This window comes from Triturus cristatus, chromosome 5_2 (assembly GCF_964204655.1).
Source record: "Triturus cristatus chromosome 5_2, aTriCri1.1, whole genome shotgun sequence".
Taxonomy (NCBI): Eukaryota; Metazoa; Chordata; class Amphibia; order Caudata; family Salamandridae; genus Triturus; species Triturus cristatus.
In genome coordinates, this window is record NC_140588.1 from 618,249,340 (window position 1) to 618,467,921 (window position 218,582).

A 218,582-nucleotide genomic window follows, 5' to 3' on the forward strand; every position below is an offset into this window, starting at 1 on the left:
CTGATTCCCCAAGGGTACGAGTCGTACAGGCCCCCCACCCCCCGTATGTATGCACCGTACCCCCACCACCCATATGTATGTACCGTACCCCCTGTATGTACGCACCGTACCCCCGTATGTACGCACCGTACCCCCAGCGCGTACGTGCTGGGGGTATCGTGCGTACATACGGGGGTGGGGGTATGGTGCGTACATACGGGGGTGGTGGGGGTACGGTGCGTACATACGGGGGGGTGGGGGTACGGTGCGTACATACGGGGGGTGGAGGTACGGTGCGTACATACGGGGGGTGGGGGTACGGTGCGTACATACAGGGGGGCCTGTACGACTCGTACCCCAGGAACAACTGTTCCCAGGCTACAAGTCGTACAAACTTCGCTTCGTAGCAGATAGTCATTCCCCGTGTACGGGCCGTTTTCCGTACGATTCGTAAATCGGATAGCCGGTCCGGATCGTACTGTCTTTTTACGAATCGTATGGAAAAGTGTCCGGGTACGTCTCGTACAACTTTTCCCGCAATGATTCGTACGGAGCGGGCCGATCCGTATGTACTTTTTCATGTACGAATCGTACTTCACGGGTCGGACGTGACTTGAATGATTCGTACGGAAAAAATACGGATACGAGTCGTACGGAAATATTTTTTAACGGATCGGAATCGGCACCATAATGTAAAAATCAATTAAACACATATATCTAAAAAATATAATATATATACTAAGGGGCCGATTTCGATCCGGGTCGGAAGGGCACCGAACGTGATCCGGCTGGAAAAACTACGAGCCTTCCGCGTGTTTTCCGCCCGACTCGTACAGCTGTACAAGCGAGCAAGTACGATGCGAGCTACGTGAAATTCACGACTGAGTCCTTTCAAGGTCCGAACCGCTCAGTACGTCTCAGCCGTAAGCTAACTGTGGCGTGCAATGGATGCGATTTACGACAGAGCCAGTACGATGCACGCGTCGGACAGCCGGTGCGAGCTGGAGTGTCCGGCTCGCAAAACGTCCGAGAAGTTGCCTTTGGGGGTTTGCGTCGGACCCCCTGACACCTGTAGCCCTACGACTCGGACACAGGGGGAGACCCAAGGGTCCCCCCAACACTGGCATGTACGGTGCGGATGGCACCGACGCGTACCCACTGTAGGGGGCGCCCTTGTGCGAGGTGTACCCATTCAGTCAATGGGAGCCCATGTATGCGTCGTACGACCGGCTCCCATTGACTTCTATGGGAGTCCGACCGAAACGTGTCCGGCAGCATACGGCCGCATCGTACTCGCTCGGTCAGACTGCAGGACTCCAGCTCGGTCGGAAAACACTCTGGATCCGGCTCGGTCGGAGAGCTTTCCGACCCGGATCGGAATCGGCCCCTTAATAATATTTATTAATAATTATTTTAATAACTTATAAATTGTTTAAACACATATTAAAAATTATAAATACATTTATATATATATATATATATATATATATATATACACACATACACAAATATTATAAATTAAAATATATATATATATATACATAACTCATTAAATTATTACAATATTTATAATCTTTTTAAAATACATATTACACTACATTAACTAAAACAGTAGAGAAAATATTTGATAGCGGAGAGGATAAAATTACTGTTCCTACTCCAGAGAGTGTAACAGTAGGGAAAATGATGGATAGCGTAAGGGTAAAAATTACTATTCCCACTCTAGTGAGTGCAACAGTAGGGAAAGTGTTGGATAGCGTAGGGGTAAACATTACTATTCCTACTCCAGAGAGTGGAACACTAGGGAAAGTGTTGGATAGCGGAGGGGTAAGAATTACTATTCCCAATCCAGAGAGTGCAATAGTTAGGAAAGTTTTGTATAGCGAAGGGGTAAAAATTACTATTCCCACTTCAGTGAGTGCAACAGTAGGGAAAGTGTTGGATAGCGGAGGGGTAAAAATAACTATTCCTACTCCAGTGAGTGCAACAGTAGGTAAAGTTTTGCATTGCAGATGGGTACATATTACTATTCCTACTCCAGAGAGTGCAACAGTAGGGAAAGTATTGGATAGCGGAGATGTACAAATTACTATTCCCACTTCAGAGAGTGCAAGAATAAGGAAAGAGTTGGATAGCGTAAGGGTAAAATTTACTATTGCCACTCCAAAGAGTGCAACAGTAGGGAAAATGTTGGATAGCGTAGGGGTACGAATTACTATTCCCACTCCAGTGAGTACAACAGTAGGGAAAGTATTGGATAGTGTAGGGGTAAAAATTACTATTCCCTCTCCATTGAGTGCAACAGTAGGGAAAGTATTGGATAGCATAGGGGTAAAAATTACTATTCCCACTCCAGTGAGTGCAACAGTAGGGAAAGTGTTGGATAGCGTAGGGGTAAAAATTACTATTCCCACTCCAGTGAGTGCAACAGTAGGGAAAGTGTTGGATAGCAGAGGGTTACAATTTACATACTTATCAATTAAATAATTATTAACAATAAATATCCCATTAATAATTATTTATAAATTAATTCTAAATACTAATAAATAAATAGTGATAATTACTTTTTTTATAATTAAATTACTTCCCACCCTATTCCCCTACAAACCCACAATCTGCTCATAAAAAACACAATTAATATAATTATCAATAAATTAATTAATACTAATTAATAACCACATTTTAATTAATAATAAATTATTTATAAATACTAATAAATATTAATAATTGCTTTATTCAAATGTAATTACTTCCCACCCTACTCCCCTATAAACCCACAACCCACTCCTAAAAAAATAACAAAATTAGTACAATTATCTATTATTTAATTAATATTAATGAATAACCAATTAATAATTAATTATAAATTAATTATAAATATGAAATAAATAATTATTAATAATTACTTTATTATGATTAAATTACTTCCCACCCTATTCCCCTATAAACCCAAAACCCACTCCTAAAACAATTACACAATTTACATAATTATCTATTAATTAATTAATATTGATTAATAACCAATTAATAATAAATTAATTTTAAATACTAATAAATAAACATTAATAATTACTTAATTATCATTAAAATACTTCCCTCCCTATTCCCCTATAAACCCACAACCCGCTCCTAAAAAAGTTACCCAATTTATATAATTATCTATTAATAAGCAATTAATAATTAATTAATTATACATACTAATAAATAAACATGAATAATGACCTTATTAAAATTAAATTACTCCCCCCCCCCCCATTCCCCTGTAAACCCACAACCCGCTACAGAACTAAATTGCGCAAAAATTAATTTACATAAACATATTTACTGCTAAAGATTTAACACATACATTTTTTTTAAAAAATACACTTATACCAAAAAATGACTTCACATACTTTTAACACACATACTAAAATACAGAACACTAATATAAACATTGATATTATTAACAACGATATTTTTACAAACGATATTACTTTCGTCGATATTAAAAAAAAAAATGATATTTCCTACCTTACTGTCGATATTCTATACCACAATATTCTTGCTGTCGATATTCTTGACCTACGATTTTTAAAACTCGATATTATGGTAGGTCCAACTCGACATTCTGTCTGCTCACTGTGGCTTTTAAAGTCTCTGATCGAAATAAATTATTTGAATTAAAAAAATTAAATTGAGAGGGGAAGATTGTTTTGGAGTTGGGAAGACTGGAGTGAGGCAGATTGGTTTGGAGTGAGGAAGATTGGAGTGGGATCAGATTGGTTTGGAGTGGGGAAGATTGGAGTGGGATCAGATTGTTTTGGAGTGGGGAAGATTGGAGTGGGGCAGATTGTTTTGGATTGGAGTGGGGCGGATTGAAGAGGGCAGAATGTTCTGGAGTGGGGCGGATTGGAGTGGGGCGGATTGGAGTGGGGCGGATTGGAGTGGGGCGGATTGGAGTGGGGCGGATTGGAGTGGGGCGGATTGGAGTGGGGCGGATTGGAGTGGGGCGGATTGGAGTGGGGCGGATTGGAGTGGGGCAGATTGGAGTGGGGCAGATTGGAGTGGGGCAGATTGGAGTGGGGCAGATTGGAGTGGGGCAGATTGGAGTGGGGCAGATTGGAGTGGGGCAGATTGGAGTGGGCAGATTATTTTGGATTGCAGTGTGGCATATTGGTGGGGCGGATTAGAGTGGGGCAAATTGTTTTGGATTAGATTGGAGCATATTAGAGTGGGACAGATTAGAGTGAGGCAGATTGTTTTGAATTGGAGTGGGGCACATTGATGTGGATTGGATTGGGGAACATTGCTTTGGATTGGAGTGGGGAAGATTTTGGGGATTGAGTAGTGCAGATTGTTTAGGATAGGAGTGGGGAAAATTGGAGTGGGGTTCATTGGATTGGAGTGGGGTGGGTTTGGGAGGGAGTGGCGTGTATTGTATTGGGGTGAGGTGGATTGGATTGGCGTTGGGTGGATTGGAGTGGGCTGGATTGTGGTGGATTGTAGTGGTGTGAATTGGGATGGAGTGGGTGGATTGTAATGGGGTGAATTGGATTGGAGTGGGGCAGATTATTTTGGGTTGGAGTGGGCCGATTGGAGTGGGGCTGGCTGTTTTGGATTGGAGTTGGGCAGATTGGAGTGGGGCAGGTTGGACTGGGGCAGATTGTTTTGGATTGGAGTGGGCAGATTGTTTTGGTTTAGAGCGCGCAGATTGTTTTGGATTTGAGAGAGGCAGACTGGAGTGGGTCAGATTGTTTTGGATTGGAGTGGGGCAGATTGTTTTGGATTGGATTGGAGCACATTGTTTTGCATTGGAGTGGGGTAGATTGTTTTGGATTGGAGTGGGGCAGATTATTTTGGATTGAAGTGGGGCAGCATATTTTGAATTTGAATAGGGAAGATTGGATTTAGGCAGATTTTTTGGGATTGGAGTGGGGTAGGCTGGAGTGGGATGGATTGGAGTGGGGTAGATTGTTCTGGATTGAAGAGGGGCAGATTATTTTGGATTGGAGTCGGGCAAATTGTTGTGGATTGAGTAGGGCAGATTGTTTTGGATTGGGGTGGGCCAGATTGTTTTGGATTGGAGTGGAGAAGATTGAAGTGGAGCAAATTGTTTTGGATTGGAGGGGGCAGACTGGAGTGAATTTGAGTGGGCATATTCTTTTGGATTGAAGTGGGGCAGATTGTTTTGGAGTGAGGCAGATTGTTGTGGATTGAGTGGGGCAGATAGTTTTAGATTGAGTTGGGCCAGATTGTATTGGATTGGAGTGGAGCAGATTGACGTGGGGCAGATTGTTTTGGATTGGAGGGGGGCAGATTGGAGTGGGGCAGACTGTTTTGGGTTGCAGTTGGGCAGATTGAAGTGGGGCAGATTGGAGGGGGGCTGATTGAAGTGGGGCAGGTTGTTTTAGTTGGGGTGGGGCGGATTATTTTGGATTGTAGTGGAGAGGGCTGGAGTGGGGCAGATTGTTGGGATTGAAGAGGGGCATATTATTTTGGATTGGAGTGGGGCACATTGTTGTGGATTGAGTGGGGCAAATTGTTGTGGATTGAGTGGGGCAAATTGGTGTGGATTGAGTGGGGCAAATTGTTGTGGATTGAGTGGGGCAGATTGTTTTGGATTGGAGTGGGCCAAATTGTTTTGGATTGGAGTGGAGCAGACTGAAGTGGGCAGATTGTTTTGAATTGGAGGAGGGCAGATTGGACTGGGCAGACTGTTTTGGGTTGAAGTAGGGCAGACTGTTTTAGATTGGAGTTTGGCAGATTGGAGTGGGGCAGATTGTTTTGAATTGGAGTGGGGCTGATTTTGAGTTGGGCAGATTGCTTTGGATTGGAGTGGGTCGGGCTGGAGTGGGGGATATTGGAGTGGGGTAGATTGTTTTGGATTGGAGTGGTATCTATCAACAAAGGCCTAGGGCTTAGAAGGTAAGGTAATTTCTTATTAGCTGTGGATCAAATCCTATTACTTTAGGTATATGATACTCCCCGTTTTTTGGGAAAAGGGTAGTCACCCACTACGCTAGCCACCTTCAATTTTAAAATGAGAGTTTTACCTGTGGCAATCCCCTTGATAAACCTCAAGGTGCATGAATACACATAGACTACACCGGGTGTTTTTTCAAATACAAATAGTAAAGGAAATATGAAAAAAATGTGAAAGGGACGAGATGGCACCTCACGTGCGCACCACCAATTGAGCCTGCTGATTGGTACTCATCAGCTCTGCCCACTTTTATCATCATTGGTTGCCATCACGCTCCAAAAAGTAATGAAGAAAGTGTCCAAAAATAAACCAAAGTTGTTAAGGTACGTGGTGAAGAAATCACATACCAAAAACGACTGAATAGTGAAGGTAAAAGGTTGAGGAGGATGCAACCTCAATAGGTTCAAACTTTATTCTTCCTTTGATGTGCACCCAAATCAACAATTAAAAAGGTTGCTTAATATGCATACCGTTATATAGTGCCAACATGTTTCATCGCCCAATCTTTTTATGGCGATTTCGTCAGGGCAGCTCCAGTCGCTTGGCACAGACACAGGACACTGTTAGAGTTTTTTCTTCGGGGACTGCCAAAGGTAAAAAGGTAAAAAAGCACACAACACTCAGCTCATTCCACTGCCCCTGCTACATATACAAATATATGTCTTTCGTTTGAATGTATCAATTACCCTTAGTGAGCCATGGCCTCGCGTACCAGCTCGCTCAAATAGGTCTTACGCGGGCTCCTTAAGTGAGTCCTCGCAGTGATTACGCACTCAGCTGTAATGCGAATCTACAAAAAGAGTATTTTTGATGTATTCAAATTCCTCTTCTTCACATAATCTTGTATTGGATATAAAAACACACTCTTGTATTCGATGTAAAAACCAAGTAAATATCAAGACCCCCTTATTTATTGGAACTTCTCTTTTTGAGGAGACCTAGCCACATACTCCTCTTTTTTTTTTTTTTTTTGTATTCCTCATATACCAAGGTGGGCATTCCAGATGGGGAAACCCGCCCCCTCTCCTCTTGCCGCGTTCATTCCAATCTCGATGTTTAGGGGTCTGAGGAGAGATGGGAAGGAAATACCCCTCTAGTAGCAACTGTTTTCTTATTCCACTCCATTCCATTCAGGCCATTTGACCCAATGTTTTGAAGGCAAAGAACCAACAGTGCCCAGGTGAAAATCATTGGAATATGCTCATCTGTTCCGCCATGCCACAAGGGCCGCCCAGATCTTATCTTGGCTGGTACTATCACAGGCCATATCAAATTCACTTATATATATAAGGTACTTCAGACAGTCTGCAAAGTTTGGGGCATTTTCACTCTTCCAGGCTTTACATATTTCTCGTCGTGCTAGGATGATAACATAAAAGATAAATTTAGAAGCCATATCATTCTGTTCAGCGTGCGATGTTACTCCAAACATGATCATCCTAGTGGTCACTACTAATTGTCTGCCTAGAACCTCAGCCAGGAACCCTTGTACTTTAAGCCAGTAATTTGTTAACATTGGGCACTCTACAAACATGTGCAAATCGTCTGCGGCTAACAGTTTACATCTCGGGCAATAGTAATCCAAACTAGTTATTTTGACTAATTTTTTAGGTGAGATGTATACTCTATACAATGTAAAAAGGTGATTTCTTTTTAAGGGGGCAGACTTAACCACCGTATAAAGCATTGCAAAAGAGTCCACCCACAGATCTCGCAGATTAACGCCTGTACCAATAACATTGCCCCACAGCTTTTGGAGTTCAGGCTCGGTTACATCCTCCACCTCTATCAAGGCCCAATACCAGTAAGAAAGTTCTTTTGGCCATCTGCCCTTTTTATTGACCAGATCAGACTTTGGGTTTGGGATGTTAATTTTCCATGGAATGGTGGCCCACCACCCCGAGAGCTGATAATATTTAAATCTGGTAAGTGTTCCCCCGGTCAAACTCGACAGAGAATTCCAGTCCAGGAGCTCCGAATCTCTCTGTAAATCCCTCCAGAATACTAATCCTGCTGTTTTAAGTGGGGATGAAAGGGTGTCTTTAAGGCAGTCCGGCGTCCCTGGTGAGTCCCATATCGGGGCATTAGGGGCATAATAGGGGATGCCCAATCTTTTCCTAATGAACATCCAATTTTTTAAAGCCGTATTTAGAATTTTTAGTCTCACCCTCTTGTAGTATTTTGGATCTCCAAATTTGAACAGAAAATATTCCTGTCCTTTTGGGATACCATGGAGAAGTGCCTGAAACAGAAGGCCCAAAGAGGAGGCATCTATCTTATCAGCCAGGAGTCTGAAGTTTTTAAAATGAAAGGAGTGGCAATATATAAGTAAATCAGGTAAAGCTAACCCACCCATTTTCAGGGTTCTCCTCATTTTCTTCCAAGAAATTCTTGAAGTCTTTGTATTCCAAATGAAGGAGCCTATTTTCCCCTGAAGTTTGGCTAAATCTGATGAGTTAAACATTAGTGGAATGGAATTGAATAGGAAAGTGATTTTGGGTAGTATAATAATTTTAATTAAATTTACTCTCCCAAATATGTTCAGCTGGAGGCCTGACCACCGTAATAGAAGGTTACACACCTCCTTATGGACTCTACTAAGATTTACTTTCGATATCTCCATAATATCTTTAGCTAAATGAATGCCAAGATATCTCATGCGGAGTTTTACATCAGGAGCTGCCACCTCCTGATTCCATTGCATGATCTCGGTCTTTTCCCTATTGATCTTATATCCCGAGATCTTCCCAAAAGACTCTGCCTGAGTGAATAGCCTAGGAATGGCTTCTGCCGGATTAGATGTGAACAATAAAAGATCATCAGCATATAAGGCCAATTTTAACGTATAGTCTGCTATATTGAAAGGTTTAATTGCCTGGTCGCCTCTCAGCTGACAAGCAAAAGGCTCGATATAGAGATTGAACAACAGGGGAGAGAGGGGGCACCCCTGTCTTGTTCCATGTAAAATATGAACCCAATCCGTAAGTGACCCATTTATCAGAATTTTTGCCCTGGGAGAAAGATAAAGTGATCTAACTGCTGTTACATAATTTTCCGGGATTCCAAACCTGGACAGAGCCAACCATAAGTATGACCAATTCACTTGGTCAAAGGCCTTGGCAGCATCGATCGCCACAATAGTCAGGGGAGATTTTTTATCTGTAGCTACATCTATAGCAGCGATGGCCTGAAATGTTAGTTCGTTTAGCTGCCTACCGGGGATAAAACCTCTCTGGTCTCCATGTACTATAGATTTTATAACTTTAGCCATTCTAGCCGCCAGGACCCCTGCAAAAATCTTATAGTCTACGTTCAATAATGAGATTGGCCTATATGACTCAACCCTTGCAGGGTCCTTATCGGGTTTTAAGATCAGCGTGACTGTTGCCTCTGACCAGGTTTGTAGAATTGCCTCACCCGATATCAGTATCTTATTAAACAGTGTAGTGAGGATCGGGGCAACCTTATCCAATCCCAGATGGTAGATCTCTACAGGGAGTCCATCCGGACCCGCTGCTTTCCCTTTTTTCATTTTTTTAATCTGAGTACAGACTTCGCCCTCTTGTATTTCAGAGCTCAGATATCTTCTGTCAGCCTCTGATAGTTGTGGTAGTTCGAGCTGATTTAACCATTGCTCGGCATCGTATATTGGGGAGCCGCTCTCTTCAGTATATAGGTCCTGCATAAACCGTTTTGCCTCCCCGGAGATTATATCATTGTCATGAGAGATGGCCCCAGTGTCACCTATGGTTAACCCCTTAATCACATTCCTAGCCCGATCTGATCTAGCCTTCCAGGCGAGTAATCGGCCACATCTCTCCCCATACGAAAAGTTTTGTAAGTTGCTAGCGTCCCATCTGTCTTTAACTATTTTGTCCATCCTAGCCTGATATTCAGCTTTCAGAGCATCAAGTTCATTCTGTATAGTGGCTAGATTAGGCTGGAGGTCTAGTGAAGCCTTCTGCAGCTGTTGTTCTTTTAGTTTAATTTTTGTGAGGTGATCTTCTTCCTCTCTTCTTCGTAGCTTATTTCTCCTAATCATAAAGGAGGTTAAATACCCTCTCAACCACGCCTTAAAGGTTTCCCAGACCAATTGATCTGTTGCAGTACCACTATTTGCCTTAAAAAACTCAGCGACTTCGGCCACCAACTCCATTCTCATTTCCTCTTTTGAAAGTATTGACCTGTCTAAGGTCCACCTCCTCACTTGGTCTTCTTGCCCAAGCTTAACCTTTAGCTCAACCATGGAATGGTCTGAAAGTATGGCAGGAATATAGGATACGGTGACGACCCCCGATATTAATGTTTGATCTAACAAAAAGAAATCTATTCTAGAGTGATATCTATATCTATGACTATAGAACGAGTACTCTCTACTGCTGCCATTTCTGACCCTCCAAATATCATGTAAATTCAAATCCTTCATAATATTTTTAAGCTCTGTTTGTGTTTTACGTGGGGGGGTGAATTTAACTCTTGAGGTACACATACTCCTCCATGCTACAAGTTCACGTTAGAGGCAAGATATATATTCTATATTCAGACTCGCTGTATTGTCACCCGTGGTACACACCAGCACATACACACCAGGACTCAGGGAGACTCTACTTTTAACAGTGTCTGGGCTACTTATGAATATCCCTGTTGGTCTCATGTATATATCGGAGAGAAATCACTTGAGAAAGTGTACCGCAGTTAACACAGCAGATTCTGTTACCATAATTGCGATGTTGAATTCCGTATCCCCTTCACCTTCCATATATGGAAGAGCTCTAGTCAAAATCTATACACAGAATCCTCTACACCACGGGGTCATAACAAAATTGGGTACTCAGCCTCACATCGATGTCCCCACTCCCTCTCAATAGCACCTCCTTACCACCCAAAGCCTCACGGAGCTCCTTCTCTCCGCTGGTCACTCGTGCACTGATCCCCTCGCTCTTTATATACAGCCAGCACCTACTCTCTTGCGCGACAATAATACGCGCCATCTTAGAATGGGGAGGTTTTTTATTTAGGGAGGTTTTTTATTATTAACACTCTAGATGTAGCTGGTTCACAGACAGGTGTCCATTCGAAATTTGTTATGTCATGGACATCCTTTTTTTGAAAATAATGTGTGGGGGACCTCACGGGAGGACTCATAGGGGATAGTTATTGTGTTTATATATATAAACACCTACGCTGTAGCGCATAGCTTTGGGCGCCATCTTGGATAGGGGTATTTTTCATTCGTGATGATACTCAAAGTAATAATATTGCCCTCCTGCCAGTATCTATGCGGACTTTCTTATATCATAGATATCCGTTTAGGGAAAAACTCTATGGGCACGGAAGTGGTTCATACTGGGTCCAAGTCCCTGCAGATCTCAATCCCAGTCTAATGTTACTAGGAGCGCCATCTTTGAGTGGATATCGGGAAGATAGTACTTTCTAGAAAACTAAGGGCTTATAGATACCTAGTACTAATTCCCAATGTGGTTCTATCTGTTGGTGTTAGGTTGACGCAATGTAGTCTGTAATTATAACTTGTTTCTTATATCATCTACTCCTGGCCTATGTATTAGGATGATGTTATAATCTACATATGTCCCCTCATTGCCAGGTGGAAATCTTGTTCCTATGTTGCACTTAGGTTCATAAATAGAGCTAGTTAGAGGGGGTATTGTATACGACCCAATATAACTGACCAAAGTAGGCAAACATCGAGCCAAAATGTTCTTCGAATGAAGTATGTCATCAACCACTCAGTATCTTGCCCTTCCCCACTCAATTTGGTCATTAAGCCCAAATTGGTCAGATTTCTCCTGGAAAATCCATCTGGCTTCTTTTGAGGCCAGTATGTCCTCAATATTTTGGGATGTGTCCATTATTCTCTCAAGGACCACCCATGTGAAGGCATGTTTGGTTTCGTGACATAAACGGATATCTATGATATAAGAAAGTCCGCATAGATACTGGCAGGAGGGCAATATTATTACTTTGAGTATCATCACGAATGAAAAATACCCCTATCCAAGATGGCGCCCAAAGCTATGCGCTACAGCGTAGGTGTTTATATATATAAACACGATAACTATCCCCTATGAGTCCTCCCATGAGGTCCCCCACACATTATTTTCAAAAAAAGGATGTCCATGACATAACAAATTTCGAATGGACACCTGTCTGTGAACCAGCTACATCTAGAGTGTTCATAATAAAAAACCTCCCTAAATAAAAAACCTCCCCATTCTAAGATGGCGCGTATTATTGTCGCGCAAGAGAGTAGGTGCTGGCTGTATATAAAGAGCGAGGGGATCAGTGCACGAGTGACCGGTGGAGAGAAGGAGCTCCGTGAGGCTTTGGGTGGTAAGGAGGTGCTATTGAGAGGGAGTGGGGACATAGATGTGAGGCTGAGTACCCAATTTTGTTATGACCCCGTGTAGGATTCTGTGTATAGATTTTGACTAGAGCTCTTCTATATATGAAAAATAGGAAGGTGAAGGCGATACGGAATTCAACATCGCAATTATGGTAACAGAATCTGCTGTGTTAACTGCGGTACACTTTCTCAAGTGATTTCTCTCCGATATATACATGAGACCAACAGGGATATTCATAAGTAGCCCAGACACTGTTAAAAGTAGAGTCTCCCTGAGTCCTGGTGTGTATGTGCTGGTGTGTACCACGGGTGACAATACAGCGAGTCTGAATATAGAATATATATCTTGCCTCTAACGTGAACTTGTAGCATGGAGGAGTATGTGGCTAGGTCTCCTCAAAAAGAGAAGTTCCAATAAATAAGGGGGTCTTGATATTTACTTGGTTTTTACATCGAATACAAGAGTGTGTTTTTATATCCAATACAAGATTATGTGAAGAAGAGGAATTTGAATACATCAAAAATACTCTTTTTGTAGATTCGCATTACAGCTGAGTGCGGAATCACTGCGAGGACTCACTTAAGGAGCCCGCGTAAGACCTATTTGAGCGAGCTGGTACGCGAGGCCATGGCTCACTAAGGGTAATTGATACATTCAAACGAAAGACATATATTTGTATATGTAGCAGGGGCAGTGGAATGAGCTGAGTGTTGTGTGCTTTTTTACCTTTTTACCTTTGGCAGTCCCCGAAGAAAAAACTCTAACAGTGTCCTGTGTCTGTGCCAAGCGACTGGAGCTGCCCTGACGAAATCGCCATAAAAAGATTGGGCGATGAAACATGTTGGCACTATATAACGGTATGCATATTAAGCAACCTTTTTAATTGTTGATTTGGGTGCACATCAAAGGAAGAATAAAGTTTGAACCTATTGAGGTTGCATCCTCCTCAACCTTTTACCTTCACTATTCAGTCGTTTTTGGTATGTGATTTCTTCACCACGTACCTTAACAACTTTGGTTTATTTTTGGACACTTTCTTCATTACTTTTTGGAGTGTGATGGCAACCAATGATGATAAAAGTGGGCAGAGCTGATGAGTACCAATCAGCAGGCTCAATTGGTGGTGCGCACGTGAGGTGCCATCTCGTCCCTTTCACATTTTTTTCATATTTCCTTTACTATTTGTATTTGAAAAAACACCCGGTGTAGTCTATGTGTATTCATGCACCTTGAGGTTTATCAAGGGGATTGCCACAGGTAAAACTCTCATTTTAAAATTGAAGGTGGCTAGCGTAGTGGGTGACTACCCTTTTCCCAAAAAACGGGGAGTATCATATACCTAAAGTAATAGGATTTGATCCACAGCTAATAAGAAATTACCTTACCTTCTAAGCCCTAGGCCTTTGTTGATAGATATTGATTGAGAGGAGGGCGGCCTAGGTTATTTTTCCCTCTGTAGCTCCTTATTGCGTATATATTTGGATTGGAGTGGGCCAGGCTGGAGAGGGGCAGATTGTTTTGGATTGCAGGGTGCAGATTAGAGTGGGGCAGACTGTTTTGGGTTGGAGTGGGGATGATTGAAGTGGGGCATATTGGAGTGGGCTGATTGAAGTGGGGCAGGTTGTTTTAGTTGGGGTGCGGCCGATTTTTTAGATTGGAGTCCGCTCCTGGACGCTTCTCTGCCTGTATAAGGTGTGGGGGTGTACCCAAAAAATCACAGATCGGACTTCTAAAATTTCAGAGTAACTTGAAGAACCTCTTCTGTCACAGTTGCTCTAAGGCAGATGTACACCGCTGAGCTGCGCTTTCCAAACAGCACTTATGAATTATACAATAATAGATTTTGGTTGTACAAATTGTGGTCTCTATAGCGCATGTGATGTTTTATGAGCAACAACCACATCATTGTTTGGATATCTCCAGTGTTGTGCCGCTGACTTGATGTTGCTTCTTGATATTACATTATATTATTGAGACCATAAGGAGCTGGTCGGATAAGGAGACAATTAGGAAGGAAGGTTGTAAATACTTTAGAGTCCAAAATAACAGTAGGTTACTCATTAGAAAAACACTAGCGCATGCATTAGAAGCTATTATTGGGGGGTGGCGTGTCATACATATGCACAATAGTTTCTTGATATTTTGTGACACTGCACCAGCCAGACCAACGCGAAATACATGGAAGGTGTTGTTTAATTGAACGGACATTGCCGGTGACTTGGTAGATCTGTGTGTGAGTCTGAGGTACAGCAATGGTGCAGCCTGGCATTCTGCTCCTGTCTGAAGTTTTACTGACTGGAGTGGATTAGACCCAAGTAAATCCGGTGTTAGAAGAACAGATGGAGAGGATTGAGGATTAGAAAGGCAATCACATCCTTCAGCTGTCAAAGAGCATCAGGCATTCATCATGAAGGAAGAAAACAGGCGCGGGGCCCTGGGCAGGAGTAGAATAAAAAGAGTAAAACTAGCATTAAACAATTAAGTCACAAAGGGGGTGATTATATACTATGAGGTGAGGCGCGAGGTGGAGATTTGTGCACTCTGGGCCTTTGTGTCACTGTCTAATTAGCAGACGGCCTGCCATCTGGAGCGCGTGCTGATTTGAAACACGTCAGCACGAGACAGGATATGGTCCTTGTGTATCTATATCCCGATGAGGGGGAAAGATAACTGATCTCTACCATAAACACCTGGAGGCTGTGAGGGGGAGGGGGGGGGGCAGAGGGGAGGGAGAAGCGTCGCCTAGATTCTTCCAGAAACAGATATATGTCGTTTGTCCTTGGGTGCAAAAAGAAGGAATATAGAGAGAGCGCCCAAGGGAACCGTACCCTGCAGAAGAGGAGCCCGACTGAAGACGAGACAATGGAGGACATGTTTCTGCTTAACACGGAGGGAGTCCGGAAGAAGATTTTGCATGGAGGCCATGGGGACCTACCGGACTTTCAAGATGGCAGCAAGGTAATCTGATAATCTTGGGGCTCCTCTGGGGTGCACATGAGACCTCCACTTTTGTTCATATTTGCTAGCGGCTAGTGACCTGAAACCAAGCAGCACCTGAATTAACAATTTGAAGGCACAATTGTGGCCGCACGCCATACTCTATATGTTGTGATTGCTCTATGTTTCTCCCGGCAAACCGATCACCTTATTGGCTGCGTGCAGCAAGCTGGTAAAAAGCGCGGTTTCAATCACAAATGCAACCAGTGACTTGTCTGAGTATATTCAGGCTTTGTGCCAGCAGCCGGGTGTGCACAGCGCCGATATACCGATTTCTTTTGATGTTGCATTCCAGAAGGCAAAGTTATGGATTTTCCAAATGTACACTGGGTCACCGCTTTTCTCCTTATCACAGTTAATAATGTAGTCCAAATAAGATGGAAAAAATAAAAACACGTCACTATAATGTGAACATGCACAAGTCTTTGCCGGTATTCTTTTGTAAACATAAGTGTGAATTTGTGTGTAATTTGTAATCAATTACATCTTTCCATGGAACTGTATTATGAATGGTTAATGAGTGTTCGTTGTATTAACATAATGGGGTTATTTGTTTCAAGGTAAAATTGGTCCTTGTTTTTTTATCCAGTAGTGTCGTGATTCTGAATTTTAATATTTAAGAGGGAGAGATAAATCCATTCGACCCTTGACATAGTATCAGGAGTGTTGCATGACACAATCAAATGGTATTTTATCCACACTGCAGTAATTTGTGCGACTAGAGATGCAGAACTGTTGTTTGGGGAATGCATGCTACTGAGTCCTGGCTAGTACATATCAAAAGGGTGTACTCGAAGTCCTGACTGGTGCAAAGTGGAACTAAGCAAGAAGGAATGCTTAGTTTCCAATGGCTGACTTCCCTTATGGTGACACTTTTAACACTGGGCTCCTGGCTAGTGGCAGCTAGGATATTGTCTCTGGAATCTTGACCAGCGCTAACCTGCGCTAACCAGGCTCTGCCGTGCCTATGCAATCACGCTTGCGCTGACAGTTTAATCGACAGCAACATGGTTTTGAAAGATGCAGCTGGTTTCTTTTCCCTCAGATCCTTGCACCATGGAGGGGAGCAGGCAACAATTCAATTTCTTTCTTAACAGGGATTTTCAAAGCCAATAGATCATGCCTTTGTGATCTGTTGTCTTTGCCAAAGGTTTTTAGCTATGCTGCACAGCATCCGTAATGGCTTTGTCGCAGCTGTCTGTGGCATTTTGTAGGCGCACGCACCACGCATGCACACGCCTACAAAATGACACTGGCACTTTTTTTTAGGTCGAGCTTGGGCAGCGCACGCAAGTGCTGCTCTGCGAGGCATGCTGTACTTGAGTATGGACTTGAAGCTCCGCCCACTCTCCGTCCACAGTTTTCACTGGCTTGTGCCATTGCCCTTTGTAAATGCTGGCTTCTGATTCGTTAATAGGCTTGTTAGTCCCTCCTTAGTTCCGCCTTGTCTTCATTTGTAACTTCCCATGAGGACTGGCCCTTTTACTTCTGTTGTTACAAGGTATGTCTTATTTAGTCTGTAAGCACTATTTTCTTTAATGATTTTCTCCTACTGCAGGCACCACATACTTTCCTGCAACATGCAGAGCACCAGGGGCACTTTCACTTTCTTAGCAGCCCATGACAATGGCAGCCACTTCTTTGAAGTGAAATAGGTCTCTCATTTACCAGAGTTTCAGCTATTGGCATTGTAAATGACAATGCCTTTTATTTATGTGCTAATTATCAAAATAAATAAAATAAAGGCATTGTCATTTACAATGCCAATAGCTGAAACTTTTGCAAATGCGAAACCTATTGCATTGCAAATGCTAGTTCTCTTTCGTTACTGAACCGAGTTGTATCGGTAAGTGAAAGGAAAAAATGTGCAACTCCCCTCCCCTTTTTTTTAAAGCAGGCTGGGGGGCGTGGGGGTGGAAGCAACACAGGTGAAATGGGGGAACGACGAGACAACATTCTAACACTAATGTAACATGGGAGGGCATACAAAAGCAACAGGGGGCATAGTGGGAGCGAAAGCAAAAAGTGGCTTGGGGAAAGCAACACAGAGGGTGGGGCGAAGCACAAAAGCGAGTGCAAGATGGGTGGGGAGAAGCAGTCGGACAACAGAGTGCAACGGGAGAGACATACACAACTGAAATGGCTCGAAAACACACACCCTCTAATAGAGTGCTTCACTCAGAAGAAAAAGTGGTGCTTGGAAACCAAGCAGTAGAAGCTGCGATGCCAGCCAAACAGATTGTAAATATGAAATGGTCCATGGGAGGGACAAACACAAGATTGTCAAGCTGGGGCACGAAAAAGAAGCAGCCAGCGGGCAAATGATAGTGACACACAAAGCCAATCAATTGTAAGCAATTGGTGGACTCCGAGACCCTTTATGTTCTTGGTAAGGCACAATATGCCTCGCAACAGGCACCTCATTTGCTGTATAGTAGGCTCCACAACTTCTCTGAGACTAGTGGAGACAGTGTGGGTCATTGGTGTACAGTTAAAATCATAGTTATATGTACACATTCGGTTACCATGAAGGTTGCGCATATATATATTAAACGAAGTAGAGGAAAGAGAAGAATCTTGTGTGTCCCTGTACCCCACATCAGAAAATCTTGCAGAATAGCATGTTTGAGCCACTTAACCCCTTCGACGCGCATGACGGAGCGGTTCCATCATGCACGTCAGTTGCGCTGTGCGCATGACGGAACCGCTCCATCATGGCCCCGCCCGCGCTCAGAATCTTCAGCGTGGCGCGGAAATCCGCGCCGCGCTGAAGGGGTTAATGTGGTTGAACTCACAGATATGGGCAGAGAAAATAGTGTATAATAGGCATCCATAACACTCAGAGGTAGCCCCTGCCCATTCCATAAGCCCATTCCATAAAGGGTAGCGGAGCTGAGTGGTGGTGTATGCTCATGGCTTTCTTCCACTGGTGGATGAAACTGCTCATCTGAGCTTGTTAAATGGTATTCATGTTAATGGTTGTACAGTAGCATTCGTGCCCTCTTCCTCTACTGGCCTGGAATACCAATTTTGAATTATTGAGACAGTGATGGTGGGACGCACTGCAAATCCTATACCATCAAATTGTTTTTCTAGTTTCTAAACAGTGGTTCTCTGCAAAACCTGCTGCAATGTACTGTGGTCACATAGGACACTCACAGTGTTCATGGAGGAATCCAAATTGGCCACTCTCCCAGGGGACACTGCACCACCACATGTGCTTGATGCTTCACTGACTAGAGAGTGGAAATTAGTCAAGGAGTCAATTGTGGACCTAGTGAACAGGCAAAAAGCGAGGGACATGACAGTTCTGAGATTGTTGAGGTGTTGTCTGCTGAAGCGTGGCAGCTGAACATTGTTTTAAAGTTATTCATGTGCCTGGAGTGAGCAATAATTACAGCCGATGCTTTGTCTCATTCGCAGTGGCAGAGATTTTGCGTGTTGTCCCCGGGAGCAGAAGAGAAGATTGAGTTACCATTGACCATCTGGGATTAGGGGTAATGAGAAAAGTGGATCTAGTTAAAAAATTGTTTACAGCATCCACCAAAAGGACTAATTTGCAACCATGGTGGGAGTTCATACAATTTTCATGTACTAGACACAATGGTGCGGGTCTGGTAGAAGGAGAACAAGACAGAGGCTTGATATGTTTTGTGATGAGTCTAATAAAAAAAAAGGTTTATCACAATGTATCATTGTGGGAACACTTTTTATGGGAAGTTATGGTAGGGGTATGACTGCTGAAAAAGAACTGGTGAGGCGAGTTCTGTGCCATTGGGGAAGGAGAAAAGGGTTAGGGGTAGATTACAGGTACTTGTGATGGTGGATGTTTGGAAGAGTTAGTGGTAAGTTTGCCTTTGTGTTGTTATGATGCTTTTCAAGTGCAACCTTTTAATTGGGTCATGATATGGATGTTCTATGGGGCTTTTAGATTATCTGAGTTGTTCGGGTCAAAAGAGAAACCTGGGATAGGGCATAGTGAGGTTTTTCTGGAGGGCCAAAGATTGAGAATATCAAAAACCGATCAGACTTCGAAATGTAGAAAGATTTGGTTGAAGAAGGGAGAGGAGGCAGTGATCTGTCTGGTAAGAGACTGGGACTTTTTTTGGAATGGGCAGCTAAACAAGGCAAAGAGATATTTAGCCATGCAGACGGGTCTAGGATTATGGCGTCTAATTTGGTGACAGTGATAAGGATGGCGTTGGAGTGCCTGGGTTTGGACAAAGGACAAAATGGTACACACTCTTTTAGAATAGGTGCAGCATCTGAAGCAGCCAGGTTGGGTTTAACATGGCAGGAAATACAAAGGATTTGGGAGATGGTGTTTTAAGAGTTCTGAGTATCTCAAAAAATGAAGTTGAGTTTGTCATTATAGAAGTTCCAACGTTTGTGTTGATTGATGCTTATTATTAGGACCCACCATGGATAAAATGGTGACATAGATAATAGGACGTTCTCTTGTGTGATGGACAGTACATTTTGCGGATCAACAGATTTATGGCAGATCTCTTGGACTCTAGAGCAGCAGGACTAAAGTATGCAATGGGGTAGTTTATTGCTAGCAGAACAATTTATGACTAGGGTATGCCTGGACATGATTATTATTCATTTAGGGGAACATGATTTTGTCAAATTATCCGAATTGAAATTGATTAAACAAATGAAGAATGATTTAAAGTCGATTAAGAGTATGTGGTCAGACACAAGTATTGTGTGGCTGGAGTGGTACTGAGGAGACATTGGAGAGGTGCAATGAAGCATACGTCCATTGACGAAGCCAAGCTTAAGCTAAATAGGGCCATTTGGGGTTTTTGTTACTCTGCTGGAGTTATGGTTCTAGCTGACAAATTTTTTAAAAAAAGGATGATGAGTACCTGCGTTGGACGGTTGGGGTCCATCTGTCAAAATTGGGAATTACTTTTATATGTTGGAGGTGAGACAGTGATTGGCAGCAATGTGGCATGAATAATTATGGTGTAAACGGGAGTATTAAGAGGAGCACAATGTAAGAGCAGACAGGTGGGTCAGGAAAATGCCATGCCAGAGTTTTCCTTGGTGATGGCATTTTGGGGGGATGGAGAGTCAGATGCTGCCATATCCATCCTTAGGGGCTTTGGGGTTACCCAGAGAAGGGCAAGAGTATGTTTGAGGATGTGGGGCGAGAGAAAGGGCAGTTTGTTTGGAGGTGATTGTTAGAATTTGTGAGAGATAGAGATTGGTAGTGCATGGGAAGGACTGTAAATGGAAGATGAACGAATGATGTTGTGGTGTAAGGGGAGTTGTTTTGGGAATGTTGCAAATGTTGGGATTTTAAGGGATGGGGGATGTCAGGAGTTACTATATATTAGCAAGGAAGATTTTGAATGTATTTGTAAATAATGCATTTTTTTTATAACTACAAACATACCCTAAAGAGGCCTTTTATGCTATGCAGGTTTGTGGTGGAGTCTTATTGTATAATTAAGATAGTAAAGTTCTAAATCTGACCAATAGATAAAGGGAACTTATGTATCTGGTGCCAAATAGTATGTACATTTAACGCAAGGCTTTGGAGGAAAGAGGCCAGGCCTTCTTTGGTAGAGACTGACCCAGAGAAATTATGTGCTCCTGTTATATGCCCAAGTTAGGCCCATGTAGCGAAGCAGCTTATTTCTTACACTGTCCTCACATCGCAACTGGTGGACAGTCTGCACCGGAAACTTATGGTCCGTATCAACCAAATTGACTTCATGCTTACCAGATTGCCAGCTATTACAAACCAGCCATCCGTCAGATCCTGCCATCCTATCTCCTCGTTAATTCTGTCCCCTGCTAACAACGTGACATGGTATCACCACTTTATAGAAGTGCTTCCTTAACTGCATAATCAATGCATTGATTTTCATATCTCTGGCAAATTGTCTAAATCTATGCTATCCCTACATTGTAAAACTAGTGAACGCATTACAGCTTCTATACTAAAGCTGGATCCCCAGCAGCATCTGGTCCCTATAACTAGCTTCAGTTTCCCAGGAAAGATATTGGTGTGACTGCTTCCAGATGAAGGCACTATTGCCAAAACACGCATAGTCTATCTCCAAGCCTTCCACAACATGATTTATGTATTTGCCGAAATTTGGAACATGTAATGAATGAATGAGCTACATATCATAAAATGTATTGTACTTTGGAGATAAAGTCCTTGTTGTTCCAACCTTATAAATCTGTCATCATGTGCTATATTATTCTTTTGTATCAATCTAGCATTTAATGACACAACAAAGTTTCTATACTGTTGTTCAACAAAACTTTTACCATCTCTCATTTTAGTGTTTTTTCATATATTGTATAAATAATAAATATCATAGATGTTATTTTCTGTAAAATAGCATTTGTGGTTTATTGTTTACCTTTAATCAGTACATAATGTGACATGAATTTTGCATATCTACATGCCCTCAGACTTTCATGAAATATATCTTGCTCAAGAATATTTTCGAATTGACAATTGTTTTTCACTGCTCTTGGCAAGCAGTTATATGCAGGGGGCCCCTTTTCTTAAAATAATTGTCCTCACAAATAAAATTTGCACATATTTGCGTGCACGACAATGTTGGATTAGTTTCCCTGAAACTAATTTTGTTTACACATCTAGCTTCGCACAACATTATCACAATGCCCTGAACATCATGTACAAGGTCTCGTTTCACACTATGTGCAAATGTCATCACTATCTTCATCCACGGGGCGACAGGGCTATCTACATATCCATAACATCACTGATGTAGAGGCACATCGGAAGGGTGCTTTCTATTATAAAAGATGAGTATCGCATTAGATTAGCAGAGGAGGCACTTCCGCTGACACCGATTGTCCTTGCATGATAAGAAATCACCACACAGCGGTCTGACATTTCATGAGGGGTGTCAAGCTTGTGACCAAGATGGGATCCTTCACTCAACCCAGTCAGGTTATGGGGTTTGATTGTCCCTTGGGGGGTTTCTTGGCTTTACACCTACACACACTTAAAATGGGGTTTGCATAATAGGAGTATGCTCGATTGCTGCCTGGTTTTATATTCCTGCATACATACATTGTTTTAGCACCATGGTAGAACTATATCTACTATTTATGCTTTTGGTGCTTCAAATCATGTTTATCTGCTTCTGTCTACTAATCATTGCAACACATGTATTTTATGAAAGAATAACATTGGTTCAAAAATTTTTTTTGTTAAGTGTCCCACTATGTATTCTCTTTATATTTCTCTGAGAATAAGTGAGCACAAGTGACTGAGCGAAAGGTTCTGTGCTGCTTCCATGATCCCTGAGGGGTCAGGGTTGTCATCGTCAGTGGTTGCCAGAAAACCATTCGCTCCCTGATAGGTTAGGGGGGCTTTCAGTGGCACTGTGAGCTAGCTGGTCTATAGACCAACATATCCTGTGGGGGTGTCCGTAATCAGTCTTGACACGAACCCCCTAATTTGTCCATGGGGCATGCAATGCTTCAGTACCGAGCTTGTCTTGTTATCTGAAGGGTTCCCCAGCTGCCGTGATTCATCCTGTATTCAGGCTGATCTCGAAGAAGAGCTATTTGATACTGAATGCTCAAGGTTGCTGCAGAATGGAACCGGGCATCGCTCATCTAGTGATGATTAATTCCATAGTCACTTGTTGTACACAAGTACTGTTTCCACCTGTCCACACCATTAGGGAGGCAGCGCTATGGCCTTCAATAAATGTTTCCAACAAAAAATTAGATTCCTTAAGCAAACCTAAAGCCATGCTCTTGCAAAAGATGTGCCCTTAACTTTAGCCAACAAGACGTTTGATCTCCAGGTTGCAAGGTCCTCATCTGAGATACAGACACTACTCCACACTAACTTCCCACTTCATTTTGGGGAGCTGGTCCATCATATCTTTAACATGCCTGATACGAAAGGAATAGTGCACTTTTTAAAATGTATTGGATCTCGTGTGATTAGCCCCTTTCAGACAATTATCAGAGTTATACCATCTTTCATATACTCCGTGTTGGGAAGCGTTTTTGGAGGGTTCCCGCTTGTTCTTCTACTTGTGGCGGGAATCCTGATTTTATTTGATCTGCTCCGCAATAGACGTCCCAGTTCAACTTGGAATGGAGACAGCACTGCTAGTGCTGCGATGGCGGGAGTGCATGATACACTTTAGGGGCACTTTAGCAGAGATCTTCTATCCAACTGCCGTATGGTGAAGTGCGGGTGTGGGGCCTGGATAATGTAGATGTGTGTTGGTGGGTTAAAATAAGGTCAGGAGTGCCTAGTGGAAATTGATTTTATTCTGGGGGCCTCAAAGTGTCACGTATTTAGAAAAAAATGGGTCAACATGTTTCTCTCTTTGAGTAAATATACTCGCGATTCGTCAGGACCTATAGAAAAAAAACTATCTACATTTGACAAACTAATTATGTTAAGGTGTCAACCTAAGTGTTGTATTCAAACAAAATACCTGTTTGCGTCAGGAACTACCTGGAATGAAAAAAGGTATGTTAAAACATATACATGGGTATGTATTGTACAGAACGGTTGGTAAGAAAGCCTTCAGTGTGACTCATAGTCTTAACTTGGTTAAAAGTAGTGATAACTGATGCGTCGCAAGACACATCAGAACTTAAAAACAAATAGTGGTGAATCCCCACGGTGAGCTAACGTGACTACTCACCACTGTGGAAATCCTGTTAAAAGCAGCAAAAAATACACACAGGTGTGACTCACCCTATTCAGTCATTGTCCAGACATCAACAGTACTCGGTGGGCTGTACATGAGTGTTAATTCCTCAATGATTAGGACTGCATCAAAAGAGGGTAACATGATTCAAAAGTTCAATCTGGTCTAAAGATTCATGTAAAACAATGGAAAGGGCAGTTGAACAAACAAAATGGTCTCTAGAGTAAGGATGAACCGGAAGATATCAGAGTATTCCTTGCCACAATAGACACACCCATCCCTATCTGAATGAGGTTGCCAGAGAAGTGATCGAGGTGAAAAAAGACAGCGATGTAGCTTATCGTAACCGTTAACTAATGTCTTTTGGAGTCACCATATAATATAATATAGTCACTAATTTGGGATACCTTATGGTCACTAGGAATCATCAAAATTATTAGTTTATATGCTGATTTACAGTGCCATGAGGTCGAGAAATGAGAGGTAAGGTTTCTATGCTACATGAATGTGTGTAGTCTTGTGAACCTCGTAATGTGTAATCATATTCCCCGCTTGATCTCATATAGGATCGCTGGTACAGATTAAATTCTAATTGTGCTTCACGTGGGTTGCTCAACAAGCACCACGTAGCTGGTCCGTCAGAGGAGAGTCCAAGAATGATTCCCAACTACTGTTCGGGCGGGGAACTTTTTTTTATAAAACAAAACTTTATCGTTGCGTTACTCTTAAAGTGGCGGTATCTGTTAATTTGCTGTATATGCCCTCGCAAGGATGGAACTACCCTTTTGCCGTGTACCAAATGTATTACACAAGAAGTTAACTAGGTTTTGTCCATTACTCACATTTTTCCTCCTCACACAGCTTGCTGTGACCTACCCTCTCCAACGAGTCCGGGAGGTAGTGTAGTGAAGAGTGACGAAGGACTTATGCAAAAGGTTGTGTCATGTGACTAAAGGTGAAGTTGGTGGCCACACCCTTTGCCAATGCGAACTTATATGGCAGACATTTTGAAATGGGGTTTGTAATACATTGGTCCATGGAGAAAGTTATGAATATAACGTTTTACCAAATACCAAATCACCGTTCTTCTGGGATGTCAGCTTTAAAAATTGAATTACCCTCTACTTTGATGACATTCCTCTCTTTCTGTGCCACCCGAAAGTCTCCGACCCCCAAATCCTTAAAATACTGTGCCTCTGGAATTCGAGTCAACTGAGCCAAGTCACTCTTGGTCCCCCTCAAAGGTGACAACTCAATAGTTAACTGGCACTCCCACCTCCTGATCCATTGTGTCAGCTTCACATATTTGGGGATCCACATTGCCCTAGAACCAGGACTGACCTGGAGCCTCAACCTCAGCCCATTAATAACCTGAGCCCAATGCAGCATAACCAGGTGGGAAAGCCTGCATCTTAATATGCTTGGGCACACAGCCCTCTTTAAAATGATGATCCTGCACTGGCTACTCTACAGTTTGCAGAACTTCTCACTCATCTTTCCACAAAATTGATTCAAAAGTATCACACCAAAAATACAAGCCTTCCTCTGGAGAAATAAAACTACCAAGATTGCATTTCACAAATGCATGCAGTCCGCATACGAAAGAGGAATGTCAATGGCTGACCCAAGACTATACTTCTGGGCGTCCCACATCTTTTGGCTTGTGGACCCTGATCGGCAGACACTGCTTAGAAGATCAGCTATACGGAGACCCTCTTCATGGGTCACTGCCCGAGTTAACACGTCTGCCCGTCGTGTGTTGATGAGCAGCCCTGCACTGGGACCGTAGACCCTCAAAGAAGACTCCACTATGGCACGGCACCTGGCTACTGCAAACAGTTCGCTTGGAGGGCTTTGATCTCTGGAACCTTATTGGTATCTCTAAGCTAGGTGACATCTGAAATGGCTCCTGTTAGACCTGTTAGCTCTTGGCTTAGTTTTCCTTATCTTTTTGCTTCTGCCTGTTTTTGATCCTGTGCTGAACATCGTTTTTGCTGGAGTTAGGACCCTGTGCACTTCAACACTGCTGATCATGGCTAATGTGCAAGTGCTTTCTGTTTAAAACATGATGTTAATTGGTTTCTCCATGGCTGGCATATTTGATATACCAGTAAGTTCCTAGAACATTGCACCAGGGGTGCCAAGGGCCTGTAAATCAAATGCTATTAGTGGGCCTCCATCACTGATTGTGCCACCCACTCAGTAGCCCTTTGAACAAGTATCAGCCATGCCATTGCAGTGTCTGTGAGTGCAGGTTTAAATTGCCAATTCGACCTGTCAAGTGTACCCACTTGCCAGGCCCAAACCTTCCCTTTTGTTACATGTAAGTCAACCCTAAGGAAGGGCCAATGCAGCTCCATTTTCTTGCTTAACCATTCTGTGCCTCTGCTTGTCTGTAGAATACAAGTCTAGGTCAGGATGACAGTTGGGCTGTTTGTTCATTCACTCTAGACAGTCACACAAAGGAGGCTGAGGTATGCCCTGCATATTCTGATAGCCCATCCACATGCGGATCGGTTTCCTGAGCTAGAGTGATGGGAGGAGTTGTCACTGACGCTTGAATAGGGCTGTGCCTGACCTCACACAAAGCAGTCTCTACCCCCTGTAGTGTGTCTGGAGCCAGGGCAGGGAAAGGCAGGGTCTTGTGCACTACAAAGACTTTCCTTTGATGTTTGTCTACTTCAAAGGCAAAATAGGTATACGCTCTGGACCTCTGAACCCTAAAGTCAGAACACTTCTGGATTGAGGAGGATCTGCCAGAAAGAAGATCTGGAGGCTGTCAGGAGGGACTGCCACTCTGCTGTTTGATTTGCTGTGCTGGCCTACTGCTTGTTCCTTCTGTCCTGGGAGTGAAATGACTTGACTTTGCTTTCTATGTTCTGCTTTCTGAGTTTCTCCAAGGGCTGAGTTGAGCTTGTCTATTGTTAAGAAGTCTCAGGACCTTCAAAAGACTTTACTTACTATTACCTGGGCTCTCGTGCTGATATTCCTGTCTTGCCAAGTGGTGCCAAAACCAGTTCCTGGGCCCTTGGAAGTGAGTTCTGGGAATTTCAAGAAGAAAATCAAAGCATCGGCTTACATTGTCATTTGGAATCGGCACATACTTGCAAAACTCACTGCATCACCACCAATGTTCCCTCTAATTTTTTTCCTCTGTGTGCGGCAGTGTATGGTCTCTGTGCGCCGCAGCCAAGACTATGTGCGCCAAGTATGTGACCATGCGTGCGAGTGCAGCGACAAATATCAGTGCAAATACTACTCCAAACTTTTACTTAACGTGAAAAGAAGGTGCATCTCCACACATACAGTACCATGTGAGGGGTCTTAAGACAGATTTTCAATTTAGATATGCATGCCATGGTCTTGATGGACAGTCCATCTAAGAAATGGCAAGCCATGAATGCCCCACAAAAAGCACTGGTTGAAGTGAGCCGACCCAAAGCCCCCCTCTGTATTAATTCTGGTAAATCACAGAAACTGCCTAATAGTGCTTATTCACCTGGATAGAGCTCATGTTATTGGCCTCACACCATCACTCTCTGTGGTTTGTGGAGAGGCCAAAGTTTGGAGGTGCATGTAGTCTTGACACCTCTAGGACCCATTGACAGGCACTATGCGAAATCAGCACTGCATTCTGCCTCAACTCCAGATCTCTCAATCAAGTCCCGCCATAAAAATGCACCCACAACTTCTTTTCAAGACACCTGAATGCAACTCAGTTCAGAGTATACACTGTACAAACCATATGCTGGATAAAAAAAATACCTATTCACATCATCTGGAAAAGCCAATCGTCTTAGGAAACTCATGATGAAATACAATGTGAAGCATCCATATACCTCAATGTATTTAGTTTTAAATGGACTTTTAATGGGGTGACAGAAGCCATGAAGCAGTGCACAAACCTGACAGTGTTGCCCATAACAAAAGCTAAAGTCAAGGGGCAATAAGTCCTCTTTTTGTTGGAGTATCCTGGCTGGGAGCCTCACACCTAGATGCAATGGAGGGGAAACAATGGCTCACATCTCATCACTTCACAGGTGCTTAAGGGAGAAATGCTTTTTACTTTGTTCAGTCCCTGATGAGGCGTCAAAGCACTTTCCGGAGAGTAGCACGCTACTCCTGAACCCAAAAAGGATTAGTGGTGGGTTAGTATAAGAACATTGGGAAATATATGTTCATTTGAGTGGTGGACATGTGAGTCTGTTAGTTGGATTGAATAGTATAATGGAGGGATGGAAGAGGGAAGAGTCTAGAAAGTGTTATTTAGGAGATCATAGCAGTAAGATGAGGATTGTGAGGTGTAAAAGGAAAGATGGAGGTGGGACGAGTCTCTAGAAAGGGATTAGGGAAATCACAGTAGTAAAATGAGGTTTGGGATACATGAGGGATGGATTCAGAAAGAGTTGTTTGAGAGATCATAGGAGTAAAATAAGGTTTCCTTAAAGTGAATATATTGAAAACAACACCAAAACATACTGCAACTAATTACGCTTTTAAAGTCTCTGCCCGTCCGAAACCCATAAGTTGTTTTAAAAATAAACTCAATGAAAGAAATTCAACACTGAAATTTACCTGCTTTTACGCTGTGAACAGAATAAAATGTACCCCATGTTAAACCGACCCATGTGCATAAACCAATTGTGACAGCTTAATCTGACAACCGTTGAACCAACTCAATTGTGCACAAAATAAACTGGTCATTGATTACCAATTTTAAACACCGCAAGTGACGCTAATTCATTCAAACCATGTAGTTTAAATTAAACACGTGACTCTAAAGGCTATACAAAACATAAAAAAAGACCAATCCAAATCATGAAAAAAGGAAAGAAACATTCAGACACGCCCTGCACATCATACACATTAATGAATCAAACCTGTGCTGTGATAATGTGATGTTAGCATAAAACTCCACTAATAACAATTGTAGGAACTAAAATACTGAATAAATCTGATGAGAAGTAATGATAATAGGCAATAAGAAATATTTATCAACCAAATTTGGTTTAAATGTTGACCTTGACATGAACAAAGACAGTACTCTGTAAATCACTGTTCAAAGCTTTGATGTAAAGATAACTCCTGCTGATGGACTAAGTGCAACCCAGTATTTCCAAGAGGCCTCCGAGATGGCATTTCCCTTGTTTATTCCGTCTTCTCTTCCAAAGAATGTAAGGATGTCAATGGGATGTCAGATGTTTTGGTCTCCCTAGTATTTACAAAAATTACAATTTAAATACCACTATTTTGTTTTATTTCTATTATAGCGCTTTACAACTTCAGTAGTGGTAAAGTGCTATAAAAGAAAAAGCAAAATAGTGGTTTTTAAAATATTTGTGTACGTGTGATGTAAAGTGCTCTGACATCCAGCATTGGGATGGAAAGTGCCAATACTCATCCCAATGCAGGGTATCAGAACGCCTTACATCACACGACAACCTTTTCATGAACATTTGCAGAGTGATCTTTACCTTGCCAGGAGCAGTGAGTGGAACAACGGAAGGCCACTCGTAAATCACGCCAGGAGTCGAAACCATTTTTTTTTTTAAACAGACGTGCTCGGCAAATGAAACGTGGGGCAATGCAGATTGTGTGGCCTTGTTATTATATTTATTTAGTGATTGTGAAAGTGTGTCATGCTTCGAGACAGCGGTGCTATTTTGTGACTTTTTAAATATATCAGTGTTTATGAAAGTGAGACAGCAGCGCTGTCTCAAAGCATGGCGCGCACTTTCATGATCACTAAGGTATTTACAAGGCCATGCAATAATTTGTTTCACAAGCCCCGCAGCCACGCTCCACTTGCTAAACAGAATGCAGCAAGTGGCATGCCAGAGCCACTTGCTGTTGAACTTGTTGTGACCCTCTGCCCTGATCGCTGCCACTACTACTTAGTCATATCCCTACTAAAAAAGGAAGCAACCGTTTTTTTCGCGCTGCCCGCATTTTTAGTGCGGCAGCGCAGGACGGTCTCTGTGTGATGGATTGCACAGTGAAGTGTGCGCGCTTCACAGGAGACACTGCGCGCTTGTTATAACACTGGTGGGCGCGCGCACAGGCGCGCAGCCTCGTGGGAACACTGATCACCACTACCTGCACTAAAGCATGGTTCCTGCTCAATGCACTAACCACTGCTTACAGCGCAGGTCCCGAGCTTTCTGTCGCAGTGCCTCAGAGGAATCAGTACTGCATGAGTTTCAAGCTCTGCATCACTGAAGTCTGTGATGCACCGCTCTCACTCCGACACAGCACCTGCTTCGATCCTGTGAAACTGACGCAGTGCGACTTGACTTCAACGCATTATCGACGCCCCACCCCTGAGTGCCGTTTTTGTCATCAACACTGCACCAGAGTACGGAACCAATGCATTGTACTGAGAAAGACACATGACATACCTTGTGGCATTAAGGAACCGACGCTTCACCTTCGATGCCTAGCAGTAAGGATCTGACGCTCACTGGTTTTTCCAGCTCTTCACCTCCCCTGCACCTTTCATCATCTTTGACTTTGAATGCATCTAAGGTACTTTGGCCTAGTCAAGCGCACCCATTGATTTTAAGGAACTACAATTGCATTTTACCATTTAAAAGGGATATATATTGACTTAAGTATGTTGGATTTTTGTCGTTTTGGTCTTGTTTTATTCAGAGAAATATTGTCTATTTTTGTTCACGGTTGTGGTGTCCTTTTGTAGTGTTTTCATTGTATTACTGTGTGTGTGCGTACAAATACTTTACTCATTGCCTTTGAAAAAAGCCTGACTACTCTGTGCCAAGCTACGAAAGGATGAGCAGGGGTTGTCCTAGCTGTGTGACTCTCTTAACCTGACTAGAGTCGCTTCTTGGACAGCGTGCAAACCACTGTTTAATAGAGAGCCTATTTATGACAGTTCCAGTATGACTTCTTTTGTGGTGCTGCAGACAGGCTTTCTGCTACATAACTTGCAATTCTATAAATACTTACAATTACTTCATGCTCTGATGACCTACCACCACACACTGACTGATCTGCTGGAATACAAGCCCCTGAATCCCCAAATCACTTAAGGCCGGCTGGGACAGGGGGCCGTCTCAATAATATGCAAATCACTAATCTCAATGCTCCAGACCATCTCACGGCACTGAGGGAACGCTGGGAGGGCTTGGTGGTCCAGCTGGACGAGAGTGATTAGCATAATGCAAAGAGGACCCCGAAAGAATTAGTTATTTCATCCTTCCTACGCCTCATCATGCTGAAATATCTCCACGTAGCTTACCCCAGCCCTAGGCAGCTTGGGAAGATGGGGGTGCTCACCAGTGCTACGTGCCCTAGATGCATCATTGACGGCTGCGGGTACTTCCATATGGTCAGGGACTGTCCTTTCATTGTCTGCTAATGATCTAAGATTTTCTCTATACTTTTCCAACCAATAGACTGGCCGATTGCTCTCCCTGTCTAGCCCTTTTGAGGATCCTGGAAGATGTAGGAGGCCCCAGGGGAAACGTGCACTGGTGGAATTAGCCTCACTATTATGAAGTGGGGTATAGCATGCAACTGAAAATCAGCCCAGGCGGCGCCCCAAGGTGCATGGGAGGCAGCAATGGACTGGTGCACAAAACTAGAAGAACCGGTCAACACAGCAAGGGGATGCCTTCACAAACACCGAAGGATCCAGGCAGGGGCCTACTAAAACATACTTGTGCCCTGAAAGTTTGGTCTTATCCCCTCACCACGAAATGTTCAGCTCTTCTTGTCTGATGTCAACTACACTGTGACCATGATTTGTATTTTCCTTCTTTTTTTTGTTTATGTCCCCTTGCATGGTTTTTCACATAAAATCAATAAAATATGTTCAGCAAACAAATTGCCACTGGCTATATGATGCTGAGAAGTCTAAGCCCTTTTGAAGCGGACCAGCATAAAAAATATCTCAAGCATGATATCATACCTTCAAAATATACTCCGTCATTTAGAGGTGAGGGTGGGCCGGTCACTGTAGGAATTTGTTTCGAGCACTGTGCCTCTCGCCAGTGGCGGCTGCTATTATTGCTTGGTGGTGAGGCAGAGGAGAATACATTATAACCAAAAATGAAACGCACAACTAAAAAATAATTAAAATCCCACTTACCTGTCGCTCCGACGGCCGCCGCCTTCCTTCTCTCCTCCGATCCCAGACTCCAGCTATGGAGGATCCTGTTTGCGAGGTAACCAGGAATGCAAACATAGGATCGGCCTAGTATGACAAATTTGAGTCAAGCTATTTAGGAGATTTCTATGTTCACATGTTACACCTTTAGGTCTGGCCATATGTAATATGTGTGTGTTCAGAGGACTACCTCGTGCTATGTTTTATGGTTTGGGTCTGCCTGAATGTTGGTTAAAACCTTTGAAGTACTGGGAATTTAAAGCCCAGCGGTGCAGGGGAACACACCCTAAGACTTCGGGTTCTTCCTGTTTCAGACCTACAGAAACACAGAGTCTTCTTGGTGAAGTCAAAGATCAGTTTATTGGCTGCAGACCAATTACAGGGGTCCGAGAAGTACAACACAATGTATGTTCTCAGGAGACTGCTTAAAATTACAGAAACGGGCTTCTCCTTAAATACAAAATATCATGCTTCAGGCACACATTCCTCGTTTTACGATATGGTCATCTTACATGTATTCATTACAAACGAAAAGGCAGAGTCATGATGACCATCCCACATTCCAGTTAAGCCAGCCCACAATTATTTACCCAGCGAGGCTCAGATCCCGCATCAGATATCAACAGGCCCCAATAAACGCGGGCATCTCCTGTTTGGGAAACAAGCCATAAAGCAGGAAGAGTCAGGTGTGAAAGAGATTAGCCGGAGGCTCGTGTTCATGAAGAGGCTTTATGGTGTGTCAAACCATGATGCTAATCACAGGTGGCCGTAGGACGGGGAGCTCGTGGGACTGGACTGACCTTTGGGCAGCGGAGCCAAGCTGCCCAGGTCACAGGGAAGTCAAATAGAGAGCACATGTGATCTAAAGGCCCGTATTTGTTCGTAATGTGTAGCCTATTTGAGGGCAACCATAAGATGGCCACCGCTCCAAGATGGAACCCACGAAGTTAATGTAAAATCGTATATAAAGTGCATTTATCGCTAAAACGTTATACAAAGCACTTGTACATACTGCATTGGCCAATCGCGGTTTGCTAATACCAGAAGAGGCAGGGCCCTGTCTCCCACACGGTCCCAAATTCTAAAGTACCACAGACCCTCCTTTTGCCCTTACATAGGCAATAACTACACTCACATCAATCCGAGTCTAGGTCAATTTTCACGAAGTCATGGAGATGTTGCTGTAGCATCATCCTATTACTTAGCTCGTCCCTTGATACAGGTTTCCTTATACATAGTGTAGCACAGAGGCCACATATCGCAGGAGCACACTGTATGCACAGACAGAACAGGAAAAGGATGGCTAAGATCATTCCAATGACCATCAGAATCTCCCAACCCCAGGCAGATATCAGTTCCCAGAACCACCCCATCAGTGACCAATCTCCTTTATCCACATGTATGGATTCAGATATTTTATGCAGTTTGGAGATGGCTTGATAAACTGTTGGAGCGTTATCTGGTATGAAAATGCAACAGCTAGATTGGATAACCTTACATACCCCACCGCGGTCTGCAAGTATGACGTCTAGAACCATGCGGTTCTGCAAAGTCATGAGGCGATCCGCTTGGAGCTCAGCTGTCAAATTACCAAGGGCACCAGCCGTAACATTAACGGTGGATTCAACCACACGAGTCAGTTGTCTCAGGTTCCTACTATTGACCATAGGTCCCCAAAACAGCAGGAAACCCAAAAAGAAGTCTCCTGCTTCCTGACCGGCAGTATCATCCTTACTAATCACTCCTCTCACAACTCTGGTCTTGTGATAATCAGAGGCAGCAGTAAATGTCGGCGGTAGCAAATTTGCAATATAACATGTGCCCGAGAAATCAGGGGGCAACCATGTATATGCTCGGTCATTGCAGACAAAATATGTACCCTTGGCAGCCAAAAACGCAGGGGAAAACTGCGATGGAAAAGGGTACGTTTCAGTACAGTCACTTCTCCCCAGTTGAGCTCTTGGATTCTGACCATTACCTTGTAAACAGAACCGACCTATGTGGGGTACAACCCAGATTGGGGATGAGATTTTCCGCTGCCTTTCAGCCAGACTAATGCTATACCCCGTCACGTTCCAACCTACATAAGCTCTCAATTCATCCTTGGGAATTGATGAGTATGCGTCGGTATCTCTGCTCATATCGGCAACTCCTTTCATTAAGGCTTTATTATTTGTGCTAGGTCGGATGGAACGCGGTTGTCGCGGGGAGTAGGCATCTAATGCAAAAAGAAACATGGTCTGGAATGCCCACGACGATCCATTGTAACTAAACGGCAGCACTAGATAAGGAATACCCTTGTTAATGGTATGTGGCATTAACCCACACACCCAACAATTGGTTGTATTCATGACTAGTTGGAGCTGGTGCAGGAGCTGAATAAACGAGTTGTTTACAAACTCTGATCGTCTAGCTTGTTCGTGTTCAGGCAGAGGGTGGAAGGAGTGCAAGGAGGCAGTAGGAGGAGGTATAGGCTGTAAAGTGGGTGCAATGGGCTCTTGAGAGGAGAAGAATACAAATCCTACAGTAAACACCATCGTACTACATAATATAAATAAACACAATAATATAAAACGTTTGCTCTTCATTATTTTACATATTTTCGTTTTAAAGTTCATTTCCTCAGCGAGTCTCTCCATCTTGAAAAACTCCATCCTCTCATCGTGCCGCTCGCGGCGGGTGAGTATCTTCTGCTAAGGAGTACGCCTGTCAGTCCAGGGAACGCCCTAGACCAACCAGAACCGTTGACCGAACGTCTTCGGCCTGTACTCCAAAGTCTTGGCACCGCGACCCTGCGGCTGAACCCGGATGGTGGTTCGAAAAATAAAAATCAAAAAGTTCTTCAGATGGGAGAGCTATGATATCAAAAATAGTAAGGGAAGGGAATTTTTATTTGTCCATAGGACTTGGTCTCAGGTTGTAGCGGTTTCTGCCAGACACCGTCTGGTCTTGAAACAGGAGCTCAGGCTCTGTGGTGTCCAATCGAATTGACGGTGGCACAGCTTCTTGCAAAATATCGTCACTCTCTTGTGCTGAAGTTGTGCCTCTTACGCGTGCATCACTAAATGGTACAAAACGGGGTACAGTGTCGGTTTCAGAATCAGCGATACCCTCCTGGACCCACTGGTCATATGGTAGAGGCAAAGGGATCCTCTTGCAGTGGGCGCCGTGAATCCAATTCTTCTTCCCTTTTACTCGAACCACTGACCTTGTCGACAGAAGTACGAGGTGAGGGCCAATCCAACCGGGCTCATTTGTTGCTCTTTCGCTGGAAGTTCTTTACGAGAACCCACGTGCCAGGGTCGATAGGGTGTCCTGGAGCTTCAGAGGCCTGGGGGAGAGTATCATGCACCTGTTGGTGTAAAACACGCAATTTAGCCGTCAATTCATACAGATAAACAAGCAGTACTGGATGTTCGATTTCGCTGAATTTCGTTGGTCTTGGCACACCCCATACATTGGCCGGGCGGCCAAAAACCACCTCATATGGACTAAGTCCCACTCGTGAATGCACAGTCATTCTGGTGGATAGGAGTGCTAAAGGCAGAGCGTCAGGCCATTTAAGACCGGTGCTCGCCTGGATCTTGGCTAGTTTGAGCTTTAGAGTGCCATTGTAGCACTCTACTAATCCAGCTGATTGGGGGTGATTTGCAGCGTGAAACTTTTGCTTTATCCCTAATCCCTCACACACATTCTTCATCACTCGACCCACAAACTCACTCCCATTATCACTCCACACCATTCTTGGCATTCCAAACCTAGGGAAAAATTCTTTCACAAGGGCTTTGGCAGTGGATAAAGCAGTGTTGTCCTTTAGGGGATATGCTTCTATCTATTTTGAAAACGCGCAAACAACTAGTACATATTTCAAGTTGTTGCACCTTTCCATATGGATAAAATCTAGCTGCAAAACCTCATATGGATATTGATGGAGGCGCAAAATGACCAGCTGGAGTTGGGGTTCCCCTACCAGGGTTGTATTTCAAACATACCATACAATTCTTGACCACATTCTCTGCACACTTGGGAATTCCAGCATTCTGCCATACTGGAGCCAACAACTTACAGATTCCTTTCATACTGATATGTGCCATTCCGTGTGCTATAGTAACTACTGGAAGCACATATGCATCAGGTAACAACCATCGCCGATGTTCTGACAAATCAACCCAACAACCATTCTCATCCAATTTACCCGTACTTTCTCTCCACTTGCTCAACTCTTTCTCTGTGGCTTCAGCTTGAAGGGACTTCACACTCTCTATCGTGTTTTCACACATTCCAACATCACCAACCCATCTTGCAGGGCCTGCAACATACATTCGAGTCTTCACATCTTTTACTGTTTCTTTCGCGATTTCGTCAGCCAATGCATTACCACGACCAACATCATCAGTGATTTTCTTGTGCGCACTGCATTTCATAATCGCAACTTGTAACGGTAGGGTCAGAGACTCAAGGAGATCATTCACCAACTTGCCATTCTGAATTTTAGCTCCATGCGAAGTCAGGAACCCACGTTCTTTCCACAATCGCCCAAAACTATGAGCCACGCCTAAGGCGTACTGGCTGTCAGTATATATGTTTACTTTCATTCCTTCAGACAACACGCATGCTCTTGTAAGGGCAATTAATTCTGCTGCTTGAGCCGAATTATGTGGCACACGTGCAGTTTCAACGATCGTGTGCAAAGTCGTGATAGCATATGCAGCAGTCGTATCACCATTCGGAAGCTTAAAACACGAACCATCCACCCATAAAGTACCATCACACTCAGTCAGGGGAGTATCTTTAAGATCCACTCTCCCTTTCGTCTCTTCTTCTGTTCTGAACAGACAATCATGTTGCTCAATCTCATCTAGGTCTGCTGGAATCGGCAATAATGTAGCTGGATTCAACGTGTTGCATCTCTTTATGTGTATATGATTTGCTAACAGTGTCAATTCATATCCTGACAATCGAGCACTAGTTAAGTGCTGTGTCTTGGTCCTGTTTAACAATGTGTCCACAGCATGCGGAACCATTACAATCAATGTATTATCCATCACCAGTCCAGCAGACTGTCGAATAGACATAGCTGCTGCAGCTGTAGCTCTCAGACAACTTGGCAATGCCCTAGCTACCGGGTCCAAGGTTGACGAAAAATATGCGCATGGACGCGGTCTGTCACCAAAAGGCTGTGTTAATACTGATAATGCGCAACCATCTTTTTCATGAACATACAATGTAAAAGGCTTACTGTAGTCAGGGGTACCCAACACAGGAGCTGAACATAATGCATTACGCAATTCCCAAAAACTTTTCTGACACTCCTCAGACCATGGGATAGGATTCGGTGTGTCTTTACATGTTAGTGCTAACAAAGGTTTTGCCAGCAAAGAAAAATTCGGTATCCAGTGCCTACAGTATGAAGTGATGCCCAAGAAAGCACGCACTTCTCTCTGTGTTCTTGGCACACTCAATTGTGCAATGGCTTGAATTCTTTCTGGGGTCAGTTTCCTTCCCTCCTTCGATAAGAGATGACCTAAGTAGGTCACTTCTTGTCGACAATATTGCAGTTTTGAGAGAGACACTTTGTGATGGAAGGCAGACAAATGACGCAACAATGACAATGTAGCTTCTTTGCAAATCTTTTCAGTATCCGCGGCAATTAGCAAATCGTCAACATACTGAATGAGGGTAGCGCCACTAGGTAAAACAAGTGCATCAAGCTGCGCTTTTAAAGCTTGGCTGTATATTGATGGACTTTCACAGTAGCCCTGTGGAGCGCGTTTAAAGCGGAAGCTTCGACCTCCTAAACTGAAGTCAAAAATGTCCCTGCTCTCCTCTGCAATTGGGATGCTAAAGAAAGCATTCTTTAAATCGATCACTGAGAACCATGCAGCGGAGGCTGGAATCATAGTTAACAAGGCAGTTATATCGGGGACAACTGGAAACTGTGGCACAACAATCTTATTTACCTCTCTAAGATCAATCACAAATCTGTAAACAGGTGGCTGTGAAGGGTCCGTTCGTTTTAAAACAGGTAAAACAGGACTATTGCAAACGCTGCCTCTTGTCTCTTCAATTACACCCTTTTTAATCAAATCACTGACAATTGCTAACAACGCTTTCTGACCTTCATTGGAGATCTTATACTGGGGAATACGTGGCAATCTGACATTGGCTTTTAAAGTGACCACGTATGGCGGTATTTCCAAGAGACCCACATCATTGGGACCAGTAGCCCAAAGGACATCCGGAAGGGATGACGATTCAGGCGGCATTGCATTCTTAGACAAATACATCGGGGAAATCACTTCCTTACCTAATGTAAGTTGTACTCCTGAGGGAGAACAATATAGTGTTGCATGCAATCTTTTTAACAAATCTAATCCTAACAGATTTTCAACACAACTTGTCGTTAGGATGAGGGGTGCTTTTAGCTCGCAAGGTCCAACAGAAAGTGGCATAGGACTAGAAATCGGGTTTCTAACTGGGGCGCCAGAAAAACCTACTGAAACATTCATTTCGCCAGACAAAGGCGCGCCAGGGAGTTTTGAATGCATGATTGAACTCTTTGCAGCACCAGTGTCCAGTAGAAAGGGCTCTGTTACACCCGCTGTAGTCACTTTAAGATACGGTCCACTCTGATCCACTGGTACTGAAGCAACTCCCTCTCTCTGTCTATGGCTGTCCTAGTAGTCATTACCTTCCACATTGTCGTCTTCTGCATAATATTCATTATTATAATACTGAGCTGTATTAACAGTCGCGTTGGCTTGCTGATCAAAGCTATTTATCGTATGTTGAGGCGGAAGTGGACGCGCGTTCTGGGGAACATTTCCACGCCCTCTACCTCTAGGAGCTTGCTGACCACCTCTACCTCTTGCACCATACGCATTACTAGTACGCTGCATTAATTTAGGACAGCTATACTTGAAATGACCTTCCTCTCTGCAATATGAACATTGATTGGGACCTAGAGGGATACGTGGTTGATAATACCCATTCATTTGTTGGTTATTCTGAAACTGTTGGGGTTGCTGATAAATACCTTGGGTTTGCCTATAATTATTCTGTCCTCCACGTGGCGGGTAAGCCTGCTGTAAAAGGACCTTCGTTTTCAGTTCTTTCGTTTTCTTGTCTGTTCTATCTTTTTCATCTTTATCTCTATTTTCGTAATACTGTGCAGTAGCCAGTATTTGCGCTGAAGAGGAAACGGCCCAAGAACTTTCTGAATCTTTTAATTTCTTACACAACTCGGGGAGTAGATTCTGCACAAATTTAGCCACAAATAACCGTTGGCCACCTTCAGTACTCATGTCTTGACCACTGTGGTCGATAAACGTTTCTTCAAACCTTGTAAAGAAATCGGACACTGTCTCATCTTTCTTCTGCTTACATGCGGATAGTTTATCCCAATTCACGCGCATCGCGGGTGTTAGACCTGGCATCATTGGCATGAGTCTCTCCTCCATTTTTTTCTGTTTGCCTCCTCTGTTTACGATGTTTTTGCTGGATTATTGCTTTGGGCACTGTGCCACTGCTGATCAGTGCCACAGTGCAAGTGCTCCCTATGTTAAATTGTTACATTGATTGGTGTTACCATGATTGGCTTGGTTGACTTACTGTTCAGACCCTAGTCTAGTGCACTGCGTGTGCCAAGGGCGTGTAAGTTAACTGCTGCTGGTGGGCTTGCAGCACTGGTTGTGCCACCCACAGAAGCAGCGTGTAAAATGTGTCCCAGGCCTGCCACCGCAGCGCCTGCGTGCAGTCCCTGACTGCCATGTCGACTTGGTAAGGAAACCTACTTACCAGTCTCTAAACCTTCACTTTGCCACATTTCGGACACCTCTATGGTAGGCCCTAGGGCAGGGTGCATTGTTGGTAAAAGGTAGGTCATGCCCTGATGTGTGTGGCATGACCTAATAGTGAATCACAGCCATTTTCGTTTTTCACTATTGAAGGGCTACCTGCCTCCAATAGGCCAGACTGGGCAGACTGATTATTAACTCCATTATAATCTATCTGACTCAGGGAGCATGGTAGCAAGTCAAGTTTAGTATCCCTGAACTCAGAATTTAATAACACACCCTTTAGGATGGATGGTTTTTAAATTCTATGTTTGAAAATAGCACTTTTAGAAAGTGGCTATTTTCTTGTCCAACTATCTACCGGTCTCTGCTGGTTTGGTGTGTGTGTCAGGGGCTGGGTGGCCCCAGAGGTCTGAGTGAGTCAGTGTGGGGTGAATGGGGCGTTTACACATAGAGTGAGGGAAGAGTAGCCTGCCCTGCCTGACACAATACAGGCTCCGCCTCCTGCTGGGCGACTGATAGCCCTGCTCCTACCAGTGACAATACTGGCTCCGCCTCCTGCTGGGCGGCTGAGGACTCTGCCCTGCCCAGTGAATAGGCCAGGTGCCTCTGCCTGGCAACACCCACAACAAACCTGAGATGGTGGGAATCGCCCTGCTTGGACAAAGGGAACAAAGGGAAAGAGGGGTATAAGAGAAGGACCCCTGAACCAAGAACTCAGATCACTTCTGACAAGGAAACCTGTACCAAGGACAAGAAGCCTGCTGATCTAAGGACTTGCCTCCCCTTTCTGCCAGAGTGCTGTTTTGCTGTGGAGGAACCTGAAAGCTGCTTCTTTATTTTTGCCAAGGAACAAGGAGAGAGGAACTTGGTGTGTACTCTCTGAACACTTGCTAGAAAATCTCCAAGGACTGGAAGAGTGCCAGTCTCCTGTTGAAGTCACAGGGCCAAAGGACTTCACCATCTACTGAATTGCTGAATTGCTGGAAAGTGTTGTTTCCAGTACACAAGGGAAAATCTGCAGTCTCGACGCCGCCGGGCCCGATCGACGCCAGCAGCAACTCCAGTGAGCAGTGGGTATCGGCCCCGGCTCCAAGTGACCCCGTCTCGACGCCGGTATCGACGCCAGTGAGGAGTGAGTATCGGCTCTGCCTCCAAGCGACCCCGTCCCGACGCCGCTGCTGATCGCATCGACTAGACGCCCGTCTCGACGCCGTGAGCGCTGCCCCGGCCCGACATCCCTCGACGCCGCTGCGGGTTGACCCGACTCCGAGGCACGATCGACGCCGACCTCGACGCCGACATCTCGACGCCGTGGATCATCGTTTTCTTCGTTTCTCAAGGTACTGTACTTGTGGGGTCCGTTGCGACTCCAGGCTCGACGTAGCGCTCCTCGCGGTCGACGCCGAACCTTGGGAATCTTGTAGACTCGACGTCGTGTGACTCCTGTGGGGGTTACATTGTTGCCAAAGAACTGTGCTCAGAAGAATACTTTGCTAAAGAACTATTTGCCAAGAAGAAACCTTACTTGAACTATTATTTTTCCTTCCAAAGAGTATTTATTAAGACTGTGGTATATTTTTGTCGTTATTTGGTCTTGTGCTAAGCCTTATATAAAAATACTATTTTTATAATAACTTCGGTGTCGTGTCCATCTGTAGTGTATTCACTTTATTACTGTATGTGGTCATAAATGCTTAACACACTGCCTCTGAGATAAGCCTGTCTGCTCTGCCAAGCTACCAAGGGGGTAGCAGGGGTTATCTGAGTGTGTAATCCCCTTTCCCTGACTAGAGTTGGGTGGTCCCTATTTGTCAGAAGTGTATACCTCTGCCAACTAGAGACCGCCGGTTCTAACATTGGTGGCAGCGGTGGGATTGAATTTTGCATTTATGACTCATGTGCAGTGACTAGTGTACGCTACATAGTGAAAGCAGACCATAACGCTGCCACAGTCTGTTTGGTAGGATATTCTATTTTTGTTCTCCGCTTTCCTGGAGCTTATTTTTTTTAAACACTGCCAGTTTTGACCATGGAGAATGCCGGAGCTGCTACACCTGTGGAGAATGTTGTGGGGGAATTCGATAAGGAGAAGATAGATTCCTACACGCTAAAAGATCTAAAAGGATTTTGCAAGCAGTTTAAAGTTCCTACCACAGGTGTCTCAAAGAAAGAGGGCTTCCTCAAAGCGCTGAAGGCCTGGTTAGAGGCCAGAAATCCCTCTGATCCGGTGGTGGTACCGGAAGAGGAAGAAGAAGAGGAAGAGGAGGAGCCCACAGGTGGGCCAGTGTCATCTCCAGGCAGTAGTGCGTCCTCTAGGAGCCTTTCCCCCGAAGAATTAGAAGACAGGGAGAAGGAGAGGGGGTACAAGTTAGAAATGGCAAAACTTAAATTAGGAGGGCAGTTGGAATTAGAGAATGCGAGAAGCAAGAGAGAAGCTGAAATGGAGAGCAAAAGATTAGATTTTGAGAGAGAGAAATTAGCGTTTGAACGTGAGAAGATGGTGAGGGAGATGGAGCTTAAAACTAAGAGTTTAGAGTTGAATCCCTCTGGTGGCAGCACTCCATCCGTGCCTGCAGAAAGTAGGTTTTATTTTCCTAAGGATGTGATCAAAGATTACAGTAAGAATGAAGATATTAGCCAATGGTTTAAAGCATATGAGTTAGCATTGTTGGCCCACCGGGTCCCTGAGAAGGATTGGGGAACGGGGTTGTGGAGCCGCTTTACAAACGAGGGGAGAGATACCTTGTTGAGCCTTCCTGCTGAGGATAGGATGTCTTATACTCATATGAAAGATGCTTTAATGCTGAGATATGGCTTAACTCCAGAAAAGTACAGACAAACCTTTAGAGAATGTAAGAAGTTGCCTGGTACTACGTGGGTTGAATATGTGTCTTTTTTCTGCAGAACCATGGATGGTTGGATAAAGGGTAGCAAGGTTGATAGTTATGATGCTCTTTATGATTTGTTTGCTTGGGAGCACTTGTCTAATAACTGTTTTCCAGAGCTACGCCAGCACCTTGTTGACAGCAAGCTATCTAACCCTAGAAAACTTGCTGAGGAGGCGGACCGCTGGGTCAGTACCAGGGTCCACAAGGGTCCAGTGGGAGACTCAGCCAAAGGTGGGCAGGGTCCCCAGCAGAAGAGTGGGGGGGACAGGGGTAAACAGAGGGAGTTTCAGAAAGGGCCCCAAAGTAGTCCCCAAGGGAACCAAGGGAAGGGTTCCCAGCCTCCCCCTGTAAAAAAACCAGAGGCCCCGACAGGTAAACCTGTTCACAGGGGCCCCATGACCTGCTATGCCTGTAAGCAGGTGGGACACCGTTATTATGATCCCCAGTGTCCCATGAAGGATTCGAATGCACCGCCGCGTGCACCCCCTCGTCAGGTAGCGAGTGTAGCCCTGGGAGGGGAGGAGATGGGTGCCCCCGGTGGGTGGGGTCCCGCAGAAATGTCCCTGGTCTCTTTAGGAGACGTGGAAATGGTCCCTCCAACCCCCCTGCCTAGTAACACTAAGAAATATAGGCAGTGGGTGACCATTAATGGCCATAGGGTGGAAGCTCTCAGAGACACCGGAGCGAGTGTGACAGCTGTCAAGTGTCACTTGGTGTCCAGAGAGCAGGTGGTCCCCCATGCATTCTACCCCGTTGTAGCTGCTGACAACTCACAGAGTCAGTGTGAGGTAGCTCAAGTTCCCTTTGAGTGGGGGGGGGTCTCAGGTACTCTTCAGGTTGCTGTGAGGCCCGCCATGCCTGTTGATTGTCTCTTGGGCAATGATTTGGAGGACTCCCCTTGGGCTAAGGTGGAGAGAAAAGCGCATCTGGAAATGTTGGGTCTGCCTGAGTGGGTGTGTGCGACCACCCGGTCCATGTCAGTCAGTAAGGGTGTTGATGGGGGCCCGGAGCCTGAAAGTATGGCCCAGGTCCCAACCGTGAAGAGAAGAGGCAGGGGGCGCGGGAAACCGTCCCCCATCGTTCCCGCGGTCCAGGAGGGAGCAGACCCTGAGGGGGATGCCCTGGAACCGACAGGAGAACAAGTGGCCGAACTGGGAGACCTGCCCGAGCTGACCCATTGGCAGCAGGATGGTGGTCCCTCCAGGGAGGAATTTTGTGCGGAACAGAAAGTGTGCCCTTCTCTTGTGGGTATGAGGCAGCAGGCCTCAGCCCAAACGACAGGTGATCAGTCAGGATCACATTGGGTCTACTGGGAGAACGACCTCCTGTATAGCGAGCCTAAGGCTGCTGAACCTGGGTCAGCCCGTGTGCTGGTGGTACCCCAGCGCTTCAGAGCCTTCCTACTGGGGTTGGCTCATGACGTTCCGTTAGCTGGACATCTGGGGCAGGACAAGACCTATGACAGGCTTGTCACCCATTTTTATTGGCCTCAGATGAGAAGGGATTCAGATATCCATTGTAGGACCTGTCAGACTTGCCAGGCAAGTGGGAAAAGTGGGCGGAAGCAGAAGGCTCCCCTCCAACCTTTTCCCGTCGTCAGTACCCCCTTTGAGCGAGTGGGAATTGACATTGTGGGGCCACTGGACCCCAAGACAGCCATGGGCAACAGGTTTATCCTGGTCTTGGTGGACCATGCCACCCGGTACCCGGAAGCCATCCCTCTCCGAACAGTGACGGCCCCCGTGGTGGGACGGGCACTGATGGGTGTTTTCTCCCGCATGGGGTTCCCCCGAGAGGTGGTGTCAGACCGGGGCACCAACTTCATTTCAAATTATATGAAGTCTCTGTGGAAGGAGTGTGGGGTAACCTACAAGTTTACCACTCCTTACCACCCTCAAGGTAATGGGCTGGTTGAGAGATTCAACCGGACCCTAAAAGGCATGATCATGGGTCTTGAAGAACCAATGAGGCGTAAATGGGACGTCCTCTTGCCATGCCTGCTGTTTGCTTACCGTGAGGTGCCACAGAAGTCTCTAGGGTTCAGCCCCTTTGAGCTTTTGTATGGTCACCCGGTAAGAGGACCTTTGAGTCTGGTCAAAGAAGGCTGGGAGCAATCTCCCAGGAAACCTCCCCAGGATGTATATAGTTACATGCTGGCCTTTAGGAACCAGACTCGGCGCTTCAGAGATCTTGCTCAGGCAAATCTGGAGGCCAGCCAGGAAGAGATGAAGCGGTGGTACGATCAGAATGCCACTCTGGTTGAGCTTCAACCTGGTCAGAAAGTTTGGGTCATGGCCCCTGTGGAACCTTGTGCGCTCAAGGACAGGTGGACTGGACCGTTTGAGGTTGTGGAGAAAAAGAGCGATGTCACCTACTTGGTGGACTTGAAGTCTCCCAGGAACCCCTTAAGGGTCCTGCATGTCAACCGGTTAAAGCCCCACTTAGAAAGGTCCGAAGTGGGCATGCTCCTTGCCACAGATGCTGGGATGGAGGAGGAGAGTGAGCCTCTTCCTGACCTCCTGTGTGCAAAAGAAAAAGATGGGTCAGTGGATGGTGTTGTCCTCTCTGACACACTGACCCCTGAGCAGCAGCAAGATTGTCGCCATCTGTTGGTACAATTCCCTGATCTGTTCTCCTTAATCCCTGGTGTCACTCAGTGGTGTGTCCATGATGTGGACACTGGGGACAGCACTCCTGTGAGGCACAAGGCCTACAGGGTGACTGAAAAGGTCAGAGCATATATCAAGGAGGAGGTCTCCAAGATGTTTGCCTTAGGGGTGGTTGAGTCCTCTAGCAGTCCTTGGGCCAGCCCAGTGGTCTTGGTCCCAAAGGCTGCAGCGCCTGGTGCTTCACCAGAACTTCGGTTCTGTGTGGATTACCGAGGACTCAATTCGGTCACCAAGACTGACGCGCACCCCATCCCCAGAGCTGATGAGCTCATCGATCGGTTGGGGGCTGCCCGGTACCTTAGTACGTTTGATCTAACGTCTGGGTACTGGCAGATCGCCTTGACTGATGGGGCAAAAGAGAGGTCTGCATTCTCCACACCAGATGGGCACTACCAGTTCCGTGTGATGCCCTTTGGGATGAAGAATGCCCCTGCCACATTCCAGAGGTTGGTTAACCAGGTATTGGCCGGGCTGGAAGATTTCAGCGCCGCCTACCTGGACGATATAGCAGTGTTCAGCGCCAGCTGGGAGGAACACCTGCGCCACCTCCAGGAAGTGTTGTTGGCCCTGCGCAGAGCAGGCCTCACAATCAAGGCTAGTAAGTGCCAGATTGGGCAGGGTTCAGTGGTGTACTTGGGGCACCAAGTAGGGAGCGGCAAGGTGGCCCCCCTGCAACCCAAGATAGATACCATCCTGGCTTGGGAACCGCCCAAAACCCAGACTCAGGTGAGAGCCTTCTTGGGTCTCACGGGTTACTACAGGAGGTTTGTCAAGGGGTATGGCAACATCGTGCACCCCTTGACCTCGCTGACTTCCCGGAAGCAGCCGAGACTTGTGATCTGGACTGACGCCTGTCAGAAAGCCTTTGACACCCTGAAAACTGCAATGTGTACAGCACCGGTCCTCCAGGCACCCGACTTTTCAAAAGAATTCATTGTCCAGACAGACGCTTCAGAGCATGGTGTGGGGGCTGTTCTAGCACAGATGAATGAGGAGGGCCGAGACTTACCTGTAGCCTTCATCAGCCGGAGGTTACTTCCCAGGGAACAAAGGTGGAGTGCGATAGAGCGTGAGGCATTTGCTGTGGTCTGGGCGCTGAAGAAGCTAAGACCCTACTTGTTTGGGTCTCACTTCCGGGTTCAGACGGACCACAGGCCCCTCAGATGGTTAATGCAGATGAGGGGTGAGAACCCAAAGCTGTTGAGGTGGTCCATTTCCCTACAGGGGATGGACTTTACGGTGGAACACCGCCCTGGTACAGATCACGCCAATGCTGATGGTCTGTCCAGATTTTTCCGCCTTAGTGATGAGGACTCCCTGGGTGAAGGGTAGTTCTCCCCACATTTCAGCTGGAGGGGACACGTGTTAGACCTGGCATCATTGGCATGAGTCTCTCCTCCATTTTTTTCTGTTTGCCTCCTCTGTTTACGATGTTTTTGCTGGATTATTGCTTTGGGCACTGTGCCACTGCTGATCAGTGCCACAGTGCAAGTGCTCCCTATGTTAAATTGTTACATTGATTGGTGTTACCATGATTGGCTTGGTTGACTTACTGTTCAGACCCTAGTCTAGTGCACTGCGTGTGCCAAGGGCGTGTAAGTTAACTGCTGCTGGTGGGCTTGCAGCACTGGTTGTGCCACCCACAGAAGCAGCGTGTAAAATGTGTCCCAGGCCTGCCACCGCAGCGCCTGCGTGCAGTCCCTGACTGCCATGTCGACTTGGTAAGGAAACCTACTTACCAGTCTCTAAACCTTCACTTTGCCACATTTCGGACACCTCTATGGTAGGCCCTAGGGCAGGGTGCATTGTTGGTAAAAGGTAGGTCATGCCCTGATGTGTGTGGCATGACCTAATAGTGAATCACAGCCATTTTCGTTTTTCACTATTGAAGGGCTACCTGCCTCCAATAGGCCAGACTGGGCAGACTGATTATTAACTCCATTATAATCTATCTGACTCAGGGAGCATGGTAGCAAGTCAAGTTTAGTATCCCTGAACTCAGAATTTAATAACACACCCTTTAGGATGGATGGTTTTTAAATTCTATGTTTGAAAATAGCACTTTTAGAAAGTGGCTATTTTCTTGTCCAACTATCTACCGGTCTCTGCTGGTTTGGTGTGTGTGTCAGGGGCTGGGTGGCCCCAGAGGTCTGAGTGAGTCAGTGTGGGGTGAATGGGGCGTTTACACATAGAGTGAGGGAAGAGTAGCCTGCCCTGCCTGACACAATACAGGCTCCGCCTCCTGCTGGGCGACTGATAGCCCTGCTCCTACCAGTGACAATACTGGCTCCGCCTCCTGCTGGGCGGCTGAGGACTCTGCCCTGCCCAGTGAATAGGCCAGGTGCCTCTGCCTGGCAACACCCACAACAAACCTGAGATGGTGGGAATCGCCCTGCTTGGACAAAGGGAACAAAGGGAAAGAGGGGTATAAGAGAAGGACCCCTGAACCAAGAACTCAGATCACTTCTGACAAGGAAACCTGTACCAAGGACAAGAAGCCTGCTGATCTAAGGACTTGCCTCCCCTTTCTGCCAGAGTGCTGTTTTGCTGTGGAGGAACCTGAAAGCTGCTTCTTTATTTTTGCCAAGGAACAAGGAGAGAGGAACTTGGTGTGTACTCTCTGAACACTTGCTAGAAAATCTCCAAGGACTGGAAGAGTGCCAGTCTCCTGTTGAAGTCACAGGGCCAAAGGACTTCACCATCTACTGAATTGCTGAATTGCTGGAAAGTGTTGTTTCCAGTACACAAGGGAAAATCTGCAGTCTCGACGCCGCCGGGCCCGATCGACGCCAGCAGCAACTCCAGTGAGCAGTGGGTATCGGCCCCGGCTCCAAGTGACCCCGTCTCGACGCCGGTATCGACGCCAGTGAGGAGTGAGTATCGGCTCTGCCTCCAAGCGACCCCGTCCCGACGCCGCTGCTGATCGCATCGACTAGACGCCCGTCTCGACGCCGTGAGCGCTGCCCCGGCCCGACATCCCTCGACGCCGCTGCGGGTTGACCCGACTCCGAGGCACGATCGACGCCGACCTCGACGCCGACATCTCGACGCCGTGGATCATCGTTTTCTTCGTTTCTCAAGGTACTGTACTTGTGGGGTCCGTTGCGACTCCAGGCTCGACGTAGCGCTCCTCGCGGTCGACGCCGAACCTTGGGAATCTTGTAGACTCGACGTCGTGTGACTCCTGTGGGGGTTACATTGTTGCCAAAGAACTGTGCTCAGAAGAATACTTTGCTAAAGAACTATTTGCCAAGAAGAAACCTTACTTGAACTATTATTTTTCCTTCCAAAGAGTATTTATTAAGACTGTGGTATATTTTTGTCGTTATTTGGTCTTGTGCTAAGCCTTATATAAAAATACTATTTTTATAATAACTTCGGTGTCGTGTCCATCTGTAGTGTATTCACTTTATTACTGTATGTGGTCATAAATGCTTAACACACTGCCTCTGAGATAAGCCTGTCTGCTCTGCCAAGCTACCAAGGGGGTAGCAGGGGTTATCTGAGTGTGTAATCCCCTTTCCCTGACTAGAGTTGGGTGGTCCCTATTTGTCAGAAGTGTATACCTCTGCCAACTAGAGACCGCCGGTTCTAACAGCGGGCATTAAAGTTTTCATGTATGTAATAATTCTACCAGGGAGGTCTGCTACTAATGGGTCAGGCTTCGCACCACCAACTTGGCCAGCATCCGCAGCAATAATATTAGCCCATGTGCCCCCTAGTTCTGCAGCATGATCCTTATTACGGATGGATCCCCATAAAGGCTGTGGAACAACATTCCCGAACAACATATCTATGTCAGCTAGATTCATGACACACGATTCTGCAGTTTGTGATAACTCCTTATAATATCCTGCAGGGTTTTTACGGGGGTCAGGCAATGTCTGCTTAAGCGCTAATACCTCAGAACGTTTCCATGGGACATGTACCCAAACACGCTGAAAATGTGCTGGAGCAGCAGCAATATTTCGAGCGGCATCAGCCGCAACCGCTTCCTTCCATACCGGAGGCACTTCTCTCATAGGGTATTGTCGCGCTTTTCTCTTTTTCCCCACAGGGAATTCCTGTTCGAACAATGATTGCTGACAATCACCATTCCTGAAGGACAGTAAAGTCGCAACCGCTCTATCTACATCGGGACCCACAATTGTACCTGTTTCAAAATCAAACCGCACTCGACACAACTCCTGCGGGTTTGGGTTTGAACCATGATCCTCCAATTCCTCACAGAGGAATTCACACATTTTGTCAAACACATACCTCTGTTTTGGGGCATCCCATTGGTGAAAAACGTTAACAACCGATTCCACATTATAGAGTGAAGGGAAACCAATCCACCAACGCGCCAGATGATCTAACACCTCTTTCTCGTCAGGACCAGGCAGCTGACTACGCAATTGCTTACGTTGTAAACCAGGGGTCATACTAGATGACCCAAAGAGAGGCGACATTAAACTAGTAACTACATTAGCTAGACGTTGTCGTGCTGAAGGAGAAGTTGAGGCGAAAACGGGGGGATAGACAGAGGGAAGAAAAGCGGAGTCAGATACAGGTACCTGGGTAGTGAAAGAAAGAGCGCCAGGGGAGGCAGCTGATGTGCTAGGCAAAGTCGCAGGAAGCGCGGGGGCAACAGGTAACAAAACTGGCGGCCCTTGAGAGGGCTGCACTGCAGGGATAGGAGCCAGCTGAGGAGGAGCTGGCGGCTGTGGTTGCGGCATATTTACTGGAGGCTGTACATTTACGAGCTGTGGAGGCGCTGTGGCATTTTGCGCATACGGGAGTGGCGAACTTAGCAAATGGGACATTAGGGAATCTTTCTCTTTCGTTTCATCTTGTACAAGGGGTGACAAAACAGGGTAACATTTATCGATCACTAGTTTGCGCTGTCTATGTAACTGCTCATTCATTTGTTCCTCCTCGTTCTCTTTAAATTGCACAGCTGCTTGCATCACAGACATACCTCTTTCTCTCTTATTCCTTTTCGCTAGCTTAATTTCCTTCTGTTTGGCTTCCTTTCGCCATAGGTGGAAAGAATCAAACATCGCCGGCCGGGCTTTCTTTTTAAACAATTTAACTTCCAAATTATCTAAGATATCTGTATCGAAACTACCATTTTGGGGCCATTTTAAAACACCGTCCTTTCTGGTGTATCGGATGCATACTGCATTATATGCAATGGGGCCCACGCCATGCTTTACATAAAGCTCATAAGTTGGAGTTCCAATTGGAGGAACCGGACACGAATCCTCTAACTGGGAATCCTTTCTACAACCCAAACAAAACAAATTTCCAAATATACTAGAACCAGGCATCTTCGCTCACTAGTCTAGTTTCAAACTTCAAAGGATTATCGATTACGATATTCTCGTGAATACACGAGACCTCTGGCTTTGGTACTTGCAAGCTCCAAATCGAAACGATCCCGAAGGATACCAAATTCCCGAAGGATACCAAACAAACTGGGAGACGCTCCACTTATACTTAACTGAATATCGATGATCGATGGCGTCACCAGAAGACTCTCTCGATTGTTTCGCTCTACCAAAATCGTCAAGGGTCCAAAACAGGGCGATTAATCAGGGCAGCAGTCCTTCGTAGCCGTCGGGACGCGGAGAACCTCGCAGAAAAGACTTTCGGACCACGTCGACATGCAGGGGTCGATGAAGTGGCGGCCTTCCTCCGGAATTTCCACACGAAGCTCCTCACGAACCTCTAGCTTGGACTGCTACCGCTGAAATCGTCCCGAGTTGGGCGCCAACTGAAGTACTGGGAATTTAAAGCCCAGCGGTGCAGGGGAACACACCCTAAGACTTCGGGTTCTTCCTGTTTCATACCTACAGAAACACAGAGTCTTCTTGGTGAAGTCAAAGATCAGTTTATTGGCTGCAGACCAATTACAGGGGTCCGAGAAGTACAACACAATGTATGTTCTCAGGAGACTGCTTAAAATTACAGAAACGGGCTTCTCCTTAAATACAAAATATCATGCTTCAGGCACACATTCCTCGTTTTACGATATGGTCATCTTACATGTATTCATTACAAACGAAAAGGCAGAGTCATGATGACCATCCCACATTCCAGTTAAGCCAGCCCACAATTATTTACCCAGCGAGGCTCAGATCCCGCATCAGATATCAACAGGCCCCAATAAACGCGGGCATCTCCTGTTTGGGAAACAAGCCATAAAGCAGGAAGAGTCAGGTGTGAAAGAGATTAGCCGGAGGCTCGTGTTCATGAAGAGGCTTTATGGTGTGTCAAACCCTGATGCTAATCACAGGTGGCCGTAGGCCGGGGAGCTCGTGGGACCGGACTGACCTAGGGCAGCGGAGCCAAGCTGCCCAGGTCACAGGGAAGTCAAATAGAGAGCACATGTGATCTAAAGGCCCGTATTTGTTCGTAATGTGTAGCCTATGTGAGGGCAACCATAAGATGGCCACCGCTCCAAGATGGAACCCACGAAGTTAATGTAAAATCGTATATAAAGTGCATTTATCGCTAAAACGTTATACAAAGCACTTGTACATACTGCATTGGCCATTCGCGGTTTGCTAATACCAGAAGAGGCAGGGGTAGGGCCCTGTCTCCCACGCGGTCCCAAATTCTAAAGTACCACACCTTATGATCATTGTAATGTTCCAGACTTAATTTACTGATTGTAAAAAGTGATTGTCAAAGGCAGTAGGGCTATATTACCAATGGCGAAAAACACGACAAAACCTGTAGGTCTGACTTTTTGTTTACCAGCTGAGATTATTGCTATACGTCTCTAAGGAAGTTTTGCTGGTTAGCCCACAGGCACATAGAACATTACATAGACCCTTGTAAATAATGGAAACAGACACAGTTTATGGGGTTTTTTGCTCCCTCCGATTAATCTTTAGTGCTTGATTGCACCATAGTTATTCTTGTGAGGTTTTATAGGAGCAGATCCAAACTATTGTTTCCATTGTAATTTTAGATATGTTTGTGATGTTGTGTGTAGTAATTAGATATGTGCGCATTAAAGTAGAAACCCTGACTGGCCATTGATTTATTCAGTGTTATTGTGGTATGTTGCTGAATCCTGGGTTCCTAGATCACAGCACCACACTGAGTTAGTCTTGGACTGTGCTGCCTTGCTATCCTGAGAGTCAAGTGCACAAAGGAGTATGCGGTCTCCAGTTTGAGGGTCTCCGCAAAGAGACCCTAGGACAACAGAGGTAAAAAGCCTCCATTGCCAGTTTGCCCTGGGGCCTCTGAAACCAGACTTCTCACTGCTCACAATTAACTACTTTAGACCAAGTGTTATCCAGAATGTTTGCTGTTCACCAGCACTTACAACTTAAGCTGACTTCACATTCCTTTCTTCCCTTTCCTGTGTAGCTCACTTTCCATTTCCAGACACTGACAGCAGATTTCAAGAGGACTGTGATTGATGATAGCCGGAGCGTTGGCATCCCTATGGAGATAATCACTGGAAAACTCTTCAAGATGGAGGTTTGGGATACGTTGCTAACCTCAATGCGGATTGGGGAGGTTGCAGAGTTCTGGTGTGATGTCATTGTGAGTAATGTTCTCTGCTTTTTTCAAATCACTACATAATCACACATGCATGCTCTAGACATCCTCATCGGAGCCATGTGGCTGATTACAAATGGTGTTACACAAAATGATGGAATACTCTTGGTAAGTTTTTAAGGGGCCCCTACATTTGTAAACTAAAGCAAGCAGCTGAACAGATACACATAGGATTTGGACAAAGGGGGGAAGCCCCATTAGGAATGTGGGACCCGGTGCAACAGGGACTGAAGGGCCTAAGTTATAAAATAAAATGAAGATAGGGCACACAGGTTCTGTATGATCTTGGGATGAAAAGAACATGAGACTCATTGGCATACCTGTTTTCGTGAAATTTTCAAACTGAATAGCCTGCTTCAAATTGTTGAATCTAACTTGGTGAAATCTAGCTTTCATCTTCAAAGTTTCTTCATTATTTTCTCTGGGGTACATAGATGCTCTCACCTCTTGCATTATATTTTCCAATAGTTATTTAATTGCCTTGGGTGCCCTCATCATCAGGAGGGGGGATATCACAGAGCTCTACATTTGTATCCTCTGGTGAATCCTTCATATTCCCCCTGCTTCTCCTTTCTACCCTCTCTCTTCACTCTTATTGTCCAGATTGCCTCAGCTTTAGTTTTTAAGTCTGGCTACAGACAGGTTTATTTGCTTACCAAAGCTAATGTCAGTAACTCTCCCCTTCAGTCATTGCTTCATTGAAGTGTTTTTCACATATGGATTAGCTCTTGGGTTATTGCGCAGTTCTAGATTTACTTGTGCAATAAGTGCAAAATAAAAAAAGTAGCCTATCTTTGGGGGTCTGACAACATATCCCTTCACTCCTCTTCCAATTTAGAAAGGGTGACGACTGCCAGCGCTCTCGACAACCTTTAGTTCCATATGTCTGCAGCTTTATGTACTATTTTAAAGGCAAACAGGCACTAACTAGCCTTCAGCAATGAAAAGAGAAAGTGTGAAAATGACAAATGCATGTCGTTTGAAGTCTTGTTGTGCAGGCGGGGCCATCGTAATGTCTCACTGAAATTTGTATTCCATATCATGGATTGTTTTGAGAGGCCTTCTTTGCCGCTCAGATAGTGCCTGGGAGTCTGTGCTATTTCCAACCTGGCTGTGTAACACAGCTGGGTTGGAGAAACATAAGTGCGCATGTCTGTTTGGCTGGCCTGAGACAGCCCGCCAAACAGGCAAGCGCACTTTTAAGTGCACACTACTCCTCTCCTCCCTGCCATGCCCGGCCCTATACTTATTGCACAGCTAGGAAAAGTGATAAATAAAAGGATAATAACATTGCGTAGTTATCATTTTACTTGTCTTCTGCTGGCTCTGGGCAGTGGGGCGATGATCTTTCGCCTTTACAGAGTAGCTGCCCCTGTAGCCAGCCTGACTGTCGACGGGTTATTTTCATCAACTTGGTTTTTACAAAGTAAATATTACGTCAGATACACATATGGCCTTATCCTCACACTGAACTTTGTAGTATGTTTTGCAGTTCTACAAAATGTACTACATGAAACAAAAAAGTACTACAAGATGTATGTTTTGCCACTACTTATGTGCAGAATTCTTCACCCCGACTTCAGATCCACCGCACATGTAAGTATAGTTTTTAGTAGTAAATGTGGGAGGAACACGGGAATGAGTAGGAAAAATGACAGAGTTACTACTAAAGGAGGTGGGATTAGGGAGGAGTAAGAGGGGTTTAAGGAATGGTTTAGAGAGGGATATCACCCACCCACACAAGAGTAAGCCAATTGCCTTACTCTGGGGGTGGAGACATGATGATGTAACCAACACTTTTGTAGTAAGTTTACACTTGCAGTTGTGAAAAACAAAAGTCATAAACGTACTACAAAGGGAAAACAGATGTTTATGAATCGGGTCCTGTAGTTCTTACATCACTGGGCCTGTTGTGTGAATGGGCAGGTTGCACATAGTCGGTGCATAATGCTCCCTAGCTTTTAATGACCTGCCTAGCATTATGGGATGTGACTGATGCACAAATCCGTTTATCGCAAAATTAATATTTGCAGGAGGTCGCAAAGCCTTTTACCTCATTAATATTAATATGGCAGGAGTCAATTTGTGAATGAACGCCAAGATGGAGACCTGAAAGGAACAGCAAACTTCTATTTCTGCAGTGTCAGTCCTGACAAGAAAACTAAAAGGACAGGTGCTTCACTTAAACCCTCCCCCCCAAAAGAAACTCTAAAAACTCTCCTGTCAGTTATGACATCGGGGGACCATGGACTACTCTCTTCTTCCCTAAAGCTGGCAGTGATTTATGTATTCATTTTCCATTGTGTGATATGATAAACACAGTATCAGAAACTACAATATTAAAGGAACAGTGAAAGATCAATACAGTAGCAATAACGGAGCAGTGTGCGCATATGTAGAAAACGTCTTCCGGGTTCTTACGGAAGCACCCGAGAAACACTGAACCACTGAATTTGTTCATTTTAATTCAAGGCCTACGGTTCACCGAACATCATAAATCTTATGAAGCAAGTTGTGTTATGATATTTTTATATTGTCTTGCCTTTATGATGTGGCTGTGTTACACAATTGTGGTGGGCAACCCAACATATTTATAGGAAGCGCGGAGCCAGGGGTCTGGCTTGGCACTAGGAGAGAGAGCACGAGCCCAGTGGCGGCCGGCACAGTTAAGAGGGGTGAGGTGTTGGGGAAGGGCAGGGTGGGGGTTTGGAAAGTCTACATATGATGTGGTGAATTAAATTAAATTGAAATAATAGGTTATATGACAGCACTGCCATCTAGTAACAGTGATAGTGTTTAAACATGAACTTCTCCCTACCCTCAATATCCTGGGTACTGCCATAAGTGAATCAAGAGATGTCAGTTATGTCCTTCGTGTATTAGGTCAATGCTGTTGTATGTGGAGTGACATTATTGTCTATTAAAACATACATACGTGAGTTTTTTATGTAGTGCACATCCTGAGCGGAATTCCCTCAAACTGGTCTTGGATATTGCATTCAATTAAACCGAGGCTCAGTGAAGTAAAGGAACAGTTTGATCAAGTGGACAGGCTAGGATTTACACCAAGGTTTCCTTGTTACATATTATACAGTTGAATGAAAGAAAATTGTATTTGATGAAGCAACTTCAACTAATCGGCATTTTGGTGCTGCTGAAGTAAAGGAAAGAAAAATATATTATTATTATTATTATTATTATTATTATTATTATTATTATTATTATTAATAATAATAAAAGAACCTAAAAGTGAAGCCATTAGAAGGCCAATGTTCTAACCAAAAGGATGAATACAAAATCAATCAGATGAATAAATGGATTTCAATTTTCTTTGAAAAAGGGAATGATTTGGAGTGGCCAGAAGGATGGCAGGGAGATGGCTCCACAGCTGAGAGGCCATAACAGAGAACTCCATGCCTCACTAACGAGAGCATCTGTGCCTGAGAATTACTGCAAGGACGGAATGAGCTGATCTGAAATTTCATCTTGGGAAGGACATATTGATTTTTGCCTGGATTGCTGAAGCTCCTTTCTAATAAAGAGCTGGGTGCACCAGTCAGAAAGCTTTAAATTGAATTCTCTGTTCAACAGGAAGCCAGTGTATGCGTTTGACCAAAAACAATTTCTAGTTGACTGGGAGGGTGGTGGTCTTTAAAGAAAAAAGTCTGAATTCAAGTTATGGCAGGCACCAACACGACCGCCAGATAATGCACCACCCTCATGGGACAGATATTGTTATGAGACCCAGATTTATTCGACATCAGTATCTCACGAGTCTTGCCATCTTGAAGTTGAGGGATGGTGCCAACAAGTGGGCCTATGTTCATAAAGAGATGGCGCAGATTTCTATTCTAGGGGCCGTGGGTCCTTATTGATATTGTCATCCAAAGTTTGAACTTGTAAAAAAAATACAGAAGCAAAATGTTGCATAGTGCTTGGGGTGGAATGGGTTAATTTGATAAATAAAGAGGATTAGCAATTTGATTAAGAATATGACTTTTATACTGTTTGAGCAAAGCTCAGACAATTACTAATCTATTCACTGTATAACTAAGGCACCATTTCCTCTCCACCTGCCCTAAGGCAAGTCTTTTGGCTTTGAGGTCCACTGAACCAAGGGGGAGGCGATTTGCTTGAGGGCTTAAAGTTAAATCATTCAGGTTCTTTGTCCTCAAGGTAGGCAGCCAAGCAGTCGTTAAATAATGAGAGTAAGGGTTCTGGATCAGAGAGGTCAGATGACCTATTCCATTTCTCCTTCAGTAATACAGTGGTTTTATCTTTCCTAGACCAGTGCCATGGGCAGGAGGAGGCTATATAAACACTGAGCAGGTTGGTTTTGGTGTGCTTGGGATCTGAAGTATAATGCTGATAGGACTTAAAGGGTTGCATATGAGGTCTACTTTGTTCCTTTTCTGATAGGTGGGATGATTCACTAACGGCAAAAGGCCCGAGTTTGTCAAGGACTCAAAAAACAAATGAACTTCATCATTCTGAGGTGCATTATACCGTAAGTTAAAATCCCCTATATACATCACTTGGGAATACGTGATAACCAGCAGACATTACGGTAGCTTCAAACAATTTTCAAGAAGGCAGTGTTTCTTAACCTTTCACTTCTGTGGACCCCACCTAATAATTACTGGAACCCAGGTACACCCACTGAATCATTACTGGAATACAGTGACTCCCACTGAAACATTACTGGATGCGTGGGGCCACAACCTAAGCAATTGTAATGATTTGAACTGCAAAACACGACAAAAATACAAGAACGAGCATTGATCAAACAAATACACAAATTATGATATTTTTTATTTTATTCACAAACAAATATAAAACAAATCAGAATTTTAATTTAAAGGTTGGAGCATTTTGCTTCTTTATTTATATATACTTTAATAATCTGTAAATAATATTTAATTTTGTAAGAAGTTGTGGACCCTCTGAGTATCATCGTGGATCCCCAGGTATCTGATGCTTAACCATATCTACTATAGTAGACATGGTTTAGCGTGCGAAAATAGCACCCATTTCAAATAGGCACTATGAAGGAGAAATGCTTTAATTTCTCTTTCTTTTCCAAATTTGTATGTGTGCCGCACTGTACAGCACACATACAACGTGGGAAAAGGTTTCAAGTTAGTCTAAGCTTGGTATTTTGTACTGGAAGGCTTCCCTTCAAGTACAAAACCTATGCTAGACTCATGGAGACACCCTTGCACTATAGTGCAAAGAAGTGTCTGTGGCGCACAACAGCATATTCCTGCTCTGGTGCTAGGAAAAGGGGAGGAGAGTGCCATATTTCTGTAAATATGGCACTCTCATGCTCTCTCTTTCTCACTCAGCGCAACATTTGCAGCTGCTGCACTGCGTGAGAAACTAGTAAATATGCCCCTTAGTTTGCTTACATTGAAGTGATTAGAGTAATGCGCCTGAAAGCAATGATTTGTTGTGAACATTTCAGGATTGGAGACAGTGTCTGTAAAGACTTGTAGTGAGGTGGTCACCCTAGCCAAGTCAGTACCTCAGCCCGAGCCAGGGTCCCTCCTTACTCACACGCCTCTATTACAAAATGGGTGGACCATCAAGATTTGTGCTGGTGATTGCACACACCTGTGTACAGATGATACTGTAGCTGTGCACTTCATTACTTAATTAAAGTGTCATTTGAAGGCTTATGTTAATTTCCGAAGCTTGGGCATGAGCCGCAGTTAGTGCAGGTCAGAAGTACGGACTGGCGTTTTACCTGCCCCTCTGTGTTTATGTAAGGTGCCTCTCTGCCCTTTAGATTGGTGTGAGCGGGTGCATCACAGACTACACCCACTTTTGGGAGTACATTCAAGACCTCCACTTCTGGATGTGGTGTAGTTGGCACCTGCACAGATACTGCAAGGATAGCTCCTAACACTCTGCCTGTGTCTCTGGAGGGACTCCACCAATTTTAATTTGAGGGTGGAGTCAGGGATGTCAGGGATCCCAGGGATCCCTCAAGGGGATACAATCCAAAGCTCTGACTGCAACACCATAGAAGGGTTACTAATGGGTCCCCAAGAACCTCACTGTTTCTTCCCAGCAAGCACAGTAAGAGTCACATTTAGTGACTAGCCGATGGCGGGCTTTCATTAAAAAAACTGGGTACCTGACAGCCACACAGCTTCCCCACCATATTTTAGAGATAAGAGTAATGTAGGATTTCTGCCATCAAATTTTCCACTGGGTGTTGCATTGAAAACTTCTGACCTGAAGATGAGTCTGCAATTCTACCACTGGGTAACACATGGGGAGTGGATGGGGGAGGGGGGATGTCCTCACTGGAACCAGGGCAGGCAAACAAACAAAGGCCCTTGTGTGCAATGGTAAAACTGCCTGTGTGTGAGGGCCGTTGCTTTTCTGTTCCACTCAAACATTTAGAGTTTATTTGAATAAAGCCAAAAAGTATGCTGAAGGGTTCCAAAAAAAATGGTGCCCACTCTGCTTACTGTGCTTCCTTCACTTTAATAATGCGACCCCTGAGCTTTTCAAATGAATAACAGACAAACTGCAGGCATCTTGCAGTCCCACTAGGTCTGCAGAGGCTATGACCTCCACTCCTCTGGTGGAAGACCCCCCGACATATTTGGGATACCAGCCAGGCATGCAAGGATCTCCTCGCCTTCAGTGGAGCCATTGCGTCTATACTGAAGTTACTGAAGCTTTGCCAAGTGTGCACCATGGTTAACGCACCAACTCTCCAAAGTTTTCTGTTTTTCAATAACAAACTCTTAAAGCCGGAGTTTGGTATTAAAAAAATTAAACAATATTGGACCTAACAGACTGGGAGTTTTCTCCCAATGCATGGGGTTTATTTTCCTTGTTTCTGGTTAGGACTGACAGGCTTTCCCTGATGGTCCCAAGCAGAAAATAGTAAACATTGGAATGACTACCCTTTATAGGACAGAAGTTCTGACATATTGACCAGCATCCCTTTGGTGAATGGGTTGTTGGTCAAAGGCTTCCATCAGCTGCAGTGGCGGCTGGTGACATTTGAAAGTAGTGGGGCGTAAAAGTTTGGGAGTGAGTGCTCGGTGGTGAGTGAGCCTTGCGAGTGAGCCTGACTGCCATAAGGTGGGTTCGAGGGTCCTTCTCGCCATTTTTGTAATTACTCTGACTATCCCCAGAGCTCAACTAACACAGACTATCAGATGCTGATTAAGCTGCCGTGTAATATCTGAAAAAACTCTGGGTGAAAATGGCGAACACTGCACAGAGATGCTACCCTGACCACCGAAGCGCACATACATCCGCACCGGCTGCTCCCAGTTATCCACCCTTGAGCTCATTCATTTATTCTTACATCCACGTTTATCCACCCTATAATCAATTGACCCATACTGATGCATCAGTTATCCACCATCACACACATATTCATCCATCAACCCACAACCAAACATTTATCCGTCCATGCTCGCATTCATCCAGCATCAGCACACATTATGTAGCCACCCACAGCCATGCACACATCTATTTATGCATCCACACATCACCCACGTGTCTGCTTTCTCTGATGGCTGCATGAGGGTTCATATGTGTGGTGTCTATGTGGATGTATCTGCAGCTGGGTGTTGTCTGTGTGCATCTGGCTCCATCACAGCATGTGCGTTTTGTGTCTGTGAATTGAAGCATATCACACAGCTAAACGCGCATACTTACAGTCTTATTGGCCATCGGCACAGTTTTATTTAACCACCTGTTTAGTGCTGATCTTGAATGCGAGGATCACAGAAGTGTATTCAATTTTTGCACAAAAAAACATTGAACTTGGTCGGCCCTTCTCGGAAACTGAGAGACATGATGAGAATGTTATCACAGGCTTAATCTATGATGTTGTACATTTGCTTTAAAAAGATAAACTCGTGGCCAGTGTCTCCCTAAAATCATTCTTCCTGTTGTGGACTTTGCGTGTCACCCTTTGTGGTAGCAGGGCCGTGAGATGGGTGGGCACTCACAGGCCTTCCTGTGACCCGCGCTGTGAATTTTGGAATTAACAAAGAGAATGGCATGAGAAGTCCGTAAGAGACTTCCATTTCCTGACAGCCGACGGCATGGCACGTCCAGAAAAGGGTGACACACGGCCGTCCAGTAAACTGGCTTACTCACACCCGCCCAGTAAGGGCCGCCCCGTCAGCGCGGGCACCTGGCTTCAATTCCGCTCGGACACTCACATTTCAATCACTATTATTGGCTAACGTTTTCCGAGTTCCATGAGGGGCTGAGGAGGTCGCACTCTGGGCTATCTCTGGATTCTCTGCAGACCGCCCCGGTCTGCACTGAGGAGGTCATAGAGGTCCGCAGCGCCAAGGCCGCCTCGGGGCACTGTGCACATTCCACGCTGTGGTTTACGAGGATGCAGAGCGGCGGGTCACCACAGAACATGAGAACAATCACATTCACACCACCCGTTATAGAATGTAGACAGTTACCTACCTGAGTCAGGGGTACCGCAGTCCGCACCGCCTCCGCTCCAGGCCGGTCACTGGTTCTCGTGTTCGTGCTGAGGGAAGCAGGAAGTCCTAGTCCTACGCAACGCACTACGCAGTTACGCACACCAATTAAAACGCTGGTAGGCGGAGCAGGCGAGCGCCCCAGCCGGGACATTTTCTCTGGGTAGAGAACAAGGAGAATGGGCGGTCCCGCTCAAGGGCAGGGGGGAGTAGTTTACCCACTGTTGTAGATACTGACTGTTTGGCCGGCTCCAGGGCCGACGGCCAAACAGTCAGTATCTACAACAGTGGGTAAGCCACTCCCCCCCTGCCCTCGAGCACGACCGCCCACCCTCCCGCCCCCAACCAAGCACAGAGGCACTTCTGCTTTCTCGCAATGCGAGAAGGCAGAAACAAAAATGCTCGTTTTTAACATTTATGTTTCTACCTTCTCGCACCGCGAGAAAGCAGTGGGGCAATGCCCCAACGCCCTAATGGGGGAGCCGCCACTGACAGCTGTTGGAAACCTCATGCTTCTCTTGACTCTAAGTAGAGCAGTGGATCCACAAGTATGGTGGATTGCGCGGCTGCCTTTTGTTGGTAGATGCTCCAGATCCACCAAACTGTAAATGACCCCCTACGTACCCTAGCTTGCTATACATCTTTGGTATCTAAGCACAAGAAGCAATGATAAAGGCAACAGATTTGATCTTTGTACAACAAAAGGCTTCTATTTTGGGCTGTGGGAGGTGGGAGAGATGACATACTACATATCATATCCTAGGAAGGAGGTAGGGAGAAGGAATTCAATGGGTGGGAGATGAACAAGTGTGAAAAAGAGGACTGACCAGTTGAGAATCTTGGGCATGTGTAAAGATTTTCACTGCTCTTGGCAAAATAGATTTTGTCTCCTGGAAGGCTCCTCATATACTAAAAAATGTTTATTTTCTGGGCTACTTGCAGTAATTTGATCCACCATTAGATGGCACCCTGACTGCTACATTACATAGCCTAATAGCACCACCCATGCTGGAGCTTGTGCCATGGTGCATCTTCATGGGGGTGATTGGGGTGTCCCACACTCCAAATTAAATGTATTGTCTCATAAATTTGTTCTTGGGAGTTCCAGCTGTGTGTCTGTTTCGGGGGTCACCTGAGAGAAACATAACTTGCACTGTAGACCCATGGTACTCTAAAACTTTAAAGTGTCTGTTGAGCTCAACTCCACCCACACACCACTAAGCAGGAAAACAAAGGGGCTAGTTTGCGTGAACTGAGACCGGATCGTTCTAAGACAGCTCAAGTCCAGAAAAGTTTGTCTTTTTCAAGGAATACTTCTGGACAGTCGTTTCCACTTAGTTATTTTTTTATCAGCAACTTGGATGGACGCTCACAGGTCTACAATATCAAAATGTATGTTATTTGAATGAGAAAGTGGAGCGAAGGAGACATGCATTGTTCCCTAGGAGCTCATGTCTTATTTGGTGGGATTCAGAGAGGAGGATTTGGAAAATAGGATAACAGTACATGATATCTCTCCTTGTATATGCATTTTGTTCTAGTTACCAGATCACTGTGCCATGTGGACACTATTTTGCAGCCAGTCCTGGGTTTTTTTTCTTTAACAATTTAACGCATTCTGGGATATGTAGTCTTGGTTAATTTTAGCCAAAGCTATTAGATTAACAGCCCTGAAGACAATGGTTCGTAAACAAGAAAGCTTGTGAATGGAACCTGGCGTCCCTGGTAATGAAGAGTAATGTGGTACCCCAAGGAGCTGTAGAGCGAAGCATGGAATAAGCTTAGGACCCACCATATAACTCTTCATATTTTCGCACTATTCCTCTTTAGCAAGAAATGTATGACTTTTAGACCTACATTTGATTAATGTGTATATATTTTGCTTAAAAAAATCAATTTAAACTATTATTGGTAAGTATCCTTTGTTGTTGTTGGAGAGTGAAGCAGTACAACCAGTAATATTTCGATTGCCCAGAGACACCTGCACCAGCCCCTCCCCCCAAATTTGACAAACAACATTCATTAATACCATATTAAATTGTAACCATTTTGTACCTTGAAATTTACTGACTGACCTATGGCCTAATCCCAGTTTTGTTATGGGACCAAAAATCATGAGCTCGTGGGAAACTCAGAAATTAATGTAATGTGTAATGTGAAAACAGACTATACTGTGCTGTGTATACTGTGTTGCTGTCCTTCAATTCTTCACCCTTTATCAAATTCTCCGTTTTTTGTAATATTATATCTACCAGGCCCACCCCACACAACACTTCAGTGTACAGTCCTGTGTGTTTGAGATGCCCCTCCACAAAATAAACGTCTTTAAAATTGATAAAGCATTCTTCCACTCCTTAAAGTTTGGTTCATGCTGTACCAAATATGTAATATAGATCCCAAAAACCTGGAGGGACACAAACACACCCTCGCACATCAGATGTATCAACAACTAAGTTGCCCTACTTGCTTTGGGTAGAGTGGCCTTCAGGTGGCCTATTGGTGGAGAAACAAGGCTGTTTTGCATGTGATTGGTCCCTTTCTGTAATGGCGAAGAGAAGAAAAAAAGAGAAAAAGCTAATAAACAGTTGTTCTTATTATTACCCACATTTCCTTACTATTTCTGTCTGATTTGCACTGCATGTTGTTAGCGTTCACAGATGTGAGTTCCATGCTGGTTTTATTGTAGGAGCTGAAGCTGCTCCTCATTGATCAGGACCAAGAAGGTCAAACGGATCAGTCCTGGCAGGTTGGTCTATGCTGTTCCTACTGGACGAGAACTAACGTTGATTTCACATGGGGGTGGTCCTCTGCTGCAGAGTAGTTACCAATGTTTCCGATGAATCTCCTTGCATCGCATTTTGATGTCTAAGAGAGTTACACACAGAACAATTCAGGAGGCAGTCAACCTCCTGAGCTATCTCATTGTGACTGCTGCCTATAACCTACAAATAACACATTTTCTATGGCATGTAGTCCTCTTACTGATTTACCTATTGACAGCTTTTCTTGTGTACATCTCACAGAGATCGAATTGCTTGGATAAGAATGATGGACTTCATGAATTTACTTTTCAGTCTATCGTTCTTTCTCAGACTGGCACCCCTATTACGCCCCCTAAACATCTGCCTTTCAAAATCCTTAATCCCCTCAACTCCCAAACCCATCCATCATAGCATATTTTTAGGTGTGTACACTTGGTGTTTGATGGGAAATATTAGACTTTTACCAGCAAGCCTAGAGGTCATTTAGGGGTCGACGGAGAAAAAGCTGCGACCCCTTGCTTGTCCCGTGCGACTCCTGGCACCTCCTTTGCAACCCCTGGTCTCAGAGCTAGCAAAGACAATTCCCTGAACAGAAAGTAAACAGTGCTGTTAAGGGTACTGTTTACTTCCTGTAATTCCGACAGTGAACGGTGACAATAAGCTCTTAGTTTTGTAAAACAAATAAACCTCAGCAGTGCAACATATACTTTTCTGAATAGAATAAAATAATGAAATGAATAATATACACTTTTAAACATAATGTTGCCAGGTTTCGTTATTGTGAACACATAGAAAATGATGTGCTTGAAAAAAAACCTCACCTCGGTGCTTTAATAAGTGAGAGTGCCTTATAAGTGATGCTAATCAAAATATATTTACAATAAAAATAAGTTCGCATTCAATAAATGGTATACATTTACTAATACAAGTGGACAATACCCCTGTTATTTCATAAATATTTTTGATTGTCTTTTTGTAATTTCCCAAATACATATTACATTGGAGTATACATTCGGGAAACCATTAAATCGTGACAATTTGTGGTATAAATAATTTGGCTTCCCAAAAAATAAGAAACAAAATGTCTAATGTTCCTATCGTGTCAGCAACCTATTTAAAATATAGGTGGGAGGAGGCGTGGCCTGAGGCATCAGGATGGCGGACGCACTCTAAGAGTGCTCCGGACCCCCTCCATCATCCGCCTTGCATGCGCCGCCAAAAGCCGCCACTTACCTCTCTCATCTGCCCACAAAGCCTCCCTGCATCATTGGCTCAGCTTCAATCCCTTTCCCAGGCGGATCAGTGCTCCGGCGGCCCGGGGGTGCTATCCTTCAGCCAGTGGCCTCAGATTTCCAAAATGGCGGACCCGCTGGAGCCCCGATCCCGGGCCTGACGACCTCCCTGGGTGGCCCGGCTCCCCCGGCTGCGGGGGGGGGGGGTGGTGGCAGCAGTGTCTGGGGCCCATCTGCTCTCCCCCAACGTCTGCGATCACTTGGTGGTGAGCCTTCGGCGTGGGAGCCCCTCCTGGCCGCGCCGGCATCGGACGCTGTGTGTGACGATCTGTGGACCGGGGCTCGATTGGTCTCCGGGTTCGGCCTGCTGCCCCCCGGGGATTACTTCAAAGCGCCCCCCCCCGGACCCGCCTCCGAACCTCGGCTGCCATTGTCGGGCGGCGGCGGCGCAGGGACCAGTGTCTTCCTCAAGCCTTCCCACGTGTCTCCCCCCTGGGACTGTTCTCCACGGGCCGACTGCAGACACCCTCTGGATTCTGAGAGGGGTGCTGCCTCTGGGCCTTCCTGGGGCCACCCGGGAGCTGTGACCCTCGATGCTGTGACCTTTGGTGGAGCCTCTCCCGTTGTGGACGCGTAGGCCGCCCTGGGCCTGAGCGTCTTGGGCCCAGGCCCGCCCACTATCTCGCGCTGACAAGGGCTCGGCGGTGGATGGCCTTGGGGGCACCCGGGACTTTCCTGCAGAACACTACAGTGTTGCACCGGTGAGTGGGGTCTGGGGTTGGGGACCGGCCACCTTGTCAGGTGGCAGGACGGAGGAGTGACCTGGTGCCCCGGCCCCCCCTTCCTCCATCGTTCTCTTGACTTCCCCTCGCAGATCTGGGCCTACTCCTTTGGGTCACCATCGCTGTTGGCCACGGGCCTATAGTTATTGGGCCACCTGGTGTCATATGTGGGGCTGTGGGCCCTTCACCAGTACGGCCTCTGGTGGGTTTCCCCCTGAGGCGGACGCTTGGGCTGTCATGGACACGCACCCTCCCACCACTGTAACTCTACGAGGGTGCAGCGGCCTCTCTGCTGCGGCTGCGGCTGGAACGACTGGGCCCGGGGACGTGTGAGACTCCTTTGTCGCCCCTACCACCACTACACCGGTGAGTGGGGTCTGGGATTGGGGATCGGCCACCAAGTCGGGTGGCGGCACGGAGGGCTAACGTCGGTGCCTCAGCCCCTCCTTCCCCCTTCGTTGCTTCATCTCCCTCCTTCATACACCACACTTCTCATCAGAGGGGTGCCTCCCTGTGTTCGGAGGACAGGATCAGTTGAGATCTGCTCCGGCCGGCCGGTGTCGGTGGCGGAGCTGATCACAGAGCTTGGCTCCTCCCTGGCCCTTGTCGGATCCAAGCTGCCCTCTCGAAGAGAGGCCGTCTCTGCCGGACGGGGGGTCCAGGCTGTAGAACTGTTACTGTCGCTGCTGACTGACCTGGCCTAGCCGCCTTCCACTGGAATGTTCCACGCGGACCCGACACCAACCCCGGGGCACTGAATCAGTCCTGCTCCTCACGTGGGGCCAGAGGGGGTGGACCTGGGTGCCCGGACCTGAGTATCGACGGTCTGGGTGATTGGGGGGCCTGTCCTCCTCTGTGGGACTGCTGTTTCCCCCCCTGTCTGTTCGGGGGCCGGACCCCGTCCTTAGTGGCGATGAGCAAGACTCGCACCCTACACAACCCTGCCCCTCCAACCCAAACCAAAATGGATCAATTTACCACATCGGACCGGGATCCTGGAGGTGGGACACCTAATGTCCCTGTCCCCACCCGGGACGATCTCTCCACCATCCTTCAGGCGATAGGCGCTTAGCAGACCTCAGTCGAAAACAAGATTGGCGAGGTGAGGGTACATGTGGCTCCCATTCGCCAAGACCTGCGCAATGCCATGGCACGAATCACGGAGGCAGAATCGCGTATCTCCACGGCAGAAGACGACATTGGCCAGCTTAAGACACAAGTGGCCTGCCTCCAGACCCAAACCTCAGAGCTCCACCGATGAGCGGAGGACGCTGAAAACGGGTCGAGAAGAAACAATCTATGCCTTATAGGTTTTCCCGAAGGAACTGAGCAAGGCCATGCTGACACGTTCGTGGAAAACTGCGTGCGGTCCTGGATGCCCAAGGAGTCCCTTTCACACTGGTTCGCCATTGAACGGGCCCACCACTCCCTGACCCCCCAGGCCTCCATCCGGGACCCCTGCCAGACCCATAATCCTGAGGGTCTCTAACTTCCGGGACCGAGACGCCATCCTGAGCGTGGCTAGGGTGCAGGGTCCACTGCTGTTTCAAAACAACAAGATCATGGTCTTCCCAGATTACACCAAGGAGGTACAGGCCCAACGTCAAACCTATGACGAGGTTAAACAGAAGCTCTGCAGCCTGGGTCTTCGCTACGGTCTTCTCTTTCCGGCCCGGCCCAGAGTGGTCTTTCAGGACAAGACATTCTTCTTCGACAGCCCCCAGGCAGCATGGACCTAGCTCACGGAAGAACGGCCCCTCCTGAATCGGCCGGTTCCTTCCCCTACCCGGCGAGTCCCCCCGCAGCTCCACCCAACCTTGCCTAAACCCCAAAGACGCCGGACCATGTCGGGTAAGAAAAACAACCATCGGGGGGAGGCATCCCGTTCACCAGGTGGACCGTCCCAGCGCCGTCCCTCACATGCTTCAACTCAGAGGTCTGCCACGCCCAGCCTGACTAACTCTCTGATTAACTTGAGCCATATCCCAGACCCCTCCGAGACCTTGCGCTCGTCCATATCTGACTCCGACCTGTCTAGGAGCCCTGCGCTTCGTGGATCCGGCGAAGACGAGAGAGCTTGAACTGAGGCCTAAAAGAGAAACTCCTAATTTTTGTTTCCCAGATGGCTCCTACATTTACGATTGTTATCTAACCCATATAGTGGGAGCGAACCATCTTCATTGTAACCACGGCTTGGCGCGCTGTTTCCTATTTCCCTTCCTGGATTTACTTATACTCCTTGTTGCAAATTAGTCCTAAAAGTAATTGCAGCTGTTGACGAATCTCTTATCCGGCTATATGGATGGGGGCCCATCTCTGCCATGTCCATGTTCAGCTAACAGTTTTAGCTTAGCATTAAACTCATTGGTGGGTTGTTGTTCTGAGTTGTTTTCCTTTTCAGGGCGACAGATGCTTCTTCTTCAGAAGTGTAGGGTGGGGGGAGTTGGGGGGCGAGGGAGGGTGGGTAAACCGTTGTCTCCCGATTGTTTGTTGTTTTTAGCCGCCTACGGGTCTCTGTTCCTTTGTTTTCTTGGTAGCTATCCACGCACATATGCCACTGAGGACGACATGAGACTTACCAGACCGCACAACTTATACCCAAAGACCCCGGCCACGGAACGCTACTTCCCGATGGGATCCGGGCCTGCTTGCGCTTGCGTCACTTCCGCCACACACTTTCCGCCCGTTGACGTCCGCCTTAAATAGACCCCTCCATATCCTGTTGTGGAACGTCAACGGCCTCTTAGACTGCATAAAACGTATTGCTGTTCTTCGTAGCACCCAGCGACATGCGCCTGATATCTTGTTCCTACAAGAAACACACCTTCTGGGTACTCAATGCAACTTCCTCACCCGAAATGGGTTCAACAGGGTCTGACATTCAGGTTTTACGCGGGGTTCCCGGGGGTTGCCATACTGCTTCAGAAGGGCCTTCCCTTTACCCTGGCGCAGGCTGAAATGGATGCACAAGGCCGATATGTGGCCTTGATGGGTAAGATCGAGGGACGCCCCTTTAATCTCTTGTGTACTTATATTCCCCCCACCACCATGGCCTCTACCCTTCGCCATCTCACACTTGTGGTCTCCTTCTTTCCACAGGGTTTGACGGTCATTGGAGGTGATTTCAACGCCGTTCTGCAACCCTCTCACGACACGACAGGTGCTCCATCCGCAGTCCGCCTTGCCTCTGCTAAACGCTTATCTGACTGGTCCTCTGCCTTGGGTCTTTGCGATGCTTGGACAGTGTGGAACTCCCGCAGAAAACAATATACCCACACATCGGCGGCCCACCATACCCACTCCCGCAGTGATCTGTTTCTGCTACCTGCCCCAGACTGTCAACTGATGTCCGGGGCCACTGTCTTGCCCAGAGGCATCTCAGATCACTCCCCCGTCTCCCCCCACCTCGGGAACCCCCCTCACGCTACCCGTACGGCGTGGCGGATGAATGCCTGGTTCCTGCAAGATGCGAAATTCATTGAGTCCCTCGGGCAGGAACTGAGGCACTACTTTTCGACTAATACGGACTCGGTCTCCTCGCCAGGAACATTATGGGAGGCCGGTAAGGCCACTATGCGAGGGGTGGCTAGAGGTATGGTCCACGCGAAGCGCACGGAACAGACCGCCCAACTCGTACAGCTGGAGGCCCAAGCGGCAAAGTTAGAGGGGGCCCAGGCATGCACTGACAGCGACGACTCCGGTAGACAGCTCACACTGATCAGTGAAGAGATCTGCCAGATCTCACTGGAGTCTGCTAAAATGCTTTGGCGCTCCTCTGTGGCATGCGTGTATGGCTGGGGCGATACAAATTACTTCACTGTTTAGTGTCCTACCCCAAAGCTAACCGGATTATTCCTGAGATTTGTGATGAGATCAGGGCTCACCACATCACCGCCCAAGCTATCGCCCAAACTTTCGCGGGCTACTACGCTGCCCTTTAAGCGGCCCGACCTCCCGGACCCTCTTTGGCTGAGTTGCTATCCGAGACCGGGACTCATCTGCCCTGCCTCTCCCAGACGGTCTCGGAGACTTTGGATCTTTCCTTCACCCCGGAAGAGATACACGGGGCCATTACACTGTTGCTAGATGCCCGGGCCCGACGGTTACCCCCAAGAATACTACGCGACTTACCGTGACACACTGGTCCCACATTTAGTGGAACTGTTCAAACATGTCATAGACACGGGGTCCTTCCCACCTGAGACTGATGTGGCCACAATTGTGGTCCTCCCTAAGACGCAGCCACCCTCCCTTGCCTGTGCGGACTACCACCCCATCTCCCTCATAAATACCGAGGTTAACATTTTCGCCACTTCTGTGGCCCAACGACTGCTCTCCCATTTGCAAGATTTGGTTCAGCCAGATCAATGCGGCTTTATGCCTGCCCGGGGCACCTGGCACTGCATACGCCACCTTCACCTTTCCCTTGCACGCCGTCACCTCCTCACTCCGTACCTGGCCCTGCTTTTCATTGATTTCGAAAAAGCATTTGATACGGTAGATTGGAGCTACCTTCGGGACGTGTTGGAAATGATGGGTTTCGGCCCCCCGTTTCGATGCCTCATCCGGGTCCTATATTCCAACCCTAGAGCAAGGGTCCTCATTAATGGTGTGATTTCGGAGACGTTTCCCATTCGGAGGGGCACTCGCCAGGGCTGTCAGTTCTCACCGTTCTTATTTGCATTAGCAATGGAGCCCCTGGCCTCCCTCGTCCGCCAGGATCCCTTCATCCGCGGTTGGGCTTGGGACTCATACCAGATCGATAAGATTGGCCTGCATGCCGATGACATCCTCCTTTTCCTGGCGGACCCAAAGAGCTCAGGCCCGAGATGCTTGGACGCCCTCCTTGCCTTTGAACGGGTCTCCGGCCTCCGGCTCAACCCGGCAAAATCCACACTGGTTCCCCTGCACCCATCCCGGGCATGCTTCGACAGGCAAACAACCATTCCCCTGCGTAGGCAGTCATTTAAGTACTTGGGGGTGTGGGTCGCCCTCCTTCCAGAACTCGAATGGGCCCTGAACATCACGCCCCTGGTCACCAAGGCTAAGGCTGACCTCAGGAAATCGCATTCCCTTCCTCTCATTCCCTTTGGCATGAGCGCCCTTTTTAAAATGATGGTCCTACCCCGTTTTCTACACATTTTACAAAATACCACCCTTCACCTGCCAGGGAGTTGGTTTCGGGAAATAGACAGTGCCCTCACCCTGTTTCTGTGGGGAGGCGGGAGGCCCCGATTGTCCCTGGCGCACTGCCGCACACATTCCTATGAGAGGGTCATGGGGGTAATCAATCTCCACCTCTATTACCTGGCCACAAGGCTCATTGTGATCCACGACTGGTTCACGGGCGGCTGGTCCGATCCGGCGTACCGGGTGGAGCTGTGGTCACTGAACTTCCCACAGCTCCAAGCCTACCTATATGGGGCCCCCGTGCCGCAGGCCCTCCCCCCCATCACCTGAACGGTACTCATGGCCTGGCGTACGGCCTTATGCCACACAAAATGGGACCGGAAACTCACCAGGCAGATGCCTCTGTGGAGTGGTGTTTGGCTGGAGGTGGTCTCGTCTCTCCGAGACTTCCGTTGATGGGATTACATTGGGATCTCGCTGTTGGGAGACGTCTGGGTTGGGGACCACATCAGATCGTTTGCAGATTTACAACAATGCTACTCCCTCCACTCCTCCCAATTTTATAAATATTTACAGCTAAGGCATGCCCTCTGAGTACATATTCCATCTCCCACCTCCTTCCCAGAGCTCAGTCCCCTGGACGCCCAAGTAATGATGGGGAACTTAGGCAGAGGGGGGGTGTCGCGGATCTACCGCTCCTTAGTAAACAATGGCCCCGCATCCCTGGACCTGCTGCGTGCCCGCTGGGAGGGGTGGCTGGGCCCCCTAAAGGACGTGGATTGGAGGGACGCGCTCATGGCTCCCAAGACACTGATGACCTCCTCCAAGTTGCGTCTAGTCCAACTCTATCACCTCCACGCAGCATACCTCATCCCAGCACGCCTATATAGCGCCCGTATGCGGCCTTCCCCGTCCTGCACGCGATGCAGCCATGCTCCTGCGCACTTCTACTACATGACATGGCAATGCCCCGTCCTTGCACCATTCTGGGCGGGGGTGAAGCTAGAACTCACACAGACCTTGGGGTGGGAGGTTCCCCACGACCCGCTACGCCTGATCCTGGGTGTGTTTGACGGCCTCGATGGTTCCTGGGCCGATAAGCACTTCCTTGGAACGGCGGTGGCGAAACACGATATAGCGGCACTTTGGCCTCAAGCCAAGCCACCTACTATGCGGAAATGGAGAAGGGGGGTGGATTGGTGTGGAACTCAGGAGGAACCCCTCTTTGAGGCCCGGGGCTGCCCGAGCTTTTTGGCAAGATATGGGGCAAATGGTTCAACTTAATGCCCTGAGTGGCGCAAGTGCGTCTTGTATAAGAATGTTTATAAACAAATGTATTATCCATTCCAAGAGTGCCGTACAAGTCTCTGTCGTCCTTCTTCCCAATGTACTTCATCTATATAATGTGTCTGATTCTGCAGCTAATGTATCTTGTGATTTGTTCTTTAAAAACCAATAAACTTGATTATCAAAAAAATATATATATATAGGTGGACATATACCTCTGTCACTAACTGTTGTGTAATGATAACATTGTGTGTTAAAGATGCTTTTAAGTTCAGCAGTCTCTGATGGTGCGATGTCATGTGGATTAGGGTCACATGACATCACGTCCTGGGAGGTTACAGTGTCAAAGCTCATATAACGCTATTAGATCAAAGGATGGTTATGTGATGTCACTTCTGCATCCAATGGCATTTTGGTGCATCAACGTAAATGGCAATAAGCATTATTGCCACACTCCTGTTTTTGCATCTCAAAGTGCTAGTTTAGAGACACCTTTGAAAAACCGATACGTTTAGGGGAGTGTAAATACAACATAAGGCATATGTCTGAAGCAAGTTCGATTGAAAAATATATCTAAAAGTTGTTCACACAAATTACAATAGAGTTGTTTTCTGTTTCAGCACACAGGCATGTATGCTCTGGTTTCCAAGGGCATGCGGAAGATTGCAGAGGGAAAGGATCCTCTGGAAGGGCAGAAGCACAGCTGTGGGATGGGGAACATGTTTGACTATCACACCACAGGCTACAATGATCTGGATGAACTGCAGAAGAGCCCACAGCCTCTCATCTTCATCATGGAACTTCTCAAGGTAGATACATGATTTCTCTCCAGGAGGATTATAAAGAGGTTAACAGTGACAAAGAGTTTGGAACCATGAAGGAGGAACAGAAACAAGTATAGATAAAACCAAATGGTTTCCTTGTTGTAAGATGTACTGTGGCAAAGAGAGTAGAGCACAGGTCGTCAGTGTGATAGGTTTGTTTTGATATTTTTCCAAATAACATAAGTTGGGGTATTTTTATTGCACAAAATGTAGTGGTATAAAAACATATATTTCACAGTGAACTGTGAAATAGGGAAATATTTCAGGGTTCCCTCTGAAATATCGAATATCTCATCATACTGATAGCCCCCAATGCACTCTGTAGAACTTAGGCTACAAGGTTTATGCGGTAGAGGAGACTAACCATATTGTGAGAGTAAAGAAGACAGACTTAGAGACTAACAACACTATATGAATAAGGGTCACAGGGAAATTAATTAAAGACTGAACCACCTTCAATCCACATTCAAAACCTAACAACTAACACGAGATGCTCAGTCTATTAACAATGAACAGATAACCACTGAATACCGTGAAAAAATGTTCGTGAAAAGATATTTGTGAGGAAATTTGATCAGATAGTTTGCTCATCACCCGGCAAGAGTATAGAGTCCATCAGCCCACCCTTATTGGCGGAGCTTCGTCATCTGGAACTCTAGGAGAACTGGATCTAGGGCCACAGTCTTGAGCCGCCAGGCCCTACTGGGTACCTGACCCTTATGCTCCTGGAAGAACTCTTGCCCAGATGTATGTTCCAACTATATGAACTCCAATAGCGTGCAGTGCTTTAGTGTATGTGCAGATTAAAAATGACTACCGGGGCAAAAAAATATATTTATTAAGGAATTGTCCAAGTGTCATATCTAAAATAACCTAATAGTCTTGAAAAAATATAGACTATTTCCTGGCTACGTCTAATGTGGTCGACATGTTTCAGCCGAGTTGGTCAATAGACCCGGCTTTCTTCAAGACCTAGATGAAAAATAAGGCTACTGCAGGATAAACACAAATCGTGCATATAAACGTGTAAGGCAATGCTCATAAAGAAAGTATAATACTTCGATGAGTCTGTGGCAATAGCCACCCTACCAGATAAGCGGACCCAATACTTGGAAGGTAAGAGTCACCTCTTCTTTCCCAGCTTTGTGTGGGAGAACAACCTCACCTCACCCGGCTGACTGCTCGAAGATGGAGGCACCGCTCTGTCCGTCGGTACTTCAGGCTAGACTGCTCGCAGGCTATTGCCACAGACTCATCGGACTATTATACTTTCCTCCTCACTATCGTGTCTCCACCTATTTGTCTGCAAACGACGAAGTACCTTCTGAAGAACGACATCCTTCGCCGTAGCCTCTAGAATGGCCTCCAAGGGGACCGCTGGAGGTTGAGCGTGGCCCACCACAAAATGGACATACTCCTCAGCTATGGATGCTCGTGGCGCCGACACGGCTCGAGGGTGACGAGACATGTAATCAGCCGGATTCGCTGATTTTCCCGGCTTGTGCAGTATGGTGTAGGTGTATTCCTGCAACCGCAGACCCCATCGCTCAATCCGAGGTGGCATCTTCGACCTGGGATTTCCAAATATGGTGACGAGCGCCTGATGATCAGTCACCATTGTAAAGTGCTTGCCATAAATGAAAACATGGAAATGTTCGCAGGCCCAGACAACAGCCAGACTCTCTTTCTCTGGTTGAAAATACGCCTTTTCGGTGTCTGACAAACTGCGACTCGCATAAGCCACAATATGGCGCTGATCCTCCTCTTTATCATACTGAGCCAGGATTGCCCCTAGGCCCACCGGGCTAGCATCGACAGTTATTTCCGTCTTCCTTTTGGGGTCAAAGTATGCCAAATTATCAGCCGCCTCAACAGCCCGTTTGATGTCTTGGAAGGCCTGCTCACACTGACGGGTCCAGTCAAAAGGTTGTCCCTGCTTTGTGAGAGTTCGGAGTGGATGGCTAATTGTGGCATAGTCCTTGATGTACCTGGCGCAATAACTGGCCATGCCCAAAAAGGAACGAACATCACTGACATCTTGAGGGCTCTTGGTGTCATTTAAGGCCATCACTTTTTCAGGGTCAGGTTTCATCCCCGCTCCAGAGAACACATGCCCAAAAAACTTGAGTGTGGATTGATGAAATTCGCACTTTTCTTTGTTTAATGTTAGATTGGCATCCAGCAGGGCGTGACATACCCGATCGTGGGCCTTGTCGTGTTCTTGAACATTGGACCCATACACAAGGATATCATCGCTGTAGTTCAGCGTGTTAGGTATATGGCGTATAGTTTGGCGTATCGCCTCTTGAAAGATCTCCGCAGCCGAGGAAATGCCAAAACTTAATTGTTTATATCGAAACAAGCCCAAGTGAGTTGCAAAAGTTGTTATGTACCTTGATCTTTCATGCAGCTCCAGCTGATGGTAACCCTTGTTTAAGTCTAGTTTTGAGAATACCCTGGCCCCATTTAACGCAGCAATCATATCGCTTAAGTGAGGCCCAGGATGGCGTTCCCTTTCAATCGCAGTGTTAGGAAGCCGCATGTCTACACACAGCCGCACTTTTCCAGAAGCACCTTTCTTTGGCACTATGACTACGGGTGATACCCATGGGGTGGGGCCGTCAGTCCGTTCAATAATGTCAGAGGCGAGTAGTTCTTGAAGCTCATCCTCCACGGCTTGCTGGAGGTGGTATGGCACTCACCTGGGATGTTGAGCTACAGGTCGGATCTGCTCGTTGATGTGAAGCCGAACCTGACATCTATTCATCTTTCCTACCCCGGTGAACAGCTTGCGGAATTTGTGTAAGATGTCTTGGTCACCACTGACCCGGTATAGAATCTCAACCAACCGAAGTCTCTCTGCCGTTGGTAGGCTGAGAAGGCAGTCAGCTTCCGGGCCATCAATCACATGTATGACAGCTGACACCGACTTGTTCTGATGTCGGAGAGTGGTTAGAAATTTTCCTAAACAGGGGAGCGGTTTCTTTGACATCCAGGTGAATACCCGGATGTACGCCGGGCACAACGGAGGCGGTGACTTCATCTTTTTGTACTCCGTTACTGGAATGTAATTCAACGATGCTCCACTGTCCAGATCAAACTGAGTGTCATGATTACCCACACTTATGTTCAGTCTCGGGTATGTCTTTAATTGATCCGGATCTGCGACCATGCTGGCATATTCAACAGTGTATTCAGAGTCGCAAGACCCTGATCGAGAGTCCTGGGACGGTGACCTTCTCGCCCAGTGAGATCTCCTCGACTCCCTGCTGGAATGTGACGAGCTGGAAGACGATTTTGGCCGATCTTGTACGGCTTTCGCATGGTGTCGTCTGGTGTCAGAGCGAGTTGGCCTCGTCCCTTCGTTCTTCCTCTCCCTGCGATATTCTCCACACGTCGCTTCAAAATGATTAGTTTGTCTACATTTCCGACATTGCTGCCCCATGGCTGGACAAGCTTCTCTGTGTGGGAAGTCATACCCACATCGATAGCATTTCCGTCCACCATCTTGTCTCTTGTCTTTTCTGCCTGACTCATGCCTCCTGCGCTCGGTGTGTCTCTGGCGGGAGGATGGTCGGTATCTGTGCCTGTGGCTATCTTGCACTCGACATACTTGCTTGCGTCTCTCAGGGCACCCGGTCTCCATGCTCTTGGCTTGCTCCTCGGCTTGGTCATACACTCGGGTCATTTCCTCTATCTCCTCTAGGTTGTGACTCTTCCTTAACAATCTCCTCCTCAGTGTCTCAGACTGACACCCATCAATTATTTGCAACCGGATAGCATCATCCATTGAGAACACATCAAATTCACAATATCTGGACAATCGACGCAGCCGCGTTATGAAAGTGCTCATCACTTCTTCTTTCCCTTGACGGGCTTGGTGAAAAGCATATCGTTCGTAATCCACATTTCTTTTGTGCAAGAACTTCTTGTTCAGCGCCTCACGCACTTTATCGTAAGTTCCTGTGTCCGCTCTAGGCAATTCTTTGATGACCTTGCTAATTTCTTTGCCCACTAGGTTGCGCAGCGCAATCACTTTGTCTTCATCCTCGGTCACTTTTGATCCCTTGATGTAATCCTCAAAGTCTTCAAGCCATTCCTGCCATCTGGGGCCCATGCTCTCCCCAGTCGTCAGCGGTAACGGCTCTGGTGGGCGCAAATGTGACACCCCCGTCATGATCGGTGTGACTTCAGCTCTTTGCGGCGAATTGTGATTCGACGTCATGGCAGTGTACTCCTGAGCTCGTTCAGTCTGCCCACGTGCTTGTTCATTTCTTGCTTGCCTTGGCTGGTGCCTGTTTACTTTCTTTATTTCTTGCTTGCCTTGGCTGGTGCTTGTTTGCTTTCTCTCGTCTTCCTTTTTTTTCTTTTCTTGACTTGTCAAATGCTTGTTTGTTTCTTGCCTGACTTTAAAATGGCCGCCCCTTTAATTCCATAGGGATGTCTCACAGATGACCGCCTGACTCCAAGATGGCCGCTGCACAGGGCCTCTCACTCCCACGAGGTCTTGGCTGTCACTCTCATTCAGCTTGCCACACTGTTCTCAGCACTCCCGCAGTCGCAGCACCTTCCTAGTGCCTCGCGCACAATTTGGGGTCATTTACCTGACAAGGCGAGCTCGGGGTGGGCTCCCGACGTAACTCCTCGCGCTTGCCGTTTCCCACGCATTGGGGAAGAGGTTTTGGTTCAGCGCGTAGCAGCGCTCCTTCGGCCACACTTTTCGACGCTCCGGTGCAACCGTCATTCATCACAAGAGCTGCCAGCATTCGTCGGGGTGGGCTCCCGCTCTCTCCTTTACCTTCATGTCTCAGGGGGTGACGCTGGATTCAGCGCGACCCGGCGCTCTACACTGAACGCGCTTTTCTTCGGTTGCACCAGGGGACAGGGACACGTCTTTCACTGGTTCGGGGACACTGGGCTGCAGCATCCCATCCTCGTCGCCAGCTGTCGTGTCTACGACCAATAACGACAGACACGTGGGAACGGTTACTAAGAGCTTTATTCACTTGCTTCCAACTTGGTCCCTGTCCCTATTCTATCTGCCCGCTTCCTGCCGCTTCTCCTCCCCTTCCTCTGCCCTCCTGACTCCTCCCACTCCAACTACTGTACCGCTCACTCTCGACATCACTGCCTGGAGCTCGAATGCCGCACACAGGCTGCCTGATATTCTAATGCCACTGTCACACACAGAAAGCATACACACTGCCCAGGTTCAGCACAGGCACCATTGTGGTAAGCTGCGCAGAGCCCTGGCACACTCCCTAGCAACATCACCGTCACGGCATGTTTCAATTGCAACATTCCATTGACTTTCCGGCAGCCTGATTCAGCATCAACCTTTCAGGAAGTGTTCACAGGGAGCAGTCTGTGCATCGAGCCTATTCTCAACCGGGCTGCATTTTCAATCTCTCAATCGTACAAAAACCAAGTGGGTCACGACTTTAAGGTCCCGTTCTGTTTTTCTGGAAGGCAGACTGAACGGATAAAAATGACCTGTCCATAATTATTTTACCACTAATGATTAAGGGAACGAAGGTTACATTTTTTGGAACTCTAGTCCCAGCTTTTAGGATATTGCCAGCTGCTAATTAAAGCCTCGGTTGAGGTATGCTGCAAGTAGGAAAGCACGCTAGAAGTGTGCTGAAATAAAATATATGGAAAATCAACATCATCTAACGTCGACAAATGGTGTCCTCTACTTGTCTGACAATGTCTGGCTCGTGCAATGCTAAATGACTCCACTAGATGGCAGTGTTACCCTGGTCAGTTGAGAACGTGTCTGGCTGGGGTTTTGGTGCTTGCCGCTCATCCTGACCGAATGTTAGGTTTTACACCATCACTTACATGTATTATTTTAATTTTTACAGATCATTTCGCTACTGTATTAATCAGTTCATATCGCAGCGTACTCTAAGCCACATTATTTTAACCTATTTCTTTTCCGACGATCATGCAGTCGCGGCTTGTAGTGGGGGGGGGGATCCCACGGGGGTGGGGCATCCCACGGGGGTGGGGGCCAGGCCGGGGGGAGTTTTAAACTAAAATTAAAAACTTTCCTGACCCGGTCCGCGCTGCCTCTGCTCCGGGGTCCTGTTGGTTGGCGCCTACAAACAGCCACGTCACTGCTGGCAAACCCTCTCAGCCAATCCTGGCGCTGCTCCAGCAGCACCAGGATTAGCTTAGCAGGGCAGCGCTGCTCGGTGCCCACCTGCCCATTAGGAGACCGAGGTTTGAGCCTTTGCTCAACCCTCACTCTCCTAATGCGCAGCCGCAGCCTAAGCAGACACTAAGTGCGCATGACTGGGCACGGCAGAAAAATTTGCCGACCTTCTCCAGTCATGCGCACTAGTGCATTGTGCTGCTGCATGCCCCTAGTGACGGTCTGACTGACAATGCATGTCAGTCAACATGACGTCGGACCGCCCACCCCCTTCAGAGTCTGAAGGGGGTGGGCGGTCCAACATCATGCTGACTGACATGATTGTCAGTTCTCCCTCGCGTCTCTGAACTTAGGTAAACTGAGAATTTACTTAAGTTCAGAGAGGCTGAGGGAGCTGCGGGTGTGGGCGGCTTGTGGGGCAATGCCCCGACGCCCTAATGGATGCACCGCCACTGTCCTATATTTGGTTTACAACACAAGAGCTAGAACAGCTACGTTTAGCAACTAGTCAAAACACCTAGGGAATAGATAAGACTAATGGGAAGAAGTTTTCTTTATCTACTTCACTAACTAGTTGTCTAGGTATTCATATATGAATAGGCTGTCCGGAATTCGGTTTAAACCGAATATTACCGACAGTACACTACCGGACGAAAATCAGCGGACTCGGTTTAAACCGAGTGTCACTGATTTTCGTTGCTGTTGCACCACTTGGCCACTTGATGGAGCCAAAGCGTTAGATCCAAAGCCCCAATTTAGGCCCGAGAACAGAGCAGTTTACCATTAACCGTAAACGGACAAGGACACTCCATCTGCACGTGTAATGGAAGCAGTCGGCAGGAGAGTCTTGGCTCCGAGTGTATGCGCCGTCCCAACGGAGAGGAAGTAATATTACATTTTGATATGTCTTCATTTGATCGTTATTACTCTGCCTCCCGGGAGAGTAGGCTGTCTCATGGATCTTGGTCTTTTCCAACCTAGCGGGCTGGGAACATGGCTCTAATCAGATGGTGAATTAACATGCTGGGCATAAGCCGCCCTGCCTTGCAGTCCATTGACAGGCGCAGGATGGGCAGCACAGTGAGCGCCGAAGATAAAGCCGTGGCAGAGCGGTCGAAGATGATTGACATGAATCTGCAGGAGGACGCGGTGCGGGAGGTCAAGCTGCTGTGTAAGGGGCCGGGGGTGGAGGGGGCGAGTCGGGCGGTTTTAAAAAGACCTACTTTCAGTGCTGCAGGAGTGGTATTACCGGGGGTTGACGAGGGGTCCATGATCAGGATCAGGCCCGATTCTAGCGGGTGAGCCAGGCCCACCCAAACATGAGCCTGGCCCATCCAAACAGGAGCCTTGGCCCTCGCAGTGAGGGCTGGAAAGCAGGGGCGCAACGGAATTGGGCTCAAAGATCTGTCTGTGTGTGCGCCCGGGCTGAGACAGCTTCCCACACACACAGACAGCTTTGAGATTATCGCAGCCGCACCCGGGTATTTCACAGGTCTTTACAAGACCATTTACATGTTAACGAGGCTTTGTTTATTTTTTCTCCCCTTCATCTCCACATGGCGAAAGGGACAAATCCTTTGTTTGGCACTGGTAACCTTTACCGACTGTCCTGCTGCGTGGATATTTCCTTTTCTATGCAGTGCAGGAGAAAAGAAGTTTGTTTATTCCTGTCACCTTTCCTGACCCCTGCAGCAGTTTATCACATCAGGCTGTGACACAGTTTGACTAATGGAGTAGGTAAGAGAATTTGTCACTATTTGTTTTTCGGTTTAAAATGTGCACAGGACCAGCAGGACACATACTTCGTGTACGCTTCATTTAAACAGTTTTTATCATTATCATGACCGATGCAGGATAAAATAAGACAACACAACATGCCCAGATAATGCTGGTGATCCTGCTGGAGAGCAATCGTTTGTCTGTCCGTAGTTTTTAAATGCAGATGAACTGTATTTTATGTGGAAGCTCAGTGGGTTACTGCCTTTGACACAGAGATCCTTGTGTTACTTGTAGTTCAGAAGTTACAATCCTAAGATAGGACAGTGACCAATGAACTGTCAAAGAGCTGCATACAAACATGAATGGTGTAGTTAGAAATTCGCTTATTTTTGTTTTGTAATATAGTTAGAACTTCCTCAGTCTTTCATTATTCTAATGTTGCTAAAATGAGTATGTTTGGGCAGACATACATTTTTATCAGTAAAGCTGACCCCCATGGAATACTCTTAAATCCTAAAGTTGTGTTTCCCCACACCAAACCCTCTTAAAATATATTGCCCACCAGTATGGATGACGTGATTCATACACCTTGTACTCCTCATTGGCTTATGTGACATTCCCTGTAGACTGATTTACATACTTGTATGACTCATTGTCTCTGTATAATGTGTGCGTGGTGTAAAGTACTGACACATACTACACTGACATGAGTAGCGCTGTACAACAAATGAAATGCATATGAGAGAGGGGCTATGTAAAGATGAGGGGCACTGTTGGAGGGTGGCAGTGAGGGAATCTGAGGAGGAGGTAGTGGGAGGGGCTATGGAGCGATGAGGGGCACTGTTGGAGGGCGGCAGTGAGGGAATCCGAGGAAGAGGTCAATAGGGGGGGCATGGAGGGATGAGGGGCACTGTTGGAAGGTGGTAGTAAAGGTATTTACGGAGAAAGAGGTTATTGGTGTGGCGCCAAAAAAGACTTTCGCATCAGCGCTAAACCCGGCCCTGTCATGGACTTTCTGTTTTTGTTTAATTAGCAGTCTGGTCATACAGGCTACTGTGGAACATACTTTAAAGTGCGTGCTAATTATATTTAGTGCTTTATTCAATGTTTTAAGTTTGAAGGTGATTTTACTATTGTTTTTACTGGGAAAAATGAAAGTGGAGCCCGATGGTGCCTGATATAGGGCTGGGGCCCAAGGTCAGCTGTGAGATAAGGTGCACTGGAGAGGAGTAGTGGATAATCAAACAATATTTAACAAATTAGATTTTGCTTCGGGGTTGTGCAATAAAATTATGCAACCCTGATGCAAAATCAGGGCCTTAACAGACAAGAGAATGGGGAGCCGAGGTGTGAATGGCCAAAGGGCCAGAGCAACACCAGGCCCCCTGCCTGGCTCACATGGGGGGGAGAGGAGCTATTGTGTTCTGCCGTCTGTCTTACTACAGCCGCACCTGAGTACTTCACAGGTCTGATTTTTTGCTTAGTGATGATGCAAAAGGCAAGAAATGTGAGGATCTTCGGGTGCATATTGATAGTGATGTCAAAAAAAGTACATTGTACTACATTCTTAGATTCCTACAGGAAAACATGACTGCTGTAGTGGACATAATCAAAAAACTCGAGTCAGAAAACACCATGGTCTACCAAGTGTTCAGCATAATTGGTGTAGATGTCAAACATCTCCTCGAGAGTAGGCTTGGCGACACTTTTAGTGACTTTGGCACTGCAACATGTTCCCTGTTAGAATGCTTGCCACTTGGTAAGCAGAGAAGTGTTGAGGACCAATTCAGGAAATTTTATTTTACAATGCATGACAAATGGCTAGCTATGATGCATAGAAATGTCCCTTCACCAACCATGGCGTTTGAAGCCAATGAAGCCTCACTTTGGTACTCTGCGCAAGTGTTAGATCCCTTCCGTAAAGGGGAATTTTCTCCAGACTTTGCGAAGTACAGCTTCATTTTTGACCGCTTTAACACCTCTGAGGGCATATGCACCCAGTTCAACGCATATGTCGCAGAACCTGGCCCAGAGAATGTCAACCTTGAGGTGCGCCAGTATTGGCATGGAAAGCTACGTCAGTGGCCAGAGTTGGCAAATTGTGTACGGTCTGTTTTAGCGTTGCCAGTCTCAAGTGCCAATGTCGAAAGGGCCTTTTCCCAAATAAAAGTGTACATGGGTAGGAAATAGAGAGCGCGAATGACCAACGATTCACTGAAAAAATATTGTATGGTGTACTACAATAAATTCGACTTGTAAAAATGTATTTTAACCTCATATACACTGTACATAGACTGTCTATATTCCATGCACCAATTAAGAAAGCAAACAATAAAAAAAGCAAAGCGTCCCATAAACACCGGTAAAACACCGTTTCAGTTGTTTTTTTTGGGGCGAAAATGAGTAACCACTGAAAAGCACTGTTTTTTTGAGGTTTTGAAATCACTGGAAAACACTGAAAAAACACCACCAGAATTCACCAAAAATAGAAACTGAAGACTTTGGCAGGAAATGGGAGGAGCGAGATGGGGCGGTAGTTCTTGAGGTCGGTGGGGTCTGCTGATGGTTTCTTCAGGAGGGCGCTGAGTTCGGCATGCTTCCAGCTCTCCGGAAAGGTGGCGGTGTTGAAGGAGCAGTTGATGATGTCCCGGAGTTGGGGTGCGATGACGGAGTCGGCCTTGTTGAAGACGTGGTGGGGGCTTGGGTCGGTTGGTGATCCGGAGTGGATGGTGTTCATCGTGTGGATGGTGTCTTCGGTGCTGACCGGGGTCCAGGTGCGGAGGGTGGTGGTGGGGAGTGTTGGTTCGGTGGTTGGGTGCATGGTCTGTGCGCCGAAGCTGTTGTGTATGTCGGCGATCTTGCGGTGAAAGACCGAGGCGAGTGAGTCGCAGAGGTCTTGTGAGGGAGTGATGTCGTTGTTTCCGGCGCTGGGGTTGGAGAGCTCTTTAACGATGCTGAAGAGTTCCTTGCTGTTGTGTGCGTTTTTGTCTAGTCGTTCCTTGAATGCTGTCCTTTTGGTGGTGTGGATCAGCTGGTGGTGTTTGCGGGAGGCGTGCTTGAGGGCGCTCATGTTGTCTGTAGTCGGGTTTTTTTGCCAGGCTTTCTCGAGGGTACGGCAGTTCTTCTTGGTGTTCTTGAGGTCGTTGTTGAACCAGGAGGCTTTCTTGCTGTTGGGCCTGTTGGGATGGTTTTTCAGGGGTGCGAGGTCGTCGGCGCAGTCGGTGATCCACTGTGTGAAATTGTTGGCTGCTTGGTTGGGGTCTGTTGAGCTGGCGGGAGGGTTCTGGCTCAGTGATGTGGAGAGCTGGTCGGTGGTGATCTTGTTCCAACTCCTGCGGGGAACCTGTTGCTGGTGGTGGTGAGTCGTGGTTTTTCTGAAGCTGAAGTGGACGCAGCTGTGGTCTGTCCAGTGGAGTCCGGTGGAGTGGCTGAAGGAGATGTGCTTGCTGGACAGAAGACTGGGTCAAGCGTGTGTCCGGCGTAGTGGGTGGGGGTGGTCACTAGTTGCTTGAGTCCGAGGTTGGCGAGGTTGTCCAGCAGGGTGGTGGTGTTGTTGTCGCTGTTGTTCTCCAGCAATAATAATACTGCACCATCATCATAATAATAAGAGAGCAAAGACATACTTAGGGACTAAGTAGTCTGTGATGCTGCACCTGCGACATAAATATACATGTTTTACTAACATGAAAAGGAACCTCATTTTTAGTAGGGTACAAAACAAGGTGTACCTTGCTAGACAAGAGTATTTGAGACTAAGCGATGTAATTACAATAACACCAATAAAGCATTCTTAAATGAAATGCTTTGATGGACACCTTTTCATGTAGGATACTATTCTGTTCGAGGGGGATTGTCCTTGCTGGAGACCAGGCACAATAAAAAGTGAAAGCCTTTCATTTTAAGAACAGTTTGTTTCAAAGTACAGTAGCAAAGTGTTGCTTCCTTAAAGGGCAGCGGAGCAGCAGTAAACACTTGTGCATGAAACAGAAGAAATAGCACACAAATAACCTACATTATTTTTATCACAGCAACAATATGAAATATGTATAAACATAAATTGAAACATATGTTGGTCTATCGCCTTAGCAAGTGCAACATTGCTTCTTGACGAAGAGACCAATCAGAGGAAAAGATGTGTCTTGTGTGCTTAAAGTAAAATCAAACAAGGAGAAAATAGAACAGAATTTCACTCAAATAAGAAGCACACACATGCACAAAATATGCCAAATATGGCTATAACTTTTTGATTTCTAAGTATTGTGTAGTTTAAGTTGGTTTTGTATAGAAACATTAATAAATTATGTTTTCCTAACTATGACATCTTCAACCTTTGATTTTTATATACATAAATTATATACATGTAAAAATCAAAGGCTGAAGATAAGTTATAGTTGGTAAAACTTTATACATATGTTTTTTTTACTTAGTGGTGGTGTTTGCCACTAGGTAGTTATAATTATGATCATGGTTCCATACAAAATGCTTTTTTATCTTACAAAGAATTTTAGTGCTGCTTAACCAATCTCCACAAAACTTTCCAGAAAAGTGCTACTTTTAGACTATTTTGCACATGCAATTGTTCGGGGTGATCCGTCGGGTGAGGCCAATAAAAAGGAGTGGGCCCAAAATGCACTTTCCCTATTCATTTTTCCACAGGAAGTTTACACACAGCTACAAACCAAATCGCTGAACTGATTTACTCCAAATTTGGTGGAAAGCTAGATCGTGATCCAGGAAAAAAGTGCTTTTTGTGGGAGATTTAAAAACGCCGGCTGGGAGAAGACTTGTGTCCTTTTTTCCTGCCCACATCAAAACCCATATTGCTTCTGCTCGGAGGTAGCATGCAAAAGGCAGCTGCTCCCTCCAGGCAGGAAAGCTTTGCTACCTTTATTGACTGTGTTCAGTGACGATAAGAATATAGGGTCAGATTTACCAACATTTAGCGCTGTGATTGCATCACAAAAGCAACACAAAGCCGTGCATAGCGCTGGTTTGCATTATTTTGCGCTATGGGGGCGTTACATGGGTGGTACATGGGTGTTCCCATGCAACCACCAATGGGTTTTGATGCAAACCCCTATCTCACATTCATTAAAGACGGGGTATTGCGTCAAAAAGTTATTCCATGTAAAATTAGGTGTGTTAGACCTGGCATCTTTTGGCGTGATTTCCCCAGTCTTTTTGCTTCTGACCTCCTGTTTCTGACTGTGTGCTGCATTTCGTTTTTGCTGGTTTAGGTCCCTGGGCACTTTACCACAGCTAAGCTGCAAGTGCTCCCTGGGAAAATTGTGTTGGCTATTGGTTTATCCTTGATTGGCATATCTGATTTACTAGTAGGTCCCTAGTAAAGTGCACCAGATTTGCCCAAGGCCTGCAAATCACATGCTACTAGTGGGCCTGCAGCACCGACTGTGCCACTTACATGAGTAGCCCTGCAAACATGTCACAGACCTGCCACTGCAATGTCTGTGTGTGCAGTTTTAAACTGTCATTTCGACCTGGAAAATGCACCCATTTGCAAGGCAAAACCTTTGCTTTTAGTACATGTTAGTCACCCCTAAGATAGGCCCAAGGCAGCCAAGGTAGGGCGTGAATTAGTGTGTTTTACATGTCCTGATAGTGAAATACTGCTAATTTAGTTTTTCACTTATGCAAAGACTATCTCTCCCATAGGGTAACATAAGGATTACCTTGAAATATCTTTTAAGTGTAATTTCCCATTGGGAGCAGAGAGAGATTTTGCGTTTGTGGTCTCTAACTACTCACAATTCAAAAATACATCTTTTGATGAAGTTGGTTTTTTAATTGCGTGTTTGAAAATGCCGCTTTTAGAAAGTGCAAAAAGAACAATTGTAGACAGAAATCAGAACAATATCATACATTTACCCCAGTACAGAGATCTGGGCCTAAATCCATTGTTATTTTTGCTCCCCATGCCATTCCAGTTTGAACCCAGCCATATGCAAATCATTCTTGACCATGTGACCAATGGGAACAGTCCAGCCTGAACTGCCAGGCCAGGTTCTCCCTGGACCTGCAACAAGCATCCTAAGACCGGTTTCGGGGTTTCACCCCTCATCAGCCAGGATAACTTGACTCAAGTGGCATGGAGAGCACAGGACCCACATCTGAGCATATCCATCTCACTCGGGGTGACAAATGCAAAAAGAACAATTGATGGACAGAATGCAGAACAATATCATACATTCACCCCAGTAGAGAGATCTGGGCCTAAATCCACCGTTTTTGCATATGGCTGGGTCTAAACTGGGGTGGCATGGTGAGCAAAAGAACAATGAATTTAGCCCAGATCTATTGACTGGGAGAGAGTGTTTGTTTTGCTCTGCATTCCGTCCATCATCTGTGTATCTTTTGCTTTCTCGCCGCAAGTGCCCTGGGTATGCCCAGACGTGGGTCCCGGGCTCGCTGTGCAACTGGATTCAAGCTAGCCTGACTGTTGAGGGGTGATGCCCCAAAACAGGTCCCAGGATCCTTGTTTCTGGTCCAGGGAAGACCTGGCTTGGCAGTTTGGTCTGGACTGTTCCCATGAGGCACAGGGTGAATACTAATTTGCATATGGCTGGGTCTAAACTGGGGTGGTATGGTGAGCAAAAGAACAATGGATTTAAACCAGGTTTATTGACTGGGGGAGAATGTTTGATTTGCTATGCATTCCGTCCCTCATCTGTGTGTCTTTTACTTTTAGAAAATGGACCTCTTTTTGCTGAACCATTTTGTGCCTCTGTCTTTCTGTGTAATTCATGTCAAGGTTGGGTGACAGCAGGGCCCTTGTGCATTTACTCTAGACAGTCACACAAAGAGAGCTGAGGTGTACCTTGTATATCCTGATGGGCCATCTTCAGGCTGATGGGCCTTCCTGAGCGGTGGGATGAGTTGTCACAGACACTTAAATAGGGCTGTGCCTGTGGTCACGCAAAGCTGTCTCCACCCCACTGTAGTGGGTCTGGAGCCAGGTCAGGAAAATCAGGGTCATGTGCACTACAAAGACTTTCCTTTAAAGCTTGCCTATTTCAAAGGCAAAAAGGGGTATAAGTATTGAACCTCTGACACCCCAAAATCAGAACACATCTGGACTGAGAACATTCTACCAGGAAGAAGAGCTGGATGCTGTAGGAGGGACTGCCACTCTGCCTGCTGCTTTATTGTGCTGGCATGCTGCTTGCTGCTTCAGTCCATGGAGTGAAAGGACTGGACCTTTCTTTCTACATCCTGCTTCCAATGTTTTCCAAGGCCTTGTGTATGCTTGCCTCCTGTTAACAAGTCTCAGGGACATCAAAGACTTCACCTACGTCTGCTGAGAGTCCTGACTTGCCAAGTGGTGCCAAATCCAGTTCCTGGGCCCTAGGAAGTGTAACCTGGTGATCTAAACAGAAAATCTTTGCATCAACCCCCAGCGCCTGTATTCTCGATGCATCGCTGCGTGGTTCCCGATCGGTGCACCGACCATGGATTTCATCACAAGCCTCAGCTTGCTGTCTCAGCACATCAGAAAAATTGACGCAGCGTGTCACCGACTTTGCGGCTGGAAAATCGATGCAGCACTTGCCTCGCCACTGTTGCGTCGACACAGCACGTTTGGATTTTTGCCGCATTGTCCCTCGACACTGATACTGCATCGACACCGCACCGTAGTAAGGAACCGAGGCCGTGTGTCTGGAGATCAGTTCATCACCTCCCCTTCCAGTAAGGAACCAATGTATCCCCTCCCCTGTCTAGCAGTGAGGAATTGACACATCACCTTCCTTGGCAGTAAGGAATCGGCTTCTCTCCTCCCCTGGCAGTAAGGAACTGATGCATCACCTCCCCTGTGGAGTAAGGAACCGACCCATCACTTTGCTTTTCCGGCACCTCACCACCAGGCCTGCTTTGACTTTGATTTTCGAACCATCCAAGGTACTTTGTGCTAACAGAAACACATCCATTGATTTCTATGGCCTAACCTCTAAACTGGCAAGGACTCCTTTTGTAGTCTTTTCACTGTGTTACAGTGTGTGTGTGTGTGTGTGTACAAATGCTTTACACATAGCCTTTGCGATAATCCTGACTGCTATTACCATGCTACCAAGTGGGTGAGCAGGGGTTATCTCAGCTGTGTGACTCCCTTATCAAGACTAGAGTGAGGGTCCCTACTTGGACAGGGTACAAACCACTGCCAACTAGAGACTCCATTTCTAACATTGGTGGCAGCGGTGGGATAGGACTTGTGATTGTACTTTGCATACAGTTATTTGTGAACACTACTTCCATTTCGCAGACCATTACGCAACCATATACTTTTTAAAATTTTTTATCTTCTTTTCAACTTTTGAAATTGATCACAATCATGTCTCAGGTTGACAAGCCAGTAGTTGAAGCTGCAGATTTGGTGTTTGAGCCAGAGCGGTTAGAGACCTATACGGTGCCTCAGCTGAAAAAGCTCTGCAGAAAATTCAAATGTCCTACTAGAGGCCTCACTAAGAAGGAGGAGCAGAAAAAGGTGCTTAGGGCCTGTTTGACAGCAGAGGAGGCTGGTGAGCACACAGAGGATGGGAATGATAATGTGGATGTGGAGGAGCAGAGCCTGTATCAGGATCTGCCTGGGGAGAGCACCCTCCAGGGCAAGGTACAGTGTTTCCTCAAAATGTCTCCATAGCAGCTGGAGGACAGATGGAAAGCTTGAAAATACAGGCTGTTAAAATCTAAAACTTGAGCATGAAAGGGAGCTCCAGTTGGAACTAGCTAGACTCAAAAGCGAGGCAGTAAGAATGTCTTGGTCACGGAAGAGAGAAATATGAATTTAGCTCAAGAGCTGAGCTTGAAGGAGCTGGATTTGAAGGCCAAGTCCAACACAGATGGTGGCAGCAATTCAGCAGTGCAGTCTGAAAGGATGGTGTACATTCCTAAGATTGCAGGGAAAGGTTACACGAAAAAGGGTAATATCCAGAGGTGGTTTCAGGACTATGAGGATGCTCTCCACATGAATGGGATCCCTGAGAAAGATTGGGGCAGGATTGTGGAACTACTTCACAGTGGAGTGGAGGGACACATTGCTAGCCTAAGGGAAAGCACATTAATCCACCAACCCTCCCATGAAGGACACCCTCCCCACTAGGTATGGCCTTACCCCAGATAAGTACAGGAGCAAGTTTAGGCAGAGCAAGAAACTTGATTCAAAGACATCGCTTGAATGTGTAGATTCCTTTTACATAGCACAGGATGGTTGGGTGACGAGCAGTGAGGTAACAGATTACTAGAGGCTGTACAATTTTATGGTGTGGAAGCACTTGTCTAGCCTGTGTTTTCCAGAGCTGCACCAGCACTTCATGCAAAGTAGGCTTATTGATCCCAAGAAGCTTGCTCAGGCAGCAGACTACTGGATGAGTACCAGGATCCACAAGAGGCTTTATGGGGTAGACTCCGCCAAGGGTGGGCAGGGTCCCCAGCAACAGCAAGGGGGTGAGCAGAGGTTATCTTAACTGTGTGACTCCCTTATCCTAACTTGCGTGAGGGTCCCTACTTAGACAGGGTGCAAACCACTGCCAACTAGAGACCCCTTTTCTAACAAGGCGCTAAAAGGAGAAATGTTTTCATTTCTCCAATTTTACTTTGCTTATGTGCTGCATAGTACAGCACACATACAAAGTAGGAAAGTTTTAAATGTAGTCTAGGCATGGTATTAAATACTGGAAGGGTACCCTTCCAGTACAAACCTATGCTCGACTCACTTACACACCGTTACACTATAGCACAAAGGTGTGTGCATGGAGCTCAGCGGGAACATTCTGCACCGGTGCTACGAAGAGGGAAGGAGAGTGCCATATCATTGTAGATATGGCACTCTATGCGCTCTCCTACCCATGAAACACAGCGCACCATTTTTGGCTGCTGCTCTGCGTTGCTTGAGAATTTGGTAAATCTGGCCAATAGTGTCCATCTGAGCGACTTTCTCTGAAATTTTGAGCAGGAAAAGGTTTAAAATATCTGATGGGAGGCTTTTCGTACATACACAGAGTGAAAAAATATATAGCTCCGGGGCCATCAAAACAAGGCAGTGGGAGGCTGTGAGCAACCCCAAGCAACAATCAGATGCTGCTCATTTTCTGAGCCAGTGAGAGATCATGAGGGCGATGCTGAGTGACTGTTCCTCCTAGTTCCTGGGAGAACCTTGGTGTGACGGTTGTGCAGCTGGCTGTTAATGCAACAAAAGATCCTGTTGGGCACAGTTTTATACGCCTGGGGCACATTCGTATAACAGAAGGTACTGCAGAGGCTTGGGCTGCTCCTTCTGTAATACATATCGCATATATAGAACCATATAACCTCAAGTGGGTGTTCTCTCATTTTCATAGGGCTGTGGCCCAAGCAAATGAGGAAACACTTTACTTCTGTGCACTATTAAAGATGTCGGTGCAGAGGCAAAAAAGGTCATCAGGGTCCATATTACACTGTGTACCCTGGGGGCACAACATTCAAGTTGCTTTTTATTGGAGGGATTCATCAGCAAGTATGACGTTCGGATTTAATAGCATGACAGATGCAAACCGACTGTATAGTTAGCATTTATTTAAAACAGACAGCATATAAAAAAGAAAATCGATCTATCAATAAATTCAATTAGTTGAATTAGTTTGGGGTCATTTGTCTCTAATGTCCTGGGGTCTGTCCTAATATGGCTCTGCAAACTAAGCCAAGTACAATCCATTTAGCACTTGACTCTCAGTGGTAGCAATGGCAAGTAGTCACAGGCTTCTCTGGAATGTAGTGCGGAGGTGCTCAAGCTCACAACTCAACATTTACGCAGCAGCACCTGGCTTTACTTTAGAAAATCCCTTTATTACTCAAAAAACTGGATTCTACATAGTATTATTGAACAGGCACAATCTAGTGATCTGGTCACTGGGGCTACTGCACCTTCATCTACTGTCCACTCCCTTCCCCCAAACATGCCCCCTTGTATAAGCTAGGTGGTTCTGCCCTCTGGGTAAGAATGTCTCCATTAGCATGAATCAAGGTTCAGGCATAGATTATCCCAATCCAGTACATTTAAGGGCCTAATTTATGATGATTTGGCATAGGGCAGCGCCACAAGTGGTTTTGCTGCACTGCAAAGCCCATGGTACACCTCCCTGACATAGTGTAAGGCGACGCAGTGACTTGCGCTGCCTTGCCTTACACCATAACTACAAAGCCATAAAAAGCCACTCAAGTGGCATTGCGTGGCCTCGTAGATATGGTTCTGCACTCTGCACCGCCAGAGTGTCATAAAAAGTGATGCACCGGTGACGCAAGGGGATTGTAAATAAGTTCCTAAGTGTGTTCAGTTTACCACAGTTCTCGTTAGTCTTTGGTGTCTCATCACAATGAGGGTTTTTTATTACACTGGGCCAAGGCCTGCTGTGAACTGGAAATAGCAAGTAGTCTCTCTCCCACACCTGGGAGAGAGCGCGTTCCCAATCAGACAGGGTCCCCTTCAGCTCTGGTGAGGTTGCAGGATGGTTGCAAGAACCAGCATTGGAGTTCCTCCAGCCAGGAATTTCAGAAAACCTAGATTTGTTTCAAGTTTATTTTTATTTGTTTGATTAATTAAAATCTTACAAAAAGTGATTAAAATCTCATCAAATATAAAACGATTAAAACACCATATACACAATTGCTATCATGTCTCTAAATACAATATACAGTATATTTTGGGATATAGTAAAAAAAAATTCAAATTCTTTAGTATTTAGGCATGCCATCACTGCTTGCCTACATGTCCTTAGTCCACGGTCATTAAATAGTCTTTTTAAAATAATTTTCCTTTCCGTTTCTAACTCGGGGCAAAGACATAGTAAATGTATAATGTTCTCTTGACCACATTTACATAGCCTACATTCAGTGTTGTCTTTTGTCTTTTTCCATATGGGTAAATGACATAAACCCGGCAATAAGCCAAAACGTGCTCTGATAAAGACTTTCTTGTTTTTGTGTGACCATGGTATTTCTAAATATTCTTGGATTTCTTTTTTGATAAATCCATTTATGATTGGCCATGCATGTTTTCTTTTTACAAGTATATCCTTGTCTTTTATCAGCGACAGATGATTAATACGTTTGTTAATTGTTTTTTTAAAGCTTTCTTGGGTAATAGTATTCTCCCAAATCGATATTACACCAAATTCTTCATTTGCTTTATTTAGGTAAGACCAAGCCTGTAGCTTCTTATTATTTTTGACTTCTTGCCATAATAGCTGGGACATTTGATTTTCTTGGTTGTTTTTTATTCGATTCCAGACTTTAAGAGCTTGTCCTTTTCTTGCAAGTAGCTAATTATTTATCCCAAATTCCAGCCTCCCCTGTGCTTGTCGGCAGGCAAAATAAGATTTTATACGTTTTTGAGATTGCATTGTTAATAATCTCTGCATCTTTCCCATTTAATACATCACAGCCATATGTCAGGGTAGGTAATAGCTTTGCTGAAATGATCTTTAGTAAAGGGCGATAAGACAAGTCACTTATTGATTTCTGAATAATCCTAAATGCAGCAATCAAAGTATTGGCTTTTCTTGTAATTTCTTTTTTTTGCGGAAGGAAATTTCCACTATCATTAAATATAACTCCAAGATACCGGTAGGAATCAACTTGTTCTAATCTAATTCCCTTCAGCATCCAATTATATTTATTTTTAAGTCTTGTATTTTTTGTAACTACCATTACTTTGGTTTCATTTATCACCATATCATTTTGTTTTGCATACGTTGATATACGGTCTATTAACCTTTGTAACCCAACTTTGGTGTGACTTATAAGAATAACATCATCTGCGTACAGCAGATTAGATATTTGTTTATCTGCCAATCTAGGCGGATGCGCATTTACCTCATTCAATGCAGTTGAGAGATCTGCTAAAAATAAATTAAATAGCAGTGGTGCAAGAACGCACCCTTGTTTTAGACCTCCCGTCGTAGGTATCTTGTTGGTTAATGTTTGCCCATCACCAATTATTACCCTGATCCAAGTATCAATGTACAATAGTTGTATCATTCTCAATAGTAAGTTTGGAATGCCTGGATCTTTGAGTTTTTTCCACAGACGATGTCTGTTCACACAATCAAAGGCTGATTTGAAGTCGACAAAGCAAAAATACAAAGGCTGTTTAGCTAAAAGTGCCTTATCCATTAATACAGATAAAATCAGTATATTTGTGGAGGTTCCTAAGCCTTTGATAAACCCTGTTTGATTCGGGGGCAATATCCTTTTATCCTTTACCCAGTCTATCAAACTGGATAGTAAAAGCCCTGCAAACAATTTTGCATCAGTGTCTTGAAGGGTAATCAGACGGTAATTCTCCGGTAGTTGCCAATTTCCTTTTTTTAAAATAGGAGATATTACAGACCCTCTCCCTGAATTTGGTACCAGCCCCGTTCGTACGACTTCATTAAATACCTTTGCTCTTTATAAGGATGAACCACATTTCTGGGCTATATATTTGACAAACGGGATGCCGTTGGGTCCTAGTGCTCCGTTTTTTTGCTTCTTTATCAATTTTGCGACTTGGGTTTCTGTAATATAAATTTCTGAGTCACATTCTACATCGGTCTTAACCATCATTATCTGTTTGTTTTCTTTAATATTTTGTTTGGCTTCCTCAATATTTGCTTCTATAACGGGATTTAGGGTTTTTATAAGATATGTAAACCATTCATCTACAATTAAGGAGGATGTAACCACAGATTTATTCGGCCTAGTTAATCCATTAATCACTTTCCAAAACTCCCTTGATTTTGCTTGATTACTGGCATAGAAGATTTTTGCCAACAATTCCTGGTTGACTTTGTTTTTTTCGTTCCAAATTAGTTTCCTCAATTTATTGTTGGAATTTTTTAGTTTTATTTGTATATCTTCATTATTTTGGAGTTTATTTAGCTGTTTCCTAAGTCTATTGTGGGTCCGTCTGATTTTTTTGATTGTGTGTGGAAAATTGATGGTAGTATCCTTTTTTTCCCTTTGAACCATATAATTTTTTTTAACACGAAAAAAGGTATCATACGGTGCAACTATTTTCTGTGTGAAATTTTCTCATTGCTCAATTACAGACCATACGATGCTATCTTTAAAGCATTCTTAAACTAGTTCTCGTGCCTTTTTCTTCGTACTGTCCATATTCTTTATTTTCCATGTACGTTTTCTATAGTTAGCAGTACAGATCTGTCCATGCATGGTTAAGTAATTTTGATGTTTCGAGCCTAACAATTTCATTTGGACTATTTGTTGACTATGGTTGCTATCAAATACCTTTTTTAGCTGGTAAGCAATTTTGTCAAAGATATTTATAGATACCATAGTATAGTCTATCCTTGATTTATACTGATGAGACTGAAATGACCAAGCTGGGGGTATATCTGACTCAAATCTACCGTTTAACATTCTTAGTCCCAATGCTTTCATGTCCATCATGAAATTCCTCCCAATTATATTTTGTTTAGAGTTTTTTGAGGGATCAAGTACTTGTTCTGGGATTAACCATTGGTGATTTTGGGACTGTGTAAAGTCGTTCCGTATGAATTGTATTAACAGATTTATATTAAAATCTCCTGTAATAATAAAATCTACAGACGGGTCTTCCATTATTTGGTCCAACAAAAAGATAGTAAGAGCAGCACATGTCTCCTTCCTTGATATCTGTTTAGGTGGTAGATATATATTAATTAATATTAGAGTTTTGATTTATTTTCCTTGCTTATTAAATAGTTCAACTTCACAGCTTGGAAGTTAGAATTATTCGTGTCTAGCTGCCTATGTTCAACTTTCAGGTCAATCAGTAAAAATATTGCCAGGCCTCCACACGGGCGTCCAAATTTGTAATGTCTTATTGCAGGAACAAAATATCCTTTATATCCTTGTAGCATAAAAAGATACATTTCCCAGGTTTCCTGCAATAATATAATTTGATAACAATTTGTTAGTGACTCTATTTGGGCATTTTTTTTTTTCAATAAACCATTTATGTTCCATGAACCTATCCCTATTGTATTTAATTCTTCTGTTTTATCTTGTGGTTTGTTATGTCATTGTTCGATATTACCATGCAAAGCTGTCAAGATCCATTTCTCATTTATTCCTTTATTTTCTTTTATTTTTTTATCTTTTCCTTGATCCATGGACTTTTCATCATCACAGTTTATTTTTCCCAGTGGAGTTTTTAATATAGAATAGACTAAGTCGTCTTTCATCCTGTTTGGTCTTTTCATAGGACTTTCTTCTTTTATAAATGGAGTTGGATACACCTTTGGGGCTGGTTGGCTGATTGTTATCCCCCAGCTGTGAAAAACTTCTTGTTCTTGCAAGATTTGGTCCACTATAGAATCAGTATTTACAGTTAGCAATGTTATTGGTTGTCTGCCATCAGTATTTTGTAAAAAGCTTACACAATCGATATCTTCTGTTGTCACTTTTTCCAATGATGGTATAGATTTAAAAGTCGAAGGATATTTCCTCTATTCAAGGTATCATGGTTGCCACGTGAGTCAAATAATGATGTGAGAGTAATTTGGGGAGGTCTTTTCAGAGTCGACGTTCCTTTCTTTTTTCCCTCACAAGTTTGATTTTCCTTACATATAATTTGTTTACCTTGACAATTTCTTATGATAACTAGGTCATCCCTTATAAGTTTGTGCCTCATATCTTCAATCGTTTATTTTAATATTGTAGAGTTATTCTCAGTTTCCTCTATCTCTTGTTTGTTTGTAGGTAGACTATCTTTTTGTTGTATCAGATTCCAACATGCTTTTGGTGTATTATTTTGTTCATGGGCAGCCTGCTTTTGTTCTTCATTTTGGCTAATTAATGAAGTTTTAAGATCAAAGGAAGTTAGAGATCTCGTTTTTTTGATCGGATCGCTTTCAATTTCACATGTAAGATCTTTTGTTAGTACACAACCATTTCCTTTTAATCTAGATATTTCAATTTTTTCCTGGGATTTTCTCCCCTCTATATCACTACATTGCCTTTTTGGACAGTATTTTCCGTTAATATTATTGTATTTGAATTTTTAGGGAGTGGTTTCAAGTCTGCAAGATGTTTCCCAGATTTTGTAAATATATCATAATATTTTTCATTTTTTTCCAATAGTTTTGCAGACTGACTCCCTGATACATCACAATCTTTTTTTCCTACATCTTTTTTTTTTCCTAGTTTTATCGTATCGGCCGGTGTTTCCGGTATGGAATATGTTTTTGGTGCATTTTCTTTTTTTGCCTTATTTCTTGCTTTACGTAATTTTTTTCTTTGTCTCTTTGTTATTTCAAAGGCCATTAGGTCTTCATTATCCTTTCCTATGTCATTCAACTGTACTGGAAAGTCGAGGCTATTTATTTCTTGTTGTTTCCTCTGCATTGCTTCTGAGTTTAGTTTGTTCACGACCTTAGAATCTATTATGTCACCAATTTGTTTCATTTTTTTTTCCACTACAGATGCCGATTAATTTTTTCCAATGCAACATGTCTCCTCTTTTTGATTTTCATATTTGTTTTGCACAATGTCTTTAACATCTTCCAATATGATGTTTACTACATCTGGAATAGTTGCCAGTTTGTTTATTATAGGTGCACATGTGCAGTCGAAGTAATATGAGGCTGCTTCTTTTTGAGCTTTATTTATTAGGTTGTTTAACTCAGCTAGTTTGTGATCAATTCCGGCGCCTGCATTAGCCATAACTCCAAGTATTTCAATTTGGGTGTCCATTTTATTCGACTGATATGTCAATGCTTCTAGAGTTAGTATTGATGTGTGATAAAATATATCCCATACAGATCCTAGATCTTGATTACCTGCATTTTTAAAATTTTGATTAATAGGTACCTCATTTTTTATAATAGGAGTGTTTATGCCATCCTGGCAGAGTTCTTGGTTTTCTGTTTGAATTTTTTCTTCAAACAAGTTATTATATTTATCGATATATTCAGTTTTTACTACCATTTGCTCATTGCCTCCGCTATTTTTGTTAATCGCTTTTTTTGATTGGTTAGGAGTGTCACACTCTTGATTTTCATAACTCAAATCCACATTTATTTCTCCACTCTTTCTTAATGGCGTATTTGTCACCAATGCCATGTTTATAGTATCCATAATTGGGGATTGCGTTTCTTGCATGACTTCGTCGTCATTATTAAATTTGAGCTCATGGTTACTGTGTAATGTGTAGTCATTAGCTGGTTCATTTTTTTTCCTTATTTCAACTTTAATTTCTAGTGGTAATGGGACCCCTGAAGTCATAGGGTTCATAGGCTTATCAACCTGTGGTAGATCTTTTGTCCGTATTTCCATCCCTTCTGTATCCGAGTCCCTCTCTTCCGTTTGAGGGACCAATACTGGGTTGTCCAAATCCATTTTTTGTTCGATTGTTTGACCCTCTAAGTCCTTATTTTGTGTATTGCTAACATAGTCGCACTCGGACTCTATACCAACTACTGGTGTATTTCTTTCCAAGATGTTAGTTGGTTTAATCGGTGTCTGTAATTGCTTTACTTCTGAATTTGATTCCATTGACATAAGTGCTCCTGTTGGGTCTTTCATAAAATCAAATTTCTGTGGTATTTTTATAGGTTTTTCGAACATCCGTGCTATTGGAGAAATTAAAGTTTGACTTGCTCCTTTTAACTGTGCTTTAGCTTTTTTTAACACTTTGGGTGCTTGCATTTTACGTGCTCGTCTAGTGGGAGGGCCCAGTGATCTTTCCTTTCCTGAGTGAATTCGTATGATTTACCTTGTTTGTTTTGTATTGTGGTCAGTTATACCTTAGTATTTTATAACATTAGTATTTTGTAATTATATGCTGATATCAGCGTATCTGTCACAATATAATTGTTAGATATAGCCCTGCAAAGACAATATTGAGTCAATGCTGCCACAGACGTCTGCACACGGTCTATTCCGCCTTCATATCATTAACTTTATCACCACATCCACCTTAGTGATGAATCCCCAACCCCAGCTAATATAATACCATGCACACAGGGAACAATTGCAATTGCCGAACAGGCACAGGCACAAAGTATAGAGTCCTCCTTGATGTTCCTATATATATTTTTTTTCCAAGATGGAAAGAGAAATTCCTGGAAATAACTTGAGATACCTGTAGGACCGTTGGCACCCGCGGTCACCCGTGGTACCCCCCTCCCTCTCAAAAGCAAGATATAAAATGTGCAGAGTCCTCCTCTCTGTTCCTGTTCCTGCACCAAATTAGAGAGTAGAGATACCTTGGAAATGTCTGTGGGGCTCCTTTCACCTGCACCCCGCCAAGGGGGGCCAAAATTGCTATGTTTAACACTTTCACGCAGGTTCAGTAATTACTCATTTAGTAGAACACTGAGGGTTCTAACGCACAGGCTTCAACGGGAAGGCAGGCAGTCATATAGATATCATTGACGGTCAATGTAGATAAATGAAAAACAGCTATAGACCTCCCTCATTTAATTTCATGAGTATTCACAGGAGGTTCCTCGCACGGCTCGGGTTTTCCGCTCCTTGAACCACAAGCCGTACCTAGTAACTGCCGCCGTTGCCGTTAAGATACCGAATATGCTGCAGGGGCTTCCGGATGGTCACAGACAGGTTGCGGGAGGTCCCGCGCTCGGCTCACTACTCAGCTCACTCGGCTCATTACTATCGCAAGCACAAGCCTCCGCCGCCGCCAACACCGCGGCCGCCAGCATCGCCGCCTTTCCTGCTCCGCTCTTGCTCCGCTGCTCAGGAAACAGCTACTGCCTCTCGGTATGAAGTAGTCACAGAGTGCGTCACTGACGTACTCCCGTGTGTTTCCGCCTCTGTTTACCGGGAGATGAGGCGCAGACCTAGACCTAGATTTGTGGTGGCCCCAAGGAGCATGTTATTATCACCCTCCTGCACGCATCTCAGCATTGTTTTGGTCTGAAGGTACAGGTGGGTAATGTCAGTCTCTGGGTCATATTGGCACGAGATGGCCTGCACAACGGCACAGGATAAGCAACAGTGCACTTCACTAGTCACAGTGGCTAGGGTTGAGTCGCAATTGCACTTCTTAGTCACAATGGTACTAACAGCTGCAGTTCAGTAGTTCTCGACTGGACTTAGTGCATGCAGATTACTCTTCTCCTCTGGAAGACTTCACCAGCACCAGGGTTTCACTGCATCTGGCTCTTCCTGGACAGTCATACCTCCTGCACAGTTAGTAGGCTTCTTACCTCTCTCAGCAGGCAGGTTGGTTTCAAGGTATCTTAATCAGTTGAACAGCTTCTTCCAGAAATTAGAGTCTTCTGGTGATGTCCTCTCACCCCTGGGAAGCTCAGACACAGGCCTTGGTTGCACAGCAGTCCTCTGAGTACTCGTTGGAGCACTTCATTGCTTAGTCATAGAGAACTTGGAACTGGAACAGCAAGTGGATCAGTAGCTCTCACTTGTATCCAGTAACAGGAGACAGGAGTTGAGGATTCACTGTCTGCACTTCCAGAACCGGTTTGGGGTAATTCTTCTTTCTAATGTCTTTCTAGGATGATCTCTAGACAGCCTTTGTGTAGAGTGATGCTCCTCACAGTGGCTAGTCTCTAGCCTGGAGCACCCACAAAAGAGACATAAAGAGGTCTGAGCTTTCTACACCTGACTTCCAGCCACACTGAACAGTGATCAGGGGAAAGACAAATGACTGGCTTCACCTAAAGGGACATTTGACCTTCAAGAACAGAGACTGCATTGCCGCCCTTCACCCCCACCATTTACCAAATGGCAGTGATACAGGAAGATGAATCAGACTTCTCCCTCTAGCCTCAGGAATGTCAGGAATACACTAACACTGTCTGGGAAAACAACCTCAACCCCATCCCTGTAGGCCTCTATTACTAAACACACAATGCATGTACCATGCAAGCCATGTACGCAAACACGCTCAACATAAACCGTGCCTGTTTTTGCTAGAAGCTAGGTTAGTACATAGAAGTGAAACTTCACACAAATGGGCCAGTAGGCCTCCACTTCATTGACACAGTTAGAAAGGTTTTTGCCAACCTATGGATTCATAAGGTACAGTATGCTACCACCACCTCTGTATGTACTAAATCCATGACAGGGACAGTAGTCTACAGTCAGTGCAATAAGGACATGCTTGATGCATTGTTCCAGGTCACAGGACAGGTCCAAGAGCTCACTCGTGTCATGGGACAGGCCTAGAACTCTGTTCACACACTAGATTAATGCGAGGCTAGGGCCAAACAAAAAACTAAAAAACTAGGATACCAGATACTTGCAGCAGAGCCATCAGGACAGTGGAACACAACTGTGCATCATGCAGGGGACATTCCTGTCCAAACCTGGATGCAGAGACAAAGGACCAGTTAGGAGATGCTCTGTGTGCCACATAGTGGTATCACACCCTTAGGGTGCCCTTTAGAATAGGAAAAAAGAGGGTCTCAGGGGCCTCCCAGACATCCTTCTGCAGGTGAATGCAGTCACTCTCTGTACCCGCCTACAAGGGCATCTTTGTCCCTTTTCAAATGCAGGCCGGGTTGCTGCCTACATGGTGAAACGTGTACTGATGTCTTCAAAAACCTGGTCCGTGTTTCACCAATGCTCCACCCCCAGGGCATGCGCAAGTTTGCCACTGTTGTGAGGGCAGCCCATTCATTGTGATTGGGCATACTGGCCTGATCTGCGCCCAGCACACTGAGTTAAAGTTATACCGTGGTGCAGTCCAATCCAGTGCACATTGTCTGTGATATGGAACTTGGTGAGTGAAAGATTGGTGAGGAAGGATGCATCAGTGGAGTTCTTATACGTGCGAGCATCATGGGATGTGTGACAAGCTTCACTACCATACAGTTGGTATTCTACTCCAAAAGCAGAGTGAAACCTATGAGTAGTAGATTTTTTATATTCAAAAACATTTCTATACTTCTAACAGTGTGTCTCTCTCATCTGTACAATAGGTCGAAGGTCCCACCACATACAAACAAGACGTATGGGCGATGAACAAAGAAGAGAAACTAAATGCAGTACCTGTTCTACACAACGAAGGAAATCGTCTAGTCAAGCTCAGGAAATACAAGGAGGCAGCAGAAAAATACCAAGAAGCTGTGATCTGCCTTCGCAATGTCCAGGCAAAGGTAAGAGGTTGATACTGTTTTAACTCCATAAATACACTGTACCACCTCTTACCACACTGTAGACCTATTGGTTGTTTAATACAATATTTTCAGCTAAAAGAATTACATAATCAATAGTGGCCACTGGAGGAGACATCTGATGAATAATCCTTCCACCCTTGCGCCTGAGCAGTGAACGTCAAGTAAAGGGGCCTCATTTCAACAAGATGCAAACCCTCCTTCCTGCAGGACTCATTTGAGCGACATTCAGTGCTAGGAAGTGGGCTAAAACAACAGGTCACCATGCTGTAAAAGATATGCTATGTTAATGCATATTCTTACAACCCAGGTTCAACCACGATGTAGTATAGCAAAAGAGACAAGAGGGACTGGACAGTGACAGGGTAACGCCTAATTAGAGAGCCAGGTCCCACTTGAGCACAAATCGGAGCTGTTTTTTTAATTTCGCAGATTACAATCTAACTTTTATAAAACACCATATTTTAGAAAATCACTGTAGTCTGTGAAGAAGAGCAAACATTGCCATGCTATTTCTCTTGTATTTGTTGCTGTCATCTAATTTGCAGGGTTCCTGTGTCCAGCACATTTCAAGTTCACTCTAAAAACTCTAATAATCTTCCGTGCCTTTCCAAAGGCTTGCTCACTTAGCATGCTTGTATGGCTGCCTCTTGGACACCTCCTCCTGTTTCTTGTAAGAGTTATTTCATGGACCTTTCATTCTGACATGTGTTTCCTTTGTCAGTCAATCCCATGCAATAAGTATGCTTCATTCTAGTACTGTTTCTATATGCTTTCAGCGCCACTCTGTGAAATAAGTCCATGCCCACTGCAAATGCAATTTGTGTACATAGTAGACAAACAACTGAGGAATAAAACCACGGCCCAAGAATAATTCAGCAGGGCCAGTCTTTATGATGAAGTTGAGAATCAGCCTGTCATGATGTGGCCCGCCGAGCATTAGCTCCACACACCAGCAAAAGACATGAGATAAAAATATGAGTTAAAAGAGCCACCATTAAAATTCTTCAGTGTCAGCTAACAAATGAAATGCTCAAAATTTACATTGTTTTAACACTTATCCGTGTGGCCCATTGTGACACATCATTAACATTCTCGCCCCCGAGGTGTTGATTAATAATTTTTAGAGTGTAAACTTTTAAAGCATATATATTTTTTTAAATCATATGTTTTTAGGTCTCGCTACGCAGCGCGCATGCGCTGCATAGGAGACCTTTAGCCGTCGTTCTCCTCTTTTTCGAAGCACATACTCATGCTTGTGGCAGCATACAGCTTAAGGGAATGAGCAGAAGCGCGCCACAAGCACGAGTATGTGCTTCGAAAAAGAGCAGCGTGCGCGCGTGCACACGCACCACTCCTGGCTCATCTCCTGCTCCCCCTCTCTCTCACGCGCATTCCTTGTGTTTTTTTTTGTTAACTTTCAGCACGTTTTCACACGCGCAATGTTTTCAGCAGCTTCATTGAAGAGAAACATTTCCCAACCCACTCCCAAAGTTGTCTAGTTCAATACAAGAACAATTTAATCTTTAAAATGCTTGTTTTCGTGTGCTATGATTGCGCCTTGCCTGGTTGCCCTGCTTGATTTATTCTGCAGGTGCATTTGCTCCCTGTAGCCTCCAGTCCTTAGTCTTCTGTTAATTCATCACATCATCACCGGACCTAGTCTGGTTGCCTTTTCTGTATGCTAGCTCCTTAAAGGTTGCAGGTAGTACTGCGGTGTGATCTCTCCTATCAGCGCCGTGTTTTAGATATAATTGTGTTATTGCTCCCTGTGGCTGCTAGTTCTTGTTGTGTTTTAATGCTATAGCTCCTTGAAGCCCCGGCCTCTGGTTGGTTGGTGGAGTGATTTGGTCCTCACAGCCTCTGTTCTGGTTCTGTTGTCAGTGTGATAGTTTCTCCCGTAGCTCGTGTCATCGTGAACGCTAGTAACAGCTGGCCACGCTGATGTGATAGTGCCTAGCAGTCCCTGTTCTGGTCGCACTGTAGAGGGCTAGCTGGCACCAGTATCTTGTTGCGGTTGTACTATCAGCATGATAGCTCCTAGTTGGCCCTTTCTGGGTGCACTGTAGAGGGCTAGCTCGCACCAGTATCTTGTTGCGGTTGTACTATCACCATGATAGCTCCTGCTGGACCTTTTCTGCTCTGGTAAATTCAATATTTAGAGTCCGGAGCCATATTAAGACTCCGTGTTTTTGTTTTGGATCCAAAATGGCTCTGATGGTGGTACACATTTTTTTCTCCATCAGACATACTTTGGGATGCCTCTCATCGTGTTAAAACAATATATCATTAGGCAAACGGCAGAGACTCGTTAACACAGCCCTTCCTGGGATATTGGAAAGGGTGGGGGTGAAATTGGGAGTCAACGAAACGTTTTCAGCATCCCTCGTTGTCATGGCCCACCCCTAACAGAATATTTCCCAGGACGACTTCTGTGGATGCATATGAATAACAGGAGACACAGCATGTATGTCAGACTCTCCCACTCTCTCTCACTCACTCACTGACTCTCCCACTCTCTCTCACTCACTCACTGACTGACTGACTCACTGACTGACTCACTCTCACTCACTGACTGACTCACTCTCACTGACTCACTCTCACTGACTCACTCTCACTGACCGACTCTTACTGACCCTCCCCCTCTGTCACTGACTGACTCACTCACTCTCACTGACAGACTCTCCCACTCTCTCTCACTCACTGACTGACTTACTCTCACTCTCACTGACTCACTCTCACTGACTCACTCTCACTGACAGACTCTCACTGACTCTCCCCCTCTCTCACTGACTGACTCTCCCACTCGCTGTCACTCACTGACTGACTCTCCAACTCACTGACTGACTCTCCCACTCACTCTCTCTCACAGACTGACAGACTCTCTCTCACTGACTGACTGACTCACTCTCACTGACTGACAGTCTCACTCTCACTGACAGACTCTCCCCCGCTCTCTCACTGACTGACAGACTCACTCTCACTGACAGACTCTCCCACTGACTGACTGACTGACTCACTCTCACTGACTGACTGACTCACTCACTGACTGACTCACTCACTCTCACTGACTGACTGACTCACTCACTCACTCTCTCTCACTGACTGACTCACTCACTCACTCCCTCTCACTAACTGACACTCACTCTCACTGACTAACACTCACTCTAACTGACTGACAGACTCACTCTCACTGACAGACTCACTCTCACTCTCTCACTGACAGACTCTCACTGACTGACAGACTCTCACTGACAGACTCCCACTCACTCTCACTGACTGACTCACTCACTCTCACTGACTGACTGACTCACTCTCACTGACTGACTGACTCTCTCTCACTGACTGACTCACTCTCACTGACAGACTCTCAATGACAGACTCACTCACTCACTGACAGACTCTCACTGACAGACTCACTCACTCACTGACAGACTCTCTCACTGACACTCTCCCACTCTCTCTCACTGGCAGACGGACTGACTTTCACTGACAGACTGACTCTCACTGACAGACAGACTCTCATTGACAGACTCTCACTGACAGACTCACTCACTGACACTCTCACACTCTCTCTCTCACTGACTGACTGACTCACTCTCACTGACTGACAGACTGACTGACTCACTCTCACTGACAGACTCACTCTCACTGACTCACTCTCACTGACTCACTCTCTCACGACTGACTCACTTTCTTTCACTGACTGACTCTCACTGACTGACTCTCACTGACTCTCTCACTGACTCTCTCTCACTGACTCTCTCTCTCACTGACTTTCACTCTCACTGACTTTCACTCTCACTGACTGACTCACTCTCACTGACTGACTCTCTCACTCCCACTGACTGACTGACTCTCTCACTCTCACTGACTCTCACTGACTCTCACTCTCTCACTGACTGACTGACTCTCACTCTCTCACTGACTGACTGACTCTCTCACTGACTGACTGACTGACTCACTCTCTCACTGACTCACTCTCTCACTGACTCACTCTCTCACTGACTCTCACTAACTGACTAACTGACTGACTGACTGACCTTCACCCTCCTGTTATTTATGCCCTCCATAACAAAAAAAACACAGCAAGTAACCATTGGGGCAGGCAGATACAAGTTGCCAGCATTGAAAGGAAAAAAAAACTCAAGACATTGTTTTTAATACTTAATAATATGGTCGTTCAATTGTACATAATGCTTTTTTGGTCATATCTAAGGTAACAAAAATGCTTCTGACACTTCATTATTATAACTTTTCAGCATGCTGCAGACTTCTGTACAGCACAGCTTAAAGACATAGGCAATATCTCTGGCTAAAACACTTATAAGTTCCCAAAGGTGAGACCTATTGGCTATGCCAATGCTTGTTACTTTTGTATATAAGGCTACATTCGTGCATCACATTGCACTTTTAACCTATTACTTGGCACTTTAATGGAATTGATTTTCCAAATAAAGTATTTATCTCTCTCTCCCTCTCCCCCCCTCTCTCTCTCTCTCTCTCTCTCTCTCTCTCTCTCTCTCTCTCTCTCTCTCTCTCTGCAAATAACAATAGGGTTGTCAGCTCCCCAAACAGTAACACCCAGTGAGCTGTTCAGAATATTCACAATTAAAGTGGAGGAGAAAACACTATATTTAAGAATTTCATTAGAGATTGTTGGCATATTTGTGGTCATTCTGAAAACCGTCTCCTGTAGCGCACCTCCTTTACCATTTGTTTGATTGATACACAACTTCTTAGGGAAAAGAAATGGGAGGTACTCAAAATAGAGCGTAGCTAAAATTGAGATTAATATTAGATACTTTGTCTTCAATCATATTGACTAATTTTGATAAAGAGACATCTTTATATGCATCCTCTTATGTTTGTTAGCAAATTGCATGCACTGTGTCTTGTGCACAATCGAAATACACAGTTCATTTCACTGCATCCATGCTGTTTTTTTAGGCTGTAACACATTAATATGGACAATAACATAAAAACAGAAAAAGCAAAGAACCACGATATCTCATTGTCAGTATTTTAACAAATACTGGTTATTATAGGTAAGGCAAACTTCAACCTTGATGGCATATTTAGCCTACTTAACATGGATTACTTTGAAAAAATTCCAGATATAAAAAACAAACAAGAGTGAGAGAGAGAGAGAGAGAGAGAGAGAGAGAGAGCACTCACACAGAAAAGTTCTGTTTTACATCTTTGCCATACCCATTTTACATATATGTAAGTTAGCACTGTCAACAAAGCATAAATACATGCATATTCACATTCTTACTCTTGATAGTCGTATCATATTCCAATAGTGCTTTTGCAACAAAGTACCATTCATTCATTCCCAGTATTTGTAGCAGAAAACCCTTCCTTAGTCCAATACGTTAATAAACATTCTCATCATCCATTATTCAGACTAATAGCCAAAAGCCTATGCCTTATAATCAACGATAAAGAACAATGTGTGCGGTGGAAATATCCTGTAGGTATCCAAATGGATGGCGCCTCTGTTTTCAATCTTCTTGAATGCATATCTGCCCATAATTAAAAGATCCTCTTAGACCTTTAGTGATAATAACTACAAATGCGACAAGAAGTGCTAATTTAATGATAAAATGGAAAAATTACCTTGTAACTTATTATATTAACTTAAAAAAATATTTATTATGACCAATTTAAAGTCGTGGTTTCCCACAAAAAATACTTCAAGGTGCTAAATAAAATTGTGGGTAATGGGTAGCAAGTCCTTGTTAGACCTGGCAAGTAATAGTCAGACCAGAAAAAGTACCACAATCTAAAGCAACCTGTTAAAAACAAAACAGACACATGCTAACATCAACCATGCTTGTGAAAACACTCAGGGCCTCATTTATGAGGAATTGGCGTTGGGAGCGCAGTTCAGAAATGAAAATGTTTGTGTACTTTAACTTTTTTTTGTAGCTAAAGAATAAATAAAGTTATATTAATTTAAAGGTGGTGCATAAATTACAAATTTAAGGTAATAATATAGCTGAAGAAATTCTAGTGCTTGTGTATTTTAAGTTTGATTTGTATAGAAAGTATAAATAAAGTTTGCCTAACTATAACAAAGAAGCAATCGTTGTTGTTTTTTCATTGAGAATAGAAATAGAAAATAGATGTACTATTCCTACCCCATTCAGCGCAACATTAGAGATAATGCTTCACTTAAACACATTCCATATATGAATAACTCTATTAATTTAGAACAATTATTACACTCTATTTACGAATATTATTTTTTAGCATTAAAAACACAGCTTGAACTTCCACCACCACCTGAGCTCCACCTCTCTCTCATTCACCCACACCCCTCGCACCTGTCGCAGTAACAGTGGAGGGCGTTCCTTCTCCTACATCACTACATAATCGTGGAACCCTGTCCTCCTGAGGACATCTCTCTCCCTCCAGGAATTCAGAAGGGGACTCAAGTCCTGGCTCTTTGACTGAGACCTCTTAGCGGCCTGAACCCAGTGCCTGAATACCCACTGGGTGATAAGTAGGCTATACAAATCCAGATGATTGATTGACTGATATATGTGTATTTAAATAATGAAAACAATTAAATGTATAAATAAAAAAGAAAGAAAGGAAAAACTTAAATTACATAAAGTAAACTCAATTTCCCTAACTACCAAATAGAAGATAAAGTAATCAGTAATAGATTTGAGTTAAATTAATACATAAAACAAGTTAAAAAAATACGTAATAATTATCATTTAATCAATTGCATATAAATATCAATTATTATGAGAAACGTATATATATTTTCTTCTCAACCAACCAATCACAAAAACCAACATTTAAAAATCCATAGAAAAATAAATGAAACAATACAATTAAACAATTATTAATAACTTAATTATTTTACATACTAAGTAATCAACAAATAATGTAAAAAGTATTAAATTACATGGCATTTCATTTTATGTAACTTCCCACCCAAAACCCTTACAAACCCAGCAGCCCGTACTTAAAATATAACTAAAATAAATCAGTATTAAGCAATTTCCTTGATTAATAATCAATTAAATAACAAATTAACAATGAATAAACAATCGTAAATTAATATTATTTAATTAACTGCCCACCCTACAGCCCTACAAACCCATCAGCCTGCACCTAAAATATAACTAGCATAAATCAGCACTGAATAATTTACACTATTACCAATTAATAACTAATCGTTAGCTAATGATTACTTAATTAACTTCCATCCTATCCCCCTACAAACCTAACAACCCGCTATGACACTATAAATGTATAAATAAAAAAGAAAGAAAGGAAAAACTTAAATTACATAAAGTAAACTCAATTTCCCTAACTACCAAATAGAAGATAAAGTAATCAGTAATAGATTTGAGTTAAATTAATACATAAAACAAGTTAAAAAAATACGTAATTAATTATCATTTAATCAATTGCATATAAATATCAATTATTATGAGAAACGTATATATATTTTCTTCTCAACCAACCAATCAAAAAAACCAACATTTAAAAATCCATAGAAAAATAAATGAAACAATACAACTACACAATTATTAATAACTTAATTATTTTACATACTAAGTAATCAACAAATAATGTAAAAAGTATTAAATTACATGGCATTTCATTTTATGTAACTCCCCACCCAAAACCCTTACAAACCCAGCATCCCTTACTTAAAATATAACTAAAATAAATCAGTATTAAGCAATTTCCTTGATTAATAATCAATTAAATAACAAATTAACAATGAATAAACAATCGTAAATTAATATTATTTAATTAACTGCCCACCCTACAGCCCTACAAACCCATCAGCCTGCACCTAAAATATAACTAGTATAAATCAGCACTGAATAATTTACACTATTACCAATTAATAACTAATTGTTAGCTAATGATTACTTAATTAACTTCCCATCCTATCCCCCTACAAACCTAACAACCCGCTATGACACTATAAATGAGTACTAACTATTCAATAAAAAATTCTAAATCACTTCAAGTTGCAAACTATATTTAAAAAAATGAATACCAATTGTTCAAACAACGACACATAGAATAATGTATTAACAAATTGCTCCTCAGTAACATAAAATAGCAATTAAAAAACAGATCTCACAACTTTTGTAAACAAGGATTTTGTGCAAAAATATGTGATTTAAAATTACAGTTAACAACTGCCCTCGCTCCTTTTGTAAACAATGGCTTTGTGCAAAAATACAACATGCTACGTGCCCCTATACCGGCCTTTATTACAAATTGCGCATTGGTGACGTAAAATGACAGTTAAAAAAAGGACCTCCCACCTTTTGTCAATGATGATTTGGTGCAAAAATACAATGTGCTACATTCACCAATTCCGACTTTGAAATGTGTCCTTGGCCCCCCATACTCCAGATTTTGAGGGAAGAGTTTAATGTTTAAACCCTACTTATATGAACGACGTTCCTGACTTGTGTTGTGGGACATAGAGTGGTTTCAGAGTACCTCAATGCTGGCTTAGACTGTACAATTCGTCCATTTGATTATGGAGCACCTTTGAATTGCTTTCCTGCGTGCTGTTGCCAAATGTGTTCCGTGGCCTCAATTCCTTTCACTGTCCAGGCTTTGCCGAAAAAGTCCCAGGTGTCATGGTCTAGTTTTGATACATTTCGGCGGGGCATTCTGCATCTAGTTTTATTTCATTTAGGTACCTTCGAGCGATACTCATGAATTTGCCAAACTTAGCCTGATCCAAAGGCACTGTGCAGGACAACAGCGAAGCAAATGTGTCTGCACATGTTCTAACCCCATATTTCATAAACATTAGTTTTTGCAATGTCCGGCTGTTAGAAATGGGGTTCTCTAGTTGGCAGAGGTAGGTACCTTAGTCCAAATAGGGACCATTGCTTCTAGTCATGGTAAGGGGGATACACACTTTAGATAACCCCTGCTCACCCCCTTGGTAGCTTGGCATTAGCAGACAGGCTTATCCCACTGGCAATGTGTAAAGTATTTGTACCAACACTCACAGTAACACAGTGAAAATACCACAAAAGGACACCACACCAGTTTAGAAAAATAAAGTATCTTTATCTAAACTAAGCAAGACCAAAACAACAAAAATCCAACATACACAGTTAAAAATATGACTTTCAAAAGGTTTCAAGAACGTGTACCATAGAAAACTATGGATGCGTGACTTTTCACCAAAGTACCTGTAGTTGTGTCAAAGTTCACCAAGCCAAACAGCCGAAGTATCGGAAAACAAAGAGATGCAACACTCCTGATGAGATGGTGATGCGACAGTTCGGCTGCACGCAGAGGAAAGGTTGCGTTGATTCCGGTCTGTGTGGGGAGTGATGCGTATGATGTGTGGATCTTCGGGATGCATCGGCGACCGATGCGGCAGCATTGCACGGCACTGCGTTGGTCCTCTTTAGCCGCGATCCCTCTGTGCATTGATTTTTGCAGTGATGACATGCGCTGCAACAGTTTTCACAGCGGTGCAGCGATACGTGGATATTCTTCTTGTGCCATGAAGATGTGTCAGAACAACAGCCGCAAGAAGAGCGATGCGACGGTTTTCACGGTCCTTTAAGTTTCTTCTCTTTTTCAGCTCCCAAATAGCAGCAACAACCTCCAGAGGCCCAAAACTGGCACAGGCACCTCAAGGCAGGTCAGAACTCACAACAGCATAGTTCAGGTGAGCGGGGGTGAAGTCTTTGTGTCCCTGAGACTTCTTAACAGGAGGCCTGGTAACTTCAGGCATTTTGGAGATCTCCTTCAAGCAGGGGCCACAGCACACATCAAAGTCCTTCTCCTTTCCGTGGCCGAAACAGCAACTGCAGGCCATCCCCAGACACACAGCAAGGACAGTACTTCTCCTCAGTCTCTCCAGCTCTTCTCCTTGGCAAAGGTTCCTCTTGAATTCCAGGAATGATCTAGAGTTCAGGCATTTTAGGTCAAATACTTATACCCTGAAATGTCTTTGTTCTCTTTGTGCAAGGGGCTCTGAGCCCAGTTCAAACCAGTTCTGGGGGCACTCGGCCAGTGCACTACAACATCCTTTGTCAGTGTGAGCCCTGGTTTCAGACGCACCACAGGGGGGCGGAGCCAGCATTGTGGAAGGCAGGCACAGCCCTATTCAGGTACAGGTGCTACTCCTCCCACCACTCCAAATGCAGTTCAGGCCTATTCAGCCTAGTGCTGACATATCCAGACTCATGGAGCCACTGCAACTCCCCAGCCCCTGTCCCTCTAAAGCAGGGGTCTTCAAACTGTGGGGTGCGACCCCCAGGGGGGCCATGGAGCGATGCAAAGGGGGTCGCGCATTCCCAGTCACACTTCTGAGGCCCAAGGGCTTCAGCCCCCCCTCTTCCCCCGTCCTGTGTCTCAGCCCGGGCTGCTGCAGTGCAACTCGAGCTGCTGGAGACTCAGCTGGGCAGTGTCTGGAGTCTTATCTCCAGCACGCCCGTCCGAGTTTTTCACAGGTCTTTAAAGACCATTTGCATATTTAGATGCCTTTGTAAACTGGTTACAGAGGCTTAGTGTTTTTTCCTGGTTCCAGTACCCCCTGCGTCCCCACTCTGCCTATTCCTTACATTTGTATTTTAGATTTACTGCAGAAATGTGAGAATGCATTTCATGAAAAGGAATATAAAGTAGGGTTGCCAAAAGAAAAATGCCTGCCATGTTTAAAGAGCCTGCAAAGGTCTCCTCTTCACACTAAATAGACTTATAAATAAAAAAGAATGTATTCATTTATTTTGTCACTTTTCTGTCTTTGTTCTCTTATCAGTCATGGATCATTGAGGCAGCCCTAGAACACAATTAAAAGTGCTTTCTATTTATATTTGTTGTTCTATGCACAGATAAGTGCTTAAAATACAGCTTTAGGTGACTGCTTATTTTTGTACCGACTGGGCCATCAAAATAATCTGCTGGCAAGCCTAACCATAGGACTGGAAGTTTGTTGCAGGATCAGCACATTATTTATTTCACACTGATCACCATGCACTCACACCATTCACCCGCTCACCCTGCACTCACAGTGATCACTCTGCACTCACAATGCACTTGCGCTGTTCACCCTATACCTCACCCTGCAGTCACACGAGCACACTACTCACCCTGCACTCATGTGACACTTCACTCACCTGTCCCCCTCACTGCTCAATATGCAACTCACTCAAACAAGCCCATCAGTAATCATATATTCATTCTTTTCAGAAAAACGCTGAAGACATGGCTCTTTAGTCTTGACTAGGCCTGGCTCCAGTGCTAAACCTCCCTGCACGCAATGCTTGCTGCTAGAGCGCCGGGACACCTCTGTTGCTGAGGTAGCTGTTTGCGCTATCAAGCTCCAGTATTATTATTCGTCCCATTCTGAACTTGCATCTGCACCCAAATTCGTATGGCCACCTCACTCACCCTGCAGTCACTCCTCTCACCCTACTCTTACACTGTTGCATCGCTCACCATGCACTCACATGGGCACTCTTGCTACCCACACAGTGCAGAGGGTTAATGTGCCTGCTACAAAGAGTATGTACCATGCAGATTACAGAAATGAGTGTGAGTAAGTAAACTGTGAGTAGCGCTATAAAAAATGAAATGTTTGTCAGAAAGGTGCTATAGAGAGATGAGGTGCATTGTTGGTAAGTGGTAGTGAGGGAATTCATGGAAATGAAGGAAACGGGGGTGGGGCACCAAAAAAGACTATTGCACCATGTGCAACCAGTGTTAGGGCCCGCCCTGGCTGGGGAGTGTTAGCCCCCCCCACCCCCCAAAGTTCTGGTCTAGTGGCTGCCCTGCTTCTGCCTATTATTATTATTTATATTTGTAGTGCGCTACTGTTACCAAAAGGTGTCCTGGGGCTAATAACCATCTGCTGCCTGAAGGCAAATGAGAAACACACAGAAGGATAAGGAGAACCTGCCAAATGGGGTAACCTACAGAGCATAGAGAAAGGTTTGTATATCTTTCCTAAAGGATAATAAATTCTTGGTGGAGCGAAGCAAAGGAGGGTGCAAGTTCCATAACTGTGCGGCCTGCACCAAAACAGCGAGACAGACAGCTCATCCCTTCTTCAATTAGGGAACAATAAGCAGAGTGGCAAAGGCCAAGAGGAGCATACGGGTCCGACCCGTATGCTTTGTTGAGGAGCGATGAGAGGATGGGAGAGGACAGCAAGGTAGTGAGAGAATTTGATTGAAGAGGTCAGGGATGAGGAGAAATGTGAATTGCCGAAGTGTGGACACGCAAGAAGTGAGTGTGAACCAAACGTGAGGGCTTCTGTTAGAAGAAAGGGGAGATGTGAAAGATGAATGGGGGGACTGGAGAGGTTTAAGATACAATAGACAAAAATTTGAATGGAGAGACAAGGTGAATGAGAAGTGATGAGGGGCACGGGAAGTGACAGGGCCAGAGAGGCCATGAGATAAATTCTAAAGAATGTTAGCGATGAGGACAGTGAAAAGACAGAATGGCAAGAGGTGATTAAAGCTGAAGTGAGAGGTTGAATGGGGAGAGTTCAGAAATTGTACAAAGGGGTGAAAGAAAATGGCCTGCAAAGTGAGAGAGGGATTTGGGGTTGGGAGAGGAGAGAGGGATGGAAGGGAGGGGGTGAGAGGAAAGCTGCATGGGTAAACTGCTTAACTCTGCAGAAGACCGCCAGGGTTTTAAGGGAACCCTGCTGCTCCCGGCCAGGGCCAGGTGAGCTTCTAATGTGGCAGCACGTAATCCTGCGGAGTGGAAGGTCCTTCACAAAGGTTGACTAGAAATCTTTCTGATGTTAATTGCTGTATTTTGGTTATAAACACGTACTAATGGGGTAAAATCTTTCCTCAGTGTTACTGTGTGTAAAAAATTAATTTCAAAACAATGAAGCAATGCTATCCCAAAATACGCAGCATCACATAACATCATTTACATTTTCTTCCCACACAATTTAGTCAAGCCTCTCACGTAATTTGGTCCTCACCTGCCTCATAATTCCAGTAACCCTGCCTACAGGTTTAGAATTTTTGTTAGGAGGGGGTCCTTACACCTCAAAATGTTGACAGGGGGGTCTCGGCATCCAAAAGTTTGAAGACCTCTGCTCTAAAGCCAGACAGTCAATCCACAAATAGGCAGAGGCACACAGGAAGGTTGACCAAGAAAATAGCCACTTTCTAAAAGTGGTATTTTCAAACACACAATTTAAAAACCATCTTTGATGTGTTATTAAATCCTGAGTTCAGGGATACCAAACTTAATGTTTCTATCTTATCCCTATGGGAAGATATGCTTGTAAAATGTTACAAAGCATTCCCCATTCGGTCCTATGGGGCAAGATAGCCTTTCAAAAGTGAAAAACAAAATTGGTAGTATTACACACACCAGTACATGTCCTACCTTTCACATACATGGCACCTTGCCCAGAGGGTACCTTGGGCCTATCATAAGGGTGTCCTATGTGTGAGAAAAGGGAAGGGTTAGGCCTGGCAAGTGGGTACAATTGCCAAGGCAACATGGAAGTTAACAAACTGCGCATAGGCACTGCGGTGGCAGGCCTGAGACATCTTTTTAGGGCTACTCATGTGGGTGGCACAATCAGTGCTGCAAGCCAACTAGTAGCATTTGATTTACCCGCCCTGGCACACTTAGTGCACTTTACTAGGGACCTATTGGTAAAACAAATATGCCAATCAGGGAGAACCAATCACAATATCAATTTACAGAGGGAGCACTTGCACTTTGACACTGATCAGTAGTGGCAAAGTGCCCAAAGCATCTAAGCCAGCAAAAATCCAGCACAGCATCAAAAACACAGGAGATAGAGGCAAAAAGTCAGGGAAAGCCACGGCAAGGATGCCAGGTCTAAAACCGGCGGTTTTGTAGTAAGGCAGGGTAGCATCATATCAGATGTTCCATAGATTCTGATCTATAGTGGCACATCCTGCATTTGACAGTCTTCAACAGGGATTTCCAGCCAGGCTTTAATTCCTTTATTGGCAGCAACACTATACGCGCCCAGTGGATTTCTTTCAGGCATTTCTTTCCTAGGGCACTGTTCATGTATGGCTGAATATTGTTTGCCTTGTATGATTTCATTATGCCCGACAACATGCCGATATCCTTAAATCTAGCTGAGTCCTCCTTTCTTGATAGCTGGAGGTTTTGTTTGTTTAACTCCTTCTTGATTACTGCATAGTTTACTTCCTTTAGAGCCCAACTAGCTGTAGATAGGTCCAACTCTGCCACAGCGTCAAGACAATATTATATACTTATTGTGCAGTGATTGAACTGTGTAGTTTGCCCTGTAGTTTGCACAATGCGTAGATGGTGGCTTGTATTTTGGCTTTTGACTATGACTGTGCATGGTTGCCTTTATCATTTAGCCATGCTCCTATGTAGTGGTATGCTCTTTCTGTGGCTATATTCTTACTGCGCAACCTCCACCGCAAGAGAGCTTTTTATGGGTGATGTCAAAAGACCACGAATTTGGTTTTACTAGGGTTTGCGACAAGTTCGTTCACCTCATTGAAGGCATTCAGTGCGTTCAAACCTCTATGCAATCTGACTCTGGTGTGATCAAAAATCACCAGATCATCAGCATACTGGAGCACATGTAGTCGTGGTTGTGCAATTTTCGGAGTTAGCAAGGTTGCACCTTATAGGGCTTTCCCCAGGACAGCCGTGTACAAATAGAAAAAAAATTGGAGCTAGAACGCAGTCCTGGTTTAGCCACAGTCTGTGGACAATTTTTGTGAGGTTGTGTCCCGGCCAGTTTAATTCTCACCCAGATATTACTATACAATGAGATGATTGCCTTCAGGAGGTTATCTGGAATCTTCTAGCTGTTCAGTTTGTTCCATAGCTTGCTTCGATTTTCTCCATGGAAGGCTGCTGAATAGTCAACGAAGCATGCAAATACTGGCATATTGTTTCTGGAATTTGCCTGCTGTGCTAGAAAAGATACTGCCACTATTGTCTTTGGTTGAGCAGCCTTTTCAGACTCCGGGTTGATAAAAAGGTAAGATTCCATTGTCCTCAATCCAGGCGGTTAGCTCCTGCAACAAGGTCCTAGCATATGCTTTGCCAAGGTGATAAGCCTGTAGTTTTTTGTGTCTGTTTTTTTCGCCCTTCTTGTAAATTGGTTGCAGCAAGGAGCCTCATCAGGAGTCTGGTACGTCCCCCGAACTTCTGCATTCCATGGACAGAGTGGATGGGATCTCCGCCCAGGCTTTGGTATCCTGTTTGAACAGATCGCCCGGTAAGCCGTTGGGGCCTGGATCCCCATCCCTTCTTATAATTTTTATGACCTTTATGATCTCTTTGGGTTCCTGTGCTGTGCTGCCCTCATCCAACAGGATCTTTCTCTATGGTTGCTCCTTCTGGCCACGGGGTCCTTCTACTACTTTGGTACCCTGATTTTATTGTGTAGATTTCTGCCATGTGTGCTAACCGGGCTTCTGCCGTCACTGAGTTTCGCCTTGCCGTTTTTTTGTTTTCCATCTTGGCTATGTATTCCCGGAATTGCTTTAATTTGTTGGTTTTACACAGATCACATACTTTAATCCATTCCCTCTCAATTATCAAAAGTTTTGGTTTCCATATTAGGTGTTTATGATTCTGGTGCGCTTCTTTATAAGCGCTCTCCGCCTTCATGGTCCCGGTTTCTGGATATCAACTTTTAACATGTCTGAGGGTGCGGGTGCTGTCCCTCAGGCTTCTGTTGTGTTCCAAGTTTCGTTCTGGGTTCTCAGCTGTCTTGTGTGTTGCCTTCCTGGCTCCACTTAACAAGATCGCACACAGCTCTTCTATCCAGGTGGCTCAATTCTGGATGGATGGAGTGGGTGGCACACTATTTCTAGTGCATCTTGGTACCTGATTCCAAGTCTCCCATTTTACTGCAGAAAATGGGTTCCATCTGATCCATCTTCATATAGTTAAGAGGAAGTAGCGTGTTTGGTGGATATTCACCTCTTTGTAGTCTCTTCATCTTCTTTATAGGAGAATTCATGTTATCACAGATTTCTGGAAGAAGACGCATGAGGAACAATGACATTGCCAAAATTAAATGCACAGAATGTCACTGGAGACATTTCTTCCTGGTCCATTACACAGTTGTAGTGTAGAATGCACTAGACATTTACCCAACACGTTAGCACTTACTAATTAACCAGTAGAAACTACTCCAGTTGGATAAAGGGGCAGATTATGTTACATTCTGGACCAGTCACTCATACCGTTACTGACACACCCACACATACACTCAGCCATCTACCTAGTCACACACCCATTCAGCCACTCTCACCTCTACTCACAGACCCACCCAGCCACACACATACCCACTTACACACCGATATATTCACTCACACATGTACAAGACTACTCATATACCTACTCATTGACCCATAATGCAAGTCACACATCCATTCGCACACCAGCAAAACCACTCACACACCCATACAGCCACTCACACACCCACTTATAGATCTATACAGCCATTCACACACCCACTCACAGACCCATACAGCTACTCCTGACCCACTCATTGATACATACAGCCACTCACACACCCAATCATGTACCCATAAAACCACTCACATACCTATTCACTGACCCATGCAGCAAGTCACAAACCCATTCACATATCTACCAAACTACTCACACACCCACTCACATACCCACTCACACATCTATTCACACACCCATTCACACACCCATACAGTCACTCACATACCCACTCATGCATACACACAACCACTCACAGACCAATGCAGCCACTCACACACCCACTCACACATCTATAAAACCACTCATATTCCCACTCACTGACCTACACAGCAAGTCACACACCTACTCACATACCCACCTACAAAACCACTCCCACACCCATACAGACACTCACACAACTACTTACAGATCCATACAGACACTCATATACCCAATCACACACCCACACAGCTACTCACACAACCACTCACACACCCACACAGCTACTCACACAACCACTCACAGACTCATATTGGCAATCACATAACCACTCACTGACTCACAAATCCACTCACACAGCCAGTCACACACCCTCAACAATACTCACACAGCCATTCATACATCCTTAGAGACACTCACACACCCACTCACAGCCACATACAGCCACATACACATCCAGTCACTGACAAATACAGCCACTCATACAACTATAAAACCACCCACATACCTACTCACTGACCCTTACAGCAAGTCAAACATCCTTAACAATACTCACAAACCCACTCATACACCATTACAGACACTCACACACCCACTCACAGACCCATACAGCCACACACATACCCAGTCACCAAGCTATACAGCATCTCTCACGCCCACTCTCAAGTTACAGTTAGGTAATAAAGTTTAAAAAATGTAGAAATTCATAAACAAAACAAAACCTCCGAGGGATGTTATAGTTAGGAAATAACATTCAAAAACCATAGAAATTCACTGAAAAAAACAAAGGTTACAGGGACGTTATAGTTAGGAAATAGAATTAAGAAAACCTTAGAAATTCACTGAAGAAACAAAGGTTACTGGGACGTTATAGTTGGCCTCAGATTTCTCACACAAAACCATAGAAATTCACAGTTATAGTTACCTGAGCTAACTATAACATATGCCCCCGCAATGCACTGCTTATGACCTCACATATTACATCATACATTACATGGTCAGTGACATCACTGATGACATCTCAAACGATATCATTGATGACATCATCCACAGAACCACTCACACACATTCACACCCCCATGCAACCTCTCATATACTCACTCACACACCTACACAAGCACTCATATACCCATTCACAGACCCACACAACTGCTCGTACACCCACTCACTCATCCATAAAGACACTCACACACCCACTCAGTCACTCATATAGCTAATCCCACAACCACTCACTCACCCATACAGCTACTCATACAACCACTCATTCACCCATAGTACCACACACACAGCCACACAATCACCCACATAGCTACTCACACACCCACTTATTCACCCGTACAATGACTCATACACTCACTCACTCATCCATAGAGCCTCTCAACATAGCCAGTCACTCACCCATACCACCACTCATACACCCATGCAACCACTCACATACCCATTCACATATCCATGCAACTACTCACATACCTGCACACTCACCCATACAGCCACACACATAGACACTCACTCTTAAATACAGCCACTGACATACCAACTCACTTAACCAAACACACACTGAAACAGCTGCTCACTCATTTTCTCATACAGCTACTCACACAACCACTCACCCACACATACAGCCACTCACAAAGCCAATCACTCACCCATACAGCCCCTCTCTTACCAACACAGACACTTGCGCACCCATACAGCTATTCACACACCCACTTATACACCCATACAGCCACTCACACACCTACTCACACACTCATACAGCCACTCACACACAGATACACACAGCCACACAGCCACTCACATAATATATGTTACAAGTAGTATCACTCATTAGTAGTACACATAGTAAACTAATTTAACTTTTGTAGTAGCTTAGTATATATGTTTCACACTCATAAACTCTTAAACACAATCACTGCATGATGTCATCAGTAATGTAATTTGAGATGTCATCAGTGATGTCACTGGCCATGCCAGGAGTGATATAATATGTAAGATCATAGTCGGTGTTTTGCGAGGGCATGACTTATAGTTAGCTTAGCTAACTATAACTGCTGAATTTCTGTGGTTTTGTGCGTGTGAAATGTGAGCCTAACTATAACATCCCTGTAACCTTTGTTTGTTCAATTAATATATATATATATATATATATATATATATATATATATATACGCATACACACAGACATATATATATATATATAAAAATATAGACAGAGAGAAAGATAGATGTATCAATGTATATATAAAAATAAGTTAAACCAGTTTACAGTATGTTCTTCAATCTCAACAAGCACACATAGCATATACCATTACAACACATTTAACAAAATATATATATTTCCTCAAATGGATATCCAAACGCTCACTCAGGATACAACGTGGCAAGTTCTTTATTGCAAATTCAGCATCTCAACTGCGTGTTTCAGGACAAATGTGAGCAAAGCTCAGCATAATGCTTTCCGAGGGCTGTGTATCTGAATAATTTGATCCTCTTGGTGCCAATAGAATGGGCAGGAGCACCACCAAATTTCTTTTAAATATTGTTGGGAGCTGCAGGTTGTGCAGCGGCCAACCTAGAAACATTTTTGAAAAAGTTGCAGGAGGTCTCCTGGGTCATTGAATTACTGACCCCAGGGGAGATTGTCTTATTTTGTAAAGCACTCTGAGCTAGAGCTGCATGCTCTTCAACAGGTGTGCAGGGACAATTGTGGTTGGTTCTATGGTTGCATTTTATGGCCTGAAGAGTGCTAAAGAAAGATTCCAAAACATATTTCTTTTAGTAAAAATTTTTTATTTCAATTATTTTGTAAAAATATTTATTATTAATCCTTGCCATGTATGTAAATGTTAATACATTGGACTATATTAGGCTGACTGCCTGATAAAGCCAATAGCCCTGTTTTTTAGGATATGGACTTCTACCCATTTGACAAAGCCAGTAAGTCTGACTTACTTAAAATGACAACCTTTATATTGTTACTTAAAGTTTAAAAAAATCACAGAAATTCATTGAAAAAACAAAGGTTACATTATAGTTAGGTGAAAATGTCAGTTAAAACATAAATGTTTAAACAGAACAACCACTGAAATTCACCAGTTATAGTTAACTGAAGTAACTATAACTTGCTACTTCGTCATGCACTGCTTATTGCCTCACCTATTTCAACACTTATGACGTATGCTATGACACCATTCATGACATAACTGATGACAACTGAAATTGCATCATGTTAGGGCCATCGAAGCCGAGTACACTGACAGCCAGTTACGAAGCTGCAGTGTAAGGAAAGACTCAGTTTCCCAGCATTCCGCAGGTTTCCAACGCAGCACGCAAAGGAGCGTGCCATTCGTGAAGACGCCGATTATTTTGTGGATATAGGCATTTGTCGGAAAGGAGAACGAGGTCTGGTAAGGGTGCTTCATGCACCAATCTAGATTCTTTGAAGAAGACACTTGCCTTGGGGATTTGGCAGATGCGACTTCGGTGAATATCTTCCGTTGGCGAGACGTGTCTCTGGTGCAGTCTCATGTGGGGGAAGTGGTAGGTAATTAAAGACTATCACTGCTGCAGTGCTCTTGTAACCCTGCTGTCAAGGGTTCCAAGTGGGTTATAATCTCCTCCTTTGGTGAGTCTTCCTTGGTGTTAAATTAGGCTCATGCAGAGGAGGTATTGGATTTGTTTTCTTTTACGTGTGTATTTTGCTGTTTGCAAAAATGTATACCAAGGAGGTATTGTTCACCAAACCGAGGAGTAAAGTGGGGAATCTTCATCTCTAGCTTAATGGGCATGACATTCAGTATGGCCCAGTACAGCTATTTTTTATTTGCATTGAATTTTGGCTACATTTTGTGTTCTTTCAGGAAAGAGTGGAATTCTCACTCTTAACTATTGCTGTAGCTCTTCCTCTGCATCCAGGACATAACTGGTTACTTGGTAATTGGAGCCACTGGTCATTCAGCCAAAACTTGGGTTATTATCTCTGGAATTTCAGTATATGATTTATGTGGAGGAAGAACAGACCAGAAGTAATATTCAGACAAGTTATAGTGGCATTTTCTGTTTCATGGATTTTCTTACAGGGGAGGCCTGTAGGGGGTGTCCAGGAAAGAACAGTTAAAATATGTCAAGTTACATCCTCTCGTTTATATGGTAGGTGGTATTGATTAGAGGTAGTCTCCTCTCCTGAAGTTCATGACGATATTTGAAATAGACTATTAGAGAATTATAATGTACATTGTTCTTTCTATAGGATAGTAAACATGTTGGTATCCTGAATTCACCCTCTCATCTCTCCTGGTGTAGGGCAACTTCTTTTTCTTTACAGGTATTTTATGAACGCATTTTCTAATGTTTACATTACTATATCAAACGTTTAGAGGGATAAAATATTAAGTACTGGTCCTTGTCATTCTTAGGTCTCCTTCCCTGCAGTTCCTACCCTTTCCTTCTCCCGCTTGATCAACCCAACAGTACAAGTTAATATAGCTATCTGGACTTGGGCCTGTCGAGAGGTTGACCCCTCTGAGCATCGGCACGACCCTGAGGATATCATAGTGATTTTGACACATCATTGATGACAACACTGTGTATGGTGATGGCTAGGGTGAAATGTAATGCAAATTATGCCATCCTAATACATTTCTTGCCATCCCAACAGCATAATTGTTCGTTTGTCCTGTATTGTGTCGGGAAACCTGCTTGACAGGGAGAAATCATTTCATTCTTAGTGGCCCCTCGGAAAAGGGGATTAGATTCAAGTTTCCCAGATCACATAAATTGCTATTATATATTTTGTACTCTGCAACCAAGAATGATTCTGGTTTCTAAAAAGTTAGTTTATGCTTTGCATAAACATGGAGCCAATAGTAGTAAATCTTCTTTGAAAAATCCACTGGAATTTGGTCAGGAATTGTTGCTTTGCACCAGGACTGCAAAGTAAGAGATGCTTCTCGAAATGAAATAGTACAAAGTTCAACAAATACTTTTTCTCCTAGACCATGGAAGTGACACAAGTATAGTATGATGTATCTTAATGTATAGCATTAAAGTGTTGAATCCAAGTTAAGATTCAAGGCTATTGTTTGTACAACCACTTATTTTTGATTATATCCAGTCTCCAAATTGATTTAGCATCACCATCTACCGGGGAATCTAACAAATCAAATCAAGCTTTATCAGCATTTCCCTCTTCCTCCTTGTCAGCTTTGTATGTTATTTCCTCAGTTCAACAATTAATTCCCTGTCACTAGATGCATGTGGTTGAACCCCTCGTAGTCTCTCCATCAGTGCCTTTTTAGATACAGTTCACTTATAAGCATTCAAACCAGCATGTTTTACAGCTCCCTTCACGATGCACATAGATAATGAGATTGGGTAGAAAATATGCAGGACAAGCTCATGTTTTAACACAATCTGATTTGGAGAAATTATGTTTAGCAACATTTCTTTCAACAGAAGTAAAGGTCTGAAATAATTTTATCAAATCAGTTTGAATGCATATTGTAAGAAAATTGATTATTAGTGCCCATTTCGAGAAGTAATAACAAAAAGTCGTCATGGTGAACCCCAGAAGTCAATGAATTAACCTAAGCTCAACCCCCTAGGAGTTATGGCACTGAGCAGACAGGCTTAATCTAGGGCAATTAGTAAAGTATTCATGCAGTGACAAAACAGTAATAAAGTCAGAACACCAAACAATACAAATCCGAAACTTAATGTGAAAAACAGACAAAAGTTTTATAAAAAAAGACACCAAAATGACAAAAATCTAATAGGGCGAACTGGTGATATAAATTTTTAAAGATTTAAGTTAAAATAATACCAAAACACTGAGGGCCAATGATAGTCTATAGAAGATGTAGACCGGGACCTAGGGGTAATTTCAGGCTGACTGCAATGGCGCGTGCTTCAGATACACCAAGCAGGTTCATACTAGTCAAAAAATTTACCCTCTGGCTTTGTCCTTGTTATGGGGCTCAAAATCTTCTAGCGGAGCAAGCCTGATGCTGTAGCCGACGAAACTGCATCAAAATCGGACGCCTGTGCCACAAAGTTATTCTGATGCTCTGAAGGTTTAGAAGGTCCTGTGGTTCCCTTCTAAGGATCCAAGGACCGCAGGGTCAGCACATAGGGGGCCAGGGCTCACTCCAATAGATGCCAACACCTGGGTCCAGTCCAGGTTCAGTTGCTACTGGTCACTTCAGGAAATAGGCCTCTTGAAGCCTGTTGTGTTCCTTGAGCCTCAAATGAAGTCACCCAACTGACCCTTGGAATCCACTTCTCAGTCCAGGGTATAAGTGGGAGCAGGTCCAGCCATTCAGTTTTTCACTCAGGTCACAGACAGCAAGTCCAGTCCTCTTCTTATCAGCCATAGGTACAAATCATTTTCTGAGGAACTGTGGGTGAGGTGACATCTTTGTAAGTTTTACTAGCCAGTGGGTGGAAGCAACTCCTGGAGCTCCCTAACCAATGGGGAAATATTCCTGGGGGACCCCTAACCACTTTTGCAGCATATTAGGTTTGCCCTATGTGAGCTGCCCCACTTTGCATCTTTTAGGGGAAATCCAAGATGGCACGGACCTTTCGCCCTTGGAGGAAGCATGTGTGCCAACCTTGTTTGTATTTAGGCAAATGATCAGTTCTCTCCTCCGAAGCTACACCAAAGTGGTTCTGATGCCAGATCCCCCTAACACTAGGAAGGAGTCAGGTTAAGTACCATGTCTCCAGAGATCCAAGAGTTGTCTCCTCCGAGGTCTCTCATTCCACTGGACTATGAATGTGCAGGCCTCACCTCTGCCCCTTTCAAGTTAATTAAGTTCCTGCTCCCTCCCTCGCTGTCATTCCTGAGCTGGTAGGGATCACATGCCTCCCACCTACCTCACCCTGTCTGGGAGCAGTGTTCAGACCTCATTGAAGTCAAGTACTGGCTTGGCAGCTGCTTGAAGTCTAATACAGACTACCTTCAAGAGCTTCAAGCAGGGAAAATCTAACTTTTTATAAGTTACTTTTCTTAAATAATTGTTACACAATCTAACCTCACCAATGAATTGGATTTTTATAAACATGAAATATAGACTTTGAATCAATATTCTAGCTCTTTCCTGTCAAAAGTTGCAGATTAAAGTTTAAAAGCTATAATTTAACATATTTTAAGGTCCAGCTAAAGCCTGGCGGTAAAAGAAAAGCTTTTTAGGGCTAGTCTCTGGAAGAACATTCCAACTTGACACTTGGCACATGTTGATAGAAGAGCAGCACTCACTAGTTTACTTCCCCTTGTCTGGCAGTTTGAATGTAGTAATCTTGTAACTGCATATTATCTTCTTTAGTGTCTTGATGGACAATTGGATCTGGTCGGGTAGGACGTGTGTTAGGGGGATGCCTGAGGACAGCTGCACTTCTATTGCATATATATACTCTGCATCTGTAGACATGCAACAAGGCATTCCCAAATTTGTGGTATTGTCAGCTCACAATAATTATTTGGATTACACGTAATACACATAATAATTGGACAGGTGGGTGTACTGTATGTAGAGATAGGTATAGATCCAATGAACATACCATTACTTTGTCAGAATTCATGTTACAGACTACAGGCGCTTTTTCCATCCCTTCGATTTCTTATGCAAATGATACGATCCGTCCTAGCGAAGAGAGCAAACAGCTTACAGAAATCCCTCAATGCTTTCCCAGATTTTATGGAATCTCTAGATCTGAAAGTACACCTTAAAAATCCTATGCAAGGGTATGTGGCCCAAAATCAACAAAAACTAAAACTTTTTATCTCCAAGAGTCTCCATTGCATAAAGTCACACATTTTTCCTAATTAGGGAATCTTTTCAATAATCTATTGAAATGGAATCCTCTCATATCATTATGGGTAAAGCAAATTAATAGGGTGGTGGAAGCTCTTTTTCGCTTTGCAACAAAGCTGGTCCAGAAGCCCGCTAGGGAGTTGATGATGTTAAATAGAGAAAAATGCATGTCATTTGCTACATATGGGGCAGAAGTCTTGTCACTCCGTAGTGGGCTTGAACTACTTTGAGGATTGTATAGCTTTTTTTTCCATTATTACTATGGGTCAAAGTGTAGTCTGCAGCTGAATTAGATTTTCCAAGCAAATTCTATCTGACTGTCTACCTGTAAAGTAGAGAATATCCCGTGGAAGGGATACGTTAGATACGTACTGATATGGTCCTTGTTGCTCTTTTTGAAGACCTAGTTCATATTTAACCATCAGCTAAAGCTCAAGTCAAGGAAGCTTACTGAGAAAGGATACTGGCCAATTGCCAAAGACTGGCGCACAAATGACTGCTTTTCAATTAACCTAATGTGATTATTTCCTCCCCAGTGATTCCCTTCTGTTTGTCGCCTGTTTTAAACTCTCAGCCCAGATTTTATTTGTCCAGACTTTGCCTTGGCACTGAGCACTTTCACTACAATATGTATGGGTGCAAACTCTCCTGCCGTGTCCTTGCTATAATACATCAAATCAATTACTGTACACTTTTTAGTCTTTTGTACTTTATATCATTCTGTAAGGACAACCTTTTTGCTTCCCTTACTAAGAATACATAGGCCAATTTCACAGCAAGGTGGTTGTAGACTCTTGTATTCATGGGAATCACACAAAATCTGTTATGCAGTTCTCAATTTTATTAAGGGGGCACTCTCTATAAGAAAACAATATGGGTAGCAGTTGTCTTGAGATTTGTAAGGAAATTTAATGAAAATATGGTTGCGTTTTTTTGTACTCTGTTAAAATGCACATTGCACTTGTACTGCTGTCCAATAGTGATGAAAATGTTACGGTACTAGTCATTTTAGTCAATTAATTTTTAACAGTTCTGTGTTGCTGCTGTAGTTTATTCGTGTATGTATGGTATGCTTTTATAATTTCTTGAAATCAAATAAAGTTTTATGGCTGACTGACTGACTACAGATACCATGAGGCAATCAGATATGCACACCAACAGACTATTGATGCCTTTTCACCTCATCAACACTTTATTGGTATATATTTCCTATAGGTGTGGTGAGTTCATCATCATCATGTTTATTTGGAAATTAACCCCCATAAAGCACACCATAAAACAATATACATCATACGTTTTAGCGCAAAAACAACAGAAAATTAGCATATATAATGTGATTAATAAATATAATGTAAAATCAACTGATCATACAAGAAATATATAGCTTTAAGGTCTATCCGTGCACTTTTTCTCTCAATGCACACACAGTATAAAAATGTCCTCAAACATCATGCAGTAAAAGGCAAAGTCACATAGTTAAAGATGGCGTGAAATTCCTAAAACTCAAAGAAAGACATAATGGGTGAATCCTTTTCATACGAGCTAGGTGATATACGGAACAGAAAAATGAGAAATGATCAATAGTCTCTGCAGCACCCGTATTGCACATAATACAGGCTTTACTACAAACACTGGCTCTTTCCCACTTGTATGTGAAACTCTTTATTCCTAAAATCTCATAACAGAAATGAACAAGCAGGGGTCTGTGAAATCTTATCTCGGTATGGCTCATAAGCCGATATTGCTTTCACTTTAAAAAACTGAGCTAATAGGCTGTCTTTAAGGCCATTCTATTGGCTAAGGCCCACAATATAATCCCCAAACTGCTCTTTCAGTTTGGTTTTATAGGTAACAGTTAAAGAAGATGGATCTAACCACAAGGTTTCATACCTAAGGTTTACCAGGCAAACCTTCACATGTTGTAACTGGGCCTAATTGCCTGTCGTGTTCAGCCTCAAAATCTCCTGAAAGCCTTCTCTGTATGTGACAAGCTGAGGAGTTGCCCAAAACCTTACCCAATATTACAAAGGTCTAAAAATAGCCACTTATTCAATTTTCATTCGACTCAAGTCAAAATATAGAGGCAACAAGGGCATACTTTGTGGTAAATTCATCAAAGATCTAACAAAGAAATTCTCTTTTATGGTCATAACATAAATGTTTTTATATCCCCAAATTTCCATCCTGTACAGAGCAGCTGATCAACCTTCGCTCTATATAACTCTAATACCGTAGACACAGGTTAATAAACAAAGGTTTATCAGCCTGCATAATCACTGTACCTCTGCATATCATTATAGCCCTGTTCATTTCAACTATTGGCTTAAGGGATAAACTGTTCATGACTACTGCCTAAATAATCAAAAATGGGAACCTAATCCAAACAAATTCCTCCCAACCTCAAGCTCCCCCTAAAAGTTTTCTGTGGATTCAGAACCATATACTTTGTTTTTGATACATTGATTTCTAGGCCACTTGAGTTACAAAAGATTTGAAAACTATCAAGAAAATTCTGGAGAGCCATCAGTGTGTGTGATTAAACTAGTTTCATCAGCAAAGAGTAGAGCTGGAATTGAGAAACCATTCAATTTGGGGGAATATTGAGTGTAACTCATTAATGCGTGGCTCATTTAATTAATAAACAAAGACAATTAAATGGGAGATAGTATGCATCCCTAGCAAACACCTCTACCAATCTGATTGCGTTTTGTTTGCTTGCAATTCTTCACCAACCGATCCTGTACATGGTTTTTATTATGAAGCCTTAATATTATAGAAAGTAATGGTGCCCGTACTCCCAGTGGCCTTTCATAGCTTTGACCTGGGGACTAGAACAAATGCAGCCCTCGGGACCACAAAAGCTATATAGATGTTTGTTCCTGATCTTTTTGTACTTCCAACAGATCAATGATAGTCTGAACACCTGATCGATAGTACTAACCCTGGCTCTGAAGCCAGCCTGAGCCAACAACAAGATTTGCATTTCTTTCATCCACTCTTCTAGTTTGCTCAGGACTTGCCTGCAGAGCTAAACAACCTGTAATTATGAGGGATCACCCTATCGCCATTCTTGTGAATAGGAATGCATATATTCACTTCCAGCAGTCAGGAATAGCACCTCCTGCCCAAATTGTGTTAGGCAAGAAATTAAAATATGGTGTCCTAACTTCTAGTTCTGATCGACAGAGATCTCATGGGATCATATCACTGCCAGATGCCTTCCCTCGTTTCAATGATTCAGTGGTGATCTGGGTTTCTAAGATTGAAAAAACACACTAGTTCCGAGCACCTGGTGCATGGGTAACGATTTGTTGATAATCGTCCATTACTACTCTAGAGGAATTGCGGCACTGTGAGTATAATCTAGAAAAATGTTGTACGCTCTTGTGTGCTTGAATATAGTGGTCGGTTCAAATGGTTCCCTCGTGGCTTCCATGTGCTATAATGTGTCAAGAGCCTACTGTGTCCCTCTTTCTGAAAGTATCCTGTAATTGTGCCCAATAATCCTCATCCCAGGCTCTTTTACTGGTAGCTAATATTCAATTGTAGTTAGATCTAGTCATTGGTATCAAGTTAGCATTTCCTAACTTAACTGCTAAGATCAATTGTGTTTTCACTTTCCAGCATTCACCAAGGTACCATGACAGAGATCCACATTTTTCCCTAACTTGTGCTCTGGGTGCTTAGGTACAACATTCTAATAAGGAACTAAAGAAGTGTGAATCTCTATTATTGGGATCTTCCAACAGGGAAGATCTGCAAAAGGAGCTATGGCAGAGGGGAAAAGATTGTACATTTTAGTATAAAGCTCCACATTACCTAAAAACTAGCCCATGTATTGCCCTATAGTTATTATCTAAAATGGGCTTAATGCCTTACCTACTGTCAGAGACTGGAGTATCAGGACACTCTAGGGAGAGATGCAACACAATTTGATCACTGCTGATTATCCACTCAACAACAAAATCTTGCATTCTATTCTAAGATCTCACATCCAACAAAATGTGGTAATTCATACTAGAATAAGAACCGTCCTCGTAAGGGCATTCTCCAGCCTTATCTAAGGGTGAACATCCATTGCAAGCTCTCAGACCATGTGAGAAGGTTAGCGATGCAAGTTGAATAGCCCCTGCAGTGAGTGAGTTAATTGCCAAACCAGGTATACACCTTGCTTCACCCTCCTCCTCCGTTACTAAGTGTAAGAAGTTGATAAGTCTGCAGTTAATATTAAAATCACCTGCCACTAAAAGAAATGGGCTTTTGTTTAGGCTGGTCAAATGCAGTTCTAACATAGACAAGATAAAAGACTCTCTATTGTGGGGCAGGAAACGATTGCAAACATTATACACATTCCATGAGCCACAATTATTGCCTTTTAGATTCAGTCCCAGTATGTCTGGGAATCAATGTTCAGATTTTTGATCATACAACTCTGTGTTAGTTTGACCCAAATGATTATTCTGCCAGAAGCTCTGCCTAACCTAGATAAAGGCCTAGAACAAAGTTTAATGCAATGCCCAATTTGTACACAGGCTCAAAGCCCCTGTTTCCTCACAAATAGAAATATGGTACTGATCAATTAAAGTATGCCAATCAGGATCTAACATTTTTTCCTTATACCAGCAACATTCCAAGACAGAATCTGGATAGGTGAGTATCATAACTATATTTTTATGAAGGCAGTTGAGGCCTTGTCCACTCACCTGTCCATGTGGAATGTGGCTTACTAAGTAGATGTGTCAATGTTGCTCACTTCTGCAACTGTCTGTGGTCTCCATTCACTCTGCACTCTCAGTGAGCTCCTACATGAGAATGGCTGCCATTGTTATGGGCATACCAACATATATATTATATTATATATATATAATATGTATGTATATATATCCATATTTATATAATATATACATAATATATATGTGTGTGTGTGTATATATATATACATGTATATGGAGAAACCAAATCCTGACCAAACCAACTCCTTGGCGGCAACAATCCGGTACGGATCACAGCGTGCAATTCTTTGAAGTGCGTTTATTCAAATTTCTGGCATCAGTAAAATATGATGTGGCAAGTGCCCAGCATTACGCGATTCGACCACTAACCACGGTCTTGAGCATATAAATATATATGATCAAGACCGCGTCCCTGCGGTCGAAATGCGTCATGACAGGCACTGTCCTGTATTCATTTGTCATTCCGAAAATAAAGCACTTGTGAATGTACCATATTCAGCTTCTGGAGGTCCATACCTGGAGGGTCCCATCGGGAGAGCGGTGGGCCAGGATTTTGTGTGTTCAGTTTGTGTGTATGTGGTCGCCAGTAGGTAGGTATAGTTAGGACCTAATTTCCATTGGAAAAGCGTTTTTTGATTTGTCAATATGGCCAGTAGCGCGTGTACAGAGGAACCGCCTTATCAAGTGGCCTGCACAAAATATTGGCAACGTGGCTTTTCATTTCCAAGGTATTGGACTGTGCGGGCACACCCTGAAAACTTGCCAAACAAGAGGCTGCTGCGGATTGCAGTCCGTCATTGTACGGGGACACAGGATCATTGTACCTGCTTGCCACGGCCTGGTTTGGACTTTGCGCTTGGGGTTGATGCGTTGTGGATTCTAGGCAGCCTTGAACACCGACATTGCAAGATACACTCGATAAACATTAGTTTTCTCCCTCCCTTGATGGATATAACAGCGCTCACAGAAGTACAACATGGCTCCACATCCGATACTTGCCGGAGAAATGCATGCTGGGATTTGGTGTTCTTCAGCATCGAACTGCAGCTGCAAGCAATTGGAGCCTGCCGCTCTCCAGCCAATGGGAGTGCGGTGGAACATACAAAGGAGGGAGGTAGTGTAATCAGGTGAAACCAGGCATCTGAGGAAGGCGAATGCGCCGAAATGCATCATGCCCATCACCGTGAATAAAGGACTGCCAAGAGAATCCACGCTGTGTCCTCTGATCTTTTCTTTGAAGGGGTTTTGTCTGCATATATACATGTATATGGAGAAACCAAATCCTGACCAAACCAACTCCTTGGCGGCAACAATCCGGGACGGATCACAGCGTGCAATTCTTTGAAGTGCGTTTATTCGAATTTCTGGCATCAGTAAAATATGATGTGGCAAGTGCCCAGCATTACGCGATTCTACCACTAACCACGGTCTTGATCATATAAATATATATGATCAAGACCGCGTCCCTGCGGTCGAAATGCGTCATGACAGGCACTGTCCTGTATTCATTTGTCATTCCGAAAATAAAGCACTTGTGAATGTACCATATTCAGCTTCTGGAGGTCCATACCTGGAGGGTCCCATCGGGAGAGCGGTGGGCCAGGATTTTGTGTGTTCAGTTTGTGTGTATGTGGTCGCCAGTAGGTAGGTATAGTTAGGACCTAATTTCCATTGGAAAAGCGTTTTTTGATTTGTCAATATCGTTCGTGCCGTTTGACGAATCTTTGTGAAATTTTCCAAAAAATAGGGTTGGACCATTCAGTTTGTGTGCTGAAAGTTTCGGGGTGATTAGTCAAGCGGGGGCCTGAGAAAAGGGGGTCCCAAAGCGTGTTTTCTCCATGTTATTTTCCATAGGAACTTTATTACAGGCTACAGCCCGACCTGCTGAACGGAATTACACCAAATTTGGCAAAAAGGTAGGTCTTGGTTTAGAGTGCGTTCTTTTTGTTAAATGGTGTAAATCCATTCAGTATTTCCTGAGAAAAAAAAAAATATATATATCGATATCTGAGCACCGAGGAGGAGTTGTGAACCCTCCCGAGCACAAGCTCAATTCTGATTGGCTGGCAACACCCCAAACCAGGAAGTGTTGGCAGCCATCTAGTGACTCGGTAACCGAGTCACAAGAAAACAGTGAAAAAAACATTAAAAAACAAGAAAAGGGGGCAGGGTAGAAACACGCTGACCCTCTAGGCCTGCTCAGGGCCCAAGAAAGCATAAAAAAGGATCAGACGAATTCGCACTCGGGTCGCGAATCAGGCCGAGAAAATTTTAAAAACGAAGCACGGGCTCCCGCGTTTCATTTTTGAAAGCCCCCGGGTGGGCCAGGTCCCGGGGCCACTCACCAAATAATTTGTGGGGGCCCCCACAGCCCCAGGGACTGTCATCTCCCCGGGGCTAATATAAATGTATGCGGGGGCACTGCGGCCCCCCGCAGCCCTGGGGACAGCCACCTACCGGGGCTCTGTTTTTAATTTAAAATGATGTGTGGGCCCGTCCACACGCCCCTGGGACCACCACCTCCCCAGGGCACAAAATGATTTAAAATACAGGGGTCCGTGGTGGACCCCCTGGCCCCGGGGACTACCACCTCCTTTAAAGACTTTAAAGACTTGGGAGGGGGCTGCGTGGCCCCCCTCCAGGAACCCTTGATGGCCCTGGGGACCGCCCCCCCGGGCCAGCTTCTGCACCACCCTCGCGATATTGCTGTTTGCTATGGCAGGGTGGGTACACGGCTCCCGCCCTGCCATAGGAAACTCTGCTTTGCTTCATTGGAGCGAGAGCAGGAAAACCTGCTCTCACTTCAATGAAGCAAAGCAGCTTGCTTTTGAGCAAGGGGAGCTGCATGTTAGCAGCTCCCTATGCTCAAAAGCAATGCCGGCTCCCGCAGGAGGCGGGGAGCCGGTGGGACCATGGGGGCATTGGGGCTCCCCCCACGGTCCCCAACGCAACGGGCCGGCCCCAGGGGATGGGGTCCCCAGGGCCAGGAGTGGCCTGGGAGGGGGGACATGCGGCCCTCCTCCGCGGAAATATAAAAAGAACATGAACCAAGCCAGGCCCCGGGGGATGGGGTCCCTGGGCCCAATAGTGGCTCAGGGAAGGGGGGGCCACGCGGTCCCCTTACTGTTTCTTTTTAATAAAAAAAAAAGAAAATGCTCAGGCCCCGGGGGATGGGGTCCCCAGGGCCAAAAGTGGGCCAGGGAAGGGGGGCCAAGCAGCCCACCTCCCAAAAAATAAGAATAAAAAAAAGAAAAAAGAAACTGGCAACTCGCCGGAGGTCCCGCCCCCTCCCTGAAGCAGTCTGCAAACGCGTCCCCTGGTGCGTTCTAAGTTGGGGGATTAAGTTCCCCCTGAATACTGAGGGTCCCGGGGGGCCAACTAGCCATCAACTATTTGCAAGTAGTATAAGCACTAAATTCTCTTTTGAAGTCGTTTTTTGGGGATCTTCACTTTTCATAAATTCCTCATATTCATTTCAAGATGCAGGTGTGGAACAACAAAGTATGTATGTATGTATGTATTTCAGATTTATAAAGTGCACTGTAACCCTACGGGCATCCGGGCGCTGCAGTACAATACTCTACCACCATTCTTCCTGGCTAGCTGATTGCTAAGCTAAGCCTGTACTGCCAAGTTTAAATTTTTCCCCTGAACTTCATCAGATCTTGTATCTGTCTTAGCTCAACTGGCAGACTATTCCAAAGGCGTGCTGCCGCATAGCTAAAGGCTCTTCCGCCAGATTTAACTTTCTTAATCTTGGGTATAGATCCATCTTTAGAACATACCACAAGGCTGCTTAGCTTTTTACGAGTTATCTGTTTCAAAAGGTGTGCTGAAGTTTAAGAAGGCCACATCTAGTGCATACCCATTTGTTTTATTCACCGTCACCAATCTTTCGACTGACATACTTAAGGTGGAGCCAAGTTGCCATGATACTATGAATACTGTAGCATTATAGCTTGCTTCTAACTCATTTATACCCCTTAGACCCGGGCCTATAACTAGTATGACGAGTATAACTTGAGAGAGAGGTTGTCTAATGGTATTTGAACATTCCACACAATGGCAACATAATGCCTTGCCCTAAAGTAAACCTGGGGAAAAAGAAAGACAAGCATTGGAATGTTGGAGGAAAGGAACTTTAACAGTCGTTAGTGAACATCTATCACTCTCTTGTCTACAATGGACCCCCCACCATTCCAGTGTTCTAATATAATTCAGCATACTGTCCTCTTTTGCATAAGTGGTGCTGTCAAGGTATGTTAAGACCTTTAGTCTGCTTTACACAATGATCTTTACTGATTAGTTAATAGTTGATTGCCATCTTCCTTCTATTTTGTTGACTGTGAAAAAACTGCCATTTTGTTTGGAAGGCCGTCTGTCTGTGGGAAGCAAGAGAATAAAGGTATTGGTGATGCTGAAAGCATCGTAAAAGACAAGTCTTTCTGCTGTTAAATATTTAAAACAACACATTTTTAGACATAAAAATCAGTATATATCCTTCTGTGTTTTGTCCACTTTCTCCCACTTCTGTTCATTATCTCTACCATTGTTTAGTGCATCATAGAGGGTTTTGGTGGTTTATTGAGCAGCGAGCTCAAAGAGAATTGAACTTAAAAGTCGCAATTATGTGTATGGATTGTATGGACTCAGTCTTCTGCATGCTTTACACTAAATGTACTGCCTTCGTTGAACTCAGGAAAAACCCTGGGATGAAGACTGGATGAGACTGGACAGTCTCATCACTCCTCTCGTTCTCAATTACTGTCAGTGTCAGCTGGAGCTCGGGGAGTATTATGAAGTTCTGGAGCACACCACGGAAATCCTGCACAAGCACAGTGGTAAGTATGCCTTGCCTTCAAAGTGGTTGGCCACAATGTGGGAGAGGATGTGCCGAAACGATGAGAGATGCCAACTTGGAACTGAGGAACCAGGTTAGAATCTCTGCTTCATCTTAACATCCTGTGATTACTGGCAAATAACTTTGGCCCAGATGTATCAATATTCTCTGTGAATCGCAATTAGGAAATGACTATTCCTAATGTATGAAACTCATAGGGCCAGATGTACGACATATTTTACCAGGCCGTTTGTGAACAGTAAAAGGCATTTTTAAATGTACCAGCCCTATTTTGCGAGTCGGTAACCTGTTGCGAGTTGCTTTTAGCAAGGGGCATGCTATGGGCGTCACTACCTAATAGCGAGTTCAGCGGCGTAGCAAGGGGGGTGTGGTGGCAGAACGCCCCGGGTGAAACAATGTTTTGGGATGGAGGTCTCCCACACCCCCGACCCATACAAACGGCCTTTACGGGGAGGTAACTGTGGGAATTGTGCCAGCGCCCCCGACCGTTGTGGGTATCAGTCAGCACACCCCCTCTCTTACATGCCGCTATGAGCGGCAAACCGCTGGGCCGCACCGGGCAGGCAATGGTCCAGCTACGTCACTGAGCAAGTTGCACTGGTATGTAGGAATGTTTTGCAACCGTGAATGTGGTTGCAAAACAGTCGCAGTCTACCACCAATTTCAAATTGGTGGTAAGCCATTCACAAACGGGAAGGCACACCTTCCCCTTTGTTAATGGGGGAGCCAAAAAAAATTCAGAGCAGGCAGTCCCCACGGACCACTGCCCACTCTGAAAAAATGAAAATAAAAATGATCATTTATATAGAAGCATCCTGTTTTCCTTTAAAGAAAACGGGCTGCATTATTAAAACAACTGCTTTATTTAAAAAGCAGTCACAGACATGGTGTTCTGCTGACCCCAACAGGCTACCATCCCTGTGAGTGCCGGTCATTTCCAACAGGTTGGAAATTGTGACCTGTCTCATGAATAGTAATGAGGCAGGTCCCTTGCAACACATTTGGGAATCACAAACAGTGTGTCAGACACAGTTGTACATTAGGTTTTGCAACTCACAAACTGCGAGTTGCTAAAAATCACAATTTGGGAGTCGCAAACCTTGATGGTTGTACATTTGGCCCATAGAGTTTCCTTTAATGATTCCTAATGAGTTGCAAATCGACTTACCTCATGAATATTATTGAGTTAGGTGGCAATTTAGGAATCACTAAACTTACAGTGATGGTGGCCTGTTGGGGTCAGCAGACCATCATGTCTGTAATTGCTTCTACGTAAAGCAATCATTTTATTTACAAAAGCAGCAGGTTCTCCTTAAAGGAAAACGGGATGCGTTTAAAAACTAAAAAATAAAAGTTTTCTTTTCATTTTTTAAGAGTGGGCAGGGGTCCTTGGGACCCCTGCCTGCTCTTAAAAGACGTTTTTCGCAACCATTCACAAAGGAGAAGGGGTCCCCACGGGACTCTTTCTCATTTGCAAATGGGTTACCATCTAATTGAAGTAGGAGGTAAAATGTGACTGTTTAGCGACAGCATTTCGTTCACCTAAACGTTTGCACATACCACTTCGATTCGATATTAGGAAGGGACGCCCCAAACAAGCCCCTTCCAAATCGGTATGTATTCGCAATTCCAAATTGCGATTTGATAACATGTTACCAAATTGCAGGTTGAGAATGATACATACCAAAATGCATTTTTCCAGTCTGCAAATCAGTCCATTTGCAACCAGAAAAATGCTTGATACATCTGGCCTTTAAATAATCCCCATGTTTAACAAAAATGAATGAGTCCTTGTGTAATGTAACTGGTGTACATGTAAAGCACTCAAATATCTGCGAGTCGAGTTTGTGGAATATAAAACTGCAAAAAGAATGCCAAGGAGCCATAAAACGGGGAAACTGAAAATTGTATATATGAAATGTAAACAGTGATAATACAGTCTGTGAAAATATTCAGTGCAATAATTTGGACCCACATCATGTATAGCAGGGGAAAAAGTCAGAAACTTCACCCACCAGCATGTTCCATTTGGAGCAAATTTCCAAAAGTTATGGAATTATCAACAAAATCTAGAGTATGTCCAGAAAGCTAAAACAGTCCTAGTTCTCCAGGAGTACTCACATGACTAATTATTATGCATGGATATTTTCTATCGAATGGAAATTGTGGATACAAACATGTAATATAACAGTGCATTGGCATAGTTAACTTTCTTTAATTTGTTTCTGAACTTGAAAGTATCTTCCCAATGGAGGAATCTTTTCCACACACCTCCATTAATTTTGAAGGTTGTCCTTCCTAATTTGACTGTGGAAAGTCTGTTATCCCATCCCTTGAAAGCAGTATATCTTAAGCATCACCAGGATGGGAAACTATCTGCAAGGGATATGGAAAAAAACACAAACCTATTTCACCTTCTAAGGCCCTCATAAGTGTGACCTGTTATTCCTCCTGGTAATTCAAAAGCATGCAGAAAGGGTGTTTTAATGGACAGAGCATACGTCATTATAGCTCAGGCGGCTAAAGCGTTCATATCGTTGATGAACAAGCAAACATGCAATAATATGTTGCAGAAGCATTTAAATGCCTGGGTGCATATTTACAAGCCCCTTTCACCATCTGAGAGTCACTTTTTTGATGCTCTGGTGGCATTGTGCCATTTCCCATATTTACAAGTTGGCGCTTAACGCCACCTTGTAAATATGCCACTTTCCGCAGCAGTTGACTGTGGCAAAGGGGCGTGCTATTGGTGTTGCTGTGGGCGTTTCACCTCAACCCCCATTGTTTTTGACGCTGTCTCAGATTTACAATGCTGGGGCAGCACCAAAAACTAAGGCCAGGTAATATCTGGTCTTAGAATGGCGATATGAGGAGAACGTATTTTGCTCTATCAATGTGTGCTGCATTCTGTCAAGCTTACCCGCACCCTGCAAATTATTTGAAATAAGCAAGATACAGACATATACAGTGTGGTTTTAGTAAATTTAAATGAAAAGTGCACACTCTACCCAGTTAGAAACATGCAAAATGTATTACTTCCACCTTTTTCAAGTAGCCTTGGTGAACCACCTATAACATGGAGCAAATGGACAACATCTTTATCAATTATGCAAGAGTATGCACAACAAATTTAAGTGCAGAACACAAATACTGTCGTACTGCATTGCACAGGAGGTGATGGGCAAGAAGTTTTAGAAACTTTGCCCAAATTGAGTGTTGGAAGAGCAGAGAAATCTAAATGCGTATGAGGTGTGTCTACTAAAACGTGACCAACAATATCTAACATGTGTCAAGAGAAAGCAGAAACAGTTGAGAATTACATCTACCAGAAGGTTTGGTTCAGCTATAGAAAAAAGAATAAGAGACTAGTTTGTATTAAAGTGTAGTATTAATAGGATAGGGAAGAATTATAGTTAAAACATGAGCATCCTCTAGAGGCTCATGTTTTGATAGCAAAAAGAGTTGAGCATTTGCTCATGTTCGTCACTGAATTGAGTAGTGCTAAGAAGAAGCAATCAGCTCATCTAGAGAAGGTGGATGAAGTTGTAGGTGGAATAAAGCAAGCATAAGGTTTATGTTAAATATAGTAAGGTCAAGTTGCTGGGGAGTGTTTCCTGTGAGGTAGAAATGGACATAAAGCCAATGCAAGAGTGTCCAGCTTTATGTGTGTACTGTAATGGCTGTGGCAAGAAAGGGCACTTTATTAAATGCTGCAGAAATAAGATAAAAAAGAGCAATGGAAAGTGGTGAAATCTTATTGCAAGTCGAAAGTCTGAGACTTAAACACACAAGTAATTTTGTAAAGATTGACGATGATTGACTTATATTCACATTTGACAATAATTTCTAAATCCACATGTGAGCAGTTCTTTTAAAGTAACTTCAAATTGTGTGCAATGGATGTTCACCCTGGGGGTATGGTGGTTTGCCAATACAAAATGCTGATCTAGTTTAGCATCTGCATAGAGTTAAGTAACAGGTACTTAGATGGAAAGGTATATATTTAACAAAAGCAACAATTTGATAGGTTGGCCACACTAGATACTTTTAAGTGGTACATTAAATCCCAGTGCCAGTCCACGGGGAAGGTACAAGAAATTGAACAGGTAGCAGATGATGAACTTAGCTGCCTCAAATGCTATACGCACAGGATAAGTTTAAAGAAAGAAGCAGTCCCTGTTGCTGCAAAGGTTAGGCAAATTCCAGTAAGCATACCCAATTGTGACAGTAAATTAACAATATGTGTGTAATAGAACCTGTGGCGGTTACACAGTGTGTGGATCACATTGTCATTGCCAGGAAGGCAAGAGGCAATATTCGCTTATTTATTGACCTAAGAGTACCCTATTGAAATATCATTGTGGATAGATTTCCCCTCACAAATACTGATGAGATTGTAACAGCACTAGCTAGGAAGAAGTATTTCACCACTCTTGATCTAACATTGGTTTACCAACAGGTTGAGTTACACAATTGTTCCGAAAAACTGACTGCTTTTGTCAAACCAATGGGGCCCTACAAATGTAAAAAGATGCAATTTGATCTTGTTTCTACTGCCTCTGTTTTCCAGCGCATCATGACTTTCGTTCTGAGTGGATTACAAGGTGCACAGTATTATCAAGACGACCCTTGATTGTTGGGAATACAATAAATGTACTTGATGCAAGGGTATGCTTGGTTTTAAGAAAGTTGAAGAAAGCAGGATTAATATTAAAAAATGATAAGTGTAAGTTTGGTGTCCGAGAAGTGAACTATTTAGGTCAGAACAAGTCTGGTCCATGTTTAACACCCAGGAAGGATCTGGTGGATGCGATTGTAGAGATTAAAAAAACATGTTATAAGAATGAGCTGGTGTCATGTTTGGGTATGGTAGAGTATTCTAACAAGTTTATAAAGGTATATGCAGACAAATCTTTGGGTTTAAAAGCCTTGCTTAGTTAGAAGAGGAGGAGATAATCACAGACATGATGCTGGCATAGGCAGTACTACTAGTACTGATGTTGTAGGCAGAATGAGCTCCAGGTTGTTCAAGCTCCCAGTTTATCTTGATGGCTATGTCTGCAATATAGATACCCTAGAGGAAGGGGATGGTACAGACTCTCCCTTCTTCATAACAGAAGGTGATGATGCAGTTTATCCTTTTATTGACTCCTAAGTAACTAATCTCTAAAAATGTTGTAGCTCTTGCACACTCTCTGTCTGTCAGGTTGCCCTTAGGCAAGTCATACCGTCTACTAGTCAATGTACCAACCTTCCGTTTGATCGAGACAGCTCTTCCTAGATATTTCTCTGTCTCTCCCCAGCTCCCTTCAAAGACATAAGCCTGGTTTGGAGTGATAATGGCAATCATGAAAAGTTTGTGCTCCTGGTTCTGTAGCCCTCTTCTCCTACAGTGTTGTACAGGGATCCTTGCTGTCCATCTAATAATGATGAACCATATACTGTCTGTAGAATCACACCATCGAAGCCAAGGTGGGATGCCAGAGTTAAACAGAGGATCTGCCACACTGAAATCCTTGTGTGATCCTCCAATCCTGAAGAAGCATTGTGTCCCTATTGTTGGACAGATTATACAGGTTACTGCATCCCCAATCAAACACTTTCTGACTAGTTCAGGGTTAATGTGTATTGGGCTCAAATTCAGAGTGGCATTTGCTACCATTGCCAAGGGGGACTGCAAAAACATGGGAATTGGGTGATGTTTACGTTTCTCCACGATCAGTGGAATCCTACTCTGGACAAATGTAATGGGCTGGGCACCACACTCAACCACTAAAAACACACATTTTGAGGTGTGGGTCAGGAAGGGCGCAGGTGCAGGCTGGTATGGCCAAGATTGACATACATACCATACACAAATGAGAACACCATTTAGTGACTCGCATGCTCAGGGTTCAAATGAATCCCTTGATTCATCAGTCCACCCAAGAACCTCACACCCCATTCACACACAATATACATTACTCATGTATACATGCCCGAGGCTTGATGAAGACAAGTGACCACTTTTATGGAGACAGAAAGGACCTTTACTGCAGTGGACTGGAAGACATCCTCCCCAAGGGATACAGAAAAAAATTAATAATTAACATTATTGACATTGTTAACATCATATAGAGCAAATGCATGTTTTTCTTTTCTATGAAAGACAGTAGGCCTGTTGGTGTGTGCACATGGATGCTGTAATGTCTTTTGTTCTGTGGTCATGGGTCCCTATACGCCTGTTGGTCTGTGTGCATGGGCGCCTGTTTTCTGGACACAGAGATAGCTATGCATGTATATGTTCTTTGTCTAACTGCCGATCCCTGTCAGTCTTATACTCCCAACCATTCATCATCTACCTGTTTGTTGGCCTGTGCGTGAATTATTTTGGGTGTGCGCATATATGTGTGAATTAGGTGTCAAGTGTGCATATATGGCTTTCGGATGTACACTTTTTACACAAATCCCAAACCAATGTCAATGTATATATTTTTTTAACTCAGTCAACATGATTTGCTACAAGTATGTTGTTTTATTTAAATTTAAATGCATTATTGCCAGAAGATGTGCCTTAAAACAAATATAAAAGTTAAGCGTGGAAATTGTAGAGCATGTCATTAGGATAGTCTTAACCTTAAACAGCCTGTTCTACCGTGGCATGAATGTGATTTTTCTTCATTGATCGTTTGTAATATCACCTTTTACCTGTGTAGTTTGCCTACTGCGTAAGCTGTTAGAGGAAATTGTGTCCACTTTGGCATTCTGTCAACCGCTGAGAAATATTTTAGGCTTTGAGAATTCATTGTTGGTTTAAGTGAGTCATGCTCGTCATTCTTTCCTTATCTCCTCCCCTTTCAGATAATGTGAAAGCATATTACAAGCGGGCAAAGGCTCACTCCGCCGTGTGGAATGAAAAAGAGGCCCGTGAGGACTTCTTGAGAGTTGCCCACTTAGATCCATCTCTGTCAGGTGCCATGAAGAAGGAACTGATGCAGCTGGGCGAAAGAATGAGAAGTAAGAAGGTGGAAGAGCGGCAAAGATTACAGCAACTCTTCCAAAGACCTCTGCCTGAAAAGGAAGAGAGGTCCACAGAAGAGCAAGAATACAAGGAACTAGAGGAGCAAGAGACAGACACAGAGAGGCAATGCACAGAAGGCAACGATTACTTGCAGCACGAAGGTGGAGAAAAGGCCACTGAGGGTCCATCGAAGACAGAGCATGATAAAGACTCGCCCGCAGAGGAGTACTTAGGGAGATATAAGGAAGGGAAGGCTGATGAATCTTCTGTGGAGACATGGGAAAGGGCCGGGTATACCACAGAGGAAGCAGATGAAAATTGGAAAGGGGCTGTAGGTGTGGTGAAGGAAGGTGAAACTGATGAACCAGATCAAGATAAATCAGAAAGAGCAGAGTGTGAAATTCTGCATTTAGAGGGTGAAGCGTTTGTTGTCCAAAATTCAGAGTCAGGCAGTGAAAATAATGAATGCAAGAACATTGAGAACTGAGAGTAAATTCTCTCTCTTTTTTTTTAATCGCTTGGCTTTTTGATTCAATGAATTGACTGACTGTGCACCATTCAGAAAGAGGAATGCCAGAGGACACAAACGTCTATGTTTTAAAGTTTAAAAAAGTGTGTTTATTAGAAATAAAGTAAAAAGGAAACATTCACATGATGCGTACATTGCAACATAAGTATACAATTGAAATGATTAAAATAATACACTATATAGGGAGGGGAAGAATAGTTATACATGATTCAGAATACAAATAATCTGACAATTACATAGGGAGAGTGATAGTGTGTAGAAAACATTAATGATACAAATGAAACAATGATATTATCAATAAGAGGAAAGTCAAGGCTATTGGAGAACCCCTTGTTAATTAGGTGGGCGAGCAAAGGACAATTGTGCAGATTTTTCTAAAAAAATTGATGACTAGAGACCACATAACTAAACGTTTTATAACAAGTGAGATAGGTTGCATATAAGTTTTATCTAGCCTGTGGTTATAACAAACTGCATACCACCATGCTTGAAAAGAGAGTTTAGTGAAATCTTTCCAATTGCTTGTTGCTCGCTGAAATGCAACTGCTAGCAGCAAATCCAGTAATCTGAAATCATATGAAACCATGGTTATCTTAAGGTACATTTCTTAAGAAAACATTAGTAATGGAGGAAGGGACTGTAGAGTGGAAGATCGTTGTGATCTGATCCCAAATGTTTCTCCAAAATTCATGAACAGAGGGGCATGTGAAGAGTACATGTTTCAAATCCGCATGTTCTGAGCAACATGTCCAACAGGTATGAGAGAGTTCTGGGTAAAGTTTGTGTAAGATTTCTGGAGATTGAAAGAGTCTGTTGTAAATATAGAACAGCGTTAGAGGATTTTTTGCTGCTCTAGAGGATTTTCTAATCTTTATCAATTCATTTTCCCCAGAAGAAAACAGGCCAAGTAATTCCTAAATATGTTTCTCAGGATAACTCTGTGCCTGTTTTATGTCTACAGGCAAGGGTAGTGTGTAGATGTGAATAAATGGTGGAGGCTTTTGGAGCAGTAAGTAAAAGATCGCCTAAGTGATGTATGTAGGAAAAAGTAGATTGAGAGAGGTATTAAAATTGAATTTAAACAGTAGACAGAGGGGCAGATTTACAAGCCCCTTGTGCCACTTTTGTGCCACCGTTGCTTCACTTCTGTGACGTAGCGGCGGCGTAAAGCTAGCGCCATGCTGCGGGGGATTCTAGGGAGATGCGTCAGGTTTCATGAGGTCGTGCCGGCGCAGGGTGGGCGTCCCGGCGCAGGAACGCCTCAGAAAAGTGTCTGAGTGAAATCTACAAGATTTCACTGAGTCACTTTTCTGACCCCGCCGCTTCAAAACCTTGCGCCTACTTGAAGCATGCGTAAGGTGTGACGCACCATGTGGAAGATAGGCCGGGTTGGCACAGTGCTGGAGTTGCATCGCACCCGTGACAAATCCAGCACTGCGGCAACCTTACACCGGCAGATGCGACATGCATCTGCCTATCCTTGCACCATGGCGTGCCGCATTGTAAATGCGGCGCATCCGTGGTGGCGCAACGATGGCATTGCGTGTCGCACGTTTCTTGGCGCATCCCTGCTGATTTGCAGGGATGCGCCAGGAAACGTAAATCTGCCCCAGAGTGTTTTGTAAGAGTTCAAATTTATGTTGAAATGAAGGTGAAAATTCAAAAAGCGCTTGAGCTTGTACAAAAGATTTAGGTACGTTATGATCAAGAAGTTGTCTAACTCAAATTAAACCATTTATCTCCAAGTTTTCCAGTAAATAGATTTATTATTGATAAGTATAAACCTATTATGCCAGATAGTAGAATTAAGAAAAGTATGAGTGCCATTAGGAAAGTAAGGTATAGGTTCTAGTACTTTACAGGAATACTTAAAGATAGGAGTTGAAAGGGCTTCTTGTTTACGTGTGAATGTAAGGTATTCTTGAAAGGAGAAGGGTGATAGAAATGTTTTTTCTACATCAAACCATAGTTGGGAATAGGTTGGGGGGGTCTAGAAGTCAAAAACCAGATTGCTGTAATAGAAAAGCCTTATGATATTTCGAGAAGTCAAGGGAATAAATAGGTTGGGGAGTCTAGAAGTCAAAAAGCAGATTGCTGCAATAGAAAAGCCTTATGATAATTGGAGACGTCAGGGAAATTTATTCCACTTTCCGATTTAGGACATGCCAATTTTTTTTTTTTGATAAACAAGTTTTTATTAGTTTATTTGATACAACAGAAAAACAGTGAGCCTGTCGAACTGTCAACATACAATAGCACCACCTGAGAGCGCACCACCCCTCCGCCCCTCCCGAACACCCCCCCCCGCCCTCCCTCCCCGGACCACATGTTTATAATACATTGCCTAACCACTTCCCCCAGACCCTTCGATACTTTTTGTGACAGCCCCGCGCCTGGTATAAAGTCCGCTCCTGTGCCGCACACCAGTCCACCCCGGTGCTCCACTTGGCCAAACTAGGCGGTTGTGGTTGTTTCCAGGCCGCTGCAATATCCCTTTTTGCCACCATTAACGCTGTTGTGAGAAACAGTTTCTCAGCTCGTGTGCCATCTAGGCCGTCAGTGATGCCCAGTAGGGTGTGTTTAGGGTCATGGGGCACTTCCCACCCCAAGACCTCCGTGAGGTCGGCTTCTATGCCCCTCCAGTATCCCCCCAGCTCCGGGCAAGACCACACCATGTGGATGAAGTCGGCCGGGTCGAAGCCACAGCGGGGGCAGGCTGCGTCGGTTGAGAGGCCCGCACGGCACAGGCGGGCCGGCGTGAGGTAAGCCGTGTGGAGGTAGTAAATTTGAATAAGCCTCAGTTTGGCGGAGGCCGTCACCAGCCTGGGGGCCATAAGGGCATCCCGCCAATCGCTCTCGTCCAGAGGACCCACCCACTCCTCCCATCGCTCCTTCAGCCCTTCCCGGGGGGCGGGGGTATTGTTAATGAGAGAGCGATATATCCTGGATATACCCCCCCTCCCCAGGTTACCCAGCACAACCTGAGCCTCCGGGGGGCTGTGGTCCGGCAGCCTAATGTCCAGTGGGGTGTATGTGTGTATAGCGTGTCGCAGTTGGAGGTACCGATAAAATTGAGATGAATGGAGGGAGAAGCGCGCCTGCAGTTCCGAGTACGAGCACATGCGTCCCCCTTGCCAAACATCTCCCAGCTGGGAGATGCCGAGCAAATCCCATGACTTAAAGCCCTCCAGCCCCGCAACATCCCGCAACCATGTCCCGTGCCAGAGGGGGGTAGCACGAGTCAGCTTCCCAGTCCACCGGGTGTGGCGGAGCGCCGCTCGCCAAGCCAGGAATATCGCCTTGGTGATGTCTGGGCAGGAGGTGGGGATGGGGGCGCCGTACATGCGATCCTGAATACTGGAGAAACCCAGGTCTTCCAATTCCACTCTGTAGGCCGGATCAGACCATCCTCCCCCAAACCAATCATGAAGGACCAGGAGGCGGGTGGCCAGGTAGTAAAGATAAAGGTTGGTCATGCCCAGCCCCCCATCAAAGGTGGGCAGGCGACATATGGACAGGGCCAACCGTGGCCTCCCACCACCCCAGAGAAATCTGGTGGCCATCCCATCCAGTTCACGAAACCACGGCCTTGGAAAGGACACAGGCGTGTTCTGCAATACATAAAGGAACCGGGGGAGAATCATCTTGTAGAGCGCCACCCTCCCCAGCGGATTGAGCGGGAGGGATTGCCAGCGCGCCAGATCCGCTTTGGCTTTCTTGACCAGGGGGGTCACGTTGAGTGCCCAGCTCAATTCCGGAAGAAGGGAGACCCAGATGCCCAGGTATTTAAAGGACAACCGGCGGAGGGGAATAGTGTCCTGCCAGTCAAAACACTCCCGGGAGGGGTGCAGAGGCACAAGGACCGATTTGCGCGAGTTCAGGTGGAGGCCAGAAGCGCGAGCGAAGCGACCCAAGATGTGGAGTGCACGGGGGCCCGAGCGCGCCGGGTCACCAAGGTACAGTAGGACGTCATCGGCGTAGAGGGCGATTTTGTCTGCCTCGAGGCCCGGCCATTCCCAGCCCCGAAGGAGCGGGTCCGCTCGGATCAGGGCAGCAAGGGGCTCCATGGCAAGCGCAAAGAGGAGGGGCGAGAGTGGACACCCCTGCCGCGTACCCCGGCCGATCCGAAACGGTCTCGACAGTGCCCCGTTAACCAACACCCTGGCGCGGGGACGCGCATAAAGGACCCGCACCATTGCAACAAACTTGGGGCCGAAACCCATGTAAGTCAGGACATCGAACAGGTAGGGCCACCCCACCGAGTCAAAGGCTTTCTCAAAATCGGCAAGCAGGAGGGTAAGATAAGGAGATATGCGATGACGATGCGCCAAGGCCACATGAAGGCGACGGAGACAGTGGCGAGTGCCTCGGTCCGGCATGAAGCCGCACTGGTCCGGGTGCACCAAGCACGACAAAAAGGGCCGGAGCCGCTGGGCCAGGACCGCAGCGTAAAGCTTGATATCGGTGTTGATAAGAGAGATAGGTCGATAGGCCGACCTGTCATTGGGCGGCAGTGTGGACTTGGGCAGAACCACAATCGTGGCTATGTCAGCCTCCGGAGGGAAGGAGCCTCTTTCGACCGCTTCTGCATAGAGGGCACCCAACCGTGGGACCAGATGGTCCCTGTAGGAGGCATAAAACTCCTGGGGGAAGCCGTCCGGGCCCGGGGTCTTCCCGGCGGACGTGCGCCCTATCGCGTCCCCGATCTCCTCAGGAGAAATGGGCACCTCCAGACTCTCCCAGTCACCCGACCGAAGTCGGGGAAGTCGTACGTCACTAGCAGCAAGCAGGGAGGCCAGGGACAGGTCCGACGCCCGGGCCTGGTACAGCTGGGAGTAGTACTGAGCAAAGGCATCTGCTATAGCCGCGGAGGAAGACTGGAGCGTGCCATCGGAGTCGGTCACCGCCGGGCTGATGCACGACGCCCTGGGGTAAGTGGCCAACCGATGCAGAAGTGCACCATTCTTATCGCCCCATCCATATACCCTCGCCACTGAGGATTGCCAGAGGAGCTTGGCTGCGTCAAGCGACCGCTGGCGAATCTCCTCACGCAGGAGTCGCAGCTGCCGGGTCTCGGCCGGATCACCAGAGTCGGAAATAGTTTGTTCCAGGTGCAGCGCACGGGCCTCACAGACGGTGAGCTGCTGCAACTGCGTCTGGCGATGCTTTACCACATGTGCCTTTGCGGCTCCCCTAACTGTGGCCTTACAAGCCTCCCAAAGGGTACCCGCCGAGGAGACCGACCCGTCATTATCACCAAAGTAATGCGCCAATGCGGACCCCACCTCCCTACAGAGCGTCCCGTCCTGGAGGAACCATGCGTTAAAGCGCCACATCTGGCGGGCCGCGCGGGGCGGGGGGCCCAGGCCTAGCAGGAGCGGAGAATGATCAGATATCCCCCTAGGGAGGATGCGAATGTCCTGGATGCCTACACAATCGGCGGGGGGGACAAAAATCGCGTCAATGCGTGCGTGGGTGTGATGTGCGGCCGACGTGTGAGTATATTGCCGCGCGTGCGGGTGCCAGATCCGCCATACGTCGCACAGGCCCTGTGCCTCCGTCCAACCCGCCAGCTGCTTCGCCCGCACGGCGCGGGAGTCTGAGACCGGACCCGAGGAGTCGAGCTGTGGGGCAGAAACGGCATTGAAATCTCCCCCAAGAACAATAGTGCCCGGCGGAAGAGTCGGCAGCCAGGACGCGACCTGAGATAATGTTGGAGACAGCCCGGAGGGCGGCGCGTAAAGCGACAAGAGGTGGAGCGGCCGGCCCTCAAGCATGCCGCTAACGGTGATCCCCCTCCCGTGGGGGTCATGTATCACCCGAGCCGACACAAAAGGGAGGGAACGGCGCATCAGGACGGCGACCCCCCGCGACCCGCGCGAGAACCCGGAATGCCACACCCGGTCATACCCGAAGCGCACCAGAAAGGGACATTTCTCGCCGAGCAGATGGGTTTCCTGAAGTAGGAGCACGTCCGCTCCCGCGCGCTGGGCATATTTAAGGACGGCGGTGCGCTTAAGCCTGTCTAGCAAGCCGTTCACATTCCAGGACAGGATGCGCACCTGGGCTTTGGGAGCTAGGTCATCCATGACGGCGGCGGGAACGGAGCGCACCGGGGACGAGACAGCCAGGGGACGCCGGGGAGGCACCCCATGACACGGGTGCGTGTAAGAGAGGGTAAGGAGCACGCGGGCCCCGGGGGACCAGGGATCTCACGTTAGGGGAAGGTAGCGGACGGCGGCAGAAGGTGAGCGACGGTGGAGCGCGCATGCGTGGCTGCATGAAGTGGCGAGACGACACGCGCGGTGTGGTGCTGCATGGGGACATGCCAATTTTAATGATGACATACCAGCTTTTTTTTTCAGAAAAATGAAGAGAGTATGGAATAATTTTTTTTTTTAAAGATTTGAGCTAATGGAATGTTAGAAATAGTGTATAGAATAATAGGAGCTAACATCATTTTAATAGTATCAAGACAATCCCATCAAGAAAGGTGTAAAGGATGCCATCTCCTAATCAATGATGTTAACTTCCGTGTGCAGGTATTTACTTTGTTGTTGGTTCCATATGAAAGTGGATGATACAAGGTCTTGTTTAAAAGTGAATTTGTTTAGGGCAATCTACCTCAGCTCTTCCCTACCTTGCAAGCGCGATTCACTCTAGACGATATGAATTTTTATAAATTTCTGAAACTGAAAGTTCAGATTACAAAACACCCAATAGTACCTGTTAGCCCCTCCCTACCCTCCTTGATCAGACAAATGCTTAAAGCTGGACATACAGTATGTAGACTATATAAAATTCTCCTTCCAAGCCCTCAGAAGGCCCACACCCTTAAAAAAACTAAGGGGCATATTATCAAGCCAGGCGATAAAATTATCGCCGCTTTAGCGTCAGAAAACTGCCGCTAAATCGGCGATAATGGGCTTGATAATATGCTCTATGGAATTCCAATTGAAGACCATGTTAGATGTCCTTCACATCTAACATGGGCTTCAATTGGAATTCCATAGAGCATATTATCAAGCCCATTATCGCCGTTTTTTCGGCAGTTTTCTGCCGCTAAAGCGGCGATAATTTTATCGCCTGGCTTGATAATATGCCCCTAAATTGGGAAAATTAGCTGAACACCAACAATATTATTTTTGACTGGAGACATATACAGAAGACTCCTTTTACAAATAAGATCTGAGCTTTGCTTTCCCAAACAAAATATATGATTATTCACAGAGAATACTCACCCCCATCTAAATTCCACAAGCTTAATATTAGTCAAAATCCTACGTGTTAGAATTGTGACCTACATGAGGGAAATCTGGCTCATATATTATTTTACTGTTCCATCCTACAAACTTACTGGGACAAGATTTTCGATTGCATAAAGCATACTTTCAACACTGAATCCACCAAAGAATTCTTATATGTAATTCTTGGCTGCCTGGACCCCTTACTAAAAAATGAAAATGATCGATGTCTGTTGAACCTGGTGCTCACTGTTGCCTGCAAACTGATTTTTTATAATTGGAAATCTTTTAGTGTAATCTGGTATCAGATGTGGCAGGAGTGGCTCACCTTTCTTAGAATTGCTGACCACGTCTCACTACAGCACTCACCATGGCATCCGCCTCTCAGACCGATAGGGGGCTCACTTGATGCCAACTCCTTTAATTTTGAGCTTCCTTGAGCACAATAATTCATACAACAGGGTGTAGTCCTCACGCTACAACCACACACTCTTGACCATATATAACATCACCTCTCTCTTTGGGGCCCATCCATTGGTTCGTCTCAACCCTGACATCTAACTAATTGCCTTCGTACCTCTCATTTCTAAGTGCTGACAGCTGTTTTCCCTCTGCATTCATGTTGTAAAAAAATGTTATTCCATTCCCCGCATGAATATAATACTCATTGTACATAATGCATTACGGTAATGCTATGTCTGCATGTTAATTGCTGAGCAAATTATGTACTCATACAACAGTATTAGAACTGACTTTGACATAGAAATGTGCACAGATTTAGCCCCCATTTTTCTCCTCTGTAAACCCTAAATACTGGTGTGAATGATATATTGCCTACATTCTGGTGCAAATGATATATTGCACCCCTTTTAATTAACTTATTTCTGCCACTTTTCTGTAATATACATCTGTAACATGGTTTTGTTCTAAATAAAGAATTACAACATGTGTGTTATTCTTTCTGCAAAACTCATTAAACACTGTTTGAACTTTTTAAAAAAAGTGAATTTGTTTAGTTGTAATAGTTCACATTTATCATTGTTTAATGTATAACGATATACAGAAGAGTAAGAAGAGAATTCATTAAAAAAGGAGGGAGTGAAGTTTGAGATTGTGAAATAAATAACATGATAACATCAGCATATGCCACTAGTTTAAGCTGTTGGTCAATATAGGGAAAACCATATAAATTAGAAATTGATCTAATACTAAATTTAAAAGAAAGGGCGAAAGTGCACAACCTTGCATAACAAAGGGGGAGGTGAGTCTATTTGCAAAGATGGCTGCTTGTGGGGATGTGTAAAGAAGGGATATTAAGGTCATCTTTTTTGGTCTAAATCCAAACCATTTGGGGGTATTAAAAACTAAAGTCCAATCGACTCAGTCAAAAGCTTTTTGCAGCATCTAGGGTTATTGTTGCTACAGGTTCAGACATACGTGTGACTTTGATAAAACTTCAAAAAATAGACAGATGTTATTGGAAATATATCTCCATTTAACAAAGTCCGATTGTTCTTTACCAAGGAGTTCAGGAATGACAGACTCTGATCCTAAAGATAAAGCTTTTGAGGACATTTTATAATCAATGTTGACAAATGAGATAGATTTGTAATGTTTACAATAGTTTGGATCCTTCCCTTATTGCGGAATAAGGCAAATGACGGCATCTGAAAAGGAGCCAGTAGATTTGTGTAGATGTGAAAAGAAGGTTAAAGAGTATGCATCTTAGGAAGAAGTAGATTTGAAAGTGTGTAAAAAATGTAACTGTTAGACCATCTGGACCTGGAGCTTTATCCTTTTTAAGCATCATTTAAGCAGTATGAAGTTCTAGCTGTGAAATATCGGATTCTTATGACTCAAGGTCAAGTTGAGTATTAAACGTTTTTGGGAAAGTGAAAAGATATTGTATAACTGCAAAGTCAGAGGGAGAATTTTCTGGAGTATATAATGTTTTATAAAAGTGAAAAAATTCATTCAGGGTGTCTAAGTCTTCGTGTTTTGGCACCTGATTAATATCTATGATTGATTCAACTATGAGTTTGTTTTTTCAAATTTTTAGGTAGTTTGCTAACAATTTGCCAGATTTATTTTTTCCACCATAAAACCTTGCACTAGATTTTAAGAGGTAAGTGGATGCATTAGCCATAAATAGCTTATTAAATCAAAGTTTAGCATTAATAAGGTCTTGTAAACAGTTTTTGATTTGGAGGTATAATAAGTGTGTTCTACATGTTTAATTTTTGCAAAACCTTTTTTATTTGATAATTTGAGTGCGGGACTACTTTTTCATTCTAAACATGTAGCTAATTACCAAGTCACAAGTTGAGGCCTTGAAAGCATCCCAAATAGTGTGAAAATTAATATCATCTGTCTGATTAGAGTGAAAGTATTCATGAAAAAGGCTGATAAAAGAGGAAGTGAAGGATTTGTCCTGGAGGAGTGAATTATTGAATCTCAATCTTTTGGGCTCGTTGGATTTTTGAAAAACATCCAAATAAATAGAGACGGGAGAGGGAGAGTAGGCTATGGCCTTCTGGTCATGCGTCACTCCCCCGCTGATGCTATCCCCAGCTCTTCTTGACTGCAGTCTTGTGCTCAGCCATGAGGCTGCCGGTTCTATCCCGCAGTCTGCCAGGCTCACTGGTACAGGTGTTCTTTATTTCTATTTGTTCCCTGTTCTCATTTTGTTGTTCTAATTGCTGCTTCTCCTCCTTAGTGCTTGTTTTTCTCCCCAGCCCCTCTGTTGTGTCCATTGCCTGCTCCTGTCATTTTTTTCCTGCCCCCACCGTTCCTGCTCACTGCCCTCCCTGCCAGTTCCTCCCACCTCCCAGGACTACTTATGGAGTCTACAGCACAGCAGCGCCACCGGTGTGCCATAGGTGGGCCAAAGGCAAGCCCATCTGCATGCATCCATGCATGGACCGCTCCCAGCACCAGGAACCCTGGTCCCCACATTCCCACAGATACTCCGCCACAGATCTCTGTGCACTAGACCTTGAATGCAACAACAACTGCTGCCTAGCATCGCCTCACTCCACTGAGGAACCTTTTACCTCCAGCCACTGTGGGTTCACCTCCACCCTAGCACCAACCACCATGGTGGCAACCACAGCCAAACCAGCCCTGTTGGCCGATCCCCCCAGGACAACTCAACTGCCTCCTGATCAATACTAGCTCACTCTGCAAAGACGCCACGGAGGTCTTGGACACCATATACTCCCTGGCCCGTAACATGACCTTCATTACAGAGACCTGAATCACTGCCTCATCTGCCCCTGACATTGTCACCGCAACACCGATTGGGTACGACATGAAACACTGTGACTGCGCCAACAAACACAGAGGTGGCATAGCCATCGTACACAAGGAATCGATCACGAGCACCATCACCGACGACAAAACCACACCAATCATAAAACACATAAACTTCCAGCTCCACACCAATGACAAAACCACCATCAAAGGCACCATTGCTTACAGGACCACGTACCAACCTCAGCGACTCCATCGCCGAATTCATCACCACGCTCTCCATTCTCCATTGAATCTGAAAACAACATCTTCCTGGTAGGCCTCAGCTTCTACCTGGATGACCCCACCAACTCCACTGACCTACTCGAAAGATTGGCCTCAAGCAACTGGTCACAGATCCCATGCACAAATCAGGACAGATGCTGGACCCTATCTTCACACCTAACAACACAATTAGATACAGCCACATCATGAAACTCACCTGGTTGGACCACTCTATTGTTCACTTCACTCTCACTTGATCCCCCCACACCACCCCCAACTGCCACACTGTCCCACTCCGCAGCTGGGCCAAGGTCACTCAACACCAGTGGATCGATGCCCTCACCATCACACAGCCCAACGCCACCACCAGTTTGAACCAAGCAGTAGTGACTTTCAACCACGCAAAATGAATAGATCCACCAAACATGCCAGTTAGTACACCCCGGAGCTTAGCACATCGAGGCACAGATGCAAGCAACTGGCGAGAAAATGGAGCTCCAGTAGTAACCACACTGATCGAGCCACCTTCAAGTCCGCTCTCAGCAACAACCACAACCAGCTCAAAGCAGCGAGAAAAGAGGCCCCGACTCACCAGATAGAGACCAGGACCAACTAAACCATGGAGCACTTCACCAACATCAGAGAGTTCACCTGCCCACCAGCCACCAAAAACTCTGTCCCCTCCTCACAGCAACTCTGCGACGCCCTCGCCGACCACTTCCACAACAAGATAGCAACCGTGTATGCAAATTACCGACATCCCAACAACTACTACAGCCTACCACCAGCTCTCCACATGAGAACAACTCGCTAAACCAAACACAACTACTCTAATGAACCCCATCTACTCAGGATCACCCACCGACCCATGCACCCATCAACCTTTTTAATCTTAGGAGAAATTAGATCAGCCACAAGCTCACCACCACCTTCAATGCCTCCATTACCACAGCAACTTTCCCCCCGATGCCTAGAAACACGCAGAGGTTAGACCCCTCCTCAAGAAAACCTCTGCAGGCTCCAGAACTACGTCCCATCTCACTGCTCCCATTCCCGCCAAAGTCCTGGAGAAGGCCATCACCCTCCAACTCACTGAACACCTGGAAAGAAACAACCTGCTGGACCTCTCCCAATCTGGTTTCAGAGCTAATCACAGCACCAAGATAGCCCTCATCACCGCAACAGACGACATCCGCATCCTGCTCTACAGAGGAGAATCAGTCAACCTGATCCTGCTTGACCTTTCCGCCGCCCTCAACACCTCCTCCCACCACACATTGATCAACTTCGCCAGATCGGAATCACAGACCATGCGCTCAGATGGAAGGCATCCTTTCTCACGGGTTGCACCCAAAGTAACCAACTTCCTCCTTCACATCACAACCCAAGCACACCATCTGTGGCGTCCCTCAAGGCTCATCACTCAGACCAACCCTCTTCACCATCTACATGACACCACTCGCAGACATCATCGGATCCCACAACATCAAACTCATCTTCTACGCCAATGATACACAACTCGTCCTCTCACTCTCAGTGGACTCCCTTGACCAAGACCAACTTTCGCAACTGTATGAAGAACGTCACAGCCAGGATGAAGAACAATTGCCTGTAGCTCAACACGAACAAAACCAAAGTCCTGATCTTCGAGAGACACACCGCACACTGGAACGACTCCTGGTGGCCATCAGAATTTGGACCCACCCCAGCACCGAAAGACCATGCCTGTAACCTAAGCATCATCCTGGAACGCAAAGACTTCATGGTACGTCAAGTCAATGCAGTTTCCTCAGCCTGTTTCCACATTCTTCACATACTTCACAAAATCTTCAAGTGGCTCCCCTTCAGCACCAGAAAAACAGTAATACATGCCCTCATCACCAGCCGGCTGGACTACGGCAATGCACTCTATGCAGGCACCACCACTGAACTCATGAAAAGACTCCAGACTATCAGACTATCCAGAACACAACAGCCAGACTGATCCTCAGCCTACCAAAGAGGACCCATGTCACCCAGCACCTGAAGGACCTCCATTGGCTCCCTATCCAGAAGAGATGCCAATTCAAGCTTCTGACCCACGCCTACAAAGCCCTCCAAGACCAAGGTCCCACTTACATGAACCGCTGCCTGAATTTCCAGCACCCTGCCAGGAACCTCTGGTCACCTCAGCTCTACTCACCTCGCCCTTACACAGATACCACACCTCCACCACTGCCGCTCCGGAGGGCGCTCATTCTCCCACTTTGCCGCCAAATCCTGGATCGCCCTCCCCACTTCACCCTTGTTGACCTACTTCTGGAAGGGCCTCAAGACCTGACTCTTTGATTAAGACCTGCAGCACAGCGCCTGGATACACTTTCAGGTGATAAGCCGCGCTTTATCAATACTGCTTGATTGATTGATTGATTGAGTGATCGGATATTAGGATGGAGCCTATGTCTGCTGAGTATAAGATTTGAGATAGGGAGTGTGAGATAAAAATATGGTCTATTCTTGATTAGGTATGGTGAACTGGAGAAACATATGTATATTCTCTTAGTGTGGGATTATATAATCTCCATGCAATGATTTAAATTCTCTGTTTTAGGGCATGAACACATAATTTTTGTGACTTATTTGGTGCATGAGTAGCTGTGGAATTTTGATAAATGGGTCGAAAATTTAGTTACAATCACCAGCAAACAGAAAATGATCTTCTGGACATTATGTAAGCTTTTGAGCATCTTTAGACTGGAACTGGCAGTCAGTAGTAATGGGTCCATAAACATTAAAGATAGATATTGGAACTTTATCAATCCATAATCTAGTAATTGATCATCTTTCGTTATTATCTGACTCTTGTGATATTAACTGAACATGAAGTGACTTATGGCACAAAGTTATAACCCCATTTTTTCGACCATTTCCAACCCACCCTCTCCTCAATTACAAAGATTTACTTTCTGTTGGATGAGATTCTTGTATGAGTGTGATGCTTGCACTGAGGTTTGATAAATGAGTTACAACTTGCGTCCTTTTAATAGCAGTGTATAGACCCCTGATATTCTAAGACACAATTTTCAACAACATAAGAAGAGAACAAAGAAAAAGGTGAAATCAAATACATTAAATAGGAAAATGAAATGATAAACATGTAACAATGAATGAAGCTGGCAAGACAGGAAAGAAAGGTGGAAAAAATATGTAAGGAGTAAAGTGGTAGTAGCTGAAAAAGAGGAGGGGAAAAGAATTTAAACAAAATGAGAAGGAAAGGAGTGAATTTGTTGAAAAATTAGAAGGCGAAACACTGGTAAAAAAGTGAAGAAATTGTGAAACATACCAAAAAGTTTTTTTAAAGTATGGGGGAGGTAAAACCACATGGAAAAGATGGTACATCTGAACTCCACGGGGAGGGGTTTGGGGTTGGCAATAGAACATGAAACATGGAACAGAACAGGCAAAAAAGAAACAGGAACACAGTACCTGGAAGAGAGAAAATAAAACTAGTATGAAAAAGAAATTGACAGTCAAAAGCATAAATATTCACCATCAAGTAAACTATATCAAAACACCAGACTTATCAACCAGAAACAGTCAAGTTAAATAACTGAGCTCAACACTGAAGTGACCAGATATTTTGGCATGAAAAAGCCAAGCATTAGGCAATCTCGATGTATTCTTTGCTATGCAAGTCTCAAGGAAAGTCTTTCATTATAATCATCGTAGTTTTTGTTTTATTTTTGTAGATCACTTTAAATACACAAGGATGGAATAAGCTGAAGCAAGCTCCAAGTGCTGGTCTCATATTGAAAAAGACTTTGCATCTATCCGCAGTAATTTTAGCATAGTTTTGTGAATAATATAGAACAGTTCCTAACCATGAAACTCTTTTCATCCATGTATCTGCTGCAAGAACTTTAAGTAGTTCAGTATACTCCAGAAAGTAAAGTATTGCCCCTCTTGATCTGGTAGAGGTTGAAGCAAGAGGAGGTTGATGCCCTAATCTGTGTGTACGTTGGATATTAAGCAAGGTTGTCTCTGGCATTTTGAGTACTTTAGGAAGAAAGGATTTGAAAAACACAATAGGCTCAGTACCTTCAGTACCTTCAGGTAAAAGATAAATATGCAAGTTATTCCTCCTGTTTCTGATTTCTACATCTTCAACCTGTCGCTGTAGAGTAGAGACTTGTACCCGAAGAGAGTTCACTTTGGTGGTAGTAAATTCAAAGGATATAAAATGTTGATCAGCCATGGATAGTCTCTCCTCTATTGGAGACCATCTGTTGCTAAATTTTTGTAGTTCAGCTTTAGTCTCTTTCATGTATGTATTTTTTCCAATAAATATCCCTAGAAACAGCGGGAAGACTTTTTGTGTGGGATGGTGGATCAGTTTTATGTTTTTTGGTAGACGCTTTCCTAACAACCAATGGGAGAGAAGTTACAACAGAACTGGAGGAAAAAGGATTACCTCTGTGAAAAGTTATAGTTGAATCTTCTATTTTTTTAGAACCGGGAGAATATACAGAAATGGTTAATAAAAGCGCACGAGGAGCACGTCAGTGGTGGCTTGAGTTTTTTCAGTCTTCCCATATATAAGGAGAACACACAAGACACTTTTACTATGGAGTTTGTATTGTATGAGCTGTAGTTAGAGAAATTCTATTGCCTGGAAATTAAAGAACTTAGATAGCAACATATCTCATTGGTTGCACCATGATATTTTAATTGTAGAGCGTAAATGTAAAGCTTAACACTCAGTGAATCCTTTGTATTTCTTTAATGGCGAACACCACTACTCTACCAATGCGTTTCACCCTCACAGGGTCTTTCTCACGGTAGGTGAGTCCCTCTTTTCTTTCACTTTATATACTCTCCATCTGTAGCTCATAATGAAGCCTGATGGGATTTGTAGTTTAGCAACAAATATGTATTTTTTGTGAAATTTACAAGTTACTATATATATATATATATTCACTGAAAAAACCATAGGTTTCACACATGTTATAGTTAGCGGAAATTTTACTGATAAAAAACCAATGAAATTCCCCCGTTATAGTTAGTGCAGGCAACTATAACTCACGCGACCGCAATCCTCTGCTGATGCTAATACTGTATTTAGACACTTATTTGCCCATGTCTTCTTCCATACATTTTTAGCTATACATATATTACAAATATTTTTTTTTCATAAAGACACATATGTCATCAGCAGAAGATTGCGGTCACGTGAGTTATAGTTGCCTGCACTAACTATAACGGGGGAATTTCATTGGTTTTTTATCAGTAAAATTTCCGCTAACTATAACATGTGTGAAACCTATGGTTTTTTCAGTGAATTTGCAAGGTTTTTTAAATGCTAATTCCTAACTATAACGTGTGTGAAACCTATGGTTTTTTCAGTGAATTTGTACGGTTTTTTAAATGCTAAGTTACTTTACGCCATTCGTGGCGTGCGCGCCCACTTTACGCAGTTAGTGCCGTGCACGCACGGTGGGCACGCGGTGCGATGACAAAGCAAGAAAGCACGTCAACAAATCTGTTTCTGCTTTCCTCCGTGACTATGGTATGGGTGCCATTTACCACAACAACTTGCGTTATGACATGCAAGACATTTATAGAGGAGATGGTGTGCACTTCAATGATGAAGGGAACAGAGTCTTCCTCTTGAACCTTAGACTCTGCATCGGTACTTACTTGTAGGTACCACTAAAAAATCATTTCATAAACACAACGGCTCTTTTTAGAGCCCCCTAATATCTAAACACTTAAATCTGATTTTCATTTTTTTTTTTTTTTTTTCCACCGTACGCTTACCGTAAGCTTACCGTACGCGTACCCCGTGATTTTTTTTAAAATCAATAAATGTTTTCTTTGTACTTTACAGTCCTTCTTTGACCCCCTCACAAATGTAAGGGGGTCTGTAACTCTCCTCATTGCCCCCTTTTCTTGTTTTCACTCTTTTTTTTCTGAGTGAAATACACAAAATGGCGGCCGCCGCTTCCTGGTTTCGGCCGATTCGAATGTTTACTAAGATCTAAGAGCCAATCAGAATCGCGCTCGCGCACGCCACCGTACGCTTACGGTAAGCGTACGGTAAGCGTACCGTAAGCGGGCTCAGATATATATATTGATTTAAAGGCTATTTTCTCAGAATCTACTGAACAGATTTACACCAAACCTACAAAAGGCACTTCCTTGACCTAGGGACTACCTCTCTGCCAAATTTCGAGTAATTCTGTTCAGCCGTTCGGGCTGTAGCTCGTTCTAAAGGTCCTATGGAAAAATGCATGGGGAAAACGCGTTTTGGGACCCCCCTTTTATCTCAGCCCCCGCTTGACGGATCCCCCCGAGACTTTCAGGGTAGGAGCGGAGCGTAGCGCCCCACCTATTTTGAGAAATTCGCGAGGATTCATCGACCGGCGCCAAAGTTATTCAAAATAGAATGTTGAGGTTTTCCTATGGAAAAGGGGTCCTAACTATAACTACCTACTGGCGACCGCCAGTAGGTAATATATATATATATATATATATATATATATATATATATACATATATATTCACTGAAAAAACCATAGTTTTCAGGGACGTTATAGTTAGTTGGACATTTCAATCATACAAAACCATAGAAATTCCACCGAAAATTCAAGAAAAGAAGACATTTATAAACATTATACTGTACATCCTCTACAATCAAAAGAACTGATAGGACATTCTATTGAATTGTTCCAGATCAAAAAAGCAAAACGAACTCCCATGAGAGTGTGGGAAACAAATTTGGAAGCTCATTGTTTTCCACAGCTCTTCCCTACTGAAAAAGGTAGACGATATGATGAACAACCAGTTAAGATTCTAGCTTTAGAATACCGTACTTCACAACTGTACTCAGAACAACCAAGATTTCCTCAGTGTATTCCATAAATGTTTCATCTTTTGTTCCATACACCTACACTGCGGTCAGCAAAGCTCACAATTTAAATTGAAACATGATTTATTTATTAGAGTGTATTGTACTCTATGTCCTCGAACTTTGTCAAGAGAAAGTGACTAAAAACATTCCTCGGTGTCTGTGCTGACTACTGCCTTCAATGTACACTAGCGAAAGCAGGGCTCACAATTCACATCGAGTTGCGATTCTGTGGCTCGCCCGCACTACGCATCATCGCTGGCTGCCCAGACGCTAAATGCTTCTGATGCCCCTATGTCAGTGCAGCACAACTCATGCACCCTTTCTGATACAATAGTTTGTCTATAATTTCACATCTGCTGTCCTACCTCAGTGTATCACAAGTCATGAACCCTTTATGATAGAATCTTTTCTGTATGATTTCATATCTGGTACCCGTACCTTAGTGCAGCACAAATCATTGCCCCCTTATGATTGAATCTCTGTGTCTAATCTAAAGATTACTGTTGTACTTGTTGCCAGCACCAACCATTCCCGGAGGGTTGGCTTCCAATCACCCCACACGCATCCACCACAGACGTCACTGGACAAGTGACCCTGGTAATAAAAAGGAGTCGAGCGCACGTGCCCGTACCCAGTTCCACTATTTAACTGTGTCCGTGTGTTCATTTTATATGTAACATGCTGCTCCTAGGCCCTACCATATTACATAGTGCTCGGGACGGCGTATGCAACCATCTTACCTTTGACAGTGGGGGAAAACTTTAGTTATGTAACTTTGTCTCGGTCATTGTACAAGTACGTACGTAGAGACTGCATCATTAGAGTACTGCAAGCAGAGTGTATAGTGAATTTAAAAGTGCGTGAGGATCATCGCAGTGATTGTATAAGTACATATTTTGGCACAGCCTAACTTCGACAATGAGCTTGTCTCTAATTGGCTGCCCTCCATGTGCCAAAAACTGAAATATATAATATATATATATATATATATATATTTTACCTACTGGCGGTCGACAGTAGGTAGTTATAGTTAGGAGCTAGTTTCCATAGGAAAAGCGTTTTTTCTTTTCTTTTGCCAATGTCTTTGGTGCCGTTTGACGAATCTTCTTGAAATTTTCAAAACTAATGCGGCGCTCTGGTCAGCTCCTGTTTTAAAAGTTTCAGGGTGATTTGTCAAGCGGGGGCCGAGAAAAAAGGGGGCCCCAAAACGTGTTTTCTCCATGTTAATTTCCATAGGAAACTTTAGACAAAGCTACAGCCAGAACTGCACCAAATTTGGCAAAAATGTAGCTCTTAGGCCTGGTCACGGACCCCCCGGGCCCAAAAAAGATTTTTTTTTAAAAACAAATTCGGCCGGATTTGCGTCGGGTCCGTGAATCGGGCCAAAACTTTTTTAAAAAGCGAAGCGCGTCACCCGCACTTTATTTTTTTAAGCCCCCGGGTGGACCAGGTTGCGGGGGCAATGCTTTAATATTTGGTGGGGGCCTGTGGGGGCCCCCGCAGCCCCGGGGACTGCCAACTCCCCAAGGGCTTATACAAAAAATGCGTTGGGGGCTCCATCCCCCCCTCGCTGCCCAGGGGACTGCCACCTTCCCGGGGCTTCAATTAATTAGGGGCGGGGGGCTTGTTAATTATGCGTGGGGACATGAGGCCCCCATGCTGCCCCAGGGACCGCCACCTCCCTGGAGCTTTACTTTATTTAGTGTGGGCAGGCCTCACAGGCCCCCTAAGCCCTGGGGACCGCCACCTCCCCGGGGTACTAATTATTCAAATACGGGGGTCTGTTGCAGACCCCGAGCGACATTCACCTCCCTGGGGCTTTAAATCAGTTGGGAGGGGGGCCGCTCAGCCTCCCTCCTCGAGCCCTCCATGGTCCTGGGGACCACCATCCCCAGGACATTGCAGTTTGCAATGGCAGGGCGGGAGCACTGCTCCGACCCTGCCATTGCAAACTTCTGCTTCGCTTCATGGAAGCGAGAGCAGAAAAACTGCTCTCTCTTCCATTAAGCAAAGCAGAATTGCTCTTGGACAAGGGAAGCTGCATGTTTGCATGCAGCTCCCCTTCTCCAAAAGCATTGCCGGCTCCCGCCTGTAGGAGTATGGGGGCTCCCCCACGGTCCCCAATGTGAGGCCAGGCACCTCTCTTCCCTCTTTCTGCACCTCTCTTCTCTCTTTCTGCACCCCTCTTGCCTCTTTTTGCACCTCTTTTCCTTCTTTCTGCACTGCTTTTGTTTCTTTCTGCAACTCTCTTCCCTCTTTCTGCACCCCTGTTCTCTCTTTCTTCACCTCTCCTGCCTGTTACTTCTCTTACCACTTTCTGCACTTCTCTTGCCTCTTTCTGCACCTCTGTTGCTTCTTTCTGCACCTCTCTTGCCTCTTTCCGCACACCTCTTGCTGCTTTTTGCACCCCTATTGCCTCTTTCTGCACCCTTCTTCCCTCTTTCTACACCTCTCTTGCCTCTTTCTGCACCCCTGTTCCCTTTTTCTGCACCTCTCTTGCCTCTTTCTGCAATACTTTTACCTCTTTCTGCAGTTCTCTTGCCTCCATCTGCACCTCTATTGCTTCTTTCTGCACTTCTCTTGCCTCTTTCTGCAACCCTCTTGTCTGTTTGTGCACCTCTGTTGATTCTTTCCGTACTGCTCTTGCTTCTCTCTGGGCCTCTTTTACAAATTTCCACACACCCTTGCCTCCTTCTGCACCCCACTTGCCTCCTTCTGCAGATCTGTTGACTCTTTCTGCACTGCTCTTGCTTCTTTCATCTCTTTTGCCTGTTTCTGCAACTCTCTTGCTTCTTTCTGCACTTCTCTTGCCTTATTCTGCACCTCTGTTGCTTCTTTCTGCTTTTCTCTTGCTTGTTTCTGCATCTTTCTTCCTCTTTATGCACTACTATTGACTCTGTCTGTGCTTCTCTTGCATCTTTCTGTACCTTTCTTCCTCTGCCTGTACTTCTCTTGCCTTTTTCTGCACATTTCTTACTCTTTCTGCACCTCTCTAGCTTCCTTCTGCACCTCTTTTGGTTCTTTCTGCACATCTGTTGCCTCTTTGTGCACTTCTCTTGCATCTTCCTGCACATTTCTTTGCCACTTTCTGCACTTCTCTGCCCTCTTTCTGTACTTCTCTCACCTCTTTCTGTACTCAAATGGGAAGTGCAAGCTGCCAAGTTTAAAGGTCTGCGTACTGTCAGGACTGAGGTATATGTCTACTTGTACATGTATTCTTATATGTGTTATGCATCTGAAGATGGTTGCTTAAAAAGTGGGTAAGTTCTCCTATAGGTGGTCAAATCTTCTCATTTCTGCTCTATCATTCGGTTGCACAGGCAGACATGTCTTAAGTATATAGGTGTTATAGAGCCCCTCAAATATACTATTGAATACCCATGTACCCTGTATTGTGAGCAGAAAGAAATGCATACACCTTTTTGTACACATATTTACGGAGTATGCTGTTTCAAAACACAGGTATTCAAGTATTTGTATGTTTATTTTGATGTATTATGTCACTAGGTAAAAGCAGAGACACACGCATGCATGCCTTCACAAACGTCTGGAGACTTACAACAGTGATATGGTTAGGATTGCTGTTTTATATTTGGTAGGCCTAACATTCTGAGCGGTCAATGAATAGTGAACCTTGAAGAGAAAAGTGAGGTTCAAGACATCTTGAGAGAAGGATTGGTGATTAGGCTGCTTTGTATGAGTCTGTGGAAAGGTAAAGTTAAAGTAGGCCTTTTTCTGCACCTGTGTTGCTTCTTTTTGCACTTCTCTTGCTTTTTTCTCCACCTTTCTTCCTCTTTCAGGACTTCTGTTGCCTCTTTCTGCACTTCTCTTGCTTCTTTCTGATCCTTTCTTCCTATTTCTGTACATGTTTTACCAATGTAGGCATAGGTGAAAATTTGCATTTAAAAAACCTTAAAAATTCACTACAAAAACCACAGATTTCAGGGACAATATAGTTAATAATTAACATTTAAAAGACCTTAGAAGTTCACTGAAAAAAACACAGGTTTCAGGGACGTTATAGTTAGGAAATAGTATTTAAAAAACCTTATAAGTTCAATGAAAAAACACAGGTTTCAGGGACATTATAGTTAGGCTGACATTTCACTCGTACAAAACCAGAGAAATTCACCCGTTATAGTTAGCTGAGCTAACTATAACTTGCACCCCCGCAATGCACTGCTGATGACGTCACATATTACATCACTCATGACATGATCAGTGACATCACTGATGACATCATCCACTTAATAGCTGATACACCTCCTCATACCCTAATATATCCTTTCATACACTCACTTAAAATACAGACTATCATAAACGAAACCATAGACACACCAATACCAGTTAGTACATACCCACTCACTGATTCATCGGACTACACACATCCAATCACTCAACCATACAGTCACTCATACATGCAGTCACTCATCAATACAGCCACTGATATATGCACTCATACACCCATACAGACACTCACATACCACCACTCACCCACAGAGATACTCACATACCTCGTCAGTCACCCAAAGACTGAATCACACTGCCATTTACTCACCTATACAGTTATACACACACCACCTTACTTATTCATACAGATAGTAACACATACTTATTTTCTTATACAATCACTGACACAAGCACACACTCATCCATACAGCCACTCTCACAATCCCTCACTCTCACATATAGTCACTTATATACTCCAACACTAACATATACTTCCTTTCACATATGTAGTTTCTCACACATATACCACCGAGACATCCATTCACTCACCAACATAGCCATACGTACACTCACTCACCCATACAGCCCCTCGTAGGCGTACCCGTGAACACATACACCCACTGAATCACCCACTCACACATCCATGCAGGGCATCACCCCCGCCCCCACCCAGACATTCAGGCACCCATACAGGTAATCAGACAACCAATCATTAACTCATATAGACACTTATGTAGCTATTCATCAACCCATGCAGCCACTTACACACCGACTGACAGACTGATACAGACATTCACACAGTTTAGTCATTCACCAATGCATTCACTAGACACGTTTAATCACTCACTTATACAGTCATTCACGCACCCACTAATTCCTCCATTCAGACACTCATACACCCACTCATTCTGCAATAAACCTTGGCGTGTATATATATATAACATTCTAAACTTTTTAAAGTAATTAGAGGCACTGATCGAGTTTGCGGTAGACGTGCACTTGATTTATTTTAAAAACTTGCTGCTATTGTTTTAAAGGAGTGTTGCTTAAACCACTATTCTGCTATTTTTAAAAGAAAGAACTTGCTGCTTTAGCGCCAAAAACGAACTTGCTGCTACTTTTTAAAACAAGTGTTGTTTTGTATTGTCTCAAGTGTGGGGAGAGCTGTGTTAAAGCTCTTGGGTAGAGGGGACTTTTTTTTTTTTTTGTTTTTTTTTGGAAAACCTTTATTCTTGAAAACATGGACACAGCTATTCAGCTGACATCCCGGAGGTTCGGCAGCTTTGAGAAAGCAGAACAAAGAAACGTCCACAGTGCATAGAGGAGAAGCAAAAAAGGTTCTATTTTAAATAAACACAAACTCACACAAAACCCCAGCAAGGCGAAGGACACTGAATACCACTGGTGATTGCCCCTCAGGGGAGAGCAGACCCCCCTCGTCTAACAGTCACAACACTGTGTTAAGAGGAAAAAGGGGGAAAAGCAGAGGCCCAAAAAGTCAATTAACAATCAGATACATATACAAAAGCTGGAAAGAATGTTAAGGGGAGAGCTGTTCATCGGGGGGATCCAAATCAGGGGCAAGACATATGCCCCCCCTATACTGGTTCCACCTCCCCCAAATGGCGTGCCACTTTCGTGGGCGCCCTCTAGCACAATATACTGTCTTTTCCCTTAGCATACTCCAGTCCATGTTTTCTTTCCACGCAGTCAATGTGGGGGGACCCGCAGAGCCCCACAGGCGCGCGATGTCTCGCTTAGCCACCATATTACCCAGGGTCACCCACTGGGTCTGTCCCTCATCGTGATCGGTAGGCCCCCAAACATTCAGGAGACAGCACCGCGCCTCCGGCTGCATAACAATGCCCGTCACCTCCCCCATCACCGTATGGACTCTCCTCCAGAATTCCATGATAACGCCACATTCCCAAATGATATGCATAAAGGTACCCACCATACCGCAGCCCCTCCTACATAAACCCTCCTCAGAGAATCCCATATGAACCAGCCTAGGCCCCGTAACATAGGTTCTGTGGAGTATTTTGAGCTGCACCAGCCTCAGACGTGATGGGATCGCGACCTCCTTAGGAGAGGAGACCGCAGACTGCCAATCCTCGTCATCCAGTTCGAGCCCGTCCCTAGTCCACTGGTCCCTCAGCCCCAACAGCAGGTCCGCGCGAACATTTATCAATTTCTTATATATGAGAGAAATCGTACTCTCTGGCATATAGCCGTCGAGGATCCGATCCTCCAATGGAGAGGACTCAGGCACCTTCTCACCGTCTACGAGAACTGATCGCAGGGCATGACGCACTTGAACATAGCAGAAGAACTCGGATTTCCCCAACTCATACTCCTGCTGCAGTTCTTCAAAGGACTTCACCCTCCCCTTAATCAGCAAATCTCCAACCCTGGAGATTCCAATCAAGTCCCATTTATCAAAACCTTTCGTATGCCAGAGCCTCCCCAATTTTTCAGATTCAAACAACGGGGTAGCTAGGGTGAGCCTATCCTTCCAGCCCAACGAGTCAGTCGCCAATCTCCACACGCGCACCGCCACCCCAGTGGGCCCCGTGAGGGATGAGTCCAGCGCCCGAGAGTACAACGCTCTATGATAATTACCGCCGCGCAGCAACCATCGGTCCATGGCATAGCCGGGGCTTAGAGCCGGACCATAGAAACCATGATTAATCGCGCTCAACTGGGTGGCCCAATAATAGCGTCGAATGTCCGGAAGCGCAATACCCCTGTCGTACCACGGAAGCGTCAACTTAGCAATCGCTATGCGCGGCCTTCCATCCCACAACAACGATCGTTGGAGGCTTTCAACCTCCCGAAAGTAACTGGTCGGTACCCAATCAAGGGTATTCTGCAAGGCATAGAGGAACCGGGGGAGAGACATCATTTTAAACAAGGCGGCGCGCCCAACGAGGGAGAGCGGCAGCTTCTGCCAACCCGCAATATGCAACAAGCGCGCCAGTGGGGGAAGCAGGTTTCTCTCATACCGCAGGGTGGAGTCAGTGGAGATAAAAATCCCCAGGTACACAAAGCCCTGCTGGGCGATCTGGATCGAACACGTTCGCGGGACAGGCGGAACCTCGCCGCTCAGAACATACAAATACGATTTACTCCAATTGATGACGAGACCCGACTTCCTGCCAAAGGACGTCAGAACGTCACAAACCACTATAAGCGAGTTCTTGGGGGAGGCGAGATATAACAGGATGTCATCGGCATAGAGCGATATACGGTCCTCGTGCTCGGGCGACCATCTAAGTCCACGTATATCCGGATGCCAGCGTATCCACGCCGCCAGCGGCTCGAGGGCAAGGGCGAACAACAAAGGCGACAAGGGGCACCCCTGCCGAGTTCCCCTCCCAAGCTGGAACGGAGTCGACGCCCGCCCGTTTACCACAACACTCGCAAGGGGACCCTCATAAAGCAACCTCACCCAGCTCAAAAAACCAGGGCCAAAGCCGAACTTGGCAAGCACAGCCCACAGATATGCCCATTCCACCGTATCAAAAGCCATCGTGGCATCGAGAGATGCCACAATAGCTGGTTCTCGGATCGTGCCCGCCCTGGCAATCACTCCATGGAGGCGCCGAAGGTTCAACGCAGTGTTACGGTGCGGGATAAAGCCGGATTGATCCGGATGGATCAAGTCTCCGAGCACCCTGACCAAGCGGCCTGCCAGAATTTTAGCCAGAATTTTCGGCTCAGCATTAAGGAGTGATATTGGCCGATAGGAGGAACACTTATCTCGGGGTTTACCCTCCTTGTGTATTACAACAATCGTCGCCAGTCTCTGGTCCAACGGAAGGGACCCGCCCCCCCGCGCCTCCACAAACATGGCGCGCAGGTGAGGGGCAACCCTATCCGGGAACAGCTTATACAAGTCAATCGGCAAACCATTAGGGCCTGAGGCCTTACCCGAGTTCAGCGCACGGATGGCACCCGCCACCTCATCGACCGTTATGTCTCCATCGAGGTCATCCCTATCTACGTCAGAAAGGCAGGGCAGATCGATGTCCCGCAGGAGGTCAAGCGAGTCCTCGGTCGGCCTATCCGAAACTGAGGCATAAACCATACGGAAATAATCCGAAAACGACTGTACTGTCCCCTCAGGGTCAACAACTACCTCTCCCCCCTCTCTCGTCAGCTCCGGCACCACTCTATTAACCCGTTCTTTTTTGTCCAGCCAAGCTAGGAGCTTCCCGGCCTTATCCCCAACATCATACAAGCGGCCCTGCTGTTCCCTACTGAGGGTCTTGGCGGCATTCGTCACCAGGTCCTTATATTCGGCTTGCTTCAGGCTCAGCTCATGCAGTGAGGCCTCTGTAACCTCCTCCTCCAGGGCCACCTCTAAAGCCGCGATCTCCTCCTCAACCTGCATAACCTCGCCATCTCTCCGCCGCTTGGCTGCCACTACCAAGGAGAGGGCCTCTCCCCTCAGCACGGTCTTAAATGCTTCCCACAACGACACGGCCGAGTCAACGGACCCCTGGTTGTCCTTAAAAAAGTGATCAACTGTCTTCAACAGCGCACTGCGCATCTTGGGGTCACGAAAGTACCAGGGGTTAATAGGAGCAACCCTGCCCCCTCCCTCGCGCCCGACATCCAGCCGGACCCACACTGGCGAATGATCCGATATGCCCCGCGCCATATGCCTGGCCTCAGATACCAATGAGGCATGCGCAGCCAGAGTGAGCAGGTAATCAATCCTAGAGAGGCTACCATGCGCCCCGGAGTGGAAGGTGTATTGGCTCTGTGTGGGGTGCCGGAGCCTCCAGCAGTCTACCAGGCCGAGTGTGTCTAGAAAGTCTGGAAGCCACTTCTGAGCCCCCCCCGGTGTCCCTGGGCGGGTACCTATCCAGCAGCCCAGAGCCGACAGCATTGAAATCACCCCCCACCACTAGCATACCCTCCGGGAGGTCCAACAAGGCCCTACCCAGATCTGTAAACGTGGAGGCCTGCAGGGCAGGAGGGACATAGACCGAAACCAAAACCAAAGTTCTTCCTTCCCACCTCCCCGCCACCGCCACAAACCTCCCCCTATCATCAACAATGGTGGAGTTCACCTCAAACGGTAGTGAAGCTCTAACTAGGATGCTCACACCCCTGGATCCGGAGGAGAAACCCGAGTGAGCTATGAATTTGTAACCTTTCCTATTAAGAGCATGGCAAGTATTACCTATAAGGTGTGTCTCCTGCAGTAGGACGACATCCGGCAAAGACCGTTTCAAGAACTGCAGGACTATCCCCCGCTTAATGCGACCCCCCAAACCATTAACATTCCAGCTAAGAACATTGAAACCCCTACCCCCCATCCCCACACCACAAGAGACCCACCCCACACCCGAAGAGCCACCATGGAAAAATCCTGACAATGATTACTGCGCCTTGCAAAAACAAACCCCCCAACAACAAACCCAAAATCCCAACTATCCCCCCCACCCTGCACCCCTGCTGCAGCTTACAAAGCCCCCCCAACTTGCAGTGTGCCTGTCGCCCTACCAAAACCCAAATCTACAAAAAGTACCCTGAGGGAGGAAAGAGCTCCCATCGTCCTCCCGCAACCCTCCGTATTGTACTGCAATCAGTTCAAGTCATCATCCGGAACCAAATCAAGTCAGTCCGGCTCCAAAGGCATCAACCCTGCCCATCCCGGCCACTGTCCCCATCTGCGGCGGCATCCACGCCAGTCCGTCGTCGGGGCAAAGCGTCCAGCCATTCACCGGCCATAGCAGGCGACTCAAAGAAGAAAGTTCGGTCTTCATACACCACACGTAATCTGGCAGGGGAAAGCATGGCATACTTCAGGTCCCTCTCCCGAAGCCGTCTCTTCACCCCCAGGAAGCTCTGCCTTTGCTTTTGCACCAGCTGGGTGAAGTCAGGATAGAAACTCACCGACGCGTTCTGAAAAGGGACCGGGCCCGTCACCCGCGATGCTTGCAGGATAGCGTCTCGATCTCGGAAGTGAAAGAGCCTGGCGACAATCGGTCTCGGTGGAGCTCCCACCTTGGGCCTCCCACCCGGCACTCTGTGAGCTCGCTCAACTGCAAAGAACTTCCCAAGGCCCTTAGGCTTCAGATGGTTAAGCACCAAGTCCTCCACGAGAAGGTCTACAGAAACCTCGTCCGAGGACTCCGGGACCCCGATAATGCGCACGTTGTTGCGCCTGGCCCGGCTCTCAAAGTCCTCGAGCCTACGGGCGGAGAGGTCACTCTCGGCCCGCAGCTTACGAACCTCAGTCTGAAGTTCCGAGACATCGTCAGCGAGGCCCGTGGTCTTGAGATCAAGGGTTTTTACCCGTTCATTAGTTTTGCCCAAGTCCGCGCGGATCAGGTTAACGTCCACCAAGATGGTATCCACTTTGTGCGCCAGGGCATCAAATTGTCTCCCAATCGAGGCCTGCATCCCTTCGAGCGTGCCCATGACATCCTGCAACGAGAGCTCCGAGGCCGGGGGTGAGGCAGTCTTCTGTCCATCCAGCGACTGGCTCGATCCACCAGGCGACCCCTTCTGCTGGGCATACCGATCCATATTATTGGCTTGAGTATAGGCTCCCCGCCTGGTAGCCTTGGGTTTCAGCCGATCCACCTCTGCTTTACCCGACATGTCTGGCACCAAGCAGTCCGGTGCAAAAGACGGCCCTCTCTCAGGTAGAGGGAGCAGGAGAAGTCAGATCTGCAATAGCCAGCCAGGGTAGGGCGCAGAGCGTCCAGAGGGTAATAAAGCAGCCGAAAGCACTCCCGGGCCAAGGCAGACAAAGGGCGAGAAAGTGAAAGTGAAAGGACGGGATCCTCCGTCCGACAGTTCACACCTCGCCTGGCCGCTGTTGTTCAATTAGAGGTCGGGCATCCTACCAACGCCAGCCCCTGGCATCCCGTGGAGACAGGCCTCAATCTTCCGCCGTGCACAACTCCGGTTCCCGGTGGGCGATCCGAACTCGGGCGGCATCAATCGCTTCCATAACGAGTCATCTGCAAGATGCCGTGCATATAAAACAGGATTGAAGACAGGATAGTCGACGGAGGGCGCGTGGGTCTCGGGAGCTCAAAGCTCACGCGGCCATCTTGGTCAGGCGCTAGGCTCCTCGAGGGGGGACTTTTAATTAACATACATCTGCACGTAGGCGACGGGTCAACATTCTAGTTGCTGAATCCTGACGCAAATTAGACGCTACAAAAGCGCCAGATGACGCGACCGCGCCGAAGGCGCACCAAAGGCAAGCTGTCTGCGCCCGACCGGGTCCAGGGGCCAGCACCCCTGTTTCTTCTCCCCCAGGTCAGTATCATTATACTAGTGCACAGCTTAAATCATTGAACTGTATCCTTGAATCTAAATGTGCACATTCTATCTCAATTCAGGCATCCCAAGATAAGTGCCCCCAGTGCCAGTTCAAACCTTCCATACCTATAGACACCCCACCACTCCTTGGGAAAGTATATAAATTATTCCTACTTAATTGCAGATCCCTGCCCAAGCACACAAGTGAAATTTCTATATTGTTAAAAGATGAAGCCCCTGAAGTCTTATTCCTCATTGATTCTTGGCTCAATAATAGATCAGAGCCGGATATTGTCCAAGCTCTCCCCCCAGGCTATTTGATTCAGAGGATGGACAGAGGGATAGATAGGGGTGGTGGGATTGCTATCATCTATAAGGATCACCTGACCTGCCGCTTGATAGGCAGTCTGTTGTCAGACTGTGAGAACTCCCATTTCGTGATTGAATTCACACCGACCCTTACATTCTCTGGCATCCTCATCTATCGCCCACCTGGGGCGATAGGCCAATTTTGCAAAACTTTGTTAGAAACAGTAGGCAATCTTGCTGGTCTCGCTGCAAACTTCACCCTCCTTGGGGATTTTAATCTGCCTTTTAATGACCCCTCAGATATACTAGCAACAAAACTGGCTCAAGACCTACTGACCTACCAACTGACTCAGAAGGTCTCGCTAGCAACCCACGAAAAAGGACATCATCTTGACCCTATTTTTTCAAATTTGGAAAATTTGGAAGGGAAAAAACCTATCCCCCTCCCATGGTCAGACCACTTTTTGATCCCCTTTCTTTGGGCACAACCTAACATGACGCCATGTGCCATGCGTTTACGTTCCCAAATTCGACCGTGGTCCAAACTCCCTCTAGAGAGATGGATATCAGAAGTGGAAAGGACTCTACCAAGTCCCGTTAAAGACCCCACGATAGCTAATAAAAAATGTTGTAACTGGATTGAGGGCTTACTTGTTCTGGTGCTTCTGATAGTTTTAACCCAGAAGAAAACCAGCCCAAACACGGTCGAGTGGTACACCCCCAAATTACGCACTTTACGACAACAGTGCAAAAAAGCAGAAAGAATGTGGAGGAAAGACTTCTCCCTCGAAAAAAAAACTGAGTATCAGACAGCTATATGGCGATACAAAGCAGAAATAAAAACTGCTCCAGCCTCTTACTATTAGGGAAAGATCGTTTCGTCTGGTGACTCCCCTAGAGAAATCTTCCACAATGCTACAAAGCTAATGAAAGCCCCCTGCGGCCCTATCGGATACTTCAAGCCTTCGCTGCACGGAATTGGCCAATTTATTCTCGACCAAAGTCCAGAACATTCTTAAGCACCTTCCCCAAGAAGACAGGAACATTCCAATCATGCACAGGAATGATGGTGGGCAGTCAGAAAAACATGAACTGGTGACCTTTCCCATGGTAACTCAGGAACTTTTCCTAGCCATATTGTCATCAGTAAAAAGCGGATCGCCATTAGACCCGACACCTCCCAACATCTGGTCTCTGGTCGGATCAACCATTGCCCCTATGGCTACCTGTCTGATTAATGCCTCATTTGATATGGGAGTGGTACCCCCTGAGTGGAAAAGGTCAGTTGTGCGTGCACTGTTAAAAAAGTCCAACCTGGATCCAACTGATCTAGGTAACTACCGCCCCATCTCACTCCTGCCTGGAATCAGCAAGATAGCGGAGAAACATGTGAATCGCACTTTATCCGCTTTTCTTGAAACCAACGGTGCTCTCCACCCCTCCCAAATGACCTTCTGCCCTGGTCAAGGGATGGAAACCCCTATACTAACAGTGGTGGAAGAAACAAGAAAAATACTGGACGCTGGAGGAGCAGCAGCAATAATCCTCCTCGACCTGAGTGCGGCTTTTGACACGGTTAACCACCGTGTCTTGATTCACTGCCTCAGGAGCGTAGGAGTGACGGGAACAGCCTTATTATGGCTGCAGTCCTTCCTAGAGGGGAGATCCTTTGAGGGCAATACCAACTCACGGCCCATGCCCTTAAACTGCGGAGTCCCACAGGGCTCCTCACTGAGTCCCACCCTTTTTAATACCTATATGGCCCTACTGGCGGAAGTAGTGTCCCCCTTTGGGATCCACATGGTGACATACACCAACGATACACAGTTGGCTATATCTCTGAGCCATCCTAGCCAACAGGTCAATGGTCTCCTCTCCTGCTTGGAGGAAGTCGCAAAATGGATGAGTCTCTCCCATTTGAAGCTCAACGGTGAGAAGACAGAGCTCATGTTCCTTGGCAACTCACTAAGTTCCTTTCCAAAAACCTTGTGGCCTTCCTCCATGGGCCCGGTGCCGATCCCCAAAACAGAGATTGAAAGCCTTGGAATCTGGCTCGACCAGAATCTCACCTTCAAAGTACAGGCGAGGAAGACGGCCGCTTCATGCTATGGCCTACTGTGAATAATTCGTAAAATACTCCCTCTTCTACCCTTGCCAGCAAAAGACTATTGACCCAGGCCCTAATCCTGTCAAAATTGGATTATGGAAATGCTCTTTATTTTGGTGCCCCAAGGGAGGTGATTACAAAATTACAGGTCATACAGAATTGTACTGCGAGGCTGCTCACTGACACCCTCAACCACTACTCAGCAAGACCTGCACTGCGTTCTCTTCACTGGCTTCCAGTACAGGAGAAAATAAACTTTAAGGCTCTCTGTATAGCCCACAAAGCGCTAAATGGAAGTGGACCCTTAATTATAAAAGCTATGATTCACCCTCACAGGGTAAACCAGAAACTCTGATGAAATGAATTCCATCTTGCTGTGGTCCCTAGATTCAAGAGGGCAGAAGTGGCGGAAGGCTAAAGTTCCGAAAACAATTGAAGACCTGGCTTTTTCCATAAAGAAGATCGGCCCTCCAAATACCGACCGCAGTGCTGGGATGCTTCCGGATAGCCATGCGCTATACAAGTGCCAATAATAATAATAATAATAAAAACCTGTGTTTTTTCTCTGTGAATATATATATATATATATATATATATATATATATATATATATATATATATATATATATATATATATATATATATATATATATATATTCACTGAAGAAACCATAGGTTTCAGGGGTGTTATAGTTAGCTGGACTTTTCACTTGTACAAAACCATTGAAATTCCCCCGTTATAGTTAGTTCAGCTAACTATAACTCGCGCGCCCGCAATGCACTGCTGATGACGTCACATATTCCATCACTCATGACATGGTCAGTGACATCACTCATGACATCACTGATGACATCTCAAATGACATCACTGATGACATCATCCAGTGAATGTGTGTTTTTCTGAAAATTAAATATGTTTTATATATGTATATCTCAAGGTCGATGGAAGAATAAATGGGTATATAAGTGTCTAAATGGATGATTTGTTTTTGAAAAATTGATTGTGTAACTGACTGATTAAGTGTATCATAGTGAATACATGGCTTAGTGAGTAATGTTTAAATATGTAAATATCTGTATCAGTCTCTCACTTTGTGTGTAAGTGGCTGCATGGGTTGGTGAGTAGCTACATGGGTGTCTATATAGGTTATCAGTTGTTTTTTTGAGTATCAGTCTGAGTGTCTGCATGGTTCGGTGGGGGGTATTACGTAGTGCATAGGTGCATGAATGAGTGACTCACTCTTTGTTTGTGTTGAAGACAGCATGTGTGCAGGACTGTATGGGTGGATGAGTGTGTGTATGGGTGTGTTAGTGAGTGAATGACTGTCTCAATAGTGTCTTTATGAGTAACTACATATGTTTTAAACTAGTATATGTGACTATTGGTGTATATATGTGAGTATATGTGAGAGTGAGAGATTGAAAGAGTTCCTGTATGAATAAGTATGTGTTTCTATAAGTGATTGTTTAAAAGACTAAGTATGTGTAAGTTTCCGTAGAAGTAAGTGTGGTGGTGTGTGTATAACTGTATATGCAAGTAAATGTATGTTTGATTCTTTATTAGCATGAGTGACTATGTGTGTGAGTAACTCTATGGATGAGTGGCATTGTGTAACAGGATGTATAGGTGTATGAGTACATATGATGAGTGAGTACATGTATGAGTGACTGTATAGGACTGTTGGTGAATGAGTGGATGTGTATGTGGATCTTAGAATTACTGAAGAGGTTGTTGTAACTGGTATTGGTATGTCCATTGTTTTGAAAATTTTAGTCTCTATTTTTGAATGTGTGTATCAAAGGTTATATTAGGGTGAGAGGAGGTCTGCCACTCTATCACAAGGATGATGTCATCAGTGATGTCATCAGTGGTGTCATTTGAGATGTCATCAGTGATGTCATGAGTGATGTCACTGACCATGTCATGAGTAATTTAATATGTGACGTCATCAGCAGTGCATTGCGGGCGCGCAAGTTATAGTTAGCTGAACTAACTATAACGGGGGAATTTCAATGGTTTTGTACAAGTGAAAAGTCCAGCTAACTAGAACACCCCTGAAACCTATGGTTTCTTCAGTGAATTTCTGAGGTTTTTTAAATGCTAATTCCTAACTATAACGTGCCTGAAACCTATGGTTTTTTCTGTGGATTTCAAAGGTTTTTTAAATGCTAATTTCTAACTATGCCTACAGAAATAGGACATGTGAAGAAAGAAGAAAAAATGCACAGAAAGAAACAAAAGAAGTGCAGAACGAAGCAAGAGAAGTTCTCAAATACGAAGATAAGTGCAGGAAGAAGGATAACGTGCAGAAAGAACAAAAAGAAGAGCAGAAAGAAGCCTTGTTGCAAAATCATCCTGTACCCTCAACTTTTTCAGACGGATACTGGTGGTAACTGAGTCTGACTAACCAGTCCTAGAGCCAGTGCTATGTTAAAAGGCACTTTGAATACAGTGAAAACACCTACATACACTAGGGAACATTATGCGTTGGGGTCCCCCTGTGATTAGCATGACCTCCTCTGTAAGCCCCTAGTATATATTAGGGCATGGGGATTAAAACTACCTCTTAAAACAGGCCACAGGGCGTTTTTGCACACGTTAACTCAGGCCCCGTCCCCTCCCTTCACCACTGTGTAAACACGCCCTGTGTCCGTTTTTAGTTGGGAGATTAAGTTCATTTGAATCCTGAGGGTCCCTAGGGTCCAACTAGCCCACTAGGTACCTCCAGTAAGTGCCACAGAGCTGAGTTGCAGAGAGGTGTAAAAAGTGGCACGGCCTGGACCACCTCTCTGCAGTGCAGCTCAGTGGCGCTTACTGGAAGCACTTGGTGGGCTAGTTAGCCCCCAGGGGCCCTCAGTATTGAAGGGAAATTATATCCCCAATTTAAAACGTGCCATAGTGCGTGTTTGCACACGTCACCTCAGGCCCCGTCCCCTCCTTTCACCACTGTGTAAACGCACCCTGTAGCTGTTCTAAGTTGAGAGATTAAGTCCCCTTGAATCCTAAGGGTCCCTAGGGTCAAACTAGACCACTAGGTACCTCCAGTAAGCGCCACAGAGCTGCGTTGCAGAGAGGTGTAAAAAGGGGCTTGGCCTCAGAACACCTGTCTGCAGCGCAGCTCCCTGGCGCAAACTGGAGATGCCTGTTGGGGGCGCGTTTGCAGAGTGCTGCACGGAGGGGGCATGGCCTCCGGCACGATGCCAGTCTTTTATTTATTTTAATTTTTTAAGAAGGGGGCTGTGTGGTTCCCCTTCTTATTCTAATTTATTGGCCCTGATGACCCCATCCCCCAGGGCCTGTCTCCTAATTATATTTTTTTGACCCCAATCCCCAGGGCCGGCCACTGTTTTTTATTATTTTAAAAAAATATATATTTATAGACACACCTAGGACATGCTGGACAAACCGTACATACCTATCACCATGACGATTTGCGTGATATTCATTAAAAGGCGACTATGCATGCAATGAATCCACGTGGAATGTATTTACACCACTAGTGAAGCTCTGACATGTCTGATGCCCTACCGTGCCTAATCCCGGTAGACACCCATGTCGTTTATTTATACAAACATGGGTAGCTATTGACGGGCACATTTAATACACATGCACACCAAGCCATTCAAAGGGGATTCGACAAAAATTCGACCAAAACTATGCAAGAAACCCCCTCACGGTTAATAAAACACACATCCACTGCCGGATGTGTAATACTTTTTATTTTACTCTCTGGAAAGGGGACGAACATCACTTGAGAGTCACAGCGCGCTCCTGACACAGCCCAATGCTGTGTTACACCCACCATTGCCTGCCGAGTGCCACACACCTCTGTGTTGTATTCCACTAGCTAGTGCATATGCTATGACACTCTCTAGCCCATGTGCACTGTAACACCACCCCGTGAATATGTCATGTCACACTTGTCTTCACACGGGTTATATTGCCCCCTCTAACGTGCCTTCCTCGATGCCTATGTTATAACGCACAGTGCTATGCCATACATATTACAATCTGGGATCCATATCTTTGTCACAGTGCATATGCAACGTTACACTCCCCAGCACATATTTTATATTACAACTTTAGAGACTAGTTAGGTTACACAACACTGCCCTGTACATATTACACTCCAAGGCGCATATCGCATAGCACGCGCTAGTGCCTGTGCTATCTCGCGCTCTCCAATGAATCTGTCATTGCGCACAATGTATTGCATATTATATTTCACGCCCGGTTCATCATATATCACACTTTTTGGTGCATAGTTTATACCATACACTATATCTAGTTTTCATTTTCAATCGTGCTCTCAGGACTATGTTCTATATAACACTGTGTTCACCTACCCTTTTCACGGGCATTACATTTTGCGATAGGGGTGGAGGGTCAGGGGGTGTTTCTGCCAAGTGAGCCCGGAGTCACAGTCACAAACGTCCTCTTCTTCCTGAATAAAAGTGAGATTATGCTGCATACTTGTTCATATTTTAAGTAGTTCGCACAGACACAATGTTTTAAAAACAATAACGTTCCTAATACCCGCCTTCTCTGAACAGTTAGCTTGCTGCCCCATCCCCCTCCTCCCTATCCTCTGTTGTGTGAATCCATGGACTAGCCTCCTCCCTCCTGCCATGCATGGTCTGATGTGCTGCCACTGCCCTCAATTTAGTATGGTGTACCAGTCCACTCCTCCTGCCCTCCATTGCCCAATTCTATGCCCCATCATTGACCTCCTGCTTAAACTCTGTGCTTAGCTTGCTGCCCCTATTCTCCTTCCCCCTGCCCTCTGATGTCTTTGTGCATGCCCCTGCTCCATACTTTTTGCCCACCAGGTCCCATGGACCTGCCACTCCTATCTACTCTGAGTGTTCTGTTGAGCTGCCACTCCCCTCCCACCTGCCTAGCATTGTCAGATGACTGTAACCTGTCCCTGCCACCTCCACCCTGCCTGTCCACATGCCATGCCCCTATCCTCTTCCTCCTGTCCTACATGGTCCATTGTACTGCCACACCCTTCTGCCCTCCCTGGTCTGTTGTGCTGCAACTGCTCCTCCTGCCTGCCCCGTGTGGTCTGTTGTGAGGCCCCTTCCCCTGAACTTTCTTGTCTGTGCACAGGTCCTGACCCTCCCTTCTATCCTCCATCATCCTTTGTGCATGCCCCTGCACCCTCCTTCTTGCCCATCATAGCCATTGTGCTGCCACTAACCCTCCCACTTGCCATGCATGGTCTTCTGTGCTGCCATGGCCCCTCCCACCTTCCCTGTGTGGTCAGTTAGCTGCCCCTGACCCCCTCCCACCTTCCCTCCATGGTCTGTGTGTATGCCATCACAGTCTCACTGTTGCTCTTCATGGTGTGTCTTGCTTCTAGTGCCCATCCTGCCTGCCCTCCATGGCTATCTTGCTGCTCCTGCCCTGCCCCCTTGCCCCCAGCCTTCTGTTTACATGTGCAGACCCCTACTCCCTCCCTCCTGGCTTGTCTGTTCCATTGTAATGCCCCTGATCCGTCCCTCCTGCCCTTTATGGTCTGTTATGCTGCAGCTTTCTCTCCTGTCTGTCCATTATGGTCAGCTAGCTACCATTGCCTCTTGCCCCTCTGTTCTCTGTTGTCCATGTGCATGGTCCTGTCCCCTCCCTCTTGCTTTCTATGGATTGTTGTGCTGCACTCCCGTCCTGCCTGCCCTGTGTGGTGTATTGTGCTGCTGCAAACCCTGATGCCTGCCCTGCAGGGTCAGTTTGGTGCACCTCTCCATGTCCCTCCTGTCCTCTGTTATCCAAGTCCATGTCCCTATCCCATTTCCTTCAATGAACCAATGTACCATACTTGCGAACGTTTTGAACTTGGTAAGAGGGAGATTTTGAAAAAAAACTGGGGTATTGATTTTCCCCTTTGAGTTACATTGAAAAAGAGGAGATTGTAGACAGGAGAAGGATCAAATAAAGCCCATTTGAGCTTAAAAACATTGGACGTTTCCTGGCTGAATCGGGTCTGTTGGCATGTATGGTTGTACTACCATTGCCTCTTCCTTCTGCCCACAATGGTCTATTACATTGCCACAGCCTCTCTTGCAAGTCCTGTATTGTTGGTTTGTTGCCCCTGCCCCCCTTTCCACTGCCCTCCATAGTCTGTTGTGCTTCCACGGCCCTTCCTGCCTGCTCAGTGTAGTTAAATTGTTGCCTTTGCACCCTCCTACCTGCCTTCAATTTTCAGAGTCCGTGCCCCTGGCCTCTGCCTCTCAACAGTATCCTAATAAACAACTAGATTGCTAACATTCTATATTTATTACACAAGTGTGGAACGCCTGACATCATCTTGATGTAATCAAAACTGTAATACCTAGAGCATTTCCTTTAGAAATTACATATATGAGAGGGTCTTATTGGCATCAAAATTATGGTTAGTGCTCTAAAAGACTAAAATAAGGACATATTTTCTGAGTTTTCAAATAGCGACAAAGCACTTTTAAATTATTTGTTATCTTTATGTTTTTTTATCCAGTTGACCACTTGATTAAATGTTGCACTTAGGGGAGAGGATGTGGTGTTACTTCCAGAACTGCAGACTTTGCAACTGGGGAACCAGGTTGAAGTTTCTGCTTCAGCTCGACATTCTGTGATTCTGGTCAAATCACTTAGTCTCCCCATGTCTACAACCAAAATGAATTTGTTCTTGTGTGATGTCACCAATGCTCATGTAAAGCACTCCAATACCTGACAAGTCTGCACTATATAACACTGCAAAAACACAAAATAATAAGTGTTTTGCACACTTCTGTCATTGGGCTATATTTGGGCTACATCTGGGTGATTTTGGGCTACATTTGGGCTCTTTTGTCTCCGGTGGCCATCTTGGGAGATTTATTTGTTATGAAGTTTCCTAATTTCCTCATGTACTGCAGTCTCCTCAGTAGGAAATGCTTTCAGTTTTTTACTTTGATTCCATCATGAAGGTATTCAGATATGTCACACATTTGCCATAAATTCTGAATGTTAGCACTCTAGTTGCTCATTAGATCACTGTAGTAAAACTACTGTTCACCATGGAAGTCTGCTCCTGGTATTAAAAGTGCATGTTTCAGTCTGCATGTCAGAATTTTTTAATGAAATAGAAGAGGATTTGAGAAGTCACTCAAAATGTGCCCTCATTTTCTTTCTTCAGCATTAATTAATCATAATTTCTATGGCAAAATGAACCCCCTCATTGTGTTCCTTTTTAAATTAAATGTTTTAAGTGTTACCATTTTAATCCAAGCAAGATGGCTTCAGGTGTGCCATACTTTTGTCATAATGAAGACAGTAAGCGCTCTAGTTGTTTTTAAGACCATTCTGGGACATTCTGTCATTGGGCTATACTTGGGCTACATCTGGGTGATATTTGGGCTACATTTGGGCTCTTTTGTCTCTGGTGGCCATCTTGGGAGACTTATTTGCTATGAAGTTTCCTAATTTCCTCATTTACTGCAGTCTCCTCAGTAGGAAATACTTTCAGTTTTTTACTTTGATTCCATCAAGAAGGCATTCAGATGTGTCACACATTTGCCATAAATTCAGAATGTTAGCACTCTTTTTGCTCATTAGATCACTGTAGTAAAGCTACTGCTCACCAGGGAAAACTACTGCTGGTATTGAAAGTGCATGTTTCAGTCTGCATGTCAGAATTTTTTAATGAAATAGAAGAGGATTTGAGAAGTCACTCAAAATGTGCCCTAATTTTTCTTTCTGCAGCACTAATCATACTTTTTATGGAAAAATGAACCCCCTCATTTTGTTCCTTTTTAAATTAAATGTTTTAAGAGTTACCACTTTAATCCAAGCAAGATGGCTTCAGGTGTGCCATACGTTTATCATAAGTAGGACTGTTAGCGCTCTAGTAGTTCTTTGGAACACTCTGGGAAGCTGCAGTAGAACACAAAGGAATCAACTGACAGTCTCTGCCCTTGTTGGATGTACATGTTTTACTGAGAATGTCAGACTTCATTCTCACATGACTGAGAAAGATAATGTGAATTTACAGAAAATAAGATCTCAGTTTAGCTTATAGATCACCTTCCAAACCTCTGTGGTAAAAGCATGAGAAAATATTTTTCTCTCAATCATGATATCCCAGCAGAAGGCTTTTTCACATGGTGAAATCACCTTAGAACATACCACAATTCCTAAAATGAGTATGGTACCATCAACAAATGATTTATAATGTAACTAAAGTCTTAAAACCTTCTATTAACTGCAATGCTTTTTAATGAGGTGCTATCATGTATATTGGTCCCAAGATGGCTGCCAACACTTCTTGGATGAAGTGCTGACAGCCAATCAGATCTCAGGATGAGATGTGTGGTTAGGCTCCGCCCACATATATATATGCTTTTAAATGCCATTTTCTCAGGAAATACTGAACAGATTTACACCAGACCTGCAAAAGGCACTTCCTTGACCTTATGGCTACCTCTCTGCCAAATTTCAAGTAATTCTGTTCAGCCGTTCGGGCTGTAGCTGTGTCTAAAGGTCCTATGGAAAAATGCATGGGGAAAACGCGTTTTGGGACCCCCCTTTTTCTCGGCCCCTGCTTGACGAATCACCCCGAGACTTTCAGGGTAGGAGCTGAACGGAGCGCCCCATTAGTTTTGAAAATTTCGCGAGGATTCGTCAACCGGCGCCAGAGTTATTCAAAATAGAATTTTGAGATTTCCTATGGAAACTAGGTTGTAACTATCTACTGGCGACTGCCAGTAGATAATATATATATATATATATATATATATATATATATATATATATATAAATTCACTGAAAAAACCATAGGTTTCACACACGTTATAGTTAGGAAATAGCATTTAAAAAACCTTGCTAATTCACTGAAAAAACCATAGGTTTCACACATGTTATAGTTAGCTGGACATTTTACTGATAAAAAACCAATGAAATTCCCCCGTTATAGTTACTGTAGGCAACTATAACTCACGCGACCGCAATCCTCTGCTGATGCTAATACTGTATTTAGACACTTATTTGCCCATATCTTCTTCCATTAAATTTTAGCTATACATATATTACAAATATTTTTTTTTCATAAAGACACATATGTCATCAGCAGAGGATTACGGTCGCGTGAGTTATAGTTGCCTACAGTAACTATAACGGGGGAATTTCATTGGTTTTTTATCAGTAAAATGTCCAGCTAACTATAACATGTGTGAAACCTATGGTTTTTTCAGTGAATTAGCAAGGTTTTTTAAATGCTATTTCCTAACTATAACGTGTGTGAAACCTATGGTTTTTTCAGTGAATTTGTACGTTTTTTTAAATGCTAAGTTACTTTACGCCATTTGTGGCGTGCGCGCCCACTTAACGCAGTTCGTTCCGTGCACGGTTTTTATCAACTTTAATAAGCCCTGTACATTTGGTGGCCTTCGCCCACCAAAAGCACAGGGGGTGAGGTCAATGTGGATAGTGTTTTTTTTATTTCGATTTTATAATTTCATGTTGCCAAAATTACGTTTTTTTTCTCTATTAATAAGCCCTGCACATTTGGTGGCCTGCGGCCACCAAAAGCACAGGGGGTGGGGTAAGTGTGGATAGTGTTTTTTTTATTTTTATTTTTTTACCGTAAGCGTACGGTAAGCTTACGGTAAGCGTACGGTAAGCGTACGGTAAGCGTACCCCGCGAAATTGCCGAAAAAAAAATAAAACCGTTTTTGCTCTTGGGGGATGTTTGGGGACTCCCTCAACATGACTATGTGGGAGGGAGTTGTCAAAACAGCCCCGTAACATGTTTTTGGCCATCATGTTTGATAAACAACACTCAGTGCGAGAGACAAAATGGCGGACGCCGCTTCCTGGTTTCGGCCGATTCGAATGTTTACTAAGATCTAAGAGCCAATCAGAATCGCGCTCGCGCACGCCACCGTAAGCTTACGGTAAGCGTACGGTAAGCGTACGGTAAGCGTACCGTAAGCGGGCTCAGATATATATATTGATTTAAAGGCTATTTTCTCAGAATCTACTGAACAGATTTACACCAAACCTACAAAAGGCACTTCCTTGACCTAGGGACTACCTCTCTGCCAAATTTCTAGTAATTCTGTTCAGCCGTTCGGGCTGTAGCTCGTTCTAAAGGTCCTATGGAAAAATGCATGGGAAAAACGCGTTTTGGGACCCCCCTTTTATCTCAGCCCCCGCTTGACGAATCCCCCCGAGACTTTCAGGGTAGGAGCGGAGCGTAGCGCCCCACCTATTTTGAGAAATTCGCGAGGATTCGTCGACCGGCGCCAAAGTTATTCAAAATAGAATGTTGAGGTTTTCCTATGGAAACGTGGTCCTAACTATAACTACCTACTGGCGACCGCCAGTAGGTAATATATATATATATATATGTGGCTTTGCATATGAAGACATGCAGGAGTGCTCCAGTGAGTGCTGCCAGAGTTGTCTTTTTGAGAAATAGAAAATCCCTAGAATATGCTCCTTAAAATAACTATGTAGTCTATAGTTCATTTTAATTGGATTAAAGTTGAGGAAATCCGATATATTGGTATGGGTGTGCTATCCAACACGGTGTAGAGCTAAAGTAATGTGCACGGAGTGAAATTATTAGGCAGATAAAAACATACCCAAATGTTCTAGCATGAGCCTTAAGGAGAGATCAAATAGATGGTGAGGCTAGCAAAAAACAAGTTGAGGGTGCACTTTTAGGCAAAGTAAAGAGTCAACACAGTGCTTCACATGCCATTCCGAATGCAGAAAATGGCAAGCGTGATGTTGTGACGAAATACATTACCGTCAAAAGACATGTGATAAAATATAGCTGTAAAGGTCCCTGTAATAATATGAGCCTTTCGCTGAAAAAACCAGGGTCCTTTAATTCCAGGTTTGCCACACCATTGCATTTCCAATAAGCTGTCCCGAGGAGAGTCATGCTGACAGCGCCATCTTTCTTGTGCATCAAGCCACGCATATTAGACCCATCACCGATTATTCTGAGGCTGGAGGCACCTGTTCCTCCACCTCGGTTCCATACCTGGTCCCTGAAGTGCTTGTAACTGCAGGACGAGATGTTTCGCATGGAAGCCACTGCTGAATAGTATAAGCTCAGGAGGCATGTTTACGAGCCCCTTTGCATGGCTTAACGCACTTGAAATGAGATTTATGAAGCCATGCAAGTCCGCCTTGCGTTGCCATGAGAGGCTTCATAATTCTTGAGTAATGCAACACAGTGCAAATTGCTGCGTTGCATTACTCTGTGCCAGGGAGGCATTTCTGTGGGCAATGGTCCATTCTGCAGCGCACATAGAAAGAGGAAAAGGCCTCAGGGGACTGTTTTTGTTCAGGAAGTTGCACCTTCCTGCACAAAACAAAATCCTCCTTACAATGCAGGCCCCCTTGCACTATGGTGCAAAGGTGCCTGTGTTGGCGCTAGCCAGCCACAAGGGCGACAGTGCAAAGGAAAAGGCAGGAACATGCCATATTTACTTAAATAAGGCACATTCTTGCCCTTTCCCTGTCATGCAGTGTAGTACAGCAAAATGGCTAACAACAAGAGCAATCTCTCTAATAACTACTTTCAGAAAGGTAACATATCCATAAATACACATGTCCTGTAGACAAGTAGTTTTCAAAATGTATTATAATTTCTAATACGTATAAATCAGTTGTATAAATAACATTAAAGTGTCACACATGAAATAAAGTTATCATAAAAGCCACAAATAGTGGACATCAATTGTTATGGAGCCCCATAAACATGATGAGAAAACAAACAATGTACATATCAAAAATCTGAACAAGACACAGACATGGGGGAAAGTCAATCAATACATAAAAAACAACAAAACAAAATTCAATGACATACAAAAAAGTATACAGTACCTGCAAATTACAAATACACAAGAAATGGGCCGACGCGCTTTTCGGAGGTGAGGAGTTTACAGCCAATTCCTTCATCAGGGCACTGAGAAATCAAATGGAATGGTGGCCAACAGCCATCCGGAGTACGTGCTCAATTCCTGAATATGCAGTATAGGGGGCTCAATGTAAATACATACTACATACGTTTTCTAAATGGATTATAAACTGGTAGCAGACTGTGGGGGCTGTTCAACGCCAAAGGAGATCGATGGGCTCCCCAAACAATGGATCACACAATGATGCAGTGTGATAAGTCACAACATGAACTGAATCCGAAGTAAATAATGGAAGCCAAAGAAGATAGGCAATTACGTCTGGGCAGGATTTAGTTTTCCACGACGTATGTGGGAAGCTCCTCCTCGCATAGATTATATCCGGCGGGTATTTGCGCTGTTCATGAGGCAACGAGTACAGCAAGGTGATCTGCTGCCCTGCGCTGCCCTGTGCTGTGCTGCACTGCATGACTTGGCCATAAATATGGCCCTTACTCAGTATCGGAGGTATTCATGTTTTGGGAACCATTTAAGGCATTTATCAAAAGAGTTTGCATTTCAAAAATTTCAGTCATCATATGTTCACTGAGCATCAGGCTGGTGAGGCTTGAAGAAAACCTTAAAAGTTTACAATCCTCCTATGCTTCTCTCAAAGACCAGGGGCGACTGGTGTTAATGGGCAAAAGGGGAGCTGCCCTTACAGCCTGAGGGGAGAGACAAGAAGAGAAGAAAACAAGCATTGGCATAGCCAATAGGTCTCGCCTTTGGGACCTTATAAGTATTTAGTTATGCAGCACAATATCCTTGGTGCAACAACATCAACTGTTGCATGGGTAAACACTTATAAGGTCCCAAAGGCAAGACCTATTGGCTATGCCAATGCTTGTTAATAGTTGTAGGTTAAATATTTCCATTCACCGAATGAATACCTCAGCAAGCGGCTTGTCTTTAACACAAGGTGTAGAATTCGTTCTGTTTTGCTCTATAACACTTTTTTTCTCAAGTGCTTTACTGTGATGCGCGTAGACATTGCAGGCCTCTCTCACTCCAGCCGGTGTGCAAGCAGGCAGATGGGTTACAGCACAACGTTTTTAGGTCTGGCTTGAGGGCCCAGTTCCTTCTTAGATCTCTAGACCTTTTTTTTTGGGGGGGGTTGTTTCATAAAGTGCAGACATTTATTTTATGATTTATAACGCGCTAGAATCGACTCTATTAAGAGTATCTCTGCGCACAGACAGAAAATAGGAAGAAGAGAAAAAGGCTGTAAATAGAGACATCAGCAGTAGCAGAAAGTGTGTCCTTCAAGTTTGTTAAAATTGGAAAGTTTTAAGTTTTTTCCTGAAATTTAGATGTTCTGGGCATTGCCTAAGTTCAAAAGGAAGAGTATTCCATAGAGTAGATCCGATAACCGAAAAAGCTTTACCACCTTGTCTGGCCTTCTTAGTAATCGGTATTTTCAGTAGGAGTTGGCTGCTTGACCTAAGTGAGCGGGTAGGGTTGTAAGGAATAAATTTATCCATCCAATAGGGGGGTCCACATCCATGAAGGCTCTTATGGATCAGACAGTACATTTTAAAATGAATTCTTTTACGAACTGGGAGCCAGTGTAATTTATTCAGGAGAGGCTGGGACGGTGTTCTCAAAGGGGCATTCAGCACCAGCCTCGCAGCCGTATCCTGCATCACCTGGAGTCTTGCTAGAACACTTTCATTAGCTGACAGCAAGAGTCCATTGCAATAATCCAGGCGACTCAGAACTAGCGCCTGTACTAGAGTTTTCCTAACAGAATCTGGTAACATTGGAAAAACTTTACGTAAGAGTCCAATAACATGGAAACATTGGCCAACCACCCAGTTGCCGTGTTGTTTGAAAGTAAGTTCTCGATCGAGCCGAACCCCTAGGTTTTTTACTACCTGTTTGGGTTCTGGCACTTGGCCAAGCTCGCATGGCCACCAATCAGGAGTCCACAGCGTTCTTACTTCCCCGAAGAGCACAACTTCTGTCTTGTTTACATTACATTGGAGATAATTTGATGTCATCCAATTTGCCACAGCCTTCATGCCTTCTGAGAAGGCCATCCTCACTTCCTGTGTGAGTTTTTTGAAAGGGAATAAGAGCTGTGTATCGTCTGCGTATGAGACGGGGATGAACCCAAAATTTCTCAGAATGTTGGCCAGGGGTGCCACATAGATGTTAAAAAGAGTAGGGCTAAGACAAGAGCCCTGTGGCACCCCCTTCGTAATACAAGTCTCTGTTGACTGAAATATGCCCATGCTGACAGTTTGGGTACGATTAGACAAAAAGCTTTTTAACCAGGCTAATGCGGTGTTCTCAATACCCATCATAACCAGACGTTCGATTAAGATTTTATGTGATATAGTATCGAACGCTGCCGATAGATCCAATAGGACCAGGATAACGGAATATCCTCTGTCCTGGTACATATGAAGATCGTCAGTCACTGAAAGCAGGGCAGATTCGGTGCTATGTTTGGGTCTGAAGCCGAACTGAGAACAATCTAACCTACCAGTCTGTTCAATGTAATTTGATACATGTTTGTTGACGTGTTTTTCTGTCAGTTTCCCCAAGAAAGGGAGTAAGGAAATGGGCCTAAGATTGGACATATCGGTCCAGGGAATGGAAGAATTTTTCCTAATCGGTCTTACTATTGCTTTCTTCCATTCCTTAGGAACTTGGCCTTCCTTCAATGAAAGATTAACAAGACATTGGATCTGTGAGCCAATAATCTTGCCTACTGTTGGTACAATTCTTGCCGGTATGATATCTAGGGGGCTCCCACTCTTAATCTGACTTAGATAGCATTCAGTTTCTAATAAAGAAATGGGAGGAAAAGAGTCTAAGGTCGCCACTCCTAATTCTATTCTTTCTTCCAGGGGAGGGGATGTATCTCCTATGGTAGACAGATTTGATCTAGTAATAGCATCATGTATCTTGTTTATTTTATTAGTGAAAAACTGAGCCACTTCATTACATAATTGTTGGGATGTTGACTCAGAAGTTTCACAGGCAGCCGGTTTCAAAAACGACTGGAGGGTTCGATATAGAACTCTAGGGTTATTACCTGCGGTCGTGAGAAGGGACTCAATATGGGTTTTTCGGGCACGCTGAATTTCTTTGTGATACGTGGCGAGAGCTGCCCAGTAATGCTTTTTGTCAAATTCATCATGAGTCACCCTCCACACCCTTTCCAGTTTCCTGGCTGATTGTTTAAGCGATTTCAAATGCTCTGTGAACCAAGCTTCTTGTTTACGTACTAAGCATGGTTTAAATGTTTTTATGGGAGCTATATGATCTATCGCTGTCAAAATGGCATGATTATACTTGGCCAGCGCCATGTCCACATCATCTGTAGAACCAATAAAGGGTACAGCAAATTGCTCTTGAAACGATTTGGGGGAAACTTTGTGCCATTGCCTGCGTGTGGTAGAAAAAGTTTGTGCTAGCAAGGGAGCTTTACCTAAATGAGACGTATGGAATTCTAGGACATAGTGGTCTGTCCAGCTCACTTGAGTAGGAGGAGCACATGTCATAGCAGTGGGTTTATTAGTGAAAATGAGGTCTAGGGTGTGACCTGCTAAGTGTGTAGGGCCCAAGTTCATATGGGTTAATCCAAACAGAGAAAGATCTGACAGTAGGGATTTTGCATCTTTATTATCTTCCAGGTCGCTATGTACATTGAAATCTCCTAACAGTACGAATACATTCTCAGGGTCAATGTGTCTGGCCAGCACTTCCAACAGTAGGATGTTAAAGCTGGCACATGGGCCAGGAGGACGGTATACTAAAGCCCCTTTATAGTTCATTTTACTCGAAATGAAGACCCTAAAAACCATAATTTCTAGATCTGGGGTGCTCATTTCTTCTAAAACGGTGATGGATAAGACATCTTTATATACAATTGCAATACCGCCTCCAATCTTGACAGGACGGTCTAACCTGACTATTTTATAGCCTTCCGGAATTCCTAGTGTGATAGCCGGGACAGAATGGGGTTTCATCCAGGTTTCCGTCAGATAACACAATTCCGGTTGTTCAGAGGTGATCAAGTCCCAGACTTCACTGTAATGTTTTGACAGTGATCTAATATTGCATAGTAGATTTTTACTGAGAAACTGGCTCTGTGCAGAAGCAATTTGAGTGGTAGATTCAGGTGAAATACCAAGCGATTGCCATGCAGGGGCTTGATATTGGCAAGTAAGACATGACAGTGGCCCCTCTGGAGATTTTACTCCCCCTCCTGAACAACCGTGAGGCGGTGGAGACCAAATACGTAATAGCTCCAATGCTGAATATCTTACCCTAGGTTTTATCGGAACAATGGGCAAAATATCCATGTCATCTGGCCCCTGGCCTCGTCCAGTCGCGGACGGGCGCAGACGGGCTTCTCTTTGGCTTGTCTTCGGCGCGTTCTGAGGCACACCCCTGCGCGCTACCGCTGCGCGCTTAGAGTGACGAGCAGCCTATGTAGTCCTCGCAGCTGGCAGTTCTAAACGCTAGAGCGCTAACCGCTCGAAAACGGAAGTGGCTGGGTCTGCCTGTCCGCCCTCCGCTCAACAGCTCCAATAGCCGAGTCGGACCGAGGCGTGCAGGCTGGTGATTGACTCCAGGCTTCCCAACCAACACAGTGCAGGTAAATGGGGAATTAATGCACTAGATCAACTAGCAATGGTGTTTACAATTAAAAACGCGAGTAAGTGATACTTTTAAAACTCTTAAAATTTCCTGCAATTAGCTGGCGCTAAGCATGTCAGTAGGTACTGAACACTCTCTGCCACACTGGCTGACGTCAAGCGGGTCGGGGTAGACACTGCCACTATCCACACCTTACCGCCCGGAACCGCCGTTCCTCGCTGCCTATGTAGTCCTCGCAGCTGGCAGTTCTAAACGCTAGAGCGCTAACCGCTCGAAAACGGAAGTGGCTGGGTCTGCCTGTCCGCCCTCCGCTCAACAGCTCCAATAGCCGAGTCGGACCGAGGCGTGCAGGCTGGTGATTGACTCCAGGCTTCCCAACCAACACAGTGCAGGTAAATGGGGAATTAATGCACTAGATCAACTAGCAATGGTGTTTACAATTAAAAACGCGAGTAAGTGATACTTTTAAAACTCTTAAAATTTCCTGCAATTAGCTGGCGCTAAGCATGTCAGTAGGTACTGAACACTCTCTGCCACACTGGCTGACGTCAAGCGGGTCGGGGTAGACACTGCCACTATCCACACCTTATCGCCCGGAACCGCCGTTCCTCGCTGCCTATGTAGTCCTCGCAGCTGGCAGTTCTAAACGCTAGAGCGCTAACCGCTCGAAAACGGAAGTGGCTGGGTCTGCCTGTCCGCCCTCCGCTCAACAGCTCCAATAGCCGAGTCGGACCGAAGCGTGCAGGCTGGTGATTGACTCCAGGCTTCCCAACCAACACAGTGCAGGTAAATGGGGAATTAATGCACTAGATCAACTAGCAATGGTGTTTACAATTAAAAACGCGAGTAAGTGATACTTTTAAAACTCTTAAAATTTCCTGCAATTAGCTGGCGCTAAGCATGTCAGTAGGTACTGAACACTCTCTGCCACACTGGCTGACGTCAAGCGGGTCGGGGTAAACACTGCCACTATCCACACCTTACCGCCCGGAACCGCCGTTCCTCGCTGCCTATGTAGTCCTCGCAGCTGGCAGTTCTAAACGCTAGAGCGCTAACCGCTCGAAAACGGAAGTGGCTGGGTCTGCCTGTCCGCCCTCCGCTCAACAGCTCCAATAGCCGAGTCGGACCGAGGCGTGCAGGCTGGTGATTGACTCCAGGCTTCCCAACCAACACAGTGCAGGTAAATGGGGAATTAATGCACTAGATCAACTAGCAATGGTGTTTACAATTAAAAACGCGAGTAAGTGATACTTTTAAAACTCTTAAAATTTCCTGCAATTAGCTGGCGCTAAGCATGTCAGTAGGTACTGAACACTCTCTGCCACACTGGCTGACGTCAAACGGGTCGGGGTAGACACTGCCACTATCCACACCTTACCGCGTGACCCAAGGGTATCAGAGCGCTCTACATAAGATTGATATACATAAACAAAGAGCTTCAAATTAAAAAAAGAACAGCTAATAGAAGCATAGACCAACATTTAAAACTCCAGTAAGATATTGCTTGTTGTAACAGAGTTATTATTAAGCATCTGCCATTCATTTATGAATCACCGGGATAGGTTCTCCAGAATGGGTTTTTAGGAGTCTGCTCTGCGTCCGTCCGTTCAATTCCAGGTACCCGAGGGACATGTTTGTGTGGGTTCTACTGGCATGGATGGGCTTCTGACCTGTATTGCAGCTAAATGATAGGTGGACCATGCCTTAAGAGGTGGACACTGTATGGGAAAAGGGCATTAGCATGTGAGGTGGGCATTGAGGGAAGAGGTGGGTAGGGACAAGAGAAGGGCACAATGATGGCAGAGGGGGCAGTGATAGGACAAAGAGGAAGTGATGAAAGAAGGGAGCTGTCATGTGGGAGAGGAGCAGTGATGTGAGAGGGGGCAGTGACAAGAGTGTTTGAGACTGACATGGACAATGACAGGAAGGGCGCCGGTGGCAGGAGAAGGAACAACAACAGGAGGGATGGGCGATGATAGGGGGGTTGACAGTGAAGAGAAAGAGGGTCAGAGTTGGAGGGGAAAGGTAGAGAGGATAGACACTGGCTGAGGAAATTGTTACTGATGGGCGAACAGGACACTGAGGAAAATGGGATGGCGGCAGACGTGGACAGAGATTGGAGAGGTCAGAATCGAATGGACAGATGGAGAGTGCCAGGATAATTGCACAGTGAGGTGGGTGGCAGGAGAGATGTGCAATGGCAGAGGGTAGTAGTGGGATTTGGGAGGATCACCGACAGGAGTGAGAGGACCAGTGAGAAGAAAAGAAGACATGGAAAGTAAAATAAGAGTGTTCAGAGAGTAAGGGTCCATTCCAGCACCACTAGTGCCCAGTACAATTCCCACAGAGCCAACAGTTTCATAAGCTTTCAACCCTATCCATACTGCTCATCATTCAATCCCACTATCAAGGTGTGAAGATAACTGGGATTGAAAATATTTTGTTCAGGAGTGGATTTAGCATTGCAACGTTCAGACCACTAGTGCACCAGGTCCTGACTAATCTAGAAAACAACAAACCATAATGATGTCCCAGCATACTCATCTGCCAATCCAGGATGGTGTTTCTGTCCTATCTGTCATGACTGCTTTTTGGAGAGGCCATGGGTTGGCAGCGGCTGTGGAAGCTTATGGAAGTCTTGTTGCATACGGAAATGTTGCTAAGGGGCTCAATCAGGAGTGAAGGACCTATAACGAACATACAGGGTTTTGCCTGCTAATAGAATGGATGCACCATAAGGAAGTGATGGGGGATTTGATGCTGCTCTCTCACTCAATCTGACATTTGAGATTACTGATAAATAGCTGTCTCCCAGCGAGGGGTGGCTTTCAGAGGCAACTGTTTGCTGAGATGCCGAACTTGCATTACTGTGAAAGTGCAGCTGGGCGGTTACTTCAGAAACGTTGGTGCAGTTTCCCACAGATGTGTGGATTACTTGATCAGTGCATTGCACGCAACCTGGTGTCTGTAGATAGGTCCACTGCCTTTGTTGCAGGGATTCTGCTCATGCACAGAACTATGCACAGGAAACCAGGACCTCAGTAAATTGTGGTGTACCAAAAAACTCACCTCTGTACCCAGAACCTCTATCCAACTAGCATCAGTGTCTCATTCGTTCTACGTACTACAGCAAAGCTACCAATAATTAGACAACCCAGAACAAGTGACTTAGGGTACTCTCAGGAATAGTGGGAATCAAGAACACTCTTTCATTTATATTCTCATACTAGTCCACAACATGAGTAATCAGAGGCACGGAAAAGTTTAAAATGTTTATTTTTAACTACGTGCTCTAAGATGCAGTATTTCAGCTAACATAAGCAGGCAAATGATTAGAAATAAAACTATCAGCATTGTTACAATTCCATAAAACACAAAGGGAGAAATCATGTTGTAATGATAGTGGAAACAGGTCTTGCAGCGCCTTGTGTACCACCCTCCCCTGGCTAGAAGTTAGTTTTATAATAATAGAAGGTCTCTAGCTTTGAATGGGGAACCCCATACCTCCAAGATCAGCTTTGGTGAATCACATCACAGGATCAGCAACGCTCTCTGTAGATCGAAAGGTTGTCTCCAAGGGCCAGCATCATACATGCAATGCAATATTAAAGGCACCCGAGTTTCAGATATTTGCAGCTGTGTGTGTGTTGTGTCTAGAGCGGGGGCCGATCAACCTGAAGCAAAAGCATACATTGTTATTTGACCTTAAAGACTTCTGCACACAGTGTACAGACTAAGGTCGCGGTGTAAGTCTAGGGATGTGAAAAACAGACCGTTCTCATGTGAAGAAAAGCAAGCAGTTTAACTTACAATAACAGATACACGTAGTGTCGTGTGCAAAAGCGCCACGGGGCAAAATGGTGTTTAAACTTCTAATACGCTTATGCTAACATAGCAATGTGTGCAAGCAGAACCCTGTCTTCACTACACCTTCCCCTGATTGGACCACGAACAAAAGGGAAGCAATTTAGGAACGCAGAGTTCAAGTTTGAGTGAGACAGAACCAAGTTCATAATTTGCCAAAACCGGATATTTGGAAGTGATAAATTCGAAATTGTGAAGTAAAAAAAATGGTATGCTTCGAAGATGGACATGAGCCAATTCAATCCATCAGCGTGTAGGCACAGTATGTTGCTACAGCTTCCAAGAGGAAGTCATTATTATCGTCAGTAAAGGATTCAGCTATCCAATTTAATAAAGGAAATTAACATACATGCTCTTCGATAGCCGGAGCCTCTAGCACCATGAGAGGACAACTTGCGTGTTCTTCGAGGTAACTTCGTGCCAGGTAGTCATATGCCGCTGCACATATATTCCAATTCCCTAGAACTCCATGCGCAGCCGCGCAGGCCATAATCCCGATACCAGAACAGTTCAACTCACGAGCCACTAAGGGACACATCAGTCGATCATAATCCGGGGTAGGAGACACCGTATTGGAGAGGCACAAATCCAAAGCCCACTCAAAGGAACAATACAGGCAATGGAAAACAAGTTGCACGCAAGTAAAGTATGAGAACCGGAAGGATAATCCATAGGCTACACTCAAAGTGTCCAGAGGTAGCGTTCCAGAGTATTCAAGGATCTGGTTGCGAAACTGGAACAGCCGTGGTAGGCTGTCTTGTGACAAAGATTGTGCAGCCATTTCGGAGCAAACAAATCAACAGAAGCACACCGGCAGCCAAGGCGAGAATTAATGGTAACCCGCCGAAGATGCTGGAAAAAATAGAGTGAAAAAATGCCGGTATCATACCAAATATTGTTTGGAACGAGGTCACGAGGCTGGAGCCCACAATTTTGAAAAAATGCGCCAAGCCAGTTGTTGACGAGGCATTGAATATAGTGTGAATTAGAGGGCCAAAATGAAGTGGGAGATCAGTATTCAAAATCGCATGCACCTTGGTGAGGGTGTTGGCTACGTGAAGGACAAATGTTTCACGAGAAGAAGTAAGGGTGACTTCTTTTTGGGACAATAGAGCCCTTATTCCGCTCATTTCGTTGAACTCTGCTTTCAAGGTCGGTATGTAAGGCCAGATGGATTAATCGAGTCTCCCATGCGGGGGCAGGAAAAGCCCATTCTTAAAGCAAACTACACGTTGGGTAACAGTTACAATGTACGGAATCCCTGCTAGGATCCCGCAACATGCTTCATTATTTAAAAGCACATAACTACCGTTAGCTAGTAACGTGAAAGTGGGTGTAATAGCTGGCACTGGATTTCCCTTTAAAATGCAAGCTAAATTCGGGGCTTGGACATTACACGCGCCGTGTAATTGTATATTCTTGCATACTAGTGAGTGATCAGGCGTAGAAGTGTACTCTTCTCCTTTTAAATAAACCTCTTTTCCCTCTCTCAGGCACCTGTATGTGAATGGGTGTGACCAAACTTCATGGAGAAAAGCGCTACCTAATGGTTCATATCTGCCTAAGGCATAGTGTTTCATACATGAACTGAACTTAAACAAGGGAAAAGGTAGTGTTATTAACCCATGAATGAGCCATACAGTTGAGTTAGATTCGGCCACAGAAAATGGTAAAGGTCCCAACTTTTCAATATGCAAAAGCGAATATGTCGCATCCTTCATGGACATAAACTGTTGTTTATCAGTCAGATTAAACGGTAAAAACAGAGATGAGGTATTCATGTAGTCCCAGGGAACTTTCTCAGACTTCAATGTTTGTAAAGTCCATGTAAACCGCATTATAGAATGCAATTGATTTGGCCATGGTATAAAACAGACACGTCATCCTGTACAATATCCACAACAGATGAAACAATATTATCCAATGTGTAAATTCTGGAAGAAAGGGTTTTAATGCTATTATCAATGACAGCAAGCACTTTTTCCAAATTAGCTTGATCAATAGCCCCCAATCTAGATGCAGTCTCAATTTGTAAATAGAATATACCCATCTTTTGGACCTGTCACCTACAGGGCCTTTAACAAAGTCATTCAAATCAACATTGTCAGTCAATTGTGATAAATGAAGTTTAACTGACGCTAAGGTGGAATGTTTAAGCCAATTTTGACATAATTTGCCTACTGAATAGGTAGTAACAAAATGGGATGTTTCAAAACGAGGGTCCACCCTAACCTGTGTATAGCCTGGGGCCAGACCCAGAAAACGATGTTGGTATGAATCATAACTTTTTTGTCATAATAACCATCCTTGGGGATATAAGTTGGAAATACTGAAGGTGTCATTTGTAATTAGGGACTGTGATTTATCAAGGGACATATCTGTGTTATTGTCCCATGTAGGATAAATACCCAGATCAGGAATGGTAGAGACATTCATTTTTTTGGAAAGTAGCCAATCCAAAGCAAGTAGTTTGGGAAACACTAGAATTCAAAAATAACATGTGGTTAGGGATAAGGCACGCATGATGTAAAGCTTCTCTGCCTTGCACTTGCCAGCTTTTAGAACCCCAAAGTGATTTAAGATCAATTGTATCTTTCCACAGCTTATAGCCCCTATAGCTAATTGGTCCATAAAGGACTTTGAATACAATAATTTAGAGTCTAACTTTAGAAGTGGACCCAGAAGTGATTTTGAAATAAAAGGCTCCAGGATTGGATCAACTAAAATCAGTAAAATATGTACATTTTTTCAATAGAGTTTTGAACTACCTTCAATGGGGGCTGGACAATGTTCCCATTGGGTATAATTAACCACATTTCTAAATGTATTAGCTTTATGCAGGAAGTGATTGCCATAGTGCTGGTAACAAAACAACTGCATAATTCGCTGAGTCTAAGTAAAAATCTTTAGCATCAAAATCAGCATAATATTTCAATTCAGAAAAAAGAGCCTCAACGGCTTGGACATCCCAGTTACAAGAACGTATGTTTTGTTTCACAACATCCCCCATTGAAACACGAAGTACATTGGGGACATTAATCACCTCTGTAGGGCCATGAATTTGAAATTTTACAGCATCCCATACAATCCCATCTAACACAGGCCAGGCAGTAATATTGACAAAAGTTTGGTCCCTCTTCATGATGTGTGATGAGGAGTGGGGTGCCAAAGTTCCATCAATTAATCTAATTGCAGATCTTTCTGTAAGATAATGTCCATTTACAAGACGAAAAAAGATAACCACAAATCCAATCGGCATGAATAAAAAAATAGAGATGAGCACCAACCAAATGTAAGTCCAAGGAGGAATTAAAAATGTCTTTTAAACCAAACAGCAAAAATAGAAATTTCCGATGGGGCACTTGATGCTGTTGAGTTAGTGTCGAATGAAAAACGTGATTGGTCAACTGCACCTGTCTGCACACTAGGCAACAACACATCTGTGGGATAGGAATACTCAGTATCTTCATGGGGATCACCAGCCGGTGGATTCAATAATGGATTAGTAACTGTATACATCTCGATGGCAATGTCAGGCCTGTTCATATTTGCCGAGGCCAACACAGAATTTCTCAGCATTGCTGGACAAGAGACCGCTGGAGTCATACTAAGAAGAATCGGCCACTCGTTGTAGTTTGACATTGTTAATGGAGATGTACCAGTTATCCTTGCGACCAGGAAGTGGAGGTAAAATGACTGTTCTTGCACCCTGCACGCCAAGCACTGGAACAGGTGCACGATAAGAGGGGCCGAACTCCTTCTTGTTCTCCACCTTCTCACGGACCAGGTCACTGCCTCGAGGTAGCCAGTCAACTACCGGAATCTGAAGTGCAGCATCAGTTGTAGAGGGCAAGTGTTCCTTTGCAAGACTGTCTTGAGCCTCTTGTAGATTCTGTAACACAGCAGAATGATCATCTACGTCAAAGGGTGCGGCCAATGCCGCCATGTCTAGACCATCAAGGTCCGGGACAAACATTTTTATGCCAAAGAGCATTTCATATGGGGTCCACCCACCCAGAGACCTTCTAGGGAGATTATTAAGTGAACGTTGTACGCTATGCAAATGGGCCAACCAGTTTCTGCCAGTACCTAAAACTCTAGCATTCAAAGATTGCTTTAAGTCAGGGTTCATTCACTCCACAACAGAATTGCCCTCAGGCTGGTATGGAGACGAACATTTGACTTGGACCCCCAAAGACCTCATGGCTTCTTTGTACGCCTTAGAGGCGAACGCCGGACCTTGGTCAGAATGGAGGGTGCCGCTTGCAAAAATTCCCACAAAGACACGCAAATCCCTGATGACAGTTCGAGCATCAGCGCTGCGTTGTGGCCAAACCCATAGAAAACGTGTGCACGAATCCACTGCAACTAAGATGAACTTATACGCAGTATCAGAGGAGAAAGGACAGCAGTGATCTAGATAAACACATCCAAGTGGTTTATTAGATATGTACAACTATGTTTGTGGTGGACGCGCTGCAGTCGAAGGTTTAATCTGCTGGCAAATGTCACAAGTAATAACATAATCACAAGTCTGTTTATACAATGCGCGCCATCAGTAACGTTGCTGCTAGATAATGACAGTCGCTGAAACGCCTGCATGAGCCAAGGCCATGCCATCGTGAGCGGCTGTTATCAAGGACAGCCTGCAGTCCGCGTTGGGAATAAACCTGTCACCAATGTCGTTAATTCTCACATAGAGAACTTTATCAGGACTTAAATGATAAAAGTATTTAGAAGGGAAACCGCTAGGGTAATTATCTCCCTACTCAGTCGCAGCAATAGCTGCCAAGATGTCATTATCAATCTTACTTTTGGATCTTGTAACTGCTGCTACTAGATCTGTCACCACTGCTGTTTTCGCTGCTTCGTCAGCTAAACTGTTACCAACAGCGTGTACTCCTACGCACTGGTGACCAAGAGTATGAATTACATTCACGAGAGGCAGAAGTTCTTTAAGTTCTGCAACTCGAACCCAAAGCATTTTATGTTTGATTGTGCTACCTTTGGAATCACGAACAGCATTCTGAGTCCAAAAGAATACATTTTCATTGAAAGACTGTACACAGTAGTAAGAGTCACTTACAATAAGAGTAGTCACATGGGGATCATCAAACTCTAGTGCAAGCACTAGAGCACGTAGCTCTGCCAACTGGGCGGTACAGTCCCCTAATGTCTGTGTATGCACGACATGGGACTTGAATTCTCCATTCACCATGGTACCCGCCACTATTGCGCAGGCTGCTGAATCAGCATGCTTTAATTCCGTCGCTGGTTGCGCCGAACCATCAGTGTATATGATACAATGGTAATCCTCAAGCGGGCGCATGGACTGAGGAGCTTGATGAACAAATTCATACTGCAAGTACTCCTGAGTTTGCAATCACTAATCAAAGATAAACGTGACATCCGGAGAAATCAATGAAGTGGCGCACTGTATCCAACGTGGATGCAAAGCTTTAGAATTTGGTACACTGGCTCTTGTCACTGCCTCAAGGGCAGGATACGGTGTGACAACCAACATGCGTTTCCCCTGCGACAGCGCTCTCTCTTTTAGAATTGCCATCTGCACTGCAGTCAATACTTTCTCGACAGAAGAAAAGCGCATTTCAGCTGAAGTGTACAAGTGTGACTTGTAAGCAATAGGGACTGTGTCTCCCTGATTAAATGTCAAATACGTGAAACCCACTGTGCCTGGCACAATTCTTATGACCAAGTTAGTGTGGTTGTCACGTGTCAGTAAGTATTTAGATGCAAGAAGATCAGCCTGCAAAGATTGCAGTATAGCTAAATGTTCTGGAAGCCAGTAAGATTTGGTAAAAGTAGGTTGTATCAAGGCATATAGCGGCTTGATACGCTGGGCATAATCGGGAATATAAGTACGCATGAAATTTAAAAAACCCAGCAAAGATTGGAATTTTTTCAGAGTTGTTGGAGCGCGCAAACATGCGCATTTCTCCAGGAAGTGAGGTGCTAAACCTCATCCTTCGTTGTTGAGCTCATAGCCCAAAAACAACACTGTGAACTCTGCAATGTGTGATTTCGCAAAGTTAAATTTGTAACCGAAGTCCGCAAACATGACAATGATGCGGTCAACGTGACACAGATGCGGTCATAATTCGTTGTCTGTGAGATAAATATCATCAACATACGAGTACGCATCAGGGTCAATGCTCTCTAACAGAGAGACAACACGTGCGGCAAAGACGCCCGGGCTGTTTTTATAGCCCATGGCTAATCTTTAAACTGTTTTTGTTTGCCGCCAGAAGTAAAGGCTGTCCATTGAATACTAATAGAGGACAGGTTATGACTATAAAAGGCATTGGAAATGTCAAGTGTGGTCTTAAACCTTTTTCTCACGAGACTCTCGACCAGGGCTGAACTGTGGGTATTTTGTACCGCACACGTCCGACAATGAGAGTTCAAATGTCGATAATCCAAAAATAGGTGGTACGACCGATTAGGTTTGGTCACAGTGAATAGAGGATTATTCATGGGTGACACACATGTTTCAATTAGGCCTTGATATTCCAATTGGTCAAGGATTTCCGCAACGGACACTTTCGCTTCTCGCCGCATGGGATATTGGGGTTGTGGCTGTGGCATTGACCGCAATGGAATCTCCTGCCTGGGCGAGAGTTTATCCCAACCGACGTGAGTACGGTATAACGCCAGTGCAAGCACCTGAACCAACTCTTCTGCAAAGCTCTGCACCTGCTCCTTTGGCACAGTATGTGCAAAACTAGGGAGGATTACCTCCTCCCCTCTAGGAGCGGCCAAAACTAAAGGTGGGGGCCAGTCCGCCTCTGCTAACAAAATGTCATATGTAGAGGCCAGATTTTCCCCAAAAATCCCTCTTATTGTACGTTGTATGTCACCTTCAATTAAAAGGACTATTTCATATAGTCTGTCAGGGGGAGCCACTCTAGTGTCAGCAGTTTCTACAGTAATGAACGTGGCAGTTGCTGTCGCCTTCAGATACGGACGCAGTTCTTGCCGCACTATTGTAACTTCCGCTGCACTGTCTAGCAGCGTTAGCGCCCATGTCAGGTTCCGAAGCTGTGTTCTCACTATCTGTGGCATACCTCGCGCATAATGCAGCAACTTTCTTTTTCTGAAACGGAGGGCGTTGACGTGGAAAGTTGTCCTGCTTGCCTTTAACATCAGCCGGGCGGGGCTGCTCACGTCCTTGCGGGGCACCCTGACCTCTGCTATTTTCTCCCCCACCAGCTTGTGAGACCGATGTTTCCTGTGAAGAACGAGGAGAACATTGATCAGGAACCTGAAATCTATCAGGAGACCTGATTCTCGTGCGATCACGCAATTTATATGTGCGTTCACTAGACACCGGTATCGGTGATGCAGGACGCGACCCTTGTTTCTGTTGCTGCTTCCCCTGTTTCCTATTTTTCCAATTTTGTTTAGGAAAAACTGGACGGTCGTCTTTAGTACACTTAGCCGTCTGAGTTTGCGGCTGAGCTGTTATTTTAGCAAAAGACATAACACCCAAACTATTGCGGCCAATGGTTTTATAAGCCTCTGTAATAATTTTCGGTAACTGCCGGAGTTTATCGGCGTCGGCGACGAGGCGTAACTCATTTGACACTTGAAAGTTAACCACATCTTCCTTGACGTTAGCAAGGATGAGATCAGCAACTACGTCAAATATTCCGAAAAGCCTCATTCCCAACTCGACCGCCGCCTCTGGACCGTGCTCATCCTGAACACGCTTAATCACAGAGGGCAGTACAGTCATAGACGGTGTGCCGAAGCACTTTGCATCGACTGATGCAAATACATTACCCCAGTTCTCACAATCGGTCACCTCAGGTACTAAGTCTTTCTGCAAACTAATCGTCAGAATCCTGTGTTTTTCAACAGGAGTCGTATTAGGAAATACTGCTTCCAGCTGGTAAAATTTCTCAGCAAGCCAATAAGGCATATTGTCCTTAATTCTGGGGGCACTTTCCCATTACCAAATTAACCATGACGGGACTAATAGAAATCCCGGCCGGTCCAACTGGTTGCGTCGCAACTCCAGGTGCCCCCACCTGGAGGTTGCGTGAAACGTATTGCACTAAAGCCCTGTATACCGCTATCAAGGTGGTATGTAGCTAACATACGTCATCCACAGGGGCTTGCAAATAACGTGGATGTGGTGTGAACCCGGCCAAGACTGGCCAAGACTGGCCAAGTGGCCCCAGGGATAGACAAGGAACCTAACCAAACCAAAATTACGGTGTGAGGGAGGGCGCCATTAAACCAAATACGATGCTGCCATACCAAAATCGGAATCTCCTGAGTCCTATATGGTGTGTAATTCACAGGTATCGCGGTGGGAGTGTAAGAATGGAATGTGTTATCATCCGCATCAATTGCAGGAAATGTAACCCAAGAGTGGAAAAGCTCAAAGGGGAACGCTGCATCGGCACTCACCACAAAGATTACAGACATACCATTGTCTGGCACCCCAAACCACGTCAGATGACGCCGGAGCGCTCCGTGACTATGCGGTGCTATATTAATGTCACCCGTAAGGACACAGTGATGAAAAACAATGTAGCACAAAAAGGGTAGTAATCCCAAACGCAAACCTTTTTAATTATCAAGCTTGAATGAACCTATAATTTATCCATATTGGTAGGTTAATCCGTCACTTCTGTCAACTGGAAACAGGAGTGAGGGTGTTGTGGACAAATATAAGCACTACTAAAGCGTCTCGAATACAAGAACAAACATTAGGTGCGCCATGTTGCAGGGTTCTGCTCATGCAGAAGTGCTCAAGTGAGGGGTGATGAGAAGGAAAATAATTCAGAGTGGTGACATGAGGAATAAACAATGGTACAATTGATAGAGGGCGGACAGGTTGTTAATCACCGTCCTTAATGGCCTGGCCACATTCTGGTTAAGCAATTTCTAATTTACAATTTTATACATAGAGATATATTCTCATGTGGCACGTTGGATATGGAGGTTGGGGTCCAGGCCTTTTATTGAAAAGGCGTCGACGTTTCGACGCGTCTACGAGCCATGAGGGTAGTTTAGACCTTGGCTATGCGGGTCTTCATCAGGACGGGGTGGGGCAACTCAGGGCAGGGTGATGGGCCTTCGTAGTACCCCCTCTGTAGTTTGTGGGGTGTGGATCAAATCCAATTCTCAAAAGTAGCGGTCCTTATAATCCTGTGGCCATACTGTCACAACCTAAGTAGGATCGCGTGTGCACAGTTGTGTAACAGTGTATCATACGATCAATCTGAACAGTGGGGGGGGAGGAGGTCCACGTGGTTGGGACGGTCCTCATTCAACCGGGAATTCCATTCTAAGGCTTCAGCCGCATAAAGTCAGCAAACCGGTTCTCAGTTTAGGAGTCCTAAAGTTAGTAGTCCTAACTTTACTACTCCTAAACTGAGAAAAATCCTAGTTTTAAGACTTTCGGTATTCACAGAAGGCATTTGGAAGTCCTAAAGTTTGGAGTCCTAACTTTACTACTCCTAAACTGAGAAAAATCCTAACTTTAAGACTTTCGGTATTCATAGAAGGCATTTAGGAGTCCTAAAGTTAGGACTCCTAACTTCTGTGAATACCGAAATGAGTAAGTGCCTTCTGTGAATACCAAAATGAGTAAGTGCCTTCTGTGAATACCAAAATGGTAGTAAGTTTAGGATTTTGTCTTAAGTTAGTTCTGTGAATCGGGCCCTTTATTTTTAACTACGTGCTCTAAGATACAGTATTTTGGCTAACATAATCAGGCATATGATTAGAAATAAAACAATCAGCATTGTTACAGTCCCATAAAACACAAAGGGAGAAATCATGTTATAATGATAGTGGAAACAGGTCTTATAGCACCTTGTGTACCACCCTCCCTTGGCTAGAAGTTAGTTTTATAATAATAGAAGGTCTCTAGGTTTGAATGGGGAACCCCATACCTCCAAGATCAGCTTTGGTGAATCACATCACAGCATCAGCAACGCTCTCTGTAGATGGAAATGTTAGTGCCAGCATCATGCATGCCATGCAATATTAAAGGCACCCGAGTTTCAGATATTTGCAGGTGTGTGTGTTGTGTCTAGAGCGTGGACCGATCAACCTGAAGCAACAGCATACATTGTTATTTGACCTTGAAGACTTCTGCACACAGTGTACAGACTAAGGTCGCGGTGTAAGTCTAGGGATGTGAAAAACAGACCGTTCTCATGTGAAGAAAAGCAAGCAGTTTAACTTACAATAACAGATACACGTAGGGTCGTGTGCAAAAGCGGCCAAGGGGCAAAATGGCGTTTAAACTTCTAATACGCTTATGCTAACATAGCAATGTGTGCAAGAAGAACCCTGTCTTCACTACACCTTGAAACTAGGATCTTTAAGTATAACTAGAGCACTGTGACATTTGAACATAGTGTGACATAGGCTGGTGGAATGTTTGCTTAAGTACTGAGGACGCCATCTGGTTGGTTTTTTACTTTCTTGTAGTATTATAGGGGCATATTATCAAGAAACGGCGTTAAAATTATCGCCGCTTTGGCGGCAGAAAACTGCCGCTAAAGCGGCTATAATGGGCTTGATTATATGCCCTTGAAAATTCCCATAGAAGCGCATGTTCTGGTGTCAACATGGGCTTCTATTGGAATTCTCTGCAGCATATGATCAAGCCCATTATCGCCGCTTTAGCGGCAGTTTTCTGCCGCTAAAGCGGCGATCATTTTAACGCCGTGCTTGATAATATGCCCCTTAGTTCTAGAGACCTCCAGTTTGTGAGACCCATAGTAAGTGCCCTGGGTTTGGCTGGAGGGTTTGGACTGGTGCTGAAACATGTATACAGTAGGCCTCAGCCTTTTTAGGGTGTTATATCAAACGTGAATGCGGTCCAAAAAACTGAACTAATTTAGAGACTACCTTACAGGATGAATGAATGGATAGATGCATGCAGCCACAGGAGTAAGTCTTGATGATGGACAAAGAGAAGACAGTCTTACATAGAATAACTCTGCTATGGGCTAAAGCAGTTACATGAAGCCCCATCAGGGGCCGCTTCATCAGCTAAACTGTTCTCGCCCCAGATAGGTCTACCCCGGGCGATATTGATAATGCTCACAGCGACTGTCAGAATCTGAATGAGTAAGAATGCCAAGGCCCTGTCCTCTGGAAAGTAGGGGGCAGTGAACAGTGCTGCTGCCATAGAGGTCAAAGGTAAGGATTTGGCTGCTCCCTTAAGGATGTGCCCGTCCATGACACCCCCAACATTTACGCTGGGCTGAGAAGGGCCTCTGCAGTGGAGTGAGCGAGATTTAGAGTCCAGTTTTCCATGTGTCCCTTGGTGTTTGCCAGCAGGTGTAGCAGAGTACATAGGATGCAAGAAACAGTTTGTGGAATGACAGGTGCGTCATACAAAGTCTGCACCTGAATGAGTTCCTTTAATGTGAGGGCCCTTTGTTTCTCTTCACCCTCATGTAAAGTGGAGGCACTAAAAGATGTAACTTGTAGGAAGACCAGAGAGGGTGTCTGCACACATCACATATTCAGCTCGCTAAAAACCTGCCTTACTCTGCTCCTCCCAAAAAACGCTAATCTTTGCAGAAAAGGCAGCGCCTTCTCTATGACGGGCATTGCCACTCATCGCACTAACGGGCTGCCAAGTGCTACATTTTCATAAACATAATGCACAGTGTAATACCAGTTCCTTCGGGCCGAGTTTGCGCTATATAAATCTGCAAAAAAGTCTGGCAGATTAATTCGCACCGGAAACCCACTGAGTCAAGCACTTCCAAACCTCGGTGGGTGAATGTCCTGCAAATGGAAAGAACGGGCATATAAATTAATATGGTAGCCATCTTCCTCGAAATATGTTTTTACCTTCTGGCAACGGCGGAAAATTGTCTAAGAATCAGAACATCGAATGTTTCATATCTGTCCAAAGGTGTGCACGTAAAAACTTTTTAAATGCGCTGGCCGCATCTTTTTGCTGACCTGTGAGCTCAGTCACACATTCTCCAGCATTATCACAGCCTCCAGAGAACGAGTGATCCATTTAAGATCTAGGCAACAGCAGAGGCTTTGATTTTGACAGGAAAAGAACACCAAAAAGCATCTGCTATGAAAGCCCTTCTCGGAACAAAAGGAAAAGCAGTCAGACTCTGGCGTGTGATCACAGAAGGCAGAGCACTTTTTGGCGATTTGATGGACAGTGATTAGCAGGGAAACCACTCAGCGTGGATGCCCGCACGCTCTGTGTTTAATGACACGGCCGCTGTAACCTGATCCCAAGTGGGGGAGGTGCGCTGTGTCTGCCTGCTGGAACTCAAACAAGCAGCAGCTGTTTTGAAGCACTTGTGCTTGTGCTGGCATCCGCCTTGCGGGAGCGAGCAGCGGTAGCGCGAGATCCATATGTTTTTAATTAGCACGTGCGCTGCTGCTCGCTCCCGCAGGGTGGATGCCAGCACAAGCACGAGTGCCTGAAAAGAGCTGACCAATTTCTACAGGTCATCTCCTAGTTCAGCGCATGCGCGTTGCCTAGGCGAGACCTAAATATACAAGGAGCTGAAAAGAAATTACTACTTGCTGCTGTCGTATAATGGGAAAGCTCTGATAAACTTTGCAGATGTCCTGCTGCGCATGTGCTTCCCAGGGCGACGTCTTTGACCTGCAGGTACAAGCTACAGCAGTGACATCATGGCAGAGGGTGTGCCTAGTTAGAATGCCATGGATAAGGTGGCTTTTGAGGCGCTTACACAATGGCCCTGGGAAAAGTTTAAAAAACTCTATTCATCTCAATGTCAGTGGGTGAGGCAGGCTGATAGGGAGAACGTGGTAGTGGGTGGTAACAACTTAATAGCCATCATGAGAGTGGGCAGGCTGTAGGAGGGGTGCAGCCAGCTGCACCCCTCGTTCCTCCCATATCATGTGCATTCACTTTTGAAAGCGTTATGTAGCTGAAGCAGAGCCTGAGTCCTTTCTCAAAGGTATTGGTTCATAGAACATGAGCACCCTAGCTACATTCCACAAGGTCAAATATTTTTAGATCCCGGGAGGTCGAGCAATTTGCCCAGAATCACAGCATATAGAGCCAGCGCTGAGCTTCTAACAACGCTTAGGGGCCGATTCCGATCTCGCTCAAAATAGCTCCAAACGCCATCCGGCCGGGAAAAGTACAAGCTGGACGCTTGTTTTCCGACCGACTTTTACAACTGTACGAGCGAGCAAGTACAATGCGGGAACCGTGAAATCACCGACCGAGACGTTTTCGGGTCTGAATCACTCCGTACGTGTCAGCTGTAAGCGAACCGTGCCGTGCAATAGAGGCGATTTCCGACCGAGCCAGTACGATGCACGATTCGGACAGCCGGATCAGGATGGAGTTTCCGACTCGTAAAAGCTCTGGGAAGTGAACTTCGGGGGTCCGTGCCGCACCCCCCTTCACCCGTAGCTTTACGAGTCGGTCACAGGGGGGGACCCAAGGGTCCCCCAACACGTGCATGTACGGTGCGGGTGGCACAGACGCGTCACCACTACAGGGGGCACCCTTTTGTTCAATGTACCTTTTTCGTCAATGGGAGCCTATGTACGCATCGTACAACGGGCTCCCATTGACTTCAATGGGGCTCCGAGCGACCCGTGTCCGTAAGCGCGTCTCTGCATCGTACTTGGGCTTTCGGAGCCCCGGAGAGCGAGTCGGTCGAAAGCACTCTGGATCCAACTCAGTTGGAGGACTTTCCCAACGAGATCGGAATCGGCCCCTAAGTACTTAAAAAAAACTAATCTAGAACCTCCACCTGGTATGCTGTTGTGACCGCTCAGGTTAACAACAAGGCAAAGGTTGTTGCCCGGGCCCTGAACACAGGCAGCTCGCCGGCTCCTGGTGTACATGCTGCTTTCTTTAAACTAGTCAATGTTTTATTGTGAATGTGCCGAGAGATATTTCTTCAGTACACCGATTGTGTTTATGTTTACGTGACAGTGCTGCAGCGCCTCGAGCACAGGATAAAAGAACCCTGCCCTGGCTGGCTCATGACATCTTTGAAGGCCGGATTCAGCAGTCAGTACAATGACCATCAACTGAAAGCAGACAACGAGGTTGCATGTGTGTACCACATTGTTTCATTTTTTAAAAACTTTTAAGTACATACAGCTGCGAAGACACCCGAAGCCCCTGTTGTCTCAGTCTATATATAACTTGTTCGAGACCTTGTGTTCATTTCTAATGCTGCATACAATCTGGACATGTCACTGCTCTGCTGTGAGAGCCATCAGAGGGTAGTGCTAAGAATGTGTTGTCTTCACAGAGGCAATAAATGAGACACACTCTCAAGAATAAATTCGAGACCAATTTAAATAAATAAGTCCTATTTTATATACATTTTGATACCAAGAACTTCGTTATCAAGTAAGTACTTTTGCAGTTATAAATTTTTACAGGCAAGTAAGAGTTCAATATCATGTGTCTTTATGCAGCAATGATTCACTATTAGAGAAAAGGCATGTGTTGCATTTTATTTGCAAAATCACTTTTATTGGCATTTTGATATTATACAGAGTACATACATCTTATATGATCAAAGAATAAACACCGTACATATTCATATTGTATCATCAAGTAAACCACTGCATCAACTGTCAGTAGCGACATAGATTCTTTTTGTCCAAATGTCCTTGCTATTATGGGGGGACCTGCTAATGTAATGCATGAGGATTTGGGGAATTGCCTGTTTGGTGTACCGTGGACTCTGCATTGGTCTGCTGTGCTGGTGTTGGGGTACACCGCTTGTTTTGTTTTAAATGAGGAACTGAACTCTTCAACAAGGGTAACCGTAACTGGGGTACACTGTATATGAGATACCGCATGATGATGGAGGCCGGTGAGCTGATTCATCAGATTTGGTCTTTAGGCTGTGGGGGTCTTGATGTGAGGTGGGACTGTCCCAGGAGAAAAAGCATATGTTGCATACAGTGTTTTGCGATTGGTTTCTGGGGGTCTCCTTCTGGACTTAGGGTTGTAGAGGGCCAAGGTCTAAGGTACCACCATCGGTTACTAGTTACCTGCCCTGGAGCATCCGTTTGCAGAGGTGCTGGTTGGGTTGGTATCTGTGCACGCTACACTGGTGGAAAGAAGGGGGGACACCTAGAAGCAGCCTCCAGAGGGAGACAAGTCTGGGAGCTCCCATTGGGGGGTCTGGTGACAAGGGTCAGAGGGACAAAGGTGTACAGCCGGTTTGTCAGTATCTGGGCTGGGGCGCTTGGGTACAGAGTGCAAAGGTGGGGTGGGCTCTGTGCGTCCTGGAGCCTTGTTGTTGTTGGTCTCACTGGTTGAGGGTGCAAAATTAGGACAGCTGGTCAACCAGGCTTTGCGTTTCGTTGTCTGCGGACTGCAGGGGAGTAGCTCCTCTACTCCAAAGGATAGAGCTTGGCAATTTGTGAAGAGCTGGAAGTCTCCTGGGGCTCCTGGAGCTCTTGGGAGCTGTTCAGCTGCAGGACGAGTCACTGGTCACAATAGTTGAGACTGGGTGCAGGCAGGGTTTGGCACCAAAAGTCCACAGCAGTCTTCAGTTCTCGCTATTCTTGCTGCTCTTCTTAGTCTTCTCTTCTTGATCTGTCGAATCTGAGTTCCTGGTGTCAGGGGTGCCACCTAACTACTCAGGGCCTCATTTATTAGGCCCATTGTGCTGCCGGAACGTCACTTTTTGTGACGTTCCATATTTACGAGGCAGCACTAAGCCATTTTCTTTGGCTTAATGCTGCCTTGTAAATATTGTACCCTTTAACACAGTTTTCTGCGTTAGAGGGGCATGCAATGGGTGTTGTTGGGGGTGTTCCCAGCAACATCCATGGCTTTTTGACACTGCCACAGATTTACAAGAATTCTTAGCTCTGAGGCAGTGCCAAAAACGTACGCCTCCCCAGGGGAGGCGTAAGGGAGGCACAACAAGGAGAAATATCTTTACTTCTCCTTGTTTTCCCTTTTTCTATGTGTGCTGCATTCTGCTGCACCCATAGAAAGAGGAAAAAGCCTCTCATGATTGTTTTTGTACAGGAAGGTTTCCCTTCCTGCACAGAAATATTCATCCCTGCAACGCACGCACCCTTGTACCATGGTGCAAAGGTACCTGCCTTGGTGCACGGAGGCTGTTTGTGCATCAGTGCAGGGGAAAAGGACAGGAATGTGCCGTATTTAATTCCTGCCCTTTTATTTTGCCATAGGGCTGCGCAGCAGGAAGGTCTGCGGCGCTGCCCTATGGCAAAACGTCATAAATGAGGCCCTCAATTTTAAGGAATTATGGAGCGTGACAGGTAGTAGCCAATGGGCTACTTACCTGTAGGGTGTTTACACCCTCTTTTTGACCACCTCCTGTGGGAAGTTAGCATAATTCTTGCCAGAGAGCCTAATTCCTCCAACACTAAGATGGTGGAATTCTAAAAGTCGCGTCCACTTCAGATAGCCCACCTTAGGGGTGGTACTAGTCTGAGAGGGGACACGCCTTCTGATAAGCCAATTTTCCCACCTGTCGTGGTGGCAAATGGGCCCGGGGCAGGGAGTGGCATTTACCCTGTAGTGGGGAAGCCTTTGGTCACATATCAAAGGCAGTAGAGGCCTTTAAAGCCCCCTGCCTTAATATGCTGAATACTTAGCCATCCTGTTTGAAGGAGGTGACAACACTTTTGGCCGGAGTAGGCATTGTTTCTGCTCTCAGAGAGTAGAAGTAGAAGTATTGAAGTACAATTTTGGGAAAAATGTGCATCATCTACTCCAATCCTGGTTGATGCAGATATAAATATACTGTAATTTCAGACACTTTTCTTAGTACAAGGGAAAGACATAATAAATCCATTATCTTCTTTCAAAAATTCATCAACACTTTCAGGTAAGATGGGGCGGTGAGAGTCACATCATGCGCAGCTCCTCACTGACCTGTCTACCCTCGGGCTTGACAAACCACTAATGTGAGCCTCCATGATATATGGGACATGCCAGATTCACGGGACACTCTGAGGCACAGGTGGCCATATGACACCAATGCACAACCCCAGGAAAAGCAGCCACGAGTCACGTGATGGAGAAGGCTGTGCTCCTGAAAATCAAGTAGTGGTGTGATTCAGAGGCCTGGCATACGCTTGCCCAACTTTGGGATGAATTTGCGGCTGATATCAAATCATTTTGAGATGAGAGGCAGCCAGGGCCGCAACCTCCTGTGAAAATGGGTATATATAGAAGGGAAACAGAGATTATGAAGGAAAAACGAAATCCACGGGAAGCACAAGACTCTGAAAGGATCGGAACGTAATGGTCCACAGCAGTATGGCCGCACTATGAAATACAATGGAGAATAGGCAAATGCTGGGCAGTATGAGTGGTGCATCGGCTAGGGAAATGGCGATGCCACAGAGGGGTGTTTCCTCATGCCATGCCAGAGGTGGGGATCCTTACAGACAATGACAGTAGAGGCAAGAAACAACCATCCTGAGATGCGTTGTCATAAGCAGCAAATGCCCCGAGCGCAAAAAGCTTGGAACAAAAAACCCATTACCGGCTTCTTTCTGAAAACTGCAGATGATAATCAGGAAGACTGTGCCCCCTTAGACATGGTAGTGAAAGGAACCCCTCAAACAAAAGAAGACCTTAATGCCTGACTCAGAGAAATTAAATTGGATTTGGAAAAAAACTTTCAGGCGACTCCATAAAATGCACATGGATATAGGAAAAGATATCATAGATATTAAAGAATCTCCTACAACTGATGGGACAACAACTTAATAAGGAAGAGGAATTCATGGTCAAAGCAACTAAATCAGACCAATCAGTCACAATCTGTAACCTAGAATTGCAAATGAAATGGCTGTTAAACAAATGCGAAGACCTGAAAAACAGATCTAGGTGAGACAATATCAGGATACGCAATCTCAAATAAGGAATGGAGCGTGTCAACATGACCAAATGTGTCACAGAGCTATTCTGAGTGTTCCTGCAAGCTGATACGGACCACCAAAGGCCCATAGAGAGAGTACACAGAGTGACATCAAAACAGCGGAAACGAAAAATTAAGTGAGAGACATTGTGGTCAAGCTCACCAGCTTTCCTATGAAAGAACGTGTAATGTCAATGGCTCACAAAACAAAGAGGATCCACAATAGCGATGGTGAAGATCTCACAGCAACAACACTTCAGAGACAAAGGGAATACAAAACTGTGACAATGGGACTAAAAAAGAAATAGATATGGCAGAGATGGCTTTTACCTCAAGAGCTTCAGTTGAACTGGAAAGGAGCTGAAAAAAACAATGACAATTTCAGCAGAAGGCAGAAAAATGCTGGGACGTAGTGTAAAAGATAGAGAGAGTGTTTAGGAGGGGACACTGGGCTGCACAGACTGAGACAGAGTGGTAAACAAACAGTAAGTGGCGATGAGGGTCGAGGCCTGCTTCAGAGAACAACCTGGTGCTCTGCTGACCTAAAGGATATGGATAATAGAGCAGTTCTAAAATGGCCCTGTTACCAACTCTCCGCGGGCAACCAATCCTAGCTTCACACAACCTTTGGTTGTTTGCAGTAGGGGTTGGCCACTGGACCTGCACCCATTCCTGTCTGGGTGTTGTATTCCAGGTCCCAACCACTGCTCTCTACGAAAAGCTTAGTGAGGGTTACCTGCAGGGCTTGGCCTCAGAACCAGGCCTTGCGATCAACCCAGTGCAGGTAGCCAACCCCAGCTGCACACATCTTTATCTACCAAAATGTTTACTATTTTAAGATTAGGGAGCTGAGAAGATGGGCAGAGTGAGTAGAGTGAATAAAGATGTGGAAAGGGGATGCTGTAACTATCCAGATACACCCCTCTTTTCAACCCCTTTAAATATATGCTATGCATTAAATTACTAAAAAACACATACATCCCCTCACATTGCTAACCTGCTGGTTCCATACCTGCCTTAACATCTCAAAGCTCATTTATTTTAGACTGGTCCTCAGGAAAGGATCTAAGTACAACAGCTCCTATTCCTACAAAATGCCATTTAGGAGTGCCCTAAATTTTGTCTTGAATACAAAATGTTATCACCATAGTTGTTTATTAGAACTTGGTTGTGAAACTGCAGTTCATCACTACAGAGTTATCTGGTGTTGTAGGTATATGTTTCACTCTGTATGTCAGAATCGTACTGACATGGATAAGGAAGATATTTGAGCACTCATAGCAAATGTGTACTGACTATGGCTACATTCTAGAGCACTAACCTTTATTCCTATGACAAAAAGACGCCCTTGACAATAATAGTTGAGATATCAGTAACTTTTATCTGGTGGTTAACCTCTTCATTCCCAGCTGAGCACTTTTTAAAATGTTAATTTCTCAATAACTACTGAGCAGATGTACATCAAATAATAAAATGCATGTTTTCTGAGTACAGTTCTAACTTTCTGCCAAATTTAGGGGCCTATTCTCAAGGACCTATCACCGAGTTATCGGCACTTTATTGCAGCCAAAGTCGCTATAAATTTATCGCCCCATTCACAAGCTGGTGCAAACAGCCGATATCACCAGTTTTCCAGCGATAGCATCCTCAAAAACATCGCCACAGATGACCCTGGCAACTATCGCTAATGAGATGCAGAGTTGGCGTTCCCGAGAAAAAAGCTGCAACAACACCACTCCGCAACATTCTCAACGACCAGCCATATCCGCGATAAGATCACGAAACATGTGATAAGGTGAGAACACCTGCTCTGACCTGGTGCAAAGCCAGACGACAACCTGCAGCATAAAGGGAGCCCAGCCCAGAGGCACACCTGAAGAACAACAGATGCCATGGAGCTACTCACCACCACCAGGACGGCCCCCACCCCGGACTCCCACCGCCCCCCCCCCCCCCCGGGATCCCCCACCCCCGGGACCAGCACAGAGGCAGCACAGACAAAGACCTTCAGGAAACGCACCAGCCTCACAGACTTAACACCAGAGTATGTCATTGCCCACTACAGGCTCAAAAGGACAACCATCCTCCGCATTCTGAACATCATTGCCTACAGGCTGACGGTACCAACACACGGACAACCAACAGTATGCAGACCACAGACATATCCATGTCGACATATAATGCTGGTGGTGGTAGTGTTGTGGACAGTGGACGCAACCATGTCACCCCAGCCAGTGGGGAAGATCACGGAAATGTAGCTTGTTACATCGTCTCTGTAAGCATGTGCGGAGTGGGCTTACCCGGCGTATGCCAGGCTAGCATAGGGGTGTGAATAAAAGCACATAGCCCTGGGCGTGGTTCTCTTCCAGAATGGCCAACGTGTCTGCCAGTGTGGTGCCTCTCACCCCGCCACGAGGCCCACGCTGTGTGCGGCGGTGCCTGCGATGCTGTGCGCCTACCGCAGCCGGGTCGCTGCTCCCCGAACCAGTTCCATCCACCCCTGCGCATCCAGGCCTTACTGCTCACCTGCTGGCACCGGCGTGTCTTCAAGAGTGCCCACCACATGCCTGTGATAGCCCCAAGCTAGAGACCCATGACCTTGGCAGCCTCCTCAGACCATTGCGGCCTCCGTGAGCAAGGCCCGCAGTCCTCCTTTCCTGCTGACGCACTCCACCGGCATACACAGCGGACAAGTGGGTTACACATTTTGAACTGAGTCTTGATTACACAATGGCAGAGTACATATTCATGGCATCTTTTAAATCCCTATACTCCCTTCGATCTGGTGCCACCAACTCTGTGCATAGCATTCCAACCACACGTGTCTGTGGGCCCTTGCGGACTTCTGCCTTTGGCCTACACACCGGTCCATCAGGCCTCAGGCTAATCCAATCCAGTCCGTCACAGGCAGGACACAGCATCGTCGCAGGGTGCACACCCGCTCAGCTCTGGTGCCTCCACCTCCGTCAACAAGGAATCTTCTCCATATGCCATTTCAATGCCGTGTGTTAGAGATCCAGGAGGAGCTGGCTGCACAGCGGTTGCCCCACGCTGACTGCTGCCTGAGGCACACACTGCGGTCGAGTAGGACACACAATTGGAACTGAGTCTTGATTTGTTCATTGCAGAGTTTATATCACTGTACAGGCCTCATCGCAGACTGCATCCATTTCCAGCTCTGGTGCCACTGACGCTGTGCAACGGTATTCATGGGCACTCTCCCGTTGAACTTTGTTGGCGTCTGAGTATATGGCCTGGGGGTTGTCTTCATCATGTAGCTGATACTGACATGGTGGGAAAAAGGAGACTGTAGAATTCAACTCCTCCATAATGCCTGTTTCTGCTTGCTTATGCCCTCTGCATCATGCCCTGGAAGGACAACTTCCACTGTCCCCCTTAACACTCTGCGACATTCTCCTTGGACATCAACGAGGACCCACTGAGCTCTCGTGGCCCTATCTCAGTGCACCACAAGTCACCGTCCCTTGCGGGTGTGCCTGTGCCGGCTGCAGTGCATCCGGGGCCACTAACTCTGTGCAGCTTAAGTCATGGACCCTTGCTGTTTATACTTTGAACTTATGATTGCCTGATCACTGTTGTAGTTGTTGCCAGCACCAACCAACCCCTGAGAGGTTGCTTATACTACCCAACACCCATCCAGCACAGGCGTCACTGGACATGTAACCCTGGCAATGAAAGGTGCCGGGCGCACGTGCCCGTAGCCAGTTCCAAAAATTATCTCAGTGTGTCATTATGGATGCATAAGGGCCCCGGGCAATTTCACCTCACATTGTGCTGTGTACAGCATGTGCAACCTTGTCACCTCAGGCAGTGGGGTAGTCCTGGGACATGTGGCTGTGTCAGACCCCCCTGTGAGCATAAGTGAGTGGACCGACATACGGCAGTACAGCGTAGGGGTGTCGTCATTCGACACGTGGCTCTGGGCGTGGTTGAGTTTAGGCCTTGACAAAGAGGTAACTGATGCGTGTGTCTCTGGTGTAGTGTCTGCGCCACCCGTCACGCAATGTGCAATGTTGCTATGTAGCATGCCCACGGAGTGCGGCCTCGGCCGAGGGGTACATGAGGATGAGCAAGCCGGCCCGGGGTCCGGGATCATACATGCCAACTGTTGTGTGTGTCGCTATTTCCGCAGCATAAGCCAAAGGTCTACCGTCAACCGCAGGGCGAGTTCAGGCAGGCATGGACTCTACATCTGTGACCGCCCTGTCCTTACCATAGGCCTACACACACGTGGCCACACACCTTCAGCGCACAACATCACTGTGTCGTTGTCAGGCTTGTGGACATGCGCAGACAGGCATGACAATGGTGTGCCGTAGGGGTGTAAGTGATGCAACTGTGCTGCGCACACTAGTGAATAGGCTTGGGGGAGGGAGGAGCAGCAGTGAGGCTATGTAATACACATTGATGCCGCTCATTTGCAACAAGAAGTACATGTCATACAGGAATCACAAAGTCACACATATCACACACCAATGAACCAGTTATCCTGCCAACACATCATGCAGGACC

General features: G+C 45.0%; 1 protein-coding gene across 2 annotated transcripts; it reads left to right on the forward strand.

The window, feature by feature from the left end:
* The first annotated feature begins 15,057 nt into the window (after positions 1 to 15,057).
* On the forward strand, positions 15,058 to 151,022 carry LOC146829084 (aryl-hydrocarbon-interacting protein-like 1). Of its 2 annotated transcripts, none has more exons than XM_085607712.1 (6): positions 15,058 to 15,264; positions 52,837 to 53,016; positions 73,325 to 73,513; positions 102,341 to 102,517; positions 136,471 to 136,612; positions 143,473 to 151,022. In XM_085607712.1, exons 1-6 carry the CDS (start codon positions 15,073 to 15,075, stop codon positions 144,117 to 144,119), a joined length of 1,527 nt encoding a protein of 508 aa, XP_085463838.1. In that variant the 5' UTR covers positions 15,058 to 15,072; the 3' UTR covers positions 144,120 to 151,022. The 2 variants fall into 2 exon arrangements, with proteins under 2 accessions (XP_085463838.1, XP_085463839.1); XM_085607713.1 differs by lacking the exon at positions 15,058 to 15,264 and adding an exon at positions 30,376 to 30,512.
* The last annotated feature ends 67,560 nt before the right edge of the window (positions 151,023 to 218,582 follow it).

Excerpts from the sequence above, each read along its gene's own strand:
- LOC146829084 (XM_085607712.1), top strand. The coding sequence starts at position 15,073 with ATGTCGTTTGTCCTTGGGTGCAAAAAGAAGGAATATAGAGAGAGCGCC. Across the intron at positions 53,017-73,324 it reads AGTTCTGGTGTGATGTCATT|CACACAGGCATGTATGCTCT; the intron begins GTGAGTAATGTT and ends TTTCTGTTTCAG. Across the intron at positions 73,514-102,340 it reads TCATCATGGAACTTCTCAAG|GTCGAAGGTCCCACCACATA; the intron begins GTAGATACATGA and ends TCTGTACAATAG.